This window comes from Boleophthalmus pectinirostris, unplaced genomic scaffold (genome assembly GCF_026225935.1).
Source record: "Boleophthalmus pectinirostris isolate CB_2022bp ecotype Guang Dong unplaced genomic scaffold, ASM2622593v1 HiC_scaffold_13, whole genome shotgun sequence".
In the NCBI taxonomy this organism is placed as follows: Eukaryota; Metazoa; Chordata; class Actinopteri; order Gobiiformes; family Gobiidae; genus Boleophthalmus; species Boleophthalmus pectinirostris.
The window spans coordinates 20,927,588-21,155,491 of NW_026571036.1; the positions used below are offsets into that span (position 1 = coordinate 20,927,588).

The following is a 227,904-nucleotide window of genomic DNA, read 5'->3' on the forward strand; positions in this document are numbered from 1 at the left end:
ACCTCCTCACAGATCTGACCTATAACTTGGCTTGGTGGAGATAGATAAGTTTACAGTCATACCATAGAACATTCCAGGCGAGGCAATAACATCGCCATTGACGCATGTATGTGTGTCTAAATATACTTGTAAGTGTGGCTATAATTACAATAAAGATGAAATATGTATATTTTCATGCAGAGGAACAGCATAGCAAGAGCATGTCTGCGTGTAGCTGGGGATTATATGGTAATAGGCAGTGACTCAGATCTTAGCATGAGTTAAAACAGGAACTAGAAAACATACAACACACAGTGCAAGTCAACAAATATGCAGTATTTTCCTTTTGAATTTTTCTCTTCTTCTGTGACCATTAATAATCATGTCAGGTCTTTTGAGATATGTGCTAGTATACTCTTGGATCATATTAACAGAAACTAGGCAGCATAGACAATTACTTATTTTAGTATTTTTAATTTCTATTTTATCTAACACAATTTGTAATGTAAAATGGATTTCTTAAATTTTAGATTTTAAGCATTTAATACCAAACATCTTAAAGTATAATTGTTAATACCAATGCAGTTTTTTAACCAGCTTGTTTTTGGACCATATTAAGTACATTTACGGTAGTTACTCAACAGGGGGTCATCAAATTGGCCTACCTATTGGAAATGAATGATGTCCTTCCCTAATGCAACCCTTTATATTTAGACTTGGTACAAACACAGTGCTTTTCTTTTTAAAATGTACCATGGACTAAAGTGCAATAATTTTAAAAGAGATGAAAATAACTGTATTATACTGTATCTCAAGCCAATGTTTTTAGCACAGCCTGTGTCCTCTAGAGAGAAATCAGCACAGTCAGAACGCAACAGTTTCATCGAAAATACAGTTTATTTTAAGACAGGATAAAATTGTACATGGACTCATAGGAACCACTAATGAGGCTTTCCGGCGAGGTTCCCACTTCTTAAAAGAGCTGCTGCCGACTGCTGCACCTGTTGTGTTGCGTGGGAACACACACAGCGCGCTTTATGTCACGTTTGAATAACAAGACAGTCCTGTTTATGCCATGTGGTAAAAATAGCACGGAAAAAAGGCTACTAATTGCAATTGCAGATGTGACAGGATACGATAGGAGCTGACAAACTGAACTCAAATGGCAGTGGTTTGTAAAATAATATTATAAAGGTGTTTTTATGGAAAGAAGAGAAAAAAAAAAATGTGTGTATCTTAAAAGCGTATCACATTTCTTCGATTCTCTTCAGCTTGATGCTTTCGAAAAAATATCCAATACGTTATTGTGACTTAATAATTCACTTAAAGGTGCACTGCATAACATTTCTGAAGGATCCGCCATCTGATGTCTCCATGGAAATGTTATTGCTTTGATTAACCTACTTATCACATGGGAGATAAGCAGGTTACAGCACTACGCTACATTACAGTTCAGATCTGTGGAGAATTGCCCCGATTTACCAAAGGAATACATATATTTTTGAATATTCATAATGAATATATTTTTAAAGTCACACCATGGAATATTCCCAGCAAAGCAATAACATTTCAATGGAGACAAGCAGGTGGCAGACCCCCCACTAGAAATGTTTCGAAGTACATCTTTAAGTAAATTCATTTCCTCAGTCAAATCAACTAAAACTACTTGGGATTGCTGGTATAACATTGAAGTGTGCAAACAGCTTTCATCCTACTCAAAATACCCATATATTCTATATTTAATACAACTGTGTATAGGTCCATGAAAACAGTATAAAAATGAACCATCCTGAGTAAGTCTAATTAGTCTGCACATACATGGACAGTTACAGTACTTCCTGACTTATTACCAGCTCCTCTCATCGATACAGTGGTAAAGTCTACTACAATCTGGAGACCAACTACACACACCACTGAAGTTAATTTATCCTGTAGCAAGCTTCTCTTACATAATTTGCCCCAAGCTTGCCTGTAAGTATCATTAGAAATTTAACTATGAATTTCCTTGTAAACAATTTCTAACTACATCTATAGACTCAACTGGAAAGTCAGTTTGCCCTCCCACCTTCAGCAACTGCGTTCACACTTGTCCTGGTTGGTTTAAGACCAATTTGGGTCCTGGTGTAAGACTTGGTTTGGTCCTGTTTTAGTCCCGGTTTAGTCCCAGTTATGTCCCAATTTTGATGTGGTGTATGTGCAAGTGTGAACGCACCCTAAATCTAAGTAATGGGCTTAGATGGCTGGACTGTGCCAGCTTTTCTGAAGGCATCTTAGTTTCTTTTTCACCAATATCATCTTTATCTGTGATTTCACAAGTCAGGGTAAGCTACAAAACAGCACCTCTAAATAAAAACCTTTGTTCTTATGAGTTTGTTAGTTCATGACTCAGAATCGTGTCTCGGAGCTGCCCCTCTTTAGTGTGCTGTTGTTGAATTCATCATGTTCAAAGCTTAGATTATTATGTGACCTGGATATCATGAGCAGTTTTTCCCGTTTACTGTAGTCACGTCGTGCTGCTGATGCCACCGAATCGTCCAACAAGCGTTCACTGTGGTCCTCCCTGTCCTCCAGCCGTGTGTAACCCTTACTGCTGCCTCTAGGGGCGCTGTTGCAGCTGCGGCTGCTGTTGCTACGGTCAAGACGCGGCCAGCTCGGGTGCTTCCTCTGCTCCTGGTGCACACTGAGCATGCTCGGTCGGCGCTCCAGGTCCAGAGATTTGGAGTGGCTACTGAGCATGTGCAGAGAGGAGTTTGAGCCAAAGTCACTGCGGGCCGCGCCTGGAGAGAGCCAGCAGCCTGAGGTAGATGAGGGGGCAGGGGACAGGGTGGATGCGGACGAATGATGGGAGGAAGAGGACGCAGAGTTGCTTCGATGTAGACCCGGAGGTTTAGATGCCTTAGCAACAGATGCCACAGGGACAGCTAATGACTCCATAGAGGTCAAAGGTTGTGAGCGCTCATCCCCGCACTCCCCTCTGTCGTCCTCTGTTATGGCCTCCATCTCTGGCTCATCGATGACACAGTTGTTGAGTTTGATCACGGGCAGAGTGAATGCAGAGATGGAGGAGGTCACGATGGAGCGCGCGTGGTGCCCGCCCCTCTCTCCATCTCCGTCCACAGACCACTGATGCCGCACAGAATCTGCATGTGCCAGCCCCAGCCCTGGGTTATAAAAGGGGCGGTCCTTATAGAGTGGAGCCAGGAGTCCAGCAAAACTACAGTCCAGTCTGGCCTGCTCTTCCTCTCCAAGGAGCCCCTCTTCTTCCTCGGCAGAGCCCCCTGCTGACCGTGATGTGAAGCCCAGGAGCGAGGTGCGGGCTAGGCTCATGTTATCGCTGAAGGCCTCTCGTGCATACACGCTGTTTCTGTGCAGCTGCTGCTTCTGTTCTTTCTGCCGCAGGCGATGGATGTCAATGACGGTGGAATACATGTCCCTCATGTGGATGATCTGAGAGAGAGACAACAGTCAGGTATGGAGTAAAATATTTGATTTATGATTTATATGCAGGGAATATGCTGTATTTCTGTACAGATACAGTTAATAAGGCAAGTATCTGCACTCCTGTCTCTAGTGGTAGGAGCCCACAGAATCACAGCCTCACCTGTAGATGCAGTTGTACATTTTTGAGGGGGGAGTTCAAACAATTTTCACTGTCTTTTTCCTAGTACTTTTTATTTTATTCATTCTTTTTTATTACTTTTGCTAGAACCGTTATCATCGTGTGGGCTGATATTAGGCGTGCGATAGGATTTTCAAAAGAATCAGATAACAAATTATACAAAAAATAGTAACTAAAACTAGATACTCATTTAAGTATCAACACTGAAGAAAAAAAAATCACAGAACTTAATCAAATTTTATCAAACTTTATTAGAACTAGTTTAAGACCACACGGTATAATCAATAAACGCTATCATTTTATGTTGAAAATTACAATAAGATGAAATGTCTAAATCAAGTATCGAGTCTATTCTTTAGTACTGATATTCAGTCTGAAATTTTAGCATTGTGACAACATTTATGTAAGAATCTATCTATGTATTTATCTCTCTGTTTTTCTTGGATTATAAAAACACATAAGCAGTGCATTTACGTTCCTACTAGACAATGTTATAGCTTTCAGCACATGTTGTTTGTTTACTCTTGAATGCAAACCTCAGGGTGTCATCATTGGTCTATTTGTTTTAAGGACAATATTAGATTTGATTAGAACAACTTACACCATAATTAATCATCTGCATAAATTACATGCTCTGGTTGACCTCATATGGGACAATATATGCGGCTCATTTGGAGTGCTGGATTCTCATTTACATTACCTGGAGAGTGGATAAGGATGCAGAGAAACGTTAATCAAATCAAGATGGAGGAGGAGAGGGCACAAGAGCAGGAAAATATGATCAGAGGAAAATTGGAGGGATAAGGGTGGAAGGAAGTGGATCTGTGCGTAAGATATGGAGATTTGATGAATATGAATAACCCCTCAGTGCTTTGAATTTTGCACAGAAACAAATCAAAAATGGAAAGACATATTAAAAACGTATTTTGTTGACTGATATGCTTCATTGTATTCAGTAGAAATTTATATTCTACCTTCGTTTCTCTGTCTCTGTTTTCGTGGAGGATGGCATTTGCACAGATGAAGATAAATATCCCAATGCCCATGGTGAAGGGTCCGAACATCTTCATCCTCTCAGAGTGACGATGCTGCTCCAGGAAACGGGTCAGGAGGCCAGATGTCTGTTTTGAGGTTTCTAAGAGCAAAACAAATGGGAAGAATTAGCTTAGCAACATGGAACATTTGCTATTTTGTTTGTAAATCTGTTCCTGTTGCTAATAAGGAACTTGGCTCTAAATTCGCTTCCCAACTTCCGGCATCAGTGAGCTTCATTTGACTGGAGCCAAATGCTATGGGTGACGTCACACTCCCTTAGCCCACTTCATTATACAGTCTATGTGCTAGGCTAACAATATTAAATAATTATTTGGTTATTGTCCCAAAATCTTACCTAAATTATAACCAATCATTCCCGTTTTTAAGTACAACTTTCTTTCTTTTCTTGCCATATCTAAACATTGTACATATCCATTGCTTCTGCTTTTCTGTTTTTATATGAGTGAAGAATAGCCACCTTTCTCTCCCCATTTGAGATATTCATTAGCTTTCAAGTTGTCAACAACAATGGCCAGTAGAAGGAATTGATCACCTTTTATTGGGTTGGGACTTGTTTTTACATATTACAAAATATTGTTTCTTGTTGGCACCATATGGTTGGCACCATTTTGTTGATTTAGGTGATTTTTACAAATCGATCTAATCTTGGTTTATTTCTGTGCAGTGGTAAAACTAATTTCTATTTATCTGCACAATAATTCATACCTCCATGATCTCTGGTAGTTGAATTGGCTCCTCCTCCTTCTGATACATTGCTTTTTACTTCATATATCTCTTGCTTGACAGATGTTGAGGGTCCCTCTGGCTTGGTCCTTTCTCCTGATGCCGTTTTGGGTGCCTCCGTTCTGTCACCATGGGGCCAGTAACCAAGCGTTGCCATGCCGATCCCCACAGCCAGAATAACCAGTCCCAAAAGCAGGAAAAACCCAGAGGCAGAGTACAGCCGTAGTCGTCCCCGAACGATTACAACATCTGTTCTGCGTTTCCTCTTTCTACGAATGCACAGATAGAGACAAAATGAGTTTTAAGACACCACATATTCAATTATATTTTGGCTGTGATTTTGTGATTATCTCTGATTCAGGCTGTGTTTGTGCATTATGCAAATTACGGAGAATATTAAAACTTTAATTATGCTTTCTGCTCCTGTTTTTAGACTCAGTGGTTATTTTCTTGTCTGCATAAACATTTTGTCTTCCATATAATACTGAATTGAAAAGTGAATTTGATGAAGTTGGAATACAAGTAAATGATCAGCGATTAAATATGCACTATGTAACTTTTGTGGTGGGATGAACACCTCATGTCATGATGTTTCTGTACTTAGAATGTTCCACAATAAGGCATTAAATGTGTCTCTGTTTATGGAGTTAAGCAGGTGACACTATCATGACAGGTAACAGATCAGATCAGTGGAGTGGTGAATGCATGCTTCTAAATATCTATAACTGAATAAATAGAAGATAGGTAAGATTAATACCATACTATGGAACAAAGGCAAAGTAATAGCGTATCCATGGAGAGTAGAATGTGGCGGACCCTTCACTAGAATTTGTTACAGAACACCTTTAATGAATGTAAATAGTTATGTATAATAAAGCCACACAAAATAAGATACATTTTGAGTTGTTTAGTATTGTTAAGAGATGAGTCTGATAGGTGTTAAATCTATATACATTTGTTTCTTGTCTTCTTAGCATGTTTTACCTGGGGGCTTGCTCTGGGACAGGACCTCCCAAAGCGGCCGAGAGCGGTCGATGCTGGGAGCGACATGAGTCTTGACGTTTGAGTTTGGCCAGTCCGGTCAGTACACCTGCTGCTGCTGTCATGTTCACCTGCAAACACATATGATGATAAGATTTTATCATTAACTATATGCAATAATCCATACAGCAAGAAAATACATATACTGGAACAACACAAAAATTTTCATATATATTTTTTAAAGTATCTAACTGTAAAAAGGCAGATTTTATTCATGATTTTGTGTGTAATCCCTCAATTGTCCAGGTAGGCTCAATTGCAAAGGAAAATGTAACTTATGTTCCTTATTAAGTCCTAAACCAACCCTGTTTTGTCTTGGTATATAGTCTAAAGTTGGAGTGTTTGTACATTAACCCAAAGGTCGGCGGTATGAATCTCACTCTCAACATAAACATCATTAGTTTAGTGGTCAGATCCATTGGGCCACTGGTTGGAGGTGTGATTGTGTGTGTGTGTGATCTGAATGCTGTTGTTGTGTCCTTGGTCAAGACACTTAACCCCCCCCCAGTGTCTGCGTTCACGGGTGTATGACTGTGTGTGAGTGGTTCCTTGATGCTTTGAGTGTCTTGAAGATGGAAAATTGCTATAGAAAAATATTAGTTACCATTGTGTCTTTATCTCATACCAAGCAGCCCTACCTTACCGCACTGTTTTTTTTTTAATTCTGCAGTTATTCCCCACAACCATATATGACATTTTACATTGTCAAGCCAGTGTCTTCTTTATACAGCAACAGTACTTCTCATTCAAAGCGCGATGTATCTCTTGTCTCTTCATATTGAACCAGTTCTTGAGATCACACCAGTCGTCTTGTTTCATTCAGGGCTGCCACACATTGATAAGAACGACTTTTGCAAATCTTTTTTTTTTCTTTTAGCCCGAGAAGTTGGCCAAGAACTCGATACCAGAAAGTACCAGTGATTCATGTAAGTGCAGATAAAGTTCAGGATTATGTAGAGTTGAGAGCCTCAGGGACAGTAAAGTGTATATTACAGTGGATAATAATAATGTTTACTCCTACACTCATTTTTTTTACATCTTCATGCTCTGATATTTACAGAAAAATAAGATGGTAACAGATGGGAATGACGTACAAGTCTACTCTTCTATTCACAATGAAACCTTACAGTGTATAGGGCTTGGCAATTAATACAATTCTGATTTAAATTACAGGGACAAAATATTTAGAATATATAGAATCTACATAGTTTCAAATAATTAGAATTAAAATCTTTGGCTATTTTGAGTTTGCTGTGTGTTTTCATTGTTCAAAAATATCTTCAAAAATATGCATTAAAGGTCCTAAATTACTACAAAATTTAAACCAAGTTAGAATATTGTCCCATCCTCAAAAACATACCTGGAGTTGTGTTTTGTTTCATTCACACATGTTTGAGTAATTAGTCTGTCTGCATCTCCATGTTAACACATATCTTTTACCTTTACGTAAGTAGAGATTGGCAATTCCAGGGCTGAAATTATCGAAATGATTCTAGTGAAAGTATGTGGAGTTTAAAAACACAGTGGAGCATTTCCTGTTACCACAGATGATGTTTTCTATTTCAGAGAAGAACTCAGCCTAAATATGCAGGATTTGTGTGTTAAATGTGTGAATGAAACTAAATAAAACTCCATGTATGTTTGTGATGAGGAAACATTATAATACAGATCAGAAAATAGCATAATATGTGCCCCTTAAGAATTCCTTCTATTAGTGGGCTTCCTCTCCACAGATCTGACCCTTAACTTGGCTTGGTGGTGTTGCCTGTTTGTCTCCATGGAAATAAATACATTTAATGTCATACTGCTAAATATTCCAGACAAAGCACCAATATCTCATTAAATCTAATCTGCATTGTTTCAAATAATAATTCATCCATTTTCTTCCACTTTATAATTACTTCATTTATTTGTTTGTGGGTATAGTGTTTGAAATGCAGAGGCTTTTCTGACATAACATTGAAATCTGTCTGATGGATTCACCAGCTGCACAAACAGCTATTAATAGTTATTAAAAGCACGGACGCTTTAAACAAACACAGGCTTATATTTGGGAGGCCCTCATCTTGGGTCCAAATGGCTGTTAATCTGGGCCCACATGCACATTAGCATTGTCCTGTTAGTGCTAAGAGGATTTATTAGACCATATTTGCTCTTGAAAATCCCAGAAAAGTACAAAAACCAAAATGGTGACCTTCACGGATCATCAGTACATCAACCAGCTGTAATTCCAACTGGTACATTCCTAGCTTGGTACACTGGTGATGGGCTGTGAGCTGGAGACATTTGTTACAATGAGAGACAGGAGGACACTGGACAAACTGCTCTCCATCATGGAGCTCAGTCTCCAACAGGCTCCTACAACTCCACTCAAACAGTGAGAGATACAGGACTACATTCATACCATACTCCCTACAACTGTACAACAACTCACCTTTATGTAACAGATAATACTCCCTACAACTGTACAACAACTCACCCTTATGTAACACATAACCCTATGTCTATTTCATCTTCGCACTGTTTCTCCTTACGACCTCTTTTATATAGCTGAGATATATTTGTATTACTATATTTCTATATTTTATTTTTACTTGTAGATATACATTTATAGAATTATACCTAATTTGACACAGTCTCTGAATCATTTTGCTACTTATTTTGAATTTATTATTACCATTTATATATTTTTTTGCTCTTTGTTATTATACAGTGTCTAAATAATTTTCCTTGTGGATCAATAAAGTTTGTCTAAGTATAACATATATAATATACCCAATCCAATCCACTTTATTTATATAGCACATTTCACAAACAAACTGTTTCCAAAGTGCTGCACAAATACATAAAAAATAACAACAATATATAAGAGTATATATAGTATAATATAGTACTCACTACATAATCACACATAAATTGCACCAGAACACACACAGTCAACCACATGTAATGCAATCATTGCAACAAGGCTATAAATGAAATGAGTGGTGTTCCCTTTTATCCCATATTGCTTTGCTGCTACAGTGCAATTCAACTAAAATAGCAATCTTCTTGTTAGGGCTGCAAGATTAATAGCAATCAAATCAAACTCTCAATTTAATTTGACACAATTAGCAAATCATAAAGACTGCGGTACCAGAACTTCCAATATCCTGTCTTATTCTTTGTGAAAACTGCCAATCTTGTAGTTCAGATCTGTACAAACATGTTCTGAAATGTGATTCTTGTATTAGCTTGTCAGTTCATATTTTAGTATTTTTTTTATTCTTCTGGACGTGTTTAAAATCTGAACTTTGAACAGAATCCTGTTATAAAACATAACTCACTCATTTAAATGCCGTTGCTTTGCTTGTCAAGAAAATTACAGTTAAATATTTTTCCTGTAACTTTTGGTGAATCATCATCATAAATTGACTAAGACTGACAAACCTGGCTCATAGTGTCAACTGATTTTCAGCATGATTCTGGTTTTGATTAAAATAAATACAACTGAACATTGGTCATGTGGTCTCAAATGTCTCCAAAAACAATTCATCTTGCTTTGTTTTGTTCCAGTGTGCAAATTTGAGACCAAAATGGTGGTTGTAAAAATATATATTTTAGCCAACTTTCCACTCATTTTGAGAATTGTAGTAGTTATTATCCACAGCTCACACAGAAAGACATTGAGAGCTATTTTATTGTACCAAAATTAAACTTGAACTTGAAGGAAAGACACAGAGCCAAAGTCAGAGTTAGATTTGATCAGCATAGAACTTTACAAACTATCAAAATTACCTGCAGATCACTGGCAGTAAAATAAGCACATACAGTAGGCTAGTGGTTGTGAAAATTTCATTCCAAATACCATTTAAGAAAATATTTGACCTTCCAAGTATCACCAGATCGCAGCTAGGTCTATAACAGGACTATTCCAGGACTAAACCAGATCTGAAATTGGACTACATTATGACTACAGTACCTCTATACAAGAATTAACCAAATTGAGAACAAAAACATGAAGTTAAAATTGAACAAATACTAGACCTGCAGAGACATGCCATCAGAAGGAGCTTGCATAACAAATGATCAACTGCTGAGTACAAATTAGGGACTAGCTTTAATTAAAACACTGAAATATTATATTTTAGACAATAACAGTCAACAGACTTTTCAGACTGACAAGAGAGACATTTTAGTTGTTAGGCATGGTATATCTAAGAGCATTAAACAACTTGGAGCTGTGTTATGTTATTATTTGCCAGCAATGTTCTACAGTATGTCATTAAGCTTATCTGTTTCCATAGAGACAAACATGTGATGCCAGCAAGCCAAGTTACAGGTCAAATCTGAGCATTATTTTGGCAAAATAAAATCACTTGTAATTGTATAAATGCAAAATGAATAAGTTTGTTTAACATTCCAAAGCAAAACTATGCAATTTCTATGAAGGCAAGGTGGACTCACCACCTGAAAGTAACACAGTGCACCTTTAATGCTTAGTTACTCAATATTTTAAATTTGAGCTTTCTCAGTCAGTAAACACATTTGTGTGTTTGAGAAATAAATGTCTGAACTGTCTGATTTTCCAGTTTGCTGTTTCCAATTTCCATGTTTTCCTTATAACCAGACTGCGAGGAAACCTTTGTTGTTGCTGAACTCGTATTCCCCTTGATTGCAGTGATAATAGTAGTAATTATTGACCGAAATGCACTGTCAAGCTTGTAATTAGTAGCATGTCCTCACTGAGGTTACGGTGAGGCTGAATTTTTATTAGTGTGGCTACAAGATGATGAAGCTGATTTAGCATGGGAATAAAAACACATAGTGACCTACGTTTTTCTCTTCCCTTTGTTCTCTCATTGCAACCTAATGTATTTCAGTTGTAATAATAATAATAATAAGTTGTAATAATTTTGAAAAATAAATAAATAAATTTACACAAGTAAGAATTCCTTTGGTTGGTGGGCTTGTCTCTCCACAGGTCTGACCTGCAACCTGGCCGCTTATCTCCATGGAGACAAGCAGGTAGTGACTAGACTAGACTAGATGCCACTAGAAATTTTACTTAGAGCACTTTTAAATACAATGTAATACCTGAACAACCGCGTCAGGCGTGTTTCAGCACATTTTCTGTCATATTGTAAAAATATTAGATAAACAATTTTGCTGGAGTTTAGGTTTAATAATATGTTTTTCATGTCAATAATTTTTTCACCAATGCGGTAAGTAGGCTTTCAGACAGATGGTGAATCACACAAGGACTCTCTCTCTCTCTCTTACAGCGCGTCAAGCACTAGCCCACACATTCTGTCAGGAGGAGGAGGAGGTATATCCTACAGAACTGGACAAGATTCGAGGAAATGAGAGGTAAAAACTCAAAATACACTGAGAACTCCAGAAGATTTTGTGTAGAGGATTTGTAAGTAGAACATAAAGTGAAAGCAGTTCTTTTATGCATTTCATTGTGTCTAATTGTTGACTCTTGTCTTGGATTGTTTCTGTTTCTTTCTCATTTCATGTATCATTTTGTTGCTTCTTGACACTATAAAATGACCTTTTAGTCTTAAAAGTGTACTGTGTAACTTTCCTGGTAGTCAATGGAAAAGCAAGCCTGCACATGATAAGAATTCATGTTTTTTAAGGTATTTTTGAGCTATAAAACACCTGCAGTTGTACAAATGCAAGGGAGATACGTTTAATGCCCACTGTGCAACATTCCAGGCAAAGAAATAACATCTACATGGAGACAAGCAAGTAGATGTTACATAGTGCACATTTAAATGCATTTTTATTATCACGTACTTCAACCATTCTATAGTATTTACAGATTGCAAGGAGGTCAGATGTTATTTTAATTTGTTTAAATATGTATATTTGATGGCAAGATATAGTTTTTGTTTGCAAGTTGTTTTTTTCTACTTTCTGTCCCTTTGAAACACCTTCAAATAGAGGCAGCTTTTTGGATAACTGATATATATCTATTTGCAACTGTTGCTGTATTCCAGGCAACTGGTAGGTGGATTATTTCCTATTTACAAACGTTCCGAGTTCAGAGCGTTCCAGCTGATATAACTTGTAAACAATATGGCTAATTAAAGAAATGTGTTTATTACTGACATTTCTTTATCCTACGGTTTACATGCAAATTCAAGTGGCATTCCAGGGCGTTTTTTCAAGTTAGATGTGGAAAATATCCTAGTTACAGAGTCCAGTTTGAGCTATTATTCACACAGAAAGTTATATACTCAAGGAGTAAGTAATCATTTTTTTCCAAAAATGGCACTCATACATTTGATATTGAAGAAAACTTGGCATCAAACCCACAACCTTCTTTCTGAGGAGAGAGGAAACAAGTGGATAACCGTCATATCGCTGTGGTAACATGTTTGGCAATATCTCAGTGTTTTATTTCTCAATATTTTACCATGCCAACAGAGAAGAGACACGCAGAAACCCAAGCCAAGACCATGTGTCGATTTTACAAGTCTGAAGAACAAGAACAAGTGGAGCAGTGAATGAAGAGAGCTACATGCTGCTCTCCTATAACAGGGGACACCAACCGTCCAATCAGAAAGCCCCCCACTGTGCCCCGCTGTGCCCTGTGTGTGCACTGACCACAGCAAATGAAAGGTTAATACTCAATCACACCTGATCTACACACAGCCAGTGCACAATATCTGTCTTCTCTTCCTCTTATTGTGTAAAACCTGTTAACTCTGTATTTTAGACCAATAAAAACACAATTCTCTTAGTTTGGCAGTTCAGTTTTCTCTCAAATTTGAATACTAAAATTGTTCAGCCCTAGTGCACTGTTATAGCTTACATTAATTTCCCTCTTCTTTGTTTAAAGATACACTGTGTAACCTTTCTGTACCTGTCAGCTTGATATAATAGATATAATGTTATAATGTTCCTCAGTACAGCATCAAATTACATAGATCTGTGGAGAGGTCACCACAATTATAACAAGAATAGATGTGCAATGAATTTTGAGCAATAAGTAGGAAAATAAATGCCACAGATGTAGCTTAAATGCCATGCTGTGGAATATTCCAGGCATAACACAATTACAACTCCATGGATACAAAGAGATGTAGGACCCCCCCACCAAAAAGTTACATAGTGCACCTTTAAAGGTAGTCAAAAAAAGAAAAAGAAATCCATTAAAAGCATTTTATAATTCTAAATAGTGAAGCTCCCTTGTGATCATCATAATGCTTAAATTTTCTGTTGTTTATCCATTATAACAATTATCCAATCCCCAGGCATTAGAAACATGTTTTTCTGTTTGATAAATATTCCTGCTTAATGTGTTTTACCAGTGTTTAATGTTTTTTTTCAAATCCTCAGCTCAGTTACAGGGGCTTAAATTGTTCTTTTTTTTTTTTTTTTTTTACAGATCTTGTTATCTATAGAAGACACGTCAGTTGAAGATCCCTATAGCAACAACACGTGCTGCTTCTCGGTGACACTACGAGTTACTATGGCAACAACCAGCTGTGTATTTTACATGTGTGTGAATGGGGACAACTACAAAAGAGAAATCAGGTATTATTATTGAGGAGCTGTAAAGAGGAAAAAAAGTGCACAACAAGAAATTTAGTTGCGTACACAGATATCTTAAGTCAATGGCAGTTCAGTATGGCTGGATTTCACAACACTCTGTAGGAATATGTGATGTAGCTGGAGCTGGCTTTGGCTTTACGAATGAAAATACTATGATTTAACCCCCTGGGGGAGATACCCCTCTGGGACTATGGCATCATCACATTCTTGAAGCTGAAAGCCATAAATTACAGCTTTACTCCTTAACAGTGCATTTAGAAAATACTGAACCTAAAATTATTCTTTGTTAGTGGTTAGGGCCATTATTCGTTTGTAGGGATGCACCAATACTGGTATTGAATATTGGCACCAATGCAGGGAAATTTGCTGGATCAGGTATCCGTTCCATGAAATCGTTTCAGCTGATATCCTGGATGGGCCTTTAATTGCTTGTAATGAGACTATTTACTGACATATGATGTAGGCCCAGGACATCTCATAATGTTTGAGCTTTAATTCATACAAAGCTGTTAGCTGTATGATAAATATATAGCTACAGAATTATATTGAAAATGCTTTATGCCACTGATGTAACAATAAATCAATATCATTAAAAGGCATTCATGAAAAGACATTAAAAGACAATATCATTAAAAGACAACAACTAAATAGCATCATTAAGAAATAATTATCAAGTTACTTTTTTAACCCTCTTTGTTCCTCCTATTAGAACAAAAATAACAAAAATCTCCCTAATATTGCAAAAAACTATACCCAGGATAAAAACTGAGTTTCGAAACATATTGCTCCAGCTTTCATATATTGAACAATAAGTTGATATAGCAATTATCATGATAGGCCAAATCGTAGGTGAAAGAAAACTTCCATCTCGTTTTATAGAATACAATAGCATCTCAGTAACACATCTGATCACAGGTGCTGTGTGTAGATGTAAATGAAGGGAGAAGGATAGCTGGAAGAGTTTATGGAGGTGAAGAGAGAGAATCCATCATGTTGTAGCACAAATTAGCACATACAAGCGATAATTACATTGCATCTTCACAACCTCTCCACACAGGAACACGGGTGGCAGAAGCGCGAAAGGCAATCTCCAAAGAAGGAGGGAGAGACGGACGACAGCCAGCTGCACTTGAGAAGAAGAATGAAGGCGGTGCTTTGACGAGTAGAACGAAAGCCAGATACACTTTCTTTTCTTTTCTTTTTTTGACTCAGGAGTTCACAGCTGACAAAGTTGCTCTCAAATGACTTCTATGAATTGTCCTCGGTCACTCCATGGAAACAGAGAAAGTAAGTCAAACTTTTGAGGCAGGACTTAATGAAGACTTTTTGTTCACTGATCTCTGTGGCTAGAGTTTTTACTAAACTTTAACTTGCCAAAATACATGGCCCTTGAGATGGTGTGGTGTTTTCATGAAAATATACATGAGTGGCCTTAGAGAGAGAGAGAAAGACAGAGATACTTCATTGATAATAATGCATCTGGGCAGTTATCTGACAAAAATGGTGTCACTACAATACAACAATTTCAAACCAAATTAAGGATAAGGCTTGATACTGAATTTGATACCATAATGATACAATACAACAGAAAGAAATTAACTTTACACAAAATAATAGTATTTTCTTTACTAGTATTGGTGTTCTGTTACTACTCCAGATATAGATCAAGACCATTTTGAAACTAGGTCAAATTTTATCCTGTTGAAGTGATTTTTTTCAATATTATGTACTTAAAATTAGTGTAGTGTTATAGTAGTATATAGTATAGGTATGCTTGACTTAATATACTTTATAGATTTGATGTAATGAATGAAGTCAAATTTAGGGGAAGGATTATGGAAAATTCAACAGACCAAAGTGGCTAATGGATCAAATTATGTGTATTTTGCTGACCAGTGTAACATCAGGCCCTGGTAACAAGAGTAATATGCTATGTATCAGATTACATTGGGGGAATAGTTTGCTGTGGTAACTGGATTAAGGTGAGCATTTCCGAGCAGCACATTGCTAGACAGACAATCCCCAGCTCTTCGTTGCCGCTAGAGTTAAGGTCACCTGCCATAACATAACACAAGCTCTATGAGTAAATCTAGAGAAGGACCCTGGTACAGCAGGCATATGACTCACCAACTGACAACACCAACTTTCATGTTAACTATATATCTAAAAGGTCCATGAACATATGTGATTTTGTTATCTGTCCTTGGATAACTCTAAGTCTGGACCAATCTTGACCATTAAGTACTCTTACTGTGATGTCAAATTGAACAAAAGTAGATGGGCCTGGTTTAAAACAGGTGTTTATAGAATTTGCCACTACAGTGTGTTGGAGCGTATTAATATAAATGTGTATTTTTTGGATAATGGCATTGGCAGAAAACAGAAATTGTGATTCAGACAAACACTTAAACGTTGGTGTAGCAAAATATTTTTAATGCAAATGAGAAATGTCACTATATTTCTCTTTCCTTGGAAAATCCTCTACACAACCATTTCGTCATGTTAGAATGTTGTTACCTCATCAAAAACAAACCTGGAGTTGTGTTTTGTATCATACACACGTTTAACTAATCCTACATTATTGGGCTATCTACATCTCATACAAAGCTCATAATGCTTGGTTCGACCTTGTGATGTCATATTTAATATGGGCATTTTAAGAGCAAACTGACAGAATAAACAAAGGCAAATCCACTTTTTGCACCCGGTAACCTTATTATAAATGGCCAGTTTTTCCTGTTCTAGTTGTAATATCAAATTGTTATCAGTATTTTTCTCTAGTTTAAAGAACATTCTGCACTCAGTTACACTTCACACTTGATTCTGTCCTTCAGAATCTCAATAACTATTCTGTGGATGTGTGAAATGATGCATTGAGGGACACATATCACACCAGGATTTTATGTTATGTAAGACTTACACTACTTTTACTAGAACTCATGAATAATGTACAGCATGTTGTACTCTTTAGTTGGTCATAGTTGGGGTTATTCTTTATTTCATCCTATATTACACAAAATTGACTCCATTGAGTTTTAAGCCATGTTATATTGTTACCACATCAAAATAAGTTGTGTTTTGTTTCTTTCACACATGTTTGAATAATCTGTTATTATTGTGTTTACATCTCCAAAGCTCAAAATACTCTATTCCACCTCGTGATGTCATGCTCTGGTACTTTTCAAGTTAACAGATACCTTTTACCCTTTGTTAAGTAGAGATTGTCATTCCAGGGCTGAAATTATCCAAATGATTCTAGTGAAGGTGAATGAAATTTAAAAGTACAATGGAGCACTTCCTGTATTACAACATGACATCATATGGTGTTTCATGTGTGAGCGAAGAACTCAGCTTAAAGTTATACATGTGTGAATGAAACAAAACACAACTCCAGTGTGTTTGTGATGAGGAAACGACATTATAATGTAGGTCAGATATGTAATATGAGCCCTTTAAACAAAGTATAAACAGTTTCTTTACTTTATGCTGTTACTTTTACATGTTTAGCTTTGAGTTCATGCTGCTGACTCTTGAAGTGGATTTCTATTTTTCTTTTTCATGAGTTCAAAGGTCATGTCAGTTGTGGAGAGGCTGTCTTGCAGCTGTCTCACTCACCCACACAAAGGTCACCAGAGGAGTTATGGATGAACTATCAGAATAACATGAGAGGACGCACTGCCCCTGACTAGGGCTTGCAATATATTCATTCTGTTTAAGAATCAAACTTGGATCATTTTATATTGATGACCAAATTTTATACTGCATTGAAAATGCTATATTCAGTGAAAACAACATATTAACATTTAGTTTTTGACACTCCTCCATTCCATGAGCATTGCACATAATGTTGCAACTAATGTAAGGAAGGTTTTGAATATCACCCAGGAGAAATCACAAAAAAATACTCAGACATGCATGGATGACATTTAAAACCTCTTCAGGCATGTTTTTGATGAGGGAACATAACATGGCAGAAAGCTCAAAAAATCTATTTTGCACAAAACCCCCTCTTTAAGGTGCACATCTACCACACATACATTATAAGTTGTTATGTTATAAATTGTACCAAAAGGTGCAAACTACTGCAAGACAGGACCAATCGCTACTTCAAAATTATGGTCATTTAATGCATTTACAGTAATATTAAGAAGTTCTGTTTCTCAAACACTCATGAAAGCAAGATCCCTGGTACTCCAGCTGGCGCTATCATATCCCATCAAACATTGCATTAGCCCGGGAGAAAAGCCCACTATGATTTGGTTGAGGAAAATAAAATATAACCCAAGATCACAGAAAATAGTGATACAATGTCTCAAACTTGCTGTAGAGGGTGAGTCATCTTGGACATTATAGATGAAACTCCGAAGCTTTTCTGATGGAGGATCCACCACTTCCTTGTCTCCATGTTATTACTCTTTCTGGGATGTTCCACGGTATGACATTAAACTATCTTAATCTATCTTGCATAGTTGCATTTCTTCAATTTTGGATTGAATTATTGTTGAAACATGCATTTTACTGTGAGCACGCTTGCCTATCCACATATTCAACCTTTAATTTAGCTCTGTGGTGCCAGCTGCTTGTCCCATGCAAATATATACATTTAATCCTCTACCATGGAACATTCCAGGCAAAGCATTAACCTCTCCAGGGAGACAAGCATGTGATGGAACCATCTACCAGAAAAGTTACACAGTTCACCTTTAAGTCACCTCCATACTTGCCAACCACTCCACTTCATAATTTCTCAAGTCCATCTCTCTATAACTCCACTATCTTATCTTTTGCTTTCCGTTTTGTTTGTGCCAATCAACATAGCGCTACTTCCTTATTTATCTTAACGTCCCTCACACTTATTCAGCATGTTTGCCAGCCATGACAAATTCCTAGCGGCTCGGGAGAATAGGACTTTTAATTGAATCGTCAGAGGAGCGAAGCAGACGGAGCGTGCTCGGAGGAGAGCGCGTCTCCCTTGTTGATGGCAGTGAAAATGACTCATTGTGTTTTCTCTACATTGCTGTTGTCAGTCCGTCACCCTTCACCCACTCACCCACTCAGAGCACATCTCCAGCACACACTGTCCGAACCTGCCCCCTGTCACCTTTACAGTAACTATGGGATTCAGAGTAGCATTTTCATTAGTACAGTTTTTCCTTTGGTCGTACATTTGTAGTAGTATTATTGTTTGGTTGTAATTCTCACCTTGAAGTTTTCTTTTCAATTACGTAATAGCTGATTCTTAACATAATAATATTTTACAAAAGCTAGATGAAGTTATCTAAAGGTCCAATATTGCTCAAAATTGACTCTTGTGAGGTTTAAACCATGAATGTTGTCAGCTCAGCAAAAACACCTGGAATTGTGTTTTGTTTCATTCACACATGTTTGAATAACTCTGCATTATTAGTCTGTCTACATCTCCAAAGGTCAAAATGCCCTGTTTCCACCTTGTGATGTCATGAAGCAGGAGTTTACAAGTTAGCTACCTTTTACCTTTTGTTTAGTAGAGACTGGCAATTGGCTGAAATTATCCAAATAATTCTAGTGAAAGTATATGGAGTTTAAAAACACAGTGAAACATTTCCTGTATTATTACATCACAAGGTGGAACAGAGTGTTTTCCGTTTGAGAGAAGAACTCAGCCTAATAATGTAGGGTTTGTGTGTGAAAAAACACAAATAAAACAAAACTCCAGGTATGTATAATGTGATGAGGATAACATAGATATACATAAACATAGAAATAGCATAACATGGGCCCTTTAATCTAGGCTACACTTTATATTTGTGGATTCTACAAAGAATTTTCTGTCCTTAATGTGCATTTATTAATATAGGTTTGTATATTCCTTACTAGTTACCTCTCATAAAACCCTGTATCCATTTTTGATACAGCGGTAGAGTAAAGTAATATTGTCTATATGAAGAAATTTATAGTCAGTCAGAAAATTGAGTGGTGCAATACAGGCTACATTAATGTACTATACTGTTTATGGAACTGTATATTTAGGCATGGTCATAGCTGTTTGTTTGATTTTTTTTTTTTCAATTTTTCCATTTCCAGAATCTGAGCAGGCTGCCATAAGCCTTAGGCAATAGACATATCCTGTTACAGTGCATCTTGCTTGAGGATAAACCTTACTATTTTTTGCACTGTATTGTCCAAAGTAAGCCAAAATTAAGTTAGTTTTTATGTTTGTACTCACTGTTTGACATTCTGCTACTGTACTGTGACGTCTTAGCCTATTAATCAGTGCATCTTTACAGCTGCATATTTCACAGTCATGCTTTCATTGGACATCTGCAGCTTGGGTGAAAATGTAAAATTTGTAACAGTCTATTTAAAGGCCCTAAAATGTACTCATGTGAGCTTTAATCCATACCTCTCCAAAAACATACCTGGAGTTGTGTTTTGTTTCATTCACACGTGTTTGAGTAATCCTTTATTATTAGTCTGTCTACACCTCCAAAGCTCAAAATGCTCTTTTCCAACTTGTGATGTCATGAAGTGCTAGTTTTTCCCATTTGATCAGTAAAGAATGGCAATTCCAGGGCTGAAACTGTCTAAATAATTCTAGTGAATGTGTATGGAGTTTAGAAACACAGTGGAGTTCCTCTACTACCAGCTGACATCACAAAGTGGAACAGAGTGGGTCCGTTTGAGGGAAAAACTCAAACGTGTGAATAAAACAAAACAAAACTTCAGGTATGTTTTTGAAGAGGAACCAACAGATGAGAACACAGTGTAATATGGACCCTGTACTACAACACATCTCTGTCCTTGGTGTAAAATGACCTACCGCTGGGACGTTGTAGTTGGAAGCATAAACGTGATTTGGGATTAGTAGCTGTGATATTTGACTCGTTAATGATGCTGAAATTAAGCCTCAGACTAATTGTGTTTAATGTGATGGAGACTCATTTTTACTCACACTGCATCACAGCTGAGCCATGTAAAGTGAAGAAGACGAGACGAAGCAAATGCAATGTGTGGTACGTTGTGAAGATGACCTTTGACCCCTTTCCATTTGGATATGTCAGATACTCGCGTTACTATGGAAATACGGTTAATTATAGAGGAACTGTACTGCAGCCTGCATGAAAAAGGCGGAAAATTATAATAGATTCAGAGTGAAAAGTTACTTAGAAATGACAGCTCTTACCTTTTATAAAGTCGACTGTCCGCGGTCACTGTGCCATTAAACATAGGCAGAGATGAGCCTGGAACCTTTGGGATTTGAGAAAGGATTCATCTTCCACTCTGAAGACTACAGTACTTCCATGGAGCTGTCATACAGGAGTGAACAGGATGATGACGGAGACAGCGGGGCTCCTTTTGGGATTTGGCAACAGCAGAAATTTCATATATCCGAGGGTCTTAATAACAGAGACCACACACGTCCATTTTACCAGATAGATCGCTTCAAAGTGTGTAAAAAAGCGAGGAACACGTTTGTGCGCTCAAGACAAAAAAAGGGGCGCTCGTACGTCACACAGAGGATCTCTCAAAGCCTTTACTTGTTTTTTCCCCACAAAAATAAAGCCACTGTTACTGTACAAAAAACACAAAAAACAACCACCCAAAAATGTGACTTTGTAGGCGTTTTTCTCTCGTGCGTAAAGCTCGAAACACGGTCCAAAACTTGTCGCCTCGATTCACCCTTGGAACAAAGGAGCGCGCAAGCTGTTTAATCAACTCTTTAACAGAAGAAAACAGAAAACACTGTCGATAAACAAAAAATAAAGTGCGTCTTATTCCATGAAGATGTCGTGAACGCTGCTGCTCCACGCAGTTGATCCAAACGCGCGTGTCCGCTTGTGGGAATGTGAGATAGGGGCTTCTCGGTGTGCGGAGAGAGGGAGGGAGAAAGGAGAGAGAAGAAAGAGAGAGAGAGGAAGAGTGGAGAGAGAGAGGCAGTAGAATAGTTTACATGCGCAGTCCGTGAGTATGTTTATGGAGAGGGTCAGGCTTTGTGCCATGCTTGGCTGCCGCTTGCATGTAAAGCGCAATGGAATAGTGGTTCTGTGGGGAGAGCTCTGGGATGCTTTAAAACCTTTGTAAATTATGCATCTCTGAGGGAGCAATAAGCAGCTGTAGACGGTTTGTGCTGGCATACAGGTCTTCTTTTGTTTGTTTTTGTGAGGAATCTATAAAGACATTATAGTTGTTTAAAAGATGTGGCCTAGATATTGTATTGTAGCTGGATTTTCTGACATTAGCTTTCTGTAAACTGTAGAAAACTGTTGGTGCAGGAGCAAATTCAATAGGGATTCTTTCTCAGAACAAACAGCATGGTTTTATATAGGCTACTATAGGGGAGTGTATCTGTTTCATAACTATCAAAGTAGCCTAATTTTGACTGCAACGCCTTACTCCTTTGCCGTACTTCATTTTTATATAATATACAGAATGCTAGTATAAGTTCTTAACAGCAATAGGCCTATATTAGATCAGATGTGGTATTTGTGAAATTGTAGAAGCACTTTTTGTACTAAATCTGCAGTTTTGTGTCCAACCCAAAACAGTGTTGCAGATGTGGCATGCTTGTCATTTCCTGTATTTACATTCTGAAAGGTTTTAGAGGAAATCTGATGTGAACTACAGTCAAATGAAACACAGATTTTGATTTTGGACCTAAAAATAAAACTTTTCCACAGATTTTAGTTTGAGATGTTTGAGATATGAACAGGCCTGCAGGCACAGCGTGGTTACACAGCTATTAGGAACCACAGAGGTTTTTTTGAGCTGCATGTCAGCTGGCAAACCTGTCAGTATGTAACCTTAACCTCAACCTAAACTCCCAATTAAATCCACAAGGCTGCCTATAAAAATACCAAAAATAACGATTTGACATCTTTGAATGTCACTACAATCTGTGGATACATCTCAGCACATAATGTTCAGTTGACTCATAAGCTATTAGAGATATTTAAAGACTATTTAGTTTGAATTAAAGGTCCTATATAATGCAAAATTGACTCTTGTGAGCTTCATGCCGTATTATAATGTTGCCTCCTCAAAAACATACATGGAGTTGTGTTTTTTTCAGTCACACATGTTTGAGTAATGCTTACTTATTAGTCTGTCTACATCTCCAAAGCTCAGAATGGTCTGTTCCACCTTGTTATGTTATGTTAACACCTACTGTTCAGTAACAATTATCCAAATGATTCTAGTGAAGGTGTATAGAGTTTAAAAACACTGTGTACTTTCTTTATTACCACATGACATTTCAGGGTGGAACAGAGTGTTTTTTGTGTTTTACATGTGTGAATGAAACAAAACACAACTTCAGGTATGTTTGTGATGAGGAAACAACATTATTACATAAATCAGAAAATTGTGTAATATGAGCCCTTTAATAATTAAAAAACAAACAAACAAAAAACATAATATACATGTTAACAAGAGAGTGGGAGGAAAACCAGTGTGGGAAACCGAAACAAAGCCACGCATTGTAGACTGTTGTTATTGTTGTTTACAAGACTAAGTGGGATTTTGGGGTTTTCTCAAATGTGTTGGCTTCTTTTAGTCATATTTATTGTAAACAGCTGTTGGGTTTTGTGGTTGAATAATTAACAGGGAAAAGTAATTAAGTTATGAAAAGTAGACCATGTAGTAGAGAGAGGCCAAAAGCAAATAATTACAGTAACAACTGTTTTGAGAGAAATAGTGTTGTAGACTATCAGATGGGCTGCTGTTCAACAATATGACTCAGCTGATCCATCCCCTTTTTAATCGATGTCTATCCAGCAACAGCTTTATAAATGTTCTTAGTCAAAATGATTTAAATCAATGGTTCATTTTGTCTGGATCTTATGTTGTATCATTCTTTGTAAAAGTAGGGAGTTTTTTGCTTTGACTTGCCATACAAAGAATGTGAATTCTTTTGCGGAAATACAGCCATGTCACTCAAGGCCACATATTGTGCACTTTATTTCTCTTTTCAAGCTGTACATTTGGTCTTTTTCACAGTGCAGACAGCAGCAAAGCAAGAAATATTATAATCAAGCTGAAAGCTGAATTTGTCTGAATTAAGTAGGATCTACCTACGTAGTCCAAACTTTTTATTACAAATTTGTTTCTATTGATAATGTGCAGATGATGTCATTCACATTTGCTGGGGGCGCGAAGCTAACTGGAAGCACTACTCTGTTAAAAGCTCTCTTACTCAAGTTAGACTTTAATCTGAGGTTTATTTTAACACAATCTGACCAGAAAGAGCAGACTTGGTTGGAACTACAACAGGTGAGATGGTTTGTGTTGTTAACCAAGTCTCTCACACATAAAATTAATCACATTTGAGCTAAGATTAACCAACAGTTTTTATTTTTTTCAGTCATTCTCACCTTTCTGTTGAAAATCAAACACCTAAGTAGTACCATGAATGCTCACACTGAACACAGACTCCTGAAAATGTACTGATCCATTTTGCAATTTTTCTTGTTTTTCTTGAGATCTTAAAACTTATCTGTGTTTGCTAATAGGCCTTTGTGAATTGTGTCAACATGGTAACTATTGGTGTATTGTTCAGCATTACGCCAATAGAGATACATGTAGAACACCCCCAGCATGATGTTACTGCAAAGTGTCAAAAACAATCAATACAACTTTTGGCTTATTATAACTAGAGGAGGGTAGAGTAGACAAAAATTGTTCTCAAGTAAGAATACTGTCTCTAAGTTCAAAATGGCCTAAAGAATTTCTCAAGTAAGAGTAAAAAAGTAAGAGAGGGTGTTTCAGAGTTAGCCCTGTTACTATAGCCTGACATTTAAAGTTAGTGGAAAGCACCAGTCATCTGTGTCCCCTAACGATTAATGATTATGCAAACTTTTCTAGGCCAATGTTTGGGCCCTCATCCACATAGCCTACTATAATGATCATAATGTAAAGATTGAGTAGTCCAGACAGGAATGACAGTACTTTCGCTTTGCCAATTGCTACCATTAACATTCTACCATCTTTACTCTGGATGTGTCCACCTTGTCATAATAGCACATTTGGGAAAGCTTAAAGGTGCATTGCGCAACTTTTCTGAGGTTACACTACTGCATGTTATTACTGTGCCTGGGTTAGGGTTGCCTATCAAATATTTATTCAATTACATGTGTTTTTATTGCTCAGAAATACATTGAAAAAGGATGGGCTTGCCTCTTTGGTGCTCTGACCCATAACCTGACTTGGTGGCATTTTTGTCTCCATGGAGATAGAAAAGTTGAATGCTGTGGAACATTCAGGCAAAGCAATAAAACATGTATTATGAAGACAAGCAGGTAACAAGCCCGCCACCAGAAAAGTTACACAATGCACCTTTAAGCTCAATGAATTTGGCTTGTGTTGATGATTTTAGTTGACCCATTTTCACACTGTCAAAATAGGCTTCAATTTTCACCTTTTGAGTCCATAATTACAACCCCATAATTTAGTTAAAGAAACATTGTGCCTTGTTTTCATAGTGTTTGTGTAAACTAAATTATATATGATTACTGACTGCTTCTGAACAGTAGCTGCAGTTACATGAGCACTCAAAATCTGATTATAGTTAGATTTATGGAGTTTTGGAGAACACTATTAAAATGACAGCTAAATTATCCATGGTCCCACTGATTACTCACATCAGATTTTGTGGGTTGCACATCATTTAAATAGATAATAATCTGATTTTGGATTGCATGTAACCACCAGTGATGGAAAGAGTGCTGCACATTTTACTCAGTTACAGTTTTTTGGCTAAAAATATACTAAGTTACAAGTGCTACCAAATTTGTCCTTGTGTAAAAGTAAAAAGTATGAATAAGTATGAACAAGTACTACTTGTTTACAACCCAGCTCGCTTGGGGTGAGTAAAGTAACAAAAGAAAAAAAATGATGTTAAATGGAACAAATAATGTTTAATTAACAGGGTTGTAAAAGGTAAATTAACAAAACAGACTAAAATATACAGAGAATACTCTAAACTAAACTCGAAACAAAACAACAGACAACGAGTTTTGCGCCACTAAACGGGTCACTGATGCAGGCTTACATAAACGAGTGGTTAACTAAGGGACACACACAAAACTAAAACACAAGTTCCCCAAATTAAACCACATAAGCCCACAAACAGAATCGAGTGACCAAATTAAAAAACACAAAACAGAACTAAACTACAGAAATTGACACACACACACGAACACAGACACAAAATGGCAAACTGGCCACGAAGGCCAGCAGCCCTGATCAGGTGCAGGCAATCTCCTTAAATAGGGGACGGTGGCTGCAGGTGAGGTGGGCGTAGACATGCCCCACTAATCACGAGCCAGGGCTCCCACAGCAGGAATCAAGACGTGACAGCAAAATATTTTAAAACAACAAAACAAATTAGAACTGAAGGCTTGGGGCCGCAACACCACTACTCAAAGCCCATATTATGCTATTGTCTAATTTCTGTTATAATGTTGTTTCCTCATCACAAGTATATCTGGAGTTGAGTTTTTTAGTTCTACTCGCAAACAGAAATCTCTCTGTTCCCCCTTGTGATGTCATGTGGTAATACAGGAGGTGCTCCACTGTGTTTTTAAACTCCATACACCTTCACCAGAGTCATTGGATCATTTTAGTCCTGGAACTAAACTACTCCTTCTTGACATCACAAGGAAGAATAGAGCATTTGAGCTTTGGAGATGTAGACAGATTAAAAACAAAGGATTACTCAAACTCATGAATGAAACAAAACACAACTCCAGGTATGTTTTTGATGAAGGAACAACATTACAACATGGTTTAAAGTTCACGAGTCAATTTTGTGTAATATAGGACTTTTAAACAGAATGAAGTTTTAAACCATAATTTGCGAATACTCAGAGCAGTGGTTTTAAATGTAACTAAGTACAATTACATGGGAAGAATTTTACACAATTACAAGAGCAAGTATATGCTTAAAAATCTACCCAAAACGTACAATAAATTAATGTGTGTGTTTATAATTACTTTTCCCCCCTGCTTAAGAAGTGTTAGCATCTCTGAGGCACTAATAATAGCCTGTTTACTCCATGCTGACATGTGGGTCAATGATCCCTGTAGTGTTCTCAATAGTACCTCGACCTACCCCTGCGTATAACTGATTAGAAAATAAGAGACACACAGACTGGGCTGGAGCAGTGAATAGTATTAGTGATGTCATTTATTTCTTCTGTCTTCTTTGTGGAGGCTGCAACAGTTGTTTTCAGAGCAGTAATCACTCCCCAGATATGAAAAAGCACTCTCAAAGATAGATCTGTTCCCAATTTTTCCTCCTATTTTAGTGTACAGTTTCACTTCATTTGATTATAGATTATGAGAAAAAGAACAGGATGAAATATGTAAGGTAGAAAGAGATGGGCTCTAGATGCATTTTATTCAAATTTATATGTAGTTTAGTTATTTTTCAAAGTTCTTTCTCAAAATGACTGTCTTTGTGGTTGAGAAAAATGAATATGATTAAATGAGTGCATCAAGGTCCATCTGATTTGTATAGATAATATGTGGTTTGTGCTGCAGTTTAAATTACCTGGTGGATGTCTCTGTGTTATTGAAGGTAAAGAAGGTTTCAGCAAGTGGTCATCTGAACACTGTTTTTGCAATCAAGACATTTCAGCTCCCATTTTTAATTTGATGAGTGAGGTTTAATGACTTGAGACATAAGGAATTTATCCCACTCTGAGTTAAAGGTCCTATATTATGCAGATTGTTAAGTCATGTTACCTTGGACCTTACCTGGAGTTGCATTTTGTTTCAGTCACTCATGTTTTGAGTAACTGAGTTGTTATTAGTCTTTTTACATCTCGAAAGCTCAAAATGCTCTGTTCCACCTTGTGATTTCATGAAGCGGTAGTTTCCAAGTTAAAAGCTACCTTATAAGTTTTCTTCAGTAGAGATGGAAAATTCCAAGGCTGAAAGGTTAGTGAAGGTGTATTGAGTTTAATGATACAGTGAAGCAACATTATACCTCCATACCTCAGATCAGAAAATAGTGGGAGGTTTAGAGTTTTAGACTGAAACTGACCTGCCCTTGTTTACTAGCTGACATCGTTATGCCTAGTGCCACAAACCAGTACTGTCAAATTGAAAATTGCTTTTGGATGGGAGCTGAAACATCTTGATTCTTCTGTTCTGTTTAGGCTTTCCCTAAAATCAGTTATATGTATAATAGGGTCAGGACCAGAACATCAAATATTAAAGCTAAAACCACTTTTTACATATTTACAGTATATAGCTTATAGATCCAAAAGTGCTGTGAAATACATAGGAATTAAAATAAAGCTCTATTCTACACTACTAGTCTCCATTTAAAATAATAAAACTAGTCAAATCAAATAAACACAAATGAAGCAATACAAAAAGTAAGTAAATTATAATTGATAATGGAATATAGAGAACCACAGAACTTATTCAGTGTAAACCAGAGCTGAGAATCAAACTACAGTAGGTCTTAAGACAAGACATAAAATACCTCTCGGTGGCTGCCACTAGGACTTGGGAAGGCAGAGCGTTCCAGAGATTAAATAAAGGGAAAACTCTAATAAAAAATAATATTTCCAAATGTAGATGATGTACAGAGGAGTTACAGTGAGTATAATAGGTTTGAGGTGACTGGAAACTGGAGGCCTATGTGACTATATGACTAAAGAGGGGATTGTCTAGAGGAGAAGATATTTGTAGATATAGGCAGATGATTCATTTTGTCTTTTCCTGAAAAATAATAGATCGGAAAAGATCTCTTATGTTATGACTAATATACCATGATGTTCTTATTTTAATTTGAGAGACTGAGTCGCTGTGCGGTGACTCAGCAGCTTAAACCATGTGTCTTTATTCAAATGGTCAAATTAACAACATCTGTGAAGACATTTGGAGCCAGAGATGCTCATAGGTCGAACACTTCACATGCTTACCTTGTTCCACAAAGACCCCCCCAGCATCCCCCTTATTCCTCCATCGCTATGGTTACAGTGATGCAGGTTACCGTGGCAGCCTCTTTCACACACACACAAGTGCAAAAAGACCATGCAAGGCTTTTTTTCAAATCACATTTACGCAAGCGCTGACGACTTGGAGAGTTGTAGTTTTTCTTTTCAGCTATTTCTGTCTGTGGTGGGGAACTGTCGTCATCCTGCCACTCACCTCTGGCTTGCATCACTCCCATGTCACAGACAACTAGTCCTGTTTATACTTTTAGAGGTTTCAATTATGGTTATAGTTATGGTAGTTGTTTGCCTACAGTGTTGAGACGTAACTGAATATCTGTACAAATAATATGTATTCTGAGTACTAATTCTGAATATTGCTGGATTTCAGATGACATAAATTTCAGATGACATAAGTCAATATCATTTAATACAGATGGGGAGCAGCTAAAATAAAAATTGTTAATCTGCAAAATTATGTTGTAATACAGTTTATCTTGGGTTTAGTTGAGTGGAAGTACCAGGTTCAACATTTGTGAATTTACCTTTTGGATTTCATGGCAAAGTACAATGTTATCAATAGGAAAATCTGGCTTTTGCCCCCATTTGGGAGTATGACCAATTCCAGTACAGTTACTTTTTCATTTGGAGGTGTTCAGCATACAGTTACTTTTCTAAAATAATAAAGGAATACATGATGGTATTTTATCATATAATTTAGGCTTCAAACTACACAGAATCTGTGACAAATAGGCAACTCTGCTCTTGTGGAGAGTATTTGTGTGATTTTAACATCTCCAATGAAATGCATGAAAACTGAGAAGCAAACATTAAGCTGTTATTAATACTATGTGTCACCTTTACATTATAATTGAAATGCAACTGAATGTTAAAGTATTCCAAATACAGTAGTCTGATTAACCCAATGGTCAAAATATATTACAAAATACATTTTAATGCAGGTATTCAGTACTCTGTAACTTGATTTTCAAAGTATTCTTCCCATCACTATTTGCAAATCATGGTTGTCAAATCTTTGTTTATTCACTTTTAATTTTAAAGGCAGATTCTGGCATGTGAAATTATGGAAAGGACATGGGTATTATTAGGGTTGTCTAGTACATTATATGCTATTTAAGTGAGTGTTGTTCTACTTCACTACCATCTAGTGGCCATCACATGTACCATCTTTTTTCAAACTGAATTACAACTGTACAGTATATAATGAAAAAACAAGTAATACTTTGTAAAACAAGGTATAAAAGAAATTTGAATTTCATGTTTAACACTCAACTTCTGATCTATAACAGCGTCTTTACTATAGAGTGTTATGTATTTATTTATTTTTATTTATTTATTTATGTATTGATTTATTTATTATATTTAATCTATTTCATGAGTTATTCAACAGACTGCATTTTATATGTTTTACAATTTGGTGATCCATATGGCTGCTGATTTTATTTTGTGCAAATTAAAAATATTGCTTTTACTGTATCTGATATGCACACCCAATTTCATATATTGGATTATATTTACCATAATATTCCAGGGAAGTTGTTTGAGAAATCAGTGAAAGAATTCATTTTGGCATAGAATATATATTGGCACCAGACCAGTAACACAATCACTGTTCTATTACTGATGTCCATTTCAAGTTTTCTATTCATGAATCTTGGTATATATTTCTGCCACAAAATGTTATTATTATGCTCAAAATATAAACGCAGACATTTCCAGTTTCCTTATACAGTAATAAACAATATCACTGGGTTTATTAAAAATTCAAACTTTATGAATATTAATTATTTTTGTCTGTCTCAAAAGATTGCAGAAGCTCACATAGATGTGGAGACACTGCATTGGTGGAAATCAAGAATCATAGTGCAATCACACAATATTGTAAACGATCATATAGATGAAAAGAACACATTAAAAGGACAGTATATAAGAATTATACTAAGCCATCAACCTTTAATTTTCATATCTGTATGGTGTGTGTTCTGCATAGGCTTCACCTGCACAGCCCTGATCCGTTTCAGGATTTACCTATAGACCTCTTAGTCGTAATCTCCTTTCTCCTAATCCCCAGTCCCTCCTCCGCTCCTCTCCTCCTCCTCACTCACTCTATCCACTCCCTCTCTCCCCCTCTCTCTCACACACAGACATGTAGCCCGTGTTGGCTCTTCCTCTCCGGGGCCCTTCATGTTGTTGGATTACTGCTGCCGCTGCTGTGGAGTCACGCTCATCAAACGCCATGGACCCCTGTCACTCAAGACCACACCCAGTGACACCTGGGTAAGACAAATGTAGTGGTATTTGGATAGTAGTGGTTTGATCTTACTGTATTGTGGATAGGTATATGCCACATCACCTGATTCCATGGAAACAGAAAGTTAAAGTCATACTTGGGAACATTATCCATGGTGATGTATATGTTTTATGACATACTGTGGAAAATTATAGCCAAAGGAACAATATTTCTATGGAAACAAGCAAGGATGTGACCCTCCTCCAGGCCAATTAAGAGTTAGGTTTGTGGAGAAGCAAGCCCATCAGAGTTCAGTTAAATTTTTCAATACAATAAAGACAACCAAACCTGTTATTTTAATCTACTTTTGGGGTAAAAAATTATATACTGTGGCTCTAGTCATCCTATCGAAATAAAACAAAATAACAAAATCAGAAATACAAAGTTTCTTAGGGCACAGTTTGGGCCCTCATACACATTGTAATGATCATAATGTGAAGATTGATTTGTGCAGACAGGATTGGGGTACTTTTGCCATTTTCTACCATTAAATCCCTATGCTGGATTTATCATAAAGAGCACAATTTGGGAAATCTGTGTTATTACTGTAGATGTTAGCTGACCCATTTTCACAGTGCCAAAATAAGCTTCAGATTTCACCCCTTTGTGTCAATCCATAATTGTAAACCCATGTTTTAGTAAATAATTGCGCCTTGTTGTCATAGTATTTGTGTAAACTAAATTATATCATGGACTGCTTCTTTACAGTGATGGAAAGAATACTGCAAATTTGTTTTCAAGTTAAAGTACAGTTACATGGGTAATAATGTACTCTATTACAAGTAAGTACTGCCAAAATTACACTTGTGTAAAAGTAAAAAGTATGAATAAATACTACTCAGAGTACTAGAAAGTTACTTTTAACTTAGTTTTAGCAGCCTTTCATATTTTATACAAAACTTGATAAATGAAATGTATCAAAGTTATCTTTTATCATGAGTTATCTTTTAAACCGTAATATGTATATTTATCTATTCTATTTTTTGGGGGGTAAAAAATAGTATTTGTATTTATTTATTAAAGGGACAATGCATATTAGACAGATAATACAAAAGAAAATACATGTAGTTACATGTAGTAAATATGCAGGATTGTAGCCAAAGCAAGTTAATATCCTTTTAGGTATGTGACTTTAATATGTTGAGTTTACTTCTGTTTCAGTTTTTAGTCAGCTTCCAAGCCCCAATAAATGTGTGAAAAATCATGATTGGACTTCAGAATGCAATTACAAGAACATAAAGAAAAAGATAGAAATTAGGCAACCTTTTTTTTTTTTCTTCTTCTTCTTCTTCTATACTAATGGGCCTATAATTTGCATATGTCCCTTTCAATGCATTCAAACCACACTGGTGTACTGCCAATAAATCAACGTAGTGGCCATTTCTGTAATTCAGATTCTCCAAATACATTAGTATGTTCAGGTTCCAAGACATCAGATAAATTGGGGGGGGGGAAAAAATGGAAAGGAAAAAAATGGGTTGCCAGATGGAAAGCTTACGAGATAGCTCATGTTGGAAAGAGTACTGCACAACTGTACTCAAGTTAAAGTACAGTTACATGGCTAAAAATGTAGCATATTTTAAATAAGTGCTGCCAAAATTATACGTGTGTAAAAGTAAATATATGAATAAATATTACTCAAAGATAGATTGTAGGAGTAGGAAAGTGGACATTTGGGTTGCAAGATAGAAGTCGTAAAAGACAGCTCATGTTGTTTTATGCGCAATCAATAATAGCCCATTCAGTTCAACAATTATATCTGATTGAACAGAATACAGCCATGGACCATTTTGCTGTAACTCAGTTTGAATCCACTTAGAGTAAATAATTGGTATGGCTCAGGTTTTCCTTCTTTAGGTCATGAGCTAATCCACAGCAGGCAAACAAAGCAGCTCTGTGCCGAAGGTGTTTACCCATCGTCTGTGTGTATTAGAGTTAGCATTAGTGCTGATAGATCTGCTCTTCCTCTGCTGTCTGTAGGAAGCAACAGCTTAAAATAGAGCCCAGTGGTTCCCAGCGGTGGCCTGGACTGAAATAAACATTGGCCTCTATAAATGACCCATCTGCCAAAGAAAGTATCATGAGTGTCTGTGGGGAGGAATCATTAGACTTTCAAAACAGGGTTGTGTTTTTGTTTTCTTTTTACTTTATAGACAGTGGGTACATACACACGGTCAATACAAATCTGATAACTAGAATAATCAGATAACCAGGTAATTAGATCTGAATTTTGGATTGCGTTTATGTGCACAAGAGAAATCTGTTTGTCAAAACTCCTGGTGACGTAAATTGAAAGATTTTTAATATACGCGTATTTGGAAGATGACACAGCCCATAATGGATTTGAAAATAATCTCAGTCTTTAAAGTTACACTGTGTAACTTTACCAAGGGAGGGTCCACCCGCTATCTGTTTGTCTTTGTGATGATGTTATTGCTTTGTATGGAATATTCCACAGTGTAACAATAAACATATCCATCTTGCATTCATTCAACAGAAGTTGTTTTTAATGCTCAAAAATACCTTGAAATGCATACATCCTTACCGTGAATGGGGTCACCTTTCCATAGATCTGGCCTGGAATTTAGCTCAGCGGCTTCTCATGCTTGTTTTTATGGACATGGCCAAGTCTAATACTATATTGTGACATATTCCAGGCAAAGGTAAGTGGACCCTCCACTAGTGCACCTTCAAAAGTTTCTCTTTGTTTTGACCTTTTTGCATATTTTTACAACATAGCCTATACTAGATTTCAAAATAATCTCAATCCTTAACATTTCCTTTCTTTTTTGTCCTTGTCTCACTGGTTTGCCCTTTTTGTGTAATTTTACTTTTACAATCAGAACTGTGTGTGATCGCGTAACTGTTTTGCAAGACATTCCAAAGCACTGATAACAACAACAATTCAGCCTATTATTACGTAAGCTATGGTGCTATATATTGATACTATGGGACGTGGATAGTCCTTGGCAACAAGAGTAGTATATTTCTGCATATTTACACTGCAAAAAGTACCCGAAAAATATGCAGCAATAGAAAGCAAGTCTAATCAGTGTACTTTCAGGAGCCCAACTTCTCAACCGTGCAAAAGATTTGAACATCCATGTATCTAATTGCCTCATTAGCACTGGCAAGATTAAAATGAAGAAACACCTAACAATCCACGGTAACTTTAATTTGTTCTCAGATTTAGAGAGAAGACCGTTTTTCGTAACAGTTATCTGCCTGTATTCCCAACGACATCAGATTGTAATTGTTGGTAATGCAGGGGGATCTAATCAGATTACTGAGGAGGAGGTGGGGCTCACTGCTCACAGGACGGTAACAGTCCGCTATTACTGTGAATAGACACACATGCACTCCACCTGTCAGCTGCTTCTCTCTGTTTTCTCTCTTCTTTTTCTTCTCTCTCTCCTCTTCAAGATATCTCCAGCCCCTTCTCCCCTGTCTCCTTTATCCTCTATCTCTCCTCTCCAATCTCTCTCTTTCCCCTCTTCCCTGCTACCATTATCCTCTCTCTCTCTTCTCTCATGTTCTGTCTATTTCATCTCTTTTCTTTCTTCTCTCCAACCTCTCTCTTCCACTCTCCACTGCCACCCTTACCCCTTTACCCCTTTTTTCTCTCTTTCAACCTCCTCTCCAGTCTCTCTTTCCCGCTCCCCAACTACCTCTCTCTCCAGTTCTCATCCCTTTATTTCCTCTCTCATGTTCTGTCTCATTTCTCTCTTCCATCTTTTTTTCTCCATTCATCTCCTCTTTCTTCTCTTCCCATATCTATCCCCTCCTTGTCCCCCTCCTGTCCTTCTCTTCTCATCCCTCCCTCTCTTCTTTCTGTCCTATCTTCTCTCTGCTTCTATCCCCCTCGCTCCTGTATCCCTTTCTTTCACCCCATTTTCCCCACCTTTCTCCCCCTCTTCTCTCTACCCTCTACATATCCCCTTCTCCCATCTCTCTCTTCTCCCTTATCTTCTCTCTCGATCCCTCCAATCTCACCCGTCACTTCTCTTGCTCTTTTCTATCCTCTTCTGTGTCTCTCCCTTTCTCTCTTCTCTTCCCATTCCATTTACCCCTCACCCTCTCCTCTTCTGTATCTCTCCATCTGATCTCTCCTAACCTGCCTCCTCCTTCTCTCACCTGTCACATCTCTCTTTTTCTTTCCTTTCTCTCTCCTGTCTTAAATTCTCTCTGCAACTGTCTCTCCTCTCTTATTTCCCATTTATTGCCCCTCGTCTCTTCCATTTACTGGCTCTCCTTCTCTCCTCATTACCCTTCCCCTCTTTCTCTGTCTCTTTCTCTCTGTCTCTCTCCTGTGTCCTCTTTCTCACTATTAAAACTACAACAGATCAGACCATGGTGACCTGTCTGGCCCCACTGCAGCTAATGTCACGTTTCTGGGTCAGAGAGAGAGAAAGGATGGAGAGGAAACAGGATTTTGTGTGAGCTCAGGGAGAAGCAAGATTTTTAAACAAACGTGAAGCTTGGTTGAGATTGGTTTAAAGTTTAAACTTATTGTATAAGAAAGCAAATATTGTCATAGTGAGGAATAATTTTTCAGTCATTATATATTGCCTCTTTTTCATGTGACATCCAATATCATTTAAAGGGCAAATATTACATCCTTTCCTCATCAAAAAACGTATCCGGAGTTGTGTTTTATTTCATTACTGCAAGATGCCAACTAAATATTGAATCTTAACACTTCCTTTGTCCCTCCGCCATTGTCTACATCAGGACTTAATTGTGGTCAAACCCAAATAATGTAGAGGAAGCGAAAAGTCATTAGCCACATCCCTGTCAACATTTTAAAAGCCAAACACCCCAGACCACAACTATATCTTAGTCTCCAGGGCTGCTGAAGAGACAAAAATCTGCTTCCCTTAGTTGGGTAATTAGGAGCTGGACTGCCTTCTAGCATAAATCATTGTCTATTTTATTCCAAACGCATACAGCTTTTTAGATTTGCTCATTATGTTGTATTTTCTTTATTTGGATGTTGTCTATAGAGTTCTTAGTTATGAATATTTTGGTCATGGATCTATGGCAACCAACCGCTCCAATCCAGTCCACTTGAGCACATTTTATAAACATGCCAGTTTCCACATTGATGCACAGACAAATTAAGACAATAAAAGAAATTAAATCATAACATAAAAACAAATAAAAAGCACTAAAATACGTAAAGCTAAAAAATAAAGGTTAAAGATGCATCCTAGAATGTACCACAGTAATGTCATCAAACTTGCTTTTTATTTAATTATATGAATTTTTACTCTCCACAAATCAAACCTGTAAATTGGCTTGGTGCTTGTCTCCACATCTCTCCAAGTTTAATACCATACTGAAAATTTCCAGACAAAGCATGCGCATCTCCATTTGTGATGGACTATCCACCCGACAAGTTACACAGTGCACCTTTAAACCTATAAAATGAATAAAATCAAAATAAAATAAAAAGCCACAGAGGACCTCACAACTCACACAGTGTTAAAAGCCATAGAATAAAAGATTGTCACATCACCAGTATTGTGGTTTCAGTATCAGTTTCAGTATTGTATTCCAACTTTTCTCATCTAAAAACAACAATGTAGTGTAGTGTATAGACTTCTTTTACTGATTACTGAAAAGGTTTATACTTTCAAAATGATCTGTTTTTCTTTTTCACCTCTGTTAAAGTGTAAAGCTCTCCTGCTGTTTTAAACCCAGCAGGACTCATACCTCATGTCTGCGGGGCATTGTTAGTCTGCACATCTGAAGCTGTTTATTCTTTTGTTATTTCTTTAGGTTGTTCTACAGAATCTGTTGATGTGCATGGTGTGTTTCTACTCTCTCTACTACATTGCTGTGAGCCTGTGTATCGGACTACTCAGGTATGGACAAAAACTAACACAAATTTGAATAATTATATAATGATATCTACATAGTTTTCATATTTGTAATTCCAGGGTTCATGAGATCAACAGCTTTTTGGCCCCGTTCGACTACACAACACAACCATCATGGCAGAACCCCAAATACCTGGGTGAGTATCACAATGAGCGTAATGTGTTTGTTTATCCATTTATAGACTTAATATGTGGCTCAAATTGCCTCTGGAGGGCACATATTACACTATTTCCTGATCTATGTTATAATGTTGTTTCCTCATCACAAACATGGAGTGTGTTTTGTTTCATTTACATGTTTAACTCACAAATCTGGCACATTTAGGCTGAGTTCTTCTCACAAACAGAAAACACTCAGTTCCACCTTCTGGTTTCATGTGGTAATACTCCATACATCTTCACATTGCAGCCCCGGAATTGCCAATCTTTACTTACTCTTTTCAGATAAATAAATTAAAGTGTAATCCTAACCCTCCTTATGATTAAGTACAGTTTACATTGTGTATAAAATGTTTCTGTTACAGTTTTTTGTTATACTATAGTACAACTTACGGTTTACGTAGATCATCTCCGCTGGCTATGGATGTAGACGGCATGTCATTTTTTTTACATTTACATTACATTTTCCATTCTTAATAGTTTACAGGGTTGGTCCTAATTAACTTCACCCAGAGTCTATTTTTTGGCACAACATCCAAACTCAAACCTGGGACTCTCTTGTCTTGACCTCAGAGCACATAAGCCATACTAGCACATACATGTTTCATTACCTACAATATCACAATCCCACCATGATACCTGCTCCATCCTATTTTAGCAGCTGTACTTCACCTGTCAAATCTCATCTTGGCTAACAAGTACATTGCATTTGGGTCATCTCCACTTTTAAAATGTTATAATCTGTTATGGCTATTCTGTTTGGGCATGACTGACGATTACCCCTGCTTTTATTCATCTTCATAATCACCGAAACAAACCGTAATAAAAAAGTGGGTCAACAAGGATTACAAAAGCAAAAATATAGTTGCACAATATTAAATGACGACAACATAATAATGCATTCTGTCTCTTTGCAGTGAGTGTCATCTCCACAGAGGTGACCTATTTCTTGGGAGGTTTGGTTTTCGCCTGGATTGTGGAAGAGTGGGTCTGGGACTACGCCATCACTGTCACTCTGCTGCATGTTGCCATGACGGTGGCAGGTAAGACGGCACACTTTGGAAAGTAGATCAATGGAACGGAAATGCTTATAGGATTTGGAGATATGTTACGTAACAGGATAGAGTAACACTGTACGGTATGGAAGATTACTCACAACTGAACAATGATACATGTTTAGTGTGATAATAATGTTATACTTTACATGTGTAGCGATAATAATGTTATATTTAACATGTGTTTCTTTATTGGCAGCTTTCAGATTATAGTTTGTGATGATTTCATACTCCCAGATGTAATTTTTAAATGTATTTTAATATTTAATAAAACAAAACTAGACAAAAAAATAATAATAATACAAAATAAAACAAAACCTTCGATAACTTTTTATTTTTCCATGAAATATTCAAAAATTCGCAAATGTTAATGTTAAATAACATTTGTCTTTTTCAACCTTTAAAAGTATTGGAACACAATTTTGGTTAAAATTATTCCATGGCAGAGCACTTACTAAAATATTACCAAATTACACAATTTAGGGAAAAAAATTTACAAATATTTTCATTGACCTTTTATCTGGTTCTTTCTGTGAATTGGTGATTATTTTGCTTTTTTTCACTAAATCACACGTTGCTCAGGACACTCCAGAATAGTAGATTATTCATTAAATACATGTGTGAATTAACTTAACAGAAAATTTGTCCAAGGCACAACTACCTCAAGGCACACTGGTTGAAAATTTGTAGTCTTGAGTGACTACTAGTAACTTGCTGTATTTGCATTTAAAAGATATTCATTTAGTTGCCCCCATCTGTGTTAAATAATATAGGCCCATTGTGCAGTAGTTCAGGTATTTAACATCATCTGTTCATATTTTTGCAGTGATGTCAGACTTCCCCTCCGCAGAACACTGGTGGATAGCTCTGGGTAATTGTTTCTTGCTTGTCATTCATCTTCATATGCTGCAAGCCTTCTTTAAATCAGAATCACTCTAAAAAAAAAAAAAAAAAAGTACTGTTACACAAAAAGCAATAAAAAACAAAAAAATACTGTTTACCATTTTTTTTTGTTTATTCTCATAAGTCTAGACTTGTTATAAACATCATCTTAGCCTGGTCCACTACACCCATCTTTGATTGTATAGAAATAGGCTGTGATACATGGCAAGTAGATTGGAGGCCAGGCAAACAACTTCTATCAGTCCTTCCCTAATTGTTGTCTCAAGCACAATTTGTATTATCAGTCTTAAAGCTGCTACACTATTATATACAGGTATATTTAAAATAACCAGCAAATATTTAAGCAAAATGGGACAAGTAGATTAATTTATATTTTACTGTAGTTCACTTAATAATAATAATATTAATGCATCAGTTTTATATAGTGCTTTTTTGGACACTCAGAGATGCTTTACAGTGCATTATTCATTCACTCCATACCCTTTGGTGGTAAGCTACTACTGTAGCCACAGCTGCCTTGAGGTAGAGTGATGGAGGCGAGGCTGCCAATCTGCACCACTTAAATGCCATATTAGACATATGTGAGTAACAACCAGGTCTTATTATACTTCCATGGTAACAACAGGCAAAATAAAAGTATGTTTAATATAAACTGGAAGTGGAAGTTCCCAGGGCCAAACACAGACCTTATAGACCTGCCTAATGTTGTCTTTACTTTAACTTCTCTTTAGTCTACTACAAATTAGTGAGGTCCGGACATTTGTCACTATGGTTACCACCTGCTTAGAGCTCGCGTTGACGTGGACAGTCCTTGGTTGATCCCCTTTGCTTGTTTGTTTAATCTGTTCAGGCTCTGGGCTGGTGATGATGATATTTGGAGGCCAGCTCTTGGCCTACAGACTCTTCAGGAGTAACTTTGTCTATCCAGAGGAGCTGCAGAACTTCTGATGCATTCAGCACGGCAGCTATAAAGCTTTTAAATCAATTACAGGTCTATCTCAGGTTTAGATTCTTAAGTAGCCTAGTTTATAATTAAATATATTTAAATTGTCAATACTGTGAGATATCAATACAGTGCTATCTATGATATTGTCTATACTGAGGTATTTTTTGTCAGATTATAAATTATGTTAATTTCATTTCTTATTTGTGTTTTTTGAGTTTAATTTTTCATATAATCTCATTGGGTTAAGACATTTTTTTATTTATGTCACACTGATGTTGTAGTGTGTTGAAATCATGCATGCCAGTTTAGAATTTTGTTTTGCATTTTTTTGGTTTTGAATTGTAAAACACATTTTAAAAATGTAAATGATTTGTAAATTTACTACAAAAAGGAAATTGGATACTGACTGGATTGTTTTGTTGATTAGCCTAATAAATGAGCATATGAACATATTGAAAAGTGTGTAGGGTGATTTTGTGTTATTAAGAAATGCGACCCAAACAATAATTTCCGGCTGCACAAATGAAACAAAGTTAGAGTTTTTGGTTGGTTTACTGAGCATGTTTATTCTTTTCATTGGCTGACAATGGCCACGTGACTGTCAATTAACCTCATGCATGCTTCCAGCGCAAACTAACGTGACAGTGTTGTCCTCTTTCATCAAACATTAAAAGGACATTTTCTCACTGTAAACGTGTAATAACTGTATGAGAAATGTCCGGGAACGGGCTGGTGTCCAGTATCCGCAGGTTGATCCAGAATGAAGAGCGACTGAGGAGCTCCAACTCTCCGGTGAGTGCACAGGCTAATGTGTTAGCAGCTAATGCTAACAACAGTGTGTTTGAAGGCCATGATTATTGTTTCAGGTTATGAAAAGTGCATAGACGGTACCATTAGAAGCATAATGTATAGAATTATCTTTTTTCCTCGAGACAATTTTCATGCAAATTAAAAGGCCTCAGAAATATCTGAGGCTTTGCTGCCATCTTGTGGCGTGTTTAGTCATTGGAAGTAATGGTGTCATAATTCTTGACGTTTGAACATCAGTGAATTCTTCCGTTCACATCATATGCAGTGGGCCTATAATAAACACAATCGTGTCTATGTAAAGCCTAACTCTTTGCACTGACACTAACCTGTAGCCTTTATCCTGGCAGAGTCCATTTGACCACCTCCATCAGCAGATGGATGACGTTTTAGGAGATGGAGGAATCATGAAGCAAGTGGTCCAGCCTGGAGAGGGCCCACCAGTGCCCGAGAACGCTTCAGTCATAAGTATGTGATTTACAGCGTAGCACTCATTGGAGAACCTATGTTTTAGTTTATAAAATATTTTAATAAAAATGAAAGAACCAGAGGAAAATGAGAAATGTATCTGTATTAATAATCACAACTTTAAAAATTTAAATGAGTTACAATAAGACTTTGGGACCCCTGCAAAGGAATGTATTGTTTTCTTGAACATCCAAAGAATATATGAAATACTTAAGGGTGCATATTTTTACACTGCTTAGGCATTTGTAAGCATTCGTGTTTCATAATATTTTGTTTTCTTTTTACACAGTGCATTACTCTGGCTTTCTGGAGTATTCTGACCAGCCTTTTGAAACCACGCTAAATGTAAAGCACCCTCGGATTATGAAGTTAGGGAGAGGTGTGTCATCTTTCAGTCAAAGTTACTATAAAAACTTAAGTTGATTTTATACTCTAATCACATCATATTCATGTCTTAGATGTGACACTGGGAGGCCTGGAGCTGGGTTTGTTGACAATGAAGAAGGGGGAGTTTTCACGCTTCCTCCTCCAGCCTCATTATGCCTATGGGGACATGGGCTGCCCTCCCTTCATCCCGGCACACGCCGTCATTTTGTATGAGGTCCATGTATTGGACTTCCTGGACTCTGGACAAGTGGATGAATTTCTTACATTATGTCCAGTAAGAATTTATATACCAAAGTAAAAGTGTACTGTAGTGAAATCTCTTAATATTTTGTTTTTATTTAGGACGAACAGAATGCTTCTCCTCTGTCCACCTTTTTACATGTGATCAATACATTACGTGGCTTTGGCAATCGCTGCTTCAATCAGAGCCGGTTTTATCATGCCAAAGATCGCTACAAAGAGGTAATAAAACTGGAAGAAATACTTATTTGTAATATTTGTCTAAATTCAAGTAGTTTAGACCTTTTAAATTAATTAATTTAAATTTAATTTTCATCATTGATTTATAATTACAAAATGGCTATGCGTAATATTTTCTTACCTGAAAACAATATAATGAAACCTGCAGCCAGAAATAGCTAGAAAATATCCCTGCTCAAAATAACAATGCATAATTTAATAAATATTAGATTGGTATGTGTAATGCCATATTGTGGAACATTTTATATATATACATATATATATATATATATATATATATATATATTATATATATATATAGATAGATATAGATATAGATATAGATAGATATACTTTTTTTTTTTTTTTTTTTTTGAGATATCATAGAAATCTGCATTGTTTTGTTTTTGTTTTGTTTTGTTATCAGGCTTTGAAGCTTTTGGAAAACAGGAAATCTCAGAACGTCCCAGAAAAGGAGACTCTGCAGACAGCTCTTCTCCCTGTGTATCTGAACCTGTCCCTCACAGAGCTACGTCTGGAGAGACCTCAGAAGGCTCTGAAGTACAGCAACAAAGCTCTACAGATCGACCATGACAACACCAAGGCACTTTACCGCTGTGGACAGGTCAGAAAGAAACACTATGAATGCCAATATGGACTAAAGGAAACATACTTAAAGGGTTATACTGCAAAAACAGTTACGACCAGCAGTTTCACAACATCATATTTATGTGTTACAAGCATTGTATGACTAGTCACAATTATTGATACCATGACCAAAAAAAATATTGAAATTGAAACAGAATAACTTAAATTTGCTTTGATATGATCACATTATTTTCCAATTTTTATATTATATTGTTACCTGAATAATCACAATTATGGATAAACATCAGATTAATCTTGACATGTAGTAAAAATTTAATTTTGATCCCAGTTTATAGTGGGACAATATCAACAATGTAATTTTATGGGCCAATAAAAAATAGGTGAATAAATAAACACAAATTTCAGTTCACAAAACAATACATTTGTACAGACTGATTTAAAAATACTTATATTGGAAACTGTTCATTTTTGATTAATAAATAATTATAGAATTTTTTAGGTTTTGTTTTTGATTTTATCTCTATCAGTGTAATACTAAATACAGCAAATACAATTTCTGATTCAAACGTGTGTGTCGTGTACCAGGCCTATCTGGAGCTGCAGGAGTTTGAGAGTGCACAACAGTGCCTCCTATTGGCTCAGGGGAGGAAGCCTTTTGACAGCGACATCAACAGCCTCCTGAGGAAAGTGGCAATGTAAGATCAAATTTAGGGATAAAAATATACATTATTTAGTTTGGCATTATTCAGAATTTCTGTTTTGTTTCCAGGTCCTATAAAGAAAGCCTAGATAAACAAAAAGACATGTGCTCTAAAATGTTCAAGCATTTCAATTCCACAGAGAACTAATTGAGGAAACAGGTTAGAAACTGCACAGCATCCATGTCGTTAAAATCACTTCTGTACATTTTAAGTTGCAACATCAATCAAGTTTACCGTTTTGTGGAAAATTGTGCGTTTCTGGAAAGATTTAGAGTTTGTGTTTGAGATGTCCAACTAAGTTTATGTTGTATTTGTTTTATTTTTTCCCAACTGTCACATTTGTATAAATTGGAAATTGTAGTTACTTTTCTACTGTGTTAATTTGGAAAGACACTGTTTTGGAAAAATAATGTTCTTTTAGTGGCAAAATAAAATCTAAAGATTTATTCTTTTTATTTTTTCTCTTTTTGTATTACCAAAACAACCAAATACAAAAGTCAAATGATTGAATATTAGCAAAGAGGCAAAAGAAAATGTTAAATATAAACATTTGATGATCAATTTATTATAAAACACATACATGTCATTATGAGGGAAAGAAGAGAGCAGATAACCAGCAGCTATATATTCTTGATTTGTGAATTGTGAGTGAGAGCACAATGAATATAAAAGATGACACTAATGTTTCCTTGAGCAAGGCACTTCACCTTTCTCCAGTGTCTGAAACATGACCATTTACCTTTTATTTACAAAGAGAAAAACTCAGACAATTTCCTCTTTTTTAAAGGTATGTATTTACAGTAATCATGGTATTTATATGTAACAATTTATGAACATTTTGTTTTGCAGTTGAAATATAAAAAAAAAATTTAAATAAGCTAAAATGGACACATAAATGATGAATTCTTTTTCATTGTTACAAAATGCTGTAAATAAATATTAAATATTGGAATAATGAATGTAACATTTTTACATAAATGTATTTGACATATCTTAAACTGTTAGTTGTACAGAGAAATCGTGCAATACCAACTTTTCATGAAATCTGAGGGACATAACAATTCTTCCACTGAAAATACATTTAACACTCAAATTATCCTAAAAACAGTGTTGTGATATTCATTTGATTGTGCTTTGTGTCTTCAGTTTTCTGGACACAAACAGCGGCAGTTTTTAAAAGTTGTGCGTGACTTTTGAGCTGTGCATCAAAATAAGATGTTGACATTCAGTCTGGTCTATAGTGGTTGTATTGTAATTACACAAACAATTGTAACACACTGCACAGTGACTAAAAACTATGAAGCTGTTTGTAGGAAGCAAATTGGTCCCTATAATTGAAATGTTTTTTTAGCGCCTTAGTTCATCATCCTTATTCATATTCACTTTAGTCAGCTGAAGTTGTCTTAAATGTGCTATATAAATAAACTTGAATTTAACTGAATACTGAAGGGTTTGTGCTATGAATTTTGACCCTTCAAGTTCACAAAGCAAAACTAGTATCTTGAGACTGTATATTGTAGAAGATACTGGAGATGCGTCTATTGTGCATGTTTCAAGTTGATGGGGCAGCATAAGGAGCACATGCAAACATCCAGTATTATACATATTACATTAACAATTTAATTCCCTTTCATTTTTTTATTTGATCTAGAGCCAAACTACCAATTCACTGTCAAACTTGATCTGTGTTGGATTCTCTTGACATCCATTCATTGATAAACTGTTGCATACAACCATGGACTGTATAAAGAAGTGGACTAAGGGAGTGTGACTTCACCCACAGCGTTCGGCTCCAGTCAAATGAAGCTCACAATGCTAGCAGTTACAGGAGCGAATTTGGAGTCAGATCCGTATTAGGAATAGGAATTTATGTACCGTAGAGGTGGTTAATACAAACACTTGAAGACCAAAATGACAAGGCTGAGAGTCCAAGGAGGCAAAAGTGCCCCCATGAACACTTTAGCTATGTCTATTTATATATATACAGTCTATGCAAACAACACAACATTAGTCCAAACTTGAGTCATGTCCCCAGTGTTGCATTGTTCACAGCTTGCTATAGTTGTATCTTCTATTTTTAACAGTTTATCAATGGTAAACCAATATTCAAATTCTGTGGCAACTCTCCATAGCAAAGTCATCAACAAGTCTCTCAAAGGTCCATTTATCCATGCACATACTTCTTCGCATATATGTCCAATGCATTCTTCAAAGCTACAAAAAATATTTTCTGATGTTTAAAATTAGAAATTCTACAGTACACTTAAAAATATACTAAATAATAACAGTATTTACAGTATTATACATAGAAAGATATTCAAGTAACTCAGGAAACATTGGCTCTGTCCAATCAGTTAACCAGAACTTTGACCTCATTCACTCAGTTACTCATTCTAACTTTCAACTCCAGCAATCAAGCATAACCGTTGACTTTTATTTCTACTAATATTAAATAGTCCAAATAAATAGTTAAATCTCCATCCATCTCAGTCTTGCATTCTTTAGGTTAAAGCTTGCATTCCAGTGTAGTTTTCCACAGATTTTGTTGCTATCAATTGCAACTGAGCTACAAAGATCATATTTTGCGAGGTACTTTGCTCTCTGGATCTGATTTTGTACAACTCTTCTCTGGATTGAGTCTTGCTTCATCATCCTCTTGGTGACTGTATTGCTGTTTTACTTTATATGGAAGTTTCTCTGGAAAAACCAAATGATGCAGGAATCTTCAAATCACTGGACTTCTCTTCTGCTGGACACTCCACTGGAAGCTACAAGAAAAAGAAAAAGAATGAAATTGAAAATGAACAATTGCTTTACAAAGCATTAAAGTTGCACTGTGTAACTTTTTAGGTGGAAATGCCATCGCCTGCTTGTCTTCAAGGAGATATTATTGCGGTGTCTGAAATGTTCTACTATAGGACATTAACCTCTATTTCCATGGAGACAACCAGGTGATGGCACCAGGCAGAGTGACTGGTCAGAGACGAGTCTGGTCACAGTAAGAAAGTATATTTTCTTACAATGAAAACACCTGTAATAAATGGAACATAGTCAAGTTGAATGCCTTGCTTTGGAATATTCCATGGAAATGTTACTTTACAAATGAGGATCTTCGTGTATCCAACATGACAATAAAGAAACATACCATTAGTCATACTATAGTGATTATTCTTCTTATGGCATTACTTTGAACCAAGTTATACAGACAAAAGTTCTGTAACAGTTCTTAGCCTAATAGATACATTTATTAAGTCTGTCCAAGTTACATAAGCACTGTCCCTATGACTCAGCCTGTGGGTTATAAAGAGAGCTATTGATTGAGTGCTTTGACTTTTGTGGAGGATGCTAGCGGACTCTTGAAGCTAATCAGAGCTAATCACTGGTTTCTGGGAGACAGTGACATTCATTCATGGCCTTGGCTTTTGGTTCAGTTCCAGCACAGAGCACAACAAGCTGTAAATGTCAAGACAGTTTATACCAGGGAGTGAATCTAAGGCTTTCGAGGAACACTCGGACATAAAACAAATTTACTCTTTTTCTCAAGCGTAATTTACAGGGGATGGAGTGATTACTTCAGAATATGGTGGCAGAGGCAATGCTTATTTGAATAATATAATTTAACACATCTTTGGAATAAAAATGTCACTTCAGTATAGTAAATAGTATATGTTTAGAATAATACAATTTAGAACAATTCAGTAATACCATTGGGAATATGGTTGTCAAAAGTATAGAAAATCAGATACTAATTAATACTAGGGCTGGGTTAATTAAGAAGTTGTCGATACGATACATACGCCATGGTACAATATCTCGATACAGTGCATTAAATACGATATATTTAAAATCGATTTGATATAGTTCAATAAAAAATAAAAGCTAAATTATAGCTGTTATATTAAAAGTCTTTGTTAAACCACTTCTTGTGCAAAGTTAATATAAAACACAAACATTTTAATCATCAAAACAGTGAAAATGTCAAATGTGTTGCATAAACGACTTCCCTTCCTCTGAACAAACACAACTGTAGCGCTGTAACTAAATCACTTAGTAAAATGTACCAATATATCTTGGCAATATATCGATACTGCAGCCCACGACATTGAGACTGTATCATCACATTAAACAATAAAATATATATTGATATTTAGATATTTTTGCACACGCCTAATCAATATTAAAATTAGTACTGAAACTAGATTTTAGCCATTTTGCATCATCTGCATAGTCTTAGCATGGACCTCCAGTTCATTATTGACATTTCTCTGCCGTTAGCTCTGATGTTATCCAACTATTACAGAATTTGTCCTTCTTTAACATTATCAGTTTTCTTGGTCATGTCGTCTCTCAAAAGCGGGACGCTATGCTCTTATCATTTTAAGGCCAGCTTGTCTCCATGTGTTTTTCTTAGTTTATGTTTAAACCTCCTTGTGTGACAGCATAGACAGTCTTCAACGGCCAATAATAACGCGCAGTGTTGAGTATTTAGATTCACCAGGTCTGCCATACATACATACATATAAGCATCATAGATATCCAGTACATATATTCAATATAAATATTTATACACATATGCATTACACGCATATACACACATGCAGAAAAATATTTTCGTTTATGGTCGTACTAACTAATAATAGTGTTAACATAGGCACAAAGTTTATCGTTTATGATCGTATAAAATAAACAGAAATGAGAATGTAGTGTGACTACATCTGGCCCCACGCTGGCACCAAAATATGTAGGAGAAATCTACATGGGCTCACAGTGTGATACTGTGATGTAGGGGGGTAAAAATGTTACAGATTGGAATTTAGAAATTCTAAGTGACTCATGTGACCTTTGTGAGTGTTTGGCTCTGACTAGAATTAAATTTGGAGCACCACTCAACAAATGTTGAGAAATATTACCAATCCAATTTAATCAATTACCTATGTTAATTAATTAATTAATAATTAATTAAACAATTGATCGGAAGGTTTGTAAATTTTTGACCATATCAGTGACCTGCATATTTTGAATGACATCACTGGAAATAACGTCACTACTCACCAAAGCAAACTGTGATTTATGGATATTTATTGACCAAGTTAAACAGAGAGCATTTAAATATCAAATATGCAAATGAGTGTAGGTCGCTCTAAACTGATGTCTAGAGATGTGAGATTAGGCACAACTTTAAGAGTTATCTAAAGTTCTGTGCTGAGTCTAGATTGATAAAACAACAAGCCATTCTGTGATAGTGCGCATACAACCCGGGTAGCGTGGAGCTGCCCAGTCACGATGTGGTCCTGTTGGGTCCAATGTGTTGAGTGTTTGAGTTTCTCAGGAGGTCGGTTCTGAAGAATCAAACGCAAAGAAACGGACGAAGGCCACGTGATCTGATCAATGTTCCAGGCTCAGTCGGCGTCAGGCTGAGGGACGCTCTCCTCTGTTCCAGAGGATTGGAGGACACGTTTCTGTGTCTGTGAGGTCTAACAGCGCAGGTCACAGATTAGGGCTAATCTAAAAAAAGACTATGTGTGCAAAAATGCAAATGTTTAAATTTGGAAAAATATGAAAGCTTCGCTTTCAAATCAGATCAGCTACAGGTATTCGAATAAAAAACACGTCAAGCGACGGGCACAGCTTGAGCAGAAAGAGAACTCGGGCGTTGTCCCTCTTGTTCGGCTCTACTACATCTTGACCATTCTGAGGTGAACTGCTTCAGAGATCTGAACGAACTGGTCAGAACTGGGCAAGCTGCAAAACTGGCAAACTGGGGTGAGGTCTGTTTTCCTTGTCTTAAGTCTTAAAATAAGCGGGAAAAGCTGACCAATGGTGGATCTGCATGTGGAATGTGAGTTAGTTGAATGGGGGGTTTTATGACATAGCTCTCCTATTAAACACTGTGTAACAGTTTTACACAAAGAAAGTATTCACATGATATTTACAAAATCAGTATTAAAACACACTGGCAATAGTTCATTGAATGAATTGAATTTCATTCATTTCTTTCTCTGGAGAAAGTCTATTGGCTTGAGATTAAGAGATTGTTCCATCAAAAATCCCATAGTGTCTTTAATTTGTCGATTATAGTCAGTGAACAAACTTCCGTCAACTGAATTATCAATAGGTGAAGCTTTGTAGAAAAGTTAGTTTAGTAAAAACTGATCTTTAATCCTTTAAGGGGTCTTTGTGGGTTAGTAAATCTTGCTTGGGTGACAGGTCCAAGATAGGGAGGTTCAAGCAAGTGGGAGAAGGGTAGAGTGTCACAAAGTTAACCCCTGTCAGAGGCTGTTGTCCAAACTTTGTGTAAGTCTATTCCCTAAGATATCATGGCAACAGCCATGATTTTACATCTTCCATAGGTCAGAGGTCAGTACTCTTACAAAAATGAAAACTGTAAGAATTTGTATTTGTTTTTGTTTATGGTCGGACAAACTAATAATAGTAATGAAGAAGGCACAAAAATGTATCGTTTATACAGAATAAAATTACAGTTGGTATTGGTAAATTAGAGCTTAGAGCTTCTGTGTTATTACACAGTGTTCATTCTAAATTCCACTATAATGCACTCATCTTATGACAGACAAACACTTTCGCGGAAGACGTCTGTAGTCACAGTTGCCCTGGGCCAGACTAACTGAAGAGTTATAGTTAGCTATATGAAAAGCTAGCTAGATGAAAAGTATGAAGTAGTCAAATACAGTGTGAATGAAAAGCAAGAAGCGCAAAATGTGACTACACAGCTCTCTTATTGACATATTGCAAAAAAAAAAAAAAAAGAGGGTTATAGGTGAGTTTGTAGTAAAGGCGGCTCCTCTGGCAACTGCAGCAGGACGTACACGCGCAGCACTGGCTCTGGTTTGTCAATGGGAAAGACGATCAAACTTGACTGGGCGCGTTTAGCTACTTGTATCAGGTCTATAGTGACACTAACAGCAGAACAGTCTTGTACCTTCTGTACAGGCTGACTATGGCAAACGCGAGGATTTCAAAAGTAAATTTTAAAGCACTAATTAACAGTATTTCTGGACCTGGAATCCCTGCTTTATAAAAGCTACAACAATAATGCATACATTTTTATTAACCGTAACTTAATCATTATGTGAAGTACTCACCGGTTCATGATCTTTATTTTCCACCCCCATGTTTACATTGTGTCGCTTCAATTCAGATTTGATTAAAGCTAAAACACAACGGACAAAGATAATACCTTAAAATTGAACAAACACAATAAATGAATATGATGTTTGTAGCTTTTTAAAGTTGTACCGGTGAGAATGATGCCGAGGAAGATCCAGATGCAGAGGAAGAGGTTTCCTTCCAATGGCCCATAGTTGGTGGTGAGTGTACCCTGGATCAGAGTGAAGATGATCCCAAAAATCTGTCAACATAAACAAAAGTATGCATCAGAATGACATGTAATATAAGATGACTAATGACCCCAGTGTAGTCATCTATTGCTACTGCTTTTCTCTTCCAAATAATCAACAAATTAATTACTTCTTTTTGTCAAATTATAAGAATGTCTTAACATTTTTTGCAGAGAGGAATGGAGAGAAAAGTTTAAAGGTGCACTGCGTAACTTTTCTTGTGGAGGGTATGCCACACACGCTAGTCTCCATGAAGATGTACTTAACTGCCTGGAATGTTTCACAGTAGCATTAAACATATCTGTCTCCATGGAGGCAAGCAGGCCAAAGTACAGACCAGTTTGGTGGAGCCCGCTCAAGATATTTCTGTACTATAAAATCTCCTCTTATCAAACAAAGGCTGAATAGACTTTTAATGCCATACTGTGGTTGAACATACCAAGCAAAACAATAACATCTCCTTAAAGAAAAAAAAAAGTGGCGTACACTCCATCAGAAAAGTTACACAATGCACCTTTAATGCATTATTCAGCAGACTGTATCACTCACCTGTGCAAAAGCATTGAGCAACCCAGAAGAGGTGCCCTCCGACTCTGGGTATGTGATCTCCACTCCAAACTCAAAACCCAGAGGCAGGTATCCGGTCATGAAGAATCTAAAGGTGAAATTAGAAAGCAGATTAAATTAGCAAACACATAAGAGCTAAGAATGTATGTGTTATACAGTACAGGAACATTCAAACCTGACATACATTAACCCAGGTCAGATCTCTGCTCAAAACCCACTTGTTCTGACATTCACTTCGCGTCCCCTTTGCTTTGCTTTTAATGTAGGTTTCTCTTTTAACATCATGTATTTTATTGTATTCTGTAATTACTTCTTGTACCTTTTATTGTATTTTGTAATATTGTACAGTGACCAGGAGAGTCTTGAAAGGCACCTCAAATAAAATGAAATCTTATTATTATTATTGTTCACATATATAATTGTGAATTTGTACACTGCTGTAGATTAATTCTGATGCTCATTGATCTAAAGTAAAATCAGACAGCTACTATATTTTGGTACAAACACACTTTGTCTCGACTATTGTTTAAATCAATAACAAAACACAGCACTGGCTTCCACTTTCATCTTCTGTATTGACTCCTTTTCTTCTTTTGATCAGTGCTGACTTAAAGAGGCCGCAGTTGAGTGACAGTCTATTTTATTTATTTATTTATTTATCTATTTATTTCACTGACTCCTATAACCACATGCAAAATTACTTACAGGGCCCATATTATGCTATTTTGTGATCTATGATATAATGTTGTTTTTAGGGCCTTGCAACAATATCAAAATATCGATATATTGTATAGTTTAATTTGATGATACAGTATCAATATCATGGGCTGCTGCATCAATATATCACCAACAGTATTTTTTGGTACATTTTACTAAATTATTTTGTTACAGTGCTACAGTTTTGTTGCTTGTTTAGAGGAAGGAAACTCGTTTATGCAACACATTTGACATTTTCACTGTTTTGATGATTAAAATGTTTGTGTTTCATATGAACTTTGCACAAGAAGTGGTTTAACAAAGACTTTTAGTATCACAGCCAACAATTAGCCATTATTTTTTCCGAACCGTATCGAAACAATTTGAAATATATTGCATCGAACCAAAAGTGCACTGTATCGAGATATGCACCATATCATGGCCTATGTATTAAGGTATGTATCGTATCGGCAACTTCTTAATGATACCCAGACCTAGTTGTTTCTTCATCACAAACATACCTGGAGTTGAGTTATTTATTTCTTTCACACATGTTTAACACACACACGCTGCATATTTAGGCTGAGTTCTTCTCTCAAACAGAAAACACTCTGCTTTGCCTTGTGATGTCATGTGGTAATACAGGAAGTGCTCCACTGTCTTTTTAAACACCATACACCTTCACTAGAATCATTTTCAGCCCTGGAATGGCCTAACTATACTGAACCTTAAGGTAGCTGTTAACTTGATAACTACAGTCCCTGACAAAAGTCTTGTTGCTTATCCATTTTGTAGAAACAAAAGCTTATAACCTGACTTTAAATTAATTGATTGGTTTTAGAAATGTCTCATATGAAAGCTAAAACCCTCCCAAATTATGCTCAATAAACTAAAATAAATTTGAAATGATTGAAAATTATTGATCATTTAATGAACACAGAAAGGTCAGATTTTGGCAAGACAAAAGTTTTGTCGCCTACAGAAAATTGAACAAATAATTTACTTCAAATACAAAAATATGTTGCATGACGTCAGTGAATTAAGTAGTGGTGCTGTGAGATCCTTATTTAATATCTTGTATGACTTCCATGAGCTTGAAGGACTGCATCCATGCGGTTCGACAATGATCATCATCAGGAATAGCAAAGAAAGCGTCTTACATGCCTCGCAGAGTTCATCAAGATTCTTTGGTTTTGCCTTCCATGCTTCCTCTTTCATTCTACCCCAGACATGCTCAATGATGTTCATGTCTGGTGACTGGGCTGGCCAGTCCTGGAGCACCTTGATCTTCTTCGCCTTGAGACACTTTGATGTAGAGATAGAAGTATGCGATGGAGCACCATCCTGCTGCAAAATTTGACCCCTTTTATGGTTGGGAATGTAATAGGTAGCTAATACTTCTTGATATTTTAGGTTATTGATATTGCCTTCCACCCTGTAAATGTCTCGCACAGCCCCATACTGGATGGAACCACAGACCATGATTTTTCCGCCACCAAACTTAACTGTTTTCTGGGTGAATCTTGGATCAATGCGGGCTCCAGTAGGTCTCCTGCAATATTTGCGGCGGCTGTGATGTAATTCAACCAAGGATTCATCTGAGAAATCCACCTTCTGCCACTTTTCCAGTGTCCATCCTTTTAGCAGGCTGTGGGCCTTGGCAAATGCCACATGTTTTTTTAATTGCCTTTTGTTTAGTGCTGGTTTCTGTGCACTGATTTGACCATGGAGGCCATTTCGAGACAGAATTCTACAAACAGTTGTGGTTGACACAGGGACTTGAGGTGACCAGGCCTGGTGGAGTCTGCTGCAGTGGAAAAGGGGCTGGCCTTGGATTTTCGAATCAACAAACGGTCCTCCCGAGCAGTTGTCTTGCGGGGGTCTGCCGGACCTGGGCTTGTCAAAAACATCTCCAGTCATTTCATATCTTTTTCTTATTCTTTGTACTTGACGCTGAGACACATTGAAGGTGTCAGCACCTCAGCAGTGGATCTGGTCTTCAGCCTCTTGATAATTAACGCTTTGGTCTCAGGGTGGATCTTAGGCATGTTGTCAGAGGTCAAGTTGCAGTTGATGTGAAGGTCTGGTGTGCTGGGGTTCTTTTTATACACACCCACTAATTGATTGATCAGTAACTGATCACAGGTGAGGCTGTAATCTAGGATTGGGTGCATCATATGACAAGGCGACAAGACTTTTGTCTTGCCAAAATCTGACCTTTCTGTGTTCATTAAATGATCAATCTTTCTTCAGTGAAGCAAATTTATTTTAGTATATTGAGCATAATTTGGGAGGGTTTTAGCTTTCATATGAGACATTTTTGAAACCAATCGATTAATTTAAAGTCAGGTTATAAGATTTTGTTTCTACAAAATGGATAAGCGACAAGACTTTTGTCAGGGACTGTATGACATCAAAAGGTAGAACAGAGCATTTTGAGTTGTGGAGATGATGATAGACTAAGGGTGTTTTCACACCGACAGTATTTGGTGCGCACCAAACGGTCCATTCGAACCAAAAGTGGTTAGTTCGGTTCGTTTGCGTTGGTGTGAAAGCGTCAATCGGACTCGGACCCGAACCAAATCAAGCGGACCGAGACCGCAAAACAGAGGTGGTCTCGGTTCGCTTGAATCCGCACCAAATGACCAACTTTGGTGCGATTCCTCTGGTGTGAACGCGAACCCGGGTCCAAACCATAGACAGTATGGACAAACGGACTATTCCAAATGCACCATGGGAGGGACACGCGTCTCCTCTGCCTGAAATGACGCGCTGTACGACTCCAGCGCAGTAACAGATTGTTGTCCAGACACAGACGCGATTCATTTTCGAATTATTTTACCAACAATGGCCAATACAGAGAATGTAACACACGAAGATCAGAGCAAGTATCAGTGTGCGAACGTGTGGCTCCAGAGTGAGTCAAAATTGGGGGTGCGTACCCCTGTTCGGGACCTACACGCACAGAGACGACCCGGTGTCCCCCGTGATCACACAGCAACCAACATTTGTTATTTTAGGCTTTAATTAACCAAATAATTTCATGGCAATAGGCAATCGCCCATTCAATTGATACAACTTCAAAAAGTCCCTGTTTTTAGCCTAGTGTGAGAAATACAGTCGGACTAGATCCAAACCAGAGTCCCGAACCAGCGGGGGCAGCTCCAGTTCAGGCCGGGCTCAGAGGAGCTGGAGCGGGGAGCCTCGACCTGAGGAAGCCCTTTCCCCGGGAAGAACCAAATGCGTGGAGGACGGACGCTCAGAACAACATATAACAAACCAAACTGGACTCACGCTTCTGTCCGGATGCTGCACCACCTCGGAACCAGCCGCGGTTCTTGAGCGCGGAGGACAGGAGCAGCCCACCTGGACCTGTAGTCCACAGCGCATTCTTGCTTTTCCCGCACGGAAACAGCGCGCAGACGACTGAAAGTACCCGCTCGGACTCAGTCCATCAAGCACTGGTCTTGCTCGCCACCGTTTGGAACCAGCACATGGAGGACAGAGCCTCCGGACCATCTGACCAACAAACTTGTAACAGAAGACCAAGGACCAGACCCCAGCCCCGTCCTGAGGAGCTTTTGGCTGCTGCTGTTACCCGAACTCTGGGCTGATGCGGTGAGTTTGTACAAAGTTCTACATGTTGCTGTTTTATGAGTTCATGGTGATAATTTGAGATGAGGACGGCCCGTGGTATTAACAGGAACATCGGTGTTGATAACTGGAATATCGCTGTTTTACCGGGGAAACAGAGACACGTCAATCGAACCAGTTTTGGTTCGTTTGCTGGTGTGAACGCGGACCACACTGGAGTGTATTTGCTACATAATAACAATTTTATTGCCTGGTGCGGACCAAATAATCGAACTAGCGGTGTGAAAATGACCTAAGAATAAAGGATTACATAAGTGTGAATGAAACAAACCCTAACTCCAGATATGTTTTTGATTAAGTAACAACATGGCTTAAAGCTCACTAGTGTCAATTTTGCGTAATATAGAACCTTTAAGAACAAATTTGACATTATCCTAAAAATGATCGTAAAAATACAATTTCCAACAAAACATTAGTCTATAGTCCACATTAGTATTCCATTGAAGAAGATACAACCCCTTTTTTAAATTCAGCTCTGCCTCTGCACAGGAAGACATATTAAAGAAATGCATTTAATCAGGTGCCCTGCCTTTGTCCTGTCTGTTTCTCCTCTCTCCACTGTCCAGTGGTTTATGAGTCTGACGTCATGTGACCTCCTCCTCTCTCACGACACACACTCAAGGACAAACCCATTATTGATCAATGTAATGGCCACTGCTACTGACAAAACACAGCTGTTTCTTCACTTTCGACCCTTTCCTTTCATAGGACTGTCAATAAATTCCTTGATTCTCTCCAAATACAACAGGTTTAATGCTACATGTGAGAAATTATAGTATGTACTAATCCAAAGAATAGCCCAGCTGAGACCCATGCACAAGCTATTTTTTGTATCTTGTGTAGCAGAAATAAATATGCAGAGCCATCAGGGAAAACGTATGTACATAATTACACTAAAGGCCCACTGGAGACATTTTCTCATGACAATTTAGCTTTAGTTTGCAATAGATGTAACAGTAGAATACATACATAGTACAGTGTGTGGTAGCTGTAGCCCTGACAGTGTTAATGATTTTTGTGAGTTTTTTTATGTAAGAGTTGGTAGTTTTAGATAAGTTGCACCTAACTATGAACTAAGTATGATCTACAAGAGGCATGGCCATTTCGCAATATATATTTATTATGCTGTCCTTCCCTCTTGTATGAGTAGAGTGGAATTTTAGTTAGTGTCAACAGAATCCCAATAAACACGCAGAAGAGTTTAAAGGATCAGTCTTCTTTTCTTTGGTTTACTGTGTCTTGTTGTGAAAAGCCAATGACACATATTTAAGGATTACCGCAGATGGAGTAGGATTCTTGACAGACTGCTCACAGCTGCTGCCATGTGCTTTCTGGCTGCTTGAACTAATTAGCGTGACCACTAGAGGTAGGACTTACTATAGGTTTAATACAAGAACAGAACATTTAGCATTATTATTATTATTACTTCTTCCTAATGATTCTACTACATTTAATTCATCAAGAAAAATACTAAATTGTGGTATTGCTGAGATTCACATACCCAAGGACTCCTGCTGTGAAGAAAACCAGGTAGATGTTGTTCAGATCCAAAGTGAAAGTAAAAACCAGCATCCCGACGAAGGAGAGGAAGTACACGATCAGAGTGGTCATCCTGAAGGGAGACAGGCTAGTATCAGTAATTTCAAATCACACATTAGGTCTGTGCATTGCTGTGAGTCTTAAATACAATACAAATCATTATATACTAAAACAATGGTTGATATATTGCAATTTATAATTAATTATTATAATTAATTACTTCCAATAATATAGTCAACTAGACCTTCATGAGAGCAAAACTGTATGAAATATAATTTATAAAAAAAAAATAAAATATGAGAGCAGCGAATGTAACTAATGAATTTTTGTGAAAAATATGATTTAAAAATCAGTTCAGGTCCATTCTGAATCAATTCGAGAACTGTGCAATGAAGTATGATGATATATCATTGAATACATTTTTCTTACATCCCTAGTCTCTATAAAACCTATAATATAGATACTGTATTTGAGCGTGCCATACTTGTATGTCTTGGTGTGATCCAGCCACAGTCCACAGAGAATAGACCCCACCATCCCGGCAACAACTAGAGTCAAACCAATACGACCAGCGTTCAACTCCTGGCCCTAAAGAAGAAATGCAAATGATACAATACAAATGCACCATGCTTTATTAAAGAGGTGGTATTATCCATAGACTGTATAAAGAAGTGAGCTAAGGGAGAGGTGATGTCTCTATGGACATGCAGCCAGTGGGGCAGAGAACAGAGCTGTGGTGAGAGAAGGCATGCGTGAACTAAACTAATGAAGTCAGAACAATAAACTCAGAAAACAGTCTCCACTTATCACGTTTAATGTTGTTTCAGGGCCTGTCTGTGTTTGCTTTGTATTACTGTAGTGAGAGCTAATGTGAGAAATGCTTTGGCCAAACAGGTCTTTACTTAAAAGTGCATTGTGTAAAGTTTCTGGTGGAGGGTCTGTCAAATGCTTTTCTCCATGAAGATTTTATTGCTTTGTCTAGAATGTTTCACACTATTGTGTGAAATGTTTCACTCTATTAAACTTTTCTATCTTCATGGAAACCAAATCAGGCCAAGTTAGAGGTCAGATCAGTGGAAAGGTGCTCAGAATGCCTGTTTTTCTAAGTATTTTTGAGCTTTAAACCACCAGTTATTTAATAAATGTCAGGCAAAGCTGTTTAATATCATACTGTGGAAAATTCCGGGTAGAGCAATGACATACCCATCGAAACAAGCAGGTGACAGACCCCTAACCAAAACATTACTTAGTGCACCTTTAATTTTTGCTTTTATTACCTAAAATGTAACTCTTATGAGAGCTTCATACCTTGTAGCAGTTCAAAATCATCTGGTTCAGAAGAGTGGAAACAGAGTAGAAACAACCTGTCATTATACCTGAAAGTGAAGTAAAAAGCATAATATAAGTTTACAATCAAAACAATAATATTGATTGAAATTTATATATTAATAATTATAATGATGATAGCCACTGTAGGATACTATATATGTTACTATAGCCTCACTATTTGAGAAGTTGTTTTGGTTTACTTCAGTCAGGTAAGCCTTTACTGCTGATGCTGAGCTAGTTAGCACGAAAATTCATTATACACAAGCACATTATGTCTGTGGTAATTTCACTATTTGACAGTGACATGTGGCAGTAAACTCTTTAGATTATTTCTTTCAGAACAAAACAAAACCTCTTTAGGCTCCTTCAGACTGCAGATTAGTATGTCAGAGAGCAGCAAATACAAAACACAACATAGTGCTTCAAAGCTCCTGTGACTATTTACAGAGGAAATCAACATTTATATAACAGCTACCTTTTACCTTTTGTTATTATAACACAGATTGGAAAGTAGCATAATATGGGCCCTTTAATGTGTTTGTTGGAAATGGCTGTCCACTCTGTCCACTTGTTAACAGTGCACCTTGATATATGTCACAGGAATAAAAGAAAGATATAACATAACATAATTGTACCATAGCTGATGAGCAGGAGCAGGAAGGCCTTGTTTCTGAACAGGTTGTAGATGGACTTTCTGTAGGAGTAGTCTTCAGGGAGAGAATCAGACAAAACGGCCTGTGCCTGGCTTGGAGGCATCGGAGGGCGATCCTTTATCACTACAACACAGAAAGATGAAACAAAATAGATGTTATTTACTACTGTGTAAATATGTATTCTGTGCAGTGTTAGGTACAAAACCATGTTCAAATATAAAGTTGTGATTAGTTTACAGTGTACTTAACATTACAATGGCGGACTTGGGGTCATGGCTACACCTAAAATGTATAGAATATGAAACGTGTGACAGTCAATAGCCTGGACACTTTTCCAAGCATTACCTTTGGATTTTTGGATTGGACAGTATGATCTGTAGTGCACTAGTTTTAAATTGTACCTAAATTAGAAACTTTTATCATAATATATTTTGCATAAGGTTATGTAAAACCCTTGAAGTAAGATCTGACTCTGCCCCCTTGTGCAGAGTAGGTAAATATATAAATGTGAGTGTACCTATGAGTGCGAGCACAAACAGCCCCGTGGAGACAGCAGCGGTGCCATAGAACATGATTTGGATGTTTTGTGCAGTGCGTGCCTGGTCATCTGGAGTGTTTGGGACCAGGACTGGAGGCAACAGGAAACCTATGGCTGTACCCAACTGAAAAGAGACAAAAAGACAACATAATTCATTTAGTATTAAAAAAAAAAAATCATCAGGATAATCAGACAGGTATACAATTATAACCCTCAACTGAAATGCATGTTCTGAGTGAGTACTCAGAACACAATGTTCATTACTGCCTGGTATATTCCACCCGCTAACAGATCTCTCTCCAAAAAGACATATTGGCTTGTAACCCATCTTCCTTGATTTAGGGTTTTTAGACCACTTATGTGTTTGGTACCAACCTCATTTGGTACAATGTCATTCACAATATAACAACCAGTAATACCAATTATACATAAAGGTTGAGACATCAAAATAATTTGGTTTATATAATTGTAGAAACTGAAGAAAAATAATAATAGTGACTGAATTAAGTGATTTCAGTTCAATTTATACTCCAAAACATTATCTGGCCATTTATGTTGCATTAATTTTAGGAGTTACCCACTTTAGTTCTTACCTGGTTTCCTAACACTGCCGTAGCACAGGCCGTCGACACCTCTCTGGGCCCAAACCAAACAGAAGCGATTCTTGATGGCAGCCCCAAAATAAACACCTGTGCTACTGAGCATATTGTTTGTGCTGTAAATGTCAACCAGAACAGATTCGGGCTAACGCTAACACACTTTAGCCATGCTCCTGCGCAGTTTAAGCCCGATCCAAGCAGCGCTGTTAGCCTGAGCCCCTTGCGATCCAAAAGCCATGTAGCAGGAAAGATTAGTGGAACATAGGCCAGCATATAAATAATAGAAAGCCAGTCAATTTTAGAATTCTCCACTCCATAGAAGTGAGTGAAGATATTTGTGATGATGCTGTATTGGATCCATTGAAAAGCGTTGACCAGAGAGTACAGGCTGAACACAGTCAAAACAGCAAATCTTTGCAGGTAAAGTTTCGTCTCTAAAGTTCCGGGGTCCTCCTGGTCTTCTGAACTTTTGTCAGGTGACTTGGAGCTGTTAAAAGAAAAGTTGGAGACTATTGTTAGGAAGATACATTGGGCTGTAGGCTAGAGTTAAAGGCTATATTATGCTTTTTGGGGATATTTTGCATTAAACAAACAATCACATTTTGTTCAACCATTATAAACACCTTAAGAAACAGGTGCACTGACGTTTTATATGTTGGTTGTTTTTTTTTTGAAAATGCTGTGACATTTTTTAAACCTACATATATGACCCAGACTATAAATAGTAGAGATGTGGGTGAAGAGAGGGGGTAGGTAGAATTTTTTTTTAGCATTCAAGTCTCAAATGAAGGAAAATACAAGTTTACTCAAATATTAATCACCTGAAATACATCTTTGAGTAAGCTAATGATGAAGGAACATTGTTAAAACATGGTTATAGACTCATAAAAGTCAATTTTACGTAATCGGTCCCCTTAAAATTTAGTTGGTTCCTGTAGACTTTTGATGAGACTATGAACTTAAATGAAAAAAAAAATAAATAAAAAAAATCTTGATTTCATACACCATAATTTCCAAGCAACGTGTATGTAACCTTGTGCTTCCTGTGATGATACATTAAATACATTAAATTAAATTTTGTCTGCACATGTCCAATAACTTAGTAAAGGCTGTTTTGTACATAATTTTTCACTCAACAGAAGTAGCAGGAGCTATAGCCTATATCACAGATTAAAGATTAAACCATCTATTGATTCCTATGTTGTTGTGTATGTTAATGTTGATATAGACCTAGTATATTAGCCTACTGCTTACTATTGTTAATTATTAAGTTATAGCTTAATCAATGGGGTACTTCTAAGATGTGTATTTTTTGGTACTACAGCCCTTACTCCTGTTTACTTCATCTCCAATTGCAAATGTATTGCCCACAAGTACACATCCAACTCCAATTCCTCCAAGGCCTATGACACAAACTTGATAAAGGTTAGTAAATATGGGTTTAGGAGAGGTAACAAGATGGAGTGAGCTGTTTAACTTTTAATTGGCTCTAATATTAACTTGATTTAAAACTTTCAGACTTACTTAAATACCCAGCATATATGACTCAAACAAGACCTTGCACTTGAATTTGGTAAGTTTCATTTATTTCTCTACTCTTTTGACCTGAATGATGTTTGTGTTATGGAAAGAAATCCTTGTTCAAATCAGACTGATACAAAAGTGGGGTTAAAGTGTTTATAAATGATTTGATGAATACAGATAGATCTCTCTTATCTTATGATACATTTTTCGAAAAATGTAAAATACTAATTTCTATTAATGGTTATGATCAAATCTGTAATGCAATTCCCTCTCCTCTACTAACATATCCAAAGAACTTTACATTTTACAGCTATTACAAGAAGCTTGCCCACTTTAACCATCAAAGTGCGACAAAAAATGGTTTACCAAGGCCTTTAACCAGAAAACATTCTGTAACTTTAGTACCATCACAAGACTTGGAAAGCTCTTACTTCTTTAACTTTCATTTACTTTTTTTCATATCCCCTTTCACCCAAAATGAAAGAAACACATTTTGATATTATATCAGCTATCTGGTTAGACAGTTTAACTTTGATCTTGCACTTTTTGGTCTATAGAGAATGAAACTATTGCACACTTATTTAATAACTGTACATTTTTGTATGTGTTTTGGGTCAGTGTGCACAACTATATATACTTGAAAATTTCGTATATGTGATGTGAATAGTGATTTTTTACATTGAGAGATTAATTTATTTCATGGACAATCTGGACTGCCAAATTTATGATATTATTATTGAGCTTATAATTGTACTTGGGAAATATTTCATACAATTGTGTAAGTGGAAAGACTCCAGACTTGCCTTTGGCTGAATATTTTAAGTCACAGAAAATTGTACAAGAATAGTAAAGCTTTAAAAATGTACGATAACATGAAAAGGTCCTTACTATTTTATAAGTATTTTATGAGTATTTTTGCCTTGTCAGCTTTGGCCAGTTTTTGTTCGGTTTTTTCCCATGTCTGACACTGCATTTTTCAGGGTGAATAAAACGTAATATTATCGTTTGTATGTACCCTGACTGGTATTGTATAATAAAAAAGTAATTACGTGTTTATGAAGGGTGAAGCTAGCAGATCAAGTGCATGTTTCTCCGGATCATGTTGGGAAATGTGGTGCCATCTTACTGTCCCGCATCTCAGCAACGAAAAGCAAAAATCTATTTCCACCTAAGCCTATTCCACTTCAAAGTGTTTACAAAACATTTACATCCAACAAAATGGAGGTAGTCCCATGTTATAGCCTTCCTTACCCTGCTCCGTTCGGCAGCATCGCCTCGCGTTCATCCGCCTCTGTCTCTCCGTGCTCCTCTCCAGGGACCGGTGCTTGATGCTGGTCTGAAGCCGCTGCCTGTGCGTTCCTCCCCGGCTCCGGTTCGGGGCTCTTCCGGGTGACGGAGATCATGGATGGACTGCGGTCAGGTGTTGCGCCGCTATCCGCTCGCACATGCTCTTGAACCAGCTCACCGGCTACCATGATGCGATTACTGCCGCTTCAAGTACACGAAGCGAATCGGTGACTTCCTCATTCATTCAAACTATTCCTAAGCAGTGATATCAGGTGTTTAACAATACATATTCGCAAACTAAGTTATCCGGCCCTACATAGCGGGTATTAACACGCCCTGGTGTCGCTTCCGTATGCCAGCATGTCTCAGTCTGTCCAGTCTCTACTGTAGTCGCTGGTTTTAGTCCATATCCTTTGTATTAGCCCAGACCCGAGCCTTCCGATGCGCCTCATCCAATGAGCGCACAGCACAGGCTCACGACTGTGATACCAGCATGTGGAGGCTGACAGCAGATGATGCAACTCCAACACACCATGAAGGTCTATTTTATGTAGAAAATTAATCTCAAGAAACCGTAAAAGTGATAGTTGTAAACCTAGTATCGGCATTTAAACCGTTACTGTTCATCAAAGTGTCCATATTAGACTGTTTTCTGATCTCTGGTATAACGTTGTTTCCTCATCACTAGTTTTATGTTTTGTTTCATTCACACATGTTCAACACACAGACCTTACATATTTAGGAGTTCTTCTCTCAAACAGAACCCACTCTGTTCCACCTTGTGATGTCATGTGGTAATACAGGAAGTGCCCCACTGTGTTTTTAAACTCCATACACCTTCGCTAGACTCATTTGGATGATTTTACACCTGGAATTGTCAATCTCTATTGAACAAAAGGTAAAAGGAGCTGTCAACTTGAAAATGATCACTTCATGACATCACAAGGTGGAACAGCGCGTTTTGAGCTTTGGAGATGTAGACACTATAAAGGGTTACTCGAATGTGTAAATGAAACAAAACACAACTCCAGGTCTGTTCTGATGAGATAACAACATTATAACATGGCTTAAAGCTCACAACAGTCAATTTTAGGAGTTTAGACACATTTTGTTTTAGACTAGATTTTATAAAAGCCCTGATGATACTCTGGAAGCCAAATAGTCTATTGAAGAATTAATATGTATACTGTCATTTGTAAGAGTAGACCTAGCTGGAAAATTCACAAGGTGGGTTAGGAATCCTGCTGTTGTGCCTTCGGGCCAGACATCTCAGCAGCTCTGGGTGGAGTCTGCGTGCCTTCCTTTTTCCTATTAATTCATATTAGAGGGAGCCCATGAGAGGTTGGTGTAATAGTATATAAATAGTAATGCAAAATAGATCTCGACTACACGGGGTTGTAAGGAGAAACAGTGCAAAGATGAAATAGTGATTGACATGACACAGGGTTATCTACTACGACGGAGTATAAGGGTCAGATTTTTAAAAAAAAAAACTTGCTGGCGCTACGAGAATAAAGTCGTAACATTTCGACATTAAAGTCGAATATTATGAGAATAAAGTCGAAGTCAGAAAAAAGTCGTAATTTTATGAGAATAAAGTCGTAATTTTACGAGCATCAAGTCATAAATTTACAGGAATAAAGTTGTAATTTTACGAGAATAAAGTCGAAGTTAAAATAAAGTCGTAATATTATGAGAATAAAGTTATAATATTACGAGAATTAAGTCGTAATAAAATCAAAGTCAAAGTGAAAAATGCGGCAGAAGAAGAACCTTGTTTTTTAATATAAAACCAAAAATAAGAAAACAAACAATTTTCTTCATTATTTGCGCCTCCGGACTGAACCAGGACTGAACCAGGACTGAACCTAAACGAGGTCCGAGACCAGACCGGGACTGAGACCAGGACTTAGACAAGGACTGAGTCAGGGACCAAGACTGAGACCGGGATCAGACCAGGACTGAAAACGGTTTAGTCCTGGTTTAGTCCCGATTCAGTACTGGTTCAGTCCTGGTTCACTCCGTATGCGGCGCAATATTCCCGCATCGCATTTTAAAGTCACGGAAACGCCATTTCCCATTTCCGTGACTTAAACCAGGACTAAACTAGGATTAAACCGTTTTCAGTCCTGGTCTGGTCCCGGTCTCAATCTTGGTCTTTCTGGTTTGGTTCCAGACCTGATTTAGTCCTGATTCAGTCCTTGTTCAGTCGAATGAACGAATGATACACGGATTCTTCTCCTTTACAAAATGCTCCAAATTCTCCATTCTCCACTCGTTCATACTTTCCGAGCAGCCGATGTTCTCATAATATTACGACTTTATTTTGACTACGACTTTATTCTCATAAAATTACTACTTTATTCTTGTAAGTTTACGACTTTATTCTCATAATATTACGACTTTAATGTCCAAATGTTACGACTTTATTCTCGTAGCGCCAGCATTTTTTTTTTTTTATCTGACCCTTATACTCCGTCGTAATCTACTACATAAGGGTTGTTATACATTTGTATATAGTATATGAATGTACTGTGCTGTAGTATGTGAGTCTATAGTACAAGTCATAATCTTTCCCACCTCTGTCTTGTCTATTCTTCACAGGTCTATGACTTATTAGCTGTGTCCATATGTCCAGTCTAATACTTTAATCCTGGTTTAACCCACACTAACTCTGTCATTCACAGCTCCATTCACTCCAGTCTCTGTCCCCACAGGATATAACTAAAAAACGTTGACTCATATTCAAATATAAGGCAGCAAAGGCCACACCCTATTTACACTAGATCGGGCAACCCATTATTAACAGAAGAGAGCAGGAAAAGGTTAGTGAATTAGAGCAGTGTCGTTTATCTTCTGTGCAGTTTCTGTGGCATTAGCCTATCTCCTGGCTATCAGTAAAGACGGGGGGCAATTTATTTTTTTTTCCATGGAGCCACATGAGAAACAGAAAATATTGTGGAGGGCTTAACTCAATTCTGCATAATATTAATTGTATTTCTTTTGTTAAGCGTGTTGTATCAAAAATTACTAGACTCAATCAATTTAAATTACAAAAATCTATTCCCCTGCCAATACAATTCTAATGCAGAGCTCTGGGTCAAATCGCTGTCCCTGATGGCCTCTACTTATGCAGGTCTTACGCCAGGCAATCTGACTCCCTGCCTTTCCCTCCACCCAGATAAATAATACAACAGTATGAATATGCATATAATATGTTGAGCAAGTTCACGCCTTGAATCGTCCTTGAAGTGTCAGCATTTCTTCTTTGGGGGAAGTGACAACCCCCACCAAACCATTGTAAATCACACCAAGTCTGCTTAGATCAGCCAGCCTGGGTTAACTTCACAGTCCCAGTTCTGTAAAGGAATTTGCTTAGAGGCACATAAGTTACCCATTATGTAAGATACACAATAGTATTTTTCAACAGATAAGATTTCAGTTTTTAAGCTTCAACTCAATGTGTAACTTCATTAAACAATATTCAAACCACCCTTGATGCAGCCTTCACTTTATAAAATGCAGTAAATAGCATTGTTTTGACAAGCTGCTAACACTGGTAAGAGTCTAGGTTATGACTAAGCAATGAAAATTTGAGGTTGCCTTATAAAACGTCATAAAATGTCATTTAAAAACACACCTCTAAAATAAAAGCAATACATCTTTAGTCCATGCATGAGGTAGAATAAAATGTTTAATATTTTGTAATTTCAAATTAGCTTAAATGGGATGGTCAGGGTCAACCAAAGGACCATATGTGGCCTCGGAGCTATACAATGCCCATGTCTGAGCAAAGAGCTTGTGGGTTGGATTCTTGGTGTCACTAAGCAGAGAAATGTACTTAAACATGACTGAATGTGAGAGTGAACAAGAAATGTGTTCTTGTGAGCTTTAAGACATGTTTTAATGTTGCACAGTGGAGCACTTCATGTATTACCATATGACATCACAGTGTTTTCTGTTTGAGAGAAGGACTCATCCTAAATATGCAGGGTTTGTGTGTTTAACATGTGAGAATGAAACAAAACACAACTTCAGGAATGTTTTTGATGAGGAAACAACATCATAACATAAGTCAGAAAATAGCATAATATGGACCCTTTAAATATTGGTCAGAAAAAAGTATTCTGAGGGAGTCTATTGTAGTTATTTGAACATGACACATTTCTCAGGAAGATTAGATTTCCTGTAACCTCCAAACAACAGGAGGGAGGTCTAACTCTGTCTCAGCTTTCACAAACTATCTGCACAAAAATATTATTCCACATGCAGGAGGCTGGTACACATTTTGCTTATAATTTTGACAAAGTAGGCCAAATATCTGTAGAAAAACAGTCTATGTAGAGCAACAAGTAAAGCATGAAGTTATACCAGCAATGTATAAAGGTAGAGAAGGTTTGTTTTTTTTAGACACTTGACATCAACTATATTCAATTAGTCAAAAGTCTACATAAGATTTCGGTTAAAGGTGCACTGTGTAACTTTTCTGATAGAGGGTCCACTACCTGCTTGTCTCCATGGAGATGGTATTGCTTTGCCTAACATTCATTACTGGTGTTTCAATTGCTCAAAAATACAATAATTGCTTATGTGAATAGGGGCAACTCTCCTCAGATATGAATTGTAATGTACAGTAGTGCTTGTCTCCCTCATGATATATAGGTTTAATCTATACTGTGGAACAGTATACAGACAAAGTATATTTAGGCTAAGCTCTTCTCTCAAATAGAAAACACTCTGTTCCACCTTGTGATGTCATGTGATAATACATAATGTGCTCTACTGTGTTATTAAACTCCACACACCTTCGCTAGAATCATTTGGATCATTTCTGCCCTGAAATTGCCAGTCTATACTGAACAAAATGCAAAATGTAGCTGTTAACTTGAAAACTATAACTACATGACATCACAAGGTGGAACAGAAGATTTTGAGCTTTGGAGATGTAGACAGACTAATAATAAAGGGTTACTCAAACATGTATGAAGGAAACAAAATACAACTCCAAGGATGTTTTTGATGAGGTAATGGAATTATAACATGGCTAAAAGCTCCCAAGAATCCATTTTGTGTAATATAGGACCTATACAGCTGATTTAAGATTTTCCACAGTCAATCATTATTTATAAGGCATTTCATTCATTGTTTCCATCCTGAGCCATCGCTGTAACCCTAACCCTCTCTGATCGTCTTCAGTTTCTCATCACTGTGGAAACCTGTACATCACAAACTACCACTGAAAACACATCAACAACAAACCCTGTACATTTCTTCTTTCGTGAGCTCCTATCCACTCACTTTAATATCATACCAGGATGCCCCACCAAGATGAACAAGCCTTACTGGAGTTGAATATGCACAGAGAGACATGGTGCCAGGTGGAAGGCGGACCACGTCAGTCCTGGAACCGAGCCCAAAGAAAGCACTACAGAAAACACCTGAAGACCAGCTCCAGTCTGGATCAGGCTCTGAGGGGTCAGAACCAAGCCAGGACCTCCCGTCTGGACCACCCTGCATCCGCTCCACTGGCCCAAAGGCGGCACTTTGAGGACAGCTGTAAGAAGTACTATATACTTACGTGAATATACGTGACAGGAGAGACTAAAATTACCGACTACCATTACAGGTGTTGGACTACTTTTTCTAGAGAGAGTGCTAGACAATTTAGGTAAAGGTCTTTTAAAGGTACGTAATGTAATACAATCGAATTAGCTAATTATTTCATTGGATACACGCATAGGGATTTATTCAAGTATGTTACAGTATGGTACAGTAGTCCAAAATAGACAAAACTATTCCATATAGTCATAAAAATGTGAACAGTCATTAACATAAGGAAAATGTTGCATTAAGGGAGTTAAAAGTTGCTATAGGCTTAAGGCTAGATGTAATTATACACTACACTCACAAAAAGCTTTTCTTTTATCTTCTGTTTTTCAGATTATTCCCACCTGGTGTAGACTTCTGTGACTGGACTACCTCAAAAAAGAAGTGTTCATATGTCCTTTTACAAATATTTATTTGATCAAAACCATACAAACCGTACAGTATCTTTAATCAAAACCATACAGTATCTTTTGTGTTTTTGTTTCTTTTTGATTCTTGGCTGTTTATGGTTTGTTTCATTTGCCATTGAGAAGTTTACACGTATAGAATTTATGATCCCTCATATGGCTAAATTGTCATGGTCTCCTTCATATATTCATACATAAATATAAAAATAAATTCTGCTTTAATACTATGTCCGCCGCACCTCATCCTCCACCTGGCTGTATCAAAGTTGGTTGATCTTTGTAAAAAGTCTCTGAGCATTTTGACTTGTGACAAACTGAACAGTTTCTGTGGACAGTCCTTTAATCTGGGCGATGTACTGACAAACCAGGCCGATGTTGCATGGTTCATTTCTCTCCTGTAGAACACAAAAACAATTATTTTTTAACATACTACAATACTGTGTTTGAATGACAAATTTACAAATCTAACAATAAACCAGTGTTTCCATTAAATATGACTCAGTTCAAAGTTCATTTTTTTGTGTACTTGTATTGAATCTACTAGTATTTGAATAGGCTGTTTAAATGATACATAACTCAAATTGTCTTCAGAGTTGAGACAAACTTAAAAAATACATACAATTTCTATAAATAAACAAGCTAATTTTAAAATTTGAGTATTAGAATCAAAATCACAATGTGTAGGAAAACCTAACTTCGTATTATATCTTCCGTGCGTTCTGTATTGTTATACTTAATATCTAGATTCTACCTCTACATACATATCTTCAAAAAAATCTATTTGAACTACTCTACATTGCATTGTCCATTCCTGTCTAATACAGTACCATCATGTTGCACATACATGTTTGTTTAGGCCTAAAGCTGGAGAGTCCGTTTCCAGGCAGATGTGCTCCAGTGGGATCTGCTTTATCAACTTCACTTTCTGCAAATAAAATGGTAATTTAATTGTTTTTACTACTAAATAGAACAAAACATCAGCATGTACCTGTGGATTGGTGCAAACAGCTGGAGGGAAAGAAACAAAATATCCAGCTTTGATTCCATCAAACGCCACTGACAGCTTTCCGGCAAAATTATGAAGCAGAGCACCAGTTACACCTGAGTAAAGATATTGTATAAATTAGTAAAATATCTGTAATATTGTTAATATGTTTGACCTCACCCTGTTCTTTCATGGTGGAGATGGTAACTTTAGCTGCTGACCGAGAATGGACATTCCTGAGAGAAGAGAATAGGTAATTTATTAGTAATGAAATTCCACTCCACTTTTTAAACTACCAACTGGAAAATATATAAAAGTTAGGGTGTGATTTATCTGCTATGGTCTTAAGGTTCAGATAAGATTATTTTAGTCTTTAACGAAAGTTTTTTCAAATGCCGTTTAAATTGAAGTAATGGCCCGGAGTAAGGTGTGTGGTTCTATCTATTAGTGTTATTTATTAAAGGTACAAGTAATAGTATGGTAAATATAATGCAATAGTGTGATAGGTTTTCCCTGTGTTGTCTTTGCCATTGCATTTACACAGGGAGGTTGAGCTCTTTGGCGACCTCTAGCTGCTGGACAAAGACCTTCATCTGGTCATCTTTTTCCTGTTCAGATGGAGCAAACCACGGAGTGAAGTCCAAACCAATCTGAAAACACACAGATTTGGGTTAGGATATAAGTGCAAACATGGGCAGCACATGCAAACACAAAATCCCGACATGGTCCAGGATTCAAACCTTAGATGCATAACTTAAAGCTATAAAAACAGCAAGGCGGACAGAGTGGTTCTGTTGATTTAAAGTGTGAAGAGTAAAATCTGTTTTAAGACACATTCCCCTGACAGACTCCACAGCAACACTAAAGTCAAAGAAGCCTGACACCAGAGACAACAGAGATTAAAGACGGTTAGATTCACTGCAGTGGGAAACAGTGATTTTGCTCAGGGTTTCTGCAAAGTCACAAAACTTTTTATATACTTTAAGCAGTGTTATTTAAGCTTTTAATGGTTTTGGGGCTTTTAATAGTTTGTGAATATTAATGAATCTGTGAATTTATGATGAAAAGAATCTGTACATTGCTACATGGACTAAAGGCAACTTAATAAAGATAGAGAAAAAAGTTAAAATAGTAATACCTCCCCAATAGCAACCAGCTCTTCACTGTGTTGGTAGAAATATGGTAGTGCAGCTTCCAGATCCTGAAGAAAAAAAAATACAACTTTTTAATTTAATAACATTATATAAAATGCATCTAATTTTTAAGTTAATATGTTATTAAATGTTATTTATTCTGAGGGAGTTTTTAAGAGTGCAGTTAGCATTGGAGGAAAGGTCACACCATGCGCCTGAATATACCACCCAGATTGAAAAGGTTAGGATAACCAAATTAAAATACACTCTGTATTTGAGTTACATTTACCTGACCTCTGTCCAGCCAACTGATAGCTTTGAGCCATTATGGAAAAAGTTACATCCCATTCACTACTGCCCCTCAGTTCTGTTGAATTACTCCCTTTGACTGACTGTTTTTGTAGCTTTACCTGGGGCTTCACACTGCGTTTGTCCGGACCCCCATCGCTCTGAAGAGGATGGACCCCAAAACAGGGAGCTATCAGAGCTCCATAACTGTGGAACACAAACACAAAATAGAAGAACACACAGAGGTACCAAAATATACACTATCACCCCAAGTAAATATGTTCTTTGTACAAAAACATGGTATTGCCTTGTTTTATTATCAAGTCAGTAGTAGTATTAGTAATTGTACTAATAGTATTGTTACATTTATCAAAGTGCATTTTACAATCAGAATGAACAATGAAGGAAAGATAAAAAGAGAAACCTTTTCTTGAGCTGTAGAACCCTGTCAAACTCTCTCTGATCTTCTGTTACTGCCACAAGAGTCTTAACTCCAGCCTGAAATCAGTCAGGCACATAAATCTGCTCATACAATTCTCTCTGCTAATCAACTTAAATCTTATCAACACCAACCTGTGTGGTCCTCTTAATTACATCGTCCAGGTCCTGCAAAAAGATCAACATAAACTCGCAACTATGCCGTGTAGCGATATGCCATAGAATTTAACTGAACTAACCTGTGTTATAACGTTGTAATTTGGCCTTTGCAAATGAACACAGAACAACACACTTACCTGTTCAAACTCCTGCGCGGATATGTGACAGTGGCAGTCTACAAAGCCATTCTCCATCGGAAACGAGAAACAATTTTCTTTATGGAATAACGGAGTGATGTTAGTGATGTATTTGATTTATTTGATGTTAGTATCGCTAAAACTAAAATACCCGCGTTAGTGTTGAGGAACGTTTGCGATTTACATTTGACAGAACCACTGAGGCTGACGGACCAGGAACTGACGTAAATGTTTCCGGTTTAAAAAAATAAATAAACAAAAGTTGGCGGTAAAGATGGAGGCCGTGCAACCCGACAAAATCTCCTCAGAAGATCCCAGTACTGAATATAGGATTCAGGTCCGGTCCAAGAAACAGGTGCAAGAGCAGATAGAGCGATATAAAGAGCTTTTAAAGACAGTTTTAGACGGACAGACGGAGTTAGCAGCGGATACGAAGAGGGAACTTCTTGGAGAATTGCTGGCGGTGGGTCCACCCGAGCTTACTGAATGTATTCAGTTAATAATACATTTTAAAAGTAGAACATGCATTTCATATATGATGGTGGATTGTTCAAAGAGAAGATATTGTTTAACGTGAAATAAAACGGTTTTGATTGGTGCTACAAAGTATGTTTCTATATAACAGTTCACTCTGTAGTGGCCTGTAGGTTTTTTTTTTATTATTTTGCTTGTATGGAAACAATGAGTAATTTCATTTACCACTTAACTGCCGATTAATGTGGTAATTTTGATTACTGCAGAACTTTGAAGCAGCAGTTCAGGAGAATGTTTTGGTGAATGGTCAAACTTGGAGTGATGCTCCCGACGACGAAGGTAATCTACAGTAACTTTCTTCGCTCCACTGTTAAAAAGAGTCTGGTTGTAGCTCTCCACCCACAAGACCCAATCTGCAGACCTCCACCAACAAGACCGTATCCTGCAGAGCAAAAAAAGACTGCACCTCCTCCACCCTTATGTCCCTCACCATTTTCATTTATTTACTCTTAATAAGCTAATTAATTTGTTTTCTTAATCAGTTTTTGCCTTAGTTCGCTATTAATATTTATTAAATAATAATTTCTATTTTTGCACAAAATTTTATATATATATTTGTACAGTCATAAATATTTACATATAGTGGGGTTGTGCTCTGCAGCCTAATCCCACTAACTGCTGGATACTCAAGTGTGTACTTTATGACTAAGTTACTGCATGTTTGAATTCATGTTTTTATGCAAACTGAAATATTTTCCACTTAACAGAGCATATTTATTTAGTTGTTTCTAAATGTCTTATGTTGGTGTATTTAGAGGAGGTTGACCTGGAGAGCCAGTTGGACGATGTTATTGTAGAGACTAGCAGAAAACGGCGAACTTACCCCAGAAAGATCTTACCCCACGTGGTTCATGCTCTGAAGGCTGAACGCAAAATAATGGTGAGTTTCTACACAGAACAATACAGTATTTTGGAAAAAGACATATCAAGTGCTTGGTAATAGTACCTGCAAAGTTCCCTGAGATTTGATTTACACTATAAACAACCCATATTAAATAACATTTCTAGTTAAAAAATATTAATAATAATAATCTGAATAACATAAGACCATAGTAAAACCAGAAATCACTCATTTCAGTTTTCTTTCAGGGTCTTTATGAAAAGACAATACAACCACAAGACATGCCCAAGGATACAGAACAAGGTACAATTCCTTTTCTTTTTTTTTAATTTACAGAAACATTCTAACAAAAAATGTGGGCAAAACAAAAAGATATGTGGTTAATTTTCAGAAGTGGTAAAGTTTAAAAGTTTCGACTCTGGTGAAAGTTTCAAATGTCCATTTTAAACAGAAGTGGTTCTTCCTGACTGGCACAGGAAAATAACTTGCCCAAAAAATAAAGCTAGTGCATTTTAGCATAGGGAAAAAAAAATACATAATTTTAAGATTGTAAATTTGCTTACTGTTATTTGCAGTTTTTTAGTGCTTGTATGAGTTATTTCAGTGTTTTAAATTAAGCTAGTCCCTACAGTCTACTTAGAGCAGTTGAGGATGTGTTGCTATGGTGATGTCATGGCGATGGCAGCAGAGCAGTGGTAAGCAAACATTAAACAACGAGGAGCAGTGCGTTAAAACTGCAGAACGCACAGCTCCAAGTTGTATAATGTGCTTTGATTATACCACGGCAACAAACTGAAATTTCTCACTTATGAATGTGAAAAGCCTGCTCCCTGTCTGTAAATGTCCAAAACATCAGTTATTTCAATGTGTTAAATGATGCTAGTCCCTACATTTACCCACAGCAGTTGAGCATTTGTTTACGTTTATGTCATGTGTGATGGCCACGGAGTAGTGATATAGAACAGTGATTTACCTGTCGCCGGACTACTTGTGCGTTATGCAGTATTAATGCAGGGCAATTCTCACTGATCATAATATAATATATTTTAAACTGTATGTGATTTCTAGAGAGTATTATGAAAATGCTGTCGGCAGAGGCTCCTGGATTGGCAAAACAAGCTACTCAAGTCATAAAGGTAAGAAATTATGCAATAATAGTTTAACTGTATTTCTAAAATGATTATTATACTTTTAGTATCTAAATTTTTTTTTTCTCTGTTCAGTCCATCCAGACCCTACAGAAACAAGCTGAGGGCCTGTGTCAGATCCTCAACTCAAAGCCAAGTGCGGCATCTTTAGAAATACACAGAGAAGTTTTTGGAAACTGTGATGAATCAGATGCTTTTGGCCCACCCTTTAAACACCAGGAGCCAATTAGGAGGCTTGCAAAGGAGATGTCTGCTGCAAACTGCTACATACCACTGGATAAGAAATACGGATGTAATGCAGCAGAATAAACTACACAAACTGCAAAAAGGATATTAAGACAAGCCTGGATTAAAACATTTTATGGGCAATAGTTTTTGTAACACAACCTTAATCTGGACTTTATTTTTTAATGTACACTTAAAAATTGTTGTCATATTTTAAATACAAGCATTTGTGCCGAGCCTTGCATCATGTCTTAATTTTTCATTTAAGAAATTACTAACAGTACTGCAATCTCCTAAGATTACATCAAACTTTATTATGTTTATGAACAGAAATGTCTTCACTAATATGGTAATATTAGCATTCTTTAATGTACATGTTTGTATACAAGCATATTATTTAAAGCTGAAGATAGCTCATTTTTTGGAACTGTTTCTTTAAAATTTTAAAGGTGGCATTAAGAAAGAAGATAAACAGTGGTACTTGGTGTGAAAAGTGAATTCTATACCTGTAAGAAGTCTCCAACCCTTTACATTATACTTCTGTAACTGTAAAACAACAATTGAAAAATAAACTAAAATAAAGCTTAGAGCAACACAGTATACAGAATAAACCTCACTGAAAACTCCTGATTGCCGGTGGAGTGCGTCATGTGACTTACTTGCCTGTTCCTCCCAAGTTCTTTTAAAAGGGCAGTGCAACCAAAGCTGAAGTGAAAGTTCCCCTCCACAGCCTTCTCTGGACTCTGCTTTGTCCTCTCCACATCAACTACAATCGAGTGTCACTATACAACTTACTTTAACCACAGGGATTTGAAACACTGAGCTGGATTGAACCTATAAAGTCTGTCTGAATAATGTCATCTCGACCAGAACTCAAGATTTGTGACACGTTGGAGGTAAGTCAGTAAAGAAGATTTTGTTGTCATGATTTTAATTTAATTATAATTTAATTATGTTCTCCAGTTTTAGTTATGGTACCACTTAAAGGTGCACTGTGTAACTTTTCTGATAGAGAGAATTTGTAATCTGCTTGTAACTATGGAAATGTTAATGCTTTGCCAGAAATGTTCCACAGTATGGCATTAAACTTATCTGACCTATAACTTCTTGTGATGTCACCTACTTTTGTGCAGAGGAGGATGACTTAATGACAAACTTGAACTTTCTAGATAAAGCAAAAACATGGACCCTCCACCAGAAAAGTTACATAGTGCACCTTTATCTTCAGTGAGGTTTTCTCCTTGATAGTGATGATTGTTTGTGACAGGGGGCAGAGGATGAAGGGCGGAGGATAAAGAGGAGAGAGAAAAACAGAGTTGCAGCTCAGAAAAGCAGAAAAAGACAAACTCAGAGAGCGGACCAGCTTCATCAGGTCAGTGTGCACCAAAGTTCAATCTTGTTAGTACATTATCAGTGATTTGTATAAAGAAGATATAGTTATGCATTTAAATGTCATTTTCTTCAGGCCTGTGAACATCTGGAGCAGAGAAACAGGAAACTCAGGCAAGAGGTATCACGATATAGAAATTGATCTACTTTGAAAGTGTTTGTAGAATTAAACATACAAAATTGGTAGTTCACACCAAATTTTTGTTTTATGTACCATATTAATATGGCTAAAATATTAATGGCAAAGTGTTTTGTAAGGAATTTCCAAAATGTACTCCAAAATACAACTAATAACTAAAAAGATCTAATGCAGGACTTAAGTTGGAATAAGTTAGCTCTAACCCTGGATGTAACTGTAGACTTGTAGAATAGGTAGAGGAGCAAGTGTATGTTAAATGCTTGATATTTAAACTACATAAACCAATGGATTGAATAAGTGAATTTTGTGAAATTGTTATCGACAGGTGGACTCACTATCTGAAGAACAGCGTCTCCTCTCAGAAGCTCTCCGCAGTCATGAACCATTCTGTCTCATAATGCACTGCTCCTTCTCCTCAAACTCCTCCAGTCTGCAAGGGGACAGTATAGTTGCCCTGTCCCATTGAGAAGCAGATTTTCTAAGTTATACTATGTAAATAAAATAAATAAAATTAAATACATTTAGTTTTTTCTCTTATCATTTAAAGTAATACAGCATTTGTACACACTCCATAGGCTTTAGAAAGTCTGTTTGAAAAGTTTTCTGGTATATTGTTACTCTTAGCCATTATAATTTTAACAACAATAAGAGCCATAGTATATGGCCAACATTTGTATTACAGTTACATACACCTGACTACATCTTTTCATAATGATACTCTGCATGAAACCCACCTGTGGTTTGACTTTTAAAAACCACATCACTCTGGTCAGATTTACAGGTCCGACATTTTCGCTCCATTTTGAAAAATGTCACCACAAAGATGTCTTTTTCACTTCAACTTGTGGCTAAAGGGACAGGCTATTTATAGAAAAGAAACCAATTTGGTGCAGTGAATACTTTCTACTGAAGTATGGTGTGCTATGATGTATCAGAAAATATATGTCACTAACATTGTTCCATTCCATTTTCTTCCGCTTATCCGGGGACATTGTCTGAATTTTGTTGACTTGGCATATCTTAAAAATTCAAATGTGTTACCAATGCTTTTTGATAAAATGTTTGATAAATAATACTTAAACTCAAAGCGTTTCTACATAAAGCTAAATTTCACTGTTCCAGTTGAAAAAAAAAAAACTCAGATTCATAACTTACACTGAAAAAATGTAAAAAAAAAAAAGAAACAAAAAAACATTTGGAATTTCACAATATTATTTAGTTTTTCTTTCAGTTGGTCACCATCATTACTAAGTTACAATCTCCCATTACAACTTTACAAAATGTGTATTAAAACCATAAAAATTACAAAACAAATCCCTAAATTATACACTCACAAGCAACTTTTTTTTTCATACATTAACTTTTCTGCTGGCAATAAGCCTGCACATTCACCATAGTTGGTACAAAACTCATAAAATCAGTAAATTACAAGGCAGTCTCTTCATCTATTGACTGTAGCAGCTGTTGTTCAATCAGACTACATTTCCCATGATGCAGTGGTCCATGGTCAATGTGCATTTCATTCTGTGACATGGGGGAATTGTCTCTGTTTTATAGTCCTTTAGTCATAAATGTATGGTTATTTCTGCAGCTCTTGGGGCATGCTAAAAGTCTCATAAACGTTAGCTGCAAACTCTTTCACCTGGTCGTTCAACAGTAAATCCTAAAAGACAACACAAAGAAAAGAAAATGTCATGAAATACCAAAATAAGGAAAAAGAAAAGGAATTAACAATTTAGTATAAGATTTTACCTGTACAAAGTGACTGGGTGTCTCGCTGCAAATAGTGTTAATCTGTCCATTAATGATGGGAATGATCTTGGCCAGTGGTAAACTCACTGCAGATAAACTACAGACAGAAACATGGTTTACAGTAAAAGCGATTAAGTAGATACAGCTAAAGCAATGGACTAAATGGGATAAGGAAAGTGAATAATAAACTTGTAAATAATTGTCAAACTTCTTTATTGCAACTGCTTTTTTTTTTTTCGCACAGATGAGATTCCTGATTGAATACGTGTTATTATTTTCAACACATCCATAATTGAGTAAAACTAAAAAGCAGCATGCATGTCTTGGATAATGGTTCCACTGGGTTTCCATCTCTCCTACACTAAAAGGGCATCTTAACTTCAAACATGTTGTCCACTTAAAAAGTTTTAAGTTAACTTGATAACTTTTAGAAAATTATGTTACTATTCTACTCTGCACAAGGCATTTGATGAAACACTGTTAGACCATGGAGAAGGCCCATAGTTAGATGTGTTTACCTGTCTGGTGCAGAACTGGGATCAGACTCAATGGATGGAGATCTAAAAAATGTGGCCAGGTTGTCAAGGAGACGAGAGAAACCACGGTTCAAACAGGTATGAAGGACTTTTGTGAAATCTGGGCTGTGAGCACAAAAATTGTATTTCAGACATAAAACAGCTGTAATATGATCAGCTGTTCAAATATAATGTGTGACCACAGTATGATTTACCTGTCCAACATGTCTCTGGTCTCATTCAGGAGGCGGATTGTCATTACATCATTTTCAGTCAAACCACATGCCTGAAGTCCAAGAACAAAATGTATTTAATGTTTAAATATTCATTTTACACCTGTGTAGTGCAGAGTCTTGTAGGGAAATATTAACCAGAGCCATTCTTAGTTACCTGGTCTGCGAGAGCTTCCTGGTCATCTGCTAACATGTACCAGGACAGAGGATGCTCAGAGGCCTCCACCTCAGCTCTTATCCAACTGATCTGCTGCTCCAGCTCCAGCAGAGACAGGCTCTGCTTCAGGGACACACTGTGGGAAAGGCAGCCAATGCATTAAAACAGGAGAACTAAGTGTAAAATATTCAGGAAACTTATTGGCAATTTACAAATACAAATCTGTAATCTGCATGATGATTATTTTGTACACACATACTTTTCTAGTGAGTTCTGCACAGCTTTCTTCACCACTGTCATAAGTTCTATTAAACCTGAACAGAGACAAATGTAAGTGAGAATTTATAAAATACATATATTAACTTAATATAAAACAACATTATTTTTATTAAAATAAGAACGAAACCACATCTACTAAGACAAAACAGTTTCACATACCGTCTCCTAATAAATGCTGGATACTGGACAGATACTGCTGCTGGACGTCGGGAGGAGCCATGGGTGCCTGAGAACAAGAACCAGTCTTAAACATGATTTCTACAGAAGCCTGAGTGGGACAAAACTGAACTTGTGGGAACTGATATTGATATAAATTAAACACCATAGCTTAGTGGTTTGCCCAAGTGGTTTCACTAACAAACAATCATTACTCATATTATTTGTGCACCTGAAAGCAGAATTAAACTACAGCAGCCTTAAGTTCAAAAAAGGTTCAAAAAGTTTTATAGTCACTAACCATAGTGTTCTTGTTGGCAGAGTTGTCGAGATACAAGTATCCTCCGATGATGTTGAGCTGGACTCGAAGTAGCACCACTAACATGCACGTACTGTAGACAGCAACAATCGTACGAGTAAAACCTACAAAAATAATAATGAGGTTATGTACATATATTGCAAGTCTTTATATCTCTTTATGGCAATTTCAGTACAGGCCAGCATCTACATTTTTAAATACAGAAGAACTTACTGATTATTTTTAAGTCCTCCCAGATTTCTAGCTTGTTAGCAGGTCTAAAAAGAGAAGAAAGGAAATCTTAAAATGTAAATAATTTTTTACTTAAATTTGGTTTAACATAGACAAGTGAGAATGAGGAGCTATGGTTGTATACAGACATACACTTGAGAAGCAGTAATAGCAGAAGAACTACATTTACTCACTTGGTCTTAAGCAGCGAGGTCAGATTCTCAGAGTTGAGCTGAGCTACAATGGCTTCTTTAAGAGATGGAAGCATGGATAACACTGAAACAATACAAATGCAAATGTTTTATAATGATGAGATTATGCAAAGAGAGTTAATTATTGTCATTGCAGTATCTATAAAATTAGTATGCATTTTTTCACTTGTCTGTGTATATACTGTGTGGCAGTTTACTGTATTTACCAGTCATGTTGCAGGTCCTCTGGTTGCTCTCAAAGTGGAACTGTCTTCGAGCCTGAGCGATGTACTCATTAGCTTCTCTCTCCTGGATTTCCCTGATCTTCCTCTGCGCATATTTACCCATGAAGTACACACCTACAAAAACAAGGGAGAGGGATCTTGCCATAATGGATTACTTAAAATATAATACACAATCACATGTTTTCTGTGACATACAGTATTCTGGGTCACATCTTGTCTAAATAATCATCTACATTATTTAGCACTTTGTTTTCAATGAATGAGTGTGACAAGGGGTTGTGCCTCCCTTGTGCTCCATTTATAAGATTCGATTACAGATACATTTTATTTTAATAAGCAGCTTTGCTCCATCGGAGTAATAGAACTGTTTAGTCTGTTCTCTAAATATATGACACTAAAAATTAAAACATGAATAAATCACTCCAAGTTGAACAATTAATAAAAGAGCAATATATTTAAATGTACAATGTTTAACACATGATGATACCAAAATGGGTTGTGTTTAATACAACTGACGTTTGAAAAATATTAGTAGTCATATATTTTATTATACAATTTTACACTGATTTTAGTAGTTTGTAGAGCAGCTAAATGCTAAGCTAAACTTACCACCAACTACTGCACCGGCGAAAATGAACTTCCTTTTGTGGCGTTTAATAAAGTTCCAAGTTGAAGAAAACATCCTCTTATCGTAAGCAAAGACTGCAGCCTAAAATGCACTTAAATTATTGATCTATTTGACAAACATGTTGACTTGACAGTTTCAGCGATGGGCAACTTTCTGCTAAACACGCTAGCGGTCAAGTGAATGAAGACTACACTAGGGGGACGGAAGTATGGCTACCAAAATAAAAACTTTGTTTATTGTGAACCCAGATTTAGTTTTAACAATATTCTGTTCGTTAGACTATTATTACTAGACAAGTGCAATTCAAAATAATGTAAGTATTGCGGAAAAAACATCAAATAAACCAGTCTATTTATGTTATTTTCAAGCAAATACCGGATATGACAAGAACTCACTGATGTTGCTTTATCGAGTGATCTGATTGGCTCTTTTGTGAGTTAGTCCGATCTTTATTTTGCTCCCCCTACACTTCTAGAGCATGGTCGCGAACATGAAATAGTTTTGTTTGAGGGATTGATAAAACTAACTATCTAGTCAATAATCTGAGGACTGCGATGGGAACGGAAGGAGTTTGTGGAGAGAGTTTTTACCCCCGCGATGAAGAGATACAAAAGTGGATGGACAAGGCGTTTGATATGGTAATAAGATTGTACATGTAAAATGGAATAAACTCTTATTAAACATTATAATGTAGCTAAAACTTGCACTACTATAATAACAAATAAACAAATGTAAAAAGTAATAAGCGCTCATTAACACAGACTGACGATCTGTAACAAACAGCATTTGCTTTTTGGCTCACATACTGTTTTGAAATATTTTGTTTTTTGAGCTCAGTTTTTAGCATCATATTCATTCATTCATTCACAACTAAAAAGTGCAGCATATGCAGTTCAAACGATACAAGTAAGGGACTATTGGATTTTGTGAAATTAGTTGTTTGCTTTTCTCGTATCCATGGCGACCGTGCAAGGGGCTTGTCTCTTTTTGAGATGCGACAGGCTTTTTACACCATATGTGATAGTTTATGTGGCAGAAGACATCCAGAGTCAGTACTTTGAGGGAATGAACATATCTCTCTCTGATATTGTGATTGTGTGAAATACTATAACTTTTTCTTTTTCCTGTATCCATGGAGACTGTGCAGGAGGCTAGCTAAGGAGCTATGGACATTTGAGATGCTACAGGTTTTTTACACCATATTTGGCAGCAGATGTGGCAGAGCACTTCTTAGAGGAAACACTTTGAGGGAGTGAACCATTTCATCGCCAACTGAAACAACTGAGAGGAGTAACACTGAGGCCTTTCCTGTTGTGTTCACATGGCTCACTTTTGGCTGTTCCTCTCATCAAACTGCCCTGACACAGATCTGCTGACCCTTTCTGACCAGTCCTCCGTTAAACTGCACTGAGACTTTTGACTGAGACACAAAGCCTTGAATTTACCTCTGGATCAATAAAGCATCTCTTTCTCTCGATCTCTTGCTCTTTCTCTCTCTCTCTCTCTCTCTTTCTGCATATTGCAGGCTAAAGATGCTCTGGCAAATGGAGAGGTTCCTGTTGGATGTCTTTTGGTTTATAACAATGAAGTCATAGGGAAAGGAAGAAATGAAGTTAATGAGACAAAAAATGTAAATATTTATGATAATAATTTATAGTTTTTATCATGTTTTTTTTTTTTAATGTATACCTCTTTTTTTCAGGCCACTCGTCATGCAGAGATGGTGGCCCTAGATGAACTCAGAGACTGGTGTGGACTCAAAGGTTTAGACATGAAAACAGTTTGTGACAAAACGGTGTTGTACGTCACAGTGGAGCCATGTATCATGTGTGCTGCTGCGCTAAGACTCTTCAGTATCCTTCAGTAAACAAGTACACAAGTGAAGAAGAAGAATCCTACTGTGACTGCAGACATTTGCATTTGTTGTCCAGCAAAAAAGACCCCATATATAATTCGTTTAGATGTTTTCACAATGTCCTCAGTTTTGTCCAAAAAAATAAATAAATAAAATAAAAAAAAATAAAAATAATAATAATAAACAATAAAATACAACAATAGGTCAATCCTTCAACTAGTTTCTCGTGACCAAGATTTGGGCCCACATCTGGTCCACTGCTCCTGACCGATTTAACCACATAAAGGATGGGTCAAATGTATATGACAGAACACCCTATAAATGCATGAATACATTAACATTACATCAGTACATTAAAAAGTACCATAGTGGGACATTTCATATGCTGCAGTTTAAATGGGCACCTGACTATTTTGTAATTTTTTATTTATAATAGTGTTTGTTACAAAGAACAGTCCTTGACATCTGATCAGATCTGCCTGTGGTGGTGTATGGCTGTAGGAATGACAGATTTGGAGGATGTGGTTCAGTTTTGGATATTTCTTCTGCAAATTTACCACAAACTGGGACCATGTTTAAGGTCTGTCAATATTTCATTGTTTGCTAATTCATAGACTGTTATGAACCTAGTAGTGACACAAATGTCAATTTAAAGTTTGACCTTGCAGTTTAAACCAAAACTTTTTATGTAAACTTTTTATAAGTCATAAAACTATCTTTGCCTTATACTTACAATATTTCTAAATAAATAGATTTATGAAAACATGGCTGTGTATAGTGTGTTGCAGGCCACAGAGCAGAGGAAGCTGTGGAGATGTTGAAGACTTTTTACAAACAAGAAAATCCAAATGGTAATCCAAATTAAAATAATCTAGTTTATTAAATCATATCACATTTTTATAGCTATAATTGTTGTACACTAAAAATATTTTCCCTAATTTTGTTCCAGCTCCAAATCCCAAGACCAGAAAACAGTAGAACATTTTTATTTTTATTTGTATTTTTGTATTCACTGTAACTAATTAAATATGTATCTTTAATACTTTCTTGTTTTGAGTATTGTCATCATTTTAAGATTCATGTTTTTTCCCCTATATAAGATGGCTTTATAAACTACATTACTACAATGTTTAACTAAATCATCAAAATTGAAGACCCAGTACAAACAGTTTGAAATATCCATGGGCTTCAGAGTGATGACAATCTAGCACAGTTGCCATAGCAAATAACACGTCAAAACATAAAAAATATTTAATGTTTTGAGGGTGTAAGTTCTAAAAATATCACCTGTAAAAAGAAGTTGAAACCGTGAATACACATTTTCAACCTTGAACATGAGAAATAATGTGACCAGAGAGTGAATGAATAATCCCCAAGTTGTATAGCTCCTATTTAAAGCATGCATTGTCACTGTATTTACTAGATTAACGAACCAGCATTTTTTTTGAAAGTGTAGTGAGTTTTGCAAAATAAAAAATTAAAATAATAACAATACACCCCTTTCTTTATTTTTTGGTACCATAACAACATGGGCAAGTTGAGTTATTTCTTTGTACTTGCTTCTTACCTGCTGCATCTAAAATTCAAATGCCTAGACTTTCTAATCTACATAAATAGGCAAAGAGAATCATCACACCCCCACAATTTCTGTTAACATTTTGACTGTTCAATTGAATCCACCAGATCAACCTGTCGTAATGTTTTCGTCTCTCCCTCGTTATTATGCAGATTTATGCAAATGTACCCAGAGCGCGTGTTTAGAAGTGTCACTGCAGAGCCGACACGTGTGAAACCGCTAACGAACCACTGAACAGTGGGTTTCTTTAGATACGCGCCTCACACCTGGAAAAGGCCTGGGCTAGACAAGTGACAGAACAACATAAAAACATGTTTATTTTCTCTTTTATCTCTCCCCTCTCGATTAAGTAGATAGAGGAAGAGTGGCACTAATTTGTGTTGACAGAAGTGGAGTAATGGTTTAATAGTGTAAGAGAATGCTTATCTGAAATGCCCCTGGAGCTGAACTCAAACAAGTATCTGGATGATATGCGAAATGTCATATAAAAACTAAATATTCATAATAAAATATGTATAAGGAGTGGAGCTGGAGGGGAGTATTTTATAACAGTCCTCAGAAAAGGCCTGAGAGCTAATAAAAATTGGTCATTCCACTTGACACGTTTTCAAGTGGAAGGGCAACAGACTTTCATTCAGATGGATGTATTTTGAACAGCTCTGACAGAGATACATCATCTTTAACATTCATTTTAGGCCTGTATCATGATCCTATCTGATGTTATTGAGGTTACAGTGGTAAAAAAGCTGCTTTTGTCCATCATTCAATGCATAATGACAACTAAGACTTTGAAAATGTTGTGAGTGCAGTACAGTACAGGCGCAACTCACTAAAATAAGGACACCTATCATGCACATTTTATGTAAATACTAAATAGCACGTAAAGTGATCTGGCTAAGTTACATTTCTCCAAAGGATCTAAAATAGTGACACTTGTTTAGTTGACTTAAAAAAAAAAAGTACAAGAATATTCTTTTTCAATCATTTATTAACAGCTCTGAACATAACTGAGTAACTTATCCATAACTTAGTGTCTCCAAAATCAGGTTGTTCCCTTTGGTCGGTTCCTATATCCAGCAAATGAATATCACAGTTTATGAACTTCATATATTAAGCCAACTTTGAATAAAAACATTTCAACATACTCCTTCTAAAAACAATGCAACAGCAGCTTAAAAAAAACACAACATCCAATGAAAAGCAAATTATGAACAGGTTTTGCTTCCAAGTATTTTCAAGTATGTACAGTAATACCGATATAATATTGGTTATTCTTATAGGATACATTTCAATGCATTTCAGCAGAGGTCGCTTGGTTTCCTTCTTGTGCTGTTCAGGCGGGCGGAGTTTAGAGCTCCGACTTTATTTGTCCTCAAGGAAGTCCATTGAAGCAAAGAGTTACTCGCCTTTTACTTTAGCTGAAACAAATAAATTAAGATTAATGGACAGGCTTAGTGGAAACTATTATTAACCTGACAGAGTACGGTACATTTATTAACAAAAACAACATCAATTTAATATCTATAATTTATAAACAATTTATAGCTATAGACAATAGGTGTTGTCTGATTTAGAATTAGTTGATTTTGAGAGTCTTGAATTACAGACTAATGCTATTACATCTCATTATTCCACACTACAGATATTTAAGAAATAGTCCTTCTCCAAAATGTGTTATCCTCCTAGCATGCCCAAGTCATATTTCAACTTTTTCGGCTAAAATACAAAGAAACTGCAGAGTATGAAGCCAATGACACCTACAGATGCAGCTGGGTCAGACAAAAACTATTCGCTTGTGCATTTATGCTGACGCTGGCCATATGCAAATGTTTAGCGTAGGGAGTGTACAAAGGTCTGTGTCTAACCTGAGCTGCTGGTTGTGTGCTGGTCCCAGATGTAGCTGTTGAGAATCTCTCCGAAAACATAGAAGATTCCGATGAGACCACAGAGGACGCTGAAGAAGGCGATTCGAGCCATGGGGCCAATCTTCTCCAGGACGGGGTACACCCACACCCCAGTTACATGATGCACCCAGCACGTCCTGGTGGGTCAAATGAATATTCTGTATTCATGTGCAGTTACCACACATTTTGAACACATCTTCATATTAGCTCTTTATAATAACTACACTTTTAATGGCCTTAATAAAGCATGAACAAAGACCTAATTCATAATGAACAAATAGTTTATTAATAATGATTCAGGCTTAGAAACTACTTTAATATCCTACCTTAATCAAATCATTCTTAGTACACTATTTGTTCGTTATGAATTAAGTCTTTTCTCATGTTTTATGGAGCTCAACAGTCCAGTCCACTTTGAAGTTTGCTCTGTTTCCAGAAGAAAAATTTGCATAGTTTTTTTTTTTGCCAAAAATTTCAAATATTAAGAGTTCAAAAACATCGCAGTGGCTAAGCAGCTATGTGGGAATATCCATCATGAGGTTGTTTTAAGTCCAAAAAGCATGTTTAAACTGCAACATTCAGTGAAATGTTTTAATAACCTTTGTTTAAGTTCCAGAAACAGATTTTACATACAATTATAGCTTAGCTGATTATGCCTGAACAAGATTTCAAACTGTTAATGTTGATTGTCTATGGGAAAAATGAATGACAAATGTACTTCTGGAACCAGAGGGCGGGCGGTCACTGTTGAGCTCCAAAGGCTAATTAAGGTGTAGTTACAGCTTCTAATTGATTTATTCTGAATCTTGTCCCACATACAATGGCGTAGTGGTAGGCAAGCCAAGAGAGGAGACAGCCCCTCAACATATTTGATCTGTTCAGAACTGACCAGAGAATGTAGCCTGCTCCAAAGGTGAAGACTGCAGCCAGACCCCACGGCCTGCTGGGATATTTGTGATGGGTGGTCCTCATCTCAATAATGATGAACGGCAGAACTGTGGTGTGCTGTAAAACAAGAAAGAAGAATGCATTATTTCTACTTCGTTTTCAAAGAAAGAGTAGTTCATGATCCATCTGTGTCCACTTGGGGGCGCTGTTAGTCTATCATTGACCCATTGAAAAAATCAGTGAGAGGGAGGGACCTTTTTACCTCGTTTGCCCTGAGTTCACAGCTGCGGCACTGCTCCCAAGGTGCCATCACTACAGGTTCACATTAATTATTACTAGACAGTTACACTTCAGAGAGGTGTAATTATGAAAGACTGAACTTACGGTTTGTTTTTATTTTGGGAAAATAAAAGCTTTAGGAATATTTGAACATTTGGTGCAAGGGAGGACTTGATTGTGTAATGCACAAATAGCTAGAGAAAAAACATAATGCTTTGTCTAGAATCTATGCATGATAGGCTAAAAAGTTCAGTGTGTAACTTCTGTAGTAGGGCCTTGAGGGCTCTACCTACTCTGTCTCCATGGAGATGTTAGTGCATTGCCAGGAACACTTCACAGTATGGCATTAAATATGTTGATGTTCACGTAGAGATGTGAAAGCATGTTATTCAGTACTATGAATGGTAGACAGATTAAATGCCACACAGTTAAACATTGTATGGAGTCATGTAAGATGGTAGCATAACTACCACCCAAAAAGTTACGCAGTGCAAAAGCTTTTCAAAGTCCTTCTAATATCCTCCCGTTAAAAAGTTCAACCAATGAAGCAAAGTGAACAATGACTTACAATACTGTATAAATCATCTCACATAAATAAAAGCTAAATATTGGCAAAGTTTAAAGAAAGTCTAAAGGCATATGACAGCAATATGCAAATGTATCTTTTCTCCTCCAGTCTTCCAAAAGTCAGTAAGATTTATGCTGTCTCCATTTCTCATCCCTGTCCTCTGTAGTTTGTGGCCTTTTCTGTATCTTTTTGGAAAATCCCTTTGAGTCAGAGCTAAAACTGTATCTGTATCTCAGGCTTAACCGGATTTGGCCAACACAGAGGTCACAGTGAGGTCAAAAATACTGCACAGAAATGAATGAGTGCGATGTATTGGGAATAGTATGATGAATTACTGGATACATCTGGTTCAGTCTAGATATAATTCTTGTTTTGACCTGGCTACAACCTGGTTTAATACAGCCCTTACTCCCCACAATCATGGTGGTGGTACACTTGGTTTTGGTTTGATTCATTTCAGTTTTTTTTTATTTTATTTTAATGTTTTTTACTTTAATTTTCTTCAACAGTTGTGAGTCAGGTTGAAGATAAAACTGCTGAAATTTAAAACCATCAGGAGAAGAATTTGATGGACTTGATGGCCTATATTTATATTACAAAGTGTATGATACATTTCTGTAATGTTTGCAAAGAGACACTATAATGCACTTAACCGTATACTGAATATCATAGATGAAATATTGTAAATTGAAGGGGTAGGATTAAAATAAGATATGCTTCTTCCTACTCCTTTTTTGAACACTGAATGTTTTTAACAATTTTGTTCTTTTTTTTTTCTTTAAACGTACATGTTTTTAAAGTATCGAAATATATATATATAGTATATATTGTGCTTTCATGAATTAAAAAAAAAAGTTCAAATAAAGTAAGGCAAATAATAATGCAATGAGCAACAAAGTCTAATTTTGTTTAGCAAGCAAAGGCTATGGGGGATCACCATAATCTCCTGTATTAATGGGAAACACTGCTGTATAATTTCATATAAGCTGTCCCACTGCTACACGAGAGCAAGTAAAATCCAATGTAACTCCACCCAGAGCAGAGTCAGTCAAGCGGACCGAGGAGAAACATGCCCAAACAATAATTGGACAAGATCTATCAAGTCAAGCATCATACTTTCAAAAAAACAAAACGAGAATGCAAAGCACTACTGTTTATGTGGTCGATGTCAATGTAAGTTTGAGGTTTAGGAGTTTGGGAGAGATCCAAAGGTTACAGATGCCTATGTTCACTAACAGTATATGTTTTGTTTTGAAGACTTGGTAACAGTGAAGGTGTGGTGTTCTGCGGCAATAAAAATCATATTTAAATGTCCACAAGAGGAAAGAGGAACATGTTCTGGATAAAGTGAAAAGAAGACTGAAGTGGTCAAGAATTTAATAGCAACAGGGTTAAAATGAAAGGTTTTATAAATCAGGCAAAACATTAGGACAACCTGCTGACTTGGCCTGTCACAATAACAAATTTTGAAAGCCGATATATACCTACAGAATCTATGCACTAAGCAGAATAATTCCAGTAAATCCTTTTTAATTGTATAATATTGTTGAAAACAAGAGCTGCAATAAATAAGTAGCTCAAAGGTTTTTATCTATATGAGTCATAGATATGTTAGTATTCAGTCCTCCGCAACTCAAATGTTAATATGATGCACAACATCATATGCACAAGTGCAAAGAAACGTGCATGATAAATACAACCCAAAACACTGTGCTATCTATTATTTTCTTCAAGGTGCACAGTATAACTTCTAAGGTGGAGGGTCCACTACCTGCTTGTCTCCATGGAGATGTTATTGCTTTGCTGGGAATGTTCCATAGTAGGGCATTAAACATGTCTCTATCTTACATTTGTTCAATTACAGGTGTATAGCTCAAAAATGCCTAAAAAAACATGAATTCTTATCATGTACAGGCTTGCTTCTCGATAGATCTGACCAGTAACCTATCCCCATTGTGATTACCAAGCTTATTTCCATACTGTGGAATAATCAAGAAAAAAACAGTAACATCTCCATAGAGGCAAGCAGCTGGTGGACCCTCCACCTGAAAAGTTACACAGTGCACCTTTAACCATTAATAAACATTATCATGCATGATTATTATCATGCATTGTCATGACAGACCTACTGCTGACTTTTGTTGGACCTATGAGTACTGCATTGTAGCAATATTCTCCAAGAAATGAGGTTTTGGAGATGTTCTGGTCTATCTGGCCAATCATCCCAACTGGTCCTTTCCAAACTGCATAAAATTCTCCTAATACATTAGCTTTGTAATTTCCTATCTTTCCATCTCCTAAAATGACTGCAAATATCAACTTGTGGCCTAATTTCTGTTGAGTACAAAATTGTGATTGTTCAGTGGTTGGAGAAACTGGAAGAACATGCAAAATACGCACGCAACTTAATCCAGGAATTAAACTGTTGACCTTCTTGTGTGTGCAGATTTACCAACCACTATTTCACCGAGCAGTCTACACTTATAGATAAATGAAACTTGTTACTTAAAGGTGGTAATTGACTAAAAGAATTTTAAATCTTTCATTAGTTAAGTGATAGTGCCAGGACTTTATGTTTGCACGGAACAATTATTTTCTTAATTCATGTTGACATAGGCTGAATCCTCCCTTTCTTTCTGCAAACTCCACGGCGCGCTAACTTTTTTGGCTGCATTGTTTCAGACACATTTTTCAGTCGTCCCTCGGCCTTGCCCTCACCGCGTTTCCATGGTGCCGGATTTAAACAAAACAACAGTCATTTCCATGGAATACAGATAAATATTTACTTCCAGCTCATGCACAAGTCTCTCTGCAGCTCTCAGTCTGCATAAAGCTCGGATAAAGACTTTGAAAAATGCCTGAGCAGAGATTGGCACGTAAAGATGTCGGTGATGTGAGATGGGGTGTACCCGGAGTGATGTTGTTGTTGTTGTTTTGGTTGTTAGCGCTGCTGTCGCCGTTAGCAACAGTCGTGCAGTGACATCATTGCTGCGAAGGGCACACACCACACAGAGGCTCAGTGACTTTGATGCGTGTAGTGTTAATGGAGTGAGCAAAGCAGTGATAAGACTTTGGCATGTGAGGGCAGGTGTATAACTATGATTACATGGTTTGGGATGTCTGCTTTCTCCAAACAAAACTGCATAATTACACAAATTGTTGAGATGTTTTTAGGCTGGAGTCGGTCTGTAAGTGACTAAAGACATTCTTGGTCAACTAAAGACTTGCCCTGTGCATATATTAACTGACTAAAAGGGGGTGCGGCAAAAGCTCTCCAAATGATTAGGATCTTGTGCAAAATCTATGTATACAGACAAGTACTACTAAATTGCATCTTCATATGTGACAAAAGGACTTAAGGACTGCAACTCAAGACTGCAATGGATTTTGTTCTATTCTTCTGAAGCAAGTTACAAGGTTTACATTCACAAACTTACTTTACTTGTATACTTACATGCTTATTTTTGCACCCCAAGCTCAGTTAAATTTACAAAGCTGCATCAGTACGGGGTTCCACTATATCACCAAATACCAAATGTGAATTTTTAAAGCAGACCTATTATGCAAAACTTTTCAGAGCTTTTAACCAGGTTATAGTTGTTTCCCCTCACCATTTACTAACCGAAGTTGTATTTGGAGTGATTTGAGCATTCGAGCAGTGATTCGAGCAAGTGCTTTGTGCTGCATTTTTTTGTCTGAAAAGCGGTCTATAAATAAAGTTTGATTGAATGATGTATGTTTGAGCACTCTTTAATTGCTTCAAGACACCAATTTGAAGACCAACTCCCATTTTCATGCCGACTGCTCTGTACTTCGTTATCCAATTTTATTTTTTGAAACTGTGACATGCATAGGATTTGTAGTCATTTTGGAACAAATGAAAAAAAAATCTGCGGTTTGCTAGAGTGGTCTGCAGATATCCATCGGAGGTGCTGACAACTGCACGGGTCATTGTTGTGATGGTGTTTATGGCAACGCCAGCTCCCACTGGGCACCGCAGTTTTCTAACTTGAAAGTCAGCAGTTTCTTTTATAAAATAATTCTGGATCAATATTGCGAGTTAAAATGTCCAAAATATAACAACACAATATGTCTTCTTTAATATTTTTTTACTACATACACCAGAAAAAAAGAAAAGAAAAAAGATCTACTGCAGAAATAAAAACAATGCTTAAATGGTAAAATGATAAATGTTCGGTTCTTCTGGTTTGCTGTTGTTTAAAAGGAAGTTTGACAAAGAATCTTTGCATGTTACACAAACTACAATAGGTTTCTGTGATCTGACTTTGCAAAGTGGTTAAACAAGAGATTAGTCCTACATTGTGTACATGACCAATCAAAGCCTTTAATGCTCCTCTATTCAAATTTAAATGAATAATAATGATCTGCTAAAGGCTAAAAAAGCACACACAGAGCACAGAATGTAGAAATGTTTATATATTGTGATCTCACCATGCCATGATTGAGCCACTGTGGGATGAAGTTGTCAAGAAGTTTGGGGTAAACCAGCTCTCGGTCATACATGTACAGGGACCAGAACGTGAACACCACAAACTGAGAAAGAAAAGAGATAGTAATTAGTTTCCATTAACAATTTATCCAAAGCAATGCACAATAGCTTATTAGTCAAACGATTGATGCTGAATACATGTTAACTGGTCTTTTGTTTGAATGCACTCTTTGCTTCAGTGAGATTTTATTTGTTTTGTCAGACAAATGGTACCCACATACCAATAATAGAATTGAAGATAGACACTAATTTCAAGTATCATTGTAGTAGAAAAAAAAATCACATAAATTCCTGAATAGTAGATCTTGAGCTATACAGAATAAGATCACCTAGTAAATGTAAAGAAACTACTAGTATTTATAAAAATACATTCTTAGGCATGTCATGATAACAAATTTTGGAGCCCTGATATATTGGTACAGCCATATATCATGCTTCAAATACTGTAACTACTTAATGAAAGATAATCCCAGTAAACAATTTTTAATAGACAGTATCATTAAAAGGCCTGGGCTTATTGGTCAGTAATTAGCCATAAAAGTCACTTTTACAGCTCAATTCTTACCTTAAACAAAAACATCCAAATTCTCCCCACATTTACAGAGAAACACAATGTATTTTGAGCCCCAAAATACATTGTTCCAGCTTTAATATAATAGTGCTAGTTTATAGTGTTGTGAGTGATAAGTTATAGTATTCATCATGACTATACATTCTATTGTCTAACCTTGTGGAAGTGAATTTTGTATTGGACCTTTTCCTTAGCATCGTAATAAGTTTGAAATTTTAATATTGTTACAACACAGATAAAATTTTCCCCCATTAACGGTAAAATATATAAATACCTATTGGTTTTCTAATAGCAAAAACATCTCAGGTTACTCATACAATGACCACTTGAATGTGAAGCTTTAGTCACTTGCACTGTTAAACTGTGTGTTCCCATCAGCTGGGGAAAGTAGGATTCCTGATGTCTTTAGGTCCTGTTATAATTGTATCCATTGTTCTGTGTGTAAACTGAACTCCAGTGCGCTCTACCAGCTCGGAGCGACCTCTATAGCGGTCTATAGGCCCCTGTATGATACTCAGGTTTCTCAGAACGTGTGTCTGAACCAGAACAGCAGCCCTGGGCCACTGCCAGCTGAGCTATTCTGTGTTATGGAGGCTTATTGAGGTTAGCATTGTGGCTAAAGTCAGGCTAAAGCATGTGACCGGAGTGTGTCAGTGTAACAGAACAGCCCCAGAGCAAACAGGGGTCACCCTCTGGAGAGCACACTGAACTCTACACCACTAAAGAGACTTCACTATTTGATTAAAATCAATGCCAAAATCAATGTAAAATCTAACATTTATTTTATCCATTTGAATTAAGCTACAGTGTGCCTGTAATTCTATGGTGGTGGTCAGGTATTGCACAAAACACAAACTGACTGTAAAATTAAAGTTAAAAGTGCAAAAATATGACTTTATGGCCATACAAGATTTTTTTTTGTTTAGTTCTTTTTTATTAAAGACAATATACTCAATATTAAAATTTTGCATATTTTCTGGGGCACACATAGGTTAGCAGGGTCTGAGGTTCAGCAGAGATGAGCATTTCCAGGGCTAAAATCATCCAAACGATTTTAGTGAAGGTGTATGGAGTTTACAAACACAGTGGAGCACTTCCTGTATTACCACATGACATCACAAGGTGGAAGTGTTTTCAATTTGAGAGAAGAACTCAGTCTAAATATGCAGGGTGTGTCTGTTAAACATATGTGGATGAAACAAAACTCAACTACAAGTTTCTAATGAGGAAACATTATAACAGAAAAAAAATATTGTAATATAAGCTCTTTAAAACTCCCAAAAGTGGACATTTGTGAAGTGTTTGTCTGGAATGTCTGTCTTTTCAGTGTTTTGTGCCTAAATTATTAGACACAAAACATGCATTTGCTGATTCAGCGTCTGCTTATTTACTGTGATGTAGTAAGTACTTTATTATTTTGTCAGTCAGAATTATTGGTCTCACCGCTCCAACAGGAAAAGCCAACACAGCCATGATCCAGTCCCGGAGTGAGATGAGCTTCCTGAGCTGCCTCTCCTGTTCCCTGCTCTCCCCAGCTCTGGTCAGGAGACTGGAAATGTCTATGAGGACACACAGGGCGAAGAACACCGCCTGGATCACCTGAACAAATAAATACCCACTTTTAACAATAGTTCACAAGTACACAGATAAACTATTACATATATTGGGGGACAAAAGGACAAAGGAAGAATACTTACAGGCAAAAATGTCAATAAGTACATTTGATCATTTAGAGTAAGCAAAACATGCCACATTACCACAGAATAATTCAAACTGACACACACATTTAAGAAAAAGACATTTTCGGGCAGAGGTAAAAATGGGTTAATCATGTAACATTCCAAGTTTTTTTTTTCCCCATTTTTTAAAATATTTCCATTATATACTCATTAAATTACTAAACTACTTATTTACAATTCCTTGACAACCTCCTGCTGGTGTTGAGAGTTAGGACTTTCAGGATGCAACTAAAAAATGGGAGACAGTCCTCTACTCTGACAATGTTCAAATCCAGGCTTTTTACTTTTATAAAATGTATTAACTTTTTTTTCATTTGTTGGTATTCCTGTATTTGTTATTTTAATACCTTTAATATATAATAATATATATAATAATCTTTTTGTTGTATAAATCTGAATAGGTAATCTTTGAATTACTTTATGCATGACTTGCCTTGTATAAACTGTTAAACACATGTTAATAGTGGTGATGGGAGAAGATTTCTGTCTAGTATATTACTGGGTAGGATACAGAGCCCCTCCCTCCTAGTGTGTGTAATAAAACTCTGGAGTCAATACTGGTCCAGTGATGGAGCTGTTCCTCTGAGACAGATCAGGCTCACCCAAAAAGACCACTGGATAATCTCTCCAGTCATTATAACATCATATGACCATGCTATAGCAAAGTAAACTACAATAGCGAGTATTTCTAAATTGAAAATTTAATTGAAACTTGTGATGCATACATGAGGTGGTTAAGTGATGCCCAATAAAATCAATAAAATGCACTTTTGTTTATTTTTGAAATAGTTTGTCATTGCATACCCTACGAATGTCCATGGAGAAAAGAATTTGACGGACCCTTCACCAGAAAGTTATTCAATGCATCTTTAAATTTCATCTTTGGTCAATTTAAGAAAACTAACAAATTCATTCTTGTATAATTTCAGATATTTTACATTTAAATATTAGTTGCCTGTACAGATTTGAATCTTGACACTTTGATGCTAATGATCAGGGCCTGTTGCATGTTGCCTTCAGGGACCACAGATGTTGAAGTGGTACGTTTAAGGGCTTTTGGTCTGGGTCCTTAACAGCACAGTTAAACTGGGAACTGCTTTAATGTGGAAAATATGACACAGCATTTTCTCGGGTCTACGTTAATAAGCTTTAGCAAGTACCTGTACCAGAGTACCAAAGCCTATAGTGTAAAGCAAAGGTAGAAAAAGTACAAGTATTACTGGTACAACAACTACTACCTTAAAGGTCCTATATTAATCTTTTAAGCCATGTTAGAATGTTGTTACCTCATCAAAAACATACCTGGAGTTTTGTTTCATTCACACATATTTGAGTAATACCTTATTATTAGTCCATCTACATTTCCAAAGCTCAAAATGCTCTGTTCCACCTTCTGATGTAATATAGCAGTAATGTTCACCTTTTACCTTCTGTTCAGTAGAACATTGAAATGATTCCAGGTATACGGAGGTTAAAACACAGTGGAGCACTTCCTGAAACAAATAAACTCCTGGTATGTTTCTGATGAGGAAATAACAGTAATACATAGATCAGAAAATAGGGTAATATGGGCTTTAATTTAACTGCCAGTATAGCAACATAACTCATAAAAGTAGTGCCACAGAAATCTAGACGTACAGAACAATACATAAAACTATGACACAACTGCACTGTAATTACTTAGGTAAATAAAATGTCATGGCTAAATATCTGTATATGCATGGTTGTTTTTGGTACAATTACTGCAATTGAAAGGCAAATGGCTGGAGGACAGACACTCACTATGGACAAATTGTTTGGACTTTGAATAGAGGCTCTGTTCTCTGTTCATCCTTCAATTTTAACGTCTCATTACTGAATTAGGCTCAAGATTTCATTTCACTTTATAGTGTCCATAAACTATGACAAAAGGAAGGCTATAGCTTACATAAACATTTGCACAACACTGACCTGACTATTAGATTTAGAAAACCCTATTGATCCACAAGTAGGGGTGAGTGATATGCAAAAAAAAAAAAAAATCATATAATAACTTTCTGGAGCCAGGATCATGATTTTGATTGTGTCACGATTCAAGCCGTTAGTATGTTTTCATGTTATTAAGAAGTACTAGTACTGTGTCTGAGAGTTTACACTTGAGTGTAATTGGATAAATCCACCTGTTACTCACTTGGAGCATGAGCATAGTTGACCAATAGGCAGAGAAAATTGGGAAAACGCCTGTGTTTAAGCCTAGTGCTGATTCAGAAATGAACTGAATCATAAAAATAATCATATAGTTACAAGGTAAATTACTTGCTACGTTCGTGTAAATAGAAAAAGTGACAAATATTTTGTGTGTTTTGATTAATTACTTTGATTAATTATCCATGGGTTTCAGAATGATGAGAAACGAATGCTAAGTCGATAAATAATTTAACGCAGTATATTTCTTTTGAGTTGGGAAAAAGTCCTCCAATGTTTCATATAGAAGGAAGAAACCCATCAATATATAAATACTACACTGAAACATGTTCATGGCATTTACTATTTCTATAGGTCTTGATAAGAAATGGATGCGTCATGAATCTTTGTCTTTTACCCTTCATGGTTATACTTTGCTAATGGGGAAGCTAAGTCAAAGAATACTGTGTTAATAGAAATTGATTGGTGGGCAGATTAATATGGTCTTTTCGGATCGCCATTTAGCAGTGATCCCAAACCAAACTAGAGACTACCACTTTTGTCAATGAAAAGTGCAATAATGCTAGATTAATTATGCAGTATGAGTGAGCATAGTGTAAAGCCTACAGCTATCTATTAGTACTGTGATAAGACCTCCAAGTTGGAATATTTAAACTAACCAAATTGATTATAATGAGTTACTATGAATGCCAGTTTCCACCTTCTTTTAAAATCAACTTCTGACATCCACATCTCTTAAAGCCGTGTATTCACTATCTCCTCTGTTATATGGATGTCAAATAATTTTCAATCTTGAAACAAAACTATTACTAGTAATGTTTTACTATAGCTTGTGGTTGCATATTTCGAAGGGTTTTGACTACCGTACAGTGTATCTGAGTTTTGACCGTGAACAATAGATCTCCAGTTGACTTTTACAAGACCAGAGTCATTGATTTACTTTGTCAATAAAGACCGTGAACGCGCTGCTCGTTCACGCTTGTGCACCTATCAAATGACAGGACTGGAGCAGCTTAGCACAGACCCCACGCCTTTCTGCAAACCACAATGATTATTTAACACGAAAAGCACTGCTGTTGTGTTAGATTAAAGACACAAAACTCTAATTATGTGTTAACGCTGATGAAGTCTAGTAAGGTGCATTACTAGCTTGATTTAGGCGCCTTTGAGTGGAAATAGCGGGATTTGGTGTGTGTGTTACCAAGTCTATAAAGGTGAGAAACTTCCAGCTGCCTCCGTAGGTCTGGTGAGCGGGCATGTCCAGGGCTTTGTAGTGACAAAGGATGGAGAAGTAGGACAGAAGGATGGTTATCCGGAGAACCTGCGAGGGGATGAGCGCCATTTCGCACCACGTCGTGTTGTTTATGCTAACCCTAAACACTAATCTACACTTAACGCAACTGCAGGTCGGTTATCAGATGTTGTTTTGTTCCTATTATGGTCCGGGACTCTTATTAAGTGCCTTGGTTGTCTCCTAGCTGTGCTGCAACGGTGTCCTCCGCCGCTTAGTGCCCCCCGACACTACTTCCGTGTTGTTGTGGTGACGTCAGAGTGGGCGGGGCCATGTGGGTTCTCGTGTTGGTAGACCCCCGTCCGGACCGCGTGGATCACAGGTAAGTTTGAGTTATTATACCTCACGGTGTATTGTGTCTAGAAAATTAGATGATGCTGATGTATAACTTTTCAAATTGGACAAAACATAAAAATAAAACTCAGCAGTTAATATTTAGGGTAGGCCTTTCCACACTTCCTATAAATCCTTTACAGAGGATTTCAAATCTAGGTCTGTTTTGGGAACACGCTTTTTGGATATACTTTTTAGAAATATTACTTTTCTGGTATAATACCTTTCTGGCAAATATTAAATCACTGTTGTGTGTGGTGTAAACTCTACGCGGTTAAGGGTGAATCGTAGAATTGGGAGTGGGAAGATTTCCATAAACCAAAACACTAAAAAGTGAGGTAGTCTACATTTTAACATTGGAATTTCATTATGTGATGTTTTTCATCAAGTTATGACAAGCCATAGGGACAGCTGGCTCTTTGTCATGGGGATATGACATCATCTTATTATAGAAAAACACCTATGAAGATTTTCCGTGTAAAGGGACTGATTCAGGATATGCAGTAATCATTTGTGCCAGAGGTAAAATTTATTTAGCACTCAGTTTAAGGCAAGTTTTGCAGTTTCACACAATTAACTATATTAAATCTTTACACAATATTTATTACTTAGAATTGTTTTTTTGTTTACTTCTACCATACACATTTCTATACTTCTATTGTCTTAACTCCTTGAAGATAGTGTTAGTTTCTCAGAGTCACATGCCTGGTCCCTCCCACAGTGATCACTCCCGACAGCACTATGTGGCCCACAGCTTCGTCACATTACTCTAAAACAGAAGATCATTGTTGAACCACACTGCAAACCAATTATAATATAATATACTTTCCTGAATATCTCATTGCCTTAAGATCTAAATCTGTTTTGTAATATAACCAGTAATGTAACCAGTACATAACCAGAACTCAGTCACATTTTAATCTCATCTTTTTTGCTTGCCATTCAGGGGTGTTTTGTACAAGTCATCTGCCTTCAAGTGTGACGCACAACACAGCTCTGGGTTTTTTGATGAGATAACAACATTATAACATATCTTAAAACTCACTCAATTTTGTGTAATATTGGACCTTTAAAGTTGAATTGGCTAACTTACATCAAAGAATCTGCTGTTAAAGTGTTTTTAATTTGGTTTATGAGTAATATTTCAGTAGACAGTAAACATCAAACACATTCTCTAAGCGCAAATAAAATCACAGTGACAAAAAGTGCTAAGATTTGCTAATTTGTAATATATGTCTGGGGCATAACAAATTCCTTACAAAAACAGTAACAACAACAAAAACATTTCAACATTTGTTTCTTTTAAATTTTATATCTTACCTCATCAAATTATAGAACACAAACGCTACATGTACTTCACAGACCATCTCGATTGCAAATAGCAGGCTACACTGCACTACACAGCAGAAATTCAATCTTTAACATGGGAAGGATAGGAGTGGCTCTGTGTGGAAATTTCACCCCATAACCTGATGTGGTGGGAGACACAGGGCTTATTTGTGGTTTGGACGAGTTGAGTGGAAAAAGTCGTAATGGGTCTGTGAATATTTGAGCTGCAGCAGATTCATGGAAAGCCTTGAGAAAACTTGACTTCTATGGGTTGTTAGTGGGACAGTTTGCCTTGTGGTGAAAAATAGTTTTATCAGGACGATTCTAGCCTCTTTCAGAGCTGTGGTGTTGCATGCTGCTGGGAACAACCGCTTTGGCCAAAAAATGTTCCACTGTGGAAACTCTCTCTTTGTCTGGAGTCAACAACAAGGACATCCTAGACAAGGCACGTGTGGAGTACATACCGGCTACATGAACAAATCTATCGTGATCTATCACGCTATAATGTCAGAATATTTTCAAAGAACGCTTTTTTTTTTTTTATCTTAAAATCTTTTAGGCTGACTGAAAATTCTATGAAGTATGACACAACCCCGAGCTCTGTGTATCCTGTTAAATGGTACTCCAAAAGTGTAATACTTAATGCTTAGTTTACTGTTAAAATACCCTTCCCAGTCTTAGAGTGCAAGTAATCCTTCTGACCTTATATAAAAGTGGAGCTAAACACTTCCATTTACTACTAAACTGTGTACATGATTTTTTAATAGCATTGTCATTGTCAAAAACAGTCAAATGTGTGTGTGCCTTCTGTAGCCACTGTGATTTCAAGTACTTGGCAACATCACGCAGGACTGTTTTGTTTACAGCCAGTTATTTCTGATTACAAACACCTGTTGGGCCAATCACATTGTTCCTTATATGTCCAGACCCCACCCCTTTTTCCCTCTCATTCTCCTCTTTAGTCCTCCAGATACTGCCCAAGTTGAAATGTGGTTGTGGGCGGAGATTTTGTTCAGTCCCATTTTAAGGTCAATGCTAAGACCTGATTCATTTCTGGTGTAATCCTGGTGTAGTCAGTTATTATTTAGCCTTGATTTAGGCATTAATGTTCCACAATGGAAAGCTTCTGGAGTTAAAAACAAAGACTGCCTTCTGGGGGTGTTCCTGAAAGTCACTCAGAAAAGACAGGCTTATTGCCCTTATCCAGCTTACTGTAACTTTACAAGCCTGAATTCCTAATGTGCACTCAGGGCTTCCCCAACTAGACTTAGCTCTAGAAATGCCCACAGTGACAGACAAAAATTAGACTCTTTTGCGGAACGTAAAAGTTAGCCAGGCTTTTGGATCTGACAACCTCTCTGGAACACGTTTTGTGTTAAATCTGGACGAAGTGCAGTAGGTCTTATGATCATGTATGGTACTATGTTGGTGTTCGCCAGATCATATCATATGTATTTAAATTCCTAACTTAGTCTGAGTAAGTTTCAGTAGTTTAGATTTATTTTTTTTTACTTTCTTTACTTTTACTTATTTTCTTTGTTTCAACTAAAGTCTTCTGTGGTAGAGCAAGATTCATAGATCTATAGGCTATAAGTATATAATAATAATTTCCTTTTTTATGACAAATGGTGTCATACACGAAGGACTTCTGTCTCTGGTCCAATGTTTCTCAGTGTGCCTGTTATCTGCAGTAATGACCCTTATGTAACAAAGCCACTCCCCGTTCACAAACTCCACATCTGTCACTCAAACTGTATTCACATTCACTCGAAGACAGTCATACATATGGCTCACTGCTACATCATCACTACACAGTAACAACAGTTATTTTTCACATTAATATTTTCTTCTGAACATAGTGTAATATGTTTTCAATTGGCATTAGTCACCAAATACCACAGTGAATACCACAGTTTTGGCAAGTTTAACCGCCAATCGACCACATGTAAGCAATAACTAATCCTGTTTGAAAAAATGAAAATGTCAGTCAATGTTTTATTTAATGATTAGAAAAACCTACACTGAGACATGTTCAAAGGTTTTACAGTATTGTACCGTTTAGCTCCTGAAGAATAAATAACCATAGGTAATTGCATTTAGTTTAATAATTCACCCATAGTTCACTAGTTTACGGTCAATAAAACTTCAGTAATAATACTTGTTAGTTAATATGCATTTTTATTGTTTGAAAAATTGCTGTGACATTTCTGAACCCTACATGTAAAACCCTGAGTCAGATTAAAAAAAAAATAATGCAGTGGGCAGAGATGGGGGGTAGGTGAAAAGTAAAATTTCCTGAGCACTCAAGCCTAAAACAGAGAACAATACAGGATTACTCAAACACACATGAATCAATCAAAACACAATTTCGAGTAATACTTGATGTGTGTCCTTTAAAGCCACTGCATAAAGTTGCTCAATTGTATTCAATCTATGTGAATCTGGGCGTGCTCAGTTGAGTTTGTATGAGTAAGCATGAACCATCCTTCATCTGTCATCTTTCTTTTGTCTTGTGAAGACATTAACACACAGGCCTGAGGCAGCGTGTCCACCTCCTGATAAAAAAAAAAAAACATGGCATTTTACCGTAAACTGAGCAGCGTCAGGTTCTCTGGTGTCTGTGGGTGTTTGTTCATAGGTGTACAGTGAAAGGAAAAGGATTAGAGGCCAAATGATTCATGACCTAACTGTTAATCTAGTGGGAAAAGCATTTATATAATCAGGTTCAATATAAATATTTAAGATAGCTGTGCAAGTACAAGCAAGTTACTGCACAAGGAAGATGTTTATTTAGAATATATGTTAAACGGACATATTCTTTCACTTTTACTTCTGTAATTTAAAGTAGGCCTATATTCATTGGCTACTTCTTATTGGAGTAGTAATAGTAGAAGCATAGGGGATTGATGATGAGACAAAAAATGGGTCACAATTGGATGACAATCTAGATTTTCAATTTGATGTTTTCTTAAAGACACGCTGTGTAATTTTTCTAGATTAGGGTCCACCACTTGCTTGTCTATAGTACTGTTTTGCCTTGATTATTCCACAGTATTGAAATATGCTTGGTAATCACAATGGAGACAGGTTAATCTCTCTATGGAGAAACAAGCCTGCACATGGTAAGAATTTTTGTTTTTAAGGTATTTTTCAGGTATAAAACACCTCTAATTGAACTAATACAAGGGGGGTATGTTAATTATGTTAATATATGGAACCAGGCAAAGAAATAACATGTATGAACAAGCAAGTAGTGGACACTCCACCTTAGAAGTTACATAGTGCACCTTTAATAAAACCAAACACATATGATTTGCATTCTTAATTTCAGGGGCATAAACATAACAGACTTTGAATCAGTGCCATTTAACTTTTAAAACTGTCCCATTTATTGCTTCAAAGTCTGAACTCCATAACGCATGTTTTTACTGACAAAGAATTGGCTTAGACCCCAGTGCTGATCATCACTATGATGATGATCTCAATTTGATTAAAGCACAGCCTCGAGTAGAAGTCATAATTATGTAGTAGCATGTAAGTAGGCATTGCTTTTTAATTTAAGCTTTTTCTTATTCTATTCTATATCTACATAGCTACTCATGGGTCCAGCTGTAATGCTAGTAGATACATTTTTTGGTAGATTCACTCATATTTTACAAAGTATGTGCTTCCTCTTTACAGAAAAAAGTTGTTTATATTTTTTCTCTTTTGGTAATAGGTTTGATGTGACATATCAAATCATCACTATAGTTCCTGTGTTAGCAGAAACAGGAGCTGTTTCACACAATTCTACTTTCTACTTTCTACCATCACATTTTAGGATTTAGTATTGGTAAGTTGTTAATAGCTTTATTTATCTCATTCATCTCTAGTTGAGGGTGCGCCACCTGCTTGTCTCCATGGAAATGTTACTGCTTTGTGTAGAATGTTTCCCAGTGGAGATTAAACCTATCAGACAAGCACTTTGCAACATTACACTACATCACAATTCAGATCTGTGGAGAGTCATTCTCTATTCAGAGAAGGAATTACTGTATTTTTGAACAATAGGAACACCTGTAATGAATAAATTCTAAATGGATGTTTAATGTCATACGAGGGAACATTTCAGACAAAGCAATAACATCTCCTTGGAGACAAGCAGGTAGCAGCCCCTGCACACATAATGTACACATTGTATTTTTTTATTTTTATTATCAGTAATTATTATGAAACAAATAAGACAGAATCTCTCCTATATGTTTCAACTCAACCCTTAACATCTTACATCACACTCATTGTTATACTGTACAGGCTACATTCATATGTTCTTTTGAAATAATTTGATGTGCACTATTGTTTGTGTTTCTCTTACATAAGTGGACTAGAGCCAAGTCTGGGCTTGTCTTTTAAAGTGGAAATCCAACATGACACACTAAAACTGAAGTGGTGCTCTGAAATGCTTATGGAAGTGTATTGCAAATGGTTGAATTAATCATGTCGCTGGCATTTTTATTTTCAAGTCATTAAAGGACCTTTATTACACTAATTTTCTGACCCATTGATTATTTTGTTTCATTCACATGTTTAACACACAAACCCTGCATGTTTAAGTTGAGTTGAGTGAAAACACTATGTGCCACTTTCTGACGTCATTTGGTAATACAGGAAGTGCTCCACTGTGTTTCTGAACCCCATACACCCTCACTAGAATCATTTGGCTAAGTTCAGGCCTGGAATTTCCCATCTCTACTGAAGTAAACGTAATAAGGTAGCTGTTGAGTTCTACTGTTTCATGACATCACAAGGTTGAACAGAGCATTCTGAGCTTTGGAGATGTAGACAAACTAATAATAAAGAGTTACTCAAACATGTGTGAATGAAACAAAACACATCTCTAGGCATGTTTTTGATAGGGTAACAGTATTCTGACATGGCTTAAAGCTCATACAAGTTGCTTTTGTGTAATATAAGACCTTTAAAGATTCCGATTGAAACAGATTGAGTGTCTTTTCTTTTGTATTGTTCATATCCATGGCAGCAAAATGATAAACAACCCACAGGTGATGCACAGGGGCCATAAACAGTAGTCAATTTCGAGCAGATAAATATTGCACGTAGGCATGTATTTCACACTGTTTTATCAGACTGACAGTTGGCCCTACAGCAGAGTAAATAAATGAACTTGTGAGTCATCTGAGATCGTTTGGCACAACTCCACTTCAGTGTCTCAGTCCTGATCAGGGCTGTAGATATACTATAACCCTGTGGTTCTTAAAACTGGTTCAATCTAATACTAGGCTTCTTGGTAGTTTAGTAACTTTCCTGGTGGAGCCCCAACCTCCTATTTCCATGGTTTCCTTTGTTTTGCCTGGAATTTGCCTACAGCACGACATTAAACATATCCTTTTTCGAAGAAGCAATCAAGCGATGCTACAAGGCCAAGTTACAGGTCAGATCTGTGCAGAGTGGACTATACACTGACAAGGAAAATGCATGATTTTCACTTATTATAAAAAAATCTAGCTTACAGATGTTTTATGGCATACTGTGGAACATACCTGAAAAATAACATCTCAGTAACAATAACATCTCCATGTAGACAATTAGGTGGTGGAAAAGTTGCACGGTGCCCCTTTAAAGCCAGGTAGTTTAACACGCCTCACATAAAAAAAGAACATAAAAACAGGTTATGCACAATAACTATACCTATGCCAACTAGGCCATTCATACCATTATTATCACCCAATTCTTGCCGTGCAGTTTTGTTCTAGAAAGCTGTCTGTTTATTTTGTTGCCTGGCAGCCAGTGAGGTCGTTCCAGAGGTGACCGGGGAATCCTGCTCTCAATAGCCTGCCCGGCAGACAGCGGCCACTGCTCCTCCCCGCTCACTCCCTCCTTGGCTTCCTCCCCTTCTTCTCACCCTCCTCCCTCTCTCTTTGCCCTGGCGCGCGCTGGGGGATCCGCTGACGTCACAAGCACTTACATGCACGCGCTTACCAGACACACACATACACACATACACACCAGCTTCTCAGTCTTCTTCCCCTTTCCCCTTCGCTCTCTCTCCCTCTGCGCTGGCTCTACTGCTGCTATTCTGGGAAGCGGCGCTCGGAATAACCCCCAGTGCGCGCGTGCGTTTCTGCGTGTCCGTGATTGCGCTTGCGTGTGTGCGTCCTGGAGCGTGTGCGTCGTGCGTGTCTCCTGATTTCACCCTCGCCAGCAAACAGACACTGACTGACAACACACAGACATTTACAGTGGCTGCGGCGGAGCGAGGAGCGCCGAGCCGAACGGATTCACGCTCGTTTTTACGCTGAACTCTCCGCTTTTTCCGCGGTGTTCAGCCTTCGCTCTGTCCTTTCTCGCCGCGGTTTTCTGGTGGAACTACACCCTTGCTCTATTGGCGTCTTGTCAAGCCACAGCCAGGCGGAACCCAGCTGTCCTGTCACTTGTCCTTTCGCTTCCTTCGTGTTGACATTCTGTCCAAAGGTAGGATTGATACTGTAAACCTCTTTTGCTTCGACACCTCTCAGTGTGCTTTTGCTTTGCTTCGTTTTTCGTGACACTTTGGCGATTTGCTTATAAGGGCAAGAAGGCAAAGCTAGGCTATGCAGGGGGAATACCCCGGGCACGCATTGCATTGCATGCAGATTACCCGCGTTGCGTAATATCCTGAGGAATTTGCAGCGACTTGTGCTTGGTACTGAGATGCGAGGCCAGCCGGGAGAAAGGCAGGGACAGGCGGATACTGCGAGGGGAAACAGGCGATGAGAGTAATAGACAGGCAAACAGAGCGGAGTGTGCATGGCAGATTAGCAGATTTCCAAATTACGCATATAATAATGTCATAATAACACAATAGTAGGTCCTATAGCTTTTAAAAGTGAGAGTCAGATGGATAAGATGGACAATTTAAGTATCATATTTGGAAATGATAAACACTAATACACTATGAATGCTTGTATGTTTTACGCAGGACGAGATCCCGCAAAGCACTGACTTTTTGATAATGAATGTGGAATTAAACAATGGGGGATGCCACGGTAGAATGCACTAAAGTGTGGGAATGAGAAACGAGCGATCTTATCCCCGTTTCTCTCATGTACCGTGGATGAACTGTCACATCACTAACTTTGAACGCTATCAGATTGAGAATGATTTGAAACTTCCACAAGATGTTGTGTTGATAGCGACGCAAAATTACGGTCACTTGGTATGGTATCTTGTGCGCCAGATTCGTCTTTAGTGACTTGAGCCATAACCTTACGCTGTCTGAGAGGTGTTTTCTTGTTGCTCGAGTGACAACAATATCGGATTTCAGAGTGGTTTGACAGTGAACGCAGCCAAGTCTCAGAGTGTGGATCAAGGGATAGAGGAAAGACTAATGTCAACATCAATAAAATATAAAATAACTTAGTTAAAAGAGAGGAATTGCTACGTGAGCAGTTTTACGCACAGATATAGACTGCACTTCAATACAGATGCATTTGCTTTATAGTGTGCTGTTGTGTAGCTGTATTTAGATGTAACTTACCAAACGTCTCTAGGGCTGGAATGCGGTACAGTGATAAGAGATACAGCGACCTTTGGGTAATGCTGTTTTGAGCGCAGATATAATATATTATATTTGTATATGGGTGCAACAGATTAACCGACAGCAATGACCTGCAAGACTTTAAGACAGCCAGTAATAGAATGGGCATGGTTTACATAATGATGTTTTACGCACAGCCAGTTAACGCAGCCAACTGCTTGGCTCAGTGTTGTTTTTCTACAGCTGTGCTCACAAGCACTACATTAACAATTTCGTATTTTAGACACATTTTGTCATCAGAAACATTAATAACTTTTAATTTAAGATGTGAGCCGATTGAAATTACCACAGAGTATCTTATATCTAGGTAATAATAGCGGCTTGGAGGCACACACATAATGTTTTACCGTTACTGCAAACGGTGTGTGTCTTTATGTCCATATGACTTGTTTATGAGTTGTGATCTAGACTCGTTGGTATTTCCTGATTGCTTCACGCGACTTAACGCCTCGTGTTCGGGTTCAGCTTTGACAGTGGACGCTCAGGGTATGCCCTTTGGAGGGAGTGACTTTCTCTTGTCTGTTGCTCATATGTTTCCTCCGCGCTGGAGAGAGTTGGAGTGTGCATGTAGATTTGAGTGTGTGCGCTAAACATCGAGAGAGAGGGCTGTGGGTGGTGCGCCGCTGGTTCCGGGAATGTTCCATGACGTGTAGCAGTCTACTGTGGGGCCCCGCGAGGGGAAGAGCGACGGACGAGCGGCGATGCTACGGCTGATCTCTGTACCTGCAATGTACTGTCAAAGATAAACTGTGGGTCCGTCTTCTCGTTCCTTGGTATTTGTCTAATTCAGTTCCACGCGTTATCAGTGCAGGTATATAGCCTAATTCTAATTTCATCCTGGCTCTAAAGGTCCACTATGTAACTTTTCAGGCGCTTGTCTCCATGGAGATGTTATTGCTTTACCTGGAGTGTTTCAAAGTATGGAATTGAGTTTACATGCAGGAAAACAAGCATCTAGGTCAGATCTGTGGGGATGCAACCTTGGTCACAGTACGTTTAAAAATAATTTTTAATAAATCGATATACCTGTAATTTAATACACATAAATGCATTTAATGCCATACAGACAAACATTTCTGAAGCAATAACATCTATGTAACAAAATTACATTGTGCACCTTTAACCTACATCACCTGTTCAAAACTTGTTTTGTCTGTGTCTATCTTTGGTTTAACCCTCACTTGATTTCATAAGCCATGTTCTTGTTATAGTCCTGGTCTCATCCAATGTGTATTATAGGGTACATGCATTTTGTTTAATCTTTTTTACTCTCTTCTTCTGGTCCGGCTGCAATCCAGCTGTTCGGGGCATAGCAGTGATTTGGCCCTTTTAGGTGAATTCTTAATATGAGTGCTGTTCTGTAGTAGTGAGTTCCTTGTTTAGACGTAGGTTACATGTGTTTAGTACAAATGTGATTCACAAACTGCAGCTGAGGCCTGTTTTTAGGTATTGCGTGGAACTTATGTGTGTGTGTGTGCGTGTGTGTGCGTGTGTGCGTGTGTGTGTGTGTGTGTGTGTAAAAAAGTTTTTATTGCTACTTTATTAAAGATATTTTAAGCTATTCTGCCTTATTTTAATGTAATGTGAAGTAAACTGTGTAAACTGGTGATTTAATATTTGCCAAACACAATGAAATCCATATTGTAAGACAGTTTTCCTATATCCCCTCTTCAGAATTCTCTAATAAAGATAGACCTTGGCGACACTGGCCCAGTTTCTCAACAGCTTGTAATTAGTCGCACTTCATGCATTTTGCATCAGACTCTGGCTCTAACTCAGAGTTTTGTAATCACCATCAGCCAATCTGCACATGATCCCTTCAGGACAAATATAGACAAAAAGTGAAGTCATGTTTCGCATTCAGCCTCATATTTAGAATTTTTTGTACTATTTTCCCTATCTGTTTCCTCTTTGTTTACTGTCACTTTCACATCATCAAAGCTGTATTTGGTGCCGTCTGCTTACAGTCATACAGGAAACAGACTGTAGGTGTATCAAAGTACTGGAGATAGTTCAGTTCTTAGTGAAGGTTGCAAACTTTTACTTTTTCCCTCATCCTTGTTGATGTACATTTGTTTATCAGTGAATCATGCGTTCTGTACGGGATATGCCGTCATACAGTTTATCTGCTCTATGACATGCATTTGTTACGTGAGATAGTGTGTTTTGTTGGTAAACTAATTTTAGTGTATTGTTGTATGTTGGTAGATTTTTTTTTGTTGATCAGTCTGCTGAAACCTGTCTAGGACATTTGGCAGAACTAATCAACATTATTTACTTGGTGGATGCTTTTGACACTTACTGTAAAAATACCTGATCCCATGGCTTTGGAAATGCTGGATCAAACGTGCCAAAGCTTTGACATGTCTTTGGTGCCTCTGAGGTCCACTGGGAATTTCAAAGTTGATCCACTGAATTCCTGTTCATTTTGAAACTGAATTCCTACTCATTTTGATGTCTTTCATCCTTTGTATTGATATGCAAATACATGCAGAGGCAGCTGATGATGAGGTTTCTTTGTTTTATTAAGACTAATTTTAGATAAAGTTCACTATGTTATTCCAATATAATATTGTATGTAATATCTCTTGTAAACCTGGAGTTAGCCTTACTAATTATCAAGAAAGCAAGGATTATTGATCCATATTAACAAAAAGAAAATTCTCAAAACATGCCTCAGAAACAAGAAGCACCAAGGGCACATTTTTGATATCTTAATATGTTAAAGGTAAAGGCCAGATCAGAACATCTGGTACACTTTATTTGTCACAATAGACATAACAGTCTAAAAATAAATCAATTAATAAATACAATGTGAAGTTAAAGTTAAATATTTTTGTCTAAATTTGTAACATTAGTGTTTGACCTGCTCACTGCCATTGTGGGACTATGCAAACACACTTCATGCATCAAGAGTTCTGTAACCGAACATCAGCCTGTACCATTTATTCTAACATTGCCTCTGGTTCTCAGGGGCCGGGGACAAGTCTGTGGACAAGAGGAGCAGCTTCATTCATAATCAGGTAGGACCCAGGTGTTGGCACAGTAACTGATGGTAAACTTTAAATGCATTGTGTATATGGTAAAACCTGACCGTACATAGACATCTGTAATTGTGATACAGGCATTGATGGTATTGATGAATGATTATGTTGCTTAAGATGATTATTTTAGGTCTATTTTCATGACAACATTAGACCCATTTCTTTCTTTTGAGTAGGCCAAAACAGGTCAAAACAGTTAAGTGCTATTTTTGTGATTATTTGGATTTTGATTTTATTCAGTCATATTGTGATGATTTTGTTTACTGATGCAGAAATAATCACATTCACAATCTCTAGGCCTGCTATAACTTATTAATTAAACATATTCTAGTCAAAGAAGATCCATCCCCAGTGGTTAAACCCTAACCCTAAATTTTATACATTTTCTCCACTGCATTGTGCTGTTTCATTGATAAAATTACTGCTTTGCTTTTGTGTTAGTTACATATGTTGTATTTACGCAAACTCTGATGTGAGTAGTTGGATTAATTTAACTTCCTGTCTACATTTGTGAGTGCTGCTGTTGTTGCCATAGTAACCAACAAGCTCTTCATTAGAGAAAGGTGTGACTGTGACACAAAGGTGTGAATGACAAAAACAGTGTACTTACATTTTATGGGATCAGGAGAAATTGATTGCATCTGAACATTTTAATATTGTTGGTGTTATTTTAGTTTTGAAGCTGGTGCTAAAATGATAATAAAACAATTGTTTCTTATGCTGCCTTAAGAAGTGTCATTAGTTTGAGCCCTGTTCTAGTTCTGGTTTAGTCCTTGTCTAGTCCAGGTTTAGACCTAGTTTAATCCCAATTTTGATGTGGTTTGTGTGCAAGAGTGACTCCACCCAATCTTTCTATTTCTACCTGATTATGAATAGTGTGTAATATCGAGAGATTCATAATTTTGCATTAAATGTATCTGAACTTGTGAATTCCAAATCTTATTATTACAATGTTTGAACCATAACGTAACAATACAGTGCTGCCCCGATTCAAATGAACATTTAAATGGTGTAAATATGTCCTCCATTATCCTGTTGTATGTGTGAATTGTGTGTGAATGAATGAAACCTCAGCCGCAGACAGTGGACAGAGAGTGGGAGGCTGCCATGGAAACTAGGCACAGACACAGACAGCAGAAGTCCACAAAATAGCAAATAAATTGTGTTTTAAATCAGAGGAAATTACTCAAGTTTCAGTTACTTATACACAGTATACAGCCACACAGACCAGAATATAAGGCAAACAGCGTCACTTATAGATAATTCAAGGCCCGTATTCCGCTTTTCTCTTCCTCATCAAAAACATGCCTGGAATTGTGTTTTATTTCATTGACACATTTTTAACACACAAACCCTGTAAGTTTAGGTATTTAGGAGTTATGGCAAACAGAAGATACCCTATTCCACAGTGTGATTTCATGTGGTAATATAGGAACTGCTCTACTGTGTTTTCAAACTCCATACACCTTCACTAGAAGCATTTGGATAATTTTAGTCCTGGAATTGCTCATCGCTACTGAACAAAAGGCCTGGACTGGTCACCTGCTTAACTATGGAGAAAGAAATGTTTAACACCATACCATGGAACATTCTCGACAAAGCAATACTATCTCCATAAAGACAAGCAGACAAGGGACCCTCCATCATGTAATGTTAGTAATAGAATATTGTGAAAAATCCCAAACAAAACAAATCATAGAATGTAGCTTATACAAATATGCCTATAGTCTTATATTGCACCAGTTATCTGCTGCTGACCCTGCTAAGATGCATAGAATAGCTATATAATATTAAGCAGGTGCATTTTCATGTCCCCTATACATGTGAAGCTACTTATACTTATGTTATTTAGTTCCTCTCTGATGTAGTCTCCATAGTAACCTGGAAAAGTCCTGATAATTGAGCAGACCCTTAAAAACTCCATTAGCCGCACAGTAATTGTATTATGTCCTGTTGCCATGGCTTCTGCCTCTCATTTTGGCTCTTTGTGTGTGTGTGTGTGTGAGCGTGTGCATGGTACGCTGACATACATGTGTATGTGGCATGTGCAATGTCTGATTATGATTTGAATGGCACGATGGGGTATGACTGTTGCCTGGAGACTCACTTAGTTTGGGTCTGACTTCCTGGTTTTTATAGGGTTACTATGCCAACGCAATCTCGCTGTAGTCCCCATGTCCTCGCTGTGATTCTCTCAGGTAATGCAGGACCCTATCATCATCCTAAGACACGCTTAACTATATCTGCTTGCCTGTTTTCTCCTGGTCATATCAACATTTTAATTAAATACTGCTACTGCTCTATTTGGCTATACAAAAATAAAGTGAGAATGTATGGTTCAAGAGTGACTCTAGTGAAGGAATGTCTCAGTGGCACCCAAGATAAAGGTACTTGAGCTGGACATGTTCTGTCTCAGCAGCAGATCCTTAACTATAAGATCACAAAGATGAAACAAAGAATGAATGAAATACAGAAAGTACAGTTATACAAAAAAGCACTGTATAAACACTTTTTGAGATGGGTTTAATATATTGTATACTGAGCATTATAGAACTGCATAAATAGCGAGTATACTGCTATCGCTTAGCTACTATTTCCACTAATACATCAATTGCCAGCCCTATATAGCCATGTAATAAAATCCTGTGCATGTTTGTAGAGATAACAGGGTATGAATTGGTTGGCATGATGGAGTACGAGCGTTGCCTGGTGACCTTGGTGAGTTTAGGTCCTCACTTCCTGGTTTGTGCTGAGCTCCATGGCCACAGTGTTTGTCCATTCAAATGTGATGAAAAACAGTTGGGCTACAGCGAGGAGAGATGGTTTTACATCTTCATGCAAAACTCTGAGAGATGGGCACTTCCTGTTTCTACAGCTGTTTATAATGGACGATTGTGGTTTCATAGTGTACTCTCAGCTGACATTATCATATAGCACTAGATAAAGATAAAACATGCCCTTATAAACTGCAAATAGTGTCTGCACACACAGCTTTGAGAGCCTTGAAGGTTGAAAATGCTATGAGATTTGTGACATAAAAATGTATTGATATCTGTTATACTGATTTTGTATTTTTATTTGTGTTTGAGGTTATAGGGTTGCAGATATTCTGTGGCATGTATTTCGAATGTCACTGTGCAATAAAATCACAGTTAGGAGAATGCATTGAGTGACTAATGCTGAAGATGTGTCTGAAACCTCTGAACAGGATGTCAGTGGGAGCAGAAACATGAATGATTGAAGGTCACATGTGCGTGGCCCAAACCCTCCTCCTCCTCTTCTTCTTCTTGTCTGTGATGACTACACTCTTGTCCTTGTTCTATCTCTCCATTGATCTGTTCATTCAGGCTTTCTTCAATAGTTGCATCTATGGCAGCTTGAGACGGGTTTTAAAATGTACTCTAATTATATCTGATCAGTGGTCAATTATTGTGAGAATGGGTGAATGTCTCTTGTTGCGTTGTGTTAATTTGTGTATATAGAGCCCAAATAAATAGCTTGGTTAAAATCTGAAATGAAAGACAGTTGTAATTGGGTGTTTTCATATACTACCATATGGTCATGTCAGACTTCTACATGTAGAACAGAAGCCAGTATTTCTGTATTAAGAAATATCAAAAACACAAATATTATATCCATATATATCCATCCAAATGCAAAAAATCAGAATGAAGCACCCATCCAAGTCTGCTGAAGCAATATTTACGCTAGGCTATATTGTATACATTGTACTCATTGTTGTCACAAGGGGACTGACTCTTTGTGGCAGTTCTGAGCTGCAGAGAGCTTTATGCAATCAATGACTATCATTTACTGGCAATGACCCTAAAGAGTTATAGATAGAAAACACAAGGACAAGTACGCAGGTGGACATGTATTTTGTCCTCTGTAACCGAATGTAACCCAAAATGGCAGAGTTCCCCTTCAGCTCCGGTCCCCACGGCCCCTCCCCTCTTCGTCGCCAGTCGTTTGGTGAGGGTCTTTGCCAAAACTAACAGGTGGCTCACTGTCGGAGGCTTCCTGCTTCAAACTGAGAAACATACTGTATTCTGTCCACTCCATCTCACCCAACTCTGCTCTGGATCTGTGCTGCTGCAGCCTCAAATGACTGTAAAATACTAGACTACTTTGTACAAAAAATTGAAAAATTACTATTACTCAACATTTCTGTTGGAAGGTGCATCGCCTGTTTGTCTTCATGGAGTTGTTGTTATCGCTTTGCCTTCACATTAAACTAATCTATCTTTGGAAACAAGCAGGTTAACTTGCTTACTTAACTTACTAGTCAAATCTGTGGAGAGGTGAGCCTACTCAATAAGAATGCATGTTTTTCAAGATACTTCTTAGTAAAGGCAAAGTAATAACATCTCCATGGATACAAGCAGATGGCAGACCACCTGAGCTTGAGCCAGAAAGTTACATAGTGCATGTAATCAAGTGTATATTAAATTTACTGTGGTACAATGGAACAACTGGTTTCGAAGTGGTTCCTTCAGCTGTTGGTGTGGGAGGTGATGACTAATTAAGGACAGAATGAGTAAATACTATGTCTTTTTATTACGAAATACTGTTCAAGATTCTTTCCAAAATGTGATTCATGGTATTATAAAATCATAGGAGACAGAGAACGAGTCAATAGATGGTGGCAGGTGCTAAATTTTCAGACGTCATCGTCCTTGTCTATAGGCCAAAGGTGATCTTCAAAAGCTTTAGATTCTCTCAGCAGGGATTTTGTCTCCTTCTGTTGCTGTGGTGATTGTTCACATCATATGACCTACGAGGATGATCACATGACCTCAGGAGGAAGAGGAAGTGGAGCGAGAGAGAGGAGAGCCGTGATTTTCTGCTGTCGTTTGAGGACACTGACTCACTTTTGATTTTCTGAACTTGGTTAGATGAAGACTATGCCTTTTTCCATTGGCTCATTCATCATATGGAATAAGGATTATGTCTCATTCCACTCTGACATATGGTCTAAAGGTATAGCTATTTTTTCCATTTAAAAATGAAAACCCAAATCTGTCTAAGCTCAAGTGCTTACCCTGACCAATTAAGCAAATAGATGTATAGATCTTGATAAACAAATTACTTCCTTCTACCCAGACACTTCTTCAACTTGTACAGAGAACAAAAGCCAATATTGCGTTATTTATTGAAAAGTTAGCCCTGACTGCCTTTTATATGTCTTTTTAAAATTTTGTTCTTAGGGATGCACCAAACCAGATTTTGCATTTCTGATACCAATGTCATCTGATACCAGAGATTGAAAACAGCATTTATTTTCTTAAAAGAAAAATCAAACAAGACAAAACTGATCGAAATGTGTTTATTTAGCACTTAAGTAACAACCGAACAACTTTGTATAAACAGAAATTCAAACACCTTCTGGGCCAAATATGACCATAGTCTTATTACATCAATTTTTATGTCCAACCAGGATATCTGCTGATGTACATCTCTAGTTCTTATTCTTACAGTAATATTAAACAATATATAACTTTCTCTCCAAAACATTGTCTAAATCTAAAATGTCCTCTCCGAATTCCCTGTCCCTCTATAATCTTGTGCATGTTGTGACATATTTGGGTGAAGTGAGGATTGGACTTGTCCCTGTAGCGTTAAAGATGAGATGCTAGCCGTCTCCCTGCATCTGGCATTAAGAGTGATTAGGCTTGTGCTGGCTTCTCACTTTCTCTGGGTCTTATGGCTTAAGGCTAGCACAGCTGGCTAGTACCTTGCACGTCTTGTCATTCAAAATAGTGGGATTTATAGTTGGTTTCAAAGAAACACAAGTCAGGAGTGTTATAGTGTAGAGAGACGAGTGTTAAAGGTGTGGAGTGGAATTACCTTGAAATATGAAGCCTTCTACTTTACATACATTTAAAAACTATAGCCTATTTTATATTTTTGAATTCCCTGCCCTCTTTCACAACATCCTCAATGCTTGTCTTTGGCCTTCCTCTTTGTCTCAAGCTCTAAGCTCAGCCTCATTCTACCAATCGCATATATTCACTACCTTCTGTAAAAAACATTGCAATCTGGAAACACCAGATTTTTGTTTTAAAACATGTCTGTGTAATCCCTCAGTCTTCCAGGTGGGACAAAAGTTTTTTGTTTGATAGGTCTATAGAACTGCATTAAGTGTGAACTGTGCCTCTTTTAAAACCTGCATTGTCCCTCTCTTTCTCAACCCTTCCTATCCCCATCATAAAGCGAAACCAAGTATACTTATTATTACAAAATCAGTATCAATATGTGTACTACTACTTGTACAAATTTCATTCTAACATCACTTAAAAAGTAATTAACCCCCCGTAGAGTTCAAAGTTCAGGTCTCAATCCTCTAACGACTTCCTCTTCCACAGTAAATGTCGTGAGGTTAGCCTGGTTTTGCACGCTCCGTTCCTGGGTTCATTGGACTTGGACAGACTTTGGCTTGGAGCTGTCAAAGGTGATTCCCGCTGATGTTAAACAGAGCAGCCCACATGTCCACAAACCTGGATCTAACTCACCAACTGTCTGAGGCTATAATCTGGGCTGCAAAAGTAAATACATACATGGGGAGACAGACCACGGATACTGTAATTACTTCAAATTCATTCTAGCTTTTAAAATAAAGTAATAAAACAAAAGTTACAGAATGACATCATATGACATCATGTAAGTTTATATGCATGAGTAGCACTGACAAACCTTAGCAAATGATGTAATTTACAACAACAGGCAAGCTTTAGTTATCACTTTTTTTCTGGAAAACAAAGACAATTCTGTACATAAAACAGGGTGCAATAATTTGAATTTTGATTTAAATGCACTATATTATGCTAATTTCTGATCTATGTTATAATATTTCCTCATCACAAAAATACTTGGAGTTATGTTTTGTTTTATTCACACCTGTTTAACTCACAAACCTTGAACAGAAAACTCATGTGGTAATACAGGAAGTGCTCCACTGTGTTTTTAAACTCCATACACCTACCCTAGAATCATTTGGATGATTTCAGCCCTGAAACTGCCAACCTCTACTGAACTAAAGGTAAAAGGTAGTTGTTAACTGTATTCTCGACATCACAAGGTGAGTATTTTGACCTTTGGAGAGACCCCAATTAATAATGAAGGATTGCTCAAACATGTGAATGAAACATAACACAAATCCATTTTTTTTGATGAGGCAACAACATTACAACATGTTTACTGGGCTCTAATTCATACAATATATACAAAATTAAACAAATTAAAAATCACGTAATTAAAATTGATCAGATTATTTTGGTATTAAGTAAATTATTTCAAAATCTCGTTCTCATTCTCATGGACCATACCTCATGTCTTGATTTATGAAAATTCTTCAACATTCGACTGTATACAAAGAGTGTCTTTTATACATGATATGGAAACTGGAACTGATACTGGCATTGTTCCTTTCCCTTAGTATCCTTAGGAGTTTGCGACTGTAATATTGTGACGACAACGATTTGACTCAAATCTATGATTTAAAGAAGCATCTGGACCATAAACTGAAGCATACCAACACCTGGCATCAAAGTTAGGCTTTAAAGGACTAAACTGGGATCAGACTAGGATTAGATAAAACCCACACGGTACCAAGGTAGATTCAAGTGGATGTGTATACTTTGTAGTAAATGTATCTTAAAAACGCTGACAACTGTTTTTAATCTCACCTGTTTTTCTGCACATGCTCAGTTTGCTTTTAGCTTGAGTTCATCCTGTAAAAAAGCAGAAAAGAATGGGAGATTTTTATTAGAGAAATGTAGTGGCAAATCCAAAAAGAAGAATAGTCACATGTAATACTTAAATAATGGAACGAAAAAGTGAAGTACTTGTTTATGGACTAAAATATGACAGCGTAACACACAAATACAGTGACTGTATACATAAGGATTACCAACATACTGACAAAACCAGCAGGTCAGTGGGCAACAGCAGCCTCCTTAACATCATAAACCACGCCCACTCAGCCACAAGCCACACCCACAATCATGTAAACCCACTCACTGTCAAGTTTCTCTCCAAAGTATGTGTTTTACAGTGAGTTCCACCTGGTTCCAGTACTTTGAGTTTATCTGGTCGGGATTAACGCTGATTGCAAGAGTGGATCTTTCTGCTGGATTTTCTGCTTCTTTTTGTTTCTGAATTCTTTGTCCATATAATCATACTTACTAACAAGAATAAGGAGTGACAGTGATGTAACTTCTAGAAAATAAGTTTGATACAGAGGAGGGACAGAGGGAGTAGAAGGATGTTGAAGTTAGCTATATGAAAAGCAAGTGGTCACATACAGTGTAAGTGAAAAGCAAGAAGAGCAAAATGTGATTTCACAACTGTCTTACTGTCTTATTGACATATTGTTAAATATTATATATATATATAAATATAAATATAAATATATAATATATATATATATATATATATATATATATATATATATATATATATATATATATATATATATATATATATATATATATATATATATATATATATATATATATATTAGTATTTATAGGTGAGTTTGTAGTAAATTTAAATAAAAATTTGCCCAAAAATATCAGCAGAGCTCATTTGCCATCTGCTGCTCTGGATTCTAAACAATCTGTATCGGAAAAAAAAACAAAAATTCAGACTCAGTTGAAATTGTTAATTTGCTTCTTTATTTACAATTTTATTTACAGGACCTGTGTGTCATGCCTTAACTCATTTGTTCCACTTACAGTATCTGCAGTGGAAACCAGTCAAGATACACAGACACAGGTTACACTGAGGTTTGGTTTAGACTGGAGGGTGACTTACTGCCACCACTTAAACCACCTCCTCTTCTTTTTCTTGTTTTTCTTGTCTATGTCAGCTTGCAGCTCCTCCGCTATGAATTTGATCTGCTGCAGCTGATCATCTAACTTGTTCAGGGACATCTGCAGCTCTTCTTATCTGAGAAGGGCAGAGGCTTTCTCCTCCTCACTGTGTTTCAAAGCCGTGTTCAGCTCCTTGATAGTTTTCTGGTGGAGTATGTTCTCCTCCACCGTGGCCTTGCAGATGGAGGGAAATTTTTCTACCACAGCTATAAAATTCATTCCAAGTCATTTTGTAAATTTTGAACTTTGTTGTGCTCAGTGTTCAGGCTCTCCCCCCACTCTTGTGCCTTGTTAAGGGCCTCTTCAGCTGTCCGCTCCTGCTCAGCGAGAGCAGACTCTAGAGTGAGGACCTGTTTGTTCCAGGTCTCCTCAGCTGTCTGCATCTCTGCTGCAAACGTAGACTCCAGGGTGAGACGCTGCTTGTTGAGGGCCTCTTTAGCAGAGTGTCTCTCTGCAGCAAGAGTAGACTTAAGATGGAAAACTTGTGCATTCAGGGCCTCTTCAGCTGACCGTGTCTGCTCTAGGGCAGACTCCAAGGCAGTGACCTTCCTCTGCAGAGCCTGCTTCTCCTTGTGTGCCTTCTGGAGCTCCTGTCGGGTGCTGACCAGAAGCTTCTCTTTGGTCTCCCCCTTCTCAATGGCTTCTTCCAGAGTAGTCTTCAGCACTCTGTTCTCTTCTTTACACTGTTCTAGTTTCTCTACCTTTGTTTCCTTTTCCTGTCTAGCTTCACTCAGCTGTTTCTGGGGCTCCCCAAAATTCTTCTTGAGGGCTTCTTTCTCCTGGACCACCTGCTGTAACTCCCTCAGTCTCCATGTCTGTTTAAGGCTGATGTGGAGTTGTTCTTTGTGGATTCTTTGGAGATCCTCAAGAGTAGTCTTCAGCACCCTGTTCTCTTCTTCACACTGTTCTAGTTTCTGCGTATTCTTCATACTGGCCACCTTCAAGTTCTTTATGTTGTTGTGAGCATACTTTAGCTCCTCAAACATATCAGAGCCGTAGTAGTGGCTGTTTGCCTTCTGGATTTTCAGTTGTTCCTCGAGCTGCTTCACCTGCTCTTGGTTCCTGAGGGCGAAACTCTGCTGCTCTTGGGAGAACCTCTTAAGATTCTCATTCTCCTGGTAGAGACAGTGCACATACTCATTCACCATCTGTCTACCCTGCTCTAACATTTGTTCTCTCTCCTTGTCTTTCTGTTTGAGGAGATTTTTCCCAAACTCTATCATTGTTTCCTTTTCCTCTCTAGCTTCACTCAGCTGTTTCTGGAGCTCCTCACAATAGTGAGATAGTGCTAAAACAAAACTCAGATTAAAGGCTAATGTGAGTAACACAGCTTCAGACAGAGCAGTGCCTCCAGTTAGCTTCACCCCACCAGGAAATGTTAATGACATCTGCTACAAATTACAGTTGGTATGGTTACATAGAGACATACAAATAGGTAAGAACTGTAATTTTTTACAATACTGTCAATGTATTTAATCTCTACTTTAATTTGAAATTGAAAACCACATATGAAAGTGCAACTTGAGGACCAGAGCTTCAGAAAGAGCAGAGTTTACAGTTTGCATCACACCCCCAGGGAATATTGATCACGTCAGGCATGAACTAAAAAACTAATTTAAAATTGTAAAGTTAAAGTTTGGTCCTGCTCTATTCTACTCTGTCGTGTCTGTTTTTATGACATGTTCACTTGTTTCCAGTGAATTCCTGAAAACACAGTTGGAAGCTGAGTTGGAAGTGTTTGGAGTTAGCTCACTGTTGGCAGAAGCTTTCACAGGCTTTAGAATGGATCAGATCCGACCCCAAGTGTTTCAGCAAATCAACATTCACAAGACAATAAGACAATTACTAGATTTTAAACTGCAAAACATTCATATGATAATTGAATAAATGAACATGTTAAATTCCTTAGAGCTTCTGTGTTATTACACAGTGTTCATTCCAAATTTCACTATAATGCATTCATCTTATGTCTCTTTAGACAGACAAACACATAAGTCACAGAAGTCTTCTGTAGCCACAGTTGCCCTGGCCCAGACTAACTGAAGAGTGGCTTTCTTTCTGTACCAACAGCCCCTGCAGCCATCACTAATTTGGTTACACAAAAGATAGGTGAAGAGTCTTGCCCAAGGACAAACTGGCAGTTGGCCATGCCAGTAGCAGGGATTTACCCACCAATCTCTATCAACTGATCTACTGATGGCTTGCTTTTTAGATAGTTAATCTAACTTATTCAGCAAATAATGCAAGTGGTTTTATTTAAAGGTGTACTGTGGATCTTAAAGGTCCTATATTACATAAAATTGATTCTTGTGAGCTTAAAGCTCACATTTTACTTTTGTCTAATATAGGACCTTTAACAAATACTTTAAATTGTCCGCAATAAGCCTGGGTCTTCTCATTGCAGAAGTACAGTTAATCCCATGGTAGTAAAACAGGTATATATGTTTGGGACAGGGTTTGAACTTTTTGAGTTTCAGTTTGACTTTTTTATGTTAAATGGCACTGATCAATTATAATATACAACTGAACCGAAAAATTGCTATCAAACTATATATGGATAAAATAATCATAATTATTTTTTGTCATCATGTCACCAGTTTTTTGTCTCCATGAAAATGTTATTGCTTTATCTAAAATGTTCCACAGTGTAGATTAAACCTATCTTATCAAGAGGGAGACAAGCAGGTCACGGCACTGCATTACATTACAATTCAGATCTGTGAGAGTCTCCCCTATTCACAGACGGAGGTATTGTATTTTCAAGCAGAAGAAACACCTGTAACGAATAAATGCTACATGGATATGTTTAATGTCATACCATGGAACATTTCAGGCAAAGCAATAACATCTCCATGGAAACAAGTAGGTAACGGATCCTCCACCAGAAAAGTTGCCCAGTGCACCTCTAAATACAGTATACAGTAATTTATCATTCACTACTACATTCACTAATTTATCTTTCAGTACACCGATTACCTTATTTTCCTAGTTTAATTTCTTCATTTAGGCTGGTTAAGCGATGAAAGTGGCACAATGGGTGAACAGTTCACCCACCAACCAAAACTGGGGAGAACCTTTGCTAGCCCAGCCTTCTCATAAAAATCATTACATGAGCATGCAACCTAGTACTAGTCTAATTCCTCCACTCCATCCATATTTCATGTACATTTCTGCAGTGGTTACATAATTAGATGAAATTTGGCCATGTTATTTTTAGCTGGTTCCTGCTCCTCCTCTGATGCGGAGTTTGGGTTGTAGCCCTGGTTTAAGGATGGCTTCGTTATTTCTCAGCGTGAACACACTCTGACGCTCGGTGGGGCAGAGTACACTTACGTAACTCCTCTGTCTTATGTAATTCGATGCATATTTGATGGTGATGGTGCTGATGCAAAAAGATGGTGTGTACACAACATGGAGAGATTTGAGCAGGTCCTGGCCCCACTGTGCACACCCCGAGCATCACAGCAGAGAGAAGCAGAGAGGTGGAGAGAGCAACCGTACAGCAAGGAGGCACACTTAAAAATTCAAGTGTGCATGTTTTGTATGCACTGACTGAGATCAAAGTAGTTTTACTGTTTAAAGGTGCACTACACAACTTTTCTGGTGGAGGGTCCAGAAATTACTTGTTTCCATGGCGATGGTATTTCTTTGTCTGGAATGTTCCATGGTATGACATTAAGCATGCACTTCTAGTATTTATTCATTATGCGTGTTTCTGTTGCTTGAAAATACAATCCTTCCTTCCTTCTGTGAATAGTGGAGAGTCTCCACAGATCTGAACTGTAATGTAGCATAGTGCTGTAACCTGCTTATCTCCCTTGTGGTAGGTAGGTTTAATCTATACTGTGGAAATTTCTGGACAAAGCAATAACATTTCCATGGAAGTAAGCAGGTGATGGACCCTCCATTAGAAATGTTACACTGTGCACCTATAAAGCGTCCCAGGGAATTGGTGTATTGTTGTCTTATTGGTGCACATGAACATTAAACACAAATAAACCTGCTTTATTTCATATTTTAGTGGTAAAACTTTTCCCACATTCTCAGTTGAAATGAACGGGATTTTCGCTAAACTACAAAGAAACCACAAAAAAATTGTGGTTTAGTCACATTTATCCCAAAACAGGGCGAAATAAGGTCAATATATTTAAAAATATGATTCTGTTTAGAGTGCACTTTGTAAACTACTCTAAGAGCATGAACATTTCACAGGGTCTTGAACTGATGAACTAATAAACTAATACAAGAATCACATCACATCATTCAGAACATATTTGTAAAGGTCTAAAGTACAGGTATGATTTTTCTGCAAAAAATCTGGATATTTTGTTCTTTACAGAGGGCATTCTATCATAAAATTGAACCTTATAATTTGATGATTGAGCCAGCTCAAACTGCAATCAGATTTGAGAAGTGCAGTCATTTCCTCATGTTGGCAGCAATAAAACAGAGAAATAGATAATGAACCATATTTGTGATATGCTCAGAAATGCTGCTGCAAAAGCAATGCTTAGGGAAGAGCTTTTAGTTAAATATTCTGTACAATATGTCCCCAAAATTTATTATAAGACTTTCAAGACATATCACATATCTATCAATATCTCTGGTTGGTATCATAGTTACCGTAACATCCCTAAACTGGAGTCCATGGTAACAGTGTTTTACACAAAGATGTAAGTAGAAAGTGACTGACTGATATGGGTTGAACTCCTAATCTTTGTGAACTGAGTTTGCAAGTACTAATATGCATTACCATTTCAGTCTGAATCTCAACAAGGAACAACGTAAATACTGGTTGCAAGTGCAGACTGATGTAGATTTTTCAGTAGAGTTGCCGTGTATGCCATATTAATAATTCTTCTTCTTGACTTTACTGCATATACATTACTCTCTTTTTCAATATTTATGCGCCCCCTTGAACACTCGTATATCCCTGTCACTTATACGGTCCTGGGGGGTCTCCTCTGTCCATACATTCACAGACCCCTACGTTTGCATAAGCTCCTGATCATCTATAAGATCTTGTATCTGTTCCCTCACAGTTTAACACCACCTGACCATCAGATAACCAGCTAAACCCTGCTATCTGAATCTACTTCCTGCCCGTAACAGGAAGCTCTGCCCTTCTGCTGACTGGGGTGTCACACTGTAATCTCCCCCCCCCCCTGCAGAGGCGCTGGCAAGATAATGAGGTTGTGTAACACTTAAACTCCTCCCCGGGTTGTTAGTATTGATTAGTGGGCCTGGCGATGACGTGCAGCTGGCCTCGGTAGGATCAATCCACGCCTAACGAGATAAACGAGGCAGTAATGAGTTAACTTAGCGACCGCTGGAGGCTGGCGAGCTCTCACACATCAGCGTTGGCACAGACACACAACAGCAGGATAAAACTAGAGCCTGCCCAGTCTCTAGTCTCTCTGTGAAACTGGCATAGATAGTGAATGATTTTGGATGATTTGCCATTCAAATGTTGATCTCTTTTTTTCAACACGCCTGCTGTTTGACCTCAACCTTATAGTATCATATTTTGAGTGGCAATGGCTCAGTGGTTAGAGTGTTCGCCCACAATCCTGAAAGATGCATTGCGTAACATTTCTAGTGAAGGGTCTGACACCTCTTTGTTTCTGTGGAAATGATATTGCTTTGTCTAGAATGTCCCACTGCACTGGCTTCAATGTACCTATCACTACAAATGTTACAGCACTACACTACCTTACAATTCAGATCTGCAGAGAGTCGCCTAGTCGTCTATTCGCAGAAGGAATTATTCTGTTTTTGTGCAATAGAAACATCTGTAATTAATAAATACTAGTTGGATCTTACCACCAGGGAAAACAGGCAAAACAACCCTCCACCAGAAAAGTTTTGCAGTGCACCTTGAAAGTTGCCAGTTTGTTTCTTGTTGTTTAAATAAGGTAATTGAATGGTGGTAGTTGAAGGAGCTGATTGGCAGCCTCACTTTTGCCTGTGTATTCCAAGGCAGCTGTACAGCATCTTACCATCACAGTGTAAAGTTAATGAATAATGCAATGTTAAGTGATCTGAGTATTTTGAAAGGCAATATATACATCCAAGACATTATACATACATATATAATTTTAAATGACAAATTAGGTTGAGACCTGTTAGTCTCAGTCTAACAGGCCTCACAGCTACAGTGTCCTGTGTTTGGTTCCTGGAACTGGTCTGTTTGTGTGGGGCCTATACGTTGTCCCTATTTCTTCAGGGGTTCTTCTGGGTTCTCTGATTTCCTCTTTGTAACTTAGATTAGCCCATAATGGTGGTGTGTACAGTGGAATGGTCAAGGACTAACTTCTGATCTGTGTAAATGTGTTGTACAACTTGGAGAATAATTACAAATAAAACACTTTTTATTTGTGGATTTTGCAGTGTGCACTTTGGATATAATATGTAGCTCTCACTCAGACCAGCCAGACTTCAGTCCCCTGTTTCTGTTTTACTATGGTTCAGTGGGCGATAACCTCTACTATTAAATCTACTCTTTCTCTCCTCTCTTCTCTCTCTCGTGCAGTTTATCAATGTAACTCTATCCTGGACATTCCCAGTGCCTGAAGGACCAAAGAGGATTCTCCGTGCCCCTCACATAGCACAGCGCTCCTCTGGGACAGCCCTGAATACATGCGGCTTTACGGGACAGGCCCGGACACAGACCAGGATAGGAATAGATAGAACAACTGGAGGCAATTACACAGCTTAGAGACTTCATACACTAATTCATACTGTGGGTTCATGTAGTGGTTTCTAGGAACTTTCAACATGCTCGGAATTTTACCAATATTCTTGCCAAGAAATAGAAAATGCATGTTTTTGGTCACCTGCAGGTTATCATGTGATATTTGGTTGTTTACTTTTGAGTTTCTGAGGTTACTGTAGTTTTTGAATCGCGGCCGTTGGCTCAGTGGACAGCTCATAATATAAAGTGCTTGCTGTTCATTTCCCAAACTGGATTTGTCTTTGGTTACCTTCATGAGTTCAGTCCAGTACAAACCAAGCATTTCTAATGTTTCCACATCATTATCTACCTTCATTATGTTTATTTGTCTTGCAGTGAACTAAATTGTATTATGCCTCAGCAGAGACTTCAACCAGCAATGAATAAGTACAGGTTTAGAAAGATCTTATATTGTGCAAAATTTACTCTTGTGAGCTTTAAGGCATGTTATAATCTTGTTTTTATAATATTCCTGGAGTTGTGTTTTGTTTCATTCACACAAGTTTGAATAATCCTTTAATATTAGATGGTCTACATCTCCACAGCTTAAACTGCTCTGTTCCACCTTGTGATGTCATCAAGCAAATTTTCAAGTTGGCAGCTACCTTTTACCTTTTGTTTAGTGGAGATTGATAATTCCAGGTCTGAAATTATGATTCTAGTGAAGGTGTAGAGAGGTGCAGAGAAAGCAACATTTTAACATACAGTGTATCAGAAAATAGTGTAATATGGGCCATTTACATTCAAACTATTCCCCAAGATTGCAATTAACAGTTTATATATTTCTCATTTACAGTGTTTATATTTTCATCATATTTTCTCGACAGTTTCTCCTATTCTTTTGTAATCCTAATTGGTGACCTGGAAGGTTGACCCCACACTTTAGTTCACAGCGGTGGGATCTCAAACGTCATATTTCTAAATGTCAGAATGAACTCAGTCTAACCCCAAAAGCTCTGTTCATTAAGAGGACCAAACCCAAAACACTAAACTCAGCATAACTATCATAAACTTGACATTTTTAAAGGACGAGTGTGACGCCACAAACCCAAATATCAAGTTTTTATTTCAACATAATAATTAGTAGAGGTCTGGAGCTTTTATATGGCGAGACTAGAGAGAAGCATTTTCTTATTGGATGAGTTAACAGATTACTCACACTATATTTCAAGAAATGAAAGTGGTACCGACCATAAAGTGACCAGTTAATGTAAACTATTTTTGTAGATCAGCAGCAGACAGACCTTGGTCAATAAAAGAATAAAAGCAGATTAACCAACATTCACAGACATCATCATAGTCCCCAAAATGGACCTTATTGTCTTCTGTGGAATTTTGGACTTCCTCAATGTCTCTGTGTACAAATGTCAAGAGGAGACTTCTCCAGATCTGAGCCAGGTTCTTGTTCAGGGCTGCCTAGGTTAGGGTTCCCTGAAAAGAAATGTTGTTGTCCCTCAGTCCTTCAGGTGAATTGATCCAAGTAATCATAAGTAATACTAAGTAATACTGTTTGTGCAAATTTATTTATCCTCCATTGTTTCAAGAGAATTTTTATTTATTTATTTATTTTTATTTATTTATTTATTTATATATTTTTATTTATTTATACCACTATTTGTGCAAATTTATTATTACTCCATTATTTTTTTTATTGGTTTATGTAAGGTGCATTGTGCAACCTTTCTTGTGAAGAGTCTGTCAAATACTTTTCTCCATGAACATGTAATTGCTTTGTGTGGAATGTTTCACAGTATGGCATTAAACCTTTCTATCTTCATGGAAACCAAACCAGGACAAGTTACAGGTCAGATGTGTGGAGAGGTGACCCTGCTTGTCAGAGTGCCTGTTTTTCTAGTTATTTTTGAGCTATAAATCCTGTAAACACCTGTAATTGAATATATGTAAGGTAGAGATGTTTAATGCCATACTGTAGAACATTCTAGACAGAGCAATGACATATCCGCAGAAGCAAGCAGGTGACGGATCCCCAACGGAAAAGTTACACAGTGCACCTTTAACGATTTCCATTAATCTCTGCAAGTGCACAGACTCCTCTTCCTTGGGTCCTCTCTTAAAAATAAAAACACATTTAGAGTACATTAACAGTAAAGCACATTAACAATCATGTACCATTTTTTTCACTTGCAAACATTGATTTCTTGATGTTTTTTACAGCTGCATTATGTAACTTTTCTGTTTTAGGGTCCACAGCCATCTTGTCTCCATGGAGATGTTACTGTTATCCCCCGATTATTCTACAGTATGGAAATAAACTTGATAATTACAACTGAGACAGGTTAATGGTCAGATTAATGAAGAAGCAAGCCTGTACATGGTAAGAATTTGTTCTTTTTAAGGGATTTTGAGCTATGATACATCTGTAATTGAACAAATGCAAGGGAGATATGTTTAATACCCTATACTATGGAACATTCTAGGCAAAGAAATGACATCTCCATGGAGACAATCCAGTACTGGACCCTCCACCAAAAGTTACTCAGAATGTTTGCAATGGTTAAACTAAATCCACTCATCTAAATGATTCCTATGTTTGTATATGTTTCAATAAGCGATCCAGAGGGAAAATGTCCCAATGTACCTTTTGATTGTGCAAACTGACTTAGACACATGAACAAATACATCTACATATGTCTCAGAAGATCGATGATTATGAAAGTTGTCAGCTCCTCTTGTATAAAAGACTACCTTGCTACGACTACTTGATGTTCTATTCCTGTATGGGACGTCCCGTATGCCCCCTGGGATATTCTCTCTCATCTCTCTGTCCAAACCCATCTCCTCACACTGATCTTCGGTTGCCCTTCTTTCAGCGCGCTTCGAAGTGCGGTGTCAAGTGGCGTGGCACCTGTCGCCTCCTGGGGCACTACAATAACCCCCCCTATGCCCCTCTATGCCCCCCTGCCCCATAGACAAACATTAACCCAGGTCTAGAATAGAGTCCAGGGCCAAACAAGCCAGAATAGAAACCTGGCAATGAAACAGGGGCTTCCCAATCTCTGTGTGACCCCTCATTAAGTCTAAAATATGTCCGACCTAAAATAACTATAAAAGAACGCTTCACATGTTATGTAATGTTCATCGGTGGCTAGATGGGTACACTGTCTCTGCATGGGTGGTATTTTGGGATTTTTTTGTCCCTAACTTCCAATTTTTTTAGAAATGTGAATTGACGGTTACATTTCAGTCTCTGCAGTTTGGGAATTTTGTGTAAACGTATGAACAGAGCTACAAAAGTTGACTTGATGATTTCAAAGGATTATCTAAAAAATCTTTACAAGGAACGTGTCTCTTCAAACTTTAAGTTCACTTTTCCCTGACCCCGCTGTGATAATAAAAGTATTTGCAGTTCAAACAAGGACAGAGTAAGTTCAGATCCATTTTAACTGAAGCTGGTCATGTCCAAACACGAACCTCCCACCGCAGCCAAAAGTACAGTGTATGAAACATAGAAGGACTTGTGTTTAACGGACAAATAACAAATTAAATGCATTAAAAGTGAATTGCGTAACTTTTCTGGTGGATAGTATGACACAAGCTTGTCTCTACAGATGTAGCTTTGCCTGGTCATAGTGTGGCATTATATCCGTTAACCTGGCTTTTAGTTTTAAGTTTTTACTGTATTGCTCAAAATCATTGCATTCTTACTGTTAGCAGGCTTGAATCTCCATGGATCTGACCTTTAACTTGGCTACCTGCTTGTTTCCATGGAGATAGATGTAATGCCGTAACATATAGACTATGTAAAGGAATAACATCTCATGTGGCAAACTCTGTATTAGAAAAGTTACATAATGTACCTTTAAGTTTTTTAGTGCATTTAGTTTTAAGGACAGTGGCAACTCAGCAGCTATTTCCAAGCAACAGCAATTTTTAAAAGGCCACACACATTTTTAGAGGCACACAGCGACAAAACGCATTAAAGTGAGCAAAAACGAAATGTCAGGTGGGCAGGAAGAAAGCTCAATATGACAGCTGTTTGTCTTTTTTTTATATAGAGCATATTTCTATATTATCTTCCATTATACAGTGCGTAGAGTGTTTAAAAAAGTGGACGAAGGGATTGTGACGTCACCCATAGCGTTCAGTTCTAGTCAAATGAAGCTCACGAGGCTAGTTCCATATTAGGAATAGGAATTTATTTACAGACAAAGTTTTAAGACCAAATGAATGATCCTCACAGCAGCAGTTACAGAGGGAGGGGTGACAATTTTTGAATCTAAACCCAATTGGAGCCAGAGGCAATGGAACCAGAAACGCGCCCATGTTCACTTCCTAATTGAAATGGGGCGGCTCACAGGTTAGCTGTGTCCATTTATATACAGTCTGTGGTTCAGTATTTAGCACTTAATATCAGGTCTAATGGGCTGGCTGGGTAAAGATAATGCTAAGGCTTTTGACAGAGAATTGCTGTGGCCCTAAAGTGGGGTGCATCTTACCTTGCCTCAGATGACTGCTTTTTGAGTCACAGCCACTCCTTTGGTTGAAAATATTCTACTGCTCACCACCTGTCAAAATATGACCAAACTTCACATTTAAAAAATATATGTTAAAAAATGAAGAATGAAACTAAAATATTGTTCATGCCACAGTTCTTAAAATTTTGTAATGGTGATTGTTTTGTTTTGTTTTGATGCTGTGAATTATTCAACTAGATCGCTGTGTGAATGAGTTTACTCAAATTGAATTTTTTTTTTAAGGCTCTTCAAGGCAATTCCTCAAGGTACAAAGGTGTTTCCCAGTATAGTGAGCATTCTGGTGGAAAATCAAGTACATGTAGAACCCCATAGGACTCCCCTATACTATACTATTCATTCTAAAGTGTCAGCCTTGCAGCCAACTTAAACAAAAACATGCAGTATTTTGAATCACGAGAAGCTAAATAAAGTAGTACATTTGGTGTTAAGTATCTGATTGAATCACTCCAAACTTCTTCCATTGCTTCACGTATTGCATATTCTCATAGGCTGCAGTGTGTATAAATAACTGCCTGTTGTATTTTACCTATAATCTATCTTTGTTTGCAGAGTGGGAGAGTGCTTGCAAACCTCAGCAGTCCATGCCGTGAGCTCGGGTGAACAGCGATGTATACACCATGTTTTATTTATTATCACATGCATATGAATTATGCACTGTTGGGCCTTTCAGCTAAATATAGATACACTTATGCTTACTTTATAGAAAACACTGTATGCCTTGTACTGTTGTACTGTGTTAATGCAAGGACATATAACAAAGAGGTGAACTTGTTAAGAACTGTTATTCAAGTATAAAAGTTAAGCAACATAACAGGACTTAAACCATTTAAATAAATGGTCATTAAATAGTCTTTTCAGTCAACAATAGGTACGCAAAGTGCTTTACATAAAGGAACCTATTCACATACATAATGGAGACAAGGTGGATTAAGTGCCTTGCTCATGGACACAGTAACAGTACTATATGCACTAGAGGGAGTAGGGATCAAACCTTTGATCTTTGTACCAGTGGTTGAACCTTACATCTGCCAACTGAGCTACAGCCTCCCCCAAGTGAATTTCACAACTTTGAGTGGAATATATTTAGAAGCGAATAAATGTTTTATGTATCACTGTTGATGTGGGCAGCAGTGGCAGTGAGCCAAGTGGCAGACATGTTTCCGTCAGTCTACCTGTGGGCAGCTGTGACTACAGAATGGTTTCTGAATACGTTACAGTTTGGCCAAAACTTCTTGTTAAAGCCTGATCTCATCAAATCTCCAATTCTAAGCAGCCCATCAGCTCCATTGCAGCTTTGGCTATAATAGTAGTTTACCACCACTGGGTATATGAATAAATAATGCACAAAACTGTAAAGCGACTTTGAAAGTCTGGAAAAGTGCTATGCATTTATTATTATTTGTTTATAATGAGGCTTGGGCCTGTCAGAATAATTATTATCAAGTTATTGTTCAATTCAGTATTCAATTCACACACACAAAATATTCAATATATATATTCAATCATGACATGTCATCGTGACAGGCCTAATTCTCTTACACCTGATCTTAGTGTTCTTAGTAACTATTCTGAGCAAAGCTTTTTATTCTCAAAAACAGACACAGTATTTTTTGCAAGATGTTAATTTACCCTGAAAAAAACTCATGACGTCAATTTCTTTTATTGCAGCGAGGCCTGTGCAGGGCATCTGTATTGTGTGGTCAAACGTTACTACCATTTTATGCCTTTATTGTTTCTGGTTATGGCAGTGTAATGGTGGCTCTATGGTGAGTGTTGGGAGCACAGCTAGTGTTGAATTAGTTTGTTTGTGTGTCCAGTGGCCCAGTGACAGACAGATATCGATTGGATTTGGTGAGCTACATTTGTTATTGATCTCAGAGCTGGGCTAGCCAGAGCAAACACACTTGTACTACAGCAACACAGCTCACTGATGTGAACTTATGCAATGACATGAGCTGGAGTGAGGGGACAGAGGGATGCATGATGTTTGGTTAACTATAAATATATTTGCCTAAATAAAAGTGTTTTTTGTTGCATTTATTCTGAAGTCAGTTGTTATTTTTCTTTTATATAGCTTCAAATGAGGACCTACATTGGAAAGGAATGTTGTTTTTATTGCTGTCATGTCTCAGATCCACTCACTTACTATAAGGATATCAATCTGAGAATCTGCAAATAGACTAGAGCAGTCAAAACTAGACAAAGTGTTTTTATATACACCGTTTTTCAAGTCATAGATGTGTTAATACTTTGTGGACTTGTACTTGTTCTGATATAGACCTAAACCTTTCTAAAACTATTCTGTGACTTTTTCAGGATTGATCTTTGTTTAGGTTTAGTCTATCGATTAGTGGCGTACCAGACTTAAAATTTTATGACAACCCTATAACAGGCTATAACACTAGGCCTACATATTAAACGATGGTATTGAACTTGTATTACGCGGTAGTAACTGTCCAAACTGTAACAAAATACTTTCAGAGCGTGTGTACTAACTCTTCAGACCACTGTCTCATACGTCGCTGCAAAAGTGCCCTGCTTGCTGCGCATGCGTCTCCCCCTGCCGTGGCCCCTCCTGTCTATTTCTGGCCGTGCGTCACGCCTGGGCTTTACTCCTCTGGGCTCCCTCTCTCTCTCACCCTCGCTCTCTCCTTCTCTCTCTCTCTCTCTCGCTCTCTCTCTCTCCCTCTCTCTCTCTCTCTCTCTGTCTCTCCTCTCCCCTCTCTTTGCTGGAGCGCTCATACAGTCGCGCGCGCATACACCGCTCACCTATCACCGGACCTCCTCTGACCGCGCCACCAGACCCATGTAAACACTCCGGCGAGGGGGCGAGGAAACCAGCGAGGAAGGAAGGAAGGCAGTGCGGGTGACTGAGAACAGCGCTCGGACATTTATGGCACTTTAAAACTTGAAGCTTTCGGATCCACATGTTGTTTTAACGCACGGATACGGACTGTTTACGCACATGGCAAGATCTGAACAGGAGGAATACACTTGGGCAGGTTAGTCCTTCAACCACTGATCAAGGGGTATTTTTTCATTTGAAGGTTTATGCGCTTTTACGCCCTATGCAAAAGACTCGACTTGCGCGTTGCTTTCGGTTCCTGTTTAGCGCTGGTTGTCTCTCGCGGCTTGAATGCATTTAGTGTGTGTTTATTGTGCAGTGCAGCCAGGCAGGCAGGGGATGTCCTCTTGTTGTCGTGGCGATGCAACAGCCGTCAATGACAGCGGGTGACATAAGGCACTTCAATGAGAATCAGTGCTTTCTGATAGGCTTTTTATACACTAGCCTTTTGTTATAGTTCTGGTTGGAATAGTTTGGTACTTGATTACGGTTCTTTTAGTTGATCTATGTGTACTATTGGAGGTAACCTTATTTGTTAAATAGCTGTCAACACGATGTCTGCTTGGAGAAGTAGACAAGTGCATACATGAAGGCTGAACCCTGAACCTTGTGAACCTCCCCGAGTTAAATTCTGGTGTTGTATAAATGTGGAAAATTTAAAGCTGCACTATCTATCTTTTGTGGTCGAGGGTCCACCATCAGCTTGTCTACATGGAGATGTTATTAATTTGGTTGGAATTTTTCATAGTATAGCATTTAACTATCTTGCATTACTGGTGTTCTTTCTTATTGTACTTATTATACAGTTTTGAAATGCATTTATTACTTGACCTGTAACTTGGCCTCATGACATCACTTGCTTGTCTTCATGAGATAGATAAGTGTATAAAGAGTAAAGTGCAATGCCATATGGTGGAACATCCCAGTTCCAGACAGTTTTTTTCATATTGTATTTATTTCTAAAAGAACACAGCACATGTTAATGAACAAACACATGACAGACCCTCCAGAAAAAAAAAGAAGCTTTTTCTTAGAAAAGTTTTTTCTTAGAAAAGTTACATATTGTCTTTAAAAACCTTCATAAAAATGGTGTGGGAAAAGAATCTCATCTATTCTATTACCTGCATGGCTTTAGACCTGATGGAACGTAAAAAGAGCTTTGAGAGTTTGAGAAGCTTATAGCTGTCATTCAATTAGCTTCTGTCGTGTTCCCTAAACTAGGAGTGCCCTGTCATGTGTGCTTATTTGACAAAGACAGATGTCAAGATTGCAATAGGTTTAATCACTGCTTGTTGCTACCGATAATTGGATACTGCATGTATTATTTTTTAGTGGTATGTGTGCGTTGACTCATTCTGTAGTCATTTGCACACCGCCTACTTTTTGTAGGTGACCGATGACTCAGTGGTAAGCATGTATGTCTTATTATCTTTGTCTTTTATCCTTTTTACGCATGTGGTCTCACATTAGGTCAAGACTGTCCCAATGCTCTTTCAGAAAATAATAATATAATAAATATAAAACTGTTGAAATTAATATAACTTTCTACTTTTGGTATCATTAAGTTTCTGAGTTTTGATTCTTTTGGAGCAGTCAGCTGTCTTGAGTGTCCTCCCCTCTCTGTCTGAATCACCTCTGGCTTTAAGGGAAGTTCCTCTAATGTAAACAAATAGTCAGCTGCAAGAAAAAAATGCTGCAAGAAACTTTTGTAATTTTGTAAAACTAGTCGCAGCTTCATTCCACCAGTTTGTAATAAAAATGGGTGCTTCTTTGTTACCTCTTTGTTAATTATTGGGGAATAATACACCTCAATAATTACTCACTGAAAATCAACCAGTGCAATGCTTTAATATGCATGTAATTGGGGACTGCCAGAGATTGCAATTCTTGCATGCACTATCTGACTCTTGGGGACACACGTATGGTGCACTCAGTTTGAGTAATTTTAAAGAGCTGCAGTTCATTTCAAAGTATATGAAGTAATTGTATGATGTAATTGTATTAAGGTATATTTTGTTATCGGATACTTTAATCATCATCCTTAATCATGTAAAAGGAATTTGACAGATTCGAGTTGATAATAATAATACTAACTGAACAGTAACTTGTTTCATTTGCTTTGTGGAGTTCCCCCCATTTCCAAGTAGAACATGGATTTGCAAATATTTACAAGTTCATTTGACTCCTGTATGATCTTTTGCTCTGCTCTATCACCACAAAAAGTAAGGAGAAAAAAAATTCTGCCTTTTTTTTTTTGTCGTTTTTTGTAAATCTGGTTTATGTTGCCCAAGTGTTAAGCCTAAGCCACCACAATGATTTTATAACAGTTTATCTCTGGTTAGAAAATTACTATTCCACTAATTTATAACAAATGTTCTAAAACCCAATATTCTTTTCATGTGTTATTCACCGTAATTCAACCTCATAAGGATTAAGCAGTTAGCGGATATTACAGACAGTTAAAGGAATTATATTGCACAAAAATACTCTTGTGAGGTTTAAGCCATGTTAGAATGTTGTTTCCTCCTCAAAAACTCAAATACCTGGAGTTGTGTTTTGAGTAATCCTTTATTATTTGTCTGTCTACATCCACAAAGTTCAAAATGCTCTGTTCCACCTTGTGATGCAATGTAGTGGTAGTAGTATTCTGGATTTGTGTGTTAAACGTGTATGAATGAAACAAAACACAACTACAGATATGTTTGTGATGTGGAAACAACATTATAACATAGATCAGAGAAAACAGCGTAATATGGGCTCTTTAAGTCTCAGGTAACCTCATAAACATCCTACTGGAACTGTAGCAGAATTCCTCAAAAAAATCTCAAAATTTAACATCACTTCCAGATCTCCTTTAACCTACTTTTAGAGGAATATATTATAATTCCAGACCAGTGCAGTATTAGTATTGTGTGGACACAGAGATCGCCCACTCACCCTCACGTGCTCCGGGCCAGCACACTTCACTGTCTGAGAATCTGACAATGTGGACAAGGAAAAGGCCTCAATAAAGACACTTCCTACGCTCTAAACTAACACTGACTGAAGCCATCTGTCTCAATGTAACACCAGTCCACGGCTCTGTCAGGGTCTACAAATGGGCTGTTATGGACCTTATATTACCATATTACTACCATTAGCAAAATTAAAGGTGCATTGTGTGACTTTTCTGGTGGAGGGCCTGTCAAATGCTTTTCTCCATGGAGATGTTATTGCGTTCTCTGGAATGTTTCACAGTACAGTATTAAACATTTCTATCTTCACGGAATCCAAACGAGACCAAGTTACAGGTCTGATCTGCGGAAAGGTGACCCCGCTCACAGTCCGAATGCCTGTTTCTCTTGGTATGTTTGACCTACAAAACCACCTGTAATTGAATAAACTTAAGGCAGGTGACGGACCCCCAATCTAAAAGTTACACAGTGCGTCTTTAATATTGAAATCGTGTTTACTTAAAGGTGCAGTATGTCTGCCACTTGCTTGTCTCATTACTTTGTATAGGTAGAATATAGTAAGTATAAAATTAGAATAACCCCTAAAGAAACACCATGTACCTTTTATGTTAGTCTCCATGGAGATGTTATTTCCATGCCTGCAATGTTCAACAGTAGCGTGCATCATAATAATCTCAACAAGCATAATTTCAACAGGCGGGTGTCACTAGGCCCAGTTACAGGTCATATCTGTGGAGCGGTGCCATTTCTCAGCAATAAAGACTACTTATTGAATAGGTGTAATTAATACTGTGGAGCATTCAAGGCAAAACAGTCACATCTCCATGGAGACAACAGGTGACATATCCTCCGACAATAGTTACGTGGTGCCTCTAAAAGTGTTACTGCATTTTCACCTACTAAGCTTCAGTTATTTATGAGTGCAGTGGCAGTGGACCAGTGCAAGGCTTTTGTTTTTAAAGTTGTTAGACAAATGTTTTAGCAACTTTCAGATATCCACAATGTCACATCTGACTGGAGAACGCAATGTGACTGTTTTGTACAATGACATGGGTAGTAAAACCATCAACACTTCGTTTATAGGCAATTAGCTTAACTTTATTTGTTTTTTATTTGAGTTAATAGTCCTTGTTCTTTTACAAAGTTAGTAGGGATGGGACAAGATCTCATGCCACAAGATCGCAAGATTGTGCACACATGAGAAAAATTATTTTGTGAGATTTTTTCCCCCATTTGGATTAGTTAAGCGTTGGTGAGTTACATATTTTGAGAAGCTATAGTTCCAAAAAGACAGCTAGAATGACAACAAAAATATTAAATGAAGTACATACAAATTCTGAAGTAAATTTTGGGCACTAAAAGGCACTATTTACATATTAGAAATGATGGCAAAATCTCTTCTTGTTTCGTTCTTGTTGACTCAATCTTGTGCTTCTAGTTATCCTTGATTACATTACACAAAAGAAAGCCATCTGTACCAGTCCACTTGTTTATTTTTATTCAGTAATTTTTACAGTTATTATAGTTTGAGTTTTGACCCCTTCCAACCATCACAATTGAAAAGATAGAGCCCTGTCAGAAATGAAGAAGCGTGTTGCGAAACATCTACCCTCTAAAAGAAAAGATATTGTTCAGAAAGAGTTCAACCTTCTTTTGCTATAGATCCTACCTGGACTACTGAGTGATTATACAGACATCTTAATGAAAAGCACAATTGGAGACACCATAGAGATATACAGTATATTATATTGCCCATTGACAATTTTCAGGCCGAGTATTATTAATAAAAGTCCTTGAAACGTCCTGGAAACAGATTAATTAAAAACCCTGGGAACCTTGGGCGTCCTGACAGGAGGACAGGTGTGTTGCTCACCTGTGCTGTGTTTGGGCATCGGGGTCTCTCTGTGGGAATAAGCCCTACTCCTTCTGTCCATTGAATAGTGCCAGTGCGTACCAGTAGGGGGCAGTGTACCCTCCGGCGTCTGGCAGCACCAACATGGACCTTCAATAGGAAAATATAGAGAGACAGATGGTGGAGAGAGAGAGGAGTGTGGTAATATCATCAAAAATAGACATGCTTAAAGATGGCGATCACACACACCAATGGTTTTTGTATTATAAACAGGGGAGCTACAATTATACTATTAAGGTTTGGGGTACATTTAGCGGACAATCAAATTTTGATCTTGAGTTAAGTGCGCATGTTCTTTTCATGTTAATGGGCCCAAATTATGCTATTTTCTGAGCTATAGTATAAGGTTTCCTCATCAAATATATACCTTGAGTTGTGCTTTTTTCATTCATTCATGTTTAACACATACATTTGTTCTTCTCTCAAAAGGAAAACACTCCACCTTGGTAAATGGTACATGGTCACATTTTTCTATAGCGCTTTTCCACCTTCAAGGCACTCAAAGCGCTTTACAACAAGGAACCACTCACCCATTCACACACCAGTGTACGCAGACACTGTGGGCAAGGTGGGTTAAGTGTCTTGCCCAAGGACACAACGACAGCATTCATCTGTGGGAGCTGGAATCACACCAGCCAACCTGTGGGTCAGTGGATCTGACCACTCAACCTGTGATGTTTATGTTGAGAGCTGGATTTGAACCACCAACCTTTTAGATCAATGGGCGAATGCTCTACCAACTGAGCTACTGCCGCCCCTTGTGATGTCATGTGGTGATACAGGAAGTGTGTTTTTAAACTCTGTAAACCTTCACTAGAATCATTTGGATAATTTCAGATCTGGTATTGCCAATCTCTGCCCATTAAAAGCTTAGTAGTTGTTAATTTTAAAACAATGCTTCATGACATCACGAGAGGGAACAGAGCGTTCTGAGCTTTGCAAATGTTGCGAGACTAATAATGCAGGATTACTCAAACATGTGTGAATGAAACAAAACACAACTCTGGGGTATGTTTTTGATGAGGTAACAACATTCTAACATGGCTTAAAGCTCACAAGAATCAATTTGCGTAATATAAGACCTTTAAAGCTGGTTTCCATCTTTTGGTCCTATCCACCGGTGAAATGGATACAGTAATTGCCCTTGTGTAGTCCCTGACGAATTTTCTGGATTCATAAAGCACTTTCCCAGTTACTCAAAGTAGTTTTACAATTTCATGCATTATTTATTCACTCTCTTGACAAAGTGAAAGATACTGGTCTGCCAATTTGAACCTACAGCCTCCCTCACAATCACATTATTTAACATACATCAATGAATAGGCTACTGAAGTGGTTGTAGAACCTCAGCCACTGGCACTATTCTTATTGGGATGGTTTCTTTAAGTGACATACATTAAAGTAATACATGATCAAGAATCTTACTAAGAATCTACTTAGAAAACTGCATTAAGAGAAAACTAAACAATAATCCTGAAACTAAACCATAAAGCATGTATTAACCCCCAAAAACTATTCTAAATGTGCAATATAGTTAAAGATATGAACTGCAATAAATAAATAACACTTAAGTAGTTAGTTAGTATATATATAATGAAGATATAAGTTCATAAAATAGCACTGAGTAATAACACAAACGTCCCCATTAGTACAAAAAGAAAGAAAAAGTACTCAAGAGAAATATTCACCCCTAAAATATATTGTTTTATCTTTCATATACTGAACGATCTGAAGTCTGTGCACTTTATGTATTTATTTAGACACCACATATTTCTCAGCAAACAATGAAATATCTTCTGTCCTTTGTACATTATTATGTGTAAAGCCTGCTGACCATAGTAGTATTTTCCTGGTAATTTTGAGCCCCACTGACTGTGTGTGTCGATGTCAGAGTCAGGAATGCGCTGCTCGTAAGTCACCTCTGATTTTCCGCTCCCGCCGGGACACATCCCATTATCACTTTTATATGAACTAAGGAAATTCCTCTGCGGTCTCGGTGTGTGCGTTGGTTTCGACGGGCTCAAATCTCCAAACCTGTGTGTGTAGTAATCTATTGTGGCCTTTTTCTATAGGTTTGTATGACCTTTAAAGGTGCATTATGTAACTGGTGGAGGGTCTGTCACCTGCTTGTCTCCATGGAGGTGTTATATCATTTGGCATTGGACGTATCTATCTTGCATTTACTCATTATACATGGGTTTTTATTGACCTAAAAACTTGCATTCTTAGTGTGACTGGGCCTATCCACAGATCTGACATGTAACTTGGTACTTAGTGTACTTAGTGTAACCTGCTCCCTCCGTAGAGGTAAGAAGTGCAATGTCATACAGTGGAACATTCCAGGCAATGTCTCCATGGAAAGACATTATTTTGATCAAACATGAATGCTTTTCAGTTGGTCTTGCAAAATACCTTACAAAAATTAAAACTATTGTGACGCCAAGATTTTTTTCATGAGTTTCAGTTTCTTGGTGCATGCAGTATTTTGAGAATGTTTGAGAAATTTGTTTTAAATAGTTAATCACTAAAGCAACCATCTTAATTTTTCATTATTCTGAAACCCTTGGAACTCCAGATGTTGACATAATTAATTTGTTTTTTCCTGAGTTTAGAACAGATTTGAGCTTGCTTTAATTATAGAGTTATGAAAGTGAAGTCTTGCTTCTTTTTCAGATGAAGTTTAGTCTCTTAAAAATCCACTTTAAAAACCAACTAATAAGGCTTTTAGGACATATATTATTATAACGGATAGGAAAAGATTTGAAATCCCTGCCAGTTCCTATAGTTCATTGTCTGGATGGAAACTGAGTCCGGAAATATTCCCCAGCTCTTTGTCTCTGCTCCGACGGTCCTGGTGTGAGCTGGAATTTCCACGTTGGAAAAGAAGGCAGTGATTAGTGCCACAGTATGTTGTCCTCATGTGGCTTTGGAGCTCAGACAGGTGACAAACTCTGGGGAGTCCACCCAAAATATGACCAAATAAACAAACGTAAAGCATGTCCTTGCTTCACACTGACTTTGTTTTCCATTAGTGAATTAGTACATCATTCGTCATGTCATCAATCTTTCTAATTACCTCAGCGAAGGAGGTTGTGTTTGGTTGTAACCCTAACAAATTCTTTGGTCTTATCTGGCAGAGAAGTGGACATTACTAAAATTCAATATCAAGGCTTAAGTGTGAAGCTGCCTTTATTGCTCTTTTTGAATAATTTATCTGCTGACTTTGGATTATTATTGTACTACCATTGTGGTCAACCGTACGGGATTAATTATGTGTGTAGTGTTTTGAATTTGGGATAGAATTCAGACTCCATCTTCATAAGTAGTTTCTCATTAATTTTACCCGAGCAGTAGTAGTAGGAGTAGTGGCAGTAGTAACTTTCAGCAGTAGTAGTAGCGGTAGTAGTAATAGTAGTAGTAGCAGTAGTAGTAGCAGTAGCAACAGTAGTATCAGCAGTAGGAGTAGTAGTAGCATTTCCCATTCTTTTAGTATAAGCCATAGTTTTCACTGTAGAACTAGTAGTAGTAGTGGTGGTGTCAATAGCATTCATTGTAGTAGAAGGAGTAGTAGTTGTTGTAGTAGTAGTAGTAGTAAGCAGCAGCAGCAGTACTAGTAGCAGTAGCATCTGCAGTAACATTAGAAGTACAGTATATGCAATAGAGGTAATAGCATTAGCCACAGCAGTGTTATTGAGTGAAGAGTGCGATGTCTGGTGGTAAACTCTCGGCTTGGAGCCATTTCTCCCAGCTGTGCATCATTTGAATCTTTGACCTTGCTGCATGTCTTCTCTCCCTCTCTCCTTCTCTCTTTTCTCTCTTCTTTTTCATTCATTCTTTCCGTTCTGAGTCAGCAGAACCCAAATACGCACTGATCTTATTCCCGACTCACGCTTTGAGCTTTGAGTTCAAAAGTCTGGCTTTGTGTGTAACTCTGAGAGCAGATGTTTTTCTGTTTGTTTGAAGTGGCCACAGATTGACACAGATGAGGTCAGACTGAACCAATCACAACCAAAGAACACAGCAATTAAACAAAGATGCTTTTCTGGGTCACTTGGCCCTGGTTTTGTCCCGGTTCAGCTGGTTCAGTCTGGCTCAGCAATGTCCTTTACGGGAGACAAATGTATTGTTAAATATTATGACAGCCACTTGTCTTTTGTCTAAGAAATCTATTTTAAATTATTTACACAACTTTTTACAAATTCCTCAGTGGATTTAGGGTATGAACTGTTTTATAGCTAAATAAGAACTGATGATTTTGTTTGGTTTCATTGTTATTTTATATTGAATCTGATTTTGTATTTAAATGTTTTTAAACTCAATCCAAGACTGACTAGGTCTATTAAAGGTGCATTGTGTAACATTCTGTGGAGAGGCAACCCCACTCACTGTCAAAATTACTGTTTTTATAGGTATTTTTGTAATATTTTGTAATTTAATAAATGTAAGGTAGAGTTACATTGTGCACCTTTAACATTCAATTTAAACAATACCTTTTGTGTTTTAAACAATAGTTGAAGCTGGTAGCTGGATAATGAAGCAATTTACTTTTCCTTCCCTCATCCAGTCTTAGTTCAAACTCAACTTCTCCTGTTTTACTTCTGGTTTAGTCAAATGTGTTTTAGTATTTTAATGGATGCATTACTAATTCAACTGGAGCCATATCTAAATATGAAATCACACTTCAGAGGAATGGCCCCATTTTGGTCTTTCCTTTGTCTCATATAGTCTTACATCATCCGCAATAGTTTCTAGTGTATTTAATGTTTTAATTAATATTTTAACCTAAATCTCACTGGCGCTTTGAGACCTTTAAATAATTAACAGTCTCTATAGTAAAAGCTGCCACAAGGTTACACAGTACTATCCTTCGGGGCTGCTGTAGTTTATCATCTGACAAATCTGGCAAAAAGACTGTGTCAAAGTGTTGTCCCTGAAGAGACTTGGAAAACCTTCAAAACAAGCAGTCCCCAAACACACCACCTGATCATGTGACGGGCCTGTCTGTATCAAGCATCTTTCCGTTTGCACATGTTTCCTCTCATGTTTTTGAATACAATAACAAGGAAAGAATTGTAAATGTGATTCTCAAGAAATGCATTTGCAACTTTCAATTCATCCATTCTCTTTTCTATACTAGGAAAATATTACTAAGAGTTTGCACAAGGCATTGCTTTTACTTTTATATGCTACACTGCAAAAATGAAAATCTAGCTAAGTTAAGTTGACATGAATTAAGAAAGTTTTATCATGATTTGAGTAAATTTCACATGACAAGTAAAATTATCTACCAGTGGAACATGACTTTTTGGCCTTAAAATATGAAAATACATCTTGTTACACAGACAAGAAAAACAACAACTCTTTTGCAGTTAAAATAAGAAACTAAATCTAATGTTGATTGAATTAAGAAAAACACGCTCATTCCATTGATTGATTATTTTACTTGTCAAGTTGTATCTACTCAAATAAAGTCAATGTTCTTAAGTCATTTTAACTTACCTAAATATTGCTTTTAGTCCTACTATTCAGCAGATTTTCCAAAATAAGACTGGTTATGACCCGATTGCCAACTCTAGTCACAGGACAATGAGGCTGGTTTGGAAGGGCATCTGATGTAAAATTCTGCCAGATTTTGTTCTCTGCAGCAGACGATTTGAATGAAAAATCTCCCTCCTCCCATAACAGGACTTGAGTGTATCTGGGAGTATTCTAGTAAAACAATAGCACATACAGATAACACATAATATATTTCTGTATGCTGTCCCTTTAAGAATAGCGTGTTTCTGTTTTTCTGAGGGAGACCGGACGCAGCAGGAAGTAAACAGGAAGTGGTCTCCGGAGGTGTCAAACAGAGTTCCCCGGCCATTTTTACTCATGATTTAGCCGGCAACAGGCCAAGAGGGGGAAGTTCAGATATGGAGATTTCTGAGGCCTGGGAGGAAAGTGTCTACAAGCCTAGAGGGACAGACAAAACATCAATCACCTAAACAACAGTGAAATTTATTTAGAATCAGTTTAATAATGAAATTTAACTGTGCATTCTGTCGCTTTTTTCCATCTGCTTGTCTCCATGACGATGTTATTGCTTTTCCTGAAACATCAATCTCATATCAATCTTACATCTAGTCAATTACAGATGATATACATTGAAAAACATGCATTGTTGCTGTGAGCAGGTGTGCCGCAATGCAAAGATTGATTGTTGAATTTTATTGTCATGCTGTGGTATCGGGCAAAACAATAATATCACCATGGAGACAAGCAGGTTTTGTTGTATGAGTTTAAATGAGTTACATGTAAACTAATTCAATTTACTTTTCATATCTTAAAATTAGGGAACATTTTATTTTGCCATTGTATATGAACTCATCGTTTAATCAACAAGGTTCTATTCATTGCATCTCTTTCACTTATTTCAACTGGTTGAAATTATAATATGATATTGTAGTATGGACCACGCCTGGATGAATGACAAATTACATGAGGGATTGCACCAGATAGTTTCCAATCACAATGTAGCGTCAAATTTGAATCAAACACCACAACATCTAATAAACAAATTACTTGAAAGGTTCCATATTAAACAAAACTTGTGAGCTTTTAGCCATGTTATAATGCAGTTACCTCCTCAAAATCGTACCCAAAGTTGTGTTTTGTTTCATTCACATATGTTTGAGTAATTCTTTATCAGTACTTTACATCTCCATAGCTCGAAATGCTGTGTTCCACCTTGTGATGTCATGAAGCTGTAGTTTTCAAGTTAACCTTTTATCTTTAAATCAGTAAAGATTGGCAATTTTTGGGTGAAATCATCAAAATTATTCTAGCAAAGATATATTGAGTTTAAAAACACAGTGCAGCACATTTCAGATCATAAAATAGCATAATATGGGCCCTTTAAGGTTGCAAAAGTAGGTTTAAGCTTTCAGTGGCTCAAAGTTGTGCTTCCAAACATGTGGTTCACTTCCTTGCAGCCTGTGTGCTCTGCAGTCTGCATCAGCACATGTGGGATGCTCTGAACCAGTGCAGCCTGGTGCTTTTGTGCATCTGCTGTTTGAGGTCTGATGTGCACCTTGTAGAGGAGGGACTTATAGCAGACACTACTCCACTATTAAAGACTCAAGGACTCTACTGTATATACCTACGTAGGAATCATAAGAGTTTATTTATTTTAATTGTTGATATTTTGTTGGGTTTGGGACAGATCCGAAATATAGGCTATTTCAAGGTAATATTTTTCGAAATGTACCATCTTTCACAGTTGAATTTCAAAATTTCTGTATTTTAGCAACATGAATGTACCATGTTTTATAGATCACAGGGAATATGACTTTGCTGGACTAATATTGTTCTCCCTCTTTTGTCTTTCTATAGATTGTCCCCATGAACCACCGCTTCAGCTAAAACCAAACTGAGCATGTACACTGCAAACCAATTGGTAAGATATATATATATATATTTACTTAATGATAAAATATTTTCTAACATACAATAAGAAGTTTTTATCTTATGTTCCATGTATTACTTATCAACTGAGCCCTGCTTTGGTTACAGTGCTCATATTGCGCCATTTTCTGTTTGTGTTTCCTTATCAAAAACATACCTGGAGTTGTATTTTGTTTCATTCACACTCACAAAACCTGTATTAGGCTGAGTTCTTCTCTCATAGAGAAATCGCTCAGTTCCACATTGTGATGTCATGTGGTAAAACAGGAAGGACTCCACGGTGTTTGTAAACTCCATACACCTTCACTAGAGTCATTTGGATGATTTCAGAGCTGGAATTGCCAATCAATTCTAAAGGTAGCTGTTAACTTGAAAACTACTGCTTAATGACATCACAAGGTGGAACAGAGCATTTTGAGCTTCAGAGAGATCAATAATGCAGGATTACTCAAACATGTGTGAATGAAATAAAACACAACTCCAGGTAATATTCTACCATGGTTTAAAGCTCACAAGAGTTACTTTTCTGTAATATGCGACCTTTAACCATGCTGACCCACATCTAACCATATCCGTCTATTCGATTGTATTGCATTTGAAGTGATACGTGCTTGGATTATTGTGGTAATTGTTGAAAGCTGGTTTGTTACTGGAGTTTCCTCCCAGTTTCTGTGCCTTGAATAGGCCAAACCCAGTCAGGTCTGTCTGGTTTGCACAGTCATCAAAGTCAATTGTAGACTTCAATGGCTTTCTGTGTCAGATTATTGACCTGAAATGCCCCGTTACATCATGTTTTTATTTAGGTTTCAAATGGCTTGGTATCTGCGTGGGAGTCTCCATGAATGAATGTGAAACTTTTTGTGTTAGTATTCCTTATTCAATTCCATAATACATTATCGAGTTTGCCACCAGACACCGCACTCTGCACTCAATAACACTGCTGTGCCTAATGCTATTTCTTCTATTGCAAATACTGTACTTCTAATGTTACTGCAGATGCTACTACTACAACTACTACAACTATTACAACTGATACTACTACTTCCACTACTACTGTTACTGCTACTGCTACTACCACTATTACTGCTACTACTACTACTACAACTTCTACTACTGTAATACTGTTACTTAATGTGCAAATATAATATATCAAAAGAAAACACTGAGTAATTGTCCTGCAGACAGATGCAGACAGTAGATTTATTTTGACCTCAAGAGCTACTTATAAAATACATATGTTCTTAGGTGAGACAAAATTTGCTCAAATACATCAAAAGAAATCAGTCAGGAGCTCTTTAATTCATTTTACTATTACCTCTGTCTTTGTCTTAACCTTAAATATGACTATTAAAATGTCTGCTGGCACTAGAGAGGAAAAAATGCTTGTGATTTTGCATTGACAGTTATAATCACCACTCACATTAAAATTGGCTTATCCTGGCATCCTCTTGATAGCCTTGAAGCTTTCTGGGGAAGCCATATTGAAAAATACCCTTTCCACCCAGCACGCTCCTCTGTTTGTGTGTGCGTGTGTGTGTGCGTGCATGTGTGTTGAGTACTTTCAGTGCGGAGATATAAATAGAGAGTTGTTGACCTCCCCAGTCTTCTTCTCTCTCTGCTCCGGTCAGGCCTCCCTCTGTCCCTCTCTGAGTGGAGGAGATGGCTGCAGCTGCCACAGACAGGAGCATGGACAAATTAGGTTTCTAGGCTTTTTTTTTTACACAATAGCATGAGGAAGGACTAAACAAAGAATCAACATTTAAATGTGATTATAATTATTGTTCCAGTCAATAACAAAAACAGTGTAATCAAAGTAACATTAAAGGTGCACTGTCTTGATGCAAATGTTAATGTTTTTCACCAGAATGTTCTGCAGCATGGCATTTAATTTAACTATCCAAATTCAGATCTAAATTTATATAGCACATTTTACAAACAAAGCAGTTTCTTAAGTACTACACATAACATCATCAAAACTATTTACATGGACACAAGCAGGCCACGTGACAAGGCCAAGTTACAGGTCAGATCTGTGGAGAAGTGAGCACGTTCACAGTGTTCACAGTAATAATGCATGTTTTTATTATAATTTTGAGAAATAGAGACACTTGTAATTGAATAAATGCAATAGATATATATTTTTCAATGCCATACTGTGGAACATCTCAGACAAAGCAATAACATCACCATGGAGACAAGCTATTGGTAGATCCTCCATCAGAAAAGTTGCACAGTGTACCTTTAATTATGTTCTTTTCTGAATGACAGGCATTTGTTCTGCCCCATAAAACCTTAAGCCAAGGCACTTGTTGAGTCAGTTGAGTCAGTCTATTGTAGCTTTAGAAAGATGAATCACAAAACATACAGTAACTAATATGACCGTAAGTGTAAAGGTAGGCCTGTCGCAATGATTACAATATCAATTTATCATTCAGTATATGAAAGCTGGAACAATATGTTTTAGAGCTCAGTATTTTCAGGTGTACAATTTGTTTGCAATTTGGGAGATTTTTACCATTTTTATGTAATAACCTAAAATTTGAGCTGTAGAGGGTTGAATAAATACTGTTGCTAATTATTGGTTTATTCTGCCATTTGCTGCAGCTCATTTTAATAAAACTGTATATTTAAAAATTGGTTTTCTGGGACTATCCTGCTTTATGTCAGGGGCATAAAGAAGTTTCAATATTATCATTCATCGCAGTCTTTCTCTGTAGCAATATATCATGCTTCAATATTTGTTATCATGATTCGTGACAGGCCTTTGTACCAGTACACAATTAAACCTTTATGGAAAGGGGTTTGCCACTTGCTGGTTTCCAGGGAGATGTTATTGCTTTGTCTAACATTCTGCAGTACGAAATTTAACTTAATCTATCTTGCATTTATGATTATTATTTTTTGGTACATTTTCTTACTGCTAAATGAAATTATTTGAAAAACATGAAAGAGGGGATGTATTTTATAATATTTTGTAATCAAAAGAGTATTATAAAAGTATTTGTTTTTTGTTAGTCATGCAAAGTAGTTTTGCTTAAGATTGCATAATAACATTTTGTGATAGCGTTGCAGCATTCTTTGTATTTAAAGGTGCACTGTGTAACTTTTTTGGTTGGGAGTCTGTCTTGCGCTGCCAAGAAAAACAGCCTGACTGTGAGTGGGGTTGCCTCTTCACAGATTTGACCTGCAGCTTTGTCTGGTTTGGTTTCCATGAAGACTGAAAGCTTTAATACCAAACAAAGCAATAACATCTCCATGGAGAAAATAATTTGATCCACCAGAAAAGTTACATAATGCACCTTTAATGTCTTTTCTCGCTTGACGTCACCTCAGTTCTTGTTTTGCTTGGTCGTGATGTGAAAGTTTGTTTGAATGTTGCAAATTTTGAAATCACCAAACTGTTTAAACATACCTCAATTATGGGACACCGCAGTATGTTGATGGAACTAAACAGCGAAACTCTCTCCTCCCTCTCTCCTACACGATTTCCTTCACATAGTTACAATCCCATGTAATATCAGGGTGTACAAAGCTCTGGTCTGACTCATATTTGCATGCGGACAATGTTGAAAATTCACGCAAGCTTGGGAACAGGTGCACAACAGCTGAGTTCAAAATATTAACTGTGCATTGATTTGGGTGAGTGGCAGTGAAAAGCAAATATCTGGATCTTATTAGAGAAGTTTTGTACACGCCAATAGCAAAGCATGTGAAATTAGTCTAAATATTAACATCTAAAAGAACAGTTGACTAAGGTTGTGCAGTAAGTGGCACGCAATGACTCCTTAATGCGTATTTGGGAAATTCCAAGTTTCAAAACAAAACTCATCTGTTTATACGTTTTTCATTTGTCTCGCTCAGTGTATTACACAATCTGTATCTAGAAACCTCCTTTTTGGTTCTTTGTTGTCTGTTACTTCATTACGCACTTCTAAAACATATAATCACACCAGAAATTCCTAATAGTACAAAGAAATTACAAAAAATAAAGCTGCATTTTGTAACTTTTTTGATGGAAGGTTCCTCAAATTATATTTTCTTCATGGAGATGTTATTGTTTTATCTGGAATGTTTCACAGTATGGCATTAAAACTTTCTATCTTCATGGAGACCAAACCAGACCAAGACCAAGTTACAGGTTAGATCTGTGGAGAGGCGACCCTGCTTACAGTCAGAATGCCTGTTTTTCTGGGTATTTTTGAGATATAAAATCCCCCGTAAACTAATAAATGTAAAGAAAAGCTATTTAATGTCAGACTGTGGAACATTCCAGATAGAGCAATGACATATCCAGATAAACAAACAGGTGACAAACCCAACCAAAAAGTTACACAGTGCATCTTTAAGTTGCTAATAACTGATCATATTTTTGCCTTTTTAACGATGCAAGAAAGGCTGTCTGTTACTGTGCACCTCCACTGAATACTGAAGCAGTGTTATCCTTCAAAATATTGCTGACATAACACCCAATGCATTATGGGTAAAGGTCAGAGTCATGGACATTAAAGCGGGTTGAAGTATAGATTAACCCTGTAGGTCAAGAGGTAGCAGTAGTCATGGTATTACAAAAGCCGGACACCCGGCCGGTAACAGATGACAAATTTTACTGTAAATCTGCCAGCACAGGAATCTGAAATTAGCCAATCGGAGATGACGTAGACTAAGTGCTCTGGTTCCTCTTCATTTTAAAATTAAAGGAGACGTTGAGACTGACAGATAATTTGTGGTTAACCAAAGCCATGGCCTATTAATACTAACGAGCAAGATAATAATAAACATTAGCTGTTGTGTAGTATTGAGTGACAAAGCAAATTCTCAAGGTGCACTGTGCAACATTTCTGGTATCTGTCCTTTGTTATGTTATTATTTTGTCCGGAATGCTCCAGGGTATGGCATTAAGTAGTTGTTGATGACAAAGAGGTGATGCCACAAGACCAAGTTGAAGATCCACCCACTAGAAAAGTTACACAGTGTACCTTTAAATAACTGTTCTGGTTTAAACCATGTTGTTAAATCTGGGCGTTTTGTTTGAATTTGTAAATCACATCCCTGTAGTTAATTTTTATATTTTAAATAAGTCCAACAGTTACTAATACCTGAAAGTGCTTTGGTCATCAACATCACCACAGTTTGAAGTGCATGTATAAAATGAAAATTACATGGAAAATTGAGCATTCTGTAAAGCTCCCTGCAGTCTTGTTGAGTGTGGGTGAAACAGCTGAGTCGGACAAGTGAGTCACTGTTGCATTCTGGGAAATGGGCAGGGTAACAGAGGGGCTGATGGGAAATTCATCAACAGTCTAATACACACACAGACGCTTGGGTTGTTATGCTTTATTGCTTTGGAAACGCGACAATGACAGATGAGTAAGTGATGGACATGATTGCAAAAACAGGATCTCTCTCTGGAATCTAAATGGATACAATCTAATGTTTTAACTTAATTTTATAGGCCAGAGCACTTTTTTTAGTATTTTTTTTTTTTGTGCAATTTTTTGACAGTACCTTGTTTTCAGTACTGATTCTTGAACTTGCCATCTAGTCCTGGTTTAATTATTGTCTAGACAGAATTGAAAAATAACATTATGATTAGCCTACAATTTCTTGTTTTTTTATTCATAACTTATGACAACACTGCAACAACTTTCTATATTGCTGTACCTGCTTAAAAAATGTTCAATGAAAAAGAAAAATATATTGTTTGATGCCAGTTGCTTCCGATATGGTAAGAACCGTCATGTTTTATTATGGTAATCATAGAGGCATCTATTCATATTAAAAGCTACTGCATAGTTTTATACTCAAATGTTATTTCTACTAATTTTACATTTTTATGAATCTATACCTGTATTGATGAGTTGACTGACAGTTTTACTTCCCCTTTAAGGTCTATAACTTTAAGATAAACTGCTCACATGTGCATTTGAGAACATTTAGCATTTCAAAACCAGCCTGAATTTCAAAATAAAGCATCTGACTTCTTAAGAATCACTCAAGTTTGAACTTTACCCTGAATTTTACCTATATGCTCAGCTCTTTTGGGGGATGTAAAAAGGCCAGAGTGGGTTATATTTGTCATTGTGGATGATTGAAAAGCATCAGTTTTTCATCTGCGCTTTCAGAATGGAAACTCTGGTCACCCATGGAAACCAAAGAGATTAGTGGTATAGGATCAGCATTATTCCGTCTACATTCAAACCACACTCAGACATGATGCTAATACTGGGATGCTTTTAATGTTCTAACAGTTCCAGATAAAGATTTGATTGGTTTATATTATCCAATGAAAAGAGTAATAGTTTTGCCTTTGTACAGGCTGTTACTGATTTATTATTATTATTATTAATATATATAATATATATATATATATATATATATATATATATATATATATATTATATTATTATTATTTATTATTATAAATTTAAAAACATTGTCTGTCTTATGTATGTCTTTTGTCACATTGGTCATTTGTGGATTAGAATATATTTTTGTGTGATCCAGTTTTTCTTGTTTACTGATACATTTGCATCATTTAGTAAAGGAAATCCTAGTCCTTTAAATAAACTATAACACGAATTGCATTTTTCTAAGTCAAGAATGATGTAACATTACTCAGTCACACGTATTTAAGGCAAGGCAAATTGATTTGTATTGCACAATTCATACACAAAGTAATTCAAAGTATTTTTTGCAGAATAAGAAAGACATTAAAATCACAATACAAACATAAGTATTAAACTTGAAGTGCCCATATTACCCTGTTTTTTGAGCTTTTTTTTTTATTTTTTTTATGTTTTTTCCTTATGATATACATGCACCCAGAATTGTGTTTTGTGTCATTATCTCATGTTTAACAAACAAACATTTTTAGACTTCTGAGTTCTTCTCTCAAATGGAAAATACTCTACTGTATTTTTAAAGTCCTTACATTTTCACTAAAATTGTTTGGACAGTTGCAGCTCGGGAATTGCCAGTCTCTAGTGAACTAAAGGTGAAAGGTAGCTGTTAGCTGGAACTGAGCATTTGGAGCTTTGGAGATGTAGACACAAAAGAGTATGGGATAAAAAAAATAAATAAATAACAAAAAAACTTCACTCATATGCACAGCTAAACGCAACCGTTTTGAGCCTGGATTTTAACATTGTCAGAGTAAAGGCCTGTCTTACATCTTCAGAAAGACTGTTTCAGATTTTAGCGCCGTAAAACTGAAATTCTGATGTTTAGTCCCAACTTAAAAGTCACTCTTTTTTCCCTTGTTTTGTTGTCTTTGTTGTCTTGTTTGCCAATAGTGAAGTTGCGTTGATTGCTACTGTCTGTGAATCAATTGCCTTTCAAGGTTCTAGTAAAGTTTTTCATGCTGGAATACTAAATTGTATAAAAATATAAACTAGTTAAATCCTTGTGTTGGACCTGATGTTAATCCAACTGTAATAGATCAGCCTTGCTTTACAGTCTGTTATCGTTTTGCTTGTTTTGAATGAATGGTGGTGTCATCTGAAACCCAGCTCAGTTATTTCAGACCAACACCAATGAACATTTAAGTCCCTTGTTTCCAAATTAAAGTAAATCCCTTGCCCGAACATGTTAATAGCCTATATTTAAAATTACCTTTTGAGGCTGACACTGTTTACAAACTTGCAGAAAGATTCAGCTCGGCTCTCCTCACAGCGGCAGTGGCATCCAAAGGTCATTCACAACTTAGCCAGCATGTCTACTCACACCGTATCAACATGAAGCCCACCCACATAGGTCCAAATAAAAATATGTACTTTTGGTTTAAAGCTAATGCCAAATCTATATAACATCTGTGGAATATAAGGGAATAGGTATACCTGGATAATTTTGCATTCACATATCTTCTGTTCAGTATAATTCCCTCATGTGGGAGACTCCCTCAAAGCCGTGAACATGTGTGCAATGCCGTCACCGTGTCATGTGTGAATGGGCGGACGGATGTGGGACCTGCTAGCACGTGTGAGTGTTAGTGTGCATTATCGTGCTAGTGGGAGGGAAGATTCTCCACCCAAAACAACATGGATCAAAGTGTAGGAATGTGATTTGAATTCATAGTGTGGGGTTATGGGATTAGATGGAGTCAGAAGATAATTTTCACAGTGTAAGGGTGTTTTTGTGTGCACGCATGGCTTTAGAACAGGGTGCAGTCTTATTTTTGCCTCTTTTTTGAATATGTTCATTGGAAGAAACACAAAGTCTTCTCATTTACAAAAAAGTCAGGTATCCTAGTTTACCAAATTATTTAAAATGTTAAAACAAGTGTCTTATTTGCTAATTGTGAACATATCCATTTCAACAAATCATTTTAGTATTCTGCCTTTTCAAAAGCACAATTATGAAACATATGGTCCTTAAAAAAATAAATAAATAAATTGGTGTACTTGTACTATGATTATTGTTTATGAATTTCAGCGCATTTGTCTGGACTGTAGTTCACATTGTTAATGGATTGTATTGTATTAATGTTGCCTATTTATTCTTTATGATAGCAAAGAGCAATGTTCTTTTTCTGTACATCCCAGTGTGCCAGACACTATTGTGGTGTCAGGTGTGGATCATTTTGGTGAAAAAAGGCCAGACTTGTTCCTTTGAGCTTTGAGGAGAGGAGACAGAGCAGAGCACACTGTCACTCACACCTGCTCCTCTCACATCTAAACAAACTGCGCTGACATCAGCTTTTCCTCCTGCATCTTTGCATTTTTACATTTGGTTTATTTTGTTTATTTGAATAAGGACAGGTATAAAAACATAGACAGTAGTATCAGTCTGATGCATGTGTCACTCAACTGTCTGTGCTGTAACCATAGACTTTATATATAAATGGATATACCTAATCCGCTTGTCGTCCAGCTCCATCGAGTTTGTTTCCAGTTGGCTTTACTTTGAAAAACTGTCACTTCTCTCTCTCTGTACCTGCTGCTGTGACCCCCCCATATTTTGGTTTTAAAAGGTTCATATTAATCCAATCTACATGATCCTGTTTTTTTAATTTTACTATTTTGCCTGTTACATAAATTCCTTTTCCTAATATGACCTTGGTTTGCCCCATAACTGCAAGCTTCATGAGCTTCATTTGACTGGAGCCGAACACTACGGGTGACGTCACACTCCCTTAGTCCACTTTTTAATACAGTCTATGATTATAACCAATATAATTTGCAGCTTGCACAAACTCATTTGCTAATACAGCTATACTAATCGTTACAAAAACTAGTATTGAAATGAGATGTTTTTACAATTATCATGATTATTATGACTATTTTAGAACTAGTGCTAATAATTACTATTGTTTACATAAAAATAAACTGGATAATAAAGTGTTTATGGTATCACACCTTTGTCAAAATCAATTGAATGCATTAAAATAGATGAGAGGAATGTATTTGGATGGAGAAAATAATTATACAAGAAAAGAAAATTATAACATTTTTAGCTCTCTGTCCTGTTTCTTTCTAAATTCTCTCCCCCTGTTCTTGCCTCTCCATTCCTCACCTTTGGCCCTATTTAAAGTCATACTGTTGTATAAATTAATCACGTTAACGAACTTTCTCGCTCGACTGTTAATTAATCACTTTCCCGCCTTACGAAGCCTCTAAACTCGTTAAAGCAGTTTCACAGTCTTAATTAGCCTCCGTTAGCTCCAGGGGCTAGCTCCATTGCAACAGTAGTACGGCCCTGTGGTGTGTGTGTGAGTTAAGATTACCTCACTCCTAATGGGCTGCTCAAATATTTATGTGCAGGAAGCTGAATGGAAGAGCGATGTGTTCAGGGAGACAGCACTGAACTGATGGTGCCTTCAAGTGCTCCTCGTAAGATTTAGAAAGTGAAAGGGCTTCTACTGTACTGACTAAGATGTATTATGTTCTAAGTAGAATGGAATAGGTTTGTTTTGACAAAATACACCAGCAAATACTTGAGATTTTTAGATTCAGTACATTAAAGTTGCATTAAGTACTTGTCTGTGTGTGTGGGAGGAGTTGGTTCTCTATGGAGATGGAGTCTTGGCTGGCATTTACCACAGTATACTAATAAACTTACTTTATTACATTGTTTTATTACAGGTGTTTTTATTGAAACAAACAAACAAACAAACAAAAATGAAACAGCACGGTCACCTCTTCACGAGTCTGTAACCTGCTGTTTTATGTCATACTGTGGAACAAAGTAAGTAAGTATCATCACAGACAAGAGACGATCTGCTGACAGATACACTTTTTCTGATGGTAGAATGTTTTTTACTCAAACGTGTGAATGAAACAAATTACAGGTATGTTTTTGAGGAGGTAACAGCATGATAATTTGTCTTAAAGCTCACAAGAATCAATTTTATGTAATATAGGACCTTTAAGATCCACAGTACACCTTTAAATAAAATCACTTGCATTATTTGCTGAATTGAACTATCTAAAAAGCAAGCCATCAGTAGATCAGTTGATAGAGATTGGTGGGTAAATCCCTGCTACTGGCATGGCCAACTGCCAGTTTGTCCTTGGGCAAGACTCTTCACCCATCTTTTGTGTAACCAAATTAGTGATGGCTGCAGGGGCTGTTGGTACAGAATGAAAGCCACTCTTCAGTTAGTCTGGGCCAGGGCAACTGTGGCTACAGAAGACTTCTGTGACTTCTGTGTTTGTCTGTCTAAAGAGCCATAAGATCAATGCATTATAGTGAAATTTGGAATGAACACTGTGTAATAACACAGAAGCTCTAAGCAATTTAACATGTTCATTTATTCAATTATCATATGAATGTTTTGCAGTTTAAAATCTAGTAATTGTCTTATTGTCTTGTGAATGTTGATTTGCTGAAACACTTGGGGTCGGATCTGATCCATTCTAAAGCCTGTGAAAGCTTCTGCCAACAGTGAGCTAACTCCAAACACTTCCAACTCAGCTTCCAACTGTGTTTTCAGGAATTCACTGGAAACAAGTGAACATGTCATAAAAACAGACATGACAGAGTAGAATAGAGCAGGACCAAACTTTAACTTTACAATTTTAAATTAGTTTTTTAGTTCATGCCTGACGTGATCAATATTCCCTGGGGGTGTGATGCAAACTGTAAACTCTGCTCTTTCTGAAGCCTCTGGTCCTCAAGTTGCACTTTCATATGTGGTTTTCAATTTCAAATTAAAGTAGAGATTAAATACATTGACAGTACTGTAAAAAATTATAGTTCTTACCTCTATTTGTATGTCTCTATGTAACCATACCAACTGTAATTTGTAGCAGATGTCATTAACATTTCCTGGTGGGGTGAAGCTAACTGGAGGCACTGCTCTGTCTGAAGCTGTGTTACTCAAGTTAGCCTTTAATCTGAGTTTTGTTTTAGCACTATGTCACCTTGCTGTCCCTCTTAAATAATATCACAGTCACAAGATATAGGTAGTTTGAGCCAACAGTTTTTCAGTTAGTCACACTTACCTTTTTTGTTGAAAATCAAAGACCATTAACACTGGCCTTGGTCACAGGCACCTGAAATTAGTTGTTGTTAGTTGTTGTTCATCTAAAAGCATTTCAGAATGTTTGTTTACATGTGCATTTTCTCCTACCAGGAGAACTTGAATCTTAAGAGGTTCTCCCAAGAGCAGCAGAATCTCGCCCTCAGGAACCAAGAGCAGGTGAAGCAGCTCGAGGAACAACTGAAAATCCAGAAGGCAAACAGCCACTACTACGGCTCTGATATGTTTGAGGAGCTAAAGTATGCTCACAACACCATAAAGAACTTGAAGGTGGCCAGTATGAAGAATACACAGAAACTAGAACAGTGTAAAGAAGAGAAAAGGGTGCTGAAGACTACTCTTGAGGATCTCCAAAGAATCCACAAAGAACAACTCCACATCAGCCTTAAACAGACATGGAGACTGAGGGAGTTACAGCAGGTGGTCCAGGAGAAAGAAGCCCTCAAGAAGAATTTTGAGGAGCTCCAGAAACAGCTGAGTGAAGCTAAACAGGAAAAGGAAACAAAGGTAGAGAAACTAGAACAGTGTAAAGAAGAGAACAGGGTGCTGAAGACTACTCTGCAAGAAGCCATTGAGAAGGGGGAGACCAAAGAGAAGCTTCTGGTCAGCACCCGACAGGAGCTCCAGAAGGCACACAAGGAGAAGCAGGCTCTACAGAGGAAGGTCACTGCCTTGGAGTCTGCCCTCGATGAGCAGACACGGTCAGCTGAAGAGGCCCTGAATGCACAAGTTTTCCATCTTAAGTCTACTCTTGCTGCAGAGAGACACTCTGCTAAAGAGGCCCTCAACAAACAGCATCTCGCCCTGGAGTCTACGTTTGCAGCAGAGATGCGGACAGCTGAGGAGACCTGGAACAAACAGGTCCTCACTCTAGAGCAGGGGTCGGCAACCCAAAATGTTCAAAGAGCCATATTGGCCCAAAAAAACAAAAACCATACCTGCCTGGAGCCGCAAAAAATTCAAAGCCTTATATAAGCCTAATATGAAGGCAACATAGGCTGTCAGTATATTAGCTTTATAAGCCGACTATTAAAATGACTAAGTAGGCTACATATACAAAATGAGCATTCATGATTACACAAACCCCTTTTGTGACCCGCTCATACTCGGTGCGCCGTCTGTAGCCACTGAAATCAGGTGGTTAGTGTTTATTCCTTTGTCATTTAGGCCCTGTTTACACGTACACGGGTATTTTTAAAAACGGAAACGCAAACGCCTCTGAAAACGAATCTTTCAAAAAACTCCAGCTGTAGTGGAGATTTTGGAAAACTCCAGTTTCACATTTGCGTGTAAACTGAGATAAACGGAGTTTTAGGAGCTGACATGCTGAAAGTGCGACTGGCGTTTACTTGTTGCTTTGACAACGAGCAGAAGCTCTAAGCTCGGGCAGCAGCGCCAAACACACGGGAACACTCAGCGCGCAGCTCCTCAAGACGGGGCTGGGGGTCCAGTGTTGGTCAGATGGTCCGGAGGCTTCGTCCTCCATGTCCTGGTTCCAGACGGGGGTTAGCAAGACCAGCAAAGGACTGGGTCCGAGTGCTTCAGTGCAGTCATCTGCGCGCTGGTTCCATGCGGGAAAAGCGAGAATGCGCTGTGGACCACAGGTCTGGGCTGCTCCGGTCCTCCGTGCTCGACCGCGGCTGGTTCCGAGGGGGTGCAAAGCGTCTGGACAGAAGCGTGAATCCCCTTTGGTTCGTTATGTTGTTCTGAGCGGTCCGTGTTTTTTTGTTGTTGTTTTTTTTCGGGGAAAGCGCTTCTCAGGTGGAGGCACCGGACACCACCCCCCGCTTCAGCTCCTCTATTTGTTCTGCTGAAACAATTTTCATGTGTTTCATTTGCACACAGCTGATGGATCAGATCCATGACCAGAGATAAACGAGGGTTTTACCCCTAAAGAAACCATATTAAAACAACTATCAAAAAAATCATACCTTTTCCATTTTCACTCATTTTTGAAAAATGGTGGTTTAAATGGTGGCAGTAAGTCACCCTCCAGTCTAAACCAAACCTCAGTGTAACCTGTGTCTGTGTATCTTGACTGGTTTCCACTGGTACTCCCTCTGTCCCTCCTCTGTATCAAACTTATTTTCTAGAAGTTACATCACTGTCACTCCTTATTCTTGTTAGTAAGTATGATTATATGGACAAAGAATTCAGAAACAAAAAGAAGCAGAAAATCCAGCAGAAAGATCCACTCTTGCAATCAGCGTTAATCCCGACCAGATAAACTCAAAGTACTGGAACCAGGTGGAACTCACTGTAAAACACATACATTGGAGAGAAACTTGACAGTGAGTGGGTTTATATGATTGTGGGTGTGGCTTGTGGCTGAGTGGGCGTGGTTTATGATGTTAAGGAGGCTGCTGTTGCCCACTGACCTGCTGGTTTTGTCAGTATGTTGGTAATCCTTATGTATACAGTCACTGTATTTGTGTGTTACGCTGTCATATTTTAGTCCATAAACAAGTACTTCACTTTTTCGTTCCATTATTTAAGTATTACATGTGACCATTCTTCTTTTTGGATTTGCCACTACATTTCTCTAATAAAAATCTCCCATTCTTTTCTGCTTTTTTACAGGATGAACTCAAGCTAAAAGCAAACTGAGCATGTGCAGAAAAACAGGTGAGATTAAAAACAGTTGTCAGCGTTTTTAAGATACATTTACTACAAAGTATACACATCCACTTGAATCTACCTTGGTACCATGTGGGTTTTATCTAATCCTAGTCTGATCCCAGTTTAGTCCTTTAAAGCCTAACTTTGATGCCAGGTGTTGGTATGCTTCAGTTTATGGTCCAGATGCTTCTTTAAATCATAGTTTGAGTCAAATCGTGTCGTCACAATATTACAGTTGCAAACGATACTAATGAAAAGGAATAATGCCAGTATCAGTTCCAGTTTCCATATCATGTATAAAAGACACTCTTTGTATACAGTCGAATGTTGAAGAATTTTCATAAAACAAGACATGAGGTATGGTCCAGGAGAATGAGAACAAGATTTTGAAATAATTTACTTAATACCGAAATAATCTGATCAATCTTAGTCACGTGATTTTTAATTTGTTTAATTTTGTATTTATTGTGTAAATTAGAGTCCAGTATATATGATTGTGTTACCTCATGAAATAAAGACTGGAACAGAGTATACAGTAAAGTACTCTCTTTCCGAATATGTGAGCTACAAGTGTCTATGTGGTGGAGTCTTTTTGCTACAGCTGCTCAAAGATATGCAATTTTCCAGACCAACCCTTTCATGCCTGTGCCAAATGTAAAGATGGAGGATGAAATCTCACAATTTCATCTCATTCCAGCCCTAGTAGAATGTAATTTTCAACTCAAAATGAATACAGCTTCTATAAAATTGGCATATGATGTAGTGCTTTTCAGGGAAGGTTTGTATGTTTCTAATTTATATACATTTTCCCAGAACTTATATTTCAAATGTGTATGTAGTTATTTGTATTGATTAGTATGTGGGTACTGATTTATGAAAGTCCTGGTTTAGTCAGTTTTAGGCCCTTGATCGTAATTTTGATTGATTGCTCGGTTGGTTCTTGTTGTGTTTTTTCTTTAGTCCTGGTTCAGCCCTGTTGTTACACTTAAGCTTGAGACTTGCAGCAGTGTAGCAGTATTTCTCTCCCAAAGCCATCTGTGCGCCTCAGAATCATTTTGGTGTGAGATGTTAGTCATATCGCTGCAGCACAGGACAGACACACCGAACCACACGCCCACCAAACTTCTGCTCGCCCCAACGCAGCACCCGTGGGCGACTCCAACGGGTGTCAACTCAGAATCATTCACCAAACGCCCCCAATGCACTAGGAATAAACCAGGCCCTAAGCACACATGATAGAAGGGCTAGGATATGTTTTGGCAGGTTGTTCTTCATCATGAGCTTTAGTTTCTCCTGATTTAACCACAGTTTAATTATTTCTTTGAAAGAGTTATACTAGAGAGACTCATTTGAGAGATACTCATTTGAGCTGGTAATGATGCTTTAGTAATTACAAATATAGGACAAAATTGACTTGAGTTTTACAATGGTCTTGCTCTTATAATAGAAAATGGATAGGCCCACGTATAGTTAGTTATAGTTTTTATTGAAATTTAGTTAAATTTTTTTTGTATTGTTTGTGACAATAGAATCAGAATTTGCACTTCTAAAAAGCCCTTTATATGTTTGCAAGTTGAAATTTTGCATCAATTCCCTTCTTATTGTGTCAGTACTGTGTTCCCATTATAACAGCATAACATAACAGCACAGCACATAGCGTTAGCTTCCTGCTAATTACCTCATACAAAGTGTGAATGCTATTATTGGTCTTGTTGCGAGGCTTCTCATGCAGAATCTGATGCAACGCTTTGCAAAAAAGGCCCTTTTAGATTTTCACTCATTTCTGAGATGTCAGCAGCTGCCGATAAACCAACCTCCGGGCATTTTATTTTCAACCTAAAAGTGGTGGAGAGATGGAGATGAAAAGAAGGCACCTTACATAAGTTTGGGCAGAGCATCTCTCTGCACTCTCCTTTGTCAAAACTCAAAATAGTCTGAAAATGACCTGGTTTTGACTCTAAACTTTTAGCAGCGTGCTTGTGGGCAGGAAGCTCCCACTCTGAACATCATTCATAGAAAAAGGGTGAAAGATGTTGCATAAAGTGTTCACAATGGGCAGCCATGAGCTAAACTCGGAGAGTGTTTTGGAGAAAGGTGCTGGACAAAAATGAACGGCGTGGGCAGGTTTGTGGTTTGCGTCATATAGTGTTGAACTGGTTGGAGCTTGAAGCAATGAAGCTAAAAGTGTAATGGTGCAGGGATGAACATTCAAAAAAATACATTATTTTATTATATTTTATTATTTGAAGCGCAATTTCAGTACTGCAAACGTATAATTTTAATCTTAAATTTCCCATAGCAAATAAAATTTGATATTGCATTTTTGTCTGTCAGTGCCGTGTCTCTTAATGTCTACTAGCCATGCAACAACTATAAAAAGTGTATTGAGTTTTATAGTTTCTCTCTCAAGAGTTGAATTAGTCAGATCATCTATAAAGTTAAAATGTAGGAGTAATATTACTGTATTTTCCATTGAATCACATAATATGACATTATGCTATTTTCTGATCTAGTATGTTACAATGTTTCCTCATCAAACATATTCCTGGAGATGTGTTGTATATTGTTCATGCATTTTAAAACAGAAATCCAGCATATTTAGGCTGAGTTCTTCTCAAACAGAAAACACTTACACTGTGTTTTTAATTTCCATACACCTTCACTATAATCATTTGGATAATTTTGGCCCAGGAATTGGCAATCTCTGCTGAACAAAAGGTAAAAGGTAGATGTTAACTTGAAAACTACTACTGACATCACAAGGTGGAACAAAGCATATTGAAATTTGGAAATGTAGACAGACTAACAATAAAGAATTACTCAAACTTGTGAATGAAACAAAACACAACTCCAGGTATGTTCTTGAAGAGGTAACAAAGTTCAAATATAACCTCACAAGGGTCAGTTTTGCATAATATAGAACCTTTAAGCAGTATGACTTAAATATCCTTTGATACAAAACCTGTTTGAACTAAGAGTGACTGCAAAAAAAAAAAAAAAAAAAAAAAAGAAAACACAAAAAAAAACATTACTAATCTCAAGATTTTTTCCATTTCGTCAGGTTCATTTTCAGCAACTTTTTCAAATCACAGATGCCGCACAGTTTAGCTTTAGTGCAGCCTTGTAAACCTGCTTGTAAACCTCCTCTTGTCCATCCACAAAAAGTGCCCTTAACGAGGCTCACCCTTCCCCTGTCCACGGCTGCGTCCCGGGGCGTTCTGCACACTGTTGTGGAAAATCTAATGAATCTCAAACTCCACCAGCTCCAAAGAAACAGAGCCGCTTGTAATGGTTTCAAGGCCGGCCCTATGGAAAATATGACTCTTTCCTCCGCTGTTCCACTGGCGATTCACACCAACCACCTTCCCGTTCACAACATGTTTTTCCTGTGCGTTTCTCTTCTCTCTCGGCTAAATGGAAGCACGCTGGTCAAATAGTCACAGCTGTGCAGAAGTTACCCCGGCTTGGGCAATAGGACATGGAAAAAACCACACACTTTTACACTGAGCTGTTCTGACGTGCTCTCTTTCCCGTATAGGTTTCTTAACTCAATGTAAATGTACAATTATGTGACGCAACCCGGTTTGAAGGAGCCTTTGTGGAAGAGTGGAAAATTGGGATTGGAGATGTTTAGGCAGTCACTTCTCATCAATAGGAATGTTTATGTATAATTAACCTTTTACTGCTAGTGTGGAAAGTTAGATCTCCAGACTCCCGCCCAAGGCCCATAGTCGCCTTAATAGGCTCCCTCATTTAGATAGTAAGTAGGCTAAGTAAACGATATTTATGTAGGGCTTTTCAGAAATAAAAGAGCAGGTACACTAAATTACAACAACAATAAATAGGGATGCACCGATCGAGCTTTTTCAGTTCCGATACTATAGCTTTAAGTATCTGCCGATAACTGACATTGACTAATATAAGTGCTGGGACTGAAAACAGTATTTATTTCCATAAAACAAAACTAACACAGTTGGATCAGTTTTGTCTTATTTTATGTAGCTGTTATTTATCTTTCATGTAACTACAGAACAGCTTTGTGTAAATAACATTATGAGACTTTTTTTTGGCTGACTATGGCCAATAAATTGTTGAATTACATCAGTTTAAAAAAGTTTGTTTAAACAAAATAACTTTAACCACCTCGTCTCTCATCAGAATCATAATTATTTTTATTCATCCAAGGGCAAATTATTTTCCTTACAAACATGAAGCCAACCCACAGATTTTTTTTAAAGTTAAGAAAACTAAAATAAAATGGTCATTATCACAGTAAAAATATAATGCAATAAATCATTTTATCATCTAAACCTATTCTAGCTCTCAGTAACCTAGAGCTTTGGTGATATGGTAAAAAAAAAAAAAATCGAATTGTAATCTAACCCCTGTGACACTTTAACCAATCACTGTGAAGCATGGACTCTCAGAAGCAGCAATCAACAAAAATTCCCTTTTAAAGCCAAAATAAAGACCGAACATGAGTCATGAGAAAACGGAAATCATGCTTTTTTAAAAATCTTATTGTCTACCCCTACACTAATGTCATGTCCTCACCATCCATAAATCTATTAAGTGTTTTGCCCCAAGTCTTTTAGTCTTATTATTCCATGTTTTCAATCCATCAGCCTGAATGTATTTAACTTTATCTATAGCTTCTAACATGAGCCAAATGACAGCACATTGTTTTACCTCACAATGTAAATATGTTAAGTGGTTGGCTCCAAGTCTTAAAAAAAGACTATATAATTGATACCACAGAAAAGACATTGAATAATAATGTTAGGTTGTAATGCAGTAATGTCTAACAATGAAATTCCCCAAATGTGAAAAATAGAGTCATTTTCCTGGACTAATATGGTGAAAACACAACATAAGGATTGGGATAGTTGTGTACATTGGCCAGCACTGAAACAGACTGGAATGACCTCACCTCCAAAGACTGTAGAACAGAACTCCAGAGTCTCAGAGCGTGAAACACTCGCACAATTACAACATTTCCCCAAATTAAAAACATATTCCAAATTCAAAACATATCATTTCAATTAAAACCAGCCTCATTTTGGCGGAGTCACCTTTCTGAGACCTCTGTTCCATGTTTATCCAGTGGGAACCCCCCAATGTTTTCCCTGCAAGGGTTACGCAGTACAAATTTCCCTTTCCTTTCGTTTTATCAGAAAATTAGCTTCATCGCTTTTTGTTCTCATAATGACTAGTCAGCATTCTCACTGTAACATGTTTTGTACGTGATTTGAATAGTCAAGTTAAAACATTATCAAACATTAAACACAGAATCCAATTTGCTAACTTTCACTTTATAACTTTTGCATTGTGTTATTGTGTTTTTTTTATTGTCAAATGATGAAATTGTGAAGCTGTGGAAGAGCAGGTGCAGAGCTAAAGATATTTCTTTGTCTTTGTGGACAATAAAGATTACAGGATTAAGAATGCGTACATTGCTGGCCCTAAAGTCAAATGTGTCCAGATGGAAATGGTGTACACCGGGGAATAGTGTGTGTAAAATTGCATAAAGGTAACGGACAGCAGGTCTGGACCTGGTTAAATATGCAGCCAGCCTTTTGAAATCACACTTTCTGAATGATAAAGTCAGTTCAATGTGAAATGAACAGCCAGATAATAAAGCAATTTAGCTTTCATTTTTGGGACTATGGATTGAATTAAGATTAGGCCTGTCTTGATAATTACTATATTAACTTATCGTTCCAATACATGAATGCTGGAACAATATTTTTGTGATCAGTCTTTATTATGTGTACTTATTTTTGCACTACTGGGAAATGTGTGTGTTTTTGGGCTATATTATAAAATCTGAGACATACAAGGTTGAATATATAGCTTCTGTGACTCATTACACTTGACTAACTACTGAAGTCTTTCATTCTGCTATTTATTTATTGCTGCTCATGATTTTGAATAATACTGTACATAGAATAGTTTTTTGTGGTTAAAACCTGCTCTTTGGTTATTGTGTTTTACAAATTAGTTGCCGTATTATCATATATCGTCTATATTTACTTCAGCAATATATCACACTTAAAAATGTTTGAATGTGACATTCAGTATTAATTTACCTTTTCTAAATTTGTCAATTTTTTTTTAGTTCTGATCATTATATAAAAAAAATCACACTCATTGATTAACTGAATATCTTGACATCCCCAAGCATAAAGAAATGAATTTAAAAATATAGTATGAGGAAGGAGAAGAGGACACAGATACAGATAGTAGATACAGATGATTCACTGACTCTTAATAGCTGAAAAGTAAATAAAAGAATACAGTGTATCATTATCTGGCTGATACGCTTTAATTACAGTACGGTACAGTTGTGATGTGATTTTGATGTGGAATGAATGAAAAGGTGAATGAACGAAGCACAAACATATCTATTTATAAAGAGTACAGCTTCTGTCCTTTTTTCCTGTACATTTCCGTTTTATAATCCATGCTTCTGTAACAGTGTAACCTTGGCCCTGCTCTGCCTCCTCCTCCTCCTCCTACCTCCCACAGACTGGCTCTAAACTGGGCACAACTCAGATCCAGAGCTTTATAATATGTGGCAAACCTGTGTTGTTAATTTTGACTATCACATTGAATGAAATGAGATGGACCGTAGGGTGGGCGATTCAGTACTATTTTGTTATCAGAATGAATGTTTTTTTCTGGTGGAGAGTCTGACACTTGTTTGCATGGAGATGTTATTGCTGCAGTGCAGTGCTTCATGGCATGGCTTTAAACCTGTTTATCTTCATGGAGACTAGCGGGTAATGCCACAAAGCCGTCCGCGGAGATGTCAGTCTGGATGTCAAAATATTTTTTTGGCCATTAACACGTAATAATATGGGCACTCAAGACACTCAAAGCTCTTTACACTCACCCATTCACACTCATACACCAACATGCATAGACCCTGGAGGGAGGTGGGTTAAGTATCTTGCCCAAGGACACAACAACAGCTTTCATCTGTGGGCTCTGACCACTCTACCAATGATGTTTATGTCAAGAGCAGGATTCAAACCACACACATTTGGATAAGTGGACAAACACTCTACCAATTCAGCTACTGTCGCAATAAATGCAAGCTGGATCAGTTTAAAGGCGCAGTATGTAACTTTTTTTGTCAGAGGTTCGTCACCTGCTTGTTTCTATGGATGGATAAACAGCTCTACCATACATTTATTCAGTTACATGGTGATGGTTTTATAGCTCAAAAAATGCATAGAAAAACAGGCTGTCTGGCTGTGAGTGGGTTTGTCTCTCCATAGATCTAACCTGTAACTTGACCTAGTTTGGTTTCCATGAAGTTATAAAGGTTTAATACCATACTGTGAAACCTTCCTGATGAGGCAATAACATGTCCATGGAGAAAAGCATTTGATGGACCCTCCACCAGAAAAGTTACATCAACTATAAAGTTGTGATTAAATATTTTGTGTATCACTGTTTAAATCATTCCCTTGTCTCACATTCACAAACACTTTGACTTTCAGTGCTACAGCTTCACATCACAGTCCCCATCCACAATGGTTCAGCTGAGTTCATCAAAGCTGTCAAAGCTGTGAAAAACTCTATGTGCTCCTGGTGAATGCACTTCTGTCAATCAAAGGAGGTACAAGCAAGTCTAGGAACGCAAATGGTTTCCGTCAACTGTGATAATGAATTATGGGACTTTTTAAAAGCATTTCAAAGTAGTGGGTGGGTGATGCTGACAAAAATGAATATCTTGGGTTTTTTGTTTTTTTTTTGCTTTATCTCCATGGTGATATTCAAACTATATTTTAATAATGCACCAGGAATGTGTTTTAATGTGCCTGTAAATGTTTTGGTTGGTATTCAAGTCAAACATAAAATGTGAATGGACCACAAAATTAACCCCAAAAATGTTGAAATAACACTTTATTATGTATTTGTTTGGATGATTACTTTAGACTCGTGTATAGAAGATATCTGCAATATTCTAATTTTGCGAAAACAATAATTGTAAATTGTTGAATGTCCCATCTCTAATTGAGGATATTACTTATTTACTATTTTGACCCACTATGGCTTCTGTAGTTCTGAATGAAATCATTTCTAACCCTGATTCATCCAGTATCTATCTATTTGTATTATTTTTCTAGCCCAGCCCACCATAATTGTGATATTATATATTTTTCATTCTAATTTTGCTTATCTCGAAAACAATAATTGCAATATTATAAATTTTTGACTGTCCCATCTTTAATTGAGGGTATTACCTGCTTACTATTTTTGCTCCTCTATGGCTTCTGTAGTTTGAGTAAAATCATTTCTAACCCTGATTCGTCTGACATCTATTTCTATTATATTTTCAGCCCACCTACACTGGTCTTGATAGACTCGTTTCTCACATTGACTTGTGTATTCTCCGCCTCCTCTGTCTAGTCTCAGCTGTGTCGCTAAATTAAAAAAAAAAGAAAAAAAAAGAAAAGGAAAATACAAATGAGTGACAGGCGAGGCTAAATTAAAATAAAACACGTCTTCAAAATGAGCAGTCGGCACTTTGAGTCCTTGGACAATCTAACAGACTCTGACAGCTTTCAGACCTGGAGGAGCAGTCTACAAGATCATTTATCCATCTTCCTCTGTTGGAAGGGGAGTAAATGGCTGTCACTGTTTGTCTAGATAACTTTACTATGCTTACCTCAGCACTGGCCAACACTTATAAGCCCATCCTTCTGGTTGGTGGTTCAAATCCCTCCATAAGCTTCTGTATGTTGTTGTTGTGTCCTTGGGCCTTGCCTCTATTGTATTTGTGGAGGTGCTGTGTGTGTGCAATTTTGTTTTTGTTTTGATATTTTTTCTATGTTTTCTTTTGTAAATTATTTTCATTGCGTTTGCCTATAGTTTTCCTATATTCTTGATTTATTCATCATAAATTCCACATTAAATCCATTTGACTCCAACTTCTAACTAGATTTGACAGTTAAAGGCTTCCATAGTTTTGTTTATTTATTTTGAAATATGATAATTTGTCTGTGTAATCCCTCAATCGTCCAGTACGATGATTTGTGACTTAACGTTTGAAAACATACAAGTTTAGGATTTCATAATTGTATCCATATTCCTGAAAATTAAGAACATCTTGAGAAAAAAAACAAAGTGACCTAAATAGTTCTATTTTCTTGATTCGTGGCGGTGGAGCACATGGGTTGTATTTCTGAAAACACCAGTCCTTACTGCAGTCCCGCTGAGCTCTTCCTGGTTTTAACCACAGTCCCCTGCTGCCGGCCGCAGGCTGCCGCTCCTACACTCACTTTACTGCCTTGCTCAAGGGCACTGTAAAAGGAACATGCTTCTACTGTAGTTGTATTGTGTTGGTCTCTCAGTGTCTTAGTCTTCCAAACATGCCCATTCAAATTAAATAATCCTTCATATGTTTTTTTTTTTTTTTTTTTTTAACTTACGTATACTCAAATCAAGAGTTAGTTTTGTCCTCCTCTGCTCCTGGTTTAACCTGTTATAAACTCACGTGATGCAGTTCTTATTTGTTGAGTTATATATTGTTAACTTCAAGCTTAAATTTACAATAGTTCAGTTTGTGTTTGTTCTTATTTGAGTCCAACAAGTTAGTAAGATGCGATGGTGTAAAAACATCTGTGTGTGCTGTTTTATACAAAGGGATTTTTAATGGTAAAATTCTGATTCAGCTTTTTTCCATTAAAAAGAACAAAATGTTATATTTGGTCTGAAGCTCGAATAGTCCCAGGTTATAGCAGCTAGTTAAACCGCCGAGGTGAAGGAACGGTCCATTGTAGCCAGATAGGAGTCCTGCCAGTTGGCTTCATATTACCCATACACACTTCTTTGTTTATGTCCAATCCACTGTTAACAATGGGCCCGCTTCGAGTTTCTGCGCCGTCCATGGAGTGTGCTGCTACTTTGGGTGGTCAGAGCAGCCCTAAATTATTCAAACATGTTACTAATGCTTTCCATTCAGTGATTAACCACTTTATATTTTGCCATAACAGAACATGGAGTGAGAGAAAGAGGAGGGGAGTTGGCGATCGCATGGAATTGGCTCAGTTTTGGACCAACCTGGACCATAACGAAGCAAATCTTTATTGAGAACAGTAGTTGGGTTTGTGGGAGTCTATCCATTTCCTGGTGAAACATGTTAACCATACTTGGTCAAATGATTCCTGGCATTTTAAAATATATTAAGAGAGCCAATTTGGTATTGTGCAGTATGTGTGAGTTTGCCAATGTAGCAAGATCCAGCACATACTTGAAAAGGTGAATGGTGGACTTTACTGTACTAAATTATTCCATAGTATTAAATATGCATATATCAATTTAAAAACAATGCTCTAATGTGCTTTCACTTTTCATTTTGGCTAAACAAATAAAGAAAGTATTTGAAACTGGGACCCAAACTTAGTCTTTACCTGTGTTTGACAACTAGAAACCTGTAGTTCACAATATTTGCTCTTCCTAAGCTTGGGTTAATAGAGAGGACTGTCCAAGAAAAGATACACATTCGAATCGTATTATACTCCAGTTCCATAGCTGAAGTTTTGATCTTTCACCTGTCTCTGTCGAGTATTTCTGATAAGCACTACTGTAATATTGAAGTCAAACCAAGGTCTGGGCAGGCGCGTGGCTGGAGCAGTGCAGGGGCAGGAGCAGAAATAAATAGGAGCCTGGCAGGAGCAGGGCAGGAGCAGAGACAGGAGCAGAGACAGGGGCAGCGGCAGGAGCAGAGACAGGAGCAGAGACAGGAGCAGAGACAGGAGCAGAGACAGGAGCAGAGACAGGAGCAGAGACAGGAGCAGAGACAGGAGCAGAGACAGGAGCAGGGAGCTGTGGATGTAACAGAAAACATTTTATCAGTCACTTGGAGCCAAACACAACTCAGGGCCAACTCTGACACTTTACACACAGAAACACATTCTTTTCAACTACAGTTTACAAAACTCATCTCTCACTGCAAAGAAAGGCAACATTGTTAGATTTCAGTCATCTTGTCATCAGTTAGTATCAGTGTAACTAGATGTTTTTGATAGTTCCAAATTGTGAAACTATTTCAATCTTGTCAGTTATAGTTTTGTACTAAACTAGCACAGTGATTGATATTAAAGGTGCAAGCTGCTTTGCTGGTGGAGGCCCTGCTGCTTCCTGCTTCTCTGCATATTGCTTTGCTTTAAATCCACTGTATGGCATTACATTTTATCTATCTCCATGGAGACAAGCAGATAATGCCACCAGACCAAGTTGCAGGTCAGAGCTGTGGCGAGGCAAGTCCACTTATAATAAGAATGCTTTTGAAGTTATAGTTCATACATTCCTGGAAGTACGTTTACTATACTAAAATAATAATTAAGTCCTAGCATTTTTCATACAGTCACATTTGCTTATTTGTCTTTTGTCCTTTCTGTTTTATTATTAGAAGTCCATTACAGTCCACTTGTGACACGGTATCAGAAATGGGCAGAAATAGGCTGGTGTTTGTTTTGGTCCTGGAGGAATGTGCAGCTCGAGTGTTGGTCTGAGGCACCCCAGTGAGCTCATGAACGACTGGCCTCCACTGCAGACGTCTGGTCTGTGCTTATCAACAAATATCTATGTAACCCACAGGGAAAGGACAATAAGAAAGGGCTATGAGGGGAAACTAATAACTACGAAGAACTACTGCTGGTGGTGTTATGAAAAAGGCAACTTAAATGTGCAAATAAGAGGATTTTAGATGCAAATTTCTAGTGCATTTTACTGTAAGGTTACAAACTAATGTAGTCTCATCAAAAATAAATTTAAAAGTTAAATAAATTAGATTAGAATAGAATTTCCTTAAAGATGCATTATGTAATTTTCTGATGGATGGTCCGCCACCTCCATGGAAATATTTTCCACTTGGCCTATAATGTTCCACAGTATAACATTAAGCTTTTCAATGTCCATGCAAATTCAGAACAGCCAATAACATCATAACATCAACCAAGGGCGGACTGGCAATCTGTGTGTTTAAAGTCAGTTATTCATGACTGAACTTGAAAGCGAAAATTATCATCCATGTCTTGTCATTTTTACTAACAATGCAGACTAGCCAGTTAGCTGGGTTTTCAACTGCTTCATAGTTATAGTGGGGTAGCCTCTTACTGCAGACCGTTCCTCCTCAGGAACGCTTCACTTTTCACTGAAAAAACTTTACTACAATAGGACTACATTACCATGACATTACACAGAGTGTTTTAGTAATACATTACGACTTGGTCATTGTCATTCTAGTAACAACAAACTTATAACAGGGGCTGTGTCTTAAGGGGTTAAACAAAAGTGGTAACTGCGTTGAACAGCCATGGACGTATAGAACTATGAAGCAGTTGAAAACCCAGCTAACTGGCTAGACTGCATTAGTCAAAATCACAGGATCGTTCGCCAATTTTTCCAGTCAACCTGAAAATCTGAAATCTATGGATCTAACTATTTTTTACTATGTACAATATTAGCACACTGTTGTCAACCATAAACTATCCGCTCAAACTTCAGTTGATGTGATTGGCTGTTAAAAAAAAACAAAAACAAAAAAACACATCTGTGCATCGAATGCTATGAAAAGTTCTCAAAAATCAACAAATAAATGCAGTGATAGTCACAAATATGTACAGTGGTTTGTAAATGCAGGTTCGTCTGTAAATAAATGTAACTGCACTGACATTTGTGAATCGCGTAACATTTTCTTTTGAGTCAAGAAATGCTTTTGTGACTGTTTTTACATTTATTTGTAAGTCAGGATGTTTATTTGATAATAAAGAATCTAACCAATCTCCACAGGAATGTTCCACAGTATGACATTAAACAGCTCTACTTAACAGTTATTCAATTAGAGATGGTTTTATGGCTTAAAAATACCCAGAAAAACAGGCATGCTGATTGTGAGCGGGGTCACCTCTCCACAGATCTGACCTGTAACTTGGTTTGGTTTGGTCTCCATGAACACAGAAAGTTTAATACCATACTACGAAACAAGTAATAACATGTCCATGGAAAAAAACGTTTGACGGACCCTCCACCATGAAAACTTACACAATGCACCTTTAATGCCATACTGTGGTTAACATTCCAAGCAAAGCAATAACAACTCATGGAGGCAAGCCAGTGGTAGACCTCCCACCAGAAATGTTACATAGTGCATCTTTAATCTTTACTTGACAATAAGTCTTAAGACACCCACTAACATATTGTCTACCAAGTTTACTTACATGTTGATTGGTTGCCCTGTAAAACGTATATTTATACTAACATGTCAACACAACAAGTTTGAGTTTAGCGTAAGATTTAAACATTATAAATAGTTAATCTACTACACTACTATAGTTTAAAGCAGCGTGGCCAGTGCTCTTTTGAACAGACTAAAAAGCCTTGCGTTGCATATTTTTTGTCGTGGTCAGCTGCTGTGTCTTGAATGCTCCTTGTTACAGAACAGTATAGGTGCTTATCTTGTGGCTGTCTGAGTTTTAACTATGGACTAAATATATAACATAGGGTTTCCTTGCATCCTAGAAAACCCAGACATTTCGATGGTAGCTTTCTACACCAGATAATTGTCACCATTCTCCCAGTTTGGAGAAGTGGTAGGAGTTACAATTTTAGCCGTGATTTTTACTATGCCCATGTTCGGTCTAAGTTACATTGGATATGGCCTTCTATGGTGTGGTTAACTGTCTGAGGTCTGTTGATTTCTTATATAATTTCATATATATTTTTAACTTGTACTGTCGATAAAGGACGTTTATAGTGCATATCTACAATTTTATTGATACTTTGCAGCTGATGTCATCAAATCAAACTTAGTTCCCTGGGGGTGTGATGCTAATGTGGGCACTTCCCTGTCTGAAACTTTTTACTCAATTTAGACTACACAAGTCTCACATAAAATTACTGTCACAAACCAGCTAGTCAAAAGTTTTTCGTTTATTCAACTTTTGTTGAAAATCAATCTCCTAAACAGGGTCATGAATGCTCGTATTGATCACAGGTTCCTGAAAATGCATTGTGTCACTGCAGTAACTGCTAAACATTCCGTCTATAGATATGCAAGCAGAACACCCCCAGTGTGATGGCACTGTAAAATATCAGTTCTATATAGCATATTGAATTTGGACTTAATTTGCTGGAAGTTGTGGTAAAAGTATTAAACTGGTGTAAGTGTGTTTTTAAGATGATCCACTCAACGGAAACCATGTACTGTTTTTGTTCACATAAAAATAATATCATAGCTATAAATTAAAATTTGCAAATACAGTTACACATGTTTTAGCAAGTACCTTAATCTTAACTATCTGTAAGTAATGAATCTTTATAAAGCACATTAAAAGGTTTACAAAGTGCTGTACAAGCAGCAATGAACAATACAAAAAGAATAAAAATAGCATACAGAAAGCATACAAAAGCAGACAATGATCCAAACAAGTACAGTGTATTTTATGTTAACTTGTGCTTCTGTGCCCCTCCCCCCTTTTGTTCTAATCCCGCCCCTGAAACAAATTCCGCCCCCACAATTTCACATCTAGCCCAGAACCACAGGAAATAGACAGGTATATAAATACTGCTTTATGTAAGTCATTGACCATAACACAGTCTCCCACTCAGAGCTATGCAGACCTGCTGTTACAAAACAAACGCCAACCAGTGGTTTGCGTAAAACCTTGTAGTAAATACAACAAATTACCCAAACATTTAGTTCTTCTCTTCTCTAAACCATTTAATCAGTCAATGAAATTATTTAACTCCAAATGATGTTCAAGTACATTGCAGTTCAATTTGTTGTCATTTTAAATATTCTTAAAGTTGCATTGTATAACTTTTCTGGTGGCGGTCCGTCAAATGTTTTTCTCCATAGAGATGTTATTAATTTGTCTGGAATGTTTCACAGAATAGTATTAAACCTTTCTATCTTTATGGAGAACAAATTAGACCCAATCACTTTAGATCTGTGGAGAGGCAACCCCGCTCACAGTCAGAATACCTATTTTGTTTCTAGGTATTTTTAGCAGTAAAAACAACTGCAACTCAGTAAAATGTAAGGGAGAGCTGCTTAATGCCCTACTGTGGAATATTCCATGCAGAGCAATGACAATGAATGAAACAAGCAGGTAATGGACCCCCAACCAAAAAGCTACATAGAGCATCTTAAAGATTTTTTGTGGAACATTTCAGGCAAAGCAATAACATCATCACGGAGCCCCCCCACCCCCCCCTACCAGAAAAGCTACACAGTGCAGCTTTAATTATAATTTCCATCCTTATCTTTCTATCAAACCTCCCTGTGCTTGGCCTGCTTTGTATCAGATGTGGGGGCTGAAATGGGCCAAAGTTAATTTCCCTGCTGTGAAGAATGCGGCGTGTTTTGCTGTGTGGTTATTTTTAGCTCTCACGTTGGGGCCTGAGACGTCACCAGGTCCTGCTTAACCGTGTTGCAATGGGTTTGTGTGAGCTACGCAGAGCTATTTTTACAAAGTGCAATGAGGAAATACACGGCATAAATGTGCATTCTCAGCAGCTGCGTAGTGTTATCTGCCCAGCCTCCTCCTCTCCCAGGTGTTCTGTGGTCCTGGAGACGTTACTCTGTGGAAACATACACTGCAGCACTAGCAGATGCCACCTCTGCAAAGTACTCTGCTTTGTTCACTTGTACTTCTTCCACAATTAGGAGTTGGATTTAAAGGTGCAGTATGTAACTTTTCTGGTGGAGGGTGAAAAAGTCAAGTGGCGGACCTGATTTTGTTTTTCATGTGAATGTGTATGCTTTCCCTGAAATGTTTTGGTATTTATTTATTAAAGGGACAATGTATTAAAAGTCAAGATAATGCAAAAAAAAACCCCAAAAAAACATGTACTTGTAAATATGCAAGATTGTAGCCAAAGCTTCCATCCTTAGTCCCCATGTTTGACAGTTTGATATACACTACCAGTCAAAAGTTTGGATGCACTCTCTCTTTTTTTCTTTTCTACTTTCTACATTTTATATACATAGGGAAGACATCAACTATATGAAGCAAGACATATGGAATTATGTGAAGAAAAGAGTTAAATAGCTCTACTAAATACTTTTCAACAAAGGCAAGGGTGGTTACTTTGAGGTTTTGAACATAAAATATAAACAAGAGTTATTTAATGTTTTTCTTTGCTACATAATTCCATACTATATCTTACTTCATACAGTATATATTCAATGTTTTCTGTATACATATAAAATGTAGGGGAAAAAATTGAATGAGATCCAGACTTTTGACTGGTGGTGTAAATGTGTCTTTAATTAATTGTATAAGGTGTTTTATTGCCAAAAGATACTTATTTCTGTGGAGTCATATGCTTGTCTCCATGGAGATTGCTTATTTGTATGCTATTTTGTAGATCATTCCAGGCAAAACAAAACAAAAAAAACTTCACTGTGCCAGACCATTCACCTAAAAATTTACACTGTACACCTTTAAATACTGCATTTTTAATGAGTCATGCAAGGGATTGTAGATGTTGGTAATATATGTTCAAAGGGCTGTTGCACATCTTGCCATAATTGTGAATGTGATTACTACAGTACAAGTGCAGGAATAATACCTTTATATGTAATTAAAGGCAGTTCCCGTTTTTGCTTAGTTAATTTTAAGATTGTTTGTCTTGTTGTAGCAGCAGTACATTGTGTACTGATACACATTGTTGTAGTTGAAGTATTTTTTTTAGCATTATTACATTCACATTCACTTGACAATATAATTCATGACAAATTGAAAACATATATCCATAATCCTTCATCACTCACAATATTACCAAATTATAACATATAGTTATAAGTTATAATACTAATATAGTATTGAATGTTGTCACTGGTTGCAGCTTGTGATAAAATAAGTATCATCAGCGGTATTTATAGAATGTGATTGTACTACTAGTAACATGCAATTTAAATTTAGTTTTTCTCAACACATACAGTGGTTGACTTGCATCACATCACATCCTACCACATCCTAAATAACTTTTGAAGCCTGTACTTACATCTTTTCACATGTATGTCTTTCTTTCCTTTATGTTGCAATATACCATCATGTTAAGAAAAAAAAAAACACCAACAACAACAACCACAGAAGAAGGAAGGCCACAGATTCTTGCCTCTTGCTCTGTGCCTTGGCCTCCTTGCCCGCCTCCACACATTATGACTGGCGAACGTCACTTCCCCCGGTGCTATTTTTAAGCCTTTGTGTCTTTTTAGGAACAGCGTGGGTTTGCATTGCACCAGTGAGTCATTGAGTGAAGGGAAGGAGGGCGCGAGGAGGAAATGGGCAGAAAGCAGCACAGATGGAGAGAGAAATTACCCTGGATCTAATGGCATCTATATTATACCATTTATACAGCCGTTGACAAGCTAGACAAAAGATGTATGCTGGCAAGTTCATATGAAATGTAGTGTTGTGGTGAAGATCATACTGGAGTGGTTCTGAAACTTTTCACACTGAGTACCACCTAAGATAGTATTTGGCTTGTTTTTAGTCATTGTTTAAGGGCCAATATTAGGCTATTTTCTCATCTATGTTATTATGTTGTTTCTTCATCAAAACATACCTGGAGTTGTTTTGTTTCATTCACAAATGGTTATCTCACAAACCCTGCATATTAAGTTCTTCTCTCAAATGAAAAACACTCTGTTCCACTTTGTGATGGAGGAAGTGCTCCACTGTGTTTTTCAACTCCATACACCGTTGCTAGAATAATTTTGATAATTTCAACCCTGGAATTTCAAATCTCTATTGGACAAAACATAAAAGGTAGCTTTTAACTTGAAAACTGCTACTACATGACATCACAGGGTGGAACAGAGCATTTTGAGCTTTGGAGACAGACTTATGTATGTAGACAGACTAATAATAAAAGGTTACACAAACATGCTTTAAATTATGTAATGTTTTTAGAGCATATAAACAGCTTTGACAATTCTGTGGACATATCTTGTCAATGAACTCATCTTTGGGAGCCATAAGAATTTGTCATAACATTCTTGACAAGTTTGCTTGGGGTTTTGCTATGCTGTAATGCTATAATAGTTTTGTTGTTGTGTTTTTCTTGTAGATTTCCTGTTGAACAAGCTGAATGATTTCTGAATCTACCAAACGTGGATCTACTTGCACTTTTACTCATAAAAGGTTAGCATTTCACAAATATTTGTTGTAACACAATTTATCCCAGTGACTAAAATTGTCCTATTTTCTTCTTTTCTTAGATCATTTGACATTGGCTTTGCAACAACTGGAGAAACCATCATGTTTACAATACCAGAATCAGAGTGCTACAATGCTAATGTTGTCATTTGATGCTCCTGTGTTTTTGCTTACCTATATTTTGGTCCGGTGCAGCGATGGACCTGAGCTGAACTTGGCTTTAGCCCCAAAACTTTGAGCTATGCTTTTAATGAGCTTTGGGACTTTTTAACTATCTAAATCTCCCCAACTTCCCCCCTTTTCAAACCTAAGAAAGAGCATTAAGCGATGGAAGCTCAGGAGCCTGCTTCCGGTGGTGGGCAGAAATGCCAAAGCAAAGATCCAGTGATGGACAAGGCAACTTTGCAAAGGAAGTGGGCATCAGAACCTTCATCCACCAAACGAAGCACTTTTGCCGATCCAGAGGCTAAAAACAGGGAGAGCTTACCTTGTGGTGCTACTGGTGGATCTGTGCCACGACAAAAATACGGAATGATGGGAAATACTGGGAAAATGCTACCGGGACAGTCCCCAATGGGAGAATCGCAAGGACCATATGGGCAGGGGTTTCCAAGGGGATATGCCTACCAGATGGGCCAGCAATATCCACAACATCCACAAACAGAGCAGCGGTTCTTGTCTGGAGCCAAACCCCAGCCAGGACTCGAACCTCATGCTTGGCCCTTTGCCGGTCAGCTCCCTTCAGACGATTTATTTGGACATCCTGGGCATACACAACCACATGCATCTGGGGCAGGACGCTTTCCAAGGCAAAAATCACCAAGTTTACCCAGTTCTTTTGGGCAGTATTCCCAATCGGATTCCTTGGAAGAGAGTCATGGCAAGAAAGATCAAAAGCCAAAAAAGCCCGGGAAGTATATATGTCACTATTGTGGACGAGCTTGCGCCAAACCAAGCGTTTTGAAAAAGCATATCCGGTCACACACAGGAGAGCGACCCTACCCGTGCGTGCCGTGTGGATTCTCCTTTAAAACTAAAAGCAACCTTTACAAACATCGTAAGTCCCATGCTCACGCCATTAAAGCAGGTCTGGTGCCGTTTTCGGATTTGGCCGCATCTCGAGCCGGAGAGTTGGACCAGGCGTCTCCATCGGGGGAAGCAGAGGTGCACTCAGACGGAGAGCAGAGTACAGACACGGACGAGGAGGGGGTGGAAGGAGCCACGATGCTGATGGAGAAAGGGAGTCCTGTACCTCAGATATCCTTTGAGGCTGGAAAAAATGCAGGTAAACTTGAATAATATGGTTTTAAAGTATAAAAATATTAAATTTAATATGTGATTTACTAGATGTGATTTTACTTCACCTTCGCTTTCGAATTGATGTCAGTATAAATATATTTATTTTCCCATTTTATATATTTGATAATGGTGAATTTAATTAAATATTCTGTAGTACTTTCCATAACGCACATTTATTTCAATAAAAAAGAAATGTTCATTAAACTTAGACAGGCTTTATTTTCATTCAGATATATACACCGAGCAACATTTTGAAATTAATGCTTGTAATAAAACCCAAATGCTTGCTGTAAAAATTTGTTAACCCCAAATAGAAATTAGTGATTTTCCTTTATTTGGTCCCATAAATTCCAACTTGTATTTCCTGAGTTTCATTGAAAATACAGCATCACTAAATCATAATCCATCTTCTCCATAGGTGGTGTGGAACCCGCCTATGCAGACTCAGCTGAAGAGCTATCCATGGGAGCGATGAAAGTGCCTATCCTGATCGTTCCCAAACCTGGAGCTGTCCCTTCTCCAGGAATGGAGTACCCCCCATTTCAAGACAGCAAGACCTCACACCACATGCTGGGCTCTCAGGCCGGGGGCCGAGTGCACTCTCTGGATGACTCCCCCAACATCAAAAAATGTCTAGCCTTGAGAATAAAAGAGAAGAAAAGTCTAGATTCAGATCCAGCAACTCAGTCGCTTAACCTCTTGAGCCCATGTAAAGGCAGTACGGACTCAGGGTACTTTTCACGTTCTGAAAGTGCGGAACAGCAAATTAGCCCTCCAAATACAAATGTCAAAACTTACGAAGAGATTATGTTTGGTAGGACATGGTACTATCGTCCAAATTCTCGATCTAGACAGTCCATAACAGCGGTAATGACTGGTGCAGACCCCAACACTCTAGCTAACTTTAAACAAAAAGGTGCTATTATTGACATGGGGAAGTTAACTGAAGATTTATGTTTTAGAGGTGATGTGGGTGTATCCGGAGACCCAAAGCAATATCTTGCTGGACCTTGTCAGAGCAGCACCGGACTCCTCGAACCTCCTTCTGAATCAAGTCACCTCACTAGAAGCAACTCAATGCCAACTCCGTCACCACCAAACCTTAGCATACCTCCTGGAATCCGAGGCAGCCACTCTGTTGACGAAATGATGCCACCAGATGAGGTATTTTACCCTCCGCGGATACTCAGAAGGCAGAAAGCATTTGAGCATTCAGGCAATGAAGTGCATGTTGGAGAAACAATGGGTGGCAAAGTGGTTGGCTTGCAAGGTACGAAAGTTAGCATGTCAGATCTAGCGACAAGGAAACGAAGAAAGGTCATAAGTGTAGGCGATGAGGATGATAGTCCAGGGCATTGTGACAGCAGCTGTAGTGGTTCAGTTGAAATGACAGTAGATTATGAATTTAAAAGTAGTCTTGATGGCACCAGAAGTACGCCAACAGGAAAAGGGTCGTTCCATAGCCAGTCGGACAGCTTCGATACATGTCCCAGTGTGTGCTCAGAAGACATTGCACTTTTTAATGAGTTGGATGGCCGTAAAGCAGCCGGGAATGTTATATCTGTCATCCAACATACCAATTCTCTCAGCAGGCCAAACTCTTTTGAGAAATCTGAATCTTTTGACCAGCAAACATATCAGGATAGGCCTCTAGTTAGCCAGTACTCTGAACAGTCGGACAGTGAAATTTATGAAGATGCTTTGAGTCCAGATTCTGCGTTGTTTAGGACAGAAAGTATGGAGCAACAGGTGCAAAGTGATAGTGACTTTGCGTCTCATTCGTCACCATCTGCTGCGCCCTCTCCTGGACAACCTTATCATATACCACACAAACTAGTGCGCCAACCTAACATCCAGGTTCCAGAAATCAGGGTGACAGAAGAGCCGGACAAGCCAGAGAAAGACTTAGAAATTGCTGCGTTTAAGGAACCAGAAAAGACACAAGAAGAGTTTCAGTTGCCACAGAGGAGTGATACATTGTCTCAAATGCCATCTGAGAAACTCCCACCCAAAAAGAAAAGGTTGAGATTGGCAGATATGGAGCACTCATCGGGGGAGTCAAGTTTCGAATCGACCTGCACCAGCCTGTCCAGGAGTCCAAGCCAAGAGAGCAACCTGTCCCACTCCTCATCATTCTCGATGTCATTTGACAAAGAAGAAGCAATGAAGTCGATGTCACCAACCAAACAGGTATTTTTACAAGATTGCCCACATGCAACAACTCTGTGTTACAAACACATTAGTATTTAATAGTTACAGTCCTGATTTCTACCGGCGTTATTTCCTACTTCCAATAAAACCAATTTATAATTACTTGCATGCAGCACACAGCAGTCTCAGGTTCAACCTTAGAGCTGCTCTTATCACATATCTGTATCTGTGAACAATGCTGATTTTACTTAAATACGTGAAAAAAATGAGTACAGCCTTTTAAGTTTGTATTTTCCTTCTACTTTCTACTTAACCAGGATGACTCAATGGCCAGTGGACCTAAGCAGTCTGAGTTCTTGACAGTACCAGGCAGTGGTCATTCGAGCCACCATCAGCAGAGAGAGATGAGGAGGTCTTCTTCAGAGCAGGCCCCATGCACTTTACCATCAGAGTTACCTGAAATGAGAAGCAAGTCTTTCGACTACGGAAATCTATCCCCTTCACGACAGGGAGAGGTATACTCTAGTGCCTCTGCCATGAAGGAGAGAAGAAGAGGATTTCTGGTTCGACAGGTATTTTGAATAAATGTATAAAGTAAAAGTTGTTACTACCTCTACAATTTCTGACTATGGAATATTTTAAATGCAAGAGAATGGTAATGGGAAATAAGTCATTGACAAAAATCTGTCTCTAGCTAAAGAACTTGAATGTTCCAAGTACTGGACCTTGTGGGACTCCAGAAAAAAAAAAAAAAAAAAATCTGAAATTCAACTTAATGTTTGCATTAAATCAAATGAGACTTTCAAATTTCATACAAAAGATGTTTGACTGAGAAGGAACTGAGAAGGACTTACTTATAATGTTTTGTAAATGCTTTGCTTGTGCATTGACAGGCTTCACTGAGTGTTTATCCAGAAGCAGTAGCTCAGGAGTCTTCAAGTGAGATGACTATTAAACAGGAAGAACATGGGTCTTGGTCTGCTGCCCCTTGTGGCGATGTTATGAGGAGCAAGAGAGGTGGCAGTGGTAAGCTCTATGTCAATTCAGTTTCCAATTATTCAAATGTGTTGTTTTTAATTTATCTTATCTTATTTTTCTTGCACAAAGGTGTGGGCTCTCATCCTCACCAGCAGCATACCCAGTACATGCTCCAACAGAGCATCAGTGAAGACAGTCTGCAAGATGAACCTCTTCATGTTAGGTAATGCATAGTAAAAAGTTAATTTAAATAAAAAAAAATTTATAAAATTGAAAATGATTTGTTTTACTGAGACAAACAGGAATCTAGTACAACTAAGCACTTGTACTTTTAGATGTTGAATTCCTGTCATACATCAATCTAAACTGCAATGCTGGTTCTATGTACAATCATTGCTTTACAGTGAATGAGTTCTTCTCTCTTATTCCTAGGCCCCAGCACTACCGTCTGCAGACCCAGGGATCTTCATCAGAAGGAGAACATCAAGAGGTCATGAACAAGGAAATCATGCAACAATATCCAAGTGGCCCGCCGTTTATACCCTTTGCACAACAGGGCGTATACTGGAGCCAAGATGGTGGACAGATCCCCAGACATCAACTGGCCATTCAACAACTTCAAAAGCTGCACATCCGCTCTCCTGGACATCCCACCCACAAACATTCAATCCACGATCAGCCAACTCCAGATGCAAAAGTGGAAACTTCCCAAATGTATTCTGGGAGTTTTTCATCTCGTAGTTCTCCTCTATCCCAGTCTCACTATGTTACTAAGGCTAGCCAATCCAACCCCACCACCAATTCAATACTTTTGCAACAGATCCAACCAGTATTTGCCACTCAAAATGCAAACCCACAAGCCTCTCTACCTGGTATGCTAGTTCCTGTTCGCATACACACCAATGTGCCATCTTTCGGTAGTGTTATGTACACCAGTGTTAGCCAGCTATTACCCTCACAAGACAGTGCACAGCTAATCAAGGTTACAGATAACATACCTCCACCTGCAGTAAGCAAGCCACCTTCAGGGGGAATCTCTGGCGGTATCAGCGGTACTGGATTCAACTTAGCGCACTTCCTTGGACAAACTGATCTGTCTGCATTAAGAAAGTCACCAAATCTTGCATGTCTTAACACAGGAATCCCACTTTCACTAACATCAGGGACAATTTCTACTACAGACGCATCTAGCTCAGCCGTTGGAGGGAAACGCATGCTATCACCGACCAGTTCTTTGGAGTTGTTCTTTCAAACTAAGCATCAAAAACGTGTCAAAGAAGAAAGAATGTATGGGCAAATTGTCAAAGAGATGAGTGCTGTAGAGTTGAGTGGTACTGAAAGCAAAGCCAAACAATACAACCAATCAAGTGAAGAAGTTGATGAATCAGAGAGAATGTCCCAGTCGCCTCCTTTAAGCGATGTGCCTCCCAAAATTTCCATTCCTGTTAGATCTTCTGCACCGCAACCACCAGATCTGCCTCGAGCTGAAAGTTTTACCCCTCCTTTGCAAATTGTTACTGTTCGGTCACCAAAAAACAGTGGGAGAGATTCACCGGAAGAACTTGATGTTGATGTTTCCAATCCTAGCCCACAATCAATGGTATCTAATGATGGAGAGGAGTGTGATAGCCCCAAGAAATCCAATGCTAAATCCCCTGTTAACATGCTAGTCCAGCTTTCTAATAACCAAAATATTGGACAATCTGGACAGACTTTGCAAGTGACAGATACAGCAGATGCTCAGTTTTTCCAGTTCCCAAGCTTAAGAACTCTTAGCAAAGTTAGCTGGTGCTTTTTGAACTACACCAAACCAAACGCAAATCCTGTTAATGAACATAACTCAGTCTATAGTTCCTGGTGCGTTAGTTCCCATAATCCTAACCCTCTGAATCTTAGCACGAAAGCAGCACTGGCTCTGCTCCGATCCAAACAAAAGAGATCCACAGACTGGATCTTCACCACCGCACCTCTGTCACCTCCAAGCTCTGGGAAGCTGGTCTCATCTATTGCTTGGAAGCTACGGTTTGATCAGGTGATTGCCCCAAAGAAAATCTGAAACTGATTATTGTATGTGTTATCCTAATTTGCTAGATAACAAATCTATGTTAATTAATTTATGTGCTCCCAGATTATTTGATTGGCTCACCACTGCAGAAGGGTAAACCCCAAATGAGTTTCGACTGTAATTTTTCTTTTTGTCAAACTCAATTCAACCAATTTTGACACATTGTCCTACCTGCGAAATGTTCACTTGCTGTTGCCATAATACGAAGTAATCTTTATGCTGATGAATATTAATCAACAATAAACCAAGACCATGCAATGAGCTACATTTTTTTTTTATAAACTGCTAGGATATAGATTTATACATGTAATATTCCCATTATTATTTTTTTCAACACATTTGTTTTGTTATCTGTTCATCCAGTTGAAGCCAGAGTTGATGCCTGTTGATGTGAGTAAATTTGGGAAGAAGATGAAGGGAGTGGTTTCTTGGGACCGGTCCAAAGAAGATCAGGGAGAGAAGGAGGTGTCCGTCAAACCGCCCACTGTAGAGCCCACCCGAATCAAGATCTTTGAAGGAGGGTAAGTCAGCAGAGAATTATACATGCTCCAGTATACTTTTGTTATATATAGTGGGACATTATAAGATGGCATTTCCCATAGCCCTTATGTATTATGTATAAACGAGAATATGGTATAGCTAAAGAGGCACCATTTATATCATCTTCATATTCCTTCAGAATGATTAATTCTCTGGAAAGGTACATCACTTGCTTGTCTCCATGGAGTTGTTATTTCCTTACCTAGAAAGTTTAATGCCATACTGTGAAAGATTCTGGCTAAAGCAATAATATCCTCATAGAAACAGGAGTATTGGCATAGTGCACTTTAAAAAATTGTTCACACTGAAACTAAAGCGTGTTCCAGTTCCAAGTAATGTTGAGTGACTTTACATGTCCAACAGTACAAAGCAGGTCAGGTATAAATTCCAGTGTTTTCCTGTGAAAAGATTATTGAAGGGCACATGATAGCTGTTTTTGGACAAGATGCAGGGTTTTCATCGTCTAGTCTGGAAAATCTCTCCCTGGACCATTTATAATTGGACAACATTGAACCAAAGTCAAAGATTTAAGAGAGAAATCTGTTTTCTATAGTTAGTTATGATATTTAATACTCAGACATGGACAGTTAATTTGTATTTTGAAATAATAACACATTTTAACTTGACATGTAAAATTCATAACAAAAAGTCTGTTTTTTATTCAACCAACGTAGACAATGTTTTCATGTGGACAAAAGCAGACGCGCCCACAGAAATTCCAGGGCCCGGGGCAAGACGCCTCACATGGGCCGCCGTCTAATATAAATTTATAGGCAGAGGGTCCAATTCTGGGCCCCCAAAACCCTGGAGCCTGGGACAACTGACCCCTTTGTCTTCTACTGTCTACTGCCTTGAGAAAAAATATTGATGCCAGATACCAGTATAATCACATAACAATATTAAAGAAACTACCTTTATATTGTTTAAAAGAGTGTTTTCTAGTCATAATTCAGGGATTTTCTTTAGTATGAAAATCCAGTGGACACAGACAGAAACAGCTTATAAAACCATCTTGTGAAACACAGTAAATCCAATATGAGGTGGTTAAAAGTACAACCCTGTTTAGTGGTTAGATTTCTTGAGTATCAAAATGTTTTATAGCAGAAGTCCAAGAATAGTGAATAAAGCAGACAGAGGAACATGCAAAGTCCAGCCGCACATCCCAAAGCAGTTATTAGAGGCAGCAGACAGTGAAGTCATGTTCCCAGAGGACACAGTGTGAACTCTGGATCTGAGGACCTGAAGGGAAATCTATCAGACATATTTACGCACGTGATTTTTATAAAGGTGAATGCTATATAGGACTAGACATAACACTGGGGGTTGTAGAGCAGACTTAAACATTACTCAAGTGGCAAGTGTAATTCAGTGGTTGGTTACAAGGGAGTTAGGTTTATTGGTTCACATAAAAAAACAACAGAAAGTGTATGGTTCAATCGTGTTAATTTAAAGTACTATATATTTTTTTTAATGGGGAACCAGTGAGTGAAATAGAAAAATAGTAGTAGTACACTACCAGTCAGATCATTCATTCAGTGTTTTTTTCCTATATGTTTCTATATATATTATTGTTCTGTATATAGATATAATATATATTGTTTCTATATTTTATAGAAGACATCAAATAAGATATGAGAAATTATATCATAAAGAAAAAAAATTTAATAACTACCAAATATTTTTCATCTAAGCAAAAGGTGGCTACTTTGATAATTTGAGTGTGTCAGGCATTTTTACTAGCAGTGAATATTTATTTATTTACATTCTATTCAGTTCTATTCTGGTATGTAACTTTTCTATAAGTTTTTCCCTGAAATCTTTCGCTGTATTGTATTAAACTTATTTATCAATTGTAAATCATTTATTCAAGTACTGATGTAATTGTTACTTAAATACCTTTAAAAACAACATACTGCATTCCTGTTGTCTCTCCACATCAGGTGCTTGTCTCAACTACTTACTATGGAACATTATCACTGACCCTCCATCATAGAACTCGTATATAGTTACTTTACACAATATGGACAGAGTTTTTATTTGAATGCTTCTATATTAAAAATATTTTTCTCCAAATTCTCTACACTGCTTAGTGTAATTTAAGTCTATTTTACGTTCTCACCTTGCATTGTGAAAAAATACAATAAAATGCTAAAATAATCATAATTCATTTTCAGACCTGGCCACAGCTGTGCAAACATCTGGAGTTGGAGGTGTTTCCCACTTCTGCGGAGGAGCAGACTGTAGTTTAGTTTTCATTCAGATCAATTTGAAAAAATCTGATACTTGACCTCATAGCAGCAGACAGAACAGGAAATGGCACCAGCCCACCGTTTTGAAAGTTTTACCAAATGAATGAATGTCTGAACGCATTCGTACTTTGTGGTTAGAGAGATTTGAAATTTAACAGCAGTGGTGGTCCAAACACAGGCCAAGCATATTTCATCATCGGACATTAATGTTTTATAAAGATATGAAGCAGAATTTATGTGTGCCGTTCTTCTAGCCGTGGGTGGATGAAATGTTGGAAGATATTAAGTTATCTGTCACTAAGGAATGCTCATATGTAAAAAAGCAAGTCCTGGTTCAAATTTAATGCAAAACTTTCTGATGAAAATATGATCTTTGTTTAACTACCACCAATCATCACGGCAGTAACCAGACAATGTGGATGAAGTATGTTGCTCAAGGAAACAAGAATAGGGTCCATTGCCAGTAGCTCAACTATTCTGGTCAATGAGCAAACATGTCTATAAATGGCAAATTATATAACCACCATACTACTCAATATCAAAGTTGATATCAAAAATATAAAAAAATTTTTTGGAATGGACAACGCAGTGTAATTTTCAACTCAATTTAAGAGTCATTTATACTTTACCACGTTACCATATGCTTTTAACATAGTTCTGATATTGATCAAGACTCAAAATCTATTCAGGAATGGCACAATTTTGTGTTATTTCTGTGATTTTCTTCCCTATTTACACTTGCTCAAATTAAGTTTTAATACTTGTTTAACTATCGATTAGTATCTGGGTATCTTTTTTTTTTTTTTTTTTTTTAAACAACCACAAGTACAGTAATGTGTATTGTGCCTTATGAGTGAGACCATAGCTGCTAATATGCAAGAGATGAGGTGCTGTGCTAGTGGAGGGTTCACCACCTGCTTGTCTCTATGGAAATGTTACTGTTTTGTCTAGAATGTTCCACAGTATAAATTAAACCTATCTATCACAAGGGAGCAATAGAAACACTCACAATGAATAAATCCTAGATACATATATTTAATGTCATACCATTGAACATTCAAGGGTAAGCAATAACATCTCCATGGAGACAAGCAGGTAGCGGACCCTTCACCTGAAGAGTTGCTCAGTGCACTTTTAAAGAACAGTACAGCGCGTCCTTGTGTTTTTGATTGAAATAAAATCATATTGACCCTCATGTATTTGTTTTTGTTGCAGGTACAAATCCAATGAGGACTATGTGTACGTTCGCGGGCGCGGTCGGGGGAAGTACATCTGTGAGGAGTGTGGGATCAGATGTAAAAAGCCCAGTATGTTAAAGAAACACATTCGCACTCACACGGATGTCCGGCCCTATGTCTGCAAGTACTGCAACTTCGCCTTCAAGACTAAAGGTAGGATACAAGTTTAATGTATCAGACTTTGATCTGAGAAAAAACATCTATTAAAATATAAATAATTTTAAAGAGAAAAAAACAACATATCAGACTGTGCCACTGTGTCTGATCAGGCTAATTTTACACCACTTTTCAAACAAACTTAAAAGAGGAAGCTCTGAGCTAAATAAATCAGTTTTGTTTGGTTGATTATGACAGAAATGGAACAAAGACGCAAAGATAGTCAAAATATATCCATGCTTTGTGAAACTGAAAAGAGGAATAAGGCTATGTGCAGTTTTTTCTAAACTAATTTGCAAAATATGTCAATGATTAAAATAGTATTAACCATTTGTTTTGTTTTCAAAGTAGTGATTTAAATTTATGTTGATTTTGTTTTTTTTTTTTTGTAGTGTGGAGAGAGATGTGGAATGTGGGAGTTTTTTTTTTGTTGGTTTCTTGGTTTTATTGTTTTGGGGGGTTTTTTTTTTGTTATGGAAAATATAAAAAATTGGGTGGACAAAAGTATTGATTTAAACAAGACCAGTTATGACAATACACACTGATCAACATTGTATTTTTGAATTAAGATCATATAAAAGAATTGTCTGTATGCCATAGATGATAATTTTAGGCTAGAAAAAGGAAAATATTTTGATACATCTAAAACTACATGACTAAAGACAAAGGCTAAATTAAAATTACCATTGTATCCCTGGGAAAGACACCTTACCCTAAATGTCCCCTGTAGTCAAATTAATAATGCTGGTTGTTACAGGAAGGGCATCTGACGTCTGCTAAATGAAAATGTGACTGGTTCGCCAATCGCCATGGTAACCTCAAGGACAAAAGGCCGCAGTCAAACGTGATCAATTCCTCATTCAAATGTGACGTCTGTAAATTGCCTTGTTGTGATTTGCCCTGGTGACAAAGCATGACATCACACACTTAACAGCTTCAGAATCATTATAAAATCATTATAGTGAGACACGCTACTGAGTAATTACACCATATTTTCTCTTAATTAAAAACAACAGTGGAATCAGTGCCTTTTTCAAAGCTGTGTCAACACCACTGCTTCTCGTAACTGAAAAAAACAAACCTATTTTTATCATATTTTCTGCTTTTTTTAAGTGTAATACAATTGAGTGCCCTATATTTTGCAACCATGTATTCAGATCTGCATTAACTAATGAATAAAACATCCAAGTCTCTGTGGTTGGAGTGTACCCCTCTTGTTACACAGCAGACTGACCCATAATTTTTGATATTTAAGGAAACCATCTTCTGTATTCATCCCTGTCCATTGCTAACTAAATCACATTAGTAGAGTTATATGTCATTTGAAAGAAGGTAATTTTGTGGTTTGAATCATTTCATCCACTACTTTGTTTTATATTTGTTCTGAAAGATAAATTCCTATCTTTAAATGTGTTAAACTGTGGTTGTTTTTGTAGGAAATCTGACGAAGCACATGAAGTCAAAGGCTCACATGAAGAAGTGTCTGGAGCTTGGAGTGTCTATGTCGTCGGTGGAGGACACAGAGGCAGATGAAGGAGGTGAGAGACAGAGTTAAACATAGTGAGAGTAATTGGAATTTGCTGATACTATCTAACCACATATGATCACATGTACATACTTTGTGCCAGTATTGCTAAACCTGGAGACTAAACAGGTTTGCATTTTATGTTAAATTACAAGTTAAGAGTAAAAAAGTATGCATCCACCACAAGTTCTTTAAAGGTGCACTATGCAATTTTACTTTTGGTTTTATCCATGGGGGATGTTATTATTTTGCCTGGAATGTTACACAGCATCAAAGTTTTCAGTCTTGTTTGGAGGTCTCACCTGTTTTTCTCTATGGATATGGATAAGTTAAAGATGCACTGCGTAACTTTTCTTAGGGAGTGTACGCTACATGCTCGTCTCCATGTAGATGTCCTTAACTGTTCAGCTTGGAATCTTTCAGAGAATGGCATTAAACTTAATCTATCGCCAAGGAGACGATAGATTAAGTTTAATGCCGAGAATTTATGTTCTTCAAGATATTTCTGAATGATAAAATCTGAATAATAAAATCACCTCTAATGAAACAAAAGGCTGAATTGACTTTTAATGCCGTACTATGGAACATACCAATCAAGGCAGTAACATCTCCCTAAAGGCAAAAAAACATGGCGTACCCTTTACCAGAAATATCATACAGTGGAACGTTCTCCATGGATAAAAGCAGGTTGTACAACCTTCACCAGAAAAGTGACACAGTGTACCCTGTATAAGTGTAAGAAGCTGTTGTGGAAGTTATTTGCATACTGTACAACACTGGTCTTTCAAAGTTATGTTTTTGAGAGATTTTAATCATGTATAAAAACACATTAAATAATTGAGATAAATATTGCCCGCTCAGACATTCAAGCATGTTTTACGAAAAGAATTTGCTGACTACTTTTGTTCCTACTTACAAATATCTTCAAATAGCTATTTCCTCCCCTTAAGCAAATACAAAGTGTTCTCTTCTGTAATTCAGTCTAAAAGACCTAAAATGCTGTTCTGGTTCACAAACAGGTGCCTCTGTAAAAGCTTCTGTTACACAACATTTACCATCAGCAGCCCTGTTCTAGCCTCTGTTTTAACTTTTACTCCTGAGCCCCGGGTGAGAGCTGGCTCCCAGTTTAATTGTACCCAAAACCTCAGAGAATGGTTTTGGAGGAGAAAGCCTGAGTAACACATGTAAATAAATGTGGTCAGATTAACGCCTTGAGGAGGAGATAAAAAAATAAAAAATATTCAAAAAAAACTTGTAGAGCTGATTTAGATCTGGGTTAGTTATATTTGGGCCCAGTTAAGTCATATACATAATTTTAGTTTAACTGTACCTCTTTCTGAATGCCCAATCTTGTTTTATCTTTGAGGCTAAACAGGACTGGGCCTGTTTAGTACTTGGATGGCAGATAGCTGAGAATACCACTTGCCACAGTGTGATGGTAGTGGCTCAAGTGCATACTGTTGGTGTGTCCTTGGCCAAGACACTTCACCCATCTCGTCCTCAGTATGTGTGCACTTTGGTGTATGAATGTGTGTGTGAATGGGTGAGTGGTTTCTTGATGTAAAGAGCTTTGAGTGCCTTGAAGGTGGAAACGTGCTATATAAATTACCATTTAATGCTTGGATTAGTTGTGATTCGTTCTATAATTGAGACCGGGTCTAGAACCTTATTTACACTGAGCTTTACTGAAATACATAATACTGAAGAAAATATAGGAAATGTAAATAGAACAGTGAAGTTTGACTACTTTATTGAGATTTGACAGAAAAAAAGTTTTCTCTCTAACTGTTTGTCCAAAGAACTCGTAAATGCACTTTTAGCTTTGTTCTTGACATGAACCAATCACAGACACTTTAACAGCTTTGTGTCTGAAACAAGCTTTCTGATTGGTCCACTGCCAACAGTAATGCAGCTACTGTAAATGCGTTTGGCTGCAGTCCTCTCAGTAGAAAGCCTAAAGTGAATTTAACAGCTTTGGTTCATTGTGTTGGTGTTTTATTGGTGTGAAATGGTGGGAATGTGGTTTCAAGGGTGTTTTAGGTTAACACTTACATAATTAAACTTTTTTTTTTTTTACTTTTTATGTATAAGTTGTACCTTATTGCTCCTGCCATTGCACTGTATTTTAGCAGCAGTTCCCAAACTGTGGTACTAGATTTGTTGGTGGTCCATAGAAGTCCTCTAACATCTAACACGATTTAAAGTTAAGAAGAGTAAATTTTTTAATATAGGACCTTTTAGATGAGTTTGGTGGTGTTTTGATTTGATTTTATTGACACTTTTACTCATGTTTTATGTTTATTTAAGGCTAAAATAATATATCTTGATATCATTGAGCTATAACATACACAAACTAATCCTCCTGCTAAATACTCTTGTCACACTATCGTCCCTCATGGCTCCAAACAGCTTGCCCTGGTGGTAATTAATGTCTAGTGATAACCAGAGGACAAGTTTCCCTATAGGAACAATATAATACACTTAAGACTTAACTGGGAATGGGCCATTAATCAAAATGTAATCGAATTGTTTTAAATTCCCAATAATAAGCTTGGGGCTTTTTAATTGAGAGGTCCATGGCCAATTCTCAGTTAGTAAAGCGTGTGGTTTGGAGCAGTGTTCAGACTGTGGAGGAATACATCTGACCTTTTTGTGTTAAATATCAGCAGAAATAAAATTAGAACAGAAAATAATGATGGATGAATATTTCGAAAACAAAAATTGTGATTAAATAATTTTCTGTCCATAATGCCCAGCTCTAATCTTAAAGTCCTAAATTACCCAAAATTGACTCTTGTCAGCTTTTAAGTCATGTTACAACATTGTTATCTAATCAAAAACATGCCTTGAGCTGTGTTTTGTTTCATTCACACATGTCATTATTGGTCTACCGCTCCAAAGCTCAAAATGCTCTGTTCCACCTTGTGATGTAATGAAGTAGTAGTTTTCAGGTTAACAGTTCCTTTTACCTTTTCTTCAACAGAGATTGGCAATTTCTGGACTCAAATTATCCAAATGATTCTAGTATATTTATATATGTATATTTTAAAAACACAGTGGAGTACTTCTTGTATTACCACATGACATAACAAAGAGCTTTCACAATGTGTGAATGAAACAAAACATAACTCAAGATATGTTTTTGATGAAGAAACATTATAACATAGATCAGAAAATAATGTAATATGGCCCGTTTAACTAAAACTTGCTTTGTATTTTTGCCTTTCAGATGCAGTGGAGGAGGGCCCGCCCTCAGAAAAACGGTCCTCTCTGGAGCCGCACCAGTTCTCAGACGCCGACGACTCTGACGGCGAGGAGCTGGATGAAGACGAAGAGGACGAAGAGGATGACTACGACGGAGACTCCACCCCCAAAACCTGCTCGCGCTCCACCAGCCCCCAACCGTACGGCCTGCCCGCTATGTCCATCACATCTGTGGCCCCTCACCTCTCCCCCCACCCCCCTCACCCTTCTGGCTCTCCGGACATCTTGGGACACTCCTCTAAACCCCCTCCTTCTCTGTTCGGATACTTCACCACTGTCCCAAGCATTCAGATCACTCCGCAAGCTCCTCATCCCGTTGATTCAAAGGAGCAGTTCCAGCGCGGGACGTCTGGGAATAGACTCCTTGTTCCGCCATCTTTAGATGAGGAGCTGTCCATGTCATCTTCAGATCTTTGCACCCCGTCTCGCCTCTCCTCTCCGGGATTGGACCACTCTGGATGCCCCTCCCCCATCTCTCCGTCCTCCTCCCCATCTGCGCGTCGCTACCTCTCCCCACACCGAGAGCTGTCCCCCAGGTCCGGGCACCTGTCTCCACGCAGGGATGTTTCGCCATTACGCCACATAGCAGGGACTTATAGGAGAGATTTGTCCCCCCGGAGAGGACACCTGTCTCTGCTGTCTCCACTGTCCAGGCCCACGTCACCAGGAGGAAGCAGAGATTTTAAGAGGGATCTGTCCCCTAGAGGGCGCCACCGGGGGATGATTAGACCACTGTCCCCGCGAAGAGGGCTACAACATCAGCACCTCCTGCACCAAAGGTAAGGCTCAGTTTGTTTACGTGCTTCAAATGAATACACATTTTGTATATGTGAGATAGTCAAGTCTTCTTTGTAGCAACTTTACACTTTTTTTTTAAGGAAAATAGCTTTTTAACAAAATGGAATTCCTGGGTTTTTCTGAGCTGTAGTTGCTTGTCTTTATAGGAAACATTAGTAGCCTCTCTTGCGTTTCTCTGTCTCTTGTAAAAAATTGCCCTGGTCTGGTCTATAACAGTTTGCACATTTTTCCACTTTAATCTTTTCTTCTAAATGTCACAACATGTAAGGGCAATGACAAAAAGAAAAGAAAGAAACAGGAAATACACTATGTAATATGTAACTTTTCTGTTATAAGCTCGTCACTCGCTTGTCTCCATAGACATGTTATTGCTTTGCCTGGAATGTTCCCATAATATGGCATTAAACTTATCTACAGTATGTTTCATTGATTCAATTACATATGTTTTTCTTGCCTTGAAAAACATGTTCTTGTTGTGCTTATTGTAGTCACCTGCTTGTCTCTGTGGATATAGATAAGTTTAATGTCATCCAAGCAATGCAATATCATCTCCATGGAGACAAGCAAGTTGCACACTCACCAGAAAAGTTACATAGTGCACCTTTAACTTACTTTAAAAACTTATAAGACAAATTTGCCTATTGAAATTTCTTTACAGCATACAATACTTCCATTTTGTATGTAATATAAAATAGTCTTAGTTGTTATTCAAACAGCTCATATATGCTTTAGGGTGAAAGTTCACACAGTTTTGTTGGTCTTGTGTTGCAGCCAGCAGAGTGGGTCTCGTAGCCTGAGGGCAGGTCTCCAGTCTGGGCTGTTGGGTCAGACACGAGCCAACGCTGACATGGAGACGGTAAGAGACAGGGTTTGGTGTATAAGTGCTTTAAAAGTAGTGCAAATAATTCACTTTGTTTGAACTTTTGATTTGATAAACTTAACACACCCACATATGTGTATTATTACATTACTTCATGTCTATGTTTAGAAGTAAGTACTGACTACTGGAACCATTTAAGATCCTTGGCTAGTAGTAGCTGAATGTGGCCTAGACATACTTTATATTGAATTATTGCAAATTAATGTAATAAACATGAGTTGGGTTTTGCATTCATGGAGCATGTTTAGCTGGCTATAATGCAATAATTGGTGCCTTTGTGAATAGCCAAAGTTTCCATAATAATTTAATTTTTCTCTGTCTCAGGATCAGTTGGGCTCATCCTCTCCAGATGGGAACAGGGGAAGTCCTCCTCATCAAGTTCTGTTTAGTCACCTCCCCCTGCACTCACAGCTACAGGTGACATATGCAGTACTAAATTTTTATCTGATCTGAACTAAAGCATATGTTTGGAACTTTCACAAACCATCAGTGAAATCAATTAAAAATAACAGCATGTTGATAATAAGAAGAGCTTCTTAGGTCTGGTCTTTTGTTTTGTACTATTGCAACTTTGAGTTTTTCAAATTAATTAAAAGTTAATATTAAGGGTGTAAAGATATCCAAGTCTCATGATATGATTCCATCAGAGTATGAACCTCAAGGTACAATATTTATTGCGGCATTGTGGGAAAGCTCACGAAATGGTGGGGAGGCTCATGATTAGGAATGTATCAATATTCAAATCTCTTGGTACGATATTTTCATGATATTTTGTGGAGGTAAACAAAACTGTTAATATGCTAAAATATACTTTTTTGTCTTAAAACACCTTGACAAGACTTAACCCAAAGAACTAAGATTTAAAAGTGCTCAGAAATTTCTTCTTGTAGTCTACACTGAAATGGAGCCAAGGATCATGGTCTATGTAGTTCCCTCTGTCTTTTTTTTAGCTATTGCTGCACCATAACTCTTAATTTAATCAAAGAGACTATTATGATGGTCCATGATATTATTGTGAGAACTTTAACGATATGATATCACGATATTTCATTTATTGTTACATCCCTAATTAATACTACTAGTAAACTGTATTTATTAAGCAACTTTCTGGGCATTCAAGATCATCTTACAGCAATAAACATGCATTAACATACAACATTAAAAACAAAACCATTAAATCATTTAGTTAAAATTGGAAAGTTGTGTGAAATCCTTACACATAAATAACAATGCATGTTGGAGACATTTTGAATTGAAAAAGAATCGCTCTAGATTCTTTATTATCCTGTGTCTCAAAGGGTGACACAGTGCTAAGGTGGTGAGTAGTCTTGCCTTTTAACCACAAAATTCTTAGTTTGATTTCTGGTGTAGAGTTTGCATGTTCTTCCTCTGTTATAGTTTCCCTCCACATGCATCCAATCTACCCCTGCAATCTCAGGACCACTAATTCCAGTTCAACACATTTAAAACAAAAGCAAAAAACCAACCAAATTCCCTCTTCTTCTTTTAGGTGCGCTCTCCTTTCCCAATGATCCCCATCGGCGGCATCCAGATGGTCCACTCCGTCCCAGTTTCGGCCACCTCTCCTCTGCCCCAACATGCACCCAACCCCTCCGCTACATCCCCCCGAATCATGAGCCTTCAGAAAAGCACGTCTGAGGACTCCAACCAGGGCGACTCCACCCCTCCACCTCCTCCTCATCTCCACGGAAACATCTCACCCTCTCCACAACCACCGCAAGACCCAGCGAGGCCCGGCGAATCGGAGGAGGGCATTCAAACATTCACTGATAACTTCTCGTCCCTCTGTATCGATTCGGAGAAAAACTTGGACGAAGCGAAATCACAAAATACGCCATTGCACTTTAGCCAGTCGCCAACGCCCAGCCCCTCCTCAGAAAGCACAACAGGAAGCAAAGAACCAGCTTCTTAACCTTAAAACGAAGGGAGTCAGTGCAAGTTTGAGAGACACTTTTTGCACATGCATTATCTTAATAGTCTCATATGTAAAAAGCATATTGTCTTGGGCTACAATTTTTAATTTAAAGACAATGAAACCGATCGACACCTGGACTAAAGGTTGGTCGGGAGGTACGAAAAATTCAAAAATACGTGCGTGCCTTTTTTCATTATTTTATTTTTTTTTGTCTTGCTTATTTCTTATAAGCCACAAACCAGGAAGGTAATTGTAAATATGATATACAGTGTATCAGCTTTGTATTCATGCAATCTCCCTCATGTCCTTATACCCCATCTTTCTTTTACGTCATGTGATTTTTGTTCTTTTTAGTCACCTTAAACAAGCGATGTGAAGTTACGGATTATTACGTACGGTTGCACTAAAACATATTTTTATAAGAGTGAAATTTAAAAATGGCTTTTTTGTGTACAGCAGCAATTCTAATACTATTTATTATTGTTACCATGTTTCATAAATTGTACATTTTTTTCTTAAATGTCGTGGATGCCTTTTCTATGTAAAGCATGGGTTTTGCTATGGCTTTAGTTAGAGCGAGGATATGTACACTGTAAAATGGCTTTATGTGTGAGACCAACACCTTCTCTATTATGTAGAACTGTGTGGTCAGTCTTTCTACCTGTGCTGAAGAAGTTATCGCCCCACAAACTAGTAGATACTTACATTTCTGCTAAAAGGTGTATCTAGGTAGGCTAATAGTAAGTATTGTATCTTGAGTTTTGACTTGACAATTCCGTTATCTACCAATGAAACAACACTTTTTGTACTTAAAGTAAGAAAGGTGCATTGAGGTTCACCATTGAGCTATGACTTTTTCTGGAATGTTTTACAGTATGGTATTAAACCTTTCTATCTACATGGAGACCAAACCAGACCAAGTTACTGGTCTGTGGCGAGGCAACCCTGCTCACATTTAGAATGCCTGTTTTTCTTAGTATTTTTGAGCGATAAAATCACCAGTAATTGCATAAATGTAAGTTAGAGATTTTTAATGTCATACTATGGAACACTCCAGGCAGAGCAATAGAAGCAACCGGGTGACAGATCCTCTACCAGAAAAGTTACACAATGCACCTTTAAGAAAAACAACCAATGTTTGCACTTAAGAAGAGAACAAATATACCTTATTCCATTGGTAGATCATTTCACTTGAAAGTCAAGTCTATATGTTCTTAATTCAAGTTATTTTAATTCGCCTAGATACTTAAAAAAAAGTACACCCAGCTTTTTCTGTTGCCATTTCAAAAAGGCACATGTATCCATACACCACTTAATTACAACTGCCGTAGATTCATATGGCAAAGTTACCTCTTATCTATAGCCTTCTCACTCAAAGATGAAGATTTTTTATTTGTTTTGAAAATTTTAATTTACCTACACAATTCCCAATTCACATTATGGTCCTTAAAACTATTGAAACTATATTGTACAAAAATGTACTAAACATTACCATAAGCCAGTAGGGGGCGCTGTCAGCATCAGTACAGAGCTACTGACCACATTTGTCTCTGCACATGAGAACATGTTGTTTTGGATCTATTTAAATGGGTCTATGTGGCTGACGTAGATGCTTATACACATAAAAGTATGTTACCCAGCATATAAATACAATATATAAATCTATCTATTCTCTATCTATGTGCACTTAACATTAGAGACATTCACATTGACGTAGTTTGGCTTGTACATTTCCGCTGCTCTTTCTGCCTGTTGTGGACTTTTTGACATTATTCTTCTGTGCGATGGATCTTTGTTTTTCGGAGTCTGCATTGAGCATTAAGTGAACGCACCGTGGCATTTAGCACACGTCACTCACCATTCAACAATAACAATAATAATCTAATGCAGAAACATTCCAGTCCATGTAAATTAACCATCAACTTTTCACATACAGTCCTTTGGTGAATAGCTATGAATCAGTTCCTATTTCAAAATGTCTCAAAAATGGAAAAGAGTGTGGGTGACCTTGTGTCCTTGTTAAACTTTTCTTCGTAATGTACACTCAAAATCCAAGAACGAAGAATAGCGTACTATGGATTAATTTGAATTGAAATGATTGGAAGTAAACCTTGTGCTACCTTTTTTTTAATTATTTTCATGATGATTTGTTAACCAAAGCTGTAACGGGTAAAATCAAATTAATTTTACTAGTTAAGTTTATTGTATACCAAATTCAAGGTTGCCAAAGAATGATATTTCTTTACTGAATGTAAAACTGTCAACATGTAAAAGAAAGAAACATCACTGATGGTTAATCACTCTTTAAACTGATGTCAAATGGTTGATACTGTCAGTGACTTTGAAATGCAGTCTGTTGCTCACATGGGATTATTCATGTTCTCAAACAAATCTTAGTAACCACGGTTACGCTGACTAATAATACCAGATGGTTATAAAACAATGGACAGGGCAGGATGTTTTTTTAGTTTCTCAACTCTTCAAGTGAACAAAGCCATGGTCCAAAAACACATTTAAAACTACAGCTACTTATTTAAATAAAGTAAACAAGGACAAAGAGGAAATGGATGCATTCAAATCTATTCACCAAACTCTGAAACCAAAAGCACCTTACTCTCTCCCGTTTCTCTCTCTCTCTCTCTCTCTCTCTCTCTCTCTCTCTCTCTCTCTCTCTCTCTCTCTCTCTCTCTCTCTCTCTCTCTCTCTCTCTCTCCCTCTCTTTCTCTGTTTCTATCTCTCTATCTCTCTCTCTTGTGCATTAAAGCTCCGTCTAACAGTCTGACTAATCCTTCTGTACATTCTCGCTTCTCTCTCCTCAGAATCCATTTTGTAGCTAAGCAATATTTCTGTGAACTCTGCTGGCAGCAGGGAGTGTTCTTGTTGCAAGGCAACATTAGTTAAACCCTTGAATCAGGAGTTAGTGGGAGTTTGTGGACACTTGGGTGCATTTCTCTGTATTCTCGGTGTGTATTCAAACCAATATATCCTCTACTACTTCTTATGACGATGTTTTTCTATTTCCTGTTATGTACTAAACTTATCATGACAACAATGATGTCTTTAAATCTCTCAGAAATATCAAAGCACAAGTCATTGTATAGAAATGACGAGCGTAAGAAAAAGGACAAAAAAAGATGGTGTGCGTTTAAGGGTAACTCTGTGACGGTGTCTGTATCATGTCTGAGTGAGGAGTCGCAGTACAAGTGGACAATGGATTGTTGTTTTCAAATAAATATGAATACAAATTTACCCCTGTGTCCTGGCTCTTTGAAAGTCTGTCCCATTTTAGGCCTGTCATATAAAAGCAATTTTCCAGCACAAATTTGGACCAACTATTCCTGGCTCTCAGCTTCCTGTTTAAAGATGCCATTTCGAGTACTTTTCACCTTTCAAAATATTTTGTTATGGCTTGTTAATTGCTATGGCAACAGTGTTCATTTTCCCTCACTGTGAAACCAGTAGATACCTAAAATCTCATCAAACTGTAGATTTATGGGTGTCATTAGTGGAAAAGAAGTTCGTTGGTGTGACAGTATTGTATTGTTAGTATTGGATTGCAGTACACTGGTGCAGAGGAATTACTGTGGGCCCCTCAAAAGGGAACAGCCCCAATAAAAATATATTATATTCAGGACTGCACTGTTCCTGAATGCATAAAAATATGAACTATTTGAACAAAAATATCTCCACCTGCTTTGAAACATGCTTCAACTTTCATATCATTTCAAATTCTTCATTCCAATCTCTTATTTATCTCAGGTCACTCGGGATGTCTTCACCATGTACCACTTTAACTTTATCATCTATCAAACTTCTTTTGACTGTCAAGCTGTGCTAATTTTACAGTGGCCCGTGTCAGAGGCGTGTCCCACATATGTCTAGCTGTCTTCATGTTAGCGTTTTTATTTTATTTATCTTGGTTTTGACTGAACCAGGCTGTGTCAGATTACATTTTCTCTGCGCCCCTGTCCACGTGTCAGTGGTGAGTCCTGGTTTTTGATAGTTTCTGATCAAATAGTTTATTTTGGTCTTGATAAGAGTGAGAGAAACCACTTTTATCTTATTTTAAGTTTGGAGGAGAGTCGATGTCCCCCGGGAAGTAGATCTGCTGGTATTTGTATCATTCTGAATCTGATTTATCTATAGAGCTTGCTTTGTCTGGTTGCCACTATCAATAATTCAACTTAAAGGAGCACTGCGGAACATTTAATATGGAGGATATGGCATCTGTTTGTCTTTTTTTTTTTTTTTTTTTTTTCTTTTTTTTTTTTTTTTATTATTAAAGACAGCAGAACATAACATTCAAAAATCTGTTTGTCTTTACTATGTAGGATGCTTGAAAGATGGTCATACTCCTATCTATCTCTATGGAAACAAGCTGGTGACGTTACCAAACCAAGGTCAGATCTGTGAAGAGGTAAACCTGCTTTCAGTAAGAATGCAGGTATTTTTGAACAATAAAAATACCTATAATTGAATAAATACTAGATAGTTAGCTATATAAATATAGCCATACTGTGGAATATTTCAGGCAAAACAATACTATCTCCACGAAACAAACAGGTAGTGTAGCCATCTCCAGAGTGGTTACCATTCATCTTTAAAAACTGTTTTGTAAAACACTTTGAGTACCTTGAAGGATGAAAAGTGCTCTATAAAATGAAAAGAATGTGAGTGAAATAGTATAAACTGATAACATAAAGAGGATTTTTATGACTATTTTGTGGCAATGTAGCTACCTCATGACAAGGGGATCCTGGATTGAAGTACTGTCTGTGCGTAGTGAATGAAATGAAGATTATCTTGTTTCAAATAGAGCCCTACTACGAGGCACTTATGTAGTGAGAGCTGTAGACAGTTCAAGCAAAGTTTTCTGAAGAAAATACTATTTCAGATCTGGAGCTGATGTAAACTGGCCACTTCTCAGCCTGTAGGTTGTAGGCAATTGGATGAATTCAATCTAAAAGTAAAAATGTCTGACTGGACCCTATATGGTCACTTCACTTCTGTTTTCTTTTGAACAGCTGGAGGAAGTGTTTGGGGAGAGGGAATTCTGCATGTGTCTGGTAAGTCCAAAATTCAAGCAGATGCAACTTCACAACAAGAAAGTGGTGGTTGGGGCACAATTCTGATTTATGACTTTTTATGACATTTACAGTAACTATTGTAGAAGTAACCATTGCCAGTAAGATGACACTTTCTGAAAATATGTTAATTACAAATGCTCCACTCAAAACATTTATTACAAAAAATTGATCTAATCTTTGAGTTAACAGCTTCATGTAGACTCTCCACAGACCAGAAAACATGCAGGCTTACCAAATAAAGGCTGATGGGTGACACCAAACATGAGAGGTTTCCCATAATGCACTGTGTGGAAGATTCAGTTGTGTGACTTCAGTGACTAAAATACTGCTTGTAAAAAGTCTTAACTGCTTGTGTAATTATAATTTGGTGAAGCATCATCTAGCCTAAAATAAATATCTTATTATGAAGATTAACCAGTTGTCGTTTTTATTATATTTCTGGAAGTGATTTTTTTTTTTTTTTTGTGTGTGATATTTTAAACAGAGACAAAAAAAGATTCAGCAAGTTTAGAGTTAGCAAGTTACACAAAGGGACCAATTCTTTTGCATATTTTATGGAAATGGACAGATTTGTGGAGTGATGAGATTGTACCTTGTTTTAGAATGCATGTAAAGAAATTGTATTTGACCCCAAGGGCATAGGTGACCACAGGTCGCCGTGATCCACAATCAAACTATTGCCCAGGTCATTTCGTACAAGAACCTGTGTTTTTATTGATAATAGGTGAACCTGGAGCACACATACAGAACACTTGTGCGGAAGACTACAACAACTCTGAAAACCCCATGGTGTGGATCAGAGGATCATAATGATCTTTTATCAGGCCGTGCTGAAAAGTCTTTTAAAGTGCAACATTATAGCCTGGTGTGGTCATCTGTCTGAATCTGCGTCTTAGAAACAGACTGCTGCTCCTCGTCCACACAGCATTTAAACTTCTGTGGGAAGAGAAGCATCCATGAGCTGATTCAGATCCTGACTGACTCTCTTCACGCTCTGTACTCAGAATATGAGTTATTACCTTCAGGGAGAAGGAGAACAGGCTTAAGACTTTATGCTTTTGTACTGTTTGTACTGTTCTGTACAGCACTTTTATTATTCTGATTATTATTATTATTATTATTATTATTATTATTATTATTATTATTATTATTATTATTAATAATAATATAATATAATAATAATAATAATAATAATAATAACTCCTTTGTGCCAGTGTCTATTAGGTTACTGAATAGGTAGTATTGTTGATGTGCATACTGTACTTTACTTTTGTTTTTAATGTAGTATTACTGTATTACTATAGACTATAATTTTATATATTGCACAGCATTGATGGCAGCACAGTTCAATAGCCCATGACAAATTTCCCCGTCATAGGTCAATAAAAATTAATCTTGAATTTTGAACATCACCATAATTTCTGAATCTACAGAATGTGTTGGCCTGACTTTGTAGAAGACAGTTAATTAATTATTAATTAATCATTGCATTTATAGCGCCTTTCAAGACACCCAAAGAGCTTCACAGTTCATTGTTTATTCACTCCACACTCAGTAGTGGTAAGCTACTACTGTAGCCACAGCTGCCCTGCGGCAGATTGACAGAAGCGAGGCTGCCAATCTCCACCATCTGCGCTGTTATATTGCTTTTGCTTTTCTCAAATTGTGGTGTATGTACCTCCAGTGGTACACAAGCTCCTGTAGGTGATACTTGGACAACTCTTCAGTTTGTGGGTTTGCTCATTTCATTTTGTCCACTTGTCCTTTGGATAATTTCTTCAGAACTACAGTGGAAATGATGTAGTCCACTTTTAGACCTGGTTTTAGCCCTAGATTATTCCAGTTCATGATTCAGCTCTGGTGGTAGTTGGAAATGCACATCTCTTCTGTGGTGGCACTTGGTGTTAATAGTTGTCAAAGTCAAAATTTACTTTTGTGAGTTTGTAGCCGTGTTAGAATGTTGTTACCTCAGCAAAAACATAGCTGGACCTGTGTTTTGTTTCATTCATACATGTTTGAATGATTCTTTATTATTATTCTGTCTACATCTCCAAAGCTCAAAATGCTCTGCTCCACCTTGTGATGTCATGCAGTGGTAGCTTCAAGTTAACAGCTACTTTTTACCTTTATTTGCGGAGAGATCGCCAATTCCAGGACTGAAATTATCCAAACGAGTCTAGTGAAAATATATGGAGTTCAAAAACTTAGTGGAACACTTCCTGTATTACCACATGACATCGTAAGGTGGAACAGAGTATTTTCTGTCTAAGAGAAGAACACAGCCTAAATATACAGGGTTTGTGTGTTAAACATGTGTGAATAAAAGAAAACACAACTGCAGGTATGGTTTTGATGAGGAGACAACATTATATTATATATCAGAAAATAGTATACAAGCCCTTTAACTTTCAAATCCTATCAAATCACATGGCACCCTGTGAGTATTCTGTTGGTCTGCTGTACACTTTTTTGAAGTTCAGGGAAACTAGAGCACTTGCACTTAAATATTGCTCTAAGTACTTAATCCTCAAATCTTACTTTTTATTTCTTCTAAAACCATTTCCCTGTGTGGGTAAATTACACCAGGCCCTAGAGCCATGTTCACTGAGTCCGTGCCATCGAGGCATCTGTTCACAGGAATAAACAGGATTCCATTTTTAGCTCCAGGAAAAATGAGGATGAAATAGTGAAAAGAAAAAAATCCCTTCTTTCTCTCATTTGATATGAGACATTTCAGAAAGAGGCGCCAACAGCAAGAGCCAGGCTAAAATTAAACGTCTTTTGTTGTACAGGGGACAGGAAGATGAACTAAATGAAACAAATATTCTGGGCTTTGATCAAATCCACAAAATGAAATATAGGCTGAGAGAAAAAGCCTATACCCTGCAATAAATGGGCTAACTCACTCATATAGTGCCTCCTTTAACATTTACCTTTCTTAGAATTTACCAGATTTTTTTCTCCAAATTATTTTAGTGAAGATGTATGGAGTTTAAAAACACAGTGGAACACTTTTAAGGCCACATCAGGTGGAAGAGAGAGTTTCTGTTTAAGAAATGAACTCAACCTAAATATGCAGGTGTTGTTTGTGCTAAACATGTGTGGGACAAAACCCAACTCCAGGGCAGTTTTGATGAGGATAAAACATTATAACATACATCATAAAATGGTGTAATATGGGCTCTATAATATTCTTTGTTTAAAAATGCACTATAGAAATAATCCATGCAGCCCTGTTTTAAAGGCTGTACATTCCAATAGCAGCATTGCCACAGTAAGACAGTGCCCCCTATGGACTTGAACAGGTAGCACACTTCTTTTCTTCTAATTCAGCCAAAAGGAGATGGTCAGTAATGTGCTGTTTTGCTCCTGTTTCCTGGAAGACCAGTGAATGGCTCCTCTATTGGGACAAATACCTCATCAAAAACTTCCAAACCACATCTTAAAGTGCGGACAGAAACATGCCCTTCAAAAGTCCCAGGGGAGGTTGAAAATAGCTGAATCTTCCTGGTTAATTCTTGGCTGGATCAGCGTAAAAACAGGTGTAATTAGTGAGTCATTCATGTTTTGGGAGAGTGAGTCTTGTAGCTGGAGATGCTTGACTGAATGGGGTCTAATGGTGAACAGATGTGATGGCCTAAAGAAGTTGTTTACCGCTGCACGTTCAGAGGTTGTTTACGGGAACATCCCCATCCGTAATGTGGCCACAGCTGAGCCCCAGTCTCCACACAGTACAGCTACTACTGCTGCTACTATTACTACTACTCCAACTACCACTGCATCTTCCATAGTCCTTACTACTACTATTACTTGTGCTACAAAAGCTGCAACTGAACCAGGTCTACATACAGTAAGACTAAACTTCACTCAATACTATAGGATCAAAATAATGTGAAAGTACTTCTATTACTCCTCCTCCAATTACGCTGTCTACCACTTATAATACTTGTACTACTATTATTCTTACTATAACAACTTCTACCAATGCTCTTCAGCTGTTACTGCTAGTATTATTACTTCTACAACTAAACTGTACCAATACCCACTAACTAACCTAGAACCAAATCAGAGTGAAAAGTACTTTTATTACTCCTCATCCTACTTGTAATACTTATACTACTACCACTACTTGCCAGAGGTGGGACCGAGTCTTTGTTTTGCAAGTCTCAATTAAGTCTCAAGTCTTTGACCTCAAGTCCGAGTCAAGTCCCAAGTCCAAGTCGAGTCTCGAGTCACTGGCCCAAAAGTCCAAGTCAAGTCCAAGTCATCTGCTTTGAGCTTCAAGTAATTTCAAGTACCAAATATAACTTAGATTCTTGCAATTTCTAAGACTTTTAAACTAAATTGTACTTAAAAAGTCAAGGTATATTTATATATGAGTATTTATAGAGTATATAAGAGTTGTAGAAATTAATTTAGTTATTTTTTTCCTTTTTAAATGTCTTGACAAGATCTTCATGTGAATCATTACAGTCAGAATAAAAAGAATTCAGATTTAAAAGTGCTTCTCAAGTCTTCTCAAGTCCCAGGCCTCAAGTCCGATTCAAGTCCCAAGTCACTGACCTTCAAGTTCAAGTTGAATTCCAAGTCTTAGTCCATTTTATCAAGTCAAGTCTCAAATCCTAAAAGTCATGTCTTGCAAGTGCTCACCTTTGCTACTTGCTACTATTACTTGCTATAATTTGGTACTATTTCTACTAAACCTACTACTACTGCTACTCTTTGGATGAACATATCGAATATTAAGGAAAAAGTCTTATGCTGAACACATATTTTGTTTAGTCTGTACTTTGGAGTAGTAGCAGGTGCAAATGCACTTTCCACTTGGGAGAAGAAAATAGCTGAAACCACTTTCATCTCACACAGCAGTATTTTCAAAAGTACATGCCTACACATACATAATACAACATGAGGACAACCTACAAATAGTGTCCACTTCACTTATTCATAAACCCATAAGCCTATCTACAGAAGTGGCAAAAGTTTTTTACATGTTTCTGCTTTGCCTTCATTGTCTTTGAAGGACTTATATTAAGCTATTTTCTGATCTATGTTATTTATAATGTTGTTCTTCATCACAAACAGACCTGGACTTGTGTTTTGTTTCATTCACACATGTTGTGATACAAAAAGTACTCCATTGTGTTTTTAAACTCCATGCACCTTCACTAGAAACTGGCAGTCTCAACTGAACTAAAGGTAAAATGTAGCTGTTAACTTGAAAAGTCCCATTGCATGACATCACAAGGTGCAGCAGAACATTTTGAGCTTTGAAGATGTAGACAGACTAATAATAAAAGTTTACTCAAACATGTGGAATGAAACAAAACACAACTCCACATATGTTTGTGATGAGGTAACATCATTACAACATGGCTTAAAGCTCACAAGAGTTAATTTTGTGTAATACCGGACCTCAGAACTCATCCAAAAAGCATTCAAGGCCCTTTATAATGACCTTATTCATTCTCTCCACATCTGGTCAGTAAGCTAAAGCGGATAGTGTCTTGGCCAAAGGACGCCCAACACAATGTGCTGATATGTTGGTGCAATTACTTATTTAAAACATCTACTTAATACAGAATAATTGCAGATAAAGAAATAAATATATCAGAATGCAGGGGAGTCTTGAAGTTGTCTGAAGTTTGAGGTTGACTTCACCTTGAGCTCACTGAATTAATGTTGTTGATTTATTTCCCTGGTGTCCCTCTTCTCCTCTCCTCTGGTGCCTGATTGAGACTTTATAGCCCCACTTTACCCAGAATCCTCAGCGGCAGGTGTCAGTGCCAGTGAGTTGTGAGTCGGGAGGCTTGTCTGTCTGAGGGGAAAGACAGATTTACTGTTCGAGCCCACAAACAGTTTGTGACTGTGACTGCTCCAAGGCTGTGTGCACGAATAATGAGGAGTCTTTCAGTGTAAACATATATGGATGGACATGCACTGAGGCCTGAAGGAGCAAACGGAAAAACAAGAGTAAAGTTCAATTAATTAGTTATTTAACCCGGATGAAATGAGGATAACTCAAAAGGTTGAATGAATAAAAAATGGAATTAAAAATAATGTCTAAAACTGTTTCCTTTAGAATTGTTTATTTAATTTTAGATTAACAAAATAAGTCTGCATTTAAAGGGCCCATATTACTCTATTTTCTGATCAACAACAACAACAACAACGCACAAACTCATATTGCAAATTCAGGCTGAGTTCTTCTGTCAAATAGAAAGCAGTTCCACCTTGTGATGTCATGTGGTAATATAGGAATGCTCCACTGTGCTTTTAAACTCCATACACCTTTAATAGAATCATTTGGATTTCAGTCCTTGAATATCCAATCTCATCCAAATTGAAAAATAGGTAATAGGTAGCTGTTAACTTGAAAACTACCACTTGACATGAGTGGGTGTCAATGAGAGGAACAGAGCATTTTGAGCTTTGGAGATGTAGAGAGACTAATAATAAAGGGTTACTAAAACATGTGAATGAAACAAAACACAACTCCAGGTATGTTTTTGATGAGGTAACTATATTATATCATGGCTCAAAGCTCTTAAGACTCAGTTTTTTGTAATTTAAGACATTGGTCTCAAAGACTGGGTTGAGGCCCTCAGGTAGGTTGCAGGGGATTTTTTTTGGGTCGCCTTGTCACGATCTGCATGTAGATCTGCAATATTTACTTCTGACACATGAGAGAGCTAGTGAATATCCTGTCCTCAGTAGGGCCAGTATTTTTATTCTTTTCACTACTACATATATGTGTGAACTGGGATTTTCTGTGCTCACAAAAATGAAGACAAAGCACAGAAACAGACTGAATGCTGCTCCTGAAATGCTGCTGAGCTCTCCTCCTGCACCCAGGATTAGAACACGCTACCAAAACGCAGACAGGTCCACCTAACTCATCAGAAATGTTGAAATATAAAGACATGTTTTGTATAATTTCTAATATTTTGGAATAATTTTTATTGAGTATTTTGTTCCAACATTGCTGGCTCAATTGAATATTGAAAAGAAAAAGAAATGGGCTACATTTAATGTCCAAATAGTGACTTATGGATCCTTTTATTGCTGGTTCAGTCACTATTTTTCATTGTTTAAAACTTGAGTAATACTAATTGTTCAGAGAGACATGATCACTCAGTCAACAATAAAATATTCTCATTAATGTTCAATAATGGTCAAATCCACCTTTATTGTGTGATTTACAAATAATGTCTACTGATTTAGGTCGCAAAGGTTTGTAACTTTTAAAATATGGGTTCCTAGAAAAAAAAGTTTGGGAAACACTAATATAGGACCTTTAAGTACTTAAGCAACAATGATATTTGTTGATGATTTTGGAGTGACACATATATAAATAAATTTAATTACTTTACTTTATTTTTTTTTTTTTTTCATACTGGACCTTGAATGCCCAGTTGACTTTACAATTGCAGAAGACAATTTTGGGAGCCTAACCTTCATAATCCTCACCTCTCTCCCGCCTCAGTCCAGCACAAAGACACAGTGTGCGTTCTGATTGGCTGTCCGGGAAGAGCTGTCACAACAACTTGTTTTTCCATCTTCAAAGTGCGCCAACGTGATCCCTCCAAAGTCATAAACCACACTCGCGCACAGACGAGCGGACTGTAAAAGCGCGCACAGGCAGTTTTTCTGTAATTACGCCGCTTGAGGAGGGATGCGGAGCGGAGGAAACACCGTGTTATTTTAGCCCATCCACTCCGCGCTTTATGTGCGGTTTGCTGAGGAGACTTACTGGAAAAGAGCTGGCAGGAAGGCGCTGTGTTCTCCGAGCCAGAAGAGAAAATTATTCTGTCAGTACTGTGTCGAAGTCAAAGTAGTTAAAAGAAAATGTGTAAAAACTGTTAATCTCAAAGGCAACTAAAGGCTGAATCATCATTGCTCACAAATAGCCTAACAGTGTACCGTAATCGCACTGTGTAACTTTTTTGGTACTAGTTGCTGGCCTCCATATAGATGCTGTTATTACTTTGCCTAGAATGTTCCACAATGTAGCTTTTAACTGAAAAACAAAAAATCTAAAACAAAACAAAAACAAACAAACAAACAAAAAACATGCTTTCCTATTGAGCAAGCTCGTCTCTCCACAGATCTGACCTGCAATTTGCTTGGTGGTACCTACTCTTCTCTTTACATATTTAGTTTAAGATTATATCATGGAACAGTACAGGCAAAGCTTTATCATCTCCACCAGAAAAGTTACATAGTGAACCTTTAAAAGACTTCATATTGTCATATTTTACAATTCTTTACAGTGTCATGATACTATTATGACATTTACACGAACAATTATTCACCCACCTCTTCGTGTGCTGTAATGTAATATTAATTTCCTTAATGACAGAACATGCCATGTGTTAATCAAATCCCTTTTATTCGCCCTTTTGTTAAGGTTTAAGACTGACCACAAGAGTCCAAATGTTCTGACTCTTTAATTACAAATTAAATGGATTTATTTGCCTATCCTTGTGAATACAACAAAACATGCGCAATTGATAAAAACGCTCACTAGATGGTGCTGTTGTCAAGACCTTCCACCAAGAGTCTGGAGCTAGTTCACAAATTCTGAACGCTAGTGTATGACTTGCATGTACATGTTATTTAATCAGACAGATTAATTGGACTATTTGAGATGCACAGTGGCACAGAAGTATGCATGTTTGCTCTTTAATGAGGAGGTTGTGGGTTAGACTCTTGACCTTTACACCAAGTGGAGTGTGCATATCCTATATACAGTATGTGTCAGTTAAATCTAATTAAACCACTCACCTCTGCCCTATCATCCATGTGAGCGCCAGAACCATTATCTGTCTATGCAAAGGCCTGACACCACATTGATGCAGCACAGTAATGCCTTTGGTCAAGATTTTGAATCCTCCAATGACGGTGTGCTTGAAATAATGAGAAAGCAAAATGAGATTACATCGCTTCTCATACAACAGCAGTGCTTGTCTGCTCTCCCGAAAAGAGAAATCCCGGTATTTGATGGTAATCCACTGAAGTATCACACTTTTGTGAGAGCCTCTGAAAACGGAGTTGAGTGCAACACAAATGACAACTGTGATCAATTGTACTTCCTCGAGCAATACACACAAGGACACGCAAAAAGCTTGTGAGAAGTTGCCAGCATATCGATCCTGAAAGAGGTTACACGAGAGCAAAGGCTTTATCAAAGGAACACTATGGGAATGAGCTTACATGGAGAGAGCTCTATCCTGGCCCCACATTAAAACAGAGGATGTCCAGGCATTACAGGAATACAGCCTGTTTCTCCGTGGCTGCGGTAATGCAATGGAAGATGTACAGTAGCTACATGACCTGGATGCCCCTTCCAACATGCTCGACATCATAAAAAAGTTGCCATACAAGATGAGAGATCGGTGGAGAAGTCATGTTTGTGACTTACAGGAAAAGCAAAACAGGAGAGCAAAGTTTATTGACATCACAAACTTTATTGAAAAACAGGTGAAGATCCTCACTGACCCAGAGTTTGGTTATCTGTGGATAACACCCTGGTCTCAAGTGGTCTTACAGGGGCTGGAGAACAGACCTGCAAGCTGCCCATCGTGCCAGTCCCGGTTAACTCTTTCCCCCATGAAGACGACATTTGACGACCCCCCCGAACCCTTAATGACGATTTTTGACACACTAGATTGACCAATAGGATTCAAGGATATGTTTTCGCCGATTTTTTCCGAAGTTAATCGAAATAGTGACGATGGTAGTTTCCGGAAAAAACACAACACGAAACACGAGCAATGGAAAGATCGCGGCGCTGCGGCGCACAGTTTTAGAAATAATGAGGAGCGGACGTATTTTATGGATAAGTTTAGAGAAAGTGACTTTTATAGATTTCAAAGTGATGATGTTGAAGTTGATTATAAAGTGGAAAACAGCGATAGCGACAGACTTTCGGGGAGAAGGTGAGAATGCCGCTGATGCGTCTGTGTGGAGTCCTGCGATATCCCAACAAACTATCTGAGCTTTATACTCGATTATGAACCAAAATTGCCCTGAAATCTGGATGTTGCCCAGGCGAGTCCTTTAAAATATTTCAGTCTTTTTTTCCAAGATGTGATGTATAACAGAATCGCTACAGAAAAAAACACTTACGTGGAGCTCTGCGCACGAGAAAGTAAACAAGATGACAAATACTGGACACTCACTGACGGGGAAGAGTTTTATTATTATATTATCATATTATAATAAGCTAAATTAGTTGAATAAATAAAATGAGTTGAATAAATAAAATAAGTTGAATAAGCTAAATGAGTTGAATAAGTTAAATGGAAAAAAATTAATTGGGTGCACACAGGTGTACAACAGGTAAAAACAGGTGCACACTTGTCTCTACTGTATCTGGTGATATGAAATCTGTTTAAATACTTTGACAAAATATATTTTTTATTTTTTTATGAATATAGTACTCAGAACATGCAGATATCAGATGCTGAATGTAGTTTTTTGTTTTCGAGCTTGCCCCTGACCAGGTAAACTCTCATTTTCAGTGAGCTGTTATACACCTATAAATGAGTTGAATCACATTTAAACATCCATAAATGAATAGTTCAGAGTGTAAGGTTTCCAGAGATACCAAATATGTCTGTTACAATTAAGTTCATGAGTGTAAAAATCATTTATAATCACTCGTGGAAGTCTGTTTTCTTTTATGCAATTATGCTCTATGGGCAGCCCTAGTAACATATGTATGGGTTGTTCCTAGTAGGCGTCCAGGGCTAAAAGGGGCAACGAAACCATTTACACTTATGCATTTCTGGACCAAGGGAGCACAGCAGTGTTTTGTACAGAAAACTTGATGCACAGACTCCATCTTACAGGAAGGAGGACCAGGATTCTCCTCAGAACCATGGGACAAGAAAAGGTGGTGAGCAGTTTCATTGTGCCAGAATTGGAGGTTGCTGTGCTTGATGATGACAGCTTTATCGATTTGCCAATCGCCTATACACAAGAGTCAATGCCAGTTTACTGGCACAACATTCCTACAGAAAAGGATCTGAGAAAATGGCCACATCTTAAACATCTCGCCTTACCTCAGATAAATGCAGAGATTGATCTGCTCATTGGAATCAACATTCCTAAAGCTATGGAGCCACTGGAGGTTATTCGCGGCATCGATGATGAGCCGTATGCCATAAGGACTGTGCTGGGCTGGACAGTGAATGTTCCACTGACAGGGACAGTGGGCAGGCCATTGATTGTGAGTCAGTGACAGTCAACAGGGTGTCCACCATAAATCTGGACGAGCTGTGGCAACAACAGTTTAAAGGTTGTATAGAGGATTTTCCAAGGAACGAGAAATCCAGCGACTGTTTGTCCTTTTTCAAATGTTGTGCATGCGTGAAACCACCCCCCCTCCCCTACAGCTCCCTACGTAGAAACGCCTCCTCCCGCCTCCTCCTTACGTTAGAAACAGGTTTGTTTACAGCCGGTGCGCTGCACATGACTTGTAAACAACTAACTACAGTGTTGGTTAGGCAAGACGGAGAAGTGAGGAGCGGGGGGAGCGGGTGTGCGGACATTTCGTTCGCGGACGAGAAGTGAGGAGCAGGGAGAAGAGCGGAGCAGGGAGAGGAGAGAGGAGAGGGGAGCGGTACGCAGAGATTCTGTGCCCGGAGAAGTGAGGAGCAGGGGGAAGAGCGGATCGGGCAGCGGGGACAGGAGCAGGAAAGGGGTGCAGAGAAGGTTGCGCGGAGATTCAGTGCGAATGAACTAGCTACAACACGCAGCAGCAAGCGGACTCTTTCTTTGCCTTGAAAATTACGTTTTCAGACATAGGATATCGCTTTCGTGTCCTGAAAAACGTTTGACTAGCTCTTGGAAATAAAGTACGTTTTCATAATAAGCAGAAGAAGTTACCTGTCCAGGAGTAATTTGGCGACCAATGCGTCAGTCTTTAGACCCTGCGTCTGCTTCAGTTGCGCCATCGCTGGAATGAATCTTCAAGAATCACCTTAGTTTGTCTTCGCTGCTTTTCCCCTTGTCTTCTTCTTTCAGCAATCTCAAAAACGGACTTTCTTTTGCGGCTAACTGCTCCTGGATTCTTGTCTGCCATTGCAACAAACTTTGTGCTAACTGCGAGGAAGATATAGGTAAAAAAAAGCCGCTAAGAACTGTTGCATTGGTGGAGTAAACAGCGTCTGTGCGGCTTGCGTCTGTGGACTGCGTGACAGGCGTACGTAAACCACGTACGGGCGGCGCGCAGGCAAGTCAGTTACGCTAGAAACGTAGGGAGATTGATTGACAGCCTGTCAGCTAACAGATAACGAGGCAGTGTCGTTATCTATTGGCAAATGTTTAGCTGGCCCCACCACATCCAGAGTTGATGAATTTTTATTCTCTTTTTTTTGGTCATCATAATTACAAGGCTACTGCATCTCTATAATGCTATCATTGACAATTTGAAACAAAAAAAAATCCTCCATACAACCTTTAAGCATGATTTTCCTGAGTCAACCACTGATGAAGAACTAGGACTGTCCAGGGAGGACCAAAGGTTTCTCAAGATGGTGACTTCATCCGCTAAACACTTGGATGGTCACTATGAGATCTGTCTACCACTGAGGGAGCCAGGAGTCAGCATGCCACAGAATAAAAGGGTGGTTGAACAGCGGCTGAACTATTTGAAAAAGAGGCTTCAGAAAGACCCACTGTTCCATTCAGAGTATACTACCTTCATGAATGACCTATTTACAAAGGGCTATGCAGAGAAAGTGCCAGAAAATGAGTTGGACTGATGTGATGGTAAAGTCTGGTACATACCACATCACGGCGTTTATCATCCCACCAAGAGGAAGCTGAGGGTGGTATTTGACTGTGGTGCCAGTTTTAAAGGAAGCTCTCTCAACGAGCAGTTGCTACAAGGCCCAGATCTGACCAGTTCACTAATAGGAGTTGTGACTCGGTTTAGAAAGGAGCCAGTTGTCATCATGGCGGATATCGAATCCATGTTCCATCAGGTGCGAGTCCCTCCCGAGGATGCTGACCTGCTGAGGTTCCTGTGGTGGCCACAGGGGGATCTAAGCCAAGCACCTGCAGAGTTCAGGATGAAAGTTCATCTGTTTGAAGCGACCTCATCCCCCTCCTGTGCCAACTTTGCTTTAAGGAAATGTGCTGAGGATTTTGGACACCGGTTCAAAGAGGAAACATTGGCTAAGATCTTTCATTGTTTCTATGTAGACGATTGCCTTGTATCAGTTCCAGCTGAAGAGGAAGCAGTTACGCTGTACAAAGAACTGGTCTCTTTATGTGCAGAAGGTGGATTTTGCCTAACAAAGTGGCTAAGCAATAAGCACCAGGTCCTCGAATGCATTCCAGATGGGAACAGAGCTAAGGGTGTGATGAAGCTGGACTTTGAGCAGCCATCTTTGCCAGTCGAAAGAGTACTTGGTGTTGAATGGTGTATTCAATCAGACATGTTCAAGTTCAGAATTGTTCTCAAAGAAAGACCTCTTACCCGCAGAGGAATCCTCTCAACTGTGAGCTCCATTTACGACCCTGTGGGAATGCTGAGTCCTGTTGTTCTGGTGGCAAAATTGATATTGAGAGACCTGTGTCGAAGGGCAATTGGCTGGGATGAGCAGATACTGGAGACAGCTTCTCGGGAGTGGCTGAAGTGGATACAAGGTCTCTATCTATTGGATAATTTCAGGCTGGACAAGTGTATAAAGCCCCAGGAGTTTGGGAATGTCACAAAGGCGCAATTACATCACTTTTCTGACGCCAGTAAAGATGGTTATGGTTCAGTGACTTACCTCTGCTGCAAAACGAACACCATCAAAGGCACAATGCCTTCATAATGGGAAAATCTCGCGTTGCACCTGTAAAAGCAGTCACTATTCCCAGAATGGAGCTTGTGGCAGCCACAATGGCCAGTCGTGTTGATGCATTATGGAGAAAGGAACTACACATGAACCTAGAGGAATCAGTGTTTTGGACTGACAGTGCATCAGTGTTAAAGTACCTCAGGAATGAGACAACCAGGTTCAGAGTATTCGTGGCAAATCGTGTGGCTGAGATTTTAAAATCCACTCATCAGGACCAGTGGAGATATGTGGACACAGGCTCCAATCCCGCAGACACAGCCTCTAGAGGGCTCAAGGCTGAGAAGTTCCTCAAAGATAAAGTATGGCTGTCAGGGCCTCACTGTCTTTGTCAACCTGAGAGTGAGTGCCCTGTGAATCCTGAGACACTGCATGAGATTTTGCCTGATGACCCAGAGGTTAAAACTACTGTTACAGTCAATGCTACAGTGACAACAGAAGATCCAATAACTTACCTGATTCACTACTTTTCCACCTGGGTCCTCCTAAAGAAATATGTGGCATGGTGGCTGAGATACAAAAAATGGCTGCAGGGCTGTTACAGGAAGAGGAAGGAGCTGCAAGCAAGCTATGCTCAAGGCAGCCTCAGTGTGGATGAACAGCTGAGTCTGGATGAGGAGCTAAAGAGATTTAAAGGAACTCTTGTGCCAGGCAGTCTTACAGTCCAAGACATGAATGATGCAGAATTTGCAGTTATAAACTTCTGCCAAGAGAGAAGGTTCCCAGACGAAGTCAGGAGTTTGGAGAAAGGAGAGAGCATTAAGAGAACTAGTCATCTGCATTCACTGTGTCCAGTACTGGAAGATGGGATCCTGCGGGTTGGTGGCAGGCTCAGCAGATCCTCTGTGCTGATGGAGTCAAAACATCCAATCATTCTAGCCAAGGAATTCTACATCTCCACCCTGTTGCTCAGACATATCCATCAAGAAGTTGGTCACAGTGGCAAAATCATATGCTGTCCAAGCTTCGTGAAAAATACTGGATCACAGGTGGAGGCACAGCAGTCAAAGGGGTGTTGTTAAAATGCACCATATGCAGGAGACTGAATGCTTCACCAGTCAACCAGCAGATGGCGGATTTGCCTAAAGATAGAGTCCAGCCAGATGAGCCGCCATTTACATGTGTTGGAGTGGATTATTTCGGCCCGTTTGAGGTGAAAAGCAGGAGAAGCATAGTGAAGAGGTACGGGGTGCTGTTTACCTGCCTCACCTTAAGAGCTGTGCACATTGAGGTGGCTCCGTCCTTGGACACTGACTCATTTATAAATGCTCTCAGATGTTTCATAGCCAGGAGGGGACAAGTTCGGGAACTGCGCTCTGATAACGGCACAAACTTCATTGGAGCTGAAAGAGAGTTGAAACTGGCAATAGAACAGTGGAACCACGCACAGATTAATGACATGTTGTTGCAGAAGGGCATCAAGTGCACCTTTAACCCCCCAGCAGGATCCCACCATGGAGGAGTGTGGGAAAGGCTCATTCGGTCTGTGATGAAAGTGCTTAATTCAACTCTCAAAGTGCAACATCTTGATGAAGAGGGTCTTCAAACTGTGCTGTGTGAGGCAGAGTCAATTATTAATAGCCGGCCCATCACAAAGGCCTCCACAGATCCGAATGACCTTAAGGCTTTAACACCGAACCACTTGCTACTCCTGAAGAACTTACCTTCCTTACCACCAAGGAAGTTCCAGCCTGCCGACCTATACGCCACAAGAAGATGGAGACAGGTTCAATACATGTCGGACCTGTTCTGGAAACGGTGGACCAGAGAATACTTACCTCTACTGCAATAACGCCAGCGCTGGTCTAAAGTGAAAAGGAATCTCATCCTCGGAGATATTGTGATCATTATGGACAGTACTGCTCCACGAAACTCCTGGATTTTGGAAAGAGTTTTGGAAACGTTTGTGGACAAAAATGGACTAGTTCACCAGGTCCGGATGAGAGGATGAGCAGCCTCTTCAAACTGTCGATACACAGAATAGCATGCATGAAGATGACAAGCAGCTTCTTCAAAGTGTCGATACAGAGACATTCCTAGACACATTTGAGGTGATGTTTGGCCCTTATCTTGGAGAACCCATGGCTGGCCAAATGGATGACACTTTGTTATATCAGCCTGGCCTGCAGGTCGATGACGACATTGCCATCATATCAGTCCTTTTCCCCAGAACAAGCTCAGCACTCATTACTCCAGGCACAGCACCTGTAGACAACAACACATTCAGTATGCCTCCCCCCACAAGCACAGCTAACATTGCTTCAGAGTCATCAGCTATCGATGATGTAGCAGGTACCTCTACAGATTCTCCTCTTGTGCATATCACAGTTAAACTACACAGGGTCATCCCTCTGGAGGAGATGATAGTCCAGTTCAAGGATTCAGCACTTCTCAAGCACCCCCTTCGATTCACTTACATTGATGAAAGAGGAGCTGACCACAGTGGTGTCTCAAAGGGATGTATATGCTGCATTTTGGACTCAACTTTTGGATTACACATCTGAAGGGGAGGACCAGAGGGTTCCATCTCTGTGTCCTAAATGGCAAGAGGAAGAATGGAAATCCATTGGCCGAATCCTACTGAAAGGATTTCAAGACCATGGCTATTTTCCCTGTCGCTTATCCCCTGCTTTCACAGTTTCACTCATTTTTGGTGAGAACGAAGTCTCAGATGATATGCTTTTTGAAAGTCTTCTTCTGTTTGTTAGTCAATCAGATAGGAACTTAATCACCACTGCGTTAAAAGAAGATTTTTCAGAGGAAAACAGGAATGAGCTGATTGATCTGTTGGACCGTTTGGAGGTAACAGCCCTTCCAACACAACAAAATTTAAAAGGCATACTTGTAAAGGTGGCACACGAACAGCTGATCCAAAGGCCAAGATATGCATGCGAAAAGATGTCCTTAATTGCTGGTGCCTCCCTAAAACAAGCTTTTGTGAGCTCACAACATGTCTTACTGATGTACGAGGACAAAAAGCCAACAACTAAAAAGCTTTTGAAGTTACTACATGCTTCTCCTTCCACTCAAGCAGAGAACCAGAGCTTCCGTTTCCTGCAACAGTACATTAGGGGTTTGGATAATGTTGGTCTGAGAAGGATGTTGAGATTTATCACAGGGTCAGATGCTGTTTGTGTTAACATGATTGACATCATGTTTACATCAGCAGATGGACTTGCTCGCCGACCTGTAGCACACACCTGTGGCCCAGTTCTGGAACTGCCGTGGACATATGCCTCCTATCCTGAACTACGCACTAAATTCGACAGTATACTGCTCAGTAAAACCTCATACGAATTCAGCATTGTGTAGGCTTAATATGGTATGCTTACAGTATCTCATCTCACTGTAGCAGAAGCAGAAGGAAGATATTTTTGATCATCTGAACAGGAATGAGATAACAATGTTATCAGTTGTTTATTTGTCATTTTTGTTTTTACTGTGGTGTTTTACCAGTTTTACCTGTAAGTCATACAGTCAAATGATGGTTTGATGATTCACTTGTAATGCACTGACCTGTTAACCACTGTTGGGCAAGTTACTTTAAAAACGTAATGCGTTATTTATTACTTATTACTGTCATTTCAAAGTAATTCGTTACATTACAATATTACTGCATTTAAAATGTAAGGCATTACATTACTATTGCATTACTTTAAGTTACTTTCACCAAAATAACTGCGAAGATGCTGAACTTTTGCGCCGTATATGGACTGAACCAGGACTAAACCAGGACTATAACAGGACTAACCTCGGACTGATTCCAGGACTGAAGAGGAGAACTAAACCAGGACTGAACTAGGACTAAAACAGGACTAAACCAGAACTAAACCAGAACAAAACCAGGACTAAACCAGAACTGAACTAGGACTAAAACAGGACTCACTGTCGGGACGGACTCGAAGGTGACCGCAGGAGAAAGGAGCGGCTCTGCTCCGCACCTCATGGAGGTAAGAGCGGCTGTCGCCCGATCGCTCTTTATGGCCACCGTGCTCCGCGGGCTCAGCAACTATTTGCGGGTACCCGAGCCGGTGTAAGACTCTGCTACAGCATGTAACTTCTACCTTCCTTCAGCGTGTCCAGAAGTCCAACTTTTTGTGTGATGGTTTGCATCTTCCTCTGCCTTTTGGGTGCGAGCGCAGGAGCCTTTGTCAGTGCAGAACGTTGTGTCGACGTTGTGGGTTTTGTCGGGGAGAAAACTTGCAAACATACAGCACTTCGGACGACTGTAAACCAGGTCTAAACCAAAACTGACCCAGGTCTAAACCAGGTCTAAACAGCGTAGAGTTCTGTGTCGGTCCTTTCCCCGCGGTTACCTGAAGGTCTACGCGGCCACGTCTCCGGCGTTTCCCCGCTGCTGATATCGCGGTGATTTTAGCGAATTTGTATGAAGAAAAACACACCACTTCGATCCAGGTTAAAAAAGCATTGTAACGCGCGTTACTCACATTTGTACCGAGTAAAATATTACTATTTTTTCTCCTGTAATGCCTTACATTACGTTACAGCAAAAAGTAATGCATTACTGTAATTCGTTACTTTTATAACGCGTTACTCCCAACACTGCTGTTAACTGAGGTGCCTTCTGATGAATGTATTGTTATAGCATTGATGTGTCAATGCCCATCCTGTTTCTGCTTGTGAAGATAAGATTACATGTTCTGTAATGCACTGGCCTGTTAATTGTGGTGCCTTTTGATTAATGTATTCTGTTCAAGCATTGATGTGTCAATGCCCACCACTTTTCTGCATGTGCAGATAAGTTTACATGTTCTGTGATGCATTGGCCTGTTAATTGAGGTAGGCTATTTAACGAATGTATTCTGTTCTTACATTGATATGTCAGTGGCCCTCCGTTTTTGCATGTGTAAATGAGTTTACATAATTGAGGTGCCTTTTGAAAAATGTCTTCTGTTTTACATTGCTATGTTTTTGTCCATTGCTGACAGCAGTTTAAATGCAGTGACCTGTTACTCGAAATACCTGAATAAAAGGCAACGTTTTATTGCAAATTTTGAAATCAGTTTGCAGTTTGATTCAGTTAACACAAAACACAAAACCATATAGTATAACTGTAACTGTATACTGTAAAATAACTAGGCCATACATAGCAAAAACACTGTAAAACTTAACTGATCTTACTTTGAATAATTACAAAACATGGGTTTCATTAATTACCTGCTTAAACAAAGTCTTATATTGTATTTTGAGGTGGAATCTCAATTAAGTGAACTGTACTTGAAATACAGAGCTCTCTGTGCTACATTCACAATTAGAATTATTTTATACCACCTTAAAAGATGCATTATCACTACGTACTGTGGAACAGGTAACCTATAATCAATCTTGATTCTGACATGAGACAGTGAAGTAGTAAAAATCTAGGGATTAGAGCAGAGTGTGGATATTTGCTCGTACAAAAAGGTACAGTTCAATGGCTTCCTTGGCAGTACGGGGTGGGTGCAGATGATTTTCTGACATTAACAGACAGCAAATGTCAAAAACAGTCTCTTCACAGGGCAGTGGTCCTCTTGGCAGGCATTCCTCTCTGCATAGTTCTACTTATTGAGGATGTACAGTTTTCAAGTGATCTGTACTGCCAAACAGTTGTGGAATGCTGTACATTAGCAGTGGTTGTCCACTTGGAGAAACAGCATTCCTGCTGGGGCAAATTCTGTGGCAGTTCCATAATTGAGCCACTTCCTGCAACTCCCTCTGGAAAAAAAAAAGAAAGAAATAAGAGTATACAGTGACCTTCATTCAGGCCAAATGTTGATTTGGGTGCATTTCACGGAATCAGATCATGGGGTTTCATAATTTGACGGCATACCTGCTGCTCAGTGGTGTAGTGGACGGTGTTGGGATTAACGCGTTATAAAAGTAACAAATTATTGTAATGCATTGCTTTTTGCTGTAATGTAGTAATAGTAATGTAAAGCATTACAGAGGGAAAAAATTTTAATATTTTACCCGGTACAAATGTCAGCAGCGGTGAAACGCTATCGTTACAGATCCGATTGTCGGAACGGGCCCGGAGGTGCGCCCGCATAGACCACTGGGTGACCACGGGCGAAAGGACCAGCGTAGAACTCCACACTCCACCTGGCTAATAATAAGCGCAGCTGACGCCCAATCGTGCTTTGCGGACACCCTGTTCCATAGGCTCGGGGTTCTCTCAAGGGTCCTAGATTCCAAGTCCTGGTCCAAGATTAGTACTGGTTTGGTCCTGGTTTAGTCCTGGTTTAGACCTAGTTTAGACCTGGTTTAGTCCTGGTTTAGACCTGGTTTAGACCTGGGTTTAGACCTGGTTTAGTCCTGGTTTAGTCCTGGTTTAGACCTGGTTTAGTCCTGGTTCAGTTCTGGTTTAGACTTAGTTCAGTCCTGGTTCAGTTCTGGTTTAGACCTGGTTCAGTCCTGGTTCAGACCTGGACCCTCATGTCTCAGGTCACTATAGGACAGTACTGAGATATCTTGAGCCTATGCAGGTTGTTTTCACATTGCCAATAGCTAAATGTCAATAGTTTGACATTTAAATTGTAGTTATTTTATATTTGTTATTCTTTTATATCTCATGTCGGGAGAAGTGGGTGTACGGCATACCGCTGCGTACTTCCACTACACCCCTGTTGCTGCCCAAGGGAGACGAAAATGCACGGAAATGGGCCAACTTGTCTCTAAGATATTAAAGCACTTGTGCATTTGTGTTTTACTTTTTGTTAATTAATCAGGCCAACATCATCATTGAACATTTGGACGTTGACCGTAGCTTTGCCTATCGCAAGAAGCTTTGGCTCAGAAATAAATAATGTAGTCTGTAGCACTTTATTTAACGACCAGTGAGCAGCAAGAGGGTTGAATCAAAACGACACTAGTTTTAGACTTTTTGCGGGAAATAGGCCTATAGGCTGATTTTATTTTATTTTAAACAGTGCACTGCACACAGTAATCGCGCAGTTTGTATGACAGCATTCAATCAATTAAACTGTGACGTAAGGAACCTAAGGAAGCATATAGCAATCCACCAGAGCGCAAGTTTTGGACTTAAAGACTATATAAAAGCAGGGAAGATTTATGCTTACCTCAATTATTTCCAGGCAAGTGAACTGAATAAGATTTATGTCTAGAAAATCTCCGGAGAAATGGTCCTCGTCTTTGAGATCTTGAAACATGTTCATCCAGAATTGTGCGTGGTGTGTTCTTAGAAATCCCCACCATTGTTCAATTCTTTGATTGTGTTTACTTGACCCTTGGAAAACACATCATCGTGGGTATCTCTTAGAAAACTGCAGCATTTGCTCCAGTGCACAATTCCCGGTGCCCAGATCTGACCGGATGCGGGAAGGAGTGCCGCCTCTGCTGCCAACCTCATCAATGAAATACCCAGCAATGACTTTAGGGTTGCTATTGGTGGAGTAGGTGTGAAGCCAAATGATCACATACGAGAATCCATCCACTGCTCCATTGATGCATATGCCATACAGTTTCAACTTATCATAGGAGTCCACATGCCACAAGAACTTCGGGCCTGGGTTTTTGTACAGACGGCACCTTAGATGTCGTCTTAACTTCAGCTGCATTCCTTCAGGGTCGAAAATCTTCAGCAGAACACGAACCGTGGACTGAGTCACAACCAATCCAGCTTGGATGCATTTCAAATGCATGAATCTGTAGCCATGCAACATGCCGTACTGGTTTAGGTGTTCATGCAGGAAGAGTACAACTTCCAGCAAGTCAGACTGGGCTTTCCCCCTGAACAACCCCAACCGTTTCAGTTGCCTCCGTAGCATTGCCATACTTATTTGAATCCCATCCATCCTAAGACATGTTAATATTTCCCAGTGACTCATGCCAAGGAGGAAATAAAAGCATATACTGTGCGAGACGTCCATCATTCCCTGAGCGAAGCGTGACTGGCTTAGCTGTGGCTGATCTGTGACTGATGAAATCACGTAAAACCATACTTGACGTTTTCACGTTATAACGTGAAAATATCATGTAATAACATGATAAAGGCCTATCACGAAATAACGTGATAAATTCATATCATGTAATAACGTGATAAATGCCTATCACGAAATAACGTGAAAATACCACATCATGAAATAACGTGATAATTTCACGTTATAACGTGAAAAATATCACGTTATAACATGAAACTTTTCACGTAATTACGTGATACTGAGCTGAAATATTTTTTGGGGAGTGATAGCAATACACCACCGTAGGATCCAGCCTCATCTGTTTTATATCGCATTCAGCACGTCATAACTTTTACCGAACCCAATTTTACCTCTCCGCAGCTACCAGGAAACACACGTATCGCATAGCCACTACACTTCACTTACAGGCATTAAATTGTTAAGGAAATCTTGCTGTGAGGGAAGGTTACTTCTCTGCAGATCGGTAGTGCCATCTGCTTGTCTCCATGGACATAGATAAGTTGAATACCATACTGTGGATCATTCTAGGCAACACCATAACTAGTGCTGTCATGCGATTAAAACAATTGAGAGATTAATTAATTATGATCTGTAATTAATTAATCTCATTTTAATCTCACCTAAAAATTACTGAGAAAAGCCTTCAATTTGAGGTATTTCATTTAAATTCATTATTACATTATTGTGGCAGATCAAAAGACTGATATAGATAAAAAAAAAAGTGACTTTATAAAGTCATTTATTGTTTAACAAATCTCTCCAAATTGTCTGTTGAGCCCAAGTCTCCATGAATAAGAAACTGTTTGCTGTAAAGTAGCAAAGACGAGGAAATCTGAACATGATAACTTTTGTCTACTTAAAGACAATAAAAAGTCCAGTCTTTCCTTAACCATATTAAAAATATTATTGATAGAGAAATGCTTTATATATGAGATCACTGGTTTTAATCCTTGTTTTAGTCCTGGTTTAGACCTGCTTTAATCCTAGTTTAGTCCTAGTTAGTCCTGGAATGGATAATCCTGTTTTAGTCCTGGTGTTAGTTCTGGTTTAGTCCTGGTTTAGACCTGGTTTTAGTTCTGGTTTAGTCCTGGTTTAGTCCTGGTTTAGACCTGGTTTTAGTTCTGGTTTTAGTTCTGGTTTTAGTCCTGGTTTAGTCCTGGTTTAGTCCTGGACTGGGTTAGTCCTGGTTTTAGTCTTGGTGTTAGTTCTGGTTTAGAGGCGCACAGGAGGAAGCGCGGTTTACGCAGCGTACGCGAGAAAACACGATCCACACGCGGCTCACGGCAGCACGTCTGTGTCCGCGCAGTAACTACGGAAGGAAACGTGGTCCACGCGTTAATGACGATGATGAAGGTGTGTGTATGTGTTTGTGTGTCCCCCTCATGTGGCAGGTCACTATAGGACAGTAGTGCAGACATCATGAGCCTATGCAGGTTGTTTTCACCAGTGACATTTAAGTTGTAGGCGATATTATATTTGTTATTTTCTTTTATATTTCACGTCGGGAGAAGAATTTCCAAGACACGAATGCGTTTTTACCTGTGCACTGCTGCCTCTGTTCTACTGGCTCTTCGACCTCGTCCTGACGCCGCCAACGTAAACGTGACGTTTACATCGCTGTTACTGTGTGCGTTTTGTGTGGGTTTCCGGCAATGAGTAGAATTACCGAAATAAAAAAATGTATAAATGTGTTTTGTGTGTGTGTGTGTGTGTGTGTTGTTGTCCCAACAACACATAAAAACAGGTTTTATAATAAAGCAACTAGCATACAGAAACACTAAAGTTAGAGATTAAAAATTAGATTAACGCGATTAAAAAACATAACGCGTTAAATATGACTGTAATTAATTAATCGCAATTAACGCGATAATTTGACACCCCTAACCATAACATCTTCATGGAGTTTGTGACGGAAAAGAAAAATGGCACTTCAGATATCTGGGACATAAGATTGCTTAATTTCACTATAAGAATAAGATCTGAATACAGTGTACTAGTTGATTGCTCTCAGTTCAATGCAGAAGAAGCAGAATTCTTGGGTCATTTTCATAAACAAACACAGATCCAATCTAATCTATCCGTAATCAGTTAAATTTAAGTTCTGTTTGAATTCTGTTGAAAATGTGAAATAATAAAACCAACTGCCATTTGCTAAACTTTTCTGTATATTTGTGTTGTCCAAGCTGATTTTTCACCCACTGCCAAAAACATTTCTCCTCACGTAAACAAAGTACATTATCTAAAATATAGGCAGAAGAAAGTGGGTTTACTGAAAACCATATACCCCCAGAGAACAGCCAGGAAGGAGATGTATACACCTGGGATACTGTAGATTCATTTTAATGAAGAACCAAGCTGATTGTATTGAATTTATTAAGTTGTAATATATAATATAATGAATTATTCTTCATTGTTTTCCTCTATGTTAAACATAAACTAATTAACATGCAATTAATTTAGCTGTGAGATGAGCGCAATTAAATAAAAAATGACAAGTTTCCCAATTTCAAGTTTGTAATTTTTCTGATAATTTAATACATTTACATTTATATTGAATACAGAACTGCATACAGTATTTATAGGCACAAGAACAAAGCCTCGAAGAACACAATCAAATTATTAATCACTTAAAGTGTAGTGGCCAAAAACTTGCCCTGTGCAAGGTCCGCTATGGCTGCAGCGTGTGTGGTGTCTCGGACGTGTGTCTTCAGTAAACGAGAGTACAAATACTGTGTTCCTCAGCATTTATTGGCGTACCTTATAGCCATCCAAAAATACACAGATTCAGCACTCAACGACGCACGACAACGACGACGGTCAGAAGACTGTATACCTCCACGGTGCAACACCTGTGTGCACATTTTCCTCCCCTTTTATAGGGCAGGTACTTGCATAATTACAAATAGCATTGCACAGTGGCAGGAGGTAGACAGGTGTAAAATGGCTCCAACATAAAGAATAATTTATATATCTAGCACCAGCTCTTCATCTAATGAACTTCAAAAGCCATGCCACATTTTATTCATTTAATTTTCCTTTTAAACTGCTATTCTGCTATTATGGATTCTGCTCTGACTTCTTCTCGCTGAGTCGAGGGACAAGGCAGGGATGCCCATTATCTCCACTATTATTCGCAATAGTAATTGAACCATTGGCGTCATGTGTATGAAGTAATCATAATATTCAAGGTTTAAAAATTTATGGAAATGAACATAAAATATCCTTATATGCTGATGATATTCTTTTATATATAACCAATCCAGAAGAATCCATTCTAGAATTACAGAAAACAATAAACGCATATGGAATATACT

General features: G+C 37.8%; 12 protein-coding genes across 18 annotated transcripts; 7 read left to right on the forward strand and 5 right to left on the reverse strand.

Moving 5' to 3' along the window:
• Positions 1-932: 932 nt before the first annotated feature.
• On the reverse strand, positions 933-21,727 carry tmem200a (transmembrane protein 200A). Of its 2 annotated transcripts, none has more exons than XM_020919290.2 (5): positions 21,129-21,727; positions 6,362-6,489; positions 5,360-5,646; positions 4,573-4,733; positions 933-3,426 (listed from the first exon to the last, which is right to left on the reverse strand). In XM_020919290.2, exons 2-5 carry the CDS (start codon positions 6,481-6,483, stop codon positions 2,365-2,367), a joined length of 1,632 nt encoding a protein of 543 aa, XP_020774949.1. In that variant the 5' UTR covers positions 6,484-6,489; positions 21,129-21,727; the 3' UTR covers positions 933-2,364. The 2 variants fall into 2 exon arrangements, with proteins under 2 accessions (XP_020774949.1, XP_055005793.1); XM_055149818.1 differs by lacking the exon at positions 21,129-21,727 and adding an exon at positions 20,898-21,015.
• tmem244 (transmembrane protein 244) lies at positions 11,707-40,163 on the forward strand. The gene is made up of 10 exons (XM_020917252.2): positions 11,707-11,767; positions 12,836-13,030; positions 13,800-13,948; positions 15,024-15,253; positions 31,056-31,188; positions 36,983-37,068; positions 37,144-37,220; positions 38,160-38,285; positions 39,124-39,168; positions 40,051-40,163. Exons 5-10 carry the CDS (start codon positions 31,096-31,098, stop codon positions 40,146-40,148), a joined length of 525 nt encoding a protein of 174 aa, XP_020772911.1. The 5' UTR covers positions 11,707-11,767; positions 12,836-13,030; positions 13,800-13,948; positions 15,024-15,253; positions 31,056-31,095; the 3' UTR covers positions 40,149-40,163.
• A 583-nt stretch (positions 40,164-40,746) lies between these two features.
• fkbp6 (FKBP prolyl isomerase 6) lies at positions 40,747-44,023 on the forward strand. Its single transcript, XM_020919266.2, has 8 exons — positions 40,747-40,938; positions 41,304-41,421; positions 41,711-41,800; positions 41,880-42,082; positions 42,151-42,270; positions 42,695-42,892; positions 43,462-43,571; positions 43,646-44,023. Exons 1-8 carry the CDS (start codon positions 40,861-40,863, stop codon positions 43,722-43,724), a joined length of 996 nt encoding a protein of 331 aa, XP_020774925.1. The 5' UTR covers positions 40,747-40,860; the 3' UTR covers positions 43,725-44,023.
• A 515-nt stretch (positions 44,024-44,538) lies between these two features.
• Positions 44,539-63,742, reverse strand: flvcr1 (FLVCR heme transporter 1). The gene is made up of 11 exons (XM_020918333.2): positions 63,286-63,742; positions 60,505-60,997; positions 59,891-60,035; positions 59,356-59,496; positions 58,700-58,767; positions 57,876-57,979; positions 57,354-57,464; positions 51,485-51,590; positions 50,835-50,946; positions 50,681-50,748; positions 44,539-46,345 (listed from the first exon to the last, which is right to left on the reverse strand). Exons 1-11 carry the CDS (start codon positions 63,507-63,509, stop codon positions 46,259-46,261), a joined length of 1,659 nt encoding a protein of 552 aa, XP_020773992.2. The 5' UTR covers positions 63,510-63,742; the 3' UTR covers positions 44,539-46,258.
• LOC129407639 (spermatogenesis-associated protein 45-like) lies at positions 63,691-69,330 on the forward strand. 2 transcript variants are annotated; one of them, XM_055149248.1, is made up of 3 exons: positions 63,691-63,860; positions 68,636-68,877; positions 69,262-69,330. In XM_055149248.1, exons 2-3 carry the CDS (start codon positions 68,637-68,639, stop codon positions 69,279-69,281), a joined length of 261 nt encoding a protein of 86 aa, XP_055005223.1. In that variant the 5' UTR covers positions 63,691-63,860; position 68,636; the 3' UTR covers positions 69,282-69,330. The 2 variants fall into 2 exon arrangements, with proteins under 2 accessions (XP_055005223.1, XP_055005224.1); XM_055149249.1 differs by lacking the exon at positions 63,691-63,860 and having other exon boundaries at positions 68,598-68,877.
• On the reverse strand, positions 69,324-72,665 carry tatdn3 (TatD DNase domain containing 3). 2 transcript variants are annotated; one of them, XM_020917744.2, is made up of 10 exons: positions 72,476-72,665; positions 72,315-72,347; positions 72,166-72,239; positions 71,864-71,948; positions 71,459-71,521; positions 70,861-70,970; positions 70,501-70,556; positions 70,324-70,436; positions 70,180-70,260; positions 69,324-69,730 (listed from the first exon to the last, which is right to left on the reverse strand). In XM_020917744.2, exons 1-10 carry the CDS (start codon positions 72,530-72,532, stop codon positions 69,596-69,598), a joined length of 807 nt encoding a protein of 268 aa, XP_020773403.1. In that variant the 5' UTR covers positions 72,533-72,665; the 3' UTR covers positions 69,324-69,595. The 2 variants fall into 2 exon arrangements, with proteins under 2 accessions (XP_020773403.1, XP_055005221.1); XM_055149246.1 differs by having other exon boundaries at positions 70,180-70,436.
• Positions 72,666-72,708: 43 nt separating this feature from the next.
• On the forward strand, positions 72,709-75,459 carry nsl1 (NSL1 component of MIS12 kinetochore complex). Its single transcript, XM_020917756.2, has 6 exons — positions 72,709-72,938; positions 73,216-73,288; positions 73,765-73,889; positions 74,099-74,153; positions 74,919-74,986; positions 75,074-75,459. The coding sequence occupies exons 1-6, from the start codon at positions 72,750-72,752 to the stop codon at positions 75,305-75,307; spliced, it is 744 nt and encodes a 247-aa protein (XP_020773415.1). The 5' UTR covers positions 72,709-72,749; the 3' UTR covers positions 75,308-75,459.
• Positions 75,460-75,571: 112 nt separating this feature from the next.
• batf3 (basic leucine zipper transcription factor, ATF-like 3) lies at positions 75,572-77,217 on the forward strand. Its single transcript, XM_055149267.1, has 4 exons — positions 75,572-76,119; positions 76,491-76,595; positions 76,689-76,733; positions 77,077-77,217. The coding sequence occupies exons 1-4, from the start codon at positions 76,078-76,080 to the stop codon at positions 77,215-77,217; spliced, it is 333 nt and encodes a 110-aa protein (XP_055005242.1). The 5' UTR covers positions 75,572-76,077.
• A 734-nt stretch (positions 77,218-77,951) lies between these two features.
• On the reverse strand, positions 77,952-81,630 carry pex3 (peroxisomal biogenesis factor 3). Its single transcript, XM_020918744.2, has 12 exons — positions 81,418-81,630; positions 80,791-80,922; positions 80,567-80,648; positions 80,376-80,419; positions 80,145-80,266; positions 79,847-79,913; positions 79,668-79,722; positions 79,409-79,544; positions 79,234-79,304; positions 79,022-79,144; positions 78,504-78,600; positions 77,952-78,414 (listed from the first exon to the last, which is right to left on the reverse strand). Exons 1-12 carry the CDS (start codon positions 81,488-81,490, stop codon positions 78,331-78,333), a joined length of 1,086 nt encoding a protein of 361 aa, XP_020774403.1. The 5' UTR covers positions 81,491-81,630; the 3' UTR covers positions 77,952-78,330.
• Positions 81,631-81,871: 241 nt separating this feature from the next.
• adat2 (adenosine deaminase tRNA specific 2) lies at positions 81,872-84,334 on the forward strand. The gene is made up of 6 exons (XM_020920749.2): positions 81,872-82,074; positions 82,962-83,066; positions 83,139-83,289; positions 83,765-83,871; positions 84,070-84,142; positions 84,241-84,334. The coding sequence occupies exons 1-6, from the start codon at positions 81,991-81,993 to the stop codon at positions 84,267-84,269; spliced, it is 549 nt and encodes a 182-aa protein (XP_020776408.1). The 5' UTR covers positions 81,872-81,990; the 3' UTR covers positions 84,270-84,334.
• Positions 84,335-85,837: 1,503 nt separating this feature from the next.
• aig1 (androgen-induced 1 (H. sapiens)) lies at positions 85,838-99,037 on the reverse strand. Its single transcript, XM_020918488.2, has 6 exons — positions 98,712-99,037; positions 95,031-95,186; positions 92,959-93,060; positions 87,661-87,776; positions 86,733-86,908; positions 85,838-86,285 (listed from the first exon to the last, which is right to left on the reverse strand). The coding sequence occupies exons 1-6, from the start codon at positions 98,850-98,852 to the stop codon at positions 86,266-86,268; spliced, it is 711 nt and encodes a 236-aa protein (XP_020774147.1). The 5' UTR covers positions 98,853-99,037; the 3' UTR covers positions 85,838-86,265.
• Positions 98,969-200,953, forward strand: hivep2a (HIVEP zinc finger 2a). 4 transcript variants are annotated; one of them, XM_055149653.1, is made up of 19 exons: positions 106,507-106,934; positions 111,013-111,062; positions 128,892-129,024; positions 146,271-146,334; positions 160,402-160,446; positions 178,537-178,610; positions 178,688-179,910; positions 180,343-182,114; positions 182,393-182,647; positions 182,969-183,101; positions 183,183-183,276; positions 183,486-185,085; positions 185,482-185,639; positions 189,123-189,298; positions 190,738-190,839; positions 194,056-194,869; positions 195,660-195,744; positions 196,093-196,185; positions 197,279-200,953. In XM_055149653.1, the coding sequence occupies exons 7-19, from the start codon at positions 178,953-178,955 to the stop codon at positions 197,699-197,701; spliced, it is 6,663 nt and encodes a 2,220-aa protein (XP_055005628.1). In that variant the 5' UTR covers positions 106,507-106,934; positions 111,013-111,062; positions 128,892-129,024; positions 146,271-146,334; positions 160,402-160,446; positions 178,537-178,610; positions 178,688-178,952; the 3' UTR covers positions 197,702-200,953. The 4 variants fall into 4 exon arrangements, with proteins under 4 accessions (XP_055005627.1, XP_055005628.1, XP_055005626.1 ...); XM_055149652.1 differs by lacking the exons at positions 106,507-106,934; positions 128,892-129,024 and adding an exon at positions 98,969-99,123; XM_055149651.1 differs by lacking the exon at positions 128,892-129,024.
• Positions 200,954-227,904: the final 26,951 nt, after the last annotated feature.

Coding starts and splice junctions, on each gene's coding strand:
- tmem200a (XM_020919290.2), bottom strand. CDS start 6,483: ATGACAGCAGCAGCAGGTGTACTGACCGGACTGGCCAAACTCAAACGT. Junction 5,647..6,361: donor GTCCCAGAGCAAGCCCCCAG/GTAAAACATGCT, acceptor GTGCATTCGTAG/AAAGAGGAAACGCAGAACAG. Junction 3,427..4,572: donor ACAGAGACAGAGAAACGAAG/GTAGAATATAAA, acceptor TCTCTCTCTCAG/ATCATCCACATGAGGGACAT.
- tmem244 (XM_020917252.2), top strand. CDS start 31,096: ATGTTGTTGGATTACTGCTGCCGCTGCTGTGGAGTCACGCTCATCAAA. Junction 31,189..36,982: donor CCACACCCAGTGACACCTGG/GTAAGACAAATG, acceptor TTATTTCTTTAG/GTTGTTCTACAGAATCTGTT. Junction 39,169..40,050: donor ACACTGGTGGATAGCTCTGG/GTAATTGTTTCT, acceptor TAATCTGTTCAG/GCTCTGGGCTGGTGATGATG.
- fkbp6 (XM_020919266.2), top strand. CDS start 40,861: ATGTCCGGGAACGGGCTGGTGTCCAGTATCCGCAGGTTGATCCAGAAT. Junction 40,939..41,303: donor TGAGGAGCTCCAACTCTCCG/GTGAGTGCACAG, acceptor TTATCCTGGCAG/AGTCCATTTGACCACCTCCA. Junction 41,801..41,879: donor GATTATGAAGTTAGGGAGAG/GTGTGTCATCTT, acceptor TTCATGTCTTAG/ATGTGACACTGGGAGGCCTG.
- flvcr1 (XM_020918333.2), bottom strand. CDS start 63,509: ATGGTAGCCGGTGAGCTGGTTCAAGAGCATGTGCGAGCGGATAGCGGC. Junction 60,998..63,285: donor ATGCTGCCGAACGGAGCAGG/GTAAGGAAGGCT, acceptor TTCTTTTAACAG/CTCCAAGTCACCTGACAAAA. Junction 51,591..57,353: donor TTCACAGCAGGAGTCCTTGG/GTATGTGAATCT, acceptor TTTCACCTTTAG/ATTCTTCATGACCGGATACC.
- LOC129407639 (XM_055149248.1), top strand. CDS start 68,637: ATGCCCCACCAAGATGAACAAGCCTTACTGGAGTTGAATATGCACAGA. Junction 68,878..69,261: donor GCGGCACTTTGAGGACAGCT/GTAAGAAGTACT, acceptor TCTGTTTTTCAG/ATTATTCCCACCTGGTGTAG.
- tatdn3 (XM_055149246.1), bottom strand. CDS start 72,532: ATGGAGAATGGCTTTGTAGACTGCCACTGTCACATATCCGCGCAGGAG. Junction 71,522..71,863: donor AACGCAGTGTGAAGCCCCAG/GTAAAGCTACAA, acceptor TTTTTTCTTCAG/GATCTGGAAGCTGCACTACC. Junction 70,557..70,860: donor AAAGAGCTCAACCTCCCTGT/GTAAATGCAATG, acceptor CTCTTCTCTCAG/GAATGTCCATTCTCGGTCAG.
- nsl1 (XM_020917756.2), top strand. CDS start 72,750: ATGGAGGCCGTGCAACCCGACAAAATCTCCTCAGAAGATCCCAGTACT. Junction 72,939..73,215: donor TTCTTGGAGAATTGCTGGCG/GTGGGTCCACCC, acceptor TGATTACTGCAG/AACTTTGAAGCAGCAGTTCA. Junction 73,890..74,098: donor AGGCTGAACGCAAAATAATG/GTGAGTTTCTAC, acceptor GTTTTCTTTCAG/GGTCTTTATGAAAAGACAAT.
- batf3 (XM_055149267.1), top strand. CDS start 76,078: ATGTCATCTCGACCAGAACTCAAGATTTGTGACACGTTGGAG. Junction 76,120..76,490: donor AGATTTGTGACACGTTGGAG/GTAAGTCAGTAA, acceptor TGTTTGTGACAG/GGGGCAGAGGATGAAGGGCG. Junction 76,596..76,688: donor GAGCGGACCAGCTTCATCAG/GTCAGTGTGCAC, acceptor CATTTTCTTCAG/GCCTGTGAACATCTGGAGCA.
- pex3 (XM_020918744.2), bottom strand. CDS start 81,490: ATGTTTTCTTCAACTTGGAACTTTATTAAACGCCACAAAAGGAAGTTC. Junction 80,420..80,566: donor ACCTCGCTGCTTAAGACCAA/GTGAGTAAATGT, acceptor TTCTCTTTTTAG/ACCTGCTAACAAGCTAGAAA. Junction 79,545..79,667: donor GTGCAGAACTCACTAGAAAA/GTATGTGTGTAC, acceptor CCTTTCCCACAG/TGTGTCCCTGAAGCAGAGCC.
- adat2 (XM_020920749.2), top strand. CDS start 81,991: ATGGGAACGGAAGGAGTTTGTGGAGAGAGTTTTTACCCCCGCGATGAA. Junction 82,075..82,961: donor TGGACAAGGCGTTTGATATG/GTAATAAGATTG, acceptor TGCATATTGCAG/GCTAAAGATGCTCTGGCAAA. Junction 84,143..84,240: donor CAAACAAGAAAATCCAAATG/GTAATCCAAATT, acceptor ATTTTGTTCCAG/CTCCAAATCCCAAGACCAGA.
- aig1 (XM_020918488.2), bottom strand. CDS start 98,852: ATGGCGCTCATCCCCTCGCAGGTTCTCCGGATAACCATCCTTCTGTCC. Junction 87,777..92,958: donor AGTGGCTCAATCATGGCATG/GTGAGATCACAA, acceptor CTTGTTTTACAG/CACACCACAGTTCTGCCGTT. Junction 86,909..87,660: donor GGAGCAGGCTACATTCTCTG/GTCAGTTCTGAA, acceptor TTGACCCACCAG/GACGTGCTGGGTGCATCATG.
- hivep2a (XM_055149652.1), top strand. CDS start 178,953: ATGGAAGCTCAGGAGCCTGCTTCCGGTGGTGGGCAGAAATGCCAAAGC. Junction 179,911..180,342: donor TGAGGCTGGAAAAAATGCAG/GTAAACTTGAAT, acceptor TCTTCTCCATAG/GTGGTGTGGAACCCGCCTAT. Junction 182,115..182,392: donor CGATGTCACCAACCAAACAG/GTATTTTTACAA, acceptor CTACTTAACCAG/GATGACTCAATGGCCAGTGG.